The sequence below is a fragment of the Orcinus orca genome, chromosome 13 (genome assembly GCF_937001465.1).
Source record: "Orcinus orca chromosome 13, mOrcOrc1.1, whole genome shotgun sequence".
NCBI classification, from domain to species: Eukaryota; Metazoa; Chordata; class Mammalia; order Artiodactyla; family Delphinidae; genus Orcinus; species Orcinus orca.
This window is the reverse complement of record NC_064571.1, coordinates 82,418,327-82,706,684: the sequence shown is the minus strand read 5'-3', so window position 1 is coordinate 82,706,684 and position 288,358 is coordinate 82,418,327. Positions and strand designations below refer to the sequence as shown.

Here is a 288,358-nt window from a genome sequence, read left to right as displayed (position 1 = left end):
TCTTTTCACCAAAGATTAGTAGAATCCAGACTCCCCCATCTCTCTGCCCGACCTACCCCCAAGTGGAAACTGTCCTCCTTCACTCCCAACAAACACTCATCTTCTTCTCTCCAGTTTGGCTGCGCCATTGCTCCAGTGACATTTCCCATCACTCCCTCAAAGGAAAATCTGTCTCACCATCTATCCGTCCATCTGCACTTCCATCAACCCAATCTCCTATATCTTTCCAAAATGCGTTTGAGTCGGCTGACAGCAAAGCATTCAATACAGTAAGATTTTTAAAAATCTACTGAAGGAAAAATGGCAGTAGGAGGAGAGAAGGGGGGGGGGAGAAAGAAAGAATGTTGGCGTATAGTCAGTATGCACGATGGATGTGGCGTGGTCCTGAAGGACTGCCAGAGGTGGTCCCCAACTTTTGATTTTTCCTCCTTCATAGCCAAAGCAAAGAAAAACTACGTACATAATCACGTACAGAATTAACTGTGTTCTTAAGGTAAAAGCTAACCCGTTGCTAAGGGGAAGCACAACTATTTTATTTTCTGAGCTCAAGTTGCTTCTCGGCCTAGGTCTTCATAAAGGGGGTACCACAGGATGCTGTAGATGTCATCCTGTACAGCATCCTCCGCTCCATCAACACGGTGGCACAGTTCTTATGGCTGTTTCTTCTAATATCCCTTGGTGCAGCCAGTGGCGTAACACCAATATGAAAACCGATGGAATTCCAAAATAATAGGGTCCCTTAGCACTCTTGATTATTGCAGTTTTAGCAATTATTGGAGTGTTTAACGACTTCTGGTTTAGTTATCCATAAAACTCAATTCCTTGGGACAAAGAACGGTGTTCTATTCACCCATGAATCTGCAGAGACTAACACAGTGCCTGGAACAATAAATATTTCTAAATGAATTAATTCTTATGTTGTAAATATAGGTTGTTTTTTACTTTTCAGAAAGGGCCCTCTCTCAGAGCAACCATAAAAAGTTGAGAACATGGCTTGAACTAACCAGAAGAGAAGCACTGAAGAAGTATTCTTCTCTTTGCTGTGTGTATTTATAGTGCGTGCTCATGCAAAGAGTATTGTGACAGTTAATTTTGTGTCACCTTGCCTGTCACAGTGCCCAGATATGTGGTCAAACATTACTCTGGATATTTCTGTGAAGATGTTTTTGGATGAGATTTATGTTTATATCTGCGGGCTTTAAGTAAAGCAGATTGCCCTCCGTAATGTGAGTGGGTCACACTCAATCAGTGGAGGGTCTGATAGAACAAAAGTATGGTCTCCTGGAGCAAGAGAGAATTCTCCAGCAGATTGCCTTAGTTTTTCATCTGCAACATTGGTATTTTCTGGTCCTATAGTAGACTGCCTTTGGATTTGAATTGCAACTCTTTCCCACTTCCAGCCTGCTGGCCTCTCCCATCAGATATTGAACTCTCCAAACCTCCATAATCTTGTGAGCCAATTACTTAAAATCTCTCTCTCTCTCTCCCCATATATTCAATATGTATGTGTGTGTGTGTGTATGTGTGTGTGTGTGTGTGTGTGTGTGTCTCCTATTGGTTCTGCTCCTTTGGAGAACCATGACTAATGCAAATGTCACCCACTCACTGGTCACCTGTGAGATGGCTGCGCTTCCAGTGTCCTCTCTTGCCCTGACACCTCCCAAGATTCATCCCAGTATTTACAAGTGCCTGCTACTGACTTCATAGCCTGTGACCTACCTGAGAGCCTCGTTTGGAAGTACAGCAAATCCATGGTAAAGAGGATGCCAACTGGGGAGGAAGCAAGGCCATGGAAAGCCCGAGCCGTGAAGGTATCGATAAGCAATTCATTCAGTTAAGCAGCAGCTGAATGAAGCCAGGCCTGAAGAGGCTTTGCAGCTGGGAAGATAAGGATGCGGGAGTGACCTTTAAGGAAAGAAACTAGGAACTGGATGGGAATCAGGGTGTCCCAGGGGATGTTAAAGCAGACAAGAGAGTAAAATCTAAGGGCTACACGGCTTTGGTTAAGAACATGAACACAAACAACACTCAGGAATCTGCCACAGTTCAGGTATGGAAGTCTCTCAGTGATGAGCTTTAGTTCTTACTACCTAGCAAAATGGGGGCTTGACATGGAAATCAAGCCTGTTTCTAGAAAATAAAGCTACATTTCTCGGAAACAAATTTTTTGTAACCTGAGATTTGTACCTGCTATAAAACTTAATGTTCTAAAGTAAACGATCACATATCTATTGATATTTAGATTACATATATTAAAATATTAATTTAGACACGGATAGTAAAATAACTTGCTTAGATATAACGATAAATGAGAAAGATATAAGGTTGCTTGACGATGATGTAGAATAAGCCATTAGCTTTGTGGTCATACAAAACTGGAGTTGAATCCCAGATTCACGGTTTGCTCAGGGAACTTTATTCAGTTACAAAAATCTCCTTAGTTTATATTTGTATCTGTAAAATGGGAGAAAATCTTTTGACAGACCTTGGAGGATTTTTGTCAGACAAAATTTGATTATAAATATACATCACTGAGTCCAGTTTCTAACCCAATAATTCTCCGTAGGTGGTACGCTTCCTTTATTCTGTCCCACGGTGTAAAATATGAATTAAAACACTTCTATTGGGGTGATAAAATGAGACATGATTAATTTTTCTTTTTTTCAAAACTTTCTGTAATGTCGCATCATTTTTCCACAGAAAAGAATGTGTTAGACAATTCTCAACCTCTGCGGCAGACCCTGCAGTCCACTGTGTAAACACTGAAGTGTGTCTGTGCATTTGGCTTTTGTCTCTGTCACTGCTGTGTCCACAGGAAGGGGAAGGGCTCAGTGGAGCCAGAGCACTTCCCTCACTTTCCTCCAGGTTAATCTCAGCCAGGCCGACTGATTGCAACACTTCGAAGCCTCTTGCTTTTCCGAGCCTTTGAGGCTCTTGCTGAACTGCTGTCCAAGGGCAAATTTTTTCTGTCAAACAGACCTGCAAGGTTGCTAGGCGCATACAAGGATAAAGAGAGATTCGAGTTACTCAACACTTGTTTTGCAAAGTCTGTTTAAAAAAAAATTGCATCATATCCCATTTGACGATTGTGCAACACAGGGTGGATACCTAAGCTGAAAGTTAAGTAAGTCTGAGCTCTGGGCACCTTTGCAATTTAGACATCCATTTATACCCAAGTGGAAAATAGCCAGCTGTTCTCAGTTTGAAAAATAATGTGTAGAAAGCCAATGAAAATAGACCCCAATGTTCCTTGAATGTATAAAATACACGTAGAAAATTTCCCATCCTCATTTTTTTTTTCAGGTACTAGCTGTATTACATTCATGTGATACATACAAATGAGATTAGTTCTTGATCTTAAGGAACTAAATTCCTCCTAACACTACTGGTTCACTCAGGGTTGTCTTTTAGTACAAAGAGTACCATGGAATTGCCTACTCTAAGTTCAAATCTCGGTGCTGCCCCTTACTAGTTAGGTGACCTTGGTGAAATGCCCTAATCTCTCTGAGTGGGATTTGCTTCATCTTGAAGCTGTGGGTGATAATATTTAAGTCAGAAATTAATGGAGAATAGCTGTAAAGTGCTGGGGCTACAGCCTGGCAAACAATGGGGATCAATACATATTAATTTCCCTTCCAACTCTCAATCTTTTCCATCCTTAAATCTCTCACTATAATCAGTGCCTTTCCACACCCACTAGTGGACATCACGCCAGCCCAGAAGAGACACTAGTACTGCTATGTGGGCCAAAGGTGCAGAGAAGAGTCAGGCTTGGGCACTGCCTTCATGGTGCTCACAGTTTGCAAGAGAACCAGGTGCATCTTCAAAGTGATTCCTATAAAGGCAGATGGCAATGCACACTGAGGCAGGTCTCCATGAGAGTGGGAAATATCGAGGGAGAGGGGAAAAGGAGAGATTCTTCTAAACTGAGAGATCCTAGAAATCCCTGTGCAAGAGCTGGGCTTGCATCTGATGGTCTACTATGAGCAAGGCACGGTCTGAGGGAATCTGAGTCGTGTTTCTAAAAACGAAATACTCAGCCTACAATCTATTTTGTACAAGTGTTGCTCTACGAGGTATTTTCTATAAACCTGGCATGTCATTTACCTCATTTACCCTCTGTAAGCTTCCATTTCCTCAATCCCTAAAAAAAGGCAAAGACTCCATGCTTCCCGATGATGTGTTCTGGGGGGAGATTGGGCAGTGGAAGGGGATGCAACAGGGAGGAAGAGGTTAAGGCTAAATGACATAACTGGTGTGCGGGTTTGTCCAACTTGAAATCTTACGTGAATGTGAGAGATTGTTATGGTGTATAATTATGCACATGATGCAAAGAAAGTGGGTTTTCAATTAGACGAAGGACCCAGTGTTTCATGCAGCTTCGACATGGGCACTTCAAATAAAAAAGATGCTTTTTTTTACTGAGATCAGGGGAGAAACTGAGGCAGTCCCCAGCCTGGAAGTTTCTACAAGCAATGGAGGAACATCACTCAGCCACCAGCTCGTTGCCTCACACAGAACAGCCTCTATTACACTCTCAAATGTCTTTGGCACGAGAAACACACACACATACTCTCAAAGGGCAAATGCCATGCAAATGACACATTTTCCCACAAGATGTGGGATTTATTGTGGCTGGGATAGGCCTGAAGGCTCGGGCTATCACCAAACTGGAACATTTCAGCAGAGTGGAGTCTTTCATTCCTGAAGTGAGTTCAGAGATAGGAACACATTTTTTTAAAAAAAATTGTTGTTGTAGAACAAATAAACCTGAGATGAAGCCTCCATTAAAATAAACCTGATACCACCTAGAAACTGAGAATCCTTGGTACCGTTCCAATAATGGTAGTACTTTGAGGACTGGATGGAACTTTAAACCCAAAGTTAGTTTAGTAATTGTATTTCCCGAAACAGTAGAAGAAGGCTGTCATTGGACTTTGAAAGTTGAACCTGAGAATTTCAGGTGCAGTTGTTATAGAAAGGATAATTCTGATGAAAGTAAGATAATTATTTTGGGGTACTTATTCATTTATTCCTTTGACCCAGTAATTTCATTCTGGGGCTTTCTTGAGAATGTTCTCAAAATTGTGAAAGTGGTAAGAATGCCCTCATAACTGAAGTGGCACAGTATATTTTCATGCAGCACTTGAAAAAATAGATACAAACTATATCTGTGATAAATATGTTGTTATATAATGAGAAAAATTTAAAACTTTCTATTTTGGACTAGTTTGAGTCTTACAGAGAAGTTGCAAAGAGAGTGCAGAGAGCTACCACATACCTGCCAACCAGCGTCCCAAATAGTAAAGTATTATGTAATGATGGCCCAATTAACAAATTGTGATCAAATCCAGGAAGTTAATGTTTCCAAACTAGAGTTTAATTGAATTCCACTTGTTTTCCCAAGAATGAATGTATTCTGTTCCAGGATCCTATCCAGAATCCCACTTTGCATAAAGCTGTTATTTTTCCTTAATCTCTTCCAAGTAGAAGTTTCTCAGTCTTTCCTTGTCTTTTATGATAAGGAAAAATATTCATGGTGTAAGCTGGCTGAGGAAAGCAGGACACTGAAGGGTATACACACACACACACACACACACAGATATACACACAGACACACATTGACACACACACAGGCACACACACATACACACAGACACATACACACACAGAGACAGAAACACATAGACACACATGCAGACACACACACACACACACACACACACACTGACACACTATGGTCTCACCTACACAGAGAGAGATAAGAGCGAATATCAGGAAGAAATACTCAAAATATTAACAGTCCTTAGCTTATCTCTGAGTGAGGGTTTATAGGTAATTATTTCCCTGCTGCTTTTGCTTCCTCTATTTTTTAAAATATAGTTTGAAAAATGATATTTAAAACCAGAAGGGAAGAAACTCACAGAACATAAAACAAGAAGGCTAAGGCAAAGAATTTTACAATGTCAAAGGGTTTGTTCTCCCATTTAATGTAACTGAATGGTACATCATTGTGTTTATAGGTATGAACAAAGTACCCAGACATGAGTGGTTCAGAGGTACGAGGTAGTGAGTCCCCTCATCTAGACTATCATAAATACAAAAGCTCTCTGGAGAAGATGAACATGGAGAGACTCCATCTGAACTGATCTTGATGGAAGGAGGAGCCATTGTCAAGGAATGGACCTCCCCTGCCCTGTCGGAAGCCCCCTGGGAGATTTTGATGAGGATGTCACGTGGACCTGGCAGAATAAAGACTGAAGAAGCATATTCACTGCAGTCACCTTCTGTTCAAAGGTTCTAGGAACAGAAGACAGATGTGCCTGATCACAGCTCCCAAGGGCCGTATAGGACACTGCACACTTGGCTGACTCTTCATCTTGGCTATTTTTGTCACCACTAGCTTGTCATCAAAGTGAATGACAGCAGAGTCCTGAAAAAGAAGAGTCCCTTGTCTTTGCAGGTAGAAAGGAAGAGGAACTCTGATGAGAGGAGCCCACTCAACTCACAGCTTGGGAGAAGGGACCTTAGGAAAAGAGGCTGGGAAAGCAGTCTCTGGTGCCTGTGGCCATAGAACAAAGGACAGAGGAGGAGGTCTGCCTGGCTGGACCCCAGAGGAGACTGCATGGTGAACAGAAAGCACCTGCTCTTCTGAGTCTATAGAACTTGGATTTGGAATTTTTTTACCCACATGTAATAACATTTGTCATTTATTGAGCACCTACTATGTTCTTGACTTCAATGTTAAATCTGTAACTACATTGGGAAATAGGTAATACAAATCCTTTATACCCACAAGGAATATGAGACTCTTACAGGGTCTGTAGCCTTGAATTTTGTAATCTGAGATTCCATTTCCTCCTCTGTATGATGAGAATAACAATCCCTGTCCCCAAAACTGTTGGGATTAAATGAACCACATAGAAAAAATAGTGAACACATTTCCAAAAACCCAGTAGGTTCTTTGCTGCCCAGGTCCTTTGGTGATGCTGTGTCTGGGACATTTAGCCTGAAGTGTGATCTGGTTTAGATTTTTTTAATTTAAGCCCAGAAACCCAAGAACCTGCCAGGGACAGAAACTCCTTTTGGAATCTTCCTGAAATGCAAACAGTTTAAAGGTCACTGAAAACTTCTTCCAGTATATATTTATATTTGTCTTGTAAACTCTTGAGGAGAATTTTCCAGCAGACGGTGGTGTCTCAGGAGACTTCTTGCTGAGGCTCCTGTAACTCATTTTTTGTTTTTTTTGGCTCCTGCTTCTTGAAAGGAAAAGGGAACTCAGTGAAAAATGTTAAACAAGGCCAAAGATATAAATGCATATAAAAATCACTAAATAAAATGTTTGAAAGCATTGCTGCAGGGGGATTTCTCAGTCATTGGTGTCAAGCAGAAGACTAGCTTTAGTACCCATGAATGTTCTCCCTCCAGACTTCCGAGAGCTCCAGGCATCTAGAATGTTTCCCTACAGACATGTGGTTGGGGGGTAAGGAGTGGGTTAATCATGTGATCTCCATCAAAACGCTTTAGCAGGTTAATGTGGGGTGTCTACAGACTTCTGTACCACTTCATCCTTCTGTAGAGATAATATAAAAATGCACAGGTTGAAACTCAGAGAGTGATGGAGATTCATCTATTACCAGTTGTATGCTTCCTTATTTATTTATTTATTTTTACTTAGAGTAAAATCAATTAAAAAATTTTTTTTGGCTCAGTATTCTATGAGTTTAACACTAAGAGATTGATTCATGTAACCATCACCACAATCAGAATATAGAACATTTCCATCACTCCAACCTATTTCTTCATGTTATTCCTTTGAGGTCATACCCTCCCCTACCCTTAAACCCTGGCAACTACTGATCTGCTCTCCATCATTTCAAATTTGTCTTTCTGAGAAAGTCATATAAATGGAATCATACAATATATGACCTTTAGAGATTAACTTCTTTCGTGCAGCATAATGCCTTCGAGATTCATCCAAGTTGTCCATATCAATAGTGTATTCCTTCTTAATTGCTATAATCCCCCTGTTATGGACTGAATATTTTTGTCCCTCCCCAAAACCATGTGTAGAAGTCCCAACCCCCAGTGTGAATCTACTTGGAGATAGAGCCAGTAAGGAGGCAATAAAAGTTAAATGAGGTTATCAGGATGGGGTCTTCAGGGCCGGTAACCTTATAAGATGAGGACACATGAATTGCCCATGCTCCAAATAAAGGCCTTGAAGGCAACGATCTGCAATCCAGGAAGAGAGCTCTCACCCAGAACTGCATTGGTCAGCACCTTGATCTTGGACTTCCCAGCCTCTAGAACTGTGAGAAATACATACCTTTTCTGTCACCCCATCTGTGCTATTTTATTATGGTAGCTGGAATAAACTAACGCATCCTTCAACTTCATTCTTTTGCAAAATGGTTTTGATTAATTTCTTTGCATTGCCGTATGAATTTAGAATTTTGTTGGGATTTTGATTCCGATTGGTATTGCATTCAGTCTAGATTATTAGTTTTAGGAAAATCGACATTTTTACTATGTTGAGAATTGCTATCTGTGAACATTGTATGTCTCTCCAATTGTTTAGGTTTTCTTTGATTTTTTTATCAGCATTTTGAGGTACGTAGAAGAATACAGATTCTTACAAATTTTGCTAAATTTATATGTAAGTATTTTATTTGTTAATGCTATGATAATTGGTGTCGATGTTTTAATTTTGATTCCCCAGTGTTTATGGCTAGTGTGGAGAAATATTTTTTCCCTGTGTGACAGTCATGCATTCTGTGAACTTATCTAACCTACTTATCAGTTGTAGGAGTTTTCCTATAAATTTTCTGCAGATTCTGTGAAATTTTCTATGTAGACAGTGTATTCTGAGAATAGGAACAGTTTTATTTCTTCCTTTCTAATCTCTATGTCTTTTACTTCTTTTTTTGGCCTTAGGGTACTGAATATGTCCTTCAGGATAATTGAATATGAATGGTGAGAGTGGATTCTTCTCTATCATAGGGATAAAGCATTTAGATTTTCACCATTAAGTATCATGTTAGCTGTAGATTATTTTAGACGCCTTTATCAGATTTAGGAAGTTTCCTTCTAGTTTGCTAAGAGTTTTTACATGAATGGGTGCTGAATTTTCTCCAGTTATTTTTCTGCATCAAATAATATGATCATGTGATTTTCTTCCTTATGTTGATAATTTTCAAAAGTAACCCAGCCTTAAATTCCGAGGGTAAACCTTAACTGGTTGTGGCATATGACATATATATATACATGTATATATACATATATATATATGTAGTTGAATTTGTTTTACTAAGTTTGTTAATGATTTTTCTGCATTCATATTCTTGAGGAATATAGGTTTGTAGTTTTCTAGTATTGCCATTTATAGTTTTTATATCAAGGCAATGTTGATCTCATTAATTGAGAAGTGTTCCTTTTCTGTTTACTAAAAGAGACTGTAGAATTGCTGTTATTTTTTCTTTAATTTATTATTATTAGCCTTTTCTACATCTCGTGCTAACATTTATTTTCTATTATTTATTTTTCAGCTTTATTGAAGTATGACTGACAAAATTTTATAAGTTTAGGTTGTACAAGATGATTTTAACTATACAATGTGATAATTTAATATACATATACGTTGGAGATTATTATTTATTTATTTATTTTTAGTAAAAGCTGTATATGTTCAAGGTGTACTACTTAATGTTTTGATATACATGTATTACTAAAATGACTACTACAGTTAAGCTAATCACCATATCCATCTTCTTTCATAGTTACCATGTATGTGTGTGTGTGTGTGTGTGTGTGTGTATGTGTCTGCATGTGTGTGTCTGGTGAGAGCACCTGAAATCTGTTCTCTTAGCAAGTTTCTAGTATATAATACAATATTATTAACTATAGTCATTATGCTGAATTTTGTCTTTAAATGTTTGGTAGAATTCAGGTGTTATGGATTGAGTAATTAATAATTGTTAATAGCATTGTATAACTAACATTATCTCTCACAGGAGAGCAAAGGGCACTTCCCATATCAAGACTCATTATGTTGACTGAATAAATGAATGAACAAATATGTCAATAGCTCAAATCTGCTCCCCGCAATTGCCAAATGCCATTTCCTTCTGATCTGTTGAGAGTCTGTCAGACTTGTTAGTATTAAGATAATACCCACCTTAGGTCTGAATCTCTGCAATATGCCTCATGATTTATGGACCACTTACAGCTAATGTAACCATTATTATTGGGTTGTAGTCTACCATCTTGTCATTTGCTTTCTATTTTTTCCTTTGGCTTATTTACTTCCTGTCTTCTTTTGGCTTTGTCCAGTATTTCTTAGTGTTACACTTTGCTTTTCGGTATGTATTTTTTTTTTTGTTATTTTGTTATTTGTTTCCCAGTAGTTGTTCTGAGTCCAGCAATATGCATCCTTAAACTTACTGTAATTACAGTCGATACTGTATTTCTATCTACCCTAAACTTGCTACCTGACTCTTCCAACTCCCAAGGTTTTGATGCACACTTTACTTTTCCCAAAAGTATAACATTGAAAAGTATGGTACCATTTAGCACCCTCCCTTGATTATTGTCATATCACTGGTTTTCAGAGGTTGACTAAAATGTGCATAAGTTTTGTTCTTTTTTTAACATTTATTCTGCTTGAGGTTTATTGAAATTATTGAATCTCTGTAGCAGTGTTGTTTGTTTTATTTTGTTTTTATTTTCATCAAATTTAGGAACTTTCTGTCATTATTTCTTTATATATGTTTTCTTCCCCAATCTCTCACTTTGACCTTTGGGTACTCCAATTATACATATGTTAGGTGTTCTTACGTTATCCCATGGGTCCTTGAGGACCTTCTAATTTCATTCATTTTCACCCTCTCTCTGTCCTTCAAATTTCATGATTTCTTTTGATCAATCTTCAAATTATCTGGCCCTTACTTCTGCTCACCCATGTGCTGTTAGACCTATAACTGAATTATTTGTTTCAAGTTTTGTATTTTTCACTTTTAGTATTTCCATTTTGTTCTTTTGTAATAGTTTCCATATGTCTTCCAAGTTTTCTTATCTGCTATTCATTAAGGCCCTTTGCTTCCTTCTTTGAATATATTTTTATTTAGCTCATTAAACATATTTATAATTGCTGCTTATATGTGTTAAGTTCAACATCTGAGACATTTTGGATTTGGTTTATATAGACTGCTTTTTATTTCTTAACTGTGAATTACATTTTTTGTTTCTTTGTATGCCTAGTGATTTTTGATTGACTAGTGGAAATGATGAATAACAGCTTGTAAAAACTGTAGATTCAATTATCCATCCCTGAAATGTTGCTTCTTATTTTAGAATGAAGTTAAATTGCTGGATAATCATCTCAAATACATGTACTCCTGTTTTTACACTTTATTAGTGAATATCTGTGCTAAGAATAAGGTATATCCAAGCCCATTTAGCTTGACAGGACTTAACCTCTTAATTCTGTCTTACCTAGATATCCTTTTGGGACATTGTTTTGGGCTTTTTTAAGGGTGAGTCTTGAGTAAATCTTACTCCAGGTCATGATCCTTCCTCTTAAGACATTTACACGTTCAGTAACTTTTTATTTATTAGGTGATTCAAGTAATGCCTTTAGTTGGATTCTCAATTGTATGTGTTTTCCACTTTATGAAGCAAAGGATTCTTTCTCAAATAAAGGCTTTCTATTTGCCTTCCAAAGGATGTCTCCCCTCTCCCCTTCTTCTAGGCTGGCATTATAAACTCAGATGCCAGCTTTTCCATAAGTTGGAAAGGGAATATTTGCAAAAATATTAGTAGGCTTCTGAAACGTTTCTTTGCAAAGCAATATCTGGGAAAAATTTTTTAAATGTTTATATTTATTTGGAATTTGGGTGACTATTTTTAGAATTCTATCTTTTTTGGTCTTTTAAAAATAAGATATATCATACATGCTAAATAATATATCTTGCATGCATGTTCAGTTAAAAATGATAAAATGAGCACTCATGTTCTTACCATTGGGCATTAAAAATATTGTCATAATCCTTAAGTCCTATATTTATCCCTCTGCAACTGCATCTCATTCCCTTCCACTAAGAGTTAAACACTAAACTGATCATTTTGTAAAATCATTCCATTTTTTAAAATAGTTATACCATATAATATTTTATTTCTAAGTAATATATTGTTTGGTTTTGCCTATACTTGACCTTCACATAATGGAACTTATTGTATATATCCTTCTTCTTGTCCCTGAATTTTTAACTTATGAGATTCCTCTATTTTTTTCTTTTTCTTTTTTTTAAAATTTTTATTGTAGTAGAGTAGATTTACAATGTTGTGTTAGTTTCCGGTATACCGCAAAGTGAATCAGTTATATATATATATACATATATATTCACTCTATTTTAGATTCTTTTCCCATATAGACCATTACAGAGTATTGAGTAGAGTTCCCTGTGCTATGCAGTAGGTCCTTATTAGTTATCTATTTTATATATAGTAGTGTGTATATGTCAATCCCCATTTCCCAATTTATCCCTTCCCCCTCTTACCCCCTGATAGCCATAAACTTGTTTTCTACATCTGTAACTCCATTTCTGTTTTGTAGATAAGTTCATCTGTACCTTTTATTTAGACTCCACATGTAAGCAATATCATATGATATTTGTCTTTCTCTGTCTGACTTACTTCACTCAGCAATCTCTAGGTCCATCCATGTTGCTGCAAATGGCATTATTTTATTCCTTTTAATGGCTGAGTAATATTCCATTGTATCTATGTATCACATCTTCTTTACCCATTCCTCTATTGATGGACATGTAGGTTGTATCCATGTCCTGACTATTGTAAATTTATCTATTTTAATGTATATAGTTAGGCACTCACCTATTTTCACTGATGTACAATATTTGATCATATAAATATACTATTCTTTGTTCATTCTACTATTGATGGAAATCTGTGTCTTTTTGAGATTTTCTGCTCTTATTTAAAATGCATTTTCTGAATTGGTAATATTTTATTTCTACTTTAACATGAAATATTGTTGATTATATTAATGGATTTTTTAAATGTTAAAACACTTTTACATTCTTGAGATATAACCAAGTTGTTTATTGTAAATTACTTATTATTTAAGCATTTCTGAATTCAGTGACAGTATACATTTTAGAATTTCTGCCTCTTGGTCCATGAGTACAATTGCCTTGCAATGTTTCTTTTTTGAAGTATTCTCTGATTTTGATATTATGGTAGACACAATTCTAAAAATGTCCCTAAAATACCATTTCCTAATCCCTGGAACCTGTGAGTATGAGATATCACTGCTATGATTATTTCATGGTTTATGTCATACTGATTTTAAAATAAGATTATCCAGGTGGTTCTAATCTAATTGTATGAGCCCTTTTAAAAGCAGAGAGTTTTCTCTAGCTGGATGAAGAATAAGTCAGAGAGACTGGAAGCACGGAGGACACTTGACTCAACATTTTTGCTCAAAGATGGAAGGGAATATGTGAAAAAGAATACAGGTGGCCTCAAGGACCTGAGAGAAAGACACTCTCAGACAACCACCAGCAAGGGAAATTGGGACCTCATTCTACAACCTGTAGAAATTGAATTCTGTCAACCACCTGAATGATCTTAAAAGTGGATTTTTCTTAGAGCCTCCAGATGAGGATGCAAACCAGCCAACATCTTGATGTCAGCATTGTGATATGCTGAACACAAAACACAGCAGAGCCTGTGTGGGCTAAGACTTACACAACGGTGAAGTAATAAATTGATTTTTTTAAGCAATTAAGTTTGTGATAATTTGTTACATAGCAATAGAAAACAAACACAAGTATCATGGATACAATAATCTCATTAAATAAGTTGTGAGGTCTTTGATTTTCAATTCTCCAGAATAATTTGGAATTTGCTGTCACTTCAATGTTTACTAAAATTTGCCAGAGTCCATGCCTTTTAACTAGAGACTATAGCCTGTTTATTATATATCTATCAAATTAATTATAAGTTTGATTTTGTTTCTACCATTTTATATTGTGACTTCTACTTGTCTCTCTTTAACTCAATATCTTTTTTCTCTCTCTTTTTTTTAAACTTCTTTTGAATTGATTGAGGTTTTAAAATATTCCCTTCATTTTAACTGTTTCCTTTGACTAACTTTGAAGTTACATACTGTGACCCTTCTTTTGCCATTATCCTAGAAATTTGAGCTTTTATATTTAATTTTAAAATATCCAAATGTAATCAATATTCACTATTCCTAAAATACAAGGATTTTAGACCATGTGGCAGAAACAGTACTCACCAAACATTCTAATTCTCACCCTTATATTCTCAAGCCTCCTTTGCAGATATTTGGAGGCCAAATGACTACTTTTGGCCAATAGACAAAGGACAGAAGAGATATATGTCACCTTAGTGGTTAGACAGTTAAAAACCCTTTTCCTCTGACCCAGGACCTTGGCTTGGAAGCTACTTGGAGGCTCTCCAGGTCTTTGCAGACCACACAACTGGTGTGAATTTTGTGCAGACTGACTGATTCTAAGCCCTTGTGAGTCTTAGCATGTTGTTTAGGAAATGCATGAGGATATTTTTTCCACTCAGGGCTGAGGAGGGACCTGGTGATTATCCCTAAGTTTCCCTCTATTGGGGTGGGAGTGGTTACTACTTCATCCCTTAAGAGTATTAGCTTTTGGGGGTTTCTGTTTTTGTCCAGGCTCAGGATTTGTTCTCTTGTCTTTGTGCACATTTGTGGCCATTGAAACACAAGCACTAATCTACCAGGGCTTGGGAAATAATGCCAGGGTAAATACCAGCTTTAAAGAGTTCCAGAAAAGTAACCAGAAATGTTACTTTCTGGTTTTGAGCTTCTCCTAATCTCTGGAGTTTGAGCATTTCTCCTTTTTCTTACCAGCTCAGCCATCTATTTGAGTAATTTTTTCATAATATTTTCACCTATTTATTTATTTTATACAAAAAGGAGTCTTCCCTAGATATTGACTACCCTATTGCCCAATATGAGGCAGGCATCAAGAATCTCTATTTTTTTTTTTTTTTTTTGCCTAATTACAAACAACAGAAGGTAATTAATGTCTTCTAAAACATATTTTTAAAAGCAAAAGAAGTACCAAGGATGGTCATTTACTGGAAGAGAAGTGATGAAGTTTATGGTGTTGGGTGTGTGAATGCCTATGTTTGTAATATCTATAGTGAGATATATTTATTTAAAAATTAACTCAATCCAAAAACCATTTAAGGCCATTGTTATGCTCATGATATTGGGTTGAAAGGTAATAAATTACTTACAATTCCCCACTGCTTTTTGGCCTCATGTTTCTGTACATCTATTCCTTTGGCTTATAATCTCTTCCTTTGCTGTTATCTCTTTAATTATGCAATGAATATTTAGTGTGTACCACCCAGTGGGTGATAGTTTGCACCACCAGGGATAACTGCTGAATAAGCAAGAGATTACTGGGGTCATCACAATTAAAATAATAGTATGTGACATGTGCCAGGGATGGTAGTCATGATTTTCAGTTACTTTCTTTAATTCTTCTCAAAACGAAATCCATTAGGTAGACGTAGTTACTATTGCTTTAACTAGAGGAAACAAAGTTTTCAAGAGGTTAAACAACATGCCCAATGCCACAAAGTTAGTAAGTATCAATGATGGGATTTGAGGTTGTGTGTCTTGAAACCAATGCCTATAACTCTCAGTTGTGGGGCTGCCTCTCTCAGCCCCATTCCAGAGATTGGAGAGCATCACTCTACTATGACCCAAGCAAGCCTGCCCCACCAGAAGCTGAGGCTTTCAGGATAATGCCAGATGATAAAAACATGATGACACACTATTGGGAGTATTTTTTATAGAATATTAGAAAATATATTTTTCTTTTCTTGAAGCTCTTAGCTTCCCAAAATTTACTGTCAATTAACATTTATTGTCTCCCAAATGGGAACAGAAGCAGATAACCATGATATGGTTGGAGTTTATCTTATTGGCTCCAACCTTTGTGACTTTGGGCTAGTCACAGTGACAGAAGCTATTCCTAGGCAGACAACCTGGCTTAAAACTCCAGCCCTCACAGTGGTTTGTGGGATCCAGGGCAAATCCTACTATCTTTCTCTATTCATGTCTATGAAATAAAAGGATGATCTTTATGTATGGGGCAGTTAAGGCAATGAAGGAGAATTGTACAACACTTAGGAGAGTGCCTGGCACATAGTAGATCTTCTTAATTGGTTGCTTTTTTATTATTAGTTCCTGATTTTTGTATTCATCAAGGCTTTAGTGGAGGAATGGGATAGTATTTGTGTTTAAAATCAAATTTTAAAAAAGGTAAAAGTGATTATTTGCTTATTTAATATTCATTTATCCAATTTTCATCAAGAACTAACTGCATCCAAGTATAGAATTATTTGAGTTACGACACCGGCTTTTAAGTAAAGAAAACATGAGATAAAGAAGCTTAACTTTGGATATGTACTCTGAAAAATGGGGGGAAAGATGTGAATACCATTTCACCCTACCCTGAGGGAGAGGCTGAGTGGCCTTGTAGGCTGATTAGATACGAATTCTCAAGGAGCAGGGTGTCAGGCTGGCTGGACATTTCTGAGCTAGGCCAACCTGGAAAGTAAGGAGACCTTAACCTTGGAAGAGAGGCGGTGTGGGAGAAACAGTGATTTGTTTTTCGCCTGGAAGAAGCTGATGAGCTCAGATTTAGACCTGAAGACTGTGAAAAATCCAGGCATCTCTCAACATAATTCGCCATATTTGCAAAATGAAACGGTAAGCGGGCAAATAAAGTACATTATGTCTTTACAAGAAGAAACTAAACTGGATTTATCATTTGTCCAATCTAAACTTCCAACAGTCAAAAAATACTAATAAAGTGATGGCATAATTAATTATAGTTCCTTGTATGGGAGGCAGTGCACAGAGCAAAAAGAAGAGAAAAAGATCACAAATGTATCCTCTCACACGGACTTGCTATGTGAGCTTAGTATTGAGATCATTTGCCCTTGCTATCCCATTTTCCTTTAATACCAAAATGTGGATGCTAATACTTATAAGAATATTTTGAGGATTGAACTAAAATGCAAGTTAAAAACATCCGATGTAGTGCCTGGTGCCGGTCTCCATAAATGCCAGCCATGGTTATGTTTCTGTATATACAGTTATCTACCTGCCAATCTACTTAATCTATTAGTCTTACTTTATGTACAGTACAGAGGATGGAAATTCGGTGTGGGCAGCGATTGTGTTGGCTTCCTTCAGAACTGTATTCCCACCATACAGCACCTGACAGACGAGGCTCTCGATAAGTATGAACATTGATAATAAAGCACAAGGGTTGGGGGCGATGGAGGATGGAGTAGCGATTAGTTCAGGGCCGGATGTTGATCCTCGGGGGTTTTTCACAGTGACTCTCAAGGCCTGAGTGGGGACCCTAGGAGAGGAAGGCGCTCTGCTTCTGCACATGCGCCCAAAGGAGCCCATGGCTTTGGCTGCTGCCACCACCCGCCTTCCTGAAAGCATAAAGGGAGTCACCTGTCATGAAGCTGACATGATAAAAAGCCACATGAACAGACAGAAAGAAATGAGGTCCTTGGCAACCCCATGGAGCCACTAGATCAGCCTTCTCCAGAAGCCCTACTTACTTCTATCTTTTTAGGCCCCATTAACTCCCACAACAGTTGAGCTGAATTTTCTGTTATTTCCAGCCAAATACACCCTAGATGATATCCCTATTGACCTGGAATTTTCTCACCTTTTAAAATGGGAAGAATGATATTTACTATAACATAGATTGTATGTTCCTTTGCATCAATCCACTACTGCCCCATTAACGTTGTTTTAAAAACCACCCCTAAATCTCAGTCATTTATCAGTAAACTTCTGTTTTGTGCTCCTAAGTCTGCAGGTCATTATCAGCTTAGGTGATTTAGGATGGGCTTAGTGGGGTACAAGGCTGCCCTAGAGTGTATGGACAGCAGACAAATATTTGGTGCAGGGCCTTGAGTAAATAAACACTTGGAATCACTGTAAGTCAGTGTGTGAGTACCATTCTGGCAGCCCAGTCACACATTCCACGAAAGAAATATGGTACTTCCCCGAGAGCTTGCCTGTGCTCAGGGGCAGAACTGACTGGACAGCTCTGCTTCAGAACACGGTTGCCTGGGTTTGCTTCTAGGCTGTGGGATGGAAGCCTGCTAGTATTGGTTCATTTTGGTCCCAGACTAAACAAGGTGTTCAGTCTAGAAGAGGAGTCAGTCACATGCACATACAACTACAATAAAACGAATCTGTGCTAATAATAATTTACTGAGCATGTAGCATAGCCAGAATCTTGCCTTAATTTATTTAATCTACTCAAAAGTTCTATGAGGCATAATTTACCCAAGGCTGACACAGCTAGTTAGTGGCACAAGATTCAAAACCAGAAACCTCCCTCTAGAATCTTCAACCACGATTGCCATGGTGTGTGTATAGTGAAAACAGCACCAAGCAAAAATTTGGATGGGAAAGTAAATTGTCAACTATAAAAAGCCCCACGTAGAAGACAATTGTTATTTGTATTGTCTTTCATCTATTCCTCCAAATAGATTAGTAGAATGTCAAAGTTGGAAAATGTCTTAGAGAGAGTCTGGTCCACTCATCAGACATTTTGTGAATAAGGAAACTGAGGCCCAGGGAGGAGGAGAGACTTCCCTGGTCACACAGCTGGTTAATGTTCTCATCTCCAAGCCCAGAGCTCCAGTGGCTGTAACAGATACATTTCTAGAAGATGGCATGCCACCTGCACTGAGAGTTTGGGTTGATGCTGTGGAAAGAGATGCGGTCCAGCTCCCCAGTGATGCGGCCCTGGGCATACAGGACAAATGTGCATTTATTGGCCTTCGGCGATCTAGAACCATACTGTAGACATAAGACCACTGGCTCTCCAGGCTTCAGTACCCTGTCGACCAGCCACACAGCTCCGAGTTAGTATCACGGGAGTGGGGCTGAAAGGTATTAGGTAATAGCAGCTGGGCCATCTCACCACTCAGTCCATACTAATAATGGCTTTTGGAGATATCTTTTGTATGCTCAAAGATTGCTAGAGTGCAATGGTTTGCAAATTTTTTGACACCAGAATGCTTTCACACTCTTTAAAATTATTAAGAATCTCAAAGGCCTTCTGTTTGTGTGAGTTATGTCTATTAATATTTATATTAGAAATTAAAACTGAGAAAGTTAAAAAATGTGTATAATTCATGCAAATATAACTCTAATAAGTCAATTACTTATTGACATAACATATTTTAATAAAATAATTATTTTTAAAATAAAATAGTAGAGAGAGATTGTTTTACACTTTTTGTAAATCTCTTTAATGTCTGGATTCTCATATCTGCTTTCGCCTTCAATCTGATGTGTTGTATTGTTTGGACTGCGGTACACGAAGTAACAAAAGACCACTTCTGTGGTTTCAGATTCTGCATTACAACAACTGCTTAAGAAACTACAACGTGTCAAGTTTTAGTATAGCATCAAGGGTGTGTTTGGGAAAGAGTGAGAACGTACAAGGTCGTTGTCGTTTCGTCTCTGCCATCAGTAAGGTTAATAGAGGCTGTGTGCGTTACAGGGTTTCCCAGGACCTCTGGACGGTTGTACAAGCCACAGGTGATGTCAGAATTAAGATGTCTTGGACGCAATGAGACAACCTCCATCGACCTCGACAAAGAACTATCGGGACAGCTGTCTATGTCCCTTCTCAGAATCTCCCCTGCCCTGTGCAGAGCAGCGGTCCCTATTCAGCGCTGGGGGTGGGCGGGAAGGAGTGGGTGGCTGGTGAGCTAGGGGCAAAGGCAGGTCACAGAGCCCTGCACTGAATGACCACGTAAGGTTTGAGGGTATAATCCTAAATCAACTCACACACAAGAGTGTCCTCAGAGTTTCTTAGCCCGCAGTTCACAGATGGTTTGCAAAAGAAGTCTGTGAATACTCTGAAATTTTATGCAAAACTTTCCTTGTACACAGGTGCAATTTTAGGAGGAAGTCGGGCTTTATTTCCCAAGTTTTAAAAAAGATCTCTATAACCCCAAATACTTGAGATGCATTGGGAGGGGTGTAGGAGATTCAGAAATAAATAAAACCTTAATCTGTAGAACCATTTTCCCCAGTTGGCAAAACAAAGTGTAGATCTGAAAAGCAATTAGACTTAATTTCACTTCCTAGACCCAAGTTAACTCTGTTACTCATTAACTGTGTGACTTCAACCAATTACTCAACCTCTCTGTTTCCTGTTCTGTAATCACACCTACTTAGATGTTTGAGGGGGAGGGAGGAGGGGGAGGTTTGAAATAAAATAATCTAAACAAATGTCTAGCGCATAGCAGGCAATCCAATATCACAGGGAATTACTTTTACTATTATTATTACTGATACGCTGCGGGTGCCCAGAGAACAGAGAGATTTTTTGGCTGAGTTTTTCTGGCGACAGTACTTAGAGAAAAAAGCACCGTCTGGCTAGAGGCCTCTGTCTCCGTGTGTTCTGGCAGTGTTGTTCTTGACTGTTCCTGGCTAGTGTCTGTCTTTACCTTGAACTGCCCTAAGATTAGAATTTCTTGTAAACAGTGACTTAATTATTCATTTGCATCCTTTTGCAATGCTGGGCTGCTTCCCCCATGAACCGGGAGTTGCCTGCCTCTCTTGCGGTTGCCAGGGGGACTGGAATTAACTTGTGTGATCGCCCTTCTTAAAGGGAACTACCGGCAGCTCCCTTGGGATGAGTGCAGAAAAGCCCATGGATTCCAGGTCACACCACTCAGCACAACCACCTTCTCCCAGGGGCCTCGTGCAGGGACCTGCGTGAGCTCCAAGTGGGCTTTTCGGGTAAAGCTGAGTGGTCAGAAGGAAGTATGTTGGAGGAAGAAGCAGAGGGGGTCACCAGGAAGAGCGTTAGCCAGCAGACCAAGGGGTTAGCCGCAAATAGAAGGGAATTCCAGTCTGACTCATCGTGGGTCAAGGTAGATTCTTCTGCTAATTAACTTCTGTGGCCAAGCTCTGAGCTAAGGAGAGCCCTCTGCAACTAGATTCATGTTCACCCTCAAACGTCCTCTCCTCTGGAAGCCTTACCTTTCTCCCCAGGCAGAGCTAGATGTTTCTTCCTCTGTAGATTGATGTAAAAATGTACCTCCAGTACTGACACCTCCCAGGGCAGTCTATTCAGTGTTTCTCTTCCATGAGACCCAGGCCCTGTGCCTTCCAGATTCCTCATCTTCAAAGCCTGGCATCCAGAGACAAGAGGGGAGGAGGGGAGGGAGGGAGGGACGGACGGAATCTGTGCTGGTTCTGGAGTGAGAAAGACATGTATTCTCTTCCAGCTCCACTATGTACTTGATGTAAAGCCTGAAGCAAACGGTAAACCTTCTCCGGGATTTAGCTTCCCTATCTGGAAAAGGTAGGGGGAGGGGCATGCTCCTTGCCTTGCAGGATGGCTTTGGGGATCAAATAAGCTTAATATGTGCAAATGAAAAGAGATGGGATTGAGGTAATTATGATGCAGCTTCCGCTTAAGAAATAATGTGTTCCACCCTCTAAACTTCTATTGCTCCTAGGCTTTGATTGCAACAGAACCTCTCTAGACTAAAGTTTCTGCTGATTTGCGTTCAGCATCTGCAGGCTTGTTTTCCCGGTCCTCTCGGCACGGCCCCTGGGATGTCCTCTGATCAGGCTGCGGTCACTGCCCTGGCCCAGACGCCACCATCTCTCTCTTATGACAGCTGGGTGTTCGAGCTCCAGAACTCCAGTCCCTTCCCTCCTGGCCATCCTCCACCAAGCATCCCGTGTGGTCTCCTTGTGAGAACCCAAGTCCACCCACGAGTCCCCCAAGGTCATCCCAAGTCCCTGGCATGGTCCACGTGTTGTGGTGGTCCTAGCTCCTGTGAGGTGTGGTTCACCAGTTTCCTCTCCTGTCATTCCCACACCAGTCCTGGGTTTCCTGAAATCACTGTGCCGCTTCCCGCCTCCCTGCTTTGCTCTGCATGGGCTGTGGCTTTCAATGGGACACCTCCTCTGCCCCCTTTTGCTTACCCATCCACGAGGAAACTCCCTTTCTCCTTTAAGTCTCCCTTCAGAGATTTCTTCTGATTTCCTCCTAGACAGATTTCACTGTGCTGCATCTGAGATCCTACAACCCTTATGCACATCACTATCTGAGCTCAGACTGCCTTGCTTTCTGATTAATTATTTCCTGATGTGTCTATCTCCCCCAGTAGCTCCTACAAGGCAAAGGCCTGGGGCTTATTCTCGGTTGAATTCTTGGTTACATGGTAAGCGAGTGGATGGATAAATGGATACACTTTGAATGCACCCATCCCTTCCAAAGACCAGTGAGGGGTGTGATCCCCTGAGACGATCATTGACTGATGTGTGAATCAAGGCCTGGTAACCCCTTTATTTCAAGACAATGGGTCCCCGCCTTTCAGTTAGCGTTGCTTGCTTCTTTGTCCAGTAGAAGCTCTCTTGTCCACACTTCCTTTCCTGTTATATCAGCCTAGTGTCCCTTCACCCCTAGACTGCAAGCCTTGTGAGGGCGGGGCCCCATCTTACTCGTTCCTGCACCCGCTTCCCCAGTGTCCAGCGTGGGGCTAGAGCCATACCATCCTTCTTCCCGAGAAAAGGCTATTTCTTTCCTTCAACGTCCTCGGGGAACAACAGAGATGGCACTTAGGAGCCCATGACATGGCTTCCCTGCCCGGCAGGGATGGTGCCTCCCTGCTTCATTCATCACAGGCCGTCAAATGACTCCAGCAATATTCAGACACCTCAGGCCGCTTCTGCCTGTTCCTTGCTCACAGCAGGTGGCCCAGCCCGCGCGCTGTCCATGTTTCGGCCTCTCTCTTCTCTTCCATTTTCTTCTTCCTTTCTCTAAATGCAGAGTCACTACAATAAATTAAACTTTCATGGTTCCATTTCCTTCTTTCCCATCGTGGAACCCTGACATATTTCCTCAAGGAAATACTTTCAAAATCATAATTGAAACACAATCATTCATAATAGAAATGAGAGGAGGAGAGTCATAGATTTAGCTCTCATTTCTGGTGGCAGACACGTTAATGACATTTTTTATTTCCTCTCATTACCACGTGGCACGTCTCCAACAGGCCACGCCCGCCTGCCTCTCTCTCTCTCTCTCTCTCTCCCCAGGCTGAACCCACTCTCCCTCGCACTCACAGCAGCCTGAAGGCAAACTTGAGAACACAAAACCCACCACGTCACTCTAGCAGTTTAAAATCCATCAGAGTTCTGCCTCGCTGCGCACAAGTCCTTGGTGGGGATCAGAAGGTCCAGTGCTTCACTCTTCTGTCCTAAGGGCCGGCCGTACTAAGCTGGTTTACTCCCCTGAATGCACTTGACCTCTTCCTGCTCCGAGCTTTCCATAGGCTGCTGCCTTTTCCAGGAATACCCTTCCCCTTGAGCATGTCAGGAAGACCACCTCAAGCCCATGTTCGTCTCCCTGTGCACCTGCTCTGCTGCCAAGGCCAGCTCCCGCCTCATCCTGGCATCACTGGCCTCTCCGGTTGCCCTCCACCTAGTAAGGCTGAATTCCTGGCTTCCTCTTCTATGTCCCTGTAGTTGCGGAGCTTAACGCTGCTGTTACACTTATGACACCAATTATGACTGTGATAATTATGACGATCACTTTCCATCTCCTTATCTCCTGCCTCCTCCCCTCCCAGTAACGCACAGCCAAGTGCAGTAAACTGTCAGCAAATCGAGGCAGGACCTTTGTTTACCTATTTCTGAGTTATCAGGATGTGGCCCAGGGCCTGTTCAGAGTAAGTGTTCTTTGAAATAACTGAAAAATGTAAACTGACTAAAAAATAGTCTTATTGTGCTTATAAACAAAAGATGATATAGACAAACCATCATGAAGCAATTATTAAGACTAATTTATTTCTAACTTAAAAAGAGGAGGAATTGGTATTTCCAGGAGATTCTGAACTGACTAGGGTGGGAATTGTGATTTGAGATACAAGAAAGGACGACACAGGTCTCCATACAGCCAGACGTCTTGGATGGAGACCCTCCCGTGGAGAGTTGATGGAGACCCTCTCGGGAGCTGGGGAAGATTCCTCAGGGTCCCTTCCAATTTAACTAAATTGTCCCCATGCCATGATCCTAAAGCAAATGCCACTTCTTCCCAGAACTAGAGCCTTGCAGAGACGTGGTTGAGCCTGGGATTAAAGGAAAATCTACAGATGTGCACCTTTATACATACTTTTCAAAAGTCTCCTGTATCTTAATCCAAGTAGAAAAAAACAAATGAAAACTACCTATACCCAAAATACAACTACACATAAAATCCCGTGTTGCCCAGTCAGTTTTCACTTTGTGGTTAACCCTCTTCAGCCTCCACAGCAGGAGGCACAGCTTTGGAACTGCAGGCTGATTGGAAACGACTGTCTCCCATCATATTGCTCAATGACCTGGGGTCATAAAACAAGTACATGGACAGCAGCCTGTCTTTTTCTAAACTTTAATATTTTGTTCATCAAGGATTTTTGAATTAATTTTGATTTTTAAAAAATATTGCATTCAGGGCTTCCCTGGTGGCGCAGTGGTTGAGAGTCCGCCTGCCGATGCAGGGGACACGGGTTCGTGGCCCGGTCCGGGAAGATCCCACATGCCACAGAGCGGCTGGGGCCGTGAGCCGTGGCCGCTGAGCCTGTGCGTCGGGAGCCTGTGCTCCGCAACGGGAGAGGCCACAACAGTGAGAGGCCCGCGTACCGCAAAAAAAAAAAAAAATATTGCATTCAAATATTTATCTTGACTTCTGAGTTTTAATTTTTTTAGTGCATACTTAAATGTTGCACCCAAGATCAGTGCTTTCGTGGCCTCCACTCATCCCACTTCTGCCCCTCAACTACCCCTAATGACATCAGCCCAGTTTCCCCTTCTCCTCTGAGCTCCTTTTCCTCAAGGAGCATTCAATCCAACGGGGAAGATAAGCTTGTTAACAATGTTTTGCCAGGTAGAATGAATGATTGCGACAAAAGCAGGCGTAACTGAAGTTCATCTGAAAGGGCATAACTAAGCACAATGGTGGGTTTCAGGGAAGACTGGAAGCAGAAGGGGCCATTGGCATTGAAAGAAAAATAGATCTTTAATAAACCAAGAGAGAGGGAGGGCATGCCAGGTAGAAGGAAGAGCAAAAGCTTAGAGATAACACCGTTCAGGAAAGTTCTATGTGAGCAGAGGGTCTGAAAAGCTCCCTTACATGGATGTGGAGAGTGGTGCAGGACTAGGGTGCTCGGCCTGATGGACAGGTTCCAGAGCTGGTCTCACTGTGACAGAGAGGATTCCAGGTTTCTAGAATAGATTCAACAGGTCAGGCCCGGTTCTTCTGGAGGTGAGCTCCTCAGGAAAAGAGAGGGCACCCTGTTGCTGACAAGGCCAGCTCCGCCTGCAGGTGCCAAGTGCTGGAGCTCTCAGCCACGCTGGGCTTCTTTCTTCTGGGCCCAGGGGCCCTCGCTGTCCCAGTCAGGAGCTGCCCACTAGACCTCAGGCAGCAAGGGGTGGAAGAGAAAGTTCTGCTTCTCAGGATGATGCTAACAGGAACGGGGCTGCCTGAAAAACGGACATTTTGAAGGCATGAGAGGAAACCTGTGATGCGTGGAGTATTGCGTATAATAAGAAGAGAACTTCCAGCCCCACCACGCCCTGTGCTGTGGCATCTGCAGGTCAAGACAGGATCCGGGACCCCAGCACAGCGGGTGCCCGCTCGGCGCTTCAAGGCCTCTGTGCTCTCACTCGCCCAGTGTCATCCTCTAATCAGGATGTAAGTCTTCTCCCCTTCAGAACTTTTTTTTTTAATTGAAGTATAGTTGATTTACAATGTTGTGTTAGTTTCTGGGGTACAGCAAAGTGACTCAGTTATACATATATAGATAGATTCTTTTCCATTATGGTTTATTATAAGATATTGAATATAGTTCCCCATGCTATACAGTAGGATCTTGTCATTTATTTTGTTTTTAGTAGTGTGTATCTGTTAATCCCAAACTCCTAAATTATCCCTCCCTACACCCTTTCACCTTTGGTAACTCTGTCTATGTCTGTGAGTCTGCTTCTGTTTTGTAAATAAGTTCATTTGCAACATTTTTTACATTCCACATATAAGTAATATAATATGATATTTGTCTTTCTCTGTCTGGCTTACTTCACTTAGTATGACAATCTCTAGGTCCATCCATGTTGCTGCAAATGTCATTATTGTATTCTTTTTTATGGCTGAGTAGTATTCCATTGTATATATACACCACATCTTTATCCATTCCTCTGTTAATGGACATTTACACTGCTTCCATGTCTTGGCTATTGATAGTGCTTCACTGAACATTGGGGTGCAAGCATCTTTTTGAATTAGAGTTTTCTCCGTATATATGCCCAGGAGTGGGCTTGTTGGATCATATGGCAACTCTATTTTTAGTTTTTTAAGGAACTCTCTCCTGTTTTCCATAGTGGCTGCACCAATTTACATTCCTACCAGCAGTGTAGGAGGGTTCCCCTTTGGAACTCTTAATGAACAACAGGACCACCGCAATCCAGTAACATCGAGAGGGGTGTCTCTCTGCTGTCCTCACCAATGCCTGTGGAACATTCCTCTTCCAAGAGTTTGGCAGACAGCCTGCTTCATTCCTCTCTTGGCTTCCTTTCACTGTCACACCACAGGTGGCTTTCAGAAAACACATTCCACATCTTTATCATCTCTTGTGCAAGTGGGTGGCCTCCTCTCTGGCCCTGGCCCTCCTCTCTGGCCCTGGACTGGGACCCTGGGGAGACAGCACTCCAGATGCCCAGGGGAGAAAAAGGGAGCCAGAATTTACCAAGTGCTCTCTGGGCTGGGATTCTAGCTGTATTCTTTCTCCTGTGTGTTTTATTTAAATCACATCAGTGTTACACTAGAGAGTTTTAGTCCTTTTGGACAAATAAGGAAGCGAACTCTTGCAGAGGAAGTAATTTGCCTAAAGTCACTCACTGAGAACCAGATTCTCTGACTCTTAAGCCAACACGTTTTCTTTTTTTAAGGCACTGCTTCATTCCTGAGGTGCCTAGGTCTTTCCTGGAGAGAGACTGAGACAGATAAGAAAAAGAGAAAGACTGTCTGAAGAAAAGAGAAACCACTCCAAGAGTAAATGTGTCTATCATTTCATTGAAATCATACTTCAGGAGCCTGTCTCATAGGCCTGGCTGTGCTGCAGTCCCCACCCCACATTTTCCATCTGAAAAACTTCTCCTTCAAGGTGTGCTCCAAAACAAACTTTCTGAGATGTCTTCCCTGACACTGCTCCAAAATGAGGCAAAAGAAATGGCTTCCTCCTCCTGGCTCCCTAAACGGGTTGTATGAATTTTGCACTACAGCTGTTAACATTAATTCAACTATGTGCTGTCAACTAAAAATGAGAGTAAGACAGACAAACAGACAGAGACAGAGTTAATTTTATGTGTCAACTTGACTGGGAAATGGGGTTTCCAGTTACTGGGTTAAACATTTTTCTAGGGGTGTCTGTGAGGGTGTTTCTCCATGAGATGAGCAGTTGAATCAGTATGTAAGTGAAGCAGAGTGCCCCTGTTAATGTGGGTGGCCCTCATCCCATCCACTGAAGGCCTGAATAACGAAAAGGTAGGGTCAGAAAGAATTCTCTCTCTGCCTGACTGTCTGAGCGCTGGGACATAGGTCTTCTCCTGCCTTTGGACTTGGACTCAAATTGGAATTATACCATCAGCTGTGTCCTGGGTCTCCAGTTTGTGGACTGCTGGTCATGGGATTTGTCAACCTTCCCAAGGAATTAGCTCTTGTGATTTTTAGATATATCTTGCTGGTTCATTTTCTCCGGAGAACTCTGACTGAATACAGAGAGAAACAAAGAGAGAGAGAGAGAGAGAGAGAGAGAGAGGAGAGAGAGAGAGGCTCACCCACTGTTATACTCAGTGAGTATGTCCCAGCGTGAGCATGAGACGGGAAGTGAACACCTGAAGATGTCTCCATGGCTCTGAGCTCTGGGGGCCTCAGTATGAGCCCCTCACTCTGTTGTGAGTCCCTCCAAGCCATATTTTTTTCACACACACAGGCTCGGAACCAATGTAACTGCTTAATTGGGGGCCCAATCAAAGAAAGGATGACCCAGTGTCATTTTGAATACATGTGTTTTTTGCCACATAGGCATAATTTTAGAACATTGTCTTCATATGTAATGTGGTTCCATTGTGTGTATACGTGTGTATGTGTGTGTGCACGCATGTGAGTATAGCAGAGTGTGGTAGGTATGTATGTGACTCATTGGAATTTTTTCATTGACATCGAAAGCAATATTGGTTTCTTGGTTTGCTGAGAGAGTTTATGTACGATCAGATTATATGAGTGACACTTTTCCAAAATAGCTCAATATATATATATATATTTTGGTACCTACCTGAAGTGGATTATGCCCTGAGACCAGCCTTTCCATCCATCCCAACAGTTCTCTAAGAAGTAAAGAATGTAAGTGGAAAGAATACTGTCTGCTCTTGTCATCAGCCTAATCTCCTTTACCAGGCTTGGTAACACTTGGATTAGAAATTGTGGTTTAGGATTGAGGTTCAACTTGGACTTTGGTCTCTGAATCTAAAGTTTTAGATCTGCTTACTCAGGTATGCCTGAAGTCTGGAAAGAAAGAAGAGTAAAGAGAGAGAGGCCTGATAATTCAAATTAGTGATTGTGCAGAAGATAAGAGCCTGCCTTTGGAGGGACCAGGATCCCAAGCGAGAACTGGCTTTGACTGAAGAGACTCTGTCTACTAGTAAAACGTGGCCTAATAAATTCCAGTTCTTACCCATCAGATTAATAAATCCTCTCCCTTTGGGGAAATGTGAGTGGGTAGTTTAAGTCATGCTCCACAATGGAAAGGAGGGAAAATTATTTTCCAGAGTTTACATTCTTAATGAGAAGTAGAAAAGTCTTCACCCTTTAACCCCTGTTCCTCCAACTTCCCTCCCCAACCCATCAACGGGAGAACATCTGTGGATATCCTGCAAACGGCGGCGTGGCTCAGATATGATGGACCTTGCGAGTTGGGTCAAGGAGTTTGGATACAAATCACTGGTAATTACTAAACAGCATAGTTATATGATCAGATCTGTATTTTTTTAATTTTTTAATTTTTTGGCTGCGTTGGGTCTTCGTTGCTGCATGAGGGCTTTCTCTAGTTGCCGTGAGCAGGGGCTATCTTCCTTGCGGTGCGCGGGCTTCTCATTGCGGTGGCTTCTCTTGTTGCAGAGCACGGGCTCTAGGCGTGCAGGCTTCAGTAGTTGTGGCTCACGGGCTTAGTTGCTCCGCGGCATGTGGGATCTTCCCAGACAAGGGATCGGACCTGTGTCCCCTGCACTGGCAGGTGGATTCTTAACCACTGCACCACCAGGGAAGTCCCAGGATCAGATTTGTATTTTTAAGTCATCACTCTGATTATGATTGAAAAATACTTGTCAGAGGAGCAAGAGAGCAAATAAGATTCTTTTACAAAAATTTAGGGAACGTTTGACCATGGCTTGGTCTGGGATAGTGGCAGTGGGATGGGGGAAAGTGGTGAGTCTGAAAGGTCGTCAAGAGATGACTGGATGGGAGTGGGATGAGTCAGAGGGAGGAGTCCTGTGATGCTCTGTGTCTCTAGATTGAGTAACTGTGTGGATTGTGCTGGAACAATGGCTGAGTTGCTGTTTTGGATAGCAGGAAATTATGAGATCAGTAGGAGATACACCAGGTTTTAATTAACTCTGAGTCACCCAAGTGAAGTTGCCTTAACATGGTTGGATATATGGGTATGGATTTCAGGAGAAAAGACTGGGCTGGAACCCAACATTGGAGAGATGTTGACATATACATAATAAATGTACCCAGGGATGAATGATTTCCAGGGAAGAAGGACTTTCCATGCTCAAAGCAGGAACATTTCAAGCAAACCAAGAGAGTCGATCACCCTACTCATAAGCAAATGTGCTAGAGAATGAAATACAAAGGATACCAGTAGAAAGGGGTTCTCTAGCTAGTCTCAAAAATGAGTCAACAAACAAAAAATCAGGGCTTTACCTACAGTCAAGAGAGTAGCCCCAATGGGGCAAGATTGTAGAGATTTCGGGAAGCACTCAGGCCCTGTGCCTGTTTAGATGCCTGACTATTGTAATTAGTCTTTATTTGTTCATATGAGAGTGTTATTATTTCACTCAAAACAATAGTTTTAGAGTCTCCATTGCTTAGAGAACAGTGTTCGAATTTCTCATTTAAACACGTTTCTCTACAGTTATAATCTAACCCTCCTTCTTCATTTCCCCTTCTTAACCCCAATGCTCTAGCCACACAGAATCACCTTCCACCCAAAGAGGATCCATTCCCTGCCCCTGAGGACCCAGCATCCAGAGTCCAGCTCAGGGCTTCTCCTTCCTAAGGCCTCCCCATCTCATCCTGTGCTTGTCATCTGCCCAAAACACGTTTGTGAGGCTCCCAAGTTTCAGGCTCTGTCCAAGTCCTGTAGATAAAGACACAACTGCAAGGACAGTCATGGTCCCTGAGAGGAAACTTCTGGGTGGAGCCTCCCTGTCAGTGCTCCCAGAGCCCTTAGTTTCTATCTACCAGAAGCCCTGTGTCTTAGTTGCTTTCTTGAGCATCAGAAGGAAAGAGGGTGTTTTGGAAAGAACACTGGACTCAGGACCCCACGAGCCCATTCCCCTAGCTCTGCTGCCCACTTCCCTCCACTCACCTCCATTTTTGAACCTCCGTTTGCTCATTCCTAAGATAACCTCACAAAGTTGCAATAAAGATCTAATAAAACAACTGATATAAGCATGTCTCGTTCACTACGGAAAAAAAATTCTTTTTCTTACTTACTGCCCAAGGTCAGAGAGCACGAGTCAGCTTTACATGCATATAACAAACGTGCAGTAGCTGTTTCTGGTATAGATTTGGTCACTCCATTAATGGTAAATAAGATCTGAGGGGGTCGCGGTGGGGAGGAGGGGGCACTCGGCACTGAAATGAGATGCAATCAGGCTAAAGGACAAACTTCGCTGCTTTTCTTTATTTCGAGGCAGAAAACTTGGCGATTTTCCTCGGGTTTCGAAAACAAGATGAAAGAGAAGGAAGGAGAGAAGTTCTGACATGTCTGACATCTCATGCCTACAGGGGACTCATTCTTCTATAGAAACAGGGGGGCTGATGGTTTTTTCTTTTTAAGCTGGATCTTAGAATTGTAGACATGCATATCCCTATAGCTCTAGGGGCGCTAAAGAGACTCTGACTCCCTTCCAAAGTGCAGGTGAGGAAACTGAAGCCCTGAGAAGACACTGTGTGATCTGAGCTGGAAACAAAGAAAAGGAATGAAAAGACCAGAGAAAGTTGGGCTCCCAGCTGGTGACCCAGGGCCCCTCCCTTCTGCCCCAGTCATGCCTTCTTCCCCAGGCAGCAGCATCCTTAACTGCCTCGCAGCCAGCACTGTCAATGCTTCATCAATGGGCAGCTCTCTTATTTTTTGGTCTGAAATCACTTCAAATGTGATCAACAAAGTTACTTTTTAAAAATAATGCCATATCCAAATAAAAACGTCTCTTGTCCTGTCCGGATCAGGTGGAGTACGTCTTTGTCTCAGGAGGGAGAAAAGTTACTTCATGTCAGAGATAATACGTTAATGAGTGAAAATAAGTAATTTTAACAATCATTGTCTAAAGCTGAGTAGGACGCCAGTATTTATTGATGCGGTTTTCTTCTCTGGTAGTGTTTTTGTATTGCTGATGGACCCTTGCAAGTAATCAGGCACTTTTGATTTGTTAAAAGAAAAAGAAAAAAAAGAGAGAGGAGGACAATTTAGGAAGTGGAAAAGATAGTCTCAAGTTGGGTATCAGCGTAAAGGCACATAAAACACATGAAAGCCCTCCCCTTTTGTTTGCAGGCCTTGTGGCTGGTGCAGGTCTGAGGTCTCTGCTGTTGTGCAGGAAAAGGTGGGAGCTCCCCTCCACCCTTCCCCTTCCTGCCCCTCCACTGGTTGAACAAGAAAGAGAAGGTCAGGACAACTCATACCGAAAACCAAGGAACCCAGGGCCATGCAAATCAGGGTCACCTAGCAGGGCTGCTGCTTCTCTAAGCCTAGGTCATACCAAGCATACAAAAAGCCAATAAAATAAACACAGTGAAGATTTAGAGCCAGGTCAATTAGGCAGAAGGGCGTATCTCAGTCATTAAACATACGCTGTAAATAGAGGAATTGTATGATACAAGAACTTTATCTCGACAAAGCTGCTACCAAAAAAATTACAACATCCTCCTATCCACACGCATATAGACAACTGTTACACTATATGCAGGGGTCATAATATCACCTTTCTGAATATCAAAGTTACTTTGCATTTGTGCAGCTTCTTCCTGTTTACACAGAGCTCTCATAAACTTGACTCAAGGGCTCCTCACCACTGAGCTGAACAGAAAAAAAGGGATAAGGAAACAGAGGCCTTATCCCTACAAAGGAATTCATTTTCCTAAGGCCACGCAGCAAATGAATGCCAGAAGCAGAGCCTGGGGTTTTAATCCCAGTGTCTGTTACTCCACCTGCTACTACGGTCTATATGGAGGTGAGGATATGGGTTTCACCAACATTTGGATTTTTTCATGGCTACTATGAACTCTAATGGTAAAGAGGGAGTGCTAGGAAAGAGCGAGAAGTTATTTCTTAGAAGGAAATTCTAAATAGATGGTTTCTATTAAGGTCTAGAAATATTCAACACAACTGAAAAAAATTCTGGAGTCTCTATTATGTATCAAGTCTATGCAGCCCTCAGTTACTCCATGTGTAAAATGAGGGACTTTTGGGGGGATCCTGCACAAGTTGAAGATTTGCTGAACCCAAATTTCTTTTTTTTATTGGAGTATAGTTGATTTACAATGTTGTCTTAGTTTCAGGTGTACAGCAAAGTGAATCAGTTATGTATGTATAGATATGTATTTATATCCATTTTTTTCAGATTCTTTTCCCATATAGGTTATTACAGAATACTGAGTAGAGTTCCCTATGCTACACAGTAGGTCCTTATTAGTTATCTATTTTATAAATAGTAGCGTGTATATGTTAATCCCTATTTCCTAATTTCTTAGAGAATCAACATTCAGAGTGGTGAATTCTAACATGACCCTGAGTCACTGAAGGTCTCTCCCTGAGAGAAGGAGTCATTGAGCCTTGAATAATGTGTACGTTCAGAATTTGGGAGAAGATACCACCGAGGAGAGGACTAGTATATACAAGCCTATGAACTCAAACATTCAAGAGATGTATTAGCAGACTTAAGTGGATATAAAATATTCTGGGAGGGGAAAAATTTGACAGGAAGTGGAAATCAGAAAATTTGGAATTGCAGAGAGAAGCTGAGAATTGGAAAATGGTGGAAAGCTTTAAATGAGAGGTGCAGAGCTGAGGCCGAGGAAGAAACTGACCACCTCGAAGCCACCTAGCAACAGATAGCACCAGAAGTCGGGTTTCTTGACTCCTGGCCCAGCTCTCATTCAACCCCTCCAGACTTTATATCTGAACATGAGAGTACAGCTCAGAAATCTTTGCTGATTCAATCTTTCTGCCTCTGCACCTAAATGCCACCCATGCGTCCCCCAGAAGCCTCTGGTTTGAGGTTTACCAGTGATAGCTCCAAAACCACAAGTCTAAGTCAGTGGAACCCAGAGTTGTCAAAAAATCATCCAAAAATCCAGGGAAAAGGAAACAGATGACTTGAGTTTCAAACATTTTCATTGTACTCCATAGATGGTGTTTTCATATAAAGATGCAACAAAAATAGCTAGCATGGCGGCCATTGTTTTTTCTATTAAATAATTACCCTCCAAATTCTCAGAACCCCCAGCAGGAGCCTACTTTTAAAACTTGAGGGCTGCCCGGCAAAGCGAACTGCTGTTCTTTCTGTTATTAGTGATGTGGTTTTTTTTTCCTTTCCTGTGTACTAATTATTTTATGAAAGAGAGAGGGATTTAATATTGAAATCTCTGCCCTCAGTCCTCTGATCTGGGAAACTCAGTTATAAAAGTGCTAGTAGGACATCTCTACCTGCATGTCCCATTGGCACTATATCCTTATCGTGGGGTGAATGGAATTAGTCCCCCTCTACAAGTTCTACACCTGAAGTTCCCATACTAAGGGGAGGAATCCCCACTGCTCAGCCATGCCATCCAGAAAGACAGGAGGTGGGATTCATACACTGGTTACAGAATAGACTTTGTACCTGAAGATCTCGGGTTGGCATCCTGGTTCTAACAATTAGTTACTTCAACTGCCTAAACAGTAATTTCCTCATCTTTAAAATTAGAGCAATAATACCTATCCATGACTTTGTTTTGAAGAATAAGTAAGAAAATACACTTACAACACTTAGCGCGGAGCCTGGTCCACATTAAGGAATTGATAAGGGCTAGTTATACTCACGATAGCTCTGATTCATATCTTGCTGAATCCTGTCATGGAGCACAGGGCATAGCATGTAGTAAACACATAATAACTATTTGATCTCTAAAAGAATGAACGAATTTGAATCCTAATGACATTCCGTGAACTTGGTATTTTATGTCATATTTTATTTAACTTTCCCAAAACACTGATGGTGGATATTATTCCTATTATGTCTTGAGGACACCAAGGCTGTGTTGGTATATTGAAATACATTTTTCTGAATAATAAATTTGGTGGCTTTGAACCATGAAGACTGATATATCTGTGTACTGTAGAAATACTAACAAAGGTCTACTTACTAAGTTAGAAAAAAGATGGTGTTCACCCCATATTCAGAACCTGTGGAAGACTCAGGAAAGTTGTTGCAGTATCCCTTAGGAGTATGTACCAGAGTGAGTGTGCTGTGTGCTCTTAGTGTGCCAGACGCTGTTCTAGTGCTTTCTCAGGCCACCCTTGTAGGCACCCAACATGACTTGGGAGTGCGTGCTATTGTACCCATTTGACAGAGAAGGGAACTGAGATTCAGGGAATCAGCATAATGCTTCCACCTTACTCCGCTTGTGAGTTTTACAGTCAGATCTCAAACCCAGGTCTGGGTGACTCCAGTGCCCTCATTCTTTTCCACAACAGCACACTGCCTCCCACGGGTTTCCTGAAATAGAATCAGAAACCTGTATGACGCATAATCCTCCTCGTCACAAAGCCATCGCAAAAAACTCTGGCTTGAAAAAGACTTTAAGGACAAGAGGTCAAGCAATCCTCCATGAGGTTGGAATCTCCTCTACAACATCTTCCCTCAAAGACATCCAGGGACAGAGATCCAACCATCCCCGGGGATGGTTAGTAAGACCAAGAGGCACAGAAGGTCTCTGATTCAACCCCTCATTATGTGGATAATGACATTAAGGTCCAGAGAAATGATACGTCACCCAGGATCACCCATAGGGTAGCAAATGCCCAGATGACTGAGGGTAGTTTTCTAGAGCGGCTTCACCAGACCCCGAAGCCAAACTGAACAGAGGTGAAAGGTAACACTACCAAAGCACAGACTATTCACCCCAACCTTTCATTAAAGTAGAAGAAGATTTCTCCAACTCATGTTGGACAAGATCTACACTTTCCAGATTGGTCTCTCACCATGGAATTTATAATTCCTCTGAAATGATTTCTTTCCTGCCCAATTTTCTGTAAGAAAAGGCAACAATAAACTCAGATAAGATGGGTTAAGGATGTTACAGTTGACAAAACCTTACCCTGATGTTTACATTAACCCTGTGAAGAAGGCAGTGCAGGAATTAGGGTCTCCATTTGTCAGACAAGGGAAGATGAAGTATTGTATTTGTCAGTAGGCAAATGGCTACAAGAGGAAACCTTGAATATGTGAAGCTACTGAGCTGTGAGATCTTTATCATTCTTATTGGAGTCTGATGTGGTTTGGCAGCAGGAAGGTAGAGCGTGTTCTTCTCCATCCATTCAGAGATCCTGTTTCCTTCCCTCTGATGGTCTATACCTCCCTAGACCTTGGAGCCCTCTGCCATCCTGGTCTAGCAGATGAAGGAAGAAACAGTATGTGGAGGATCCCATGAGAGGTTTGAATGGTCCAGGCTTGGAAGCAGAAGACAAAGCTTCTGCTCAAGAGTACATCAGCCAGAACTCAGGCTTATAGTCATACCTGGTGGAAGGGGGTGATACAGGTAACCTAACTGTGTGCTCAGGAGGAAAAACAAATCGGTTTGGTGGTTTTAATAAACATTTGATAGTTTCTGTCATAATCATCTTGATTTCCCAGGATATCAGGTAAGGATCTGAGCTAGGATTTCAACACAATTATTCTAATGACTGGTATAAGGTCCTTTTCAAGCCTTCATCCTGCAGGAATATGAATCTTAAGTATCACCGTCAAGGTAGTAAATCAGGTTCCTATGATCTTGCTTTCTTCTCCTAACCTTGCTTAGGACCATCTTTGGTAACTCGCAAGTTCTGGAGACACTTCTTACCCCACAGAGGGCTTGGATCCATCCCAGTGCAGTCTGGGACCCACATATTTCTCATTATTCACTGTCCACATTCAGATTCCTCTAGCATCTTTCTGGGAATCTTCCCGAGATTATCTTTCTTAAATATTTCTTTAGTCAACATTTTACCAAGTGCCTGTTTTGTGTTAGGGGCCATCAACATTCTGGACACTGGAGATCTAGAAATAGATTAAACACAGGATTTGTGTTATAAACGCTTACACACCGCTTAGTAGAGAAGTAGGAAGATAAGTGATTAAAAATGAGGTTGACAAGTTTTGTAATAAATGTGGGCACAAAGAGTAATGTAAATATAGGGAGAATGAAAGTAAGTGTGCCTGGGGAAGCTTTCAAGGTGGATGCAATTTTTTTTTTTTTTTTTTTTTTTTTTTTTTGCGGTACGCGGGCCTCTCACTGCCGTGGCCTCTCCCGTTGCAGAGCACAGGCTCTGGACACGCAGGCTCAGCGGCCATGGCTCACGGGCCCAGCTGCTCCGCGGCATGTGAGATCTTCCCGGACCGGGGCACGAACCCGTGTCCCCTGCATCGGCAGGCGGGGTGGAAGCAATTTTTAAGGTAAAATTTGAAGGTTAAGTAGTGATTCCCAATGGGAACACATTATAGGCAGAAGCAAAATGTTGTACCCAAGAATAGAAATATGAAGATATGATACTTGTGCAAGTTAATTCCAAAGGGTCCTTGCCTTATTGAATTCCCCAGTGGTGTGTCCTTATTTTGAAGAGGTCCTAATTACACTGCCCTACCCAATAATACTTTTGCCGATTACATTAATCTAAGACCTTTAGACAATCTGAGTTAATGGAGTGACAAATGAAAGGATTTGTGACATTCCAGTATGGCAGTGAGGGTGTCTATTTTTGGTAGGGGTCCTTATGATGCCCTTTCAATCACTGAGCGGTACATATTGTACTGATTTCAAGAAAGTCTGCCCTTGACTGCTGGCCAAGTTGATGTAGAGAAACGGTCTGGTGGGAGGACTCAATGCTTTCTGCAGGAGGAGCAGTCCTCAGAAGCCACAGAAGAGGTGCTTCACCATCCTGTACCCTCCCACACTAACGGTGCATCCGGCCCACAGCATTCTCTCAGAAGCAGTGACACTGAGCTGTTTTGTCTCCAGTGTGTGCCAACCATGTCCCTGTGGTTAGCAGATGCATTGGTTTTGCAATGAAAGGCTAAATGAGCCTGAAAGGAAACCATGAGTCTGACCTTAGACGATTTCATGTTCTCAACCTCACTGAGTCATCAGTGAATTTATGAGCCAGGTGAGGAATTTCCAGAGATGAAATGTCATGCAATGATTCCCCAAAACGTGACTTTGGGGAAAAGGGAGAAGAAAAAAATGTTAGGACGACTGGTCTTCAGATCTGGAAACATTCTCTCATATTCCCATCCCTAATTTTTTTACCTTGTGAATTTTTCAGGGGTTCTGTATTCCCTTTTTGACTTTTCAGCTTGTCCTTAGGGAATATGGATTTTATTCTGGCTGTGATCTGACCCTTCTTATTACAACTGAAATGAAAATCCTTGACTTAAGAGCAATGGCATCTTTAGATTGAACCACAAGGTTATCCTGGATCACTGGAAAGAGAAGCACTTTGTTTAATGGAATATCAGTGGGAACCAGTTGATTTTCTATGCATGTTGTTTTCATTAATGTGTTTACCTTTACACAACTATGTGCATTTCTTTCTTCACGTGTGCTAGTTGTCTTAGCAGAATGTGGCTTCCTTAATCTCATTTCTAACAGAAGTCTTTGTGTATCCACAGTTTACCCCATCTAACATTTAGAAATTGTTTCATTCTTCATCCTGTTACCTTGTTAATTATACATCCTTTTACTATTCTTTTAGTGACTATCCGAGTATTACACCATGCATCTCGCCATATTACAGTCTAATGCAAATGATGACTTTTACTACTCCCAGAGTATTGCTGGAAACTTACAGCTCCCTGAATTCCTCTCTACTCCTGCCTTGTACATTAATGCTTATTAGGTCTTTTCATTTAAATTCCCAGGACAAAGCTACTGTATTTTTTACGGTCCTTATTGAGTCAATTGCCTCCACATTTACTCTCTGCTGTACTCTTCTTCATTCCCTCAAATATTCTCATGTTTCTACTGGGAACTATTTTCCTTCTCTCAGGTGACAAATCTCCTTTGCTTTTGTTTATCATAAAAACTATTCATTTCCTCCTCATGTTGTAGGAATATTTTTATTGGGTATGAAACTCTAGGTGAGTATTTATTTATTTTTGGTGTTTAACCTGTTTGAGGCTCATTGAGCTTCCTGAATATTTAGATTGATGTCTTTCATCAGTTTTGGAAAATTCTTGGCCATTGTCTCTTTGGCTATTCCTCTGGCCTGTTTCCTCTTATCTCTCTAGGACTCAATTGCACATATGTGAAAATGTCTGTGCATGCCCCACTGTCTCTTATGCTCTTATTCTGTTTTATTTTTGTTTTCTCTACTTTTTTTTTTCTCTCTACTCTCCACTTTGGGTATTTTCTGTTGACCTGGCCCTCAGTTCATTAATTCCGTATTCCGTTGCTAAAATCTACTGTCAAAACTGAAGTTCTAATATATTGCATTTTTCATTCCTGAATGGCCATTTGGTTTTCTACTATAAATCCCACTTTTCTGGTGAAATTCTCTATCATTTTGTTTATTTTGCTATCTTTTTCACTCTCATCTTAAAATACTAATCATAAATATTTTAAAGCCTTTCTGTGATAACTCCAATATCTGAGATCAACTGCAGGTTTGTTTCACCGACAAGGGCCAATCTTAGTTCTTTCACTCATGTCCAGAGCCTGCAAAATCCCAGCACAGGCAGGAGGGAAGGGCAGCTGTCCATCATCAACTCTCTTCTGAATGACTCTCTGTTTCCTGGAATTTTAGAACATTTATTTCTTACCCTTTCCACAGTTCTCTGATACTTTTAAAATATGTGGGTTTTGGGAATTTGCTTGGCTTTTTGTGGTCATTTCCACAGGGAACGCTGGCCTATGTGACTTACTCCATTCTACACACTATTGTTCCCTGAATGCTTCATGGGACAGCTCCCTTGCGGTCTTTGCTTCTTCTCTACCCTCCGCCTGGAAATCAGTTTTGTGCTCATGCCTCCTGTTGATGAACAAGCTCAGGAGGCCCAGATTTAAGGGATTAGCTGGGATGCAGGACTTTCAGTGCTAAAACTGGCACAATCTTGTGCAAACTAGGATGGTTGGTCCTCTTATGGCTTGCCCTCCTCACATTCACCACCTTTAAACAATCTGACAAAGTCCTATTCATACTTCAGATCAAAAGTAAATGTCATTTCTCTGTGATGCACTCTCTACCCTTCAACATGTCCTCCAAGGCTGAGTAAGGTACCGCTTTGGCACCTCTATCATGACCCATCTCAAGATCTATTTTGATGATTTGTTATTTTTTTGTTTGTTTCCAGGCATATTATAAGCTGCTTGAAGCTGGAACTCTTGTTTTTATTCTATAGTTCCACTGTAGAGCCTTGTACCTGGCACAGAATATGCTCTTAGTAACTTAATGACTGTATTCATTTACTTATGCATTACTTATTCATTCATTGAATTTATGAATTCAGTGCTCTTTTACTGAGTATTTTCTGTGTGCCTGGTTTGGGGCAACTGAAAGGAAAGCAGTTGTTGTCTTACTTTCATATACTATCAAGTGAAGAAACAGGTTTAATAAATGGCTCTCATTTTCACTATTTCATTCAATAAGTACATATTACCTTTCCTATTATTTAGAAAACAAAACCAAGAATTACAAAAGAGTTGGGCAATTTGCCCAAGACTTCTTGGCTAGTAAGTTATAGGTCAGAGTACAGGTTCAGTGGTTTCATTTTATAGGTGAGCCCAAATAAATTGGCTTAAAAGGGGGAATGTCCCTTACAGAAATGATATCATTACTTTAAAAAATGACTCTTTTCATGATTTCTTATGACTTCATGCTTTGGCCTAGATCTATGCTTTCTGAAAGGACTCTTCACTGGGATGAAAATGTCCTATTTCTGCATAAAACATTATGGTAACTATTTGTCTCATGTATCTGTTGAGGACTTGAATTGTGTCTAATGTTACTGAATAGTGAACTTCTCATTTTATTTAATGTTAAATTAAGCAACTGTGTAGCTAGTGACACCCCTATTGGATAGCACATGTCTAAACGCTAAGTGAATGCCACTTTTTTAATATCAAAGACAAGATCTGGTATCAAAGAGTCAGCAGAGAAAAGGCTTTTTTATGCTAAAAAAAAAAAAAAAATCGCCTTGTTGGGAATCTGGTTTTTCTCAACACACACCTTGGCTTCTCATCACTTTAAAATATTTTATCAGCTGAAGGGTCAGGAAATCTTAGATCTCCACGTTCAAGGACCCAATTTCAGTCAGCCTTAGGCCTACACAGGGAAGTTTATGTACTAGACACACATTATGAAAGCCAAGAGGAAGTATGTCTACAACAAATCCTTAGAACCAGGAGGCCAGGGCTTAACAGAGAGGAAACTCATAGATTCTACCTTTGAGTTAAAAAGAACATGCATAGAGTAAACTCTCTGTAGACGTGAATTAGACTCCAATGTCTGGCACCTTAATGTACTTCCTGTCACCTGCTTTCATACATCTTATCAGAGATACATTGGTACCTTTGTAATTTGGGGAACCATAACAGTAGTGGATGAGAATCTGACTTTTTCATACAGACACACAGCAACTAACTCCCCGTTGAGATGATATAATAATTATCACTGTTTATACATTTATATCATTATTGCCCCTATTCTAAACATAAGAAAATTATAATTTAGAGAGTTTAAACTTCTCATCCAAATTAGTCACGTGTCATCTGTTCTTCCAGATTTGATGCTGATTTTCAATAAGCCATTCTTCCTCTGTCTCTACCAGTGCCCTGCTTTGTCGGGGCTCCGGATTTCCACGTTGAATATAATGGGTTAGAATGTACAGCCATGTGTATCTGGGCACACAGAAGTGCTTTGTGATGGGTACCCTTGGTGGGGAAAGGAAGCACTGTGAGCTGAGGCAACACCTGCCACCTTCACATGGGATGACTTTGAGTCCCAGCTCCATGATCACCCCTTCTGGAGAGTCTTGAATCAGCTACCTGCTACTCACCATTCGTTTTTCTTGAGTACTGAAAATGATATTCAAATCCAAACGATAACAGCTAGTATGAATACATTCAACAAACTGGTATTGCTTATTAGTTCTCACGCAATATATATGACTCTCCTGTATCATCTCCTCTTTAGAGATGAAGATGGTGGGGCTGCACAGAATATAACAATCTGATCTGGCTTCAAATTAATGTAGCCTTTCAAACTAGCTACGAAGAAAGAGGTTTCTTTGGTTTTTAATACTTAGAGAGATCATTGTCGTTGACTGAATACAACTGGAACATTTTACTCCTTGGGCTGTATCTACGCAGCTGCGTCAGGACCACATCTTCTCTCTGGAACGACTTTGCAGACCTTTTCTTGCCAGTGAACCACAGCCTGGCACTTCATTACTCCAAACTGATTCCAACAAGAGACATTGGTTTTTGTTTCTTTTGATTACACTCAATTAGGTAAGGTTTCTTTTTCCATCCCTCTATGTATTGTTTGTTGTTTAAGAAAATATTTTTTCAGATACTCAGAATTCTTTTTTTTTAACATTGCACAGATACTTTTCTATTTTAAAATCACATCTCCAGAAAGGCAGGAGAAATGGGATGGGGTGCCAAGTTTGGTTTTACTGGTTGAGACGAATATGTGGCACAAGAACTTAGTTGAACTGAGTGAGTCCTGTCTACCCTTGACCACAGCATGGTGACCTTCCAAAGTAGCCACAATGGGCCTGGGAGGTCACATCAGGACTCAACCAGATTTGCTGAGATGATGCCCTAGTGTCTTAAGACAGCTGTAACAAATGACCACAAACTGGTGGTGTAAAACAACAGAAATTTATTCTCTCACAGTTCTGGAGGTCAGAATTCCAAGGTCAAGGTGTCAGAGGGCCATGCTCTCTATGAAGCCAGTCTGGGAGACTCTATTCCATGCCTCCATCTAGATACTGAGAATTCTTAAATCAGAATAGGGAAAGATTATTTCAGGACCTCTAATGCTATCCTCGCTGCCTCTGAATCTTCCAGAAGAAATGTGGTGGGCTTTGGTCTCAAAGGGGCTGGCTTCAAATAACAGTTCTGATATGAAGTAACTGTGTGACCTCAGGCAGGCCACAGCGCCTCTGTGAATCTGAATTTCCTCGGCTGTGTACTGAAAATAGTGCTTGCTCTGTAGATTAAATAAAACTATTAAAGCAATAGAAGATTGAATGGCCCAGAGTAGGTTCTTATTACAATGTTATCAACTCTGAGAATATAAATAATGTATTCCAGATGTTTACAGAAGAATCCAAATAGCAAATATTTGCCTCATTATTGAATAATGTGATACTATGTCCCAAATTGTGGTTTGGAATATGTGGTTACTCCTTATATCAAATAAATAAATAAGTAAATAAACAAACTACTTTAACCCTGACGGTCTTATTTTCCCCAGTGTTTGTCCCTAAGCTTTGAAATCATGACTACTGTTGGTCAACAGGCTCTGTTCTTTGGCTATCACTGAGTTGGCTTTCCAGAGTCTGTATATATTTTCACTGCAGCCTCCAGTATAACTAAGTACACAGATATAGCCTTCAGAGTCAAGCCTGTGATGATAAATAAGACCTTCCTTTTATCTGTTAATTATGAAATAAAAACATAGGCTATCAGATTGGTAGAGGTCCTGTGATGTTATTTGGTCAAACCTCTCCATTTGAAGAAGGGAAAATGAAGCTAGGAAGGGAAAATTCTTAGGCAAGAGTGTAAAATTGTGGGTGAGCCACAGCTAGAACTGGGATTCGGTCCCTCCAGTCCTGGCTATCAAAATGCTAAGCCCTTCCCCCCAAAGGCATTTCAAGTTCTGCACATCTTCTGAGCTATGCCTGTGTTCAGCTCTGATAAGGGTATTTCTACTAGGACTATAATCATCCTGGATCCATAGCTCTGAGGACAAACTCGAAAGTTTGCTTCAGTGTCCCTGTACCAAATCCCAGAGACAGTTATGTCTACACAGATGGTCACCTGAAGATAGCAAACTCCTACAGAGATGCCATGCTCCACGGACTCCTGTCACTAGCTCTGTCTAACAACTGCCACTTTCCCTGGTGCAACTAGGAGAAATGCCATGTGTTCCAAGACAACCTGGTATTCTTGCACTAGACAGCTTGGCTTGAGGCTGTCCCCAAACCACACAGTGATGTCAGAAGACTTGGTTTCCATTCCCTTTAATTCACGGTGACATCTACTTGCATCTACCTGCATTTTACTTTGACCACAGCCCCTACATATAGTGAATCACAAAATCTTACTGTCTCTACCTCCTGACTCTTCTCCATCTCTCTTTTCTTTCTTGTGTCCTTGCAAACCAACAACCTGTCTGGCCACGTTTGTCTCTTGTCCAGGCTACCACATACACACGCCACTCTTTTCCCTCCCTCCAATCCATTCTCCTCATAGTAACCAGATAAATCTTTCCAAAACATAATAGCGATGATGTCTTGATTAAAGCCTTTCAAAGGATCTTCACTGTTTGTAAGGACCTGCATGATCTGGCTTCTGGTAATTCCTCTAAGCCTCCGATGTTAGCACTATTTCTTCCCTCCCTACAAGCCAGCTTATCCATATCACCTTTGTAATTATCTCAAGCTCTGTCTTACCCTCTGTCCTTCACACACTGTTCCCTGTTCTTGAAATATGCTTGACCACCTCCTTTGCCGTGTTTCATGCTGACTTACCATTTGAAGTCTTAGCTTAAATGTCAGCCCTCCCAGTTTTCATCCTGTGGACTCTTTAGATTATATCCACAACTAGCTATATAGTCTTAGAACACATCCTCTACTGTAGCACTCATCACATTTGCTTATTTAGTTGCCTCTCATTATGTCCTAATTATGCTGTAAACCCAGAGGTGGGTAGAGACTCTACTGGATCTCCAACGCTAGTCACAGGGCTTAAAACATGATCTCTTCCAGGGCAAGGAATATATATAGTTACCACTGTACCTGTTGTACTCACCCTACCACAGAGCCTAGAGCAGAATCTGATACCCAGTAAACCCTCATCACAGTTTGCTGAGTAAAGTAAATGGAAACATTTGTTGTTGTTGTTGTTTGAACCACCGAAATATGGCATCACATTAACAAATGCCAGAGAGCGTGCGTGTGGTCCAGGTCCACAAAAAAACAAACCTCTGTCCAAAGCATCTGCATCTGGCACAATTTTCAACTCAAAGAGCATTGATTCAAATGCAGTGTCAACCATGACTCCTCAGAGCCAGGTGGGGATGCTGAAAGGAATCACTGGGGAGAGAAGGGAGGTCTGGGACAGCTCAGCTTCTTAAAAGAAGAAAACCAGAAATAAAACTTGAAATCTGACCTCACTCAGATTCATGCAGGTAGACAGGCTCAAAATGCTGTTTCTTCTCAAGGGCTGTATGATGGAAGGGCCTCGTCACCAGAGCTGAGCTCTCCCGGGCCGCTCAGCATGAGGACATGGTACCAATGTCTGGCTTGAAGTTTAATGGAATCCATCACTTTTACTAGAAGGTGTTCAAGGAACACAGCATAGAATATCCTTCAGCAGTGCCTGAATGGCTTTAATTGATGCTGAGACAGAATATTCAGTTCATTCTCTGGAAGATGTAGTCTTGGAGCAGATGAGGAATGCAGTGTGTGTGTGTGAGTCTGTGTGTGTGTGTGTGTGTGTGTGTGTGTTTCTTTTCCTTCCTTCTTCACACTCCTACCAGTTAAATTCCACAAACGGCCAGCAAAGAACTTCCAAATCGAGAGATACAATCAAGTGTCACACCCCGTGGGGCTGGGTGGGCAGTGTCTCTCTTGTTTGGCCTCGGCTTAAATGAACTGTGATGTTCTGAGGGATAACTGTTCAGAGGAAACTGACAGTTAAAGATGAAGGTCAGCTCCCAGCATCTATCTCTGCTGAATGAGATAACATCAGAACACACCTGAAGTGCTGCAGGCAAGGGTGAGAACCAGCTTATGACGGAGGCCGGCAGAGAAACCTCCCAGCGGCTTCAAGGGTATCTGGCCAAAGAAAGACTAGAGTTGAGGACCTGCTATATGCAGACATCATACATTGATTTAATCTGGATAACCATCCTATAATCATTCTTTTACAGATGAAAGATCTGAGGATCAGAGAAAGTAAGTGACTGGCCTCAGGTCAAACATACACTACTCAAGTTGAGGTCAAGTTTATCCACCCAAGGAGCCTCTCCTTTTCACTTCGCCAAAACACTAAGTGCTCACTGACCCCTGGCTGACCCCACTCTCCTGTGATGTGTTGGCTTCAAGGTGTTTGCTCGAAAGTCTGTGATGAGCAGAATGCCTTGCACATCACAGGGCACCTGGAGAAACCCCAAGTCTTTGCTGTGAGGCCCTTTCCTTTCCAAAAAATAATACAACAGATGTAATATAGTGATAAACTAGGTAAGGCTCAGAGACACTCATTAAATCACTTGCCTAGTGTCACACAATCAGGATTAAACTCAACTGTAGCTAAGAAACAATTATGTGCTCTTTCCACCATTCTTCACTGCTTTTAAAAGACATAGAAAAGGTTCTTCCGAATTTTCATAGTTTTTTCCATCCATAAGTCTCTGTGCGTGTGTGTGTGTGTGCATGCATGCGTGTGTGTCTTTTCCATCTTGTTGCTTTTCTCTCTTAAATTAAAGGCTTGGAACTCAGAGCTCTAGCATTGTGGGGACTAGATATACAGTTTCTTCTCCCAACTGACGGCCTCCAATTCCAAGAAGCTGTTAGTGAGCCCCTCACGGCTCAAACCCTTGACGTTCCCTGGTTTCACCCACCATTGTGATGGTCTGAACCCATAACATAATTAGAGAAATTAGTTCAAATCTCAAAGGAGATAGCTCCTTTGAATAAAAAATGTAAATTCCAACAAAGAGAATGGTACTTGTTGTAATGATGTTTACTCTAATCACGTAGGTTATGATTCTACCACTGATTAGTATTTGTAGGTATTGTTGCAGGACTGTCTGCAAATCATTTCAAAGCAGACAAAAACCTTCCAGAGAAGGTTATAACTTGACTCCCCCATCTCCTCATTCCTTCTGTGATGTTACTTACTGCTCCTTCCCTCTCCACAGCCCCAAGGCAAATCGACCCTACACAAGATACCAGAATTTGCTTCCTTGAACACAATCAAATCATGGTCAGATTTACTTACTATGTCACATATGTTTGATAGTTTCTCATTGCTTATACAATGAAGTACAGGTGCCATGGCCTGGTAACCTGGCATTTGAGACCCTTTATGAGCTGGCACCTTGCTCTGTGCCTGCTTCATGCCCCACTACTTGGTCCTACAGAACATAGGTTTTAGCCTGGTCTAGTCATCGTTTACTGAACACACCTGCAAAGATAATCCCTCCTCCCTCTGACACCTCTTCCACCATCTGTGTCTGTCAAAATCCTACTTATAGGCTGTACTGAGCTCAAATGACAATTATTAAGGCTTTTTCTCAAGTCAGGCTGGAAATCATCTTTCCTATCTTTGGATTCTTCATAGTGTGTAGTTAGGAGGCCCTTTGCAGAATATATATATATATATATATATATATGTATACACACACATATATATATCTGAATCACTTTGCTATACACCTGAAACTAACACAGTATTCTAAATCAACTATAGTTCAATAAAAAAAACAAAGTACTCAAGGTTGTCATGCTATTAAAACTATTCATCTATAGTCTCACTTCTTTGTAAAGTTTCTTTTATTTATTTCACACAACTTCTCTGTACTTTCATCAGGCCATTGTGACTTACACATGGTAGGAGCTATGTAAACTTTGTTTAAAAATACTTTTCACACTTTTCAAATGATTACATGCCCTGCTCTTAGCTTAACACCACATTTTGAATAATCCAATATTCCAGTTTCATGTATACCTAAAAAAGGAAATGCATTTACTTAATTTCTGGTGATTTAACTGTGGAACAATGCTTTTTACCACAGAGAATTTGTATTTTATATTTATCACAAGGGTTCTTTTAGACATGTGAGACATTATTTTTCATCTTATACCACTTATGCAATCATGAAAAAGAAAATATGTCAGGCTAATTGGTTAAAGGACCCTCAATCTACTTCCTACTCAGAATGACTTGTCTGAAATAATTTGCAACTCAGTTATTAATGTCCATTTTTTTCTCATACAGTATCATCCTCTGTGCCGTCCAGAATTTTCTACTATTGTTTCAAGATTTGCAACCACTTCAATTACATCAATTCTACAACTTTTAATCAAGATATAGAGAATAATATTTTTTCTGCTGAGATGCTAGTCTATCTTCTTTTAATAAGATATCTCTGTGGAGGAGCAAACCTCCAATGCCCGGGATAGTTTAGCTGTTTACACAAAGAAATTTGGGCACAATCAGTATTAGAAACTAAAGAGAATAAGGAATTCTTATTTTGCTTCTATAATGGAAAGACTACATGTCAGCTAATCTATTGATGGGCTTTTCTTGGCGTAAAGTGTAGACCTTGAAATTTTTTCCATCAATTTAATAAAGTTGTCTAAAAAAAAAAAAAGATTGTTCATCAAACCATAAAAGGTTAGAGCAGAATGGGAATGTACAAATCTTATCACACCCATCCATTGCAAATTTCCCCTAAAGTTTCCTTGTCGGGATTATCAAGTGATTATGATCACTTCCAGTGATAAGGAACTTATAAGACAAATCATTTCCTCTTTGATTATTGATTAAATAATCCTGTTTGGCTGAAATCTCCCTCTCTGAATTGTCTGCCTAATGAAGCTACCCAGAGTGAGTCAAAATTTTCTTTCTCTTGGAGCTTCAGAGAAAACGGAATTAGGGTCCCCGCTGAGTTTTCTTTCTTCAGCTAAATAAATTTTCTTTCAATATTGTTAGCTCCTTTGAAGTGGTTTTTTTGCTTTATGAGGCTTAGTATAGGGACTAGTTGCTCTCCACTGGATAAACTCCTATTTGTCGATCTTACTTTTGCATTTTTATGCTCACAACTGAGTAGGATGCAGTTGGTGTACGTGATGGAGGAAACTAATGCAGAAAACAACAGAGTTCATCTCCAGGAATTGTGTCCCACTGTCTGAATAGGCTGCAGTGATGCCTGGGAGCAGGTCAACATGCCATCAGGTCAAGGTCAGATCCTGGGTTTTCCTGTGGCATCAAATGCAAAGGTGTTATTACACCTGCTACCCCTGTCAGAAGCAGATCTCTCACCCTCCTTCTCTCTGTCTCCTCCCCCTCCCTCCCCCTCCTTCTTCTCCATCTCCCCCATTCTCCCTCCCTCCCTTTCCTCCTCTTCTTCCTTTTCTTCTTCTCCATTTTCATCTTCTATTTTTCTACCTCTTTCTTTATTAAACCTCTCTGTTTTAAGTTGTATTTTGTTGTGTTTGTATTTTGGTTTAAGTTGTTATTTCTGAGTTTGGAGAAAGCCAGCCTTCTGAATAATAGAATTCACTAAATATGAATTCCAAGCACTACTCTTTTGTAAAGCAGTATTTATTATACTTGGAAAGAGCTTTCCTGAAAGTAGTTTTCCCTATTTATTTATGATATAGCCACGATTATTGATGATATGTTTGAGACTGAATGGTACTGTTCTAGCATAGGTTAGACTGTCTGTGTGTTGCCATATGGGATCTAATCATGACAAAAATTAGTTTTTAACTGAGTCAAGCTTAACCCTACAGCACACAGGTAAATTTTTATAAAGAAACCCTACTTGAACATCATCAATTGTTGGATGCCTGGGTTGTGTTTGACACTCTATATTTTCAGGTCCAAAGAGAAAACTGACTTAGTTTCCAGTTCCTTAGGAAATTAAGAGATTTTTAAAAATTAAAATCAAAGGTTTCAATGTATAGAGGGTGTATTCTCTTCCTCAAGGTGAAATACCTACAGTACTTTCCCTCTGGCGGAATGCTCAACCCCTTTGAAGAATATGAGGAGAGTTTACCATTTCCTTTGGCTCATAACTACATAGATATTTCCAACACAATATTTAATAAAGCTGTTAAAGGACCACGGCATCAACTTTGATGGCATAGTAAGGAGAGAGGTCTGATGAATGCAAATACCCGTGGCAGGAATTAGATGGTGGTACAAGAAATGTGTCTTTGTTTTTTTGCAAAGGCACCTTCCTTCATGACACAGAACAACTTTCAGGAAAGATTTTCAAATAAAAAAAAATACAACATCTACACAATGACCTACTGACTACTGAGCTTGTTTCACCCTTAAGATGATGGTTCATAGCCAAATCCTTGCTCTGACAGTTTGGAGGGTCAGACTGATGATGGACAAACAAAATTGGTCTCTATCTTCACCCTCTAACAGAAAAAAAAAAAATCCACCTTGGAACTTACTCTGAAGATGTACTGGTCTCACTGAAATGAAGAAAGAAGCCACCCCACAGGCTAGAGCAACATGGTTGGCCAAGCTTCCCACAAAACCAACGGCCGCGTGCCTGAGAGGCTTTCCTTTCACTGGAATAGCTTAAGGATATGTCATCACTGACTCATATCTCATAAACATGATTTACAAAAAAGACTTGGTGTCAGCTGGGTTCTATTAAACTGTAAATTAAAGAAAAAACCCTGCATACAGAATATGCAACAACTCAACACCCACAAATTCACTGGCTCTCTTCTCCCAACTCCTTTTGGTGGTCGGTAACCCTGAGGAAAATATACACCTCATCAACTCCCATCAACCACTCTCTGCACTAAGGGGGGGAAGCATCGCACTCACAGAATTCCTCACCATAGATACACGTGTGAGCGTGTGTGTGCACGCACACCACCAGCACAAACATAAAACACGAGGATTTATATAGTGATTCCAAAGAAAATAAAATGCTACATTTATACATGACAGAGAAAAGAAAAAGTCATGCTATGTCAAGCTAGAAATACACATTTTTAAAAGCCAGACTTGTTACTTAAAAAAAGGAGAATGCTTTGGCTGCACTTGCCAGGGAGACACAGTGAAAACCGGAAAGAAAATAGGATGCCTGGTCAATGCAATAATTCAATTAAGATGCATTGCTCTGACTCTGGCAACCATCCATTGGCTTGCAAATATCAAAAAACACTCTGTTCTCATTGGTTCTCTGAGTTCATGGAAAGCATCACGTCATTTCATTGGATTGTCTTGTACTTTAAATGATTACGTTAAAGGGCTCCTGGGAAGATGGAGAGACATTGAAAACCCTACAGACCTCTTCCCTTTACTTTATATAATAGTGCATATAAAATCATTCTAAAGAAAAGAAGGGTGTGTAGTTAGTAGCAGAACCTGAAATAAGTGACCCAAATTCTGCACTTGAGGTTCTAAAAAGTATTTATGCAGCTTCTCACGCCAACAGATGGGCTGAATTTGAGCAACAATGATAATAAGTGATCTAGGATTCACGAAGAGACCCATTTAAGCTATTGTGTTAATAGTGTATTTTATTACAGTAGCAGTACTTGTAACAGACAAATGAAAAAAAAAAGTACAAAGGGAGAAACATGAAAGAAATTTATTGTTTGTTCACATAAATCCCCAAATTTATGTTCCTCATTGGTAGGGAAGACTTTCTGAAGCCTGGTCTGCTATCTTCAATACATGTTTTCCAAAACAATTACAAGACCCATCCGTATGAAGCTGGAAAAGACGGAAGGAGCATAAGAATGATATGTAGTAGAGTTCTGGGCACCAATTTGAACAGGATGGACGTGGCACCATTTCTGCACACATAGCACTGGTCAGAGCTCGGTTAGAAATGTCTCCTTGCTGTGTGCTCGGGAGAAAAAGGAAGTGGGTTTGGTAAATAGCTAGCCAGTCTCTGCTGCCCAAATTAGAAGAAATCCTCACTTCTGCCATCCCTCCTCTAGTTAGGAGGCATGATAAGTATCACAGTTCCTTTGCATTCAGCATGCAATAGGCATTTAAGGTAGATTTTCAGTAGTGATTCCAGGGACTGGGCTATCAGATCCTCCCTAGGGAATCCCTTTTCCAGGGAGTAACAAAAATGGGACTTCCAACCAATCTACTATGGACTAGGGTTTGTGTACCATAGGTAATAATTACGATGACTCAAATGGCTTTAGAAGTGATGCGTCACCTCAGAGAACGTCTTTCCATTATTTTTTTTTTAACTTTCAAATCCATTTGTATTCAATCGTGTGGAAATTCATTCATATATCTTTCCATTTCTTTCAAAAAGCAAGTTACAGAAGCCTATAAAATATCCAATTAGAAGATGTTAAATCCAGACCTTTAAAAGGTAATATTGACAGTAAAATTAGATGAAGCTAGAGGTGAGGGTATTGCACTTAAGGTATGCATGTGTATCTTTAAAAGAGGGTTAAACTGAGTGTTGTCAATAAGCTCATTTAATAGCGGCCAAAATAAGGAAGGCAGTCTCCAACGTAGGGCACATAACTACCTTCCGTCCTCACTGGTCTGCTGTGCTCTTTCCTGCCAGAAGCTCCTAGTGTCCCCAAACCCGTTAATGAGAGCAGAAGAGAACATTGCTGGGACGCACACTTATATGATGGATGAAATCAAGTACTAAGGAGAAAGGGATGATCTGGACAATTATTTCAGCAAGAAGGGAAAAAGCTTAGCGAGGAAGAGAGAAGGAAAGCTCTGGCAATCTAACTCATTTCATGGTTGGCTTAGAAACAAATCACAAGAAGCAAGTTTCTTTTCTTTTTTTTAAAGGAGGGATGTCAGACCCTGTGCTGCCCCCCAGGACTAAACTAGTGAAGAATGGGAACCGAGAATGAGCTGGAGAAGAGCCAAAGTGCACAGAAATCCATAAAAGGGAGCCCAGTGTTGGTGTGTTTGACTAGATGGATATAAATAGAAGATCACAGTATCCGGAATGTTTGAGGAATGTCTTAAGATAATCATGAGGTTCCTGTTGAAAATGGTGGACTTACCTTCCAAAATCTATCAAACTGTAAGAGGAAATAAATCAGTCAATTACCCAAAGAAATGGAAATGGCAAACTATCCTCATATTCTTCAAAGAGGTTGAGCATTTCACCAGAGGGAAAGTACTGTAGGTATTTCACCTTGAGGAAGAGAATACACCATGTATACATTGAAACCTTTCATTTAAATTTTTTTAAATCTCTTAATTTCCTAAGGAAATGGGAACTTAACTAAGAAAACAACAGAGCAACGGTTCAATAATTTACGGTGTGTTCCCTGAATAAAATATTATGTAGCTATTAAAATGAACATTGTGGAAACACCAGAGCAACAAGTAACTTTGTTTAGCCTGCAGTAATACAGGAGAAAGCAAGGGACAAAATGACGTATGTGCTATGATCACCGCAGCGGGAAAAACAGTTGTGGGAAAGAGATAAAAGGAAATTGTGCAAAAATAGTATCTATTGAAGGTGATGGGAATACAGAGGATTTTTTATTTAAGTAGTTTCACTGTTATATTACTGTTTCAATATGAACACATGGAGATGGGCAGGCGGGAGGCAAAAATAAAAATTCTCCCGGACTTCTCGTGTGAACGAGAACTGCAAGCACCCGGACTGGTGCGAATGTGCGCGTGCGGGCAAAACTGGCCTGGGCCGGTCCTGCTGCCACCGCCAGTGCCCTGACCCATCCTGGCTCAGGTGGCACAGATGTTGATGGGCAGTGCTCACGACCTGGCTAGGGCATTAAGTGCTCCGTGCTGGTCCTGAGTCCCGTGGCCATCGCTTGGATTTCTGCTTTAGCTTCTTCTCATGCCAGAACCCATGATAGAGGTAACTCCGTCCTCTGGGCCTCAGTTTCCTCCTGTGGCATTTTGTAAACACGTAAGTATCCTACCGGTAGGTACAAAGAGGGACCGCTGCCGAGAGTGGCACGGAACCTGTAAGATGCCATGAAAACGTCTCTGCCTTCTTACTTTATCCTCCCCCGCCTCTTCTTTCGGATCGCTTTCCCTCTCTGTCAATCTCTCTGTCTCTCAGTTTCTCTAAGTCTTTATCTCTCTGTGTCTTTGTCTCTCTCTGTGTCTCCTTTTCCCTCCCTCCTCCCCCACCCCTCTCTTTATCTCCTGTTCTCTCTGTCTCTCACACGCGCACACGCAGGCATTTATACACACGCATGCACGCTCTCCGCTCTAGGCACCGTCAGCTCTGCCGTTAGTGAGCACGCCTTGCTCTCTCTTGCCTCCAGGAAGCACGTGCTTATTTCATCTTTCAAGTCTCCTCAGGAACACCGAAACACCCCCTTCTTGTGTCCATCGAATAAGCGCTTGAAATGAATACTTTTTGTTGTGCCATTGATAGGACGTAAGAATATTGCTTAAACTGTCCTGGATTTCAGATATCCCTACATAGCCTGTGAGACCCGTAACTAGGAAATCTTTGCATTAAGGTATTAACACTATGTGAGGCGCTCTCAAAGTTTCAAAACCCTTTACCAATATTTATTCTATTACTTAAAATAAAATTTATAGATAAACAACAAGGTCCTACTGTATAGCACAGGGAACTATGTTCAACATCCTGTAATAAACCATAATGGCAAAGAATATGGAAACGAATATATATATAAAACTGAATCACTTTGCTGTACGCCAGAAACTAACACAACATTGTACATCAACTATACTTCAAAAAATTATTTTATTTTAAATGTATTATTTGTTACTAACACCATAATAATAAACTCAAGGAGTTAAACAGAGCAAATTATATTACTATTACCTTTTTACAAATGAGGAAAGTGAGGCCGAGATATACCACAAAAGATGCCTGAGATAGATGTCCCACCAATGGCGGAACTGGGCATAGAAGCCAGGACTGTCTGAGCCCCAGTCCTAAACTCCCCGTAGGACACTTGCGTCTATCTAACACTGATTAGGATGGTTCCACAAGGGAGGAAGATAAGGTCCACCCCAGTGGTTGTCAAGTCACCAGATGGCAGGGCTCCAGCCCATCTGACGAGTTTCTGATGAGTTTCTGACTCAGCAGATTTGGGGCAGCAACTTGCATTTCTAACACACTTCCCAGGAAATGCAGACGCTGCTGACAATGAGACCACACGTAGAGCACCACTCAATTCTACAAATCTTCTGAGCTGCTTTGTATTAACCACCGGCTTGACACCCATCAGGCCACCAATTCCTTGTGCGTAAATGACATTTTCAAAACTATCATCCTGCACGATTGTAACGATGCTGCACTTTTCCCGATAAGCCCTTCTAAGTTGTAAAATGCCTTAGGAAATTGTGTTTAATGGAGCGCGTGGTGGGGAAGGAGTCGCCAAGCGCTTGGATCTTTGGCCCTCATTAATAGTTAGAGCTTCCTGAATCCCGAGGAACGCGGGGCTCAGCGGCCGGGTGGAGGGACACGCCGAAACAGACAGACCTATTCAGGAAGAAGAACCCGGGCTCATGTGCCCGTTGAATGTTAACTCCCTTGAAAAATAAAAATAACACAGAAAGCAATCTTCGCTGGGGAAATAGGTCATTCTAGATTAGGCGAATGTTGTTATTTCAGGTGGCTAACCTTATTGCTCCCAACCTCCTGAACTTGGAGTTAAAAAATAAAACCACAAGCCCGAGGGTCAGTCCACAGCGCAGTCGTCTGAAGGCAGCACTATTAACGGTAACTTAATACCATGAATTTGGGAAGTTTGCGCTGTGGTCCTCTTACTGCCCAGGAGAACTTAAAAATAAAGCTAACTGCACGGGGAACACGAGCAGTTCGCTGGTTTTCCATCAGGTACCTGGTGGGAGGTGTTTTTTTCACCTGTTGTCTCCTGAATGAGTATTTGTGGAGGTCAGGGATACCGTCGTGTGCTGGGTACAGAGGATGGAGGTCGGTTGGCGGAGGGGTGAGCCCAAGATGGAAGTTTGGACAAAGTGTATTTGGAAACAGTTGTGCATAATCCATTTATCTGGGACTTTGGCTTCACTGATATAACCTCAGTCACGTGAAACACTAACCCAGGTAGATGGTCATTCACTGGAGAGCTTTCCCAACTGTGCGCCTGTAGGGCCGGCACCACCAATGCTGTCACAGCCGATGTGTTTGCTGAGACAGTCGTGACTGTCCCACCAGTCGAATCCAGGAGTCAGCTCTGAGAAACCCAACAATCCTGTGTCAAGCACAGGGAATAGTCCTCTGGGGGAGAGGGGACATGTGTACCCCAATAATTCAGGTTGATGGGCTTAATGAGAAGCAAATGCACAACTGCAAAACCTGGCTGGAGCTGCACTCTCACAGGCGTCCACATTTAGCCAAGCACCCACACTGTTGGTTTCCCAGGGATGTTAACCTCCGGGACCTTCATTAAGATGCCCAACTATGCTGCCCTCATCAAGTTCTTTGTGTTCTATTGATAAGTCTGAAATTTACGGAATATCTCCTGTATACCTAGCATTCTATTAGTGAAATTCCACGATATCATTTCATCTGTGTCAAGACCTTTTTGGTAGATATTATTAGAATCGGTTTCCAAATAAGGAAACTGAAGGATAGGTCTAGTAATTTCCCCAGGGTGAAATGGGGAGTAAGGAGTGGCAACCAGAACCGGTCAGAACACCTTGGTTGATATTTTAGGTGTTGTTCTCTTTGCTCATAATGTTTTGTTTTTTTTTCCCCACTTTTCTACCAGGGCAACATGGTCTCTTCTTCCAGGGTCTTAGTCCGATGCTGTGTCTTCCATGTGACTTCCCTAAACCCATCCACTGATGAAGGAGAGCTGCTTATGCTGTTCTCCTCTGTGCCCTCATAGCCCTTTGTATGTACATTTCTTATTTATCACACTAAGATATTATTTACGTGCTTATCTTCCTGACTAAAGAAATTTTTCCCTTATTAAATCTTTATATACATAAAATCTGGTGTTCAGTGAATATTTGTTGAGTCAAACTAAGTTGTATTTATAATTATAACACTATTCAGAGTTGGCTTCTAATAACATCTACTGAGCAAAATAGTCCCTCAATAAGGCTTAAGTTTAATTGTGTACCATCTAAATATGGCAGACCCAGAGGCGCTATCACATGGAATCCCCTTTCAAGGCACTGACTTCCACTGGATGTGACCCAAATGGAAAGCAGGAGCCTGGAAGTCAGGGACAAGCTGAGTGATGACCACTTATGTGTCCACCGTTGGGGAGTGGCCCTCACAGGGACAGCAACTGGTACGTATAATACACACGGTGTTTCCACCTGTTACCATAGAGTCCTGTGTGATGCTCAACACAGCCCCGGGATGCAGATCGTAGCATCTCTCTTTTACATGTGAGAACATTGAAGTTCAGGGATGTTAAATAAATCATCAAATGTCACATAGCAAATATGTAACAAGAGTGTGACTTTAATCCAGGTTTTTACCAACCCTCACACTTCCTAATAAACAATTCTGTCTTGAATAAAATGCAAGCCTGAACAACAGGATCCACTGTGTTAGCAAAAAGAAACAAAAATCATAGCGTGAATACCAGGTGGGAAAGAGTAGATCCAATCAAGAGCCTCGGAACTTTAAGGTACCCGGCTTCTCAACTGGTCTGTCTTGGATGCTAGCAAAGTAGCACTGGCCAAAATATTTACCTGATGGAAGCCTCCATTTTCTTTTGGAAACTTTACTAAACAGAAATAATCATCTGAGTCCTTCTTTCCTTAGAGACATATATATAGCTGGTGCACGTGAAACCTCCTAGTAACCTATAGAACCTTCTAGAAATCCAAGGGGCCATTACAGGTATTTTAATCTGTAATTGGGGAACAGTCAGATTGATTGGGACAGTCACAGTTCAATCATTTAATTATAAATAAAAAATTCATTTACCCAAAGCCCCTCAGGGGAAATACTTTGACTTCTTTGCAGAGTCTCTTCAGTACCTTTAAATTGCATCAAGCACGCAAAATGAATAGGCCTTTGCTAAATTTGAGAGAGGAGAAGGTTCTGGATGTTTTGTATAAGACTGAGACTAGATTTTCTAGAATAAAGAGGAGCAATGTATTGACAAGTGTGTGCCCCATTGAAATGGGGCGAGGGTAGCCCAGTGACCTGTTCTCCTCGAGTCCAAGGTTCTCACCAGCCATTGCCCCTCCTTCCCATGCAGAAGAGTATCTCTGCCTCTGCTTTCTGTGGTAGCTGGACCCAAGTAAACATTCTATGGGTCTCAGGCAACCCTGGAGTCTGGGATTAGGAAACCACACCTTTGCTCACTGGGTTTTCCTTCTGATGGCTCCTGAGTTAACACCATAGAACCTTGGTCTCTCCAGATCACAGGCCACAGAGATGCATCAAAGTATTTGTCTGTTTATTGTTTAAACAGAGGAGTGATTGATGAGAGATTTGTTTTAAAAAAAATCTGGAAATTTTGTGCAAGATATCTTAGAATGAAAGAAGCCATGAATAGAAAAGTTGTTTATGAGGGTTTCATGACACAGTGCAGTTTTAAAAGAGAAGAAAAAACTCATGATAACACCAAATGTATGGTGTGGGAGAGTTAATGACCAGACTAAGAAAGAGAGAAGGATTAGGTCATGGGAGGTACTGAGAGAATTTAAGCAATGTAGTTTTAGTAATGTTGAGTTTGAGGACCTGTTGCACGTACAGATACAGATGTCTATCAGATAATTAGATATACGCAGTATACAGTTCAGGGAAAATGCTGGACTGGTGATTAAAACATGCACATGTACACACACACAAAAAAAACTGCGAGTAATCCAACACCAGGAAAGCAAGGAGATACCGCATGAAATACAATAGGTATCACAGAGATTACAAGAGCATTAAATTGACTCTTCAGGTCTTAATCGTGAATGAATATATGCTTGGCTAATTTTAATCATGTTTACTAAACACAATATAAAGTTTTCACAAATTGTGCTTATAATTAAGACATAGTCATATGTTCACATTTCATTTCCAGGTTGGCAAAGACCATAGTCCATTATTTCTTAAGCGAGGTAGGAGGTTCATGAGGGTTTTTATTATTATTCTTTTATACAGATATTATCCCTTAAATTGTACATAAACATTATGTATATTCCTTTATATATATTATATTTCAAAATAATTTTAAAATCCCAGGTACATAGTATCAAAACTGAGAAGAAATTTATTCACATCTTAATTCTATTAAGCAGGTGAGGATGAGATGATTCGATCCACTATTTCAAATGCAGTTCATGCTCTTGACCCTTCATTTCATGAGGATTTGGAAAATCCTAGACATTGTGATTCTGGAAAATTTGAATAAGTTGGACAAAACTATTATGGATTCATACCATTCACCAGAAATATGTACATAACTAATAACTTTTCAATTGTGATAATTTATTCATCCACTAATTTATTCAATTAATAATTTCTGGGTGAATACTCTTTTCCAGATGCCATGCTGGCTCCTGGGGTCACAGAAATCAATTAGTCAGGGCCATTCCTTCAAGGAGTTGGTACCTAGTAGGGCAGTTACAGTTCCATCTGAGAGTGGTATACATATGGTGTATACATAAGGTATATGTAAGGTATACACAAGGGAGGGACATGTGATGTGGAATGAGTGAAGTTCCCTGAGGTAATATTTGAGCCGAATATCAAGGATGAGAAGAAATTAGCTGAGCAAATATAGGTGGGAACATTATTTTAGGAGTGGGACTGCTGGTGGAAAAGGATAAATTTTTTTAAAGCATCTATGTTAGGACTGGCACAGCCTTAAATACACACAGCAGCATAAGGAAACACTCTTTAGCATGTGTGACTGCTTCCTTGCACCAACAAGCAATGATCATTCTCAGTCTGAATGGGGACCATCCCCATGGACTGTCTGCCCTCACAGTTCTGATTCACTTTGGTTCTCTCCCTCTTCTCAAGCTCTTCCAACAAGAGAATTTAATGTGATCCTCATTAAATGCAATGTGGAAGAAACTCACCTATCATAACCTATTATCCAGGTGTCTGAAATAAGTGTTTGGGAACTTACATAGAAGGGAAGGAAGGAAAGCAGGAATGCCTCCGCTTCCCCGGGGACCTTCTCAAAGCCCTGATGAAGTGTTGCTGTTTCTGGTATGCAAATTCAGAACCTCTGACAACCCTTCAACTGTGATTCCACGAGAATGCTGCAGCGGATGGTTTGCTGAATCTGTGTTTAGTATGTGGCAACACATGGCTCAGAATTTTAAAGTATTTCAGAGCTACAGTGATTGAGCAACCAAAAGTGGTTCCACATGGCTGGTGAACGTCTCATCAGGCAGAGACCAGGATGATTCCTCCTGCTCTAGATTCTTATAATCCGCAGATTGTTTTTGCTATTATAGAGTGTAATCAGCTTTGGAGGGTATCGTCCATCAAAGGGAGGGAGCACAGTATCACTCCAACCAAGTGCAATGACTTGCCTTTCTAACCAAGAGAGGCACAGTGACCCTGAACCCTAACTCTGCCCCCTAACCATTTTCATGAAAAAGTTATCAAGAATCTTATCTGTCCTTGACAGGTTGGTTTTCTCAGGCGATCTGGAAATTATGCTCAGATTCTACCTTAATTTAAAGAAAATGAATAGAGACAATTGTGAAAGTTATTTGCTTAGTTCTGGCTGCTGTAACAAAGTACCATAGACTGGGTGGCTTATGAACAACAGTAATTTATTTCTTACAGTTCTGGAGGCTGGAACTTCGACATCAGGGTGCCAGCAGACATGTGTTCTGGTGAGAAGCACTCTCTTCCTGACTGTACACATCCAATTTCTCCTTGAGTCCTCACGTGGCAGGAAAAGGGCAAAAGAGCTTTCTGGGGTTCCTCTTATAAGAGCGCTTACCTCATTCATGAGGGCCCCACCCTTATGACTTAGTTACCTCCGCAAGGCCCCAACTCCTGATAGGGGGTTAGGATTTCGACATACAAATTCATGGGGGTTGGGGGGCACAAACATTTAGTCCATAACGTGTTATTATTTTAAGTTTGCATCTCTAGAACGTCTTCTATTAAATAGGCTCAGTGTGTCTTTTAAAAAGGAGTGAAGAAATAAACGAGTGGATGGAAGCATACAACCTTGGTCACAGCAATGGACTACACAAGAGATCACTCCACTCCTGGCAAGGGTTTCTTTGTTGTCAGAATCTGCTTCTTCTCACAGGAGAAAGAAACACTGTGGTGTAAACAGGTCCTTGGTCATGAAGAGAAGTAAAAAGGTGATCTTAGATGACTCACAGGATGAACAAGCTGCAGGAGAACTTAGAGGCCTGTTGCTCCTTTGCAGACCCTGCCCAGTGGTGCCGTGGAAAGAACACTGTCGGGAGGCAGTATCTAGAACTGAACCACAAAGGAGACTTTCTTCTATCACACCTGGGGTAGGTGTCTATGTCCACCAAGAAACACATGTGAAGAGATGGAAGTGGGACAAAAGCAATGATTACAAAGGTCTTGGATGGTGGTACAAATATCAGGAAATTTGGAGTCAAGTAGCCCTGAATTTGACTCTCAGCTTGGCCACTAATTAGCTGTTTAACTCTAGCAAGGTTTCTTTTTCTTAATTCCTTGAAGCACCATCTCCCCATTTGTAACCACCCCTCCGGAAATTTTACAAGCATTGAATGAGTGAATGTATGTAATCAGTACTACATACATACATACATACATACATACATACATGATGGGTTCATAGTTGGCACTTCAGAGTTGAAGAAGTCAATAGTTAACTGTCTCTTTGACAAAGCTGTGAAGCAACTGGGAGCTAGCCACAGGACCCAGGGAAAATCAAAATACAGTGAGAAAGGCCAAGTTGGAGGATATAGTTTAGATTTTTTGCAACAGTGAACTTCCTGTACTGACTCCTGGAATTGGACAGATTTACTCACCCAGTTACTGTCTGTGACAGGCCTCTTTTTGCGAGGACACAGCTGATCCCTAAAAGTCTCTCCTCTCTGTAGGTAGGCAGATCTGAAGAGAAAATAAGGAGGAAGAGGGCATTCATAGCTTCTTCTAAAACTGCCAATAAGATGCCTGCCTGTGCTGGGTGCTTTGGGGACAGTAGGGAGCTAAAAGAGGAAGAAACAATGGGACGCCCTCTCTCCCTTTAACAAACTTCACAGCCTAGAAGGAGAGGGGCTGCTGGGAGAATTAAGTGAATAATTATCATGAAAGATGCTAATACTTGGGCTTCCCTGGTGGCACAGTGGTTGAGAGTCCACCTGCCGATGCAGGGGACACGGGTTCGTGTCCGGGAAGATCCCACATGCCGTGGAGTGGCTAGGCCCGTGAGCCATGGCCGCTGAGCCTGCGCATCCGGAGCCTGTGCTCCGCAATGGGAGAGGCCACAACAGTGAGAGGCCTGCGTACCGCAAAAAAAAAAAAAAAAAAAAAAAAAGATGCTAATACTTTTTTTTTTAACATCTTTATTGGAGTATAATTGCTTTACAATGGTGTGTTAGTTTCTGCTTTATAACAAAGTGAGTCAGCTCTACATATACATACATCCCCATATCTCCTGCCTCTTGCATCTCCCTCCCACCCTCCCTATCCCACTCCTCTAGGTGGTCACAAAGCACCGAGCTGATCTCCTTGTGCTATGCGGCTGCTTCCCACTAGCTATCTGTTTTACATTTGGTAGTGTATATATGTCCATGCTACTCTCTCACTTCGTCCCAGCTTACCCTTCCCCCTCCCCATGTCCTCAAGTCCATTCTCTACATCTGCGTCTTTATTCCTGTGCTGCCCCTATGTTCTTCAGAACCTTTTTTTTTTTCAGATTCCACTTATATGTGTTAGCATATGGTATTTGTTTTTCTCTTTCTGACTTACTTCACTCTGTATGACAGAATTAGTTCCATGCACCTCACTACAAATAACTCAGTTTTGTTTCTTTTTATGGCTGAGTAATATTCCATTGTATATATGTGCCACATCTTCTGTATCCATTCATCTGTCGATGGACACTTAGGTTGCTTCCATGTCCTGGCTATTGTAAATAGAGCTGCAATGAACATTGTGGTACATGACTCTTTTTGAGTTATGGTTTTCTCAGGGTATATGCTCAGTAGTGGGATTGCTGGGTCGTATGGTAGTTCTATTTTTAGTTTTTTAAGGAACCTCCATACTGTTCTCCATAGTGGCTGTATCAATTTACGTTCCCACCAACAGTGCAAGAGGGTTCCCTTTTCTCCACACCCTCTCCAGCATTTGTTGTTTGTAGAATTTTCTTTTTAAAAATTTATTTATTTGGCTGCATTGGGTCTTCGTTGCTGCACGCGAGCTTTCTCTGGTTGCAGTGAGTGGGGGCTACTGTTCATTGTGATACACAGGCTTCTCATTGTGGTGGCTTCTCTTGTTGCGGAGCATGGGCTCTAGGTGCATGGGCTTCAGTAGTTGTGGCGCACAGGCTTAGTTGCTCCATGGCATGTGGTATCTTCCCAGCCTGGGGCTCGAACCCATGTCCCCTGCATTGGCAGGTGGATTCTTAACCACTGCACCACCAGGAAAACCCTGTTTGTAGAATTTTTGATGATGGCCATTCTGACTGGTGTGAGGTGATACCTCATTGTAGTTTTGATTTGCATTTCTCTAATGATTTGTGATGTTGAGCATCCTTTCATGTGTTTGTTGGCAATATGTATATATTCTTTGGAGAAATTCCTATTTAGGTCTTCTGTCCATTTTTGGATTGGGTTGTTCGGTTTTTTTGATATTGCGCTGCATGAGCTGCTTGTAAATTTTGGAGATAATCCTTTGTCAGTTGCTTCATTTGCAAATGTTTTCTCCCATTCTGAGGGTTGTCTTTTCATCTTGTTTATGTTTTCCTTTGCTGTTCAAAAGCTTTTAAGTTTCATTAGGTCCCATTTGTTTATTTTTGTTTTTATTTCCATTTCTCTAGGAGGTGGGTCAAAAAAGATCTTTCTGTGATTTATGTCATAGAGTGTTCTGCCTATGTTTTTCTCTAAGAGTTTTATGGTGTCTGGCCTTACATTTAGGTCTTTAATCCATTTTGAATTATTTTTGTGTATGGTGTTAGGGAGTGTTCTAATTTCACTCTTTTACATGTAGCTGTCCAGTTTTCCCAGCACCACTTATTAAAGAGGCTGTCTTTTCTCCATTGTATATTCTTGCCTCCTTTATCAAAAATAAGGTGACCATATGTGCATGGGTTTATCTCTGGGCTTTCTATCCTCTTCCATTGATCTATATGTCTGTTTTTGTGCCAGTACCATACTGTCTTGATCACTATAGCTTTGTAGTATAGTCTGAAGTCCAGAGCCTGATTCCTCCAGCTCCGTTTTTCTTTCTCAAGATTGCTTTGGCTCTTTGGGGTCTTTTGTGTTTCCATACAAATTGTGAAATTTTTTGTTCTAGTTCTGTGAAAATTGCCGTTGGTAGTTTGATAGGGATTGCATTGAATCTGTAGATTGCTTTGGGTAGTATAGTCATTTTCACAATGTTGATTCTTCACTCCAAGAACATGGTATATCTCTCCATCTGTCTGTATCATTTTTAATTTCTTTCATAGGTGTCTTATAGTTTTCTGCATACAGGTCTTTTGTCTCCTTAAGTAGGTTTATTCCTAGGTATTTTATTCTTTTTGTTGCAACGGTAAATGGGAGTGTTTCCTTAATTTATCTTTCAGATTTTTCATCATTAGTGTATAGGAATGCAAGAGATTGCTGTGCATTAATTTTGTATCCTGCTACGTTACCAAATTCATTGATTAGTTCTAGTAGTTTTCTGGTAGCATCTTTAGGATTCTCTATGTATAGTATCATGTCATCTGCAAACAGTGACAGCTTTACTTCTTCTTTTCTGATTTGGATTCCTTTTATTTCTTTTTCTTCTCTGATTGCTATGGCTAAAACTTCCAAAACTATATTGAATAATAGTGGTGAGAGTGGACAACCTTGTCTTCTTCCTGATCTTAGAGGAAATGCTTTCAGTTTTTCACCATTGAAAATGATGTTGGCTGTGGGTTTGTCATATATGGCCTTTATTATGTTGAGGTAAGTTCCCTCTATGCCTACTTTCTGGAGGGTTTTTTTCATAAATAGGTGTTGAATTTTGTTGAAAGCTTTTTCTGCATCTATTGAGATGATCGTATGGTTTTTTTTCCTTCAGTTTGTTAATATATTTTATCATATTGATTGATTTGCATATATTGAAGAATCCTTGCATTCCTGGGATAAGCCCCACTTGATCATGGTGTATGATCCTTTTAATGTGCTGTTGGATTCTGTTTGCTAGTATTTTGTTGAAGATTTTTACATCTATGCCAGACTCATCAAGAAAAAAAGGGAGAAGACTCAAATCAATAGAATTAGAAATGAAAAAGAAGTAACAGCTGACACTGTAGAAATACAAAGGATCATGAGAGATTAGTACAAGCAATTATATGCCGATAAAATGGACAACCACAAAGAAATGGATAAGTTCTTAGAAAAGCACAACCTTCCAAGACTGAACCAGTAAGAAATAGAAAATATAAACAGACCAATCACATGCACTGAAATTCAGACTGTGTTTAAAAATCTTCCAACAAACAAAAGCCCAGGACCAGCTGGCTTCACAGGTGAATTCTATAAAACATTTAGAGAAGAGCTAACACCTATCATTCTCAAACTCTTCCAAAGTATAGCAGAGGGAGGAACACTCCCAAACTCATTCTATGAGGCCATTACCACCCTGATACCAAAACCAGACAAAGATGTCACAAAGAAAGAAAACTACAGGCCAATATCACTGATGAACACAGATGTTAATACATTTTAATAATGCACCTTCAAATGTTTCATGATATAATGAATACAATGATCAAATCTAAGGTAATTTAGGATAGACGAAAACTCTTCAGATTAACTTCCCCAAATCCCAGGAACAGGGCAGAAGGGAAGGTGTTTCTATAACTGTGTGGACCTTACCTTCTTCATAGTAGTTTTTCTCTTCTTTCCAACATGCACTCATCTGATGCCTTTTGTTTTTGCAGAACCTATTTCAGACTTCTGCATTTCAAAGGTTATGAATTAGAGATAAAGATGGCGTCAGGTCTAAGAGGAGGGATTTTGAATCTTAGAGTTGGACTTAAAGTATACTTTGATTCACCTTGACAATGACCTTTTCTTCTTACACCATCTCCATATAAAACAATTCCCCAACTTCCCACTCAAAGTTCAACTGGCTGATAGCTACATTTTTACATCTCCTAGGATGCTGGCATTTTAATATATTGAAACAAATATAACATAAAGAACAATACTTTAAGACACAATAAACCCTGGTTCCACTGGTGTGTGGGGGGTAGGCACTAGGTGACAACAGGCAGCAAGGTTGATACTTTTGGTTGGAGAATCCGAATATACTTGACCAAAAGATGGTCTTGCTTTCCCTGTCTCCTAAGTCTTGGTCAGCCCATTAAGTAAAAAACAGAAGGAAATACTTACTCCTATTTTAACTATTGCTCTCAAAATGTGCAGTTGTGGCAGCAAAGCCAAAAACACAAATAAGAGATAGGCTAGAGCTAAAGATAAAGTCATTTTTTAGCTGAGTCTGTGGATATTAAAGGCAACAGAATGGTGCAGTGTCTTTTACCTTCTAGAATTTTTGGTCAAAATATCTCATTGGTAGGACAACCAAAGGGAATTACCTGCTGCTGCCATAGCTCAATACCATGTCTTTAAAATGTGCTCATAAAGTAGACCCAGGTTGAAACTGCTGGTGTGACAGATTCTGTAGCTAGGATAAGAATTCTTGACTGATTGTTCATGGCACCATCCTCTCTTTCCTGGAGACTTTTGTTATTATGTAATTGGGTATGTGAAAGTATTTCGGTTAGGATCACAGTGAGAAAAAGAAAACCTTAAACAAAACTGAAAGAGAAACTTTAGAAACTCAGATTTTAAAAGGATTCTTCGGGTTCATCAACTTCACCATGATTCTAAGCATGAAACATGCACCCGGGACACCCTAGAAGACCATCACAGAACAGTGACAGAGTCTCAAACCTCTACACCAACACGCCTGGGCTTCATTCCTTCTCTGACAATGACAGGTGTGACTCGGGCAAGTTACTCAGTTTCTCTGATCCTGCTTCTTCGTCTGTAAAATGGGCACAATAAGACCTAAGGGGAAACCATGAACTACACACACAGGGCTGAAATAGAGAACAGCACCTACCAACAACAGGGTACTCTACAAATGTCCCTCTCTTCCCTTCCACTAATACAGGTAGAAGGTAGATGTGAAAAAAAAATGCACATTTATAAGTATGTGTGTGTATATATAGAGTTCTCCTAGTGAAGAATAAACTGAAACTTTTAAAATTGAAAGACCAAATAACAGCTGAATGGTAGTGTCCAAAATCTCTGCTTCAGCAGCTAGTTTCTTTTGAACATTCTTTTTCCTCAAGAAACAATGGTAAATCTGGAATATGATTAATGCTCAACAGAAGAACACCAAAAAAAGAAGATAAGATGGAAAGATCCATGGCTTTCTTTAAGGCACTAAATCTACTTCATTTTTAAAACAAGGAAGTGAAAAGCCTGTAAATATATATGATGCAGCCAATGTCTCTTGAAAGTACACGAGATTTTGAAAAGCAACATAACTTCACTCTTCAGCTTCAGAGAGACCTCTATCTAAAGTAATAAAAATCAGCACTTTTTTAGAAAAGTAAAAAAATATTAAACCTCTGGGTATCGTAGGTGTATGTATAATTCTTTAAAACCTGCCAGTGCCTTGTCACTAAAGAAATAGAAAAATGCAACCACCGGCAATGAGAAGTGTGCTGAGACAAAAGTGAGTTGCTTGGCAACAGATTAACTTATTTAAACTTTTACTGCTGCTTTGACAAAGAGGCTGAAAAGAGACATGTGAAGACAACAGTAAAATCCTCCAGATCAGAAGCTCCCAGAGACCCTCCAAGGTAGAAGACACATTTGCCTGTATGCTTAAGCCGGGAGCTTGCAAACTGTATTTCCAAGCTCCCTTGCTGATAGCAAGTGCTGGCTGGGGATCTCTAGACAGGGGAGAGAAGCTGAGGTTTGTGCCTCTGACAGTGTAGAAGTTGATGGATGTAGTTGGCCGTGAGCATAAGGGGGTTGCAGACTTCAGTGGCCTGAGCAGAAGTAGTACCTATTTGTAGCTCCAGCCCTGGCCCAAGCAGTGCCCCTTAAATAGAGTCAGGATTGGCTGTGATAGTGTCTCCAAAAGCTTGGTAGCAGGTATAGTCCTGTAGACTGCTGCGTAAGGGTGTCAGCATATTCTGAGCTCTGGGTAATACCATTTTTTCCTTTTACTGTTTCACCCCTTTTATTTTCTCTTCTGTTCTCTCTGTCCTTATAACACCTTCTCTGTATTAAATTCTCCCTGTGAAACACCTAAAGTGGTTGGTTACTAGACACTGACTAATAGAATCTTAAAGAAACTTAACAGACTCCCTAATTAGACTCAACACCCAGAGCAATATGATATGGACAAAAATAAAAATAGGCATTAGCAATCAACCTAGGAAGGGTATTGTGATGGTTAATTTAAATCCAGATAGATAGATAGATAGATAGATAGATAGATAGATAGGAAGAACATACATGATATAGATATAGATAGTCTTTTGGATCTGTTTCTCTGGAGACCCCTGACTACCACAGGTATAGAGGTGATGGTGACTGCAATGTGAGATAATACTGTTGTCAGACAAAGGCTAGGTAATGAAGACTCTGCATGTCTGCTGAATTCTTGGGACTTTATTCTAACATGCATTGGAACTATTGCTAGTTTTAAGGGAAAGGAGTGAAATGGTCATATTTTCTTTTCTTGAAAACCACCCCGGTTGTAGGAGTGTGGAGGACGGATCTCCAAGGAAACTAGGAGAGCAGAACCCTCAAGGGAACGATTCCTTGGAGCATTCAGCTGAGACTCTGCACATCCATGAGGCACGTTTTCCCCCTTTTCCAGCCATTCAGACCCTCATATAGTTAGAGCCCAATTCACTCTTTCCTACTGATATCTGGTTGTTTTACAGTCAGCTTGGGCCACTTTGGGGTCATGATTTCTTCAAGTCTTTGCTTTTGATCAGATTACAACATTGAGGAACTATAGGTGAGGATTTACCTACATCCTGGCAGGTTGATTTAGAGTACAAAGTTGTAATTCTTTACCCAGAACCATTTAAATGACCACAGCTATAAATCGACAGTTGGTGCCAAAAAGTACATGGAAAGAGAGATGACTTTTATGTCCAGGTCCTGACAGGCTTCATGATCACAAGAGATGTGCCTATTTATATAGAAGAATCTAGGTCCTGGGTCATGGTCTGGGGCTTAGGCTGTGTTCTCGTTATCCTAGTCAGTGCTTTTCAGAGTGATGTAAACTGGTCTTTCACTTTGCAAAGGCTCCAAACATGGAGCCAGGCATGTGTTTCCCATGAATTTAATGGAACTTAAGCTTCAGCATCCTCCTTTGCCTGGGCCCCTCCCAAGGCCCTTGAAGGCCCTGGCAGCTTGCTTAGATAGTCATATGGCTTTATAAAATTTGCAAAAGTTAAGATTCTTTAACCACAATCAATTAAGACCACTATCTCTGCCCATTCCATTTTCTCTGTCAAACTTTCCCTCATGTTGGGTGATGTTAGAGTGGCCATGGGAATTTTGAGCATCTAACTGGGAAGAAGAACTTGAGTTGGCCTTAGTCTGAGTTTCTTGAAATGAATCTATGTCTCACACTCACTTCCAGAGCAATTGAGTTACTGCTAACCATTTTTGTGTAGGAATGGAGTCTAGAAATGGTCCTACCATCCAGGTGTCGACTCCCCCAGTTCCATGACCCAACATGCAGGGTCGAAGGTTAATTCACAGTATGCACTTACTCCATAAACCCAGCAATGTGTGGGGAGTAGTGGAGAAACAGGTCTCAAAATGCACAGAGCCAGGAGCTAATCTGTGGAAAATCCTCCCAATCATCAAACATAAAAAATTAAAAGCAGATAATTTGAAACAGAAGTTCTACCCTTCCAAGAATACACTTGATAATGCAGCAGATACAATTTAAATACCTCACACTTTTTAGAAGAAAATCAGATGAAATAGAATTATTAACATAACTGTTTAAATTCTTGCTGATTTGAATGAAAATACTGACATCCACAAAAATAACAAACCCATAATACACAATTGTGACATTTTGACAAGCTGGTTAATGAACATTGTCTAATCAAAGATTTTAAGAATCGCTACTGCCAAGAAAACTTGAAATGAACCCAAATTGTATAGCTTTTAAATAAAAGAAACATGATGGTGGCTTTTCCACATTTGACAATAGTAAACAATTTCACGGCATGACTGACAAGGAGTGATGATGCTGAAAGAAGTTTTTCTGATCAATTAAGAGCTAAAAGAAATCAACCAACTCTGTGAGAGGAAAGATGGGATTATCTTTCTCTTCTCTTTACAGAAAGTCTTACAAAATCATTGTCATATGAAGACGTTATCAAAGTTTGTACCACTTGCCATACTATTTTGCTAACAAAGGCTGATTGAGTCACAGCTCCTTTTGGAGTTTAGAGATGTAAACTCTTTCTTGAAGGATGTAAGCTTTGATCTGAAAGGTCTAGAGAATATTGATGCTCAGGGAATATTGGCTGAATGAAGAAATGAGTAAATTAAATTAGTGTATTTATGAGTAATACTTTGTTTTAAATTCCCATTTACCTACTATATGTGAATATATATATATATATACACACACACACACAGACACATATATATTAGGAAAAACAAAATTTTCTTAACTGTGTGTGTGTATATATGTATATATATACATAATTAGGAAAATATAGTTTTTTATTCGCATTAGTAATAGCCAACACTTACTGAGCAACTACTGTATACAAGGTACTGGCTTAACACCTTATGTAGATTGTTTTTTAAAATGTAAACTTGCATTTTTCCCATTAAAGTAATCCACTTCAGTTTGGTGAGGGAGGAGAGAGTCAACAGTTCCAAAGTAGAATTGTTTATTCCATAGGTAATTTAGGCAATTGTTGGACACTTTCCTAAGGTCAGAAAAATAAGTTATCATAATACTTTAAATTGCTTCTATTTCTTTATAAAAATTCAACATCTGAGGGAGGGAACATGGTTGAGGAGAACAGCTTTGGAATCAAAGATCTGAGACTAAATCCATGTTCTATTATTTATCCAATGAAGGATCTTAAAAGGTTGCATAGCTCTCCTCCCTGCATCTTGATTTGATGGTGGAACTGTCAGTGAGAGCATCTCCATGAAAGGCAAAGTTTAATTTCTCTATTTTTTTGGTGCCATTTTACACTTTGGTACCAGCGTACACTTAGGAGAGGGGAGCAAGGAACTGTGCTTTACCCAGGCCTCCCTCTCCCACTCCAGGAAAGTTTCTAGTAAAAAATCATGTCTTTCATGTGTCATGTATTGCATTCATATTTTCTCAGAAGAAACATGGGCTCAAAGGGCCTAGGAAATGCTCCTTCCCTGTCTGGAGAACAGTTTGCTAATTGTACCAGTAAATCTGTAGTAATCACATCCTCTGTGGTGCTCTTCCCCTCCTAAGGCAGAACCCTGAGCTGTAACCACACAAGCCCACTTGCCCTTCCTCACACATGCCTCACTTTCCCACACCTCCCCACTGCCTCACAGGCCACTGCTCTCACTGGGACACATTTTTCTCTCTTCTCCATCCATGAACTCTTACTTACCCTTCAAGGTCTAATTCACACGGCCTTTCCTCAAGGTATGCACATCTCTGGTATCTCTTCCTCTTCTTATAAAAACACCAGCCCAATCAGGTTACGGGCCCACTCCTATGACCTCATTAACCTTATTACTTCCTGAAATACTCTATGTCCAAATACAATCACATTGGGGTTTAGGGTTTCAACATACAGATTTGTCAGGGTGGAGGTAGGGGGAATACAATTCAGTCCATAACAGGAGGAGACCACTTAAATTGGAAGAGGGATATGAGCTATCCAGCTACGGCACCATGGAAGCTCGGAAAAAGATGATTTTCCCTCGACTTTTGGAAAACTCCCAGGTAGTGGCACTGACAAGGCATGGCTCCTGACACAAACAAGCAACCCAGGGACAAAAGGCAAATATAGCTGCTTAGAAGCTGCCTCAGTCTCATGCTCTGGATACTGCCCAGAATAAGGGAGAAGGGTTAGAGCAAGGCTGGGGTGCCAGAGGAACTTTAGGTGGGGCTGGGTAAGAAGTTTGTCCTCCTAAGACCAAAGCAGCTCAGAGCCATGGGTATCACATTTGTATCTTTGATTCCTGGGAGAGATCGGGACACAGAGTAAGTGTTCAATTACTAGTGAATTTCTGATGGTTGTTTACTTGAGCACGTAGTGAGCTCCCAGTAACTGGAGACTTACTTCCGGGCAGAGGCTGCATGGGTCCAAGGGGCTACGGAAGGTGGCCATGCATTGGGTGAGGCCTTCAAAATCCTGTCCTGACCTAATAGTCTGATTCTTTGTTTATGTAATAAAGTGGTCCAGAAAAGTCTTCCCATCTCTCTCCATCCCCGAGTACATTTTCTTAGTTTCGCTGTAATGATGTTGAACCACGCTCCTATTCTGCATCTGAGTTTGCTTCATTTTTCAGTGGCATTTTAAGAGGATGACAGCTTACAGTTTTTCTTTACTAGAAACATTGTACATCAAAAAATTTTTTTTGCTCTTTGCGCTTTGGATGCCCATATATAGGAACATTAATAATATCTCACTAAAGGCTTTCTCTTCTTCCTTCATCTGGGGCCGCGGGTTGAACTCATCCTCTGAATCCAGCTCCATTGCTGCCCAGAGGTCATCCTGTCTGGCCCTGGTACAGGGAGAATGACTGACCGCTGGCTCTAGCTTTTTCTAAGAGGCATGCTGGTTTACATTGTTCAGCCCAAGAGTTAAAAAAGACAAAGTGGGCCCAAACCTAATAAGACAACCCACTCGAAACATTTTCTGTGCTTACATCTTACTGACTTTTATCATAAATTAGAGATTTTGAAGAGAATGAGTCACAGAAAAAGAAAAAATAATAACCTGGTTCGGCAATCAGCATATTATATCTCCCCAGTGACTCATAATATCAGACGCAAGTCAGGACAAACAGAGTTCCTGTCAGAAAGAAGTGCAGTTAAAAATAAAAGCAAAAATAGGAAGGGGGGGAAAATCCTTTTTAACTATACCTAGAACTCTCCCCACCCTGGATTCCCTAATGAGAGGTTTGGGGGGCAAATGATCTAAAAAGCTTGAGTCATAAGTCAGGAGGAAGCAGCCCCCAAGAAGCAAAGAAAAATGAATTTCTGAATAAAATCCTCCAGGAAAAAGACAGCATAAGCCAGGAAGCATGTATTATCCTTTAAGTATAAGGGGTATGTGAAGGGGACTCTTCCCAATGGAACTGGGGAATGACAGAAGGAACACAGGTTTCAGAGTTAAGCAAACTTGCATCTTAATTCTGGTTCCTCCGGAATGAGCTGTGCAACCCCAGAAGGCCAGGGGTTACTTAGCATCTCTGGTCCTTAGTTTTCATACCTGTAGCCTGAGGACAGTAAACCATGTCACGGAGCCATTGTGACGAAGAATAGTTATTAAGTGCGTTAAGCACTTAGCTTGATGTATCAATTTATAGATGTAACATTAAATAATTATCTGCAATTATTTGTCTTAGAACATGTGGATGAAAACCAATCTGGACAGAGATTTCTAAATCCCTAGTTAATAAACTCAGATGAGTGTATCTGGCATGTTGCATGATTTCAGCTTCCTAAGGATGGTTGAAAGCTGTGTTCACTCTTGATGATACACTCCAACATTTAGTACAGCAGAAGAGTTTAAGGGGCCCAGGCCCATCCAGTAGTTCCCCAGACAACAGAAGTTCCTTCAGTCTCTCCCCAACCAGCCTGGGCAGTCTTTCAATGCACACTTGGAAACCCAAAAATAAGTTTCCAGCCAGTCAACTTTGGCTAAATTCTTGACTCTTCCGCTTACTATTTACGTGACATTGGAAGATGACAACCTTTCTGGGTCTTAGCTTCTGCACCTGGAAAAATGCATTAGATAACTACTACCTTAAATAGATGCTCTAAAAAGTTAAATAAGGAAGTTGAAGTGCTTAGCAGAGGTTAGGGGCACAAAAGTCGTTGACGGACTATTTCCATTCCTTTAGAATAACTTATAGTTGGCAAGGAGTTGGCTCAATCTCTAAGTGCTTCTGTGAAGGAAGGAGCAAATGTCCCTGCCCTCAGACCAGCCTCTCTGAGTCTTTATTGGTCTCTGCTTTCTTGTGTCCAGGGAGGGAGGATGAACGTGCCCTTGAAGAGTGGAGAGGCCATGGTCTTCTCATACACCTGCCCCAGTGCACTGCTGTGAAATGTCGCAGCCTTCAGGAACAGACTTGTGTGGTTTTGTGTCCTAGTTTTCTGCTTCGTAGCTGTGTGAAGTTGATCAAACACAGGAGCCTCAATGTTCTCATCTATGACACAGAAAGGTTTCTTCCAGGGTTGCTGTGAAGATTAAATAGTACAACGCCAGGGCCTGCCCCATTTGTCTCCACTTCATGGTTGCATGGCTGTCCTGACCATCCAGAGTCCTGCACTGTGATTCTTGGCTGCAAGACCCAAGATTTTGCTCTTTGCACTGCCTTAGAGAGCAGACACCCCTCATGCTCTCCTTTGAGGATCTAGCTCTATAAACAGCTGCAGTATGGAATCAGTCTATTGCTAATACTCTTCCTTATTTCTCCTGAAGTCAAGTCCAAGGGTTGACAGCAATGGCAACAAGAGAGGAAGTGGCAAAGTTTGAAAAACTTTTGAAATCTTTACAGCTGTAATCCCTGGCTCAGAGTTCCTGACTCCCTTCTGAGAGGGTCTCAAGCTTATTCTTATCTTTCAGGATGGGGTTCACCATACCATCTCTATTCTCACTTTCAATCTACTTGTGCCCCAGTGTTTTACGTCTAAAACAAATTGAAGTCCTGAAATATTAGCTAGGACTCAGTGTGGTGGATTATATTCTCCCAACATGGCCACAACAATAATTCTGGTCCCACATGTTCTTCCAGAATCTTCTCATCAAGGAAACAGAGTGTATGTATTCTCACCTTGAGTCTTGGCAGGCATTTCAGGCTGGCCCAACAAGTAGAAGACTGTGGAAGTGACATATGTGACTTCTGAAGCTAGATTAGAAGAGGTGGACAGATTCTGCCTCTCTGTCTGTGTCTGTGTCTCTCTTGGCAAACTCACTTTGGAGCAAAGATCCATCGTATAAGAATTCCAACTATCCTGAAGCCTCCATGCTAAAAAGGCCAAGTGGACACACCACATCGAGATAGAAACATCCAAGTATTCCAACCCTTCCAGTCCCCAGCAGTTAGAATCTTGCAGCCCTGTCACCATACATATGGGAGAGCAGATCTTCACATGGTTCCAGCTCCTGCCACACTAGACTATACCTACATGAAAGGCAGTGGGGGAGAACTGCGATAACTGCCCCACTGAGCACAGTCAACCCCCAGAAATGTGAAACACAATAATAAAGTGAATGCTGTTGTTTAAGGCCGCTAAGTTATAGGATGACTTGTCATGCAGCAGTGGGTAACTGCAACACGTGTTGGTACCATTAAGTGAGGTGCTGTTCTAACAGTCTGACGTGTGGCAGTGGCTTTGAGACTAAGTGACTGAGAGACTTTGGAACTAAGGGACCAAGAAAAAGTTAAAAGAGCCATATACACACTACTATATATAAAATAGATAACTAATAAGGACCTACTATAACTCTACTCAGTACTCTGTAATGACCTACATGGGAAAAGAATCTAAAGAAGAGTGGCTATGTATAACTGATTCACTTTGCTGTACAGCAGAAACTAATACAACATCTTAAATCAACTATACTCCAATAAAAGTTTTTTTAAAAATGGTTAGTGGGATCTTAATGATCCCCAAGGAGATATTTAGGGAAGACTTAGAGAAAAGTGAGCAAAAGATTAGTAGGACTAGAGGAAAGAGGAACTTTCTTACAGAGTGGTAGAAAATTTAGCATCGATTGCCAACTGTAACATGGAAACAGCAACATACCTAAGGTCCTGGTTGACCTAACTAAGGAGATTTCTGGGTATAATGTTGACAGTGTTACGTGGCTTCTTCTTAGGGCAAATAGTAAAATGTAAAAGGAGATAAATAATCTAAAGAATATAAATATGAAAGAGCCTAAGACTTGGTAGTTTGGAAATAAAACTGTTTCCCATTCCCAGCCCTGCCAGTGGGTAAACAGTGCTGAAATTCTTCTAGACAGAAGACAGAATCAATATAATTCTATGAACATATGATGTAAAGGAGAAGCCAAAGGTGTGAGAGTAAAGCATTTTGTTAAAAACATAGAACTATTTAAGATGTTGTCTAATAGACCCTTTCAAATAGACAAAAATCTTTCTAAACATCATAAGGACATGGCTTGCTGATTCTATCTCTTCAACACGGGTCTTCTGAAAATCTTAAGCTCATTGTCACACAGCAATCCCCCAGAGAGTCCACAGTACAGTAGGCTTATCTGGAAGAAAGTTGTGAGTGTGTCTGTTACCTAATAGGGCAAATTATAAATTGATGAATCAGAAAGTTGTTAAAGGAATTGTATTAGCTTACACCGAAAGGGATAAGGATACTAAGAAATAAAAAGAGAGCGCTGGACCCATTATTTCTACAGGTGGGAAGCAGGCTGACAAAACTATGAAGTTGTGAACATGTGCTACATTTTTAGAAAAGGGGACAATAATTCAGAGGGCGGAGCTATGTCCCATAGACATGTCCCCTCTCTATGTCCCAGAGCAAAGAATCATCTCCAGGCATTAAAGTTGAGCTCTAATCAAGAACTGACAACATGAATCAGGCTTGATTTCAGGAGTGCTATGGGCCAGGAACTTCTGTGTGTGCCCCAGTATACCTCCTTCAAGTGGGAATGTCTATAGTGGTAATCCTGTGCTTGATGCACTTTTCTATGTTGGCCATAAGGAGGATGGTGGGGCAGAAGACTTTTCTCTCCCCATCACAAATCCTCAGGTTAAGAAGAACCATTCTCAAGGAGTATGATTGAGAAACTGCACCCTAGGTGTATCATCACATCTAGAATTAATTTAGATAATGAGATTCTGGATCTAAAGCCTGAGCCTGATGCCATTGTGGAATAAGGCTTTGGAGGGTCTTGTGGGTAAGGGTTGGTATATTTTTCATGTGGAAGGAAAGTGAACTGTTGCGGCCAGAAGGAGGACTGACAGATTGTTGATGTTTTTTTTGAAAATAGCCATACTAGTAGGTACAGTCCAATATGATCTTCAAGAACTTTGCAATAGGCTTCCCTGGTGGCACAGTGGTTGAGAGTCCGCCTGCCGATGCAGGGGACACAGGTTCATGCCCCGGTACAGGAAGATCCCACATGCCGCAGAGTGGCTGGGCCCATGAGCCATGGCCGCTGAGCCTGCACATCCAGAGCCTGTGCTCCGCAAGGGGAGAGGCCACAACAGTGAGATGCCCGTGTACCACAAAAAAAAACAAAAAAACTTTGCAATGCCCCAGTTAAGAAGTGGAGTCTATTTACTGTCCTCTTGAAATTGGGCAGGACTTTGTCACTGCCTGGCCCTCAAAGCCATGATGCTGGAGAAACTCCATGGCAGGACAACTTGGGGATAGAGATAGATGCCCAGGGAGCTCCAGCTGTTATAACTCTTGGATGTTCACCTCTTCCCAGCCCAGCTGGACTTGAATGGGCAAAGAAATCTTCAGATGATTTTGGTCTCCTCCTCTGACTACAGCTAAGTGAGGGGCCTCAAGGGAGAACCATCAGTCATCCAGCTGAGCTGTGAGAAACATGTTACTTTAAAATCACTAAGCGTGGGCTAATTTGTACATAGCAACAGATACGGGGCACTGAGGTTGATTATAACATTTTAAAGCGGGAATATTAGGCTGGAAAAGATCATAATCAAGTCAACGTTTAATAAATAAGGAAGAAAGATGGCTGTCCAGAGAAGAGAGGTTGTGAAACAAAACAAAAGGAAACAAAATAGGTCGTAAATTGTTAGTGACAGTGAACCATATTAAAGGGAGGTATTTGAATATTTCATCTGCAGATATGGAAATCAAAGGTAGGAAAGATGACTTGGAAGACAGGATGAAAGCTGATGGGGGATTTGGGGAAAATAGCACGATTCAAAGCAGGAGGATTGCAAACCTCCCAACCCAACACTTAACACGATAAACAGAAAGGAGAAAAAAAGATTGAAAAAAATCAGTTCTCCAAGAGTGTATAAAAAACAGATCGAGAAGAGTGTATTGTTACTCATTTTGAAGAAGGTAATCTTAAAACAGAATGACAGAGGGATCTAGAAAATGAAATCCAAATACTTTCTTATTCCTCAAGAAGTGATATAGGGTGTTAGATGACACCTATAGGCAAAATTCTGCAAAATTTTCTTTGTATCTGCCAATTTGGAAGGCCATCCTGAGTGACTTTGTTAATGTCTCCTCCAAATTAAAAGCCTTTTCTCAAGATGGGAAATTTTCCAAAGAAGGGAAAAACAGTTATATCTTATCAGGCATGGAAACAGATTGATCACAGCTATTTCCACTATAAACAATAATAAAATAAGACGAAACCTGATGGGGTTTGGTTGTCCCTTGAGAAACGAAATAGTGCAGAAGGAAGTAGAAAAAGGAGTTCTACATGGTCTTTTTCCCTATAGCACCGTGTTCAGACAGTAAGTGTCCCTCATGTTCCCCTCATCTGACTGGGGAGGAAGAGGGATCCCAGCTGAGGGGAGCCCAGGGCAAGAGTGGGATAGAGCTGTGCTGTCTGTCAGGCTATGTCTGTATGCGGAGAACAATCCAGCATAAACTTCACTGCTCACATAAAAAGGATACACCCTGGACTAGTCAGCATAAACCCTCCTATAATAATACAATTATGTGAAATTGTAAGCATGCGTCCATCAGTCAAAACAGTCACAACTGCATCTGAGGCTCCTTAAGAAAATAAACACCAGTAACAACCAGTTCACAAAGGGAACCTCCAGGAGAAGACATAAAAACACTTTCACTAATTCAGGCAAGTAATTAGGAAGATTTGGCATAGACTATATTTGAACAAAGAAAGTATCCAGGTAGTGTAGCCAATGCAAAAGATGAGTAAAATGAAAAACAAATCTCATGCTGCTATTAAAAATCACCAAAGAAAACAAAGAAAAGTAAGAAAGGTAGCATTTGAAATAAAAACAGAATACCTTCTGGAAGAGGATACACCCCAAGTAATAGAATAAGTATTTGTATAAAACATTTCAAAAGAACTTATTTAAAAAAAACTAATATGGAGATGAACTGATTGATGTAAAGAAAAATTAAAATCTAAAATATAAGATCATCAAATTATTGATAATTTGCAAAAGCAGGGAAATGAAGTTGAGTATCAAAACACATCACTGTAGAATTAATAAACATAATACAGAGGATGGGGCAGAGAATGAATTCGAACTGGAAATCAAATCTGTGATGTGGATGAGAGAACTGAGATCATCACAAAGATGGTCATTGGACAGCACAGCAGGCCAACGATTACAGTGACAATAGGAGATATGGAAGTTACACATCACATCAAAGAAGCTACATGTGGACATCTGTGTCCTTGAAATAATAGAACAAAAAAAGAACACTCAGAGAGAAATATCTCTGAAAAGAAAAAGTCGCTTAATATAAAAATATGAGAAATATCCCTGAAAAGAAAAAGTTGCTTAATCTTCAAATATAAGAGCCAGCCACGCCAATAAGAAACTGACTGACATGAATCCTGGTTCCATCCATGAGTAGCTATGTGACTTTGGGCGGGTTTCTCAAATTGATGTCTAGTCTGTAAAATGGGAATATTAAAAACACCAGCTTCATGATCTGCTGTGAGTGAGAATTATAGGAGTTAACATGTAATGTACTTAGGTACAGAGGATATTCTTTATAATTACTAGCTATTGTTTGGACCTTGGCAAAGTTCCTGAACATTTGAGGACAAGAAATAATCCTATAAGAGGAAAAGAATCACATTGCATTCAGACATCTACACAGCATTATTAGAAGACAATGCAGGAATGTCAACAGAGGCATAAACAGTGGGAAACTGTATGATCCAGAAATATTACAGACAACCTCTGAGTCATTCAGGTACAAAGAAAATCAACATGCATTCTGAAAAATACCAGGATACAGAGACTAAAGCCTTCTTGAAAAAGCTCACTGAAGAAAAGCAATTTACCGAGTAAAAAAAGAAAAAATCAAACTCACAAAATAGAAAGGCTTGATATGAAAAGACTGGCAGTGAGGACTAAACTATTCAAACATAAAACTATGGTGAAATAATTGAGGCAATTATCGTTACCTAAAATATACATGAGATTATAAAACTTAGGAGAAATTAAGTTTTTTCTTTAGGAAGAAAAATGACTGTGTAACTCCGACGAAGCATGGAAAATGTTTTGTAACAAATGTCAGGAAGTAGGGAGGGAGAGGAGAACTTATGTTTCCTATTTTCCTACATTCATAGTGGAAAATCAAGAGAGGGCAGGTTTATGGGAAAAATTATTTTTGTATGAAGGTAAACAGGAGAAGAACTAACAAAAGGCAAAATATTTCCAAATTATATTAAAATGCAAATTGAAGACAAAAGCTAGTGTTTCCCATAATTCATTATTTCTGGAAGAGTTGAAATGCACATTTCTACATATATGGAGAAAGTTCTGCATGGCGAGCTGCGAACAGTGATGCTTCCCGGGCAGCGGGAAAGTGTGGAGGTCATGAGATGCAGAGGGACTTATATTCTTCTTTCTTTTTTATTTATTTTGTTTGCTTTTTTTTGAGAAAAAAAATTGGAAGTACAGACTAGTAAGTGGAATAAGTTAAGAATCTACTACATATCTATTATTCTGAATTGACAAGTTTTTCACATTGTTATTTGTATTTATTTCTAGACATGTTTAAAGAATAAAATAAAGTATCACAGATATAATCAGTCTCCTTAGCTCTTTGTTCTTTTTTTTCTCCTTTCACTCTTCTCTGAGGCAGTCACTATCATGAAATCAATATGTATCATTTGAACCAAATTATAAAATAGCATCTTTTTCCATGAACAATGTATACATTCATATTTGGGAAATATATTTGAAATCATGAGGTATTACATTTATAGAAACAAAATCATGAAAGATGCAATGTTTTGTCAAATTCCCTCTTTGTCCACCTTTACCTGTAGATTGTTCTAAACCAAATGAAATTGCTCAGTTAAAGGGAAAACACATATTCAATATTGCTAATTATTGCCAAAGTGTGTCACTAAACTCTGTGTACATAAATTTGTGATCCCACCAAAAGATGAATTTCTAAGAAAATATAAATGACTGAAACCCATTCTGGAAAAGATCTTATAAACCCAAACATATTAATGCCACACAAAAAATTTTCTTTAAAGAGTACTGGACAGTCTCCCCTAACCCATACACACACACACACACACACACACACACACACACACACACACACACACACACACAATCACACACAACCACAACAATGCTAAAAGGTGTTTCACAGGCTAATTATTTGAACGTTTTTGAGGACTATATAATCCCCATGTGTTTAAGTTGTTCAAGCTACAGAGAAGGACATTTTTTAGATTCTTTCTGCCACACCAGCATAAGGTTAAGACCAAAATCTGAAAAGAAGAGCACAGAGAAAACTACTGATGTATGTCACTTGTGAACATCCAAGTAAAAGCCCAAATAAAATGTCAAAAATATTATTCTGCAGTCTTTATGTATAAAAATGTGTATATACAATATATAAAATATCATATGTATATATAATATGTATAATATACATGAACATATATAACACACATGTACACATTTACATAGATATGTAGGTGTATATATGAACTCACTTTTATCTATGCATATGACTACATATACACATGTAAACTGCATGTACCATTTCACCCATACACTACATAAGACATACATTAAATGCACATGAATCTATATATATATATATGTCAACATGTGTGTACCAAAGTGAGGTTTAGTCCAGGAATAGCAGAACAATTCAAAAGACAAAAAGCATACTAATTATAGAAATACTAATTATAGTAATGAAAGAGTTCATTTCTTTTTTTGCTAAGAAATAAAAAATCAAATCAAAGGCATTGTAACTTAAAGCCCACTACTTTCTGCTGCATTTCAGGATGGCCATTATCAATATTTACTGGCTTTAATAAGAAAACTAAAAAAAAAATCACATATATTTGTATCCTAGTGTTAAAATAGTTTACATATTTTTCAATTCTTTATTTTAAGGAAACAGAAGATGAAAGATAAATTTGAAATGAAATTTTGCATATGAATACTCCCTAAATGGCTTGCTAATTCCTGACCCACGCATATATGGAACCAAAGCCAGATAAAGGAAAAGGATCTGAAATGAGATCTGAGCTGCCATTTAAGAGCTAGATTTTGCTATTTGAGTCCAATCAAGTGAAACCTGCTCGAGTCCAACCGAGCTAAATCCTGCTTGAAAAATAACCGATACTCTTCAGAGAAGTATAAGAAAATCTGGCCTCTACCTAATATGCCAATATGTTGCTGTTCTACAGCATAGCATTCAGATACACAGTATGTATTCTGCATATTTATTTTATGGGCAGCAAATACCTTAGATTATAATCCCAAGGTGCTTGGCATACAACGAATGTGGACAATGTGATCCATTCTCAAGAGAAAAGACAATTAAAGGAGACAACCTCAAAGGTGACCCAGGTTGATATCCTCAAAATTTAACTCTAGAGATACAATATGACCCAGCAATTCCACTTCTAGCTGTACACCTAAGGGAATTGAAAACATATATTCACACAAAAACTTCGATACAGATTTCAAAGCAGTATTATTCAAAATCACCTAAAAGTCAAAACACCCAAATGCCCATCAACTGATACATAAACAAACAAAATATGGTATATCTGTATAACAGAATATTATTTTGCCATGAAAAGGAATGAAGTACTGCTATACCCTACAACATGCATGAATCTGGAAAACATTAAGTGACAGAAGCCAGGCACAAAAGAGCATGTAGTGTGTGATTCCGCTGTATGAGATGCCAATAAATACAGGGAGGCACATACAGAGAGGCAGAAAGTAAATAAGTAGTTGTCAGAGTTTAAAGCGTGAGTGGAATGGGGGATGACTGCTAAGGGGTCACGGAGGGTGATGGAAATAGTTTAAAATTCTTTTGAGAGCGATGGAAATAATTTAAAATTAAATAGTAGCAATGGTTGTACAACTCTGAATATGCTAAATGGTATATATTAAAAGAGTGAATTTTATGATATGTAGATTATATGTCAATAAAGCTCTTATTTTTTAAATTCTCAAGTGATTGCATTTTTTCATATAATCTAATCCCTGAATTCATAACACAGAATAAGTAGCTAAGAATAGCCACTTATATTTGAAAGAAAATAAAGTGGGAGGACTCACTCTAAAAACTAATTGACTTATTATAAAACAGTTTGGCACTAGGTCAGTGGTACTAGTTCAGTACCACGCAAAAAAAATAAACTCATGTTACAATGTATGGAACCCAGAGACAGATTGACACCTGTATAGAAACTTGTCAAATGAGAAGTAGCATTCAAAGCACAAAGGGAGGGGCTTCCCTGGTGGTGCAGTGGTTAAGAATCCACCTGCCAATGCAGGGAACACAGGTTCGAGCTGTGGTCCGGGGAGATCCCACATGCCATGGAGCAACTAAGCCCGCGGGCCACAACTACTGAGCCCGCGCACCTAGAGCCCGCGCTCTGCAACAAGAGAAGCCACTGCGGTGAGAAGCCCACACACTGCAGCGAAGAGTAGCCCCCGCTCGCCACAACTAGAGGAAGCCCACACGCAGCAACGAAGACCCAACGCAGCCAAAAAAAAAAAAAAAAACAACAAATCACAAAGGGAAATAAATATCCGATAATTGGTGCTGCAAAAATTTGCTCTTTATATAGGGAAAAATTATATCTCCACCCAAAACTGTACAAAATAAATATACTTCAGATGATTAAAACCTGAAAAACCACTAACCTTTAAATCACCTAGAGAAAATATAAATTAACATGATGACCTTGGAATTGACAATGAAGACCATCTTAAATAAAACACAATGAACATAACTTATAATGAAATATATTGATAACATTGTCTTAAAATGGAAAATTCTGTATGACAAAAGACACTGCAGCTTTTTTTTAAGGCCAAAGAATGGCAGAAGGTATTTGCCATTCATATAACCAATATATGATTGATGTCCATTGGATATTCAAGATATTGCCAAAATGCATTACTAAAATAGTGAGTAACTCAATGGGAAAAAATAATTTTCAGGAAAAGAAATCTAAATTGTTAATAATATGAAAAGTTTTTTAATCTTTTGTTAGCAAAATAAAACATCATAAATATCACAGCCATCAGATTTTTAAAAAGTGCAACTCCAAATGATGATGAGAATGTAGGAAGGGACTTCTTACACACTGCTCATGTGAGTGTAAATTGTTCAGTCACATTGGGTAACATACCCTTTAGCCAAGACATTTCACTTCTAGATGAGTACCCCAGAGAAATTCTTGCAAATTCATGTATAAACATCGTCATTACACTGGTTTGCAATAGAAAATGCTAGAGATAGTCTACAGGCAGACCTCAGAGATATTGCAGGCTGGGTTCCAAACCACTGAAATAAAACGAATATCACAATAAGGCAAGCACAGAAATGTTTTGATTTCCCAGTGCATATAAAAGCTATGTTTACGCTGTATGGTAGTCAATAAGTATGCAATAGCATAATATCTAAAAAAACAATAAATAAACCTTAATTTAAAAATGCTTCATTGTTAAAAATGCTAGCCATCATCTCAGACTTCAGCAAGTCACTGTCTTTTGCTGGTGGAGGGTTTGAAATATTGTAAGAATTATCCAAATGTGAAACAGAAACATGAAGTGAGCAAATGCTGTTGGAAAAATGGCTCCTATACACATGCTTGATGCAGGGTTGCCACACACCTTCAATCTGTAAATAATTCATTATCAGTGGAGCACAATAAAATGAGGTATGCCAGGGATTGGTCATCATTGTAAAAATAATGATGAACTAATAAAGTGTACAATAATCTCATTGTAAAAAATACTATCCCTCAGTTAAAATGAAAAGAGAGGTAAATTTTATTTAAGTAGTAAGTTTACTACTAGTTAAGTAGTAAACATTTTTAGGAAAATTTATGAATAAAAAAGTTGTTATTTAGTCTCCTACAAGATTTTTATTTATTTTAATATCTGTAGGCTCTGTATTCCCTTATGATATTGTTAAAGACTGTTAAGCTTCTTTGGGTTAGGGTTCTTTGGGTTAGCCAAAGAAGTTGGATAAAATGTGGTCAGCATGTCGCTGCAACACATAGTCAAGGAAGATCAAAAACGCATAATAGGTAGCCTCAGGTTAGAGACATAAGGGCAGAGCCATAAACTGGAGAGAAAATAATTCACCATGGACCATGGAGGTCAAGAACAGGCTTGCGACCTGTGCAGTCCTACAGGGTCTCTTCATGTTAGTTTTGGAAATTTGTGGGGGTTTTTGGTGTGTGTGTCTTCAACAGTCTTTTTGAGAATGTATTAATTTTATTAATATCCACAAAAATGTCCATTTTGATTCTTTTTTCTATTTTGGTCTGCTTTCTCTTTCATTGAATTCTGATCTTATTTTTATAATTTTTCCTTCTACTTATGTTGATATTAGTTGTACTTTGTGAGAGGAATGGGAAAAGGTTTGTCTACTCCTTCCTTCACAGCAATACAAAAAATACAATTTTGAAAAAATGGACAAAAGTCTTAATGTGAGCAAAAATCTGTTCAATATCACAATCATTAAAAACTGCTCCTTGAAACCACCACTAGACACCACTATTTGAAAGACTGAATTTTATAAAAAGAAAAAGAAAGGAGGAACAAACAAATATAAAGACCTATCAAGGCTAAGCGATGGGGAGGATGTAGAACTGCTCTCAACACTGCTGGCAGAAGTGTGAATTTGCGCAATTAGTTTAGAAAACTTTTGGGCAGTATCACCTAAAACTCAACATATACGTACCCTTTGACTGAGCAATTTCACTTTTAGAAATGTATGCCCAAAAGAAATACACATCAAAAGATAGGCACAAGAACATTCTTAGAAACGTCATTCATAATAGCTCCAAAATAGAAACATTGCAAATATCCTTCCATGGTATATTAATTGTTATAAAACCACACAGTTGAATACTATGTTGCTATGACAAAGTTTTAACTATTGCATGAGGCACCAGGGATGAATAAACAAGCAAAACCTAACTATGATAATTGAAGGAAGAGTCCAGGTTTTGGGGAGGAGGGGTCATAATAACTCTGTGGGGCAAGAAGGCTGCCCCTGGGGTCCTGGTAATGTTCCATCTCCTAACTTCTGTGGTTGTTAACGTGGGTTTGTTTCCTTAGTAAAATTCACTAAGCAGCACACTCATGGTTTTATACCTTACTGTATTTGTTATACTTAATTAATTTTTTAAAGGTTTAAAAATCACCTTTAGGTATATGCTCTTTTATGGTTAGTGTAGTTATAGGGGAAAGATGGAAACAGACCTAAAGACTTTAAGTAACTTGTCCAAGGCTCAAAGATTGGTATAGATCGTCTGACTCAAAACTGTGAGTTCCCCTCACTACCTCTTATTGCCTCAAACTTCGTAATTTTGCAGATGACTAGGTTCTGATGGGAGGCTGCCACAATTTGAAAACATGGAACTGAGGAGATAAAACTTGTACGTACACAGGATCCTCAGATGTTGCAGGTGTTCCCTCAAGCTTTAGGCTGGCAGGAAGTGATCAGTGTTGGGAGAGTTAACTTGTAAGATGACTTGAGATGTGGTAGTTCAAAGGCCTTACCAATAGCTCTTTATAATGTGCAGTGTTCTCAAAGCAAAATTACATGTTAGAAAGTGAATGAGGCAAATTTCTGGTGACGTCATCAAAGTAGTAACTGCTAATGAGCATTTTCCTCATGGGGATTGCCTGATGCCACAGACAGGAACGGCCGATCTGCTCTCTGCAAATCTATTTGGATCATTTGCAAGGCATTCTGAAAGTTGCAAAAGCATCATGTGAGAAAACGATAGATCAAAGTTCGAATATAATACAGGGATGACAGAAAGGAAAATGTACTCTGTCTTGTGTAATGGGTATTTTGACAAGAGTTTGAAGGACTTTCCTAAGGGGTTACCACAAGCACACATTTAAATGATTACATTTCCCCCGAATTAAAAAAAGGAACATAAGTACAATTTAAAACATGTTTTTATTTCTCCAAAGAAGCTTGGAAGAAAATGGTCATTCATTGTGAGACTTAACTCTGGTGTGACATGCCCTGTCCTGGATACGGGGACACTGTAAGCACCAATCCTTTGGTGGTTTTACTTATTTTTTGACAACTGGTGATGATCAAGACTCAGGCTTCTGCTGGTCCTCTCCCCTACTATCTGTCTCTTCTGCATTCCACTGCCCATTAGCATCTTCCCCAGAGGGTGAGAAGCACAAAGAGAAAGAAACTGAAACTCTCTCCATGGTCATGTAGGTATTTGTCAGAACTGGTATGGTAAAGAAGAGAGAGAAAAGAGTTGCATTAGTGGCTGGGAAGGAAAAGAAAAAGAAATCAATCATTGAAAAGATGTCTCAAATGCTGAAACATCATATATGGATTTACACTAACCGTAAAGCCTTGGTTCCACTTGACAAACAGCCAGGGAGCCTGCTACCCGTGCATATCTTGGCTAGGTGGGAACCCCATGAGACTGTCTAAAACACTTCAACGGCCTTGCAGGACATTTGGTCCTGTCCAAAACATCCATAAGACATTTTGTCCAGAAAGACATTTGGTTCACCCCAAAATGTCCTTGAAATTTGATCCTATCTAAAATGTCCCGTGGGCATATTTGGTTCATGCCAAATGGTCTTGGACAGGGCCAAATATCAAGGACCTTTTGGCACAGACTGAATGTCTCCCTGAACGTTTTGAACAGGACCAAATATAACCTTTTGGTGTGGACTTGATGTTTCCATGGATGTTTTAGGCAGGACCATATATGACCAAATATCAAGAACCTTTTGTCATCTACCAAATGTTCTTATGGACTTTTTGGACATGACCAAATGTCTATTAACATTTGAATGGCCACTCAAAGAAGCTGGGTAAAAAGTAATCAACGTGTTGCTGCAAAACATGATCAAGGAAGATCTAGAATTACGTCATATGTAGCCCAGTTCAGAGCCATAAACAAGAGTGAAAGCAAGTCATGATGGACCATGAAGGTCAAGAACAAGCATATCCAGTGCAGGTACTGGTCCAGTCCAAGATTGAAAGGAACCCACACTCTGTTTAATGCTTTGCTGTTGCCAGCTTGAAATTCTTAATAATTTTATATTTGAACCTGTACTTCATAAGTGAAATCAGATGCAAAAATGGAGCATGCTTTTTGAACCAGAGGTCCCATATTTATCATTTTGCAATAGGCCCAGCTAATTAAGTAACCAGTTCTGGAGGGGAACATGGTCAAGATGGCTAAGGTGAGTGCTTCAGAAGACAGACAGTGGCATAAGAAGAACTTTGTGTACATGTACAAAAGCATCGACCCAAAGTAGGCACATGATGATTTCTCTGAGACACAGACATAGTGGGTTCCAATAAGCCAGTTTTATTCTTACTTCATTTTTTATGTAAATATTAATCCAAGAAAACATTCAGTAAAATTTCTAAAAGGGAAAGCATAGCACTCTAACCCCTCTAACACAACCATCATTTTTATCTCAAGGCAACGTCTGCTTCAATCTTTCTTTAACCCTGGGGCTCCGACTCCTTCCCTGCTAACACCTGAGGACGCGATTCACAATATGATCCCACGTTCAGCACTGCACTTCTGCAGACATGACTCAGTTTCTCACTGGCTAACTCAATGAAGCACAGCTATCTTCCAGAAGGTTCCGCCTCCACCTCTTGGGCTGGGGGAACAGTGCTGAAGCAGACCCCCTTCACTTCTCTGCAGGAGAGAAAGAGCAGACAGCTGGGTGAGGGTCCAGCCCATTACATGTCCCTTCTGTGCACCTAGAAAGTAACTGGCACAAGTGTCTGCTTTTTAAATGTCTATTTTCTCAAATTACCTTTTATTGAGAGCATTCTACATGTGACGTTTCTCTCAAAATGGAAATGGATGAGTGAAATGAAAGGAAGTTAGATTTGTAAAATCACTTAATATATGTCTACTATTATGAAATAAATTAAGTTTGACTTCTCAGCGTAGAAGAGTAGAAGAGTCTGGGGTAGATAATATTGAAAATTACAGGCTGTGGGAGAGGTTCAAATATGGTGGCAGAATGCAGTGGAGCATTTCCCATCTCTGGAGTGCAGGGTTCTGAAAAGCAACAATTCACAATTTATCAACACCTTAAAGTTCCCTGATGAGACTAGCCCGATTTGAAATTCTTAAAATAAGGAGAAATCCACCATGATTTGAGACCCAGGCAGGGAGTGGCGGGGACGTTGGTACACATCAGTTTCAGGGTTTTGACCAATTTCCTGAGCCTCAGTTTTCCTCATCTGCTAAATAGCCATATAAACACAGATTTATCCTAATTTCTTCACCGAGATTTTGAAATATTTAAGAGATGCTGTCTATGAAAGCACCTGGTGAATTCTAAAATCCTTATATAAGTGAAGAAAAGGGAGACCTCCATTGTGGAATCCATCTCATATGCCAGGCTCTATGATTGACACCATAAATATATTATTTCTCTTCATGTTTATTATGACCATGAAGAGTTCAGACTGCTATTTCTTGTTGGAGATGAGAAACAGTTTCAGAGGGAAAGTGGACTGGCTAATGTTACCCAGAGAACACCTGCAGACTCCCCTATACATAGAAGGAAACCAGAAGAAGAGGACCACCCCCTCCCATTCACGCTCAACTTGCCTGCTCTTTTTCATTCCTGCTCTCCTTATCTGAGAATTTCCCAGCTCTCTATCTGAGTCTCTTTGCTCCCTTCAAATATGTAAGGTGATTTGGGCTGAGAAATGCACTCAAGCTCAGATAGTACATTTTGGTACAGCTAGACCCTGCCCACCATGTATGAGAAGGCAGAAGAAGAATATAAAGGAATTTGGAGAGCTAGAAGGCAAAGGTGCTGTGATTCAAACTCAAGGCCACCTGACGGTGAAACAAGGATTTCACCTGATTCTCAGAAATGGATGTGGACAGATCTTTTCCTTCAATAGACATCACCCAATTCAAATCCGCTGGTGGCCAGTTGTCAACAGCAGGTGATGAGCGATATTTTTAGGTGACTTTATAAAACTGTGGCATGGAGCACTGATGGACTTACAGCAAAAGACACACTGTGAGCCAATCTTTGGTAATTCCTTAAAATAATAGTGATGATAATAATAAAAAAAAAAAGTTCTTCTGGGCTTAAGCCACTGAATGGTTTTACCTTGGGCAACAGCTCAGTGGTCTCTGCTAGAGAATTTTTTGCAAAATCTTCATCCAAGTAATCAGCCCATTAGGGAGAAGGCTTCCCCAGCTTCGGACGTGAGGCTGCATGATCAGTGCGTGGGGCACACAAGCAGTGTTCCTGTCCTCCTGCTAAAACTCTTTCAAAGCCCGGAGACAGACAGTGAGCAGGTAACTGAAATCAAATCTGGTTTCAGGTGACAGCAGTGTCTGGAAAAGATGTTCCCCAGGGGGTGTGAAGAGGGTGACAGATACAATGACCTTGCTTGCCAGTGGGAGCCAATTTGGGCTCAGAGACCAACAAATCAGTAATTGGTGTATTTTGACAGAAGGCTGAAATACACTGCCTTGTGCTGCCTCATTCCTTAGGTATGTGCTTGTAGTTAGCTCCTGTGGAGTTCTAGAACACCACGCCACCTTCCAGTGGCTCTGGGACTGCTCAGACCTAAAGGTCAGTCATAACAAATGGATGCACAGTTCAGCGAGTGTCTTCGCTTCCTAAATATCTTGTAATAGTACCTAAAAAAAGGTGGAGACCAAAAAATGTAGTTACTGCTATGCAGTTATTATGAAAGAAATGAATTGAGTTGAAGTGATGTAATCTTGATCAAGTGGGTAAAGCTGCAGTGAAAGAGGCTGGGTTTTGGAGACAGTCAGGACTGAGTTCAAATCCCACCTCCACTGGTCATCTATGGCCTCCATGCTCAGTGTTCTTATCTGTATGTGGGCGACCAGAATATTGAGTCACTTGGTTGTCAGGAAGGATTGACAAGGTAAGGTTATGGGTACTACTGAGTTTTGTGAGGGTCAGTGAACATGTGATGCTATGGCTCACAGGGCGTCTTTCCAAAATGTGGTTCCAATATCCCTCTGGAATGTTTTCTCTCAACGTTTACTTTAAAAAAAAAAACTTATTGAAGTATAATTGATCTACAATGTTGTGTTATTTTCAGGTGTACAGCCAAGTGATTCAGTTTTATATGCGGGGTTGGCCAAAAAGTTCGCTCGGGTTTTCCGTAAGATGTTACGGAATATATATGTATTCTTTTTCAGATTCTTTTCCCTTATAGGTTATAACAAAACATTGAGCATAGTGCCCTGTGCTATACAGCAGGTCCTTGTTGGTTATCTATTTTGTACACCGTAGTGTGTATATCTTAATCCCAAACTCCTAATTTATCCCACCCCACCCTTTCCCCTTTGGTCCACCTTCATTTTGTATCGTACTTTAGGCCTCATAGTCACTCACCAGGCAGTTGCGTCAGCCTCCTACTTGGTCATCGTGCTGTAATTCTTCCCTTAACCAATCCATTCCTCTCACTTCTACAGGGGGACCACCATAAACCACCGATGTGTTACTCACTCACCAGATCAAAACCCTCAAGAAGCCCATGCCCTCTGCCACCCTTTATAGAATATTGTCAGGACACCTTATAAGAGAATTCAAGGCAATATGACATCACCCCATATTTCTAGCCTCATCTAATAAATACTCACACTGGACTACCTACTGCTTTCTATACACGGAAAACAAGTAGGCCTTCAAGGTCTAAAATGGGATTTTTGAGCTGGACTATCCACCACCCAGCTGGTTATTAGGTTGCAATCACTTGTGGCTGGTGGTGCACATATAGTCTGGAACAAGACGGTATCCGTTTGTTAAAACTTACATTGGAGGTGAGCTGGGATGCTATGCCAGTGAAAGGGAATGCACTAACTGGTGTAATACATCAGGCATCGGAAACGTATGGAGAAAATAGGGGTGTTAAAGGCAGTGAGATTAGTAGATGACTATTGATGAGCTGTATTTAAGATCTAGAAAAACATAAAGCTAAGACTGAGAGTAATTAAGAGACCAAGTGTGAAAGCCAGAGTGTCTGTAGTAGCATATACAAAGGCTACCATCCCCTGCAGCAGAAGGGCAAAGGAAGCTGAGGAACAGCCTCACAACTTAGTCATCATGGCAGCTGAGCTACAAAGAAGAGTAAACTCATCGCCAACATGTTTATGCCTGGGTAAAGAGCCTGATTGGAAAGAATAGCACCCAGACACATGGAATGAAGACATATGGGTTGATGTCCCTACAATTTTTGAATTCCCAAATTCCCCCAAATTTCTGAGCCTGCTCATGGGGCCTTCCCCCCCTATTAACCTAGCCAGATGTTTCTCCCCTGCAAGACACTGGAGTTAACACTTAGCAAAAACCCTTGGACATGGTGCAAACTTGTTCCTAGAAGCCTAGAAAATGTGATACCCAGGGTGAGTGAGGACTAAATGCCAGAATGTCTGTGTTCTATGGGACTCGAAGGCTCAGGAAGTGAGCATGTGGAGGAGATATACAGTGTATGAAAAACCCACTGTATGGGTTTTCCCAGAGGAGACAAGGAACATGCTGGTGAGAGGGACATCAACATCACTAAGAAGTTCATTGGCGGTTCTCCTTTTTGGGCAGGATTGACAGTAGGGGAGCACATTATAGAACTAGAGTCACGGATAGCCATGAGGATGATAGAATCTCTATTTAAGCCAGGTGGTGTCACTTAATTGTTGAAATACAGGTAGACACAATCATTGTAATACATGGCAAGATTGTAGCAGCAGGCAAGAAGAAAGCTGTAGAGATAATCATTAGAATGCAGTGTCCCTAGAGTCCAAGTAGTTGGAAAGCCAATTAGGACAATACTCAAATTGCCTCATTAGAAAAAATCAAGGATGAATGATCTGGAGGGTGAAAACAGCTGACTCCATTAAAAAAATAAATTATGATCTCCTACATAGCTTCTGGACCTAAGCCAATTTTAATACTGAGACTCTATTAAATAAGGGAGAGGACAGAATGAAGGATCCTGCAATGCCATGGAGAATTGCATCGGAGTCATGATGATGACTCTCTTAGTCCTTCCCCAAAGTCATCAACTTGGACAACTTTATACAGAGGGAATAGGAAAACCCAACTTGACATTGATACCAGACTCAAAAGTCATCATGGCCCCAGTGTTGGAGTGAGGCCAAGTAAACAGACCGAGTCCTGGCCAATATGCAACGAACTGTGGGTCCACAAAGTCGGCTCCTTTCCCCAGATGTTTCTGCAACTGCTCTTCCCACCGAGCCAAGAAAGCAAATCAAGAAAGGTATCACATCCAGGTGAACATCTGTTGAACATTAGTTTCATTCACAAGTATCTAAATGATGCATAGGGAGTGGTCCCTGTCAAACCCCATTTAGTTCATCCATCTCCTGCAGAAAGAAGATGAGTTCTAGAGGAGGATAACAGATGACCATAAACGCCACCAAGCAGTAATCCCAGCTGCAATTTCCATCTCTGTTCCCGACCAAGTATCATCGATACTGCATGTTAACATGATTTCAAAGTACATGGTTTGTGTCCATTGATTGTGGCCAACCTTTTCCATCCCTATCAGAAAAGAAGATCAAAAATAATTTGTGTTACTCTGACTAGACAAAACTATAGGTTCATGCTTTTGCCCCGGAATGATATTAGTTACTTCTCTCCCTCACCTAGCCAAAAATATAGTCTGAAAAGACTCTGGACTATCTGATATCCCACAGAATATTACATTAACCCACAACATTGATAAGTCATGCTTATCAGATTAGAGGAGCAAAAAGTGGCTACTTTGTTGAAGGCTTAGTGAGACACATATACAACTGAAGGGGGAAGATAAACCCTACAAAGTGTCAAATCTATAGAATATTTAGGTGTTCAGTGTTCAGGGGCAAACCAGGATTCCATCTATATTGGTTTCCTGTGGCTTCCATAACAAATTACCATTAAAATAACAGAAATTTATTTTCTTACACACAGTTCTGGAGGTTAGAAGTACAAAATTGAAGTGTTGACAAGGGCAAATTTCCTTCAAGGCTCTAGGGGAGTTTTCATCCCTTTCTTCTTCCACTTCTAGGGGCTCCAGACATTCCTTGGGTTGTGACTCCTCCCCTCCAACCTTAGCCTTCATGGTCACCTTGACTCCTGCCCTTGTGTCTACCAAACCTCCCCTCTGTCTCTTGTGAGAACACTTGGCATTGGATGTAGGGCACACCCTGATAATCTAGGATGACACTCAGTCTCTGGTACAGCACCACTCCTTCAGCAGACCAGCTGGTCTCTTGGTGGTACACCCCACACTGCACGTGCCTGCATTTCATTCTGAGAGAAATTGAGAGATACTTTAGATATTATTGCACACGGGTTTTTGGATAGCAACACTGTCTGAAGATCTATGGGGTGTTGGATCCACTGGCATAGGATCCTACATAAAGTTGCAAAAAACCAGTGGGCCCTCTGATGAGCAATGCTGGTGATGGCCTGGGCCAATGACCACAGAACTGATCATAAATATGACACCACCCAGAAGCTGCTAGCCTGAAAGAGCATTGGAACAGCAAGAGCACAGCTGAAGCACCATCTCAGAGACTGGTGGAGGATGGGATGCCATCCTCCAGGAAGCAGTAAATGCACTGAATCGGAGTCTCTAGGTGGCGTTGTGTTCCTAGTAGGAAAAAAAACTTGGTTCCAGGAGCAACATGGTAGAAGCCGAAGCGGCACCTCCTTAAGAATTCTGAGAGAAATATTTCCAGCCGTTATTCTATGCCATCTTTACCATCAATTATGCGTGATTATTAAAATAGTCATTTTGAGATGTTTACAGGCTCAAAAATTCCCCCCCCCATACTCCTTTCTAGATAGCTATTCAAGGAAGCATTTTACCTAAAAGGGGGGAAGGCATCAACAAAGGTGGGATTCATTAAACTAAGAATTCAATACAAGAGAGCCAAGGGGGGTCTCCAGGGTGACAGTGAGAAGAGATCCCAGGCTCAGCAAGCTGCCAGTCTGAACAGAAGCCTCTGGAAGGAATGTCTTCAGGTAGATGAAATCTTTATATTACTGGATGTATCCAACTACATTACGGGGAGATTTTCTTTCTGGGGAAGATTTGGGGGTCGAATTAGCAATAATAAATAGAAAAGAGATAAGACAATTTTAGGAAAAACAAAGCTGTGTAAGGAAATTCATTGAAGTGTAGTATATCACTCTACTGTGAATAGCTTTTACAGTCATAATAAGGTAAATGCTAAATTTTTATCCAGTTAAAATTATAATATGGGTAGTTGGGAAGGATGATGGGCCAAGAAGTGCGCATGAATAGGGCAGGGAAGGGGATTGGAAAGAGAGGTAAATTCTCATCTTCAAGGGCCTGCTTTTTACTAAAGTGTGATTTGGCAGAAGGATATCAGCTCACATGATAATCAGAAAAGAAAAAAAAAAACTCTATTGTATTTGCTTTAGAGATATATTTGAAGATTGGTCTCCTTTTATGTCCATGTCACCTTTCTGAACAACTATTAGGTAAATTTCCCTCTGGTCATTTTACTGAGAAATGTTATCTTTCCCTTGAGAAAAACATACTTCTTTGTTTTTACATTCTTCCCTAGGAACACATGAACCTTACACTAATCAGTTTTGACTCTTTTGCTTTGAATGCTAATAAGTGCAGGGGATACTTTGCATTACATTTTTATCGCGTGCACAGAATATTATGACATTCATCTTGCATATTAACTCGCTGCTTGGTTCATTGTATTTTCTGACCTTCATTTTTCTTTTCTTCATAATGTCTTCATTGAAAAATTCTCATAATGGTTCTATTTCTTCAAATTGCCGTAAATTATTTTGTTTTGGAAGGAAGCAAGGTTAAAAACAAATAAACATACAAATAAATGTAACTTTGAGCACATTCATACATTTTGGATGCGTTTTTCGTAATCCCTCTGCTTGTTTATACTGTGCTGTCACTGCGTCTTCCCACTGGAGCATAAATTTACAAACATCATGCAAATGCATTATCTGTAATAAAACTGACTAATGAGCATTAAAAGCCAATTATTTCTATACATCTGCTGGCTATGGCTGGCAATAATCGTGCATCATTCAGATTTATGGCTATGTGTTTGCCTTAGCACAATTTTAATCACTCATTAATTTATAGATCACGATTTGCATCCTGGGCGCCAGCATTCCCCAAACTGCCTCAGACTGATAAATCAAATGCTAGAGAACTTGGGATTATGACAATATAGGCTTCCTTTGTAAATTGCTTCTTCATGCCAATGTCTACTGGATAGTCAGAGGTGGGACCAGACAAAAGCCCCCATAAAACACATTGAGAGCAGTTGATCTTCTATTGATGAATGACTTTACCATTTGTTACAACAACATGCAATGCATTTTGGTGTTACTTTTTGACTTGTCAGCTAACTTCTTGATAGTCTAACCTCGAGATAGGAGATAGAGCAGAAGGGAGAAGTGGGCTTAAGTCTTGTTTCCAATCCTTATGTGTTGCAAAATTTGAGGGAAGTCACTTAGTGGTTCTGAATCCATACCTGCGAACACTTTTTTTTTTTAATAGCAAAGGTGCAGTATTATTAGAAGTGGGCATTTTGATGAATGGTATACTGGTATTTGAAGGAAATGTTCCTACCTACAGTAGGAATGAGCTTACTGGGAAAAGGACCAGTGAGTGACTCCTACCTGGACCTCGGAACTTGAAAGCAGAGAGGCTGGAGGATGCTGCCGTCTCCACTGCATAGCCTTTCCCCCAAGCCCCTCATCTCCATGCTGAACAAAAAGGCCTTTTTGGCCCCCAGACACATCTACCCAGGTGAGACTGGGCCTGCTTCCTTCCCTCCGACCCCACTGCCCACTTACGCTCACCCAGCCCTGATATCAGCATGTCCAGCTGTGGAAAGGACCTCACACAGTAGGACATTGTCAGTAACAAGTCCACTAGGGGCAGCAGCGAATTAGAAGCACTGTGCTAGGAGGAATGCATTTTCACAGGCTTATAGAAACAAGTATAGATTCTTTCAAATACACAGAAGAGAGGATGGGAAGAGAAAAGGTTTTGCAAAACATTTTATTGAAGTACAGTTGATTTACAACATTGTGTTAATTTCTGCTGTACAGCAAAGTGATTTAGTTATACATATATATATTCTTTTTCATTATGGTTTATCACAGGATATTGAGTATAGCTCCCTATGCCATATAGTAGGACCTTTTGGTTTATCCCTTCTATACATAATAGTTTGCACTGCTAACCCCAAACTCCCAATCCATCCCTCCCCCACCCACCTCTACCATGGCAACCGCAAGTCTGTTGTCTATGTCTGTGAGTCTGTTTTGTAGATAAGTTCATTTGTGGCATATTTTAGATGCCACATATAAATGATATCATGTGATATTTGCTTTTCTCTGTCTGACTTACTTCACTTAGTATGATAGTCTCTAGGTCCATCCGTGTTGCTGCAAATGGCATTATTTCATTCTTTTTTATGGCTGAGTAGTATTTCATTGTGTGTGTATGTATATAGATATACATACATATATATATAACATCTTCTTCATCCATTCACCTGACAACAGACACTTAGGTTGTTTCCATGTCTTGGCTATTGTGAATAGTGCTGCTATGAACATAGGGGTGCGTGTATCTTTTCGAATTATAGTTTTGTCTGGGTACGTGCCCAGAAGTGGGATTGCTGGATCGTATGGCAACTCAATTGTTTGTTTTCTGAAGACCCTTCATACTGTTTCCCACAGTGGCTGCACCAATTTACACTCCCACCAACAGTGTAGGAGGGTTCCCTTGAGGAGAAAACATTTTTGATATTCAGAAGACCATATCGAGGGGATGGAAGGGAAAAAAAATCCAGCCTTGCAGTAAAGCAGCACAAGATGAAGTTCTGCCAGATACTAGACCTGAAGTTAGGGATGGTACTTATAGCACAGCTTAAGATGTGAGAGAAAAATCACCCAAAACCACCCAAGTGGACAATAGAAAAGATGGAGGTGAATGCACATCCCCGTCTGCTGGCCAACAGCAGACATGAACAGATCTCACTTCATAGAGAAAAAAATAAAAGACAAGAAAAGATTCTGACATAGAAAAAGGTAAGTCATAGCCGTAAATGTTCAGGGCAAAAGCACATTTATGAAAATAATTCAATACAAATGGCAGGAAAATAAATAGACTGCATCTGCTTTCTGCTCTTAGCATGTAAGTAAATATTAGTGCTATGAAGTGGGATGGAATTTGCGCCGGTCCAGTGGCAGATAAGGTTTGTTTTTAAATTTATTTAATTTATTTATTTTTGGCTGCATTGGGTCTTCATTGCTGCGCACGGGCTTTCTCTAGTTACGGTGAGCAGGGGCTACTCTTAGTTGCGGTGCACAGACTTCTCATTGCGGTGGCTTCTTTTGTTGCAGGGCATGGCCTCTAGGCACATGGGGTTCAGTAGTTGCAGCACACGGTCTCAGTAGTTGTGGCACACGGGCTCTAGAGCACAGGCTCAGTAGTTGCAGCGCGTGGACTTAGTTGCTCCACAGCATGTGGGATCTTCCTGGGCCAGGGCTTGAACTCATGTCCCCTGCATTGGCAGGTGGATTCTTAACCACTGTGCCACCAGGGAAACCCCAGCAGATAAGGTTTTAGAGGAGCTGGCAGAGTTCGAGGAAAAATGCAATTAAACCAAAATACAATTATACCAAATATTAAAATAGGGAATAGAGGCAGTAAAAAGCTGAATCAATACTTGTGGAATCAATGATGTAGTACAAGGGTTGGCAAATAATGGTCCAAAAGCTAAATTGGGCCTACCCCTGCTTTAGTATTGCCCTTGAGCTAAGAATGATTTTTACGTTTTTAAATAGTTAAGAAAAGAAAAATCCAAGAAGAATAAAATTTTATGATCTATGAAACATTTGAAGTTCTACCTTCAACGTCATAGGTAGAGTTTTATTAGCACACAGTCACCTCTTTCCCATTCATTTACATATAATCTACGGCTGCTTTCCTGGTATAGAGGCAGTGTTTGGGCAGAAATCCAGTAGCTCACAAAACCTAAAATATTTACTATGTGGTCCTTTCTAGAGAAAATTTGCCAACGTCTGATGTAGACGACTAGTTAACAAAAGAAACCTGGGTCACTAGAGGAAAAGGAAACATCATTAAAATTATGGGAGAGAAGAGAAAGGCTGAGAAAGATTTTTGACCTGATCAATTGAAAGATGAAATTGTTCCCAACATAGAAGGGGAAGGCTTTGAAAAGGTCTGGTTCGCTGAGCAACCAGGCTCAGGATCTTAACTCTTTCCTATCTATAACTTAGCCCTAGCTGTACATTGACATCACATAGGAGGCTTTAAAAAATATTTTGATCCTTGGTATCCACCACCAGATATTCTGACTTAATTGGTTAGGGCAGTGGGTTGGGTATTGTTCTGAAGCTCCACAGATGGTTATACGAACAGTCACGTAGAACTACTAGGCTAGAGTAGAGGGAAGCTTGTAGGTGGACATAATTGGCTCCATTGGTGGCAGAGAGGAAAAAAATAGAGAAGCAAGAATTATACTGAAAGTGAAGTCAGGATTTTCCAGCAGGTTTAGCACACTGACTGGTATATACTTAGGTGTTCGGTTCATGTCTATTGAAGGAACAACAAATAAATACATTAATTGTGTGTTAGGAGCTAATTTTTTCACAATGTTCCCTTCTCCCAAAATGGCCAAGAGAGAATGCAGGAAGGTTTTGCATAGGGCATCGTTGTTAATCCTCACAATGCCTATCTAGTGTCCTGCATGTTTTTAGTGCTCAGTAAACACGTGTCTTCATTCTGCTCTCTCATGCAAGCAGAGATGAGCGTGTAACTACTGGAAGTTACTTTTATGCTGAATGAGTTGCCGTGTAACCAATTGCCACTCATTCAGTGGCTGAACACAGCACAGACATCTTACCTCACAGTTTCCGTGGGTCAGAAGCCCAAAGACAGCTTAACTGGTTCTCTGCTTAGGCCATTAAGGTGTTGACCAGTGCCAGGATCTCATCTGAGGCTCAAAGTTCTCCTCCAAGCTCACTGGTTATTGAAAGAACTCAGCTCCTTATGGTTGTGGGACTGAGGCCCTCGGCTCCTAAAGGCCACTCATCATTCCCTGCTGCACAGCTACTTCTACAACAAGCCAGTTTGCCTCTTCAGACCAATGGAAAAGAGTGTCTGCTGCTGCCTTTAGACCCTTTTAAAAGGCTCACCAGATTAGGTCAGACCCACTTGGGATATCAGTTGATGTCAGTCAACTGATTAGGGACTTTTATTACATCTTCAACATCTCTTTACTGTTACCATACAATGTAACCTAATTATAGGAATGATACCCCCATATGCACTTCCCACACTTGAGGGGAGGGGAACATACAAGGGTACGGGTCATTGGGGGTCACGTTAAAATTCTACCACATAGGCTCTTCCCTCATCATGTAGCCCCTTAGGCTTACATGTGTCCAGAGACCCACTGACCCCACAGAAGAGCCCCACAAATAGTGGAGGGGGGGAGGGCAGTGTCAGTGACCTGCCCAGGACGTGAGCAGATCTGGTCAGCTTTGTGACCACAAATCACGTCAAGTATATTTGCTTTTCCTATTGGGAGACAATTCTCCACTGGGTTCTCTGATTTCAGCAAGCATTGCAAGCAGAAGCACTAACAATTTTGTTTCAGTCCATCTTGTCAACAGCCTTGGAGATAGTGTCACCCTTTGGAACAGAGAACAGGTTTGTTTACTGTCCAGTAAAATAAAGATCGTGTCTCTCTCCAGGGCAGAAGTTGCACAAGTTTGCTTGCTGTCCAATAAAAGGATTTCCATTGCCCTGAAACTTGGGATTTGTCGTCTGTGATGCAAACCTACTGTGTGTACAGTGAACCCTGGGCCCGCTTCTGTGTTGGCTCCATGAAGACTGGGGAACAAGGAGAGCCAGTGTGACCATGAAGTTCGTGCTGCTCACTGGGTTGTAAATAATAAAGCCCGAGTATAAACCCTCAGGCCATTCATGGTTCTTAGCTGCGCTGCTTCTCACCAATATGCCTCTGTATGAGTGATTTTTCCCAACTGAATTTCCTTAGCATCTTATCCTCTGGTTCTTCCAAATCACCGTCGGACATCACTTCTTCCTTGGAAAGTTTCATGACTCATCCTCTCTCTCCCCTAGAAAAAGTCAATCACACTTTCCTCTTTTCACCTTTTTATTTACACTTATTTACCACGAATGCCAGATTTAAAGGCCAAATATCTTCCTCAAAAAATATCCTTTTGAAAATAGGGAGTTGTATGCTATCTGATTCCATATAAAGTCTATTACAGGGACCTCCCCCCCTAATATTTTGTTTTTCAAATCAGAGTAGTATTTGGAGAAGAGACATTAGCATGAAGTAACCTCAGTAAATGTTGGTATTGGATCCTCCTAGAAGTCACCAAATGGAATTATTAACAAACGGGGCAAAGAAATTTAATTTAGGTGTAGTTATTCCTCTGGGTAAAGGGGGATTATGACCTCTTAAGTTCTTTCCTGGCATGTGGTCACCAACAAGCCTTTAAAAGAAAGTCACTTTCAAAAAGCACTAGAGAAACAGATTCATGCTGAGAAGCTCATGAAGAGTGAATGGAACTTGTGGCTTAAGAGAAAATTTCCACTGACAACATCTTACAAGGATCCAAGAAGAGCTGCCTCTCACACAGATGGAAATAAAGATGCCGAGTGTTAGATGATTCAAAGAACAGTTCTCCTGACAAGGGGTTACTGACACTGAGGGTCCCTGTGGGGAGTCTGAATATACTTGCATCATGAAATGAGAATAGAAAGATTTAGCATCGTTTATAAATTATATAATTTGCAATATACAGCTAATTTGAAATTTAAATATTTTATGAAGTTTTAGCCAACTTAGCTACTTACATATTGTGTGTGATTATGTGTGCGTGTGTGTGTGTGTGTGTGTGCACAACCCTATTTTGGGCTTTCTAATTGGGAAGATGGGGCTCTCATTACAACCACAGCTATTTTGTATTTGGTCGTAAATGGTGAACATTCTAGGTACCATGACCATGACTGACAGTCTCTTCCGAATGAACTGAGGTTAGGAACCATTGCATCCTCAACATTACGCACGGTGTCTGACACATGGTAAACATAAAAAATTCATGTTACAGGCGAAAATCCTCACCTGAAGTGTCAATTTCCTTCTCTGTAAAATAAGGTGATTTGACTCACTCATTTCTGCTGTCCTTCTGGGTTCAGATACTTCAAGACCCCCTCCCGCAGTGGCTGCTGGGATTGGATGCTGTAATTGCCTTCACATTTATGCGAAGACTCGGTTGAAGTTTCCTCTCTGAGGCCTGATCCAGACAGCCTTGCCGGGGCTGAATGGCACCTTTGTGACAGTCCCCCTCCCGCGAGCAATGGGGCCAGGTCTCTGGGAAGAGGGGAAGCTCGTGCTTTATGGCATGTTTTGCTAATGTGAGAATCAAAGGCTTTCCAGGTGTTAATGGTGGCAACGGGTGCAGAAAGCCCAGCGTGACATAACTTGGTTCTGGTCTGTGTTGGTGTGGTTGTCTTTCTTGGCTCAGCTAACTCTTCATTGCCTTTCACCTTTCGGTTGGAATGGATCTGGTGAGCTGAGGCAAAGTTTCCTAAGGATTAGGATGTAAACTTGATCTTCCTGAACCCAGATCCCAGGGTTGGGAGTCAGCTGGCTGAGGCCGGGGAGGGAGCTGGGGCCCATTCCCTCTGTGGAAGCCACCACTCTCTCTGCTCAAAAGATGCCCGAGAAGGAAACATGCTCACAGGGTCCCTTAATTAAGAACCCGAGCCCATCTTTCCTCTGCCACATCGATGAATGCCATTGCCTCACCCTGCCTGCACAGGAGTTGAACGTCTTATTCTGCCTTGTTCATGAAATTCTCAGTTTAAATAGCTTGACCTGGCTGCCTATGGTGCCTGGGGGCTTGGGGACAGCCCTTCCCAATTATCACCTCCAGAATAAACCTATTCAGGTCTCTGCAAAAACAAATTACATCACCAACAATAACCTTGTCATCACGTGCCACTGACTTCTTTGGGAGGATTTCTACCTGAAACGTGCTCCCTCTAGTTCCAAACAGTCCAGGGAGGTGGGCAGTGAGGGTGTTCGTGTCTGCACTGGCCAATCAGGAGCATGAGGACCCGAGGAAGTGAAGCAGTTTTCTCAGGATGACGAAGTGCCTCGAGCCTGCCTGACCGGGTCCTGGCTCTCGGATTCTCAGCAGGAAGAGCACCTTAAGCAAACCACTTCACTCAGGGTGACCCCAGAACCGATCTTTCTTCCATGGCCGCAGAGCTGGTGTGTGTGCCCTGGGGAAATGAGGAGCAAGGCATGTGGAGTGACTTCATGCTGCTCCGTATCCTGGTCCATAGGTTACTGTGTTATTTAACAGCTCTACATCCTCTGACAAATGTATTTATTTATGAAATGGTAATCATCTCATGGGGGTTCTGGAAGATATAAATGCCTAAATATAAGTAAAGTATTTAAGTTCCCAACAAGCATGTGTTCCTCTCTCCTTTTCTTTAAAAGATACACCCTCTCACCATCAGGAATTTTACTTGCAGGTCTCCCTAATGGCAGAGCTACAGAAAGACATGTGAAAAGGAATAGATTAAAATATGAGACCAAACCTTATCACATGGTTACAGGGGTTTCATGGAGGGAGGACTAAACAATTTGGAATTTTCGGCCCAATCACCCCACACGTCGGATGAGCCCCTCTTGACAGATGTCAGCTTCCCTATGACCGTCAATCCTGCTGTAGCAGGTATAGTGTCACTCACCTGAGAGCAGGACCTCAGACACCAGTAAACTCACTGGTTGTTGCTCTAAAACTCTCTAAACAAAATGGTCGATGACAAGGGGACCCAAGGACAAGTTTCTATTCTTCCACATTCCAATGCAAGCTGGGGCTCAGACTCCCAGAAACTTCTTCTGCGCTGAGGGGGCCCCAGTTCCCAGCTTTGACTCTTTTTATTTCCTCACCCTCTGAACAGAATACCTGCCCTGGTTAATCATGTTCCCTGGACTCACTATAAAGCTCCAGTGTTGAAGATACCAGTTTATTTTGAAGCAAACATTTCCAACTGAATAAGTCACATTCTGTCTGAAATAAGTCAGACAGAGAAAGACAAATACTGTACGTTATCACTTACCTGTGGAATCTAAAAAAATACAACAAACGAGTCAATATAACAATGAAGAAGCAGACTCACAGATATAGAGAACAAACTAGTGGTCACCAGGAGGGAGAGGGTGGGGAACTGTGGGGTGGGAGAGGGGAGGTGTAAACTGTTGGGTGTAGAACAGGCTCGAGGATGTATTGTAGGACACAGAATATAGCCAATATTTTGTAATAACTGTAAATGGAAATTACCCTTAAAAATTGTAAAATAACATATAGGCTGGATAAACAACAAGGTCCTACTGTATAGCACAGGGAACTATATTCAATATCTGTGATAAACCATAATGGAAGAGAATATAAAAAAGAGTATATATATCTATTATATAACTGAATCACTTTGCAGTACATCAGAAATTAACACAACATTGTAAATCAACTGTACTTCGATAAAATTTTAAAAATTGTAAAAATAAATGAACAAACATCTCCAGCCGAGGTATAAGGAGCATACTCACTTCATAGATGGAAGTCACTGGGGTAAGGTTTTCAGAATCTAAGGCCAGAGAGATAGAGAAACAGCAGAAGAGCTTCTTTGTAGCAAGGTTTTTGAATTTTTTCAAACTTTGCTGATCAGCTGAACTTCAAGCGGCTGAAGTTCAGCTAATCACACAGATGCCTCTTTCATCTTCATTTTCTTAAGCTCAGGAGTCAACGTTAACACATGTTTCTGATTCGGCCCGACTTCGTTCCTCAGCATGTTGTTTTGTCTAAGTTATTTAATATTAAAAAAATCCTCCAGTGTCGTGAGTCTTTTTTGGAGAAAGAAGAGACAGAACTAAATACATGATTTGCAAGGCCCAGGGCAAATGTGCAGCCTTTATTCAAAAGCTGTTAAGAATTTCAAAAGGGTGACAAAAGATAATTAAACCAAGCCTGGGACCTTTCTAAGGGCAGGATCTTATAAGACTGGACAGGTCACAGGCCCAGGAATCCACCCTAAAGAGACATTTCAAAGAGCTCAAGTGCAGTCGTTAAAGACCTTCAGACTAGGCATTTTCCCCAGATTCTTTAAAATATGAATTCAGAACTGACGGCACAGGGATCTCTAAATGCAGTGGGTCAGCCGTTGGGAGGCGTCTCTTGCATGTGCATCCGTTCACTTCTCACAGTCTACTGAGGGTTTACTGGGTACCATGCATGCTGCTTGAGGCTGGGGATGCAAAGATCTGTAAAGATAGACCCTGCTTTTTATTTCTATTTCTCCAGCATGGCAGAGAGTCTTCTATACACAAGACAGCTCATGAAAGGTCATTTAACGAAATATATGGCTGGGTTGAGGAACTCGCATGGATAGAGGCAGATCATTAGATGGTACCTGGTCCAGGGCGACGACTGCTCTGGTCGAGGCATCTGTGGAAGAAAAGTTATCCTCGTCACTTGACTGCCTCATGATGGCTTCGCAATCTCAGCCACACCCGCAGCCTTGACCCTCCTCCAGCTGCTGGTTCCGCAGGCATAGGAGTTCCCAGGCTCTGGCTTGGATACCTCCACAGTGACACGAAGATGGCACAAGCAATACTGCCCCAGGAACATGCTGGAAGGAGGAGGCAGCATGCTCGGATCTGCTGACATGACACACTACTCAACCCACGGCAGGCAGAACCACTGCCTTCCTAGAGAGACAAAGGCCGTTCCTCTTCTAGATACATCCCATCCCTTCATCACTGTGAGTAGACTCCTGTACGTTATACCCTAAGGCGGCGGTGGTGGCTTACGCTCAATCAACAGCATCATGTATGGAAAAGATACAGCCAAGCCTGAGTTCCAAACCAGCTCCTCGTCTGCACAGGTGACAAACCCCAGGTGAGTCAGAGAGGTTTTGGAGCATCTTCTGTGTGCAGGTGGTGACTCCACCATGGTGCTTTGATTCTCTGATTGGTGCTTCTCTCTCAGCTTGACTGATGAGGAAACTGAGGCCAAGAGAACTCAGATGCCCTTCCCAAGTGGGCGCTTAACTCAAGGTGCCGGGGCCCCACCTCTTTTCATACTGCACATGACTGGGGCCTCTGTACCCTTGTCTGCAAAGTGAAAAGCAAACCTCTCTGCTAGTTATGTCAAGGGTTGTTGAATGTTCGATAAGGGGGTGGATTAAAACTACCTCGAAAGCTATGAAGCATTGCGGTGATTATGTAAATGACTATGATTATTTTTCCGCAAATAGAAATACACATTTTATATAAATAGCTTTATGGGAAGAACACGATATATGTATTGCTTTGTATTCTTCACCAAGTCTTAAGGCAATTATTTTGATTTTTATTACCAGATTATAAAAATCACATGTGCTTATTGTAGAAAATACAAGTGATATAGACTAAAAATAAGGGAAAATATACCTATAATCCCAGACCCTAGTGGTAAATATTTATAGCCTGTGTTTTCTATGTGTGAGGGCCCATAAAACGTTTTGTTGAGAGAAGATTATATAATGCAGGTGTACACACACCATTTACATCTTACTCTGAAAATTTAACATTCATTCCTTCATTCAACGTGCCTAAGTTTCTACTGTTTCAGGCATATGCTAGATCCTGGGGGGGAAGAGAACAAAACTTAGCAAGGCAGGTAGAATCAGACAAAGCAATTACAGAAATGAACCTGATCAAAGCTCTTGAGGGTGTTGGAAGGAAGAATACGGGAAATGAAAACAGAGGACAAGTAGGAGTTAGTAGAATAAAGGGGGGTTGGTTGGGAGAGAAGCAGCCTATGAGTAGGGCCAGGAAAGAGCACAGTGTACAGCAGGTACACAGAACAAAACTAAGATCACTATGGCCACAGCTAAAAGAACAAATGATATGAGCTCTAATGTATGAAATTGCCCACATCGCTGAAACTTTCTGTGAAACATCATTTCGAAGGTCTGGTGCATTTTGAAGGTCTCCACTGTAACATTTTAAAACGTGAGGTTGCAGGTTGCAGACAATCTGTCTCACCTCTGGCTTGCAAGCTGGGAAGCCTTCTTTCCCTGGAGCAAGATTTGGCCCAAGATTCTAAAGAGCTTCGTTATCCTTGTCATCAGGTATCCGTCCCAGAGAAATCAGAAAATGCTGCCTGAATCGATTGTGTTCAAATACATTTTCACTATATTCTTTGATCTATCTGCACGTGCCTCCGGCTCTCCTGCATCTTTCTGAGGCTCCTTCAAAAATCTCAACGTGAAAGGATTTGCCTGTATTTCCTCATGATGTGGAGTTTTGAATCCATGCAGCCTGTAGATCCAGGCTGGGCCTGAAAGCAAGACCATGATTCATCCCCTCCTCTGCCTTACAAGATTCTGTCTTAGGCTTTTAAAGGAAGATAAGATGGCGGCGAGGATGTTAGTGTGAGGTCCACAAGTGTTTGGGGCATCACATTACCTCTCTGGGTCTCAGTTTCCTCACTGGTAAAAGAGGGTGAATGGAGGTGGTGAGGATTAACGTAAATGAGTGAGGGCGTGGCAGACCTGGCGCTAGAGGGTTACCCTATAAGAGGGCGTTGCTGTGACAAAGCCCCAGACTTGCCGTCTGCAGGAAAAGGCCTCAGGGGAGGAAACCGCAGGGCCTACTCCATGGACGAGCATTTCCTGACAGGACCGGTCTAACAATGCTTCATTGACGGGCTCCTTTTGTACCCTGTGCTTTCGGTGGGGACTGGGTCTGTATATCAGGGTAATTGGTGTTTTCATTCTGTGTAGGCATCCTAACAGGATTTCACATTTTATAGGAAAGTCCCCAATAAACGATGAAACGATAAAACCCCATGATATAGGACTTTTAAAATCCATTTATTATTCGACAACGAAGCCTGAGAGGCTTATGTTGTGTTTGTGGATCACGGCACACTTGGAATCAATTAATTTATTTATCTGTGTTCAAAGCAGCCCCTTATCTCATCATCTGCAATGTGTCTGAACTGTGGTGGCCACAGGTACAAGGCAAAGGGGTGAGGGAAGGGATCTCACTTCTGTGGAGAACTTACTAAATAGCAAATGCTCTTACTTTGAAATTCTCCCTATCATGATTTGAGACAAGTGCTAGGGTCTGCATTTTACAGAAAAGGAAATTGACACTCAGATTCCTCGGTGGAACTGACAAGGTTGCTTGGCCAGGAGATGTTGGAGCTGAGCCCTAAAGACAGGTACGTTTGGTTCCAAAGTCTCTGCTATCTCAGCTCACCTATATGCTGTCTCCAAAGATGAGTGAAAAGTGTCCCCTGTCATCAATTATGCTAAACTTAAGAGAATCTGAATGAGGCCATAAACAGCCCAAGTTTCCTACAGTTTTGAGTCCTTACGCTGAAAGATGGTGGGGAATGGCATGGGCTTGGCTGACTCCTGGAAGGGTCCGTTCTCTGCATGGCAAACCAGTATGAGCAAGGGGAGCATGGGTGGTGAGGGAGGGCTGCAGCACTGCTCTCTAGGAAGGATGCTGGCATGGAGAGGTGGGCAGATTCCAAAACCTCAGTTAACCTAAATCCCGTCAACAAGGTGCTCACAATGGGTGCAGACCCAGAGGTCCATCAATTCAAAAGTTTGAATGTAAGTTTAAATCCTGTTCAATCTCTCTGTCCATTTTTTAATTCAATTGTTATTATTATTACTTGCTATTGAGTTGTAGGAGTTCCTTATATATTTTGGATATTAACCCCTTATCAGATATATGGTTTACAAATATACTCTCCCGTTCCATGTTTCCCATCCACTGTGTTGACCTTTTCCTTTGCTGTGCAGAAGCTTCTTAGTGTAATGTAGTCTGATATATTCACTTTTCTTGCTTGTACTTTTGGTGTCATATCCAAGAATCATTGCCTAGACTAATGTCTTGAAGATTTTCCCCTGTTTTTGTCTAGGAGTTTTACAGTTTCAGGTCTTACGTTTAAATCTTTAATTCATTTGAGTTGATATTCGTGTAAGATAATGGTCCAATCTCAGGAGAAATCCAAATGGCCAACACGTATATGAAATGATATTCAACATCACTAATCATCAGATGCAAATCAACAATGAAATATTGCCTCACACCTGTCAGAATGGCTATTCTTAAAAAAATAAAGAAAGAAAAATGATAAGTACTGGCAAGGATGTGGACAAATTGCAATTCTTATACACTGTTGGTGGGGATGTAAATTCGTGCAACCACAGTGGAAAATAGTATAGAGGTTCCTTAAAAAATTAAATTAGAACTACCATGCAATTCAGCAATCCCGCTTCTGGATATATATCCAAAAGAATTAAAATCAAGATCTCAAAGAGATATTTGTACTCCCACGTTCTCCGGAGCACTATTTACAATAGTCAAGATATGGAAACAACCTAATCAATGAATGGATGAAGAAAATGTGATGTATACGTACACCACACACACACACCAACCTTCAAAGGAATATTATTTATCCTTGAAAAAGAAGGCAATTCTGCCATATGAAATAACATGGATAAACCTGGAGGACATTACGCTAAATAAAATAAACCAGTCACAAAAGGGCAAATACTATGTGATTCTACTTTTATGATGTTTCTAAAATAATCAAACATATAGAAGCAGACACAGTAGAATCATGGTTGCCAGCTGCTAGGGTATAAGGTCTCAGTTATACAAGATGAGCACAATTAGAACCCTGCTGTGCAATACTGTGTCCACAGTTAACAACGCTGTATCGTGCACTTAAAAATGTAAGAGGGTAGATCTCATATTGTTTTTCCACAATCACAGTAAATGATCCGGAACTCCCACTGAAAGGTAGGTGGGTCCTCCCATCATCACCAAATCGAGGATCCCCATCAATGGTTCTCCCCTTGGCCTGCATATTAAAATGATTTGGACCAGTTTTAACAAATACTGATGCCTGGGCTTCACCCCCCCAAAGTCTATTTCAATGTCTAGGGTACATCCCAGGCATGAACCTTTTTGAAAATTTTCACAAGTGAATCTAACAGGCAAGGCAAGTTTGAAAATCAGTGACTTAGAGAATTCTCTTATCTTCCATGGGACGCATTTGCACAATTTCAAGGATGAGTCATGTGGTGTTACCTTTCTCTTTTACCTCGCAATTTCAATGGCTTTTCCTACTTAACATTCAGTGTTCCCTTCCCTCAGCTTCTTATACCTGCTAATGGTGCATACTAATTCAACTCAGGGCACTAACTCCTTGGATTTCCCAACTCAGAGAGCACTTCTATTTAAAACGAGACATTGACGCCTTAACACAACAGAAATCACAGGAGATCCGAGGGGCCTTTTGAAGGCTTCTGAAGGAGGCTGCATGGGAAACTCTGTGCTGTAATTGTATACAAGCCAATCCTACCTAGAGTACAAACATTCCTTGGGAAACTGCCATCTGATTCTAAGTTGAAGCCCATTCCTGAGCCCTTGAATTAATTTATCTTTGGAGTTAAAGCAGGATTTCTTTTTCTTTAGAGGTAAGGCAACCTCACAAATCCTAGTTGACCACAATATTCCCAAAGCTCCAAAGGGACTCTCTGGCAGGCGAGCCAGGTGGGCCAGGACAGGGACATCTAGTTCAACACACATGGCCAAACATTGACCCCGTGCCATGCTCTGTTGCACCCTGGGCCCTGCACTCAAAGAGCTGCTTTCCAGGGGATGGAGAGAATTTGGGGGCCACAATTACAGGACAGTGAGATAAACGCTATGAGGGCCCAGAGAATGGGCCCATCACGCAAACTGGAACAGGTGTATGGGTCAGGGAAGACTTCCTGGAGGGGATAAGGACTGAGCTGAGGCTTTTAGGGCACACCACAGCACCAGGAGAGAGGCATTCCAGACGGAGGGGCCAGTGTGGGCAAAGGCATGGAAGGCAAACATATGACTCTGAGGAATTGGGACAATCACTGCAGTAGACTCAAGAGCCTTGGATAATTCTCATCCCAACCGTTTGAAGTTCTCTGTGTGCAATTAAGTAGATACATTTCCTTTCTCGGAGCCCCACTTTCCAGCTGTGAAACAGAGCAGTGAGTGATCGCCTCTCTCCCTCGTTTCCCATGGTTCCAAGTTCAGGAAGACTTCAAAGCCACCATCCTGTGCAAAGCAGATACTTCCATCTGCTTGGGGACTGTAATTCTCTTTTTAGTAAGTGCCAGGCGCCACTCCCTCCTTTCACCCACCCCTGACCAGTCAGCAGAAGAGGCCAAAGGAAATGAAAATAAGTCTTGTGCAACAAGGCAAAACAGCATATGCCGATCATGGTGATCGTGGTGCATTGTGGGGCCCGCATCTGGCCTTGCTGTGTCTCTCCTGGGCAACGTGCTCGGTTGTGTTTGTGCGGGAAAGTGACAGCCAAAGAACAGCGCCTGCGGCGGGTCAGGGCAGAGGCTCCAGGGCTGTCTCCAGGCCTGGTCCCAGGTGTGAACTAACCATTCCCTCGGCTGTGGTTAGCAGGCTTTGGTTTATGGTTCCCCAAAGGAAGGTGGAAGGGTCTTTAGAACTGTTTTTCTTTGATATCCTGCCTCTTCTTTCTTCTGGAAAAAAATTAAAATTTGTTCAGAATCCAAAGGCAATAGAATCTGTGGCTGGTAAAAGGTAGATCTCCCTCCCCTGGCTGTCCTGTCCTTCACTGCACGACCCTATTTAATTTAATTTGTTTATTTTTAACTATACTAAGCCCTCTCAGGTATGACTCTGCCTGCTTAAGGGAGCCTTCAGACAGCACTGCTTCCCAGGCTACAATTCTGTCTCTGCTCGACCGCTAGCCGCCTGGCTTTGGGAAGAAAGGCAGAGGCTGACTCTTACTGACTTCCTGCCCATGTCAGTCCCTTCAGAGGAAGCAAATGCTCTCATTCATCACGTGATCTAAGCATTATTATTACTGTTGTCACAGTATCATTCTAACTTTACAGATGGAAGACCAGCAGCTCTCTCTTAACAGTTGGTTTCAACTGCTTGACTCCAGGGCTTATGGCCTTTTCCTTTTTAATTTTTCTTGCTTATGATGGCTCGTCTAGCTAAGTTACCTTCTCTTAAGTTTTCTCATCTGTAAGTAAAGATGATTGCAACAATCATTAAAACGTGGTATAAGTATTAAGATGTGATAGAGTTTGCAAAGCGCTTAACAGAGCGCTGGGCACACAGTATGTGCTCAGTTAATGCCGATTTATTTCCCATTTTGATCCTGTCTCCTCTGAGAGTCTCTGTGGGAGAGGAATCTTAAGTACCATCCAGCTTATTGTATCAGGTCATAGAGCTGCTGTAACAGAGTACAGCAAACTGGGTGGCTTCAACAACAGAAATGTATGGTCTCACAGTCAGGAGGTCAGAAGTCCAAGATCAAGGTGTCAGTAAGGTTGGTTCCTTTTAAGGTCTGTGAGGGAGAATCTGTTCCATGCAGGCGATGGTTAATTTGGTGTCAACTTGACTGGGCCAGGAGGTGCCCAGATTAAACATTGTTTCTGGGTGTGTCTGCGAGGGTGCTTGGGATGAGATCTGTATTCGAGCCAGTGGACTCAGTAAAACAGATTGTCCTCCCAGTGTGGGTGGACTGAATAGAACAACAGGCGGAGGAAGGAGGGATTCTTCCCCATTTTTTTTTCTTCTGCCTCACTGTTGAGCTGGGACATCTCCTCTCATTTTCTCCTGCCCCCGGACTGGGATTTATATCATCGACTCCCTTGGTTCTTAGCCCTTCAGACTCAGACTGAACATTATACCACTGGCTTTTCCTGGGTCTCCAGCTTGCAGATGGCAGACTGTGGGATTTCTCATCCTCTATGATTGTGTGAGCCAATTGCTCATAATAACTACCCTTTTATATATGCATATATCTGTATATATGTATAGACGTGTGCGTATAGAGGATATACACATATTTCCTATTGGTTCTGTTTCTCTGGAGAACCCTGCCTAATAGAATGCCTCTCTCTTAGCTTCTGGTCATTTGCTGCAATCTTTGTCATTCTTTGGCTTGCAGAGGCAACACCCCAATCTCAGTCTTCATCTTCACATGATGTTCTCCCTGTGCACATGCCTGTGTGTCCAAATTTCCCCTTTTTCATAAAGAAACTAGTCATATTGGATTAGAGCTCACCCTAATGACCTCATCTTAATTCACTATTCTGCAAAAACACCTATCTTTAAATAAAATCACATTCTGAGGTGCTGGGAGTTAGAATTTCAATATGTGAATTTGCAGGGGATGCAATACTTCCCATAACGCTTATTTTCAAGTTGATGCTAGAATCCCGTTTACGGCCTCTCCGTGCCTACCTTTGGTCCAAGTGATGAAAACTGACTCCCTTCCCAAGCAAACTTTCTATCTATGGACATCTTGAAACATCTATTGTTTCCTATAATTCTAGCTCGCATGGACACAGTACATATCAATTTATGTTTCCTTCTGATTCATCCAGAAAATTTGAAGAAAAATGCTTTTTGTTTTGAAGAGCCCAGGCTCCTTGGAGTCCTCCATCACAGACATGCCCAACCTTGGCTGTTCACTGGAATCACCTGGAAAACTTTAAACAAAACCTGATGCCCAGGACCGATTGCAGACCAATTCCATAGAATTTCCGGGGGAGGGACCAAAGCCTCACTTTGCTTTTCAAAGCTTTCCAGGGTACTCCAATGTATAGCCAAGGTTGAGAGAACATGGATCTGTTTGAATACTGGGAGCTTGTCTCATCTCTACCAGTGAGAAAACTGATGGTTGAAGAACACATTTTGAGGTCTTTGGATTCAACTAAATATGACACGCTGGTGCTCTAATCCTTAAAAGACTGGGAAAACCCTTCACAAGCTTATGTCAAATATTCTTTGCTTTAATTTTCAAACATGTATATTTAAGAGAGAATGTGAACCATCTGTTTCTAATTCGGTGACACTTAAGTCATCATTGGAATGTTATTTTGTAAAAATATGCTGATGCCTCAGTACTCCATTTGAAAAGGCCTGGTTGTTCAAACTGGAAACCAAGGGGCATGGGCTGGGTCCAGCAGGCCTCAGAGTTGAAAGCCCACAGGATTTAGCTAGTGTCCCAATGTGTACTCGGAACCCCAGAAGAGCTGACTTCTTTATTATCAGGGCCGGGGATGTTACTATGGTCACATTTTTGAAGGGTGTGGGGGATTGTGAGTTTCCTGTGTTTCTTTGTTCCTGTCACATGAGTGTCTTGTGGAAGTTTAGGGATTTTGTTTTCTCTCTCACCATGAGGCTTTTAACCCATTTATCAAACTAAACTGACTTGTACCAGGCTCAGTCTTCTAGAAAACAGACAAAAATGACTAGTCATGATAAAAATCTGAGCTGTGAAACAGCTCAATGACAGAGTAAAATAAATGCTTCCAGGTAAGAAATAAGTTCCAGGAACACACATAGCTCTGAGGGAAATACACATTAATGGAGATCATCATAAAATTTTACAACATATATATCAGAAACGAATCTACTTCCATCGTTTTATAGATGGAGAAACTGAGGCCAAGAGAGAGAGAGAGATAGCAACTTACTCAAGATCACACAAAAAGCTGTTTACATATCCAGTGAATAAATGAGGTATCCTCCCTCCCAGACTAGGGTTTTCCAAAACGCCATCCTGCTGGGAGATGCCCAGATAAAAATAAAAATAAAATATGACCATGATTCATTTAGCCTTGACCAGTTGCACTACTAGCATTTGATATCACGCACAGTTTTCAAAATAGAGGACAGATCCTGTTTAAAACGCAGGAGATGGGCTTACTGGTGACATGGCATGAGAAAATGGCAAAGGGGACCGGGATGCATGCCCAGGTAGGATGCTGTTTCAAGGTCAGGTAAGAGTGAAAGAAGGCTGCTCAAGCATGGGTGTGAGAGACGGGGTCAGATTTGCATCACTGAACAATGGTTTCCAACCTTGGCTATAAGTTAGAATGATCCAAGAAGATTTGAATATGATACTGATACCCAGACTCCACCCCTCCCCCAGTAATTTAATTGATCAGCAAAGGGGTCCAGAAGCTGTTATGATTTAAAACTTTCGTGGTGAGTGGACATGCTTCAATAGTCCAAGTGAGAGATGATGAAGGGAAGTACTGGCATGATAATGGTGAGAATACGCAGTGGAGACAGCTGTAGGGAGAGATATGCAAGATATATATATGATTCAGTGGAGCATAGGGATTAGTTGGTTAAGGGGTGAGGGAAGGGGAAGTTTCTGGCTTTGGTGGCTGGGCACTTGATGGGTCTATTCTCGGGCTGTAGGGAACATGGGATTCTAGGCCGGTTTGATGGGACAGTGATAAATTCACATTAAGACTTGCTGATTTTGAGATGCCTGTGAAGCATCCGGAGAGAGTTTAGAGCAGCTGATTGGATGAAGGCACCTGGAGCTCAGATAGTCCTGCCTTGGAGATCGCTGCGTGTTAAGACCTAAGAACTCTACTTGTATTCAAGGCAAGAAATGAATCTTCCAGCCAGAAGAAGGGCAGCAACAAGATCATGGAAAGTCCTGGAAACCTGAGCGTACACACTGCCACCCCTCGTCTCCCTCTGTCAGATGACAGCTCTTGGACACACCATACCCCACTCTAGGCGTCTTTCCACCCCAGAAAAGGGGTGCATGTCAGTTTGCTAGAAACATGCCATTTTTCATCAGTGAGGACCTTCCCTATCCTAGAGACCTGAGTGTGCAGAGAAGGGTGGGGAGAGTGAAGGGAGACAGCAGGCGAGTAGGCAGTGGGAAGGGGGTTGCAGGGAATCTCCGTGAAACATTCCATTGTATGTAGCTGGCTCTGGAGGGAAGGAGAAATAGATACCAGTAGCAGAAACATCAGGGACCAGAAAAAGATACAAGCAGAGCCTCAGATACTAGTCTCACTAAAAAGTTAAGCAAACAACTCAGTCTTACGTCATGCCCCAGATATCACCAACTATGACTGAGGCCAGACCACAAGTGGGGGCCTCCCCAAGGCTCTGGTCACCCTCCCTCACTCTGCAGAGAGGCTGTCCTGTTTAGTGTGGGGTGTGTGGCTTTGGATCAGAACAGGGAAGCCAGCTCAGGCAACGTCTTCTGCGTCCTTTGGGTAGAAGAGGTAGCCACTTACTAGGAAAGGCACAAGGCTTTGCAATTCAACTTCCCTGTGCATGGCTGCAAGAGAAAAAGGTCCCTGATGATACCTGACCTCCACACATCCCAGATGAAAGTTTACAAAAAGGCTCCCGAGGGGGCTTCCCTGGTGGCACAGTGGTTGAGAGTCCACTTGCCGATGCAGGGGACACGGGTTCGTGCCCCGGTCTGGGAGGATCCCACATGCCGCAGAGCGGCTGGGTCCGTGAGCCATGGCCGCTGAGCCTGCGTGTCCAGAGCCTGTGCTTCGCAAAGCCAAGGAATGAGGTTTTCCCCAAGCTCAGAGTCCCTTTGAAATGTATTCCGGATCTTAAGTTCAGGTTTGACCACATACAAGCACCATGCAGGGCACCTGACATACGTTTTCCTACTTAATCCCTATAAAAACTTTGCCAAGGTTTTGTTATCTACCTTGACTATGGTAACCTAACCAATCAATGGTGAATAGGGTCTGTCTAGATCACTCCTGGTCACCATCCACTGCTTCTGTAAATACATGGACACATCTATAGACTGACACATTTCCAGGACTGGGAAGGCAGCCTGCCCTGATTCAAGTGTTACCTTGACCTTATTAAGGGATATTTGTTTGTTTGTCAAGGGATGTAAAAATTAATACACCAACTAGTAGGAACCCCATATCTTAAGTTTGAGCTTTACTGTTCACTGGTCTTGTAATTAACAAAGTATGCAATGCACTCTTTGAATAGCAGTTTTCTGTTATAGTAGGGATAACAATACCCAACTTATGAATTTTTTTTTTTTTAGATTAAGCATTTAAAATTTTCCCAATAGGGTAAATTTGCCACCTTGGTCTCACCGTCATTTACGTCAACTAGGGAAGGAAGAAACCACCCAAATATTGGACTCTAGCCCAAAACTACATATTACCTTTATGTTGGTTTTGATGAGATATACTTGGAGTCATTACATTCAGGTAACTTTAAGCTTTAACAATCTAAGTCAATAGCACCTTTAACTAGTACAATGGAAAATAAGATTATCCTTCTAAAATTGAGCCTTGAGGATGATTTGGCATGCCTTTCCACGCATGTCTTCTCCCTGAGCTGAGATCAGCAAAAAATGCCAAACAATGAGCCCAATAGGTTGTATTGGTGAGACATACGGGCTTTGGCAAGGCAGGAAAAAACACCCAATAATTCCAAATTTGACTAAGAGTTGTTTCTTCTGCTTAGGTCCAATGACAACTGGGAAAGCCCAATGGTCCAGTGTCCGCTGCTCTAAACTACTGCTGGTCTCCTCACATGGACCCAGCTGCTTAATTGAGAATATCATTTCTCTTAGAGCTCCATATTTCATCTCAATCTGGTCTAGATATTTTGTAATAACAAGAATATTTAGACATAGGGACAGCCCATATTTGATCTTAAAAGGTGCATGGTTTTTAAAACCAGACTTTTCTGCATCTGGGTCAGGAAAGGCAGAGTGAAGCTGGTTTGGAGCCAAGATCTGTTTCCCCCACTGACTCACAGTGTGGGCACTCTTAAAGCGCAGTGAACTGTCCGCTGCAGAGAACAATGTTCCCCTTGTGAAGATCGCTGCATTCCAGAGCCTGGGCTTCCTCCACAACAGGGCTCAGCGTGCCCCGGTGAGGAGGCTGAAGCATTCGTGCAAGTGAGACTGTGCATTCCACTGTTTTCTGTAGCTCCTCTCCCTTCCTGTCTGAAGCAGTCTAATTGGATGCAGCTGGACCATCCCAGCTCTCTGCACTTGCATGCTTGAGAAAAAGGTGTGGGAAAAGCAGTTCCCACTGTACTCTGAGCCCACAGGCCACCGGAGACCCCTGAGATAAGGGCTCAGACTCTCACTCATGTCACTGCATGTGTTTTCCAACTGCCAAGACCTGGCTACACAAAACTGAAGTCACTCGTTAAGAATGCTTGCAGATTAAATTTATCTTCAGCTTGAAACACTGGGAATAAAAATTAATAAGAAGAAAAGTAATAATTTGTAGCATTACTTACTTCCCCAAATAATTTCCCTGGTGTTATCGGTTGATCGACTACATTAATTTTGTTCTGAAAATGAAATGTTTTTTGACCAGAGTACAAAATAAAGATAGGTAGCATGATGAAAAGAGCATGATTTGGGTTCAAAATCCAGCCTAGTGAATTACCAACTGTGTGACCTTGGGCAAGTCACTTAAAACTTACCTGACTCTCTGTTTCCTCGGGTTACAAATGAGCATATGTGAAAGCACATTTCCAATGGATACAAGGAATTATAAAAAGTGTGATCAGATAGTAATAAAATTAGACTTCTTTCATTGTTTTACTTTTTCTTTTTTTTGAAAGAGCAGAAGGTATATATCTACATGAATGTATTTTCTTCCAAGAGTTTGTGGAAAGCTTATTCTTATGGTGTAGTAATCCTCAGAACACTTTTGGCTCCCAAACCGGAGATTGATAGAGTGCTTACTTGTGAAACACTTGACTTTGTATGACATGATTTTATAGTCACATCCTTTTGTACCTATTTATTTTTATCCCCGTTGATAAGTCGCTCCATTTATTTCCTTGCCTTGTCTTTGAATACGTCTTGGCTCTTTGCAAAAATCAAATCCATTCTCAAAGTTCAAAGATTTGACTTCAGTGAAGAAATCCTTAAGTCTGTTCATCCATGTCTTAAATCAATCCTTTGCATATTGTGAGCAATAACCATGTACAGGTTTTACCTTTCCCCGTGGGCTGCTTTGTAAGAGAGAGAATTTACATTAATTGGATACTTACTGCATACCACGCTCTTTCTATGTAGGTGAAGCTCATGCACATCTGATTTTATCTTCACAATAGTATTGCAAGATAGATAACATTATCTCTAAAGATAAAGACTCTGAAACATAGATATTTTAACTTGTTTTCACCTACCTGATACACAGGGGAGCTAGAATTAGACCTCAATTTCCTCCGTGTCCAAAGTCTATGTCCTTTTCCAACCGGACTAGGCTTCTTCTTCATCCATGAAGATATGCACACCAAATAACCAGCCTCATCATTTTACAGTCACACTTTCTTCCCTTATTTGTTCATTCAACCATATTTGTTAAGCACCTTTTGCGAATATGGTCCTGATGGGGACCCATGAGAGATCCACTCAGACTTCCTTGGCTCTGTATGTCCAAAATATTCCATTTCCCCAGTGACTCAAAGTACCACAATAACATCACATGTTTAATAATTGTTAGAAATGAATATGATACAAAATTAATTCTTTACATGCCACAACTCAATAATGCTTTGTCCTCAGAACAACCATAAGTATACTTTAGTTGGATTCAGATAAGATTAAAAAGGAGGTCTAGAATAGAAATATATATATATATATATATATATATATGTATGTATACATACACATATATATATTGAATTATATTTGTCTTCTGGCTTTTATTATACTGTTGGAGATATAATTCTGTGGATCAAAAGTAACACAATTCATCTCCGACATTGAGCCAAGCTATAACAACAGAACTAGCTTTAGCTTCCCACTTGAAAAAAAAAAGTCAAACTAACAAAAAATAAGAGGCAATGGTCTTCAAGGCACTGAGCATCGGGCAACTAAAGACAATGATCCATGAGAGACAGAAAACAAAGGAGGTAAGCCCTACAATTTTTCCAGTTCACCACCTTGAGATAGTTTGCAGACTATGCTGCAGGAAGAAGGAACCTAGGCAGAATGTGGTGAACTTCTTGGGCAGGGAAACAAAGATGAGATTTCAGAGAAACCAAGGAAGTCAGGATTTGTAGGACAGAGTACTGAAGAGGAAGATATGAAGAGAGAGAGAATCCTGGAGAAATGCAAAGGAGGTTCTTTAAGTTTTCACCAGAATATTGATCCAGACAAGCACATGAGTAAACTACCCAAGACTGGAGAAAGAACCATCCAAAGAATTAACAGAAACAGGGCTCAGCACTTACACATGGCTGGAAATAGTACCTGTTTCCACCAGCCAGATTGGAAAAACTCAGTGTACGCTGGGCTTTGGGTAGAATACTGAGGAAATTCATGGCTCAGTAATGGAGAGTAAGCCCTAAATTTCTCTGGATGTGCCTAATGAATGACAAAAACAAGACTCTGAAGGATCAAACTTTTCCCAAATAATTGCATCACAGAATAAACTCAAGAATGTTTATAAGAGTGTAAAAAAAAAAAAAGTATCTAACAAGGTAGTATTTATAATGTTTTCCATCCAATAAAAAATTCTGACCCAGAACTAATACAAAGGTTAAAATTAGCAAACAAAGACATTAAAATAGTTATTATAAATGTATTTCAAGTATTCACAAAGTTAGAGACATGAAAGAATTTTTAAAAGCCAAATTGAACTCCTAGAGAGAAAAATGATAACACTGGATAGGATTAATGTCATATTAGACACTTCAGAAGAAAAGATAGTGAACCTAAAGGCATAGAAATAGAAGCAACTAAAACAAACCACTGGTAGAATAATAATTTAAAAACTAAAAAGAATAGAACATTAATGAGCTGTAGGAAACTTTAAGCAACTCAATATATACTTTGTAGTCCCTGAATTAGAGAAGAAAGCAAAGGGAACAGAAAAAATATTTGAAAGACAATGGGCAAAATTATTTTTCATTTGATGAAGCTATAAACCTACAGATCTAAGAAATATGAAGAAAACTACACCAAGGCACAAAACTCAAATTGCTGAAAACCAGCAATAAAGACAAGCTCTTAAAAACAACCAGGAAAAAAAAATAGACACATTTTATACAAAGGAACAAAGATAAGAGTGACAGAGACTTCTAATCAGAAACAGAGCAAGCAAGGAGACAGGATAGGAATATCTTAAAAGTACTGATAGAAACAAAATGTCAACCTTGAATTCTATACCCAGCAAAAATATCTTTCAAAAACCAAAAGTGAAATAAAGACATTTTTGGAAAAGCAAAAGCTGAAAGCCTCATCACCAGCAGACACACACTCTAAAAATGTTAAGGGAAGTCTTTCAGGCTTCCTTTCAATCTTTTAGGAAAATAATATCAAATGGAAATATGAGTCTAGGCAGAGGAAAAAAGAGCAATAGAAATGCTTACTACCTGGGAAATAGATGGCTTTTTATTTATGGAAATCACTTTCCATGATAACTGACTGTAAATAAAAATAATAACATACAGAATAACATGTATAAGTAAAATGTATGACAACAATAGCATGAAGTCTGAGAGAGGAGGAATGGAAACATATTGTGTTAAGGTTCTTATACCATATTCAAAGTGGCACAGTATCACTTATAGGTAGATTGTGATAAGTTAAAGGTGTACTTTTAAATTCTATAGCAACCACTAAAATAACAAAACAGACAGTTATAGCTGAAAAGCCAAGAGAGAAGATAAAATGGAATTATGAAAAAATGCGCAATTAATCCAAAGTGAAAACAAAAAAGAAGAAAATGGGAGCAAAGGACAGTTGGAATTCTTTTTTTTTTTTAAATTTTAAATAGCAAGATGATAGACTTAAACCTAAACACATAAACACATTAAATTTAAATAGTCTAGAAATCTCAATTAAAAGGTAGACGTTGTCATAGTTTACAAAAAAGAAATATCCAGCTATATGCTGCTTACAGAACACACTTTAAATATAAAGATACAAATAGATTAAATGTAAAAGGATATAAGAAGATACAAATACTAACACTACTCAAAATAAAGCTATACTGGCTATATTAATATCAAAAAATATATATTTTAAAGGAAAAAATATTACTGGGAATAAATAAAATAATTTCATAATGATAATGATAAAGTACATGGAAGTCTTATAGACTGAAAACTAAATACATTGCATAGAAAAATTAAAGGTGACCTAAAAATTGGAGAGATATACCCTGTCCCTGGGTCAGAAGACTCAGTATTGTTAAGATGTAAATTATCCCCAAATTAACCTATCAATTCAATGCAATACCAATCAAAACTTCAACAGACATTTTAGTAGTAATCAATACATTGATTCTAAAATTCATGTGAAATTATACAGGACCTAAAACAGCCAATGTAAGTTTGAAAAAGAATAACAAAGTTGGAAGACTGTCACTCCCTGATTTTGACTTATTATAAATCTGCAGTGTGGTATTAGTACAAGTATAGAAAAGTATAGATCAATAGAACAGAATAGAGTCTGGAAATTGACCCATAGGTATTTGGATAATGGATTTTTAACAAAGATGTAAAAGCAATTCAATGGAAAAAGAATAGTCTTTTCAATAAATGATGCTGCAACAATTTGATATCCATAGGCAAAAATAAACTGAAATCCATGTCTTGCACCATATGCAAAAATAACTCAAAACAGATGATCAACTTACAGGTAGAAATTAAAACTATAAAACTTCTTGTAGAGAACCTTTGTGAGCTTTTGTTAGGCAAAGATACGACACTAGAAACAGGATCCACAAAAGAACAAACTGATAAGTTGGACTTCATCCAAATTAAAAACCTTCGCTCTTTGAAAGACTTAGAGAATGAAAAGAAAGACCCAAGAAAAGGGAAAAAAATATTTAAAAATCATACACCTGACAAAAGACTTGTATCCAGAATACATAACAAATCTTCAAAACTTGATAACAAGAAAACAAAGGATCCAAAAACAGCAAAACAAAAACTGAGAAAACTATTTGAAGATGCATGTCACTAAAGAAGATATAAGCACATGGAAAATAAGAACATGAAAAGAATCTCTATACTATTAATCATTAGGGAAATGCAAATTAAAACCACAGTGAGGCACCACTACACACCTGTTAGAATTGCTAAAATTAAAAAGAATGACCCTACCAAGTGCTGGTGAGGATTTGGAACCCGCATACACTGCTGGTGTGGTGTAAAATGGTGGAACCACTTTAAGAGCTAGGTTCTTAAAAAGTTAAACTTGCATCTACCATATGACCCATTCTATCCCTATTTATCTACCCAAGAGAAAGTAAAGCACGTGCCCATGAAAAGATTTGTTCAAAAATGTTCATAGCAGCTTTAATTGTAATAGACCAAACCTGGAAATAACTCAAATGCCAATAGCAGGTGAATGAATAAACAAACCTAGTATACTCATGTAATGGAATAAGAGGAACCAAAATATTGCTGTACAATGAATGACTCTGAAAATAATCATGCTGAGTGAAAGAAGGCAGACTACAAAGCACATACTGTATGATTCCATTTAGATAAAATTCAAAAAAATGTAACAATGTATAGTGAGGGGAAGCACATCAATGTGGAGGGGAGAGGTACAAAGAGGTACAGTGCAGGAAAGAGAGATTACAAAGGGGCATGAGGAAACTTCTAGGTGATGGATATTTTCATTATCTTGATTGTGGTGATGGTTTCACCAGATACACACACACACACACACACACACACATGCCAGAACTTATCAATTCTGCGTTTTAACTATGTTTAGCTTATTGTAAATAAAAATAATTAGTATGGTTTTTAAGAACAAATGCAATCCATCTTTTAAAAATCACATTTCCAGTAGACTCAGAAAACAATTTTCTAATGAAATATTGATTCAATTGTTCAAAATAAGCCACAGGATATGAATGTTAAACAGCTCTGCTAGTTCTAGTTGGCAGAAAGCGAGACAGCCTGAAGGAAAAGCAATGACAGCTTCGCTGAACAGAACTCAGCAGAGCAAAAAGTCCCTCCAGACCTAACAGTGTCCCTCAGAACAGTTTTACAGTGGGAGGAAAGGCAGCTCTTTCTAGTGCCTTGGTGTGTATTCCTTAGCACTTGTAAGGCCCACTGTCTTCCAGAAATGCACGAGAGGAACTGACCTGAGGGTAGATGGGCATGTGGGGAAGCTGCAGAAAGAGAAAAGCTCTCACAAACCTAACCATAAAGTCAACACAGAGAAAAGGAGAGGGAAAGTTATGCCTCCCCAGCCACACAGTTCCGTCGTCCCCATGGAATGTGCAGAAGAGATTCGAGGGGTGACAGTGCGATGGGGCACTTAGCCCTGAAAGGCTGGGAGTCCCGGAATCCCTACGTGATTAACCCCACGGCCGTGTCAGAAGTAATGCCCAATCATAGCCCTCATTCCTCTCCTGTGTCCTTGCACAGCCCTCTGCAGGGCAAGAGGCAGCACAAAGCCTTGTGGAGCAGGGACCCGAGGCTGGCCCCAGAGCACCCGCGTCCTATTCTTCATCTTTCATGACTTCCCACCTTCTGTTTCTTGACTCTCCTTCTAGTTTGCTGTTTCCTTCTCTCTCTTCCCCTCTCATTCCTCACATTTCCTCCTTCCTTTCAATCTCCTTTAAATGATATCTGAACAAAGCAGGAAATACATCAATGAAGTATGTGAAGAACACTTTTTCAGCAAATATTTACTAAGGAGCTTCGATGTCCCAGAAACTGTGGTGGGCACTCGGGTGAGCAAGTGAAGAATGAACAACTCACTGTGAAACCAAAGGGATCAATGGGAAATGATGCATTGCAAATGGTCCACATATGTGCAAAGCACATGTAAATCAATGATGGTGGCAGCCCTGGGAAAGGACAGCCTGCCTTACCCCCGCCCCCTGCTCCAAATAGTCAGGGAAGAAGAAACATTTGAGCATTTGAAGAAAGAGTAGGGATGTGTCAGTCCAACAAGAAGCGGGTGGCCAGAAAAATGGCGGCATTTCATGCAGCAATGCAAGTGCAAAAGCAAATAGTGGAAACGGGAAGTTTCTATGATTACCAGGCAGAAATCCAGTAGAGTTAGAATTAATGAATTTTTGGCCAAAGCGGCTCTCCAGATACTGGTTAAATACTTCCTAGATCTAGGCCTGTGCAAGCTGCTAGCTTAGGACCATTAATTTTTTTTTCTCTGTAAAATGGGGAGTTTGACTAAATTATCACTAACCCTGGCTTTAATTCTGTTTTCCCATGACACTCACACATGTTGGCAGTAGCGTCTCTGGTCTCTCCTTGTACGTGTGTGCACCTGTCGGCCTGACACATTCGTTGTATCTTTTAAGAGTATGGGTGATAAACCATCTCTCACATAAATAGAATCCACAAGCAAACCTCTTCTTTGAAGCCAGAGCAGGTTTTGGCCCAAAGCCTGGTCTTTAGATATGGTCAAGGACAAAGAGGAGTGACCTAAAAGCAGTGCAGTCAAAGGAGATAATAGCTTTGACATCCGCACAAGTCTGCCAGCACTGTTACATGCTGCTCACAACGCAACAGGCATATAGTATAGGTAACTGCTCACTCCGTGTGTCCTCCATCACCCTTGTTTTCAGGGAGGATAACAGGATAATAGAATATTCAGCAGAAGACCTGCAAAGGACCGTATACTAGGCAACAACATTCTGTCTGGTTTGTGCCTACTTCTACTGACCCATTCTGCGACCCCAAGCCCCCAGCCTGCCCTGCTATAATGCAGAATTGCACATGTTAGAATTAGGAGTTCCAAAATCCCATATTACAAAGAGAAACCTTCTTAGGAGGCCTAAGAAATGGATTCCAGACTGAGTCATGCAACAAACTGTAGCCCTTTAGTATAACTCTGGGTTTATTCTAGGAATCAATGTGAAAGAGATTAAAAAGCATGGGTCGGGCTTCCCTGGTGGTGCAGTGGTTGAGAGTCCGCCTGCCGATGCAGGGGACACGGGTTCGTGCCCCGGTCCGGGAAGATCCCACGTGCCGCGGAGCTGCTGGGCCCGTGAGCCATGGCTGCTGAGCCTGTGCGTCCGGAGCCTGTGCTCCGCAACGGGAGAGGCCACAACAGTGAGAGGCCCGCGTACCGCAAAAAAAAAAAAAAAAAAGCATGGGTCATGGAACCAGTCAGACCCAGGCTAGAAATCCAGTTCTTCCCTTTCCTGGCTGCACAGTGCTTAGCAGGATGGTTGCTTTCTCTGTATTTCCTTTTCAAGTGGGAATAATAACATGTAGTGCCAAGGATTGCTGAAAGGATTGGGGTTAATGCCTGTGAAGGGCTTGGCATGGTGCCTGGGAGGTAGTAAGCGCTCACTGAGTCCAGGATAATATATACACTGCATGAGGCCTCATCTGTGTCTTTCTGGTGACATATAATAAAGGCATATTTCTGGTGGAGGTGGGGCTATGAAGTTAATATAGGTGGAAAGTGAAATATAGTCCAACTGTCCTTGAAAATCCCTTAAAAAGATTCCACGGTAGAGACCAGCATATTCTCACTCGAACACAACCACGTGGCTTTCTTTTCCAACCCAGCCATGTAACAGATCACCTTTTATTTGGTTGCCCACCAGATAAAGTAATTGGTTTCTGTTTAGAGACAATATTCTACCCAGGTTGAAAAGAGTTGTATAGTTCAGGCAGCTGGCAAAAGAAATAGCAGATGCTTTGTTTCTTCCTCTGCCTAAAAAAGATAATAACAGCAATGCAATCTTAGGTGTCTGCCCTCCCCACGACATTTTCACGAGGGTTGAATAAGAAAAGGCAGGGCGGGGGGAAACTATATTTGGCTGTAAGATACTTATAAGTTAAAAATACTAAATAGATCTGTCTTCATGCAGTTGACAGTAAAGCACTCCAGAAATTCCTGACTCCAATCAAGAAAACTGAAATAAAGAAGATTTAAAATGTCATGGGTGATACCAGTCACCTCTAGTTGCAGTCTAAATTTAGTACTGTAAATAGAAGGCCAGGGGGATTTAGAGATGCCTGGCCTGATCCTAGATAGCCAAGTGTGATTTTGCCTAAGGAAAGTGAAACTGAACTATTGTATCGATTCTTTCTCTATGGGCAGAATGGAGAGGTATCTGCCTGGAGGTCAGACCAAAGAGAATCCAAGAGCAAGGTGAAGTTAGTGTTAACACAACTTCTCTCTAGATGCTGAGAAACTTAAAGAGCTTTTCCTATCTCTTGAAGCTACCATTTTCCAACAGGTCTAACGTGCATTTTTAAAAACACATATCAGCTCTAAAATCCAGATGCATCTGAAGTGAGAGAGACTTAAAATTATTGTCAGCAAGGCAGTATTAATATTGTAATTATCACTGACTGTGCATTCATGAACTTGGACTTGGCTACTCATATTGTTTTCGCTTCGGTGTCTAAAACATTATAAAATAGCTTTTTCAATAAGTTCAAGATAAAAATGCAAGGTGGTAAAGAAACGTATCATCACTTGGTGACAGCGTTCTTGTCCTCTTGCTCCTTCGCCATCTCCCTCTTCCTCCTGCTTCTTGGGATGAAACACAGTTATCCTACAGAAGAGATGTCGCTGAATTACACTCAGTTTTTTTTTTTGTTGTTGTTGTTGTTTTTTGGCGGTATGCGGGCCTCTCACTGCTGTGGCCTCTCCCACTGCGGAGCACAGGCTCCGGATGCGCAGGTTCAGCGGCCATGGCTCACGGGCCCAGCTGCTCCGCGGCATGTGGGATCTTCCCGGACCGGGGCACGAACCCGTGTCCCCTGCATCGGCAGGCGGACTCTCAGCCACTGCGCCACCAGGGAAGTCCTACACTCAGTTTTAAGATTCATCCTGGTTCTAGACTTATGGAACCACTTCTAATTATAACTTAGCTTCCCAAATACCTGTCACTAAAAGGGGAGACTAGACATACATTAGACATGAGTATCCTGCGAAAGGTATCCTTCCTTGTACATCAGTAATAATAAGGTCTCGTTTTCCCTTCCATTGCCTGAAGTTTTGACGGGCAGGTTGAGAACCCCGGAGTCTTATCACTTAAGGGCGCTTTGGCAAAACACCGACTCTCAACCAGAAAATCCGTAAGGAAGATGCCAAACCATGGTGATCTCATCCCATTTCTGTCCCTTCGCAAGGCTCTGCCTGGGCAGCCAGCCTGGCTCCTCTAGGACATTGCTGTCCTCTCTCTCTCTCCCCACACACCTCTGTCTTAACACTTAGTGCAGCCTCTTGCGTTAATCTCCCTTATGTGTCAGTCCTGCCATTTGCCTCCACATTGAATCTTGCCCTCTCCTTCTCCTGATTTGTGTGGCAGGAAGGCTGACCCCATTCAGGCTCCGCTTCCCGGGTCCTTGTTCAGATGCTTCAGCTTGGATTCTGTCAACGTGAGGGAATGACAAGCCATGGGAGGGGGAGAAAAAGGGCAAAGCCAGAACTTTGTCTCCTTCTGTGCTTTGTCTCAGAGGGTGTTCCCGGCAGCAGCTCACTCTGCTCCGTATCCAGCTCCCCAGGCAAGCTGATGGTTTCAGCTTCTGCCAGGGAATCCCTGCCCCCTGACTCTGGTCGCTCCACCTCCTCCCTTTCTCTTTCCAGCCAAGAGGTGGGAGCTTTTTACTGCTGTTTCCAATTTCTGTATTGCCCCTCCCCTCTCTGCTTTTCACCCCTGCATAATCCATTTCCTATAACACCCCGACCGGCTTGTTTCCCTGCTTGGACCATGACTCATACCTACAGGTCTGTATCCCTAACAGGATTATGAGCTGCTGGAAGTCAAGAACCCCACTGCCCATCTCTGCACCCTTACATTTGAGTGGGTACTTGATAACTCATTGTCCAATTGAATTGAAACTATGTCACATGAAATCTAGGCTGACAAAACTGATAGCCCTGAGATGTCGTTGTTCTTGTGCTGCGCAGCTTGTGGGATCTTCTCCCACCAGGGATTGAACCCGGGCCACGGCAGTGAAAGCCTGGAATCCTAACCACTAGACCACCAGAGAACTCTTGTTGTTCATTTTAAATGGGAAAATTTGTTACTATAGTTAAAATATGACTTGATTTAAGGAAATCACATGTTCATGTCCTTTCTGGGATCACAGGTACCTGTAAAATCATTTCCTTTGAAAAAATCACTGAACATTAACTGAGTACCTATTAGGCAACTTAAGGAGACGATTTATAGCTCTCACCACTAAGTTCTGTGGTGTGTAGTACTCGTCCCATTTAACAGATGATGAAATTGCTTTACAGAGATGTTGAGTAACCACTCCAAGTTCACACACTTGGCTTGTAACTTAGTCAACATGTACTCCAGTAATGCTCAAACTCTAAGCACTGTAAGAATCAAATATTTGTAAAAGAAAAAGAAAAAAAAAAAAAAAAAAGCAAGGCCCAAAGTCCATACCTAGAGAATCTAATTTAGCAGGTCAGGGTGTGGCCCATTTTTAACATGCACAGTGTAATTATTCATTTATAACATCCCTGCCTGATTCTGATGCATCCTCAATCACACCTTGAGAAAGACTGAGCTAGAACATAAGGAAAATATATCTGTGTTAATTTAGTTCACTGACACACTCCCCAAATCCTAGCCAAGGGCCTAGTACTTAGGCAATGATCAATAAATTATGGTAGCATTGATAAATGAATGAATAACTTAACCATTTCTGCCTGAATTCAAATCCTGAATATTTTCTGTTACCTTTCACCAGCTTCTATTTTAGACATCATGCCAAAGCTTATTCATTTATTAACTCATGCAGTGAACATTGGCTTAACCCAACCACTCTGTTGCCTCCTCTTACTGAAATTTGTATTATTTTCCTTATTTTTTAAGGGGGGAAACTAAAGCCCAGAGAGGTAAAATGGCTCGTACAGGATCACCCAGATCAGCTCAGTGATGACAGAACTAGAACTACTTATAATTTTTTATTTTCCTGGTGCTGTTCTAGACTGAGTCTGGAATATCCACATAATGATGGAATGGGTGCCCTTGCTGACCACCTTTAACTACAAAACAATTTAGCATCATCTCATTTCCCCTCCATGATGGTAGCAAGGTTATTGAAAATTAAATATGTCAGTGATATGGCAAGCCATGCAGCCATGAAATGGTTGGGTCATTTAACCTAGCTTACCTCTTATCTGAGCCTGAAATTTCCATATTTGGAGGAAATCCATTTGTTTCTGGATTGTCCTTATTTTCCCAGAGTCATTTTTTAAGTATAACTATTTAATATGGAAAACCATTACTATTCACTCTGGAGATAAAAAAAGGGGGGAGGCGGGAAGAACACTTGACGGATTAAATATTAGTTCAGCTGTAATCTAAGATCTCATTTTTATTCCTTTAACTGATAAACAGACCACTAAACCATGACAGGTTTGACTTTTGTTGAAGAACAAAAATATTTAAAATGACCACAACATTAAACCATCCAAATATTTGCAGCAATATCTTTTTATAAGCTCTAATATTACTCTTGAATATTATCACATTTGACGTAATTATCCCTTGTAAATACCTCAAACTTGTAATGACATCCTTTCAAGAATTATTACTAATTATTGTACTTCACATGACAAATTAAACATGTTGTTTGACGTAATTACACTAAATAATTCAAAATGCTAATTATGCTTAGAAATAGCAATTAGCATATAATTAAAGAAAAAAAAAAACAACTGCTGGAAATTTCAATACAAATTCCAGTATCACAAGCTGGAATATTTTAGAAGATTTTAATAAAGGTTGACTGATGTGACTTATAAAATTGTATCTTTAATCAGGAATGATGAAACATTTATAAAGGTTTTATAAGTCCTGGAAGAGACAATAAGAAAATAAAAGAGGAGGAAGACCTCGATGTTGTATGAAGGGCAAAGTCTATAGAGGTAGCCAGACTTGAGTATAAACTCTGACCTGGCCACCGTTAACTGGGTAACTCTAGTTTAGAGATTGAGTCTTTCTGAACATTTTTCCTCTGCCAATGGGGTTATATTTGCCTCCAGGCCTGATGTAGAAATCAATCTTGAAGAGATTTTAGCACTCCTAGGTTCATTGCAGCACTCTTCACAAGAGCCAAGGTATGGAAACAACCTAAGCGTCCATCAAAGGATGAATGGATAAAGAAAATGTGGAATATACACACAGTGGCCAGAAAGAGGAAGGAAATTCTGCCATTTGCAACAACATGAGGACACTGCACCAGGTGAAATAAGCCAGTGGTCGAAAGACAAACATGGCATCATTCCACGTCTATCAAGTCTAAAATAGTCAAATGCATAGAATTAAAGAATGGAATGGTGGTTGCCAGGGGCTGGAGAGAGAGGAAAGTGAGGAGCAACTGATCAACATGCGTGAGGTTTCAGTTCAGTAAAATGAATGAGCTCTAGAGACCCACAGAACAAGAACAATGGTCAACCCATGGTCAACAACAATGTATTGTGCACCTAAAAACATGTGAAGAGGGTCGATCTCATGTTGTGCTCTTAGCAGAATAAAATAGTTTTTTCTTTTTTTTAAAGAATAGACTAAGGATATAAAATGCCTGACACAGCACATGACCCCTAGGACAGGCTCAGAAAAATTCAGGTTCCATATACACTACTCATTAAATGTAGAAATATGTTGGATGTGGTATCCTAGGCTACTTGGAGAAAAAAAAAAAAGGGAGGTATTGTAGAAGGTAGTTATCAAAAAAAAAATCAACAATCTGAAAAGGAGGGGAAATGATCTCTAATGTATAAGTTTGTGAGGATAAGATGAGGTGGTATTTGTAAAGATAACTACCAAAGTGCCCGGCACAGAGTCAGCTCTTCATAAATGATAGCTTCTTTTCCCCTTTATAAAAACAGATTTTTTATTGAAGTATAGTTGATTTACAATGCTGTGTTAATTTCTGCTGTGCAGCAAATTGATTCAGTTATACATATATATACCTTCTTTTTTACATTCTTTTCCATTATGGTTTATCACAGGCTATTGAATATAGTTCCCTGTGCTATACAGCAGGACCTCGTTGTTTATCCATCCTATATATAATAGTTTACAGCTGTTAATCCCAAACTCCAAATACAACCCTCCCCCACTCCCCCCTTTAACCTAAGCCTTAAAAAATTTAGACCTGTCCAAAATGAATAAGTTGAGTGGGGATTTGAACCCAAGTCCGAGACTGATGTAGCCGCTTTGCATTACGTTGTTCTATCTTTAAGGGGGCAGGGCTGCCCCAGTCAAGACCCCTCCTTAGCTGGCTCTTCTGGGTGTGTCCTATCAGCCTCTGTCCAGGCTCCAGCTACCCCGGCTGCTGCGCTTCAGAGACACCGCTCTGCTTGGCTCTCCTGGGGAATGTCAGGACTGGTGAGGTAGACACCACTTTTATTTGGATCTTGACAATTTTCTTCTTATTTGTAAAACGCTGTGATAAAGTAACTTTGTGTCTAAGACAGACAGCTTATCAGACATCTCATCAGGGAAGAATAACTGTCAAGGTACTGATTTTTTTTTCAAGATAAAAAGACAGAGATGGACTCTTATTACCATGTAAATGAGCTGACTGGCAGGAACTTGCTCCCTGGGAAGGCTGGGGAAGGGCTTGACTACAGGGCTCTAGAGGTGGAGACTGCAGACACAGGTCTGTCAGCCAAGGAAGTGATTAAAGACTGGATCACTCATCCTACCCAATACCTTGAACTCCACAGTGCAACTGGGTTCCTGCAGCCAAAATGAGAGAAGAACCAAAAAACGTGGACACACAGTTTTTTTTAAAGCCCTACTGTATGCAAATAACTTTGCTAAGTACTTCATGGGGGAGAACAAGGTTATTACAATCATGTTGAAAAGACACATTTCCTTATAATTTTATCCTGGGGACTCAGGCATAAAGAACATGGTACAGACAAAGAATCAGGAGAAATGATTTAGGTACTAAGAAGGAGAGTTGGTGATTTAATCTATTAATCATATGTGTGTGTGTGTGTGTGTGTGTGTGTGTGTGTGTTAACAGTTCCCAGGCTTTAAGGAAGATGGGGGACTAGGGAGAAACCAATTCTGGAGACAAAGAGGATGAGACACCTGTCTCTGCCACTTACTAGCTGGGTGACCTGGGGAAATTTTCTTAACTTCTCTGAGTCTGAAGTTACCCGAATATAAAATGGGTGAGGATCACAGAGTTGTTAGAGTCAAATGTGAAGGGTCTCCTTCCGCTGCTCCTCTTGTCCCCCCAAGGAGTCACACTGGGATGCCTTTCTGCAGGTCTCATTTTGCTCCTTTCCTCTAAACCAACATCATTTTTTCAGCAACCTAAGTGAATACACTTAGGATTAATTCTTCATCTATTTCAAGGGTATAGAGTCCCCACCTTTTCTGGGGTAAGGACATACTGCAAGAAACATCCCAATTACAGAAATTTTAACTGTAGAGCATAGAATTTGGAGGCAGAAAACTCGGGTTTGAACATGGCTTTGCCAATTACATGGTGTGTAGTCTTGGAAACATCACTCAACTTTCCTGAGCTTGGGCTCCATCATTAGTAGAATATCAGACTGTTGTAGCACAGTGAGAGAGAGGAAACCCAGAAATGGAGATAAAAGGTAGGAGAGATCATTCGATGAATCCAGTTGAGAACAAAACCAGAGGCGACGGGGATGGAGACAAGATGACAGAAGCAAACAACAACAAAAACAACAAATTCTTAAAGAAGAGCAGACAAGACCATTCCACTGGCCAACGTGGGGACCTGGGCAGGGGAAGAAGTCAAGTGTGGTTGGCAGGTCTGCATGAACAGAGATAACAGGGAGAGGAAGGCAGATGGGAGGGAAGAGAGATGTTTGGAGACAGACACAGGGTTTCAGGGTGGATGTGCTGAATCATAATGCAGTGGGGTGTTCAGTTAATCATTTAGGCTGCCTTGGTGTTAAGGATGTAATTATGGATTGTCTTTGCATTGACGTGATAGCTGAAATGAGTTCTCCAGAGCAGAATGGTATAAAGAAAGGGGAGCACAGAGTTCTAGCAGCCATTGCAATGGGATGAGGCAAACTTGAAGCCAGTGAAAAGTGCAGAGAAGCAGGATTAGAGAAATATTACGAGACCAGCGTGGTGCATTGCCCTAAAGCCTAGAGATCAAAGCAGGGAAGCAGAGGATGATAAATATGGGGGGAGCGTTAGTGGAGAGAGAGACACTGTTAAGAGCAGGAGAGATATGGAGGAGAAGAGATGGAGGAAAGGTGCCTGCCCAGGCCATGGGGTATCCATGGCAGCCTTAAAGGGCTTTCTCTGTTCTGCCCTTGCCCTTGAAGGCAGTCCAATCAGCCAAGCTCTTCACACCCAGTAAAAACAAGAACAGCCCCTAAAGGCTTTGTATGATGGGTTTTCTATGAGCTTTTGTTCTCAAAACTGATCCATTTGCCTGATCATTAAAGAGGTAGAAAATGCCTACTTCAGACAACTGCTCAACATCTACTGCCCTAACCAATTTCCCATGTACTTTATAAGCCAAGTTGCCATTTTCTGCTCCTGTGCCCATTCTCCCCTGGTTTCCTAGTCTAGTGGGGATGGCACCTCCAGTTTCCTCGCATTCTGGCTTCTTCAGATTCACCTCCTGACGTTTTGTATCCTGGCTTTCCTTACTAGCTCCCGGGCAACAAAGCTCCAGCTGGTGCCTCTTCCGGGTCTGAGCTGGGAAGGTGGAAGATACACACCAATCTATCTTCAGTTCAGTACAGAATCCACGTACAGGAGGTTTAGGGATGAGTGTGAAGTGACGCTCAGAGGATATGTATGAACGCTGCAGTGTTCTGCTCCAGACAGAATGGCCAGGAGGAAAAGCATGGCACAGAAGCGGCAGCCTCTTTTAGAAATGCTGGCTTGTTTTGATTTGTGTTTTCTAAATTGGAGGAAACATGAGCGTGTTATAAGGTCAAAAAAAAAAATGTCAGAGGAAATAAAGAATTTAAATGTGTTAGAGAGCCGGAGAGAGAGTGAGTAGGCAGACGACCTGGGAGAACATCAGCAGAGGAAGGTCTTAGAGGAGGAAACCCCATATTGTATAAGGTAGTAAATGCCAATTATCCCCCAGGGATTGCTGACGGAAGAATGAGAGGATGGGAGTAGAGAGGGAATTATTGGGATGCAGGAGGAAGTTAAATTCCTCCAAGTTCAGCCTGGGAATCTGGGATGCATCAAATACAACAGCAGTGAGGAATAGTGGGAGGGCTGGAAGAAAGCAGAAAGTTTCTCCAACACTTTCAGCATTTATATCCGTCAGCATATTAAGTTAGATGCCTGCGCGTCTGGAGCCTGTGCTCCGCAACAAGAGAGGCCACGATAGTGAGAGGCCCGCGCACTGTGATGAAGAGGGGCCCCCGCTCGCCACAACTAGAGAAAGCCCTCGCACAGAAACGAAGACCCAACACAGCCAAAATAAATTAATTAATTAATAAACTCCTACCCCCAACATCTTAAAAATAAAAGACGTTGATTCAAAACATTCAGACAGCGTGTTCCAATTGGTAGTCTGTTCTGGGCACTGGGAGTACATTGGTAAATATACACACAATCTCTTGTCCTTGAGGGCTTCTCCAAATAATAAGGAAGACAAGTGTGTAAAATCAAATGCCGTTTAATGTGATAAGTGCTGTGATAAAAATAGAGTGCATGGCACAGTGAGTCCTAAAGGAAGGGTTGCCTAATTCAGAATGAGAGAGGGTTTAGTCAGCACAGACTGTCATGTGATGATCACAAGGCAACCCTAAAATTTTGGCAGTTTTTACAATAAGCCTGGATTTCTTGCTCATTTCACATAATGATCACAGATTGATTTCGGGTTGATTCCACAACATCTTTATTCTGGAGTCCAGGCTAAAGAAGCAGCCCCTGCCTGGAACATGTGGATCAGAAGACAGAGAGGGCATGTGGTAAAATGTCATGATGGCTTAGAAGTGCTACTTGTCACTTCCTGTTACATTTCATTGGCCAAAGCAGGTCACATGACCACGGGCTGGATTTGTTTAATGCACCACATAGAGGTGTCTAATAAGGAGTGGCACTGAATATTTTAAAAAATAATAGAACCTACCACAGGGAAAATGCCCTTCATCAATTATGGTTGGAGCATAAGGTAAGAAAGAGGGTTAGGAAGAAATGATATTAAGGCAGAAAATAGATAATGGGGAGTTTATATTACTAAGAAGCTTGACCTTGATCCTATGAACAATCATGCCATTGGTAGGTTTTTGCCTGGGGGAGAGGGAAGTAGGGTAGTCAGATTTCCAGTTTAAACACATCATCTTGTCTATATTGTGGAAAATGGTTTGTAGGCAACACGCTGCTGGTAGGAGCAGAGGAAGAGAACACTCTTGAAGAGTTGGTGGAAATATGAACTCAGGCAGTGAGATGGGGATGGAGAGGAAAAGAGAGAAACGAGAGCTTGAAGAGGCATGTGACTTTGACTGCACCTTATGTAGATTCGATCCACTCATAAGATGTACTTTTCTCCATGAAATGATACGTTAACACTAGTAAAATGTCTGCTTTATTTGCAAAATACAACAAAGGAGACACATAATACTTGGCGGCAGGCTCTATGTAGCCTTGCAGATCTGCGGGAGTCTTTGACTGTTTCATGGAAGCTCCTGAAGGTGCAGCATTGATGAGAGATGAGAAACCACAGCCAGATGTGCTCTGTGGTACAAGACCCACCAAAGGAGGGCCCATTTGTTCGCACAGCGTGTCACAATTCACTAACTGGAGCTGTGGCAGTCATAGAGGCTTTGGAGGGAGATAGACCTGAAATTTAGTCTACAAGCCAGTAGACCCTCATCAATTTATGTCATTTCCATGAACCAATTTTCTAATCTATAAGGAAGGAAGGGTGTAGGTATGAAAGTAGGGAAATAAAGAAGAAAGAAAGGTTGTATTAGAGTTCTCCAAAGGAACAGGCCAACATCAGAGAGAGAGAGAGAGAGAGAGAGATAAATTTAGTTTAAGGAACTGGCTTATGTGACTGTGGAGACTTGGCAGGTCCAAAATCTGACGGAGTGAGCTGGTAGTCTGGAGACTGGAAAGAGTTGCAATTCAATTTCAAAGGCCATTTGTTGGCAGAATTTTTTCTTGTTCAGTGGGGGTCAGAGTTTTGTTCTATTCAGGCTTTCAACTGATTGGATGAGGCCCACCCACATTATGAAGAGCAATGTGCTTTACTCCAAGTTCAACCACTTAAATGTTCATCTCATCGAAAGAAGAACATGTCACATAAACGTCACAGAAACATTTGACCAAGTGTTTGGGCTAATTTGACACATAAAATTAACCTTCATAGAAGGGGAAGGAGAAAGAGAAAGAGAAGAAAAAGAAAAATTTTTAAATGTGATGCTCTCTGTTAAAGGTCCAGGACCTGGTAGTAACTCATCAAATGATAGCTTATTTTAGTATTGTTATTATCATTACATTATTTTTATAATCCATGCTTATTTCACAGATAACGAGGCTGGGATTTGGAGATGTTAAATCCCCTGCCCAAAGACTTGCAGGCTCTTCCTTTCCTCTGTCCTGTTGAGGTCATTCAATCAACCATTGGACGCTCTTGGTCATTTTTCAGCCTCTGGTTCATTCTGAGATGGGCAGAATACTTAGGTTTTATATGTAACCGACTTAAGTCCCCATTCAGCAGGACTAATCAGAATGATCAACTGAGAGTACAATTGAATTCATTTGTAAATAACAGAAGCAAAAACTGACCTAATTTACATTGTTGAGTCAGGCTCCAGAGCTCCCAGCTCTGCTTAAGGGGAGCTAAGCCTGCCAATGGGCTTTGTTTCATGTGGACAACATCAATTCATTTGCTGATTTAACAGGACATTATGAACATATACTATACTGTTATATGCCTAGCACAGGGCTTGACTTTGAAGGGACCCAGAAAAGTAGAGAACACAACGAGTATTGAGCTCTTACGTTCCCCGCATACTATTGACATGTATGACCTAATTTTATCGTCATTTTATTTTAAGCTGGATTCAACTTTGCGAGATATGAGTCTTCCTGGTTTTGTTTGTTTGTTTGATGAGTAGGTTGTAAAAGAACAGGATGCTGCAGTCCTGTCTCATGATTACACTGATGAAAAGTGGAAACATGGGCGTAAGAGTTAAATTGCTGTCCTGCACAAGCAGTGTGGAGTGGGAGTTGCAGACGGGTCAGAGTACCAAGCACCCAGGAGAGTGGTGAGAAGGGAGGGGGCGTGTGCAGCATTATATAGATCCATAAAGACAGGTTAATAAGAACTAGCCCCTATGGAGGGCCAGAGAGGTCCAGGGACGAGCCTGATTTATCCTGCTCATGAGTAGCAAAGCCAGAGCAGAACATTTGCAGACACCAATGTGATGTGCTCCCTCTGGCTCACACCCTAGCATCCCTCCCACCAGATGCAGCCCTGCCCTGCAGCTGTACCCTGAAGACAGCGGGGCAGTGCTGTGGCTAGAGAACAAGCTTTGAATCAGAAAGAATAAGCTTTTGAAAGAAAGAAAGCCTTGAGTCCCAGAGCCCTGCTGTACATTTGCTGTGTGCTCTTAGGTAAGCGAATTGCCCATGCTCTAAAATGGGGATAAGCATCCCGACTTTGCAGAGCTTGCCCTAAGAAATGATTGCGTGACTGCAGATAATAAAGTGCTCAGCCCAGAGCCCAGCACATCCTAGATTTGGTACATTCTCATCCCAGTCACGTAGAGCACTCTTAGGGAGCTATGAAAATGAAATTTCTGCTTTATCAAGAATTCAGCTATTATTATCGCTGTCTCCGGGGAAAGCCATCCTCTTTTGACCTGAGATTGACAAAGAAGCCACTCTGAGAAGGACTGATTACAGAACACATCCAGTGGTGCCCCTCTCCGCCCACACACAGTTATTGGAGCTGTGCTGTGACTTGCAGCCAGCCTTGCCATGTGGCCCCAAACATATGTACCTGTTGGCAATGGTTGCCCATAGCATCAGTCAGCTGGGGGAGGGGAGCTGTGAGGATGGAAGTCACTTATAGTGTCCGTGTTTGATTTTGTCCATAAATTCTTTTGGTTTTTATGTGTATACATGTGAGGGAGGGTGTAGTTGAAAGTGGGGGAAGTCCCATGGGGAGCAGTTGGAAGAGTACTTCCTGTCTGTGCTAATTGTAATGCATAACTTCTAAAAAAATAAAAATGTCCACCTGGGAAACTGCTTATGCCGTTTCTTTGCAAATATGTATGTAGGTAGTAAAGACCCCTGTTTCATTTCACTCCAAGTCATCCTACGCCTTTTCAGAGAATAGTTCTGTGATTCTCTGAGCCTTTGAGAAGGTAAACTTGGAGAGAAGCAAAGCTGAAATAAGGATGATACAAGAGGACATGAAATCACACAGAAACTTCCACCACAGGGAGACACAAATAAAGATGATAAAAACAGTTCCATGGGTGCTTGCAACGGGAGTTGGGAGGGTCTAGGGTTTACCTTCTCTACATAAAGCGAGCGAACAACGAGGGGCTTTGTGTCATCAGACCGTCATTCCTGAAAGCTTGTTGGGATTTACTAGGAACTTCTCTAGGTGGTACAGCTTCAGGCTAGTTGCCAGCCTGTCAGCATCTCAGGTCCCAGTACTTTCATCCTTTTCGATGGGCATAGCTCTTATCCTGCCAGGTTGCCATAAGATTCGCTGCAATGTACGAAGTTCCCAGCACAATGTGTGGCTGCCTGGCTTCTTTTGTTTGTTTTTGTTTTGTTTCTTAGGTTTGTGCATCCAGAAAAAAACAATTGCACCTTTTTTCCCCTCAGTAACGCACCCTATTTTTTTTTTTCTTTCTACTGCCTGGATTCTTGTGGCACTCAACAAATGCAAATTTTGTCCCTTTAAGGGACTGCGACATTGTGAAGGAGAAGTGTCAATGAGCTGAGAGTCAGAGAAATTTCCTGCCCATCTTTCTTGCCTGTTCTACACATGGCGTTCCCATCCGCTCCCTTCCAGGCTTTGCCTCATCCTGGCTCCATGGGATGCAGATGAATCTTTGTGCCTTCTGAGATGTCCTCTCCTGGTTTGTAAGTAGAGTTCACGGTGCCCACGCCTGTAGGCTGGATATTCCTGAGGATGGGGTGAGCTGACATGCACAGCTCACTGCCTGGTCCCCTTGTCAGGATGCAGCCTTCTCGACAGAAAAGCATGACATCACAAGGAAGAGTGGTTTGAGATTCCATGACTATGGGGGAAAAGTCTTGTGAATGTTATTGCTTTTCAACCTAAATAAAAACATCCTATGAAGGAAAAAGCTCAGTTCGTGTAGGAGAAAAGGGACTGCAGTGACGTTGGGGGATTGTGGGGAGAACAAGGAAGGGAAATCTGAGATGAGAGAGCAAAGCTGAAAAATGCTTCTGCCTAGAAAACTCCATTTCCTCCAGGACCCTAAAGAACTTGATCTGACCCCATTTTCCTTTGGGTTTGTTATTTTTAATAAAGGCCTTTTCTTTCTTATCAATTAATCTTTTTATTAGAAAGTTAAAGAAAAGTAAAAAGAAGACACTAGAAACATGCCACCATCTGGATATACATCTGAGCATACGTGTGTCTTCAAGTTTGTATCTCATGAGTATTTTCCCAAACATTAAATATTATTTGTCAATATCTTTGCCAATTTCTACATTTCTAGTATAATTTAACTTTTTTTTTTCATTTGTGTACAGAACCTTTGACTTTTCTTTGAAATTCCTCCTAATGTCTTCACTGTGTTCCTTGTCATTGTTTTGTTATTTTTCCCCCCACTGGCTTATTCAATTTGGATTTTAAAGTTTCAGGCTGTGCAACATTTTTAATTTGTATATATTCAAATATATTCTTCTTCTTCTTTTTGATTTGCTTTTCCATTGTTATTAGAAGCTCTTCCTCAGCCCAGTAACAATTAAATAGTCAATTAAATTAGAAATGTGCATTGGATTTAATTACTCAGCAGGAATGTATCCTAGTGCACGACATGAGGTAAGAATTAATTGCAATTAAAAAATTCTTAGCAATATTTGTCAGCATATTTTATTGACTAACATACTAGATTCTTATATGCAACAGGAGTAGTTTGACTGCTGTACTTCTTGTGCCATACCTTTTACTGCCAATTTTTCACAGCTGCCACACTCTTAATTTTGGAGCTATATAAGGCATTCTTGCAAACGATAAATCAAGTCCTACATTTCGCTCTGGTTTTCCAATTTCTCCCCTGCTCCTATTCATTAATATTTCAAAATGAAATTCAGAAACATTTTGTCTTTTAAAACCTCTAGAATTTTGATACACATTGTGTTGTCTGTAAATTAATCTGGAAAAGACTGATACTTTTGCATCACGCATCATTTATTGTATTATTATTGTATTGTGGGTCTCAGTCCCATGGTGAGCTCTCCTCTCGCATACTCTGAGCAGTATCCATTCCTGGTATTTTCCCCCAAGTCAGTGCTCAGTATCTAACCCCATGCCTTCCATGCAGTAAGTGTTCATTACATACGAGACAACAGAGCTCCAGGAATGAGAAAACTTTCTGGCAGTAGTTCTACTAGAATCCATATGTCTAGAATTATCTAACCCCATAATCCATGACAATTTCTAAAGCATATGTATTTTTTTCAGTGTGAGTTGATCAATTATATTTATCCTGAAGGAAAAATAATCAACATATCAAAGTTTTGAGAAAATTACCACTTTCCAGAAACACCTCCCTTTCTCCTCCCCAGAATATCTGTGTAAACAGAGCACAGGACATTGCATAAAATTTTTCACCGTGGCTCCGTATTTTACATTTATGGGTGGATTAATGCTGATTATGTAAAAGATTTTGGTATGAAATTTCATAAAGATATATTATACTTATCTGAGCCCAATAGCTCAGAAACTGACATGGAGAATTCTTACTACAGCATACGGAATGACAATGATGTTTAACAATGTAGAAGACCAAGCGAATAACATCGTCTCGACCAAGAGTTGGAAGCTACGTCCATCTCCCCTGGGCCTCAGTTTCCTCAATGGGGAAATGTTGAGATTGGATCCAAAGATCAGTGAGGTAACCCAGGCCAGTTATTTCTCTGGAGCTCTTTCTTCCCCTGGGAAAGGAAGTTAATCTCTAAGGGGATCTTCCAACACTGGCATCAATGAGATTATATCTAAAACTGGGACGCAGCTCTCAGGGGACATCCCCCACCGGCCCCCGTCCTGGTGGTGGCTGAGTCGAGACAGAGCCACTAAGTTTGCCAAACACAGAACGATTTGAAATCACCTTTTTCATAAAGCTCTGCTAACACTCTTGGACTGACATTGTATTTTCCTTGTTAAAAGAAAAAAAAATACATATGTAAATCACAAAAGCCAAATGGCGTATGATTGTTAAGAAAATGAAGATGGAACCAAGCAGCCGGCCATACACAGGGGTCCTCCCGAATCTCTTGATCTTCTGGAAGCCTGTCCTCAGCTTCCTGCTACTGGGAATTGGCCTCTTCTGGCCCCTCCCTCCAGAACTCATGCCTGTTTCACTGACTCAGGCCCGTGATGACAAGCTCTCACTATTCTCCGACCTCTTCTCTTCCTTTGATTCAATCCCCAATTATATGGCAAGTACCCAAAGGTAGATCCCACATCAAATGATTCCCTGTGATGCCCAAGTGCCCTGAAGTGTGTCTTCACATAGTAGACTATGAAAAATACATACCAAACAGGGGAAAATGCTATATAGTTTAATATTTAATGTCTATATGTTCTCCAGATATTTAAGAAAGGAAAACATTTCCAGAAATGAAGGAGAACGAGGAGATGGAAAGAACAGGGGTCGGTCAGGCTGACCTGGGTATGAATTCTGCCTTCACCCACTGGCTGCGGTGAATTACCTAATCTCTCTGAAAGTCGTTTTCCTCATCAAGGAACAAGGGCAATGGCAGTGCCCGTCTCAGGGGTGGCTTGTGTCATGTGTTTCATACAGTATAGGGCCCAGCAGGGAGGGCTGGCATCTCGGGGACTCAAGGCCACCTCCTGTCCTTTCTCACTTTCACACACTGTGCTCAAGGAGGACGTTTTGCTGGAGAGGGTGCATTTTAGGAGCTCAGCCTGGTGCCAGGCATTTGTAACATTCCCCACTACACGAGGGCCTCCTGCGTTCACTCACCCCTCTGTCACCAGAAGGTTGATAACAAACCCACTGGAATGTGCAGATTACGGAGATGCCCTCCTGGAATTTGATCAATGCCTGTGAAAGGAGCACCAATTCTTTGGCCCAGGGATGGACCAGTGCAGCGGGCTCTCAGCCTTTCTGAGGACTCTGAAATACCCTGGTCGGCCCTCTGCTCCCACACACCCACCACGGCTGCCTTTTGCTATAGTAATCCTGGGGTATTTTCTTCTGCCTCAGTTATCTGAATCCACATGGGTGAAGGGGGCGGACACATGGCTCTGCCTCTCTCCCTCCGTCCTCCCTTTCAGCTTCAAGCATGTACCCACTGTGCCTACTGTGTGCAGACCCTGTGCTTGGCGATTGTAGAACAAAGATGAACTGTGCCCAGTCCTGTCCCCGCCCCCCAAGCAGACTGGCTGTTGAGGTGAAACTGAGTTTTGACGTAGATTGTAAGGAAGGCTCACACAGTTCAGGGTGATGGGAGGGGCAGGCACTTTGCGAGCAGAGGTTAGAGTAATTACCTCTACCTGGAAATTTTCAGAAAGGATACAAGGGATTTACCAGAAGGCAGGGGTAGAAGGAGAAGGTCATGTCAGGCAGACCATAGGATATGTATAAATGCACAGCAAACGTCCCCGTAAAGAGGCAATTACGGTTAAAGCATGTCGAAAAGGATTTGCATTCTCAGAAAAGGATTCAGTTGTCTTTGTAATGACCAAATATGGGTGCGATCATGGTACCGATTAAATGATGGCCATCCTTATATGCATTTGAATTGAATCTTACACTTTATTCAAAACACTTCAGGATATGTGGCATCACCGAAAAAAAGAACACAGGCTAGGAATTCTTTCCACCCCTTACCACCCATGTGATCACGACCAAGTTGAACCCCTCTGACTGCATTTATTTACTGCTCAGTAGGAATGATCTGAGGCCTCCCTTTCAGGACTGCTGTCAAGGTCACAGGTGGTTTATAGTTAGAGCACATTATGTGGTCCATGATGGAGGCAGCCCCGCCCCTTCATATACTGTGCAGACGCAGCATGAACAGGACAAAGCACCAATGCCAATTGCAGAGACATATCAGGTACGGTTGAAAGTTCTCCATCCAAGTGCTGCCTGAGCTCTGTTCCTTATTATAGAACAGTCAATTCCACCACCTCCTAGGGCAGCACTGTTTTTCTTCAGGAGATAATTCTTCAATTGATTTCACAGTCCTCCCTGGTATATAATCCCCTGGCTATGACAGCGTGCAAGCTCTTATAAAGACATTCAATACTGCCATCAAATGAAACTGTATCATTTGTATCCAAAGGTGAAATAAGCACTGTTTTTGGAGGTGAAAAAAATGGAGTCCCCAGAATAAAGCTATAATCAGCATGAACTGTAGCCTTTAATTGTCTGGGAAGGTGAGAAGTATTCTTTAAAATGAAACACAAGACAATCTCAGTCATCCATAGGAGAACATCCCTCCAGGCAAGAAGACAAAGGTGTGCGTGTTTATTATTTATGACTGCAAACACCCGGAGCTCAGGGTTAATACTTCTTTTCTTCTTTCTTAGGTTACTCTTGCTGATTGATGTCTTAAAAATTGTCACCGAGCTTCCTGGGTATAGGGGACACTGGGGTATATAGAGCATTAGACGTGCCCCAGGGCGGAGAAAGATTTTCCAGCAGAGATTGGCTCACTCTCCTTATAGGTTTATGATTTGAACAATAGATTATAACAACAGTAGTTCTGTATGTTAGGAGGGACAAGCACTTTGGACTTTGATGATGTTGATTATCATTTATCATATATTTCATATTTATTTCTTCTAAATTGAGTTGCTTGCATCTCCTCCTCATTGCTTGTACTGTGAGCTCCCGAAGGGCAGGGACTCTGTCTTGTTTTATTTCTGAGCATCTTTTTTTCTCATTTAAACTTCTCAGTAAACCAACGAATAGGTGCTGATACTGACCCATTTTACAGATGAGGAAATTCAGGCTCTGAGAGGAACAGTCAGCTAGTAAGTGGAATATACCACAACAAATCTGCTGGGCTTCAAACTTCTGCATTTATTGTTCCTTCTGCTGAGAATGCTTTTCCCCTATATGTCCACCTGGTTGCTGCTTTTTCATCCTCCAGGTCACAATTCCAAAGATACTTCCTCAGAAGTGGAGGGCCTGGACCACCTGGACCACCCAGCTAAGGCAGCCCCAAGTCTCTCCTTCAAATTATCGTATTTTATCTTCCTAGTCTCATTGGTATAGGATATCATCTTATTCATTTATGAGTTTGTCTCCCATCACGAGAATCAAATCTCTATCTGGATGGAGACCCTGTCTCATTTGTTGCTCTAACCCCAGGATCTAGATAATGCAAGATATACACTGAGGGTTTGATAAATACTTGCAGACTGACCCCCTCTGTCTACTACACCAGGCAACTTCTTTTCTTCTTGTAGCAAGTTTTTTGTCTTCTAGGCTTCAAGGACTTGTCTGGTATAAAGAGATATGAAGAGGCTGCAAAGTTAAAGCCTCTGCTCCTTTGACACAGAGGAAACTTGCTCTGATTTTCTTATCCTCCAAAGATGAAAATTACAACTTTGCTCAAGAACTTGTCCCATTGTAACTGCCCTGCCAGGAAATTCTTCTCCAGATCTGACCTAAATTTGTCCAGCTGTGGCTGAAACTGACTTTGTCCTGGGTGGTCCTCAGTGGAGGCAGCTGGTGAAAGAGCCCTTTGTGTCCAGTGACACAACACCGCACTCAGACCATGAAAGGGAAGATGGGGCTTAACACATGGTTACAGCCTAGTTGAGTTATCCAGCTCCAGGGAGGCAGCCAGGGTACAGTAGACAAGGCCTCAAAGAAAATCTGGGAGATCTGGACTTAGTTCTAGATCTTTGCCTACCTGCTGGGTAACCTGCGCTAAGTCATTAACCTCCAGGAGCTTCAACTGGTCCTCAGTAGCGTGCATCCTAACACCTGCCTTACAGGTGTGTGAGATGATGGTGGTGAGCTGTTGTTTGTTCATTTCTTCATTTATTTAAAAAATGCTACTAACTCATAAAGGTTATGAGTCCAGGATAGAAAAATGACCAGTCCAAGCTCACTGAGTAAATTAATGGTCCTATTCAGAAGATCTCTGTCTTCAGGGTCATGACACTACTTTTGTAATTCTCCCTCATCCTTCATACAGGTTTCAGGCTCCCTCTGACATTTTCAAAACAATAAAAGGAAAGGTTTTTGTTAAATAGAGGGAGGGCTTCAAAGCAAGATCATTGTTAAACCACTGGGAGTTGCTCCCAGGAGGAGACTTTAGGCCTCAGGGCTCCCTGGTTGATGTCTGTTAGGCTCCTTACATCTCCTGACAGCCCCACGGCTCCTGTAGCTGAACATGCTTCAGGCCCTCTAGTGCCCATCACTCCATGGAAACTGACAGTGTGGGAGCTGACAATGCAAAGGAACAGAATGAGCAAGGCTTCAGACGTGGGCTGTCTTGGCCTCTGTCATGGGTACATGCAGTCTTTTCAAATACCTTCCAGCAAAGCAAACCGAGCTGTGACTGGCATTGTCACGGTTTCCACCTCAAATAAGCATGTTTTTCAAAATTTTACCTACAGGCAACAAACAGAGAATAGATCCTTAGTGCCAGAAGGCACCTTAGCATGTCATACAGATGGGGAAGCTGAAAGGCACAAGTAGGGAGTGACTGGCTCACTGATGTTATGACAGGGTAGGGCTAGAACCCAGGTCCCTGATGCCCAGCTCTGGATCCTTCCCACAGCACCATGCTCAGGCCACTAGATGAATCTGACACAGCAAATCAGGCGTATAAATAACTCCCTGTTTCCATTTAGACTGGAATCACGGAATTCTTTAACCACTGGATTCTAGTCATTGGTGTGGCATTCTCCTATAGGTTAATTTATTACATCTTGCTAATACCACTGTGTTTAAGAGTGTGGCTCTAGGGACCATTAACAGGGTTTATAACCTGCTCATAACATCTACTTCCTGTGTGTCCTTAGGTGAACTATTGATACTTCATCTTTTCTGTTCCAATTTCCCCATCTACAAAATAGTGATAATAAACATAAGTTTATTGCCTCATAAAGTTGATGTATTAGATAAGTTACTAGACATTCACTGTTTAGAATGCCCGGCATTCAGTAAGCACTGAGTAAATGCTAAGTGTTGTTTCTATCCAACAGATAAGGGAACTGAGATGCCCAAAGGCAATGTCAGAAGGTGAATGAATGAAAATGTAGAAATTAGCATCCGGCTTTCCAGATTCTGGGTGCCATGACCTTTCCTCCATATAAATTCAATTGATAGACTCACAGAGCATCAAGGAGAGAAATGGCTTTCGGCTCTCGTCTGCCCGGTTTCTCTGCTGTACCTCAGGAGAACCAAGCCCCAGAAAGGAGCACCCCTGGCTTTGCACTGGAACCACCTGAGGACAAGGCAGGGAATGAAGCTTGCTGGGCCCCACTCTGAACCTATGGAATTTCTAGAAGTGGCACCTGAAATTTTGTGTTTTTAACAGTTATTCTCATGAAGCCAAATCAAAGCAGATTTATGGAATGGTGTTTGGGAGTCACTGAATTAGAGCATTCCAGCCTGGCTTAGAATACGTGATTGATTGACTTTGTATCTCTAGACCAGTAATATACAAATGGTCTTAGTTTTATCTCTTTTATACATATATTTATTTGTTTATATATTATATACTCCAACTACTGCACCCAAAAATGTCATGTTCATTATTGAACTGACACAAAAAAATACAAAAATGTCAAAAAGGAGAGGATACAAGATCAACGTAAGTGGAAGATCCAATATCGTCTTTCCATTACAATGGATCATCTCTGGGCATTGCCTGGGTAGCATGGCCCATTTTCCAGACCACACCTCTACAAACCAAGATATTATTTGTTGCAAGGCACCAAGGGCCATGTAATCAAACTGCTGCTTCCTAGTCTCCTGTCTTGTTCTGTTATTTCTGAATGCACAGCTGTGAAGGACCACCTGCTGTACTACCCCTGACTGTCCCGGGCTTCTCCAAATGAAGGAACCACCAAACTGGTCATCGGGATCCAACGTGAGTTGGGGAAACTCCCCAGAAGTCTCCCTACGCCCCCTTTCTCGTCCCTCCCCCAAGGAGCGGTACTAACCTAACTGATCACGAACTGAGTCAGGTCTACCAGTGGGTGGGTCACCGTGCCTGCAAAGGTCAGACACAGGGGCGTTGCTCTTCCTGCTTTGTCCACATCTGGCTAGAGGGGAAACTGACCTCAGGGCCGACTAGCCCTATGCCCTTCTACCTTTCTTCTTCAACTCCAGATATTCAGACTTGTGTTGAAGGATTTAAAGATAGCCACCTTCAGCCACAGAGTTACTTGAGCTCGGACTAGAATTGTACCCAGCACAGCCAACACTGCACTTTGTCAACAGCACTTTGCTTTGTCCCTTGGGTAACTGGGTCAGGGAGACTTTGGCCCCCCAGTCCCACCATCAGTCCCTCCCTTTGCATCATCCTGATGCATCTCTGCTACTGCATATTCTGTACCCACCACAGATCAGCCTGATCCCAGTAACACATTCCTAGTATACTTTTTAACAGGCATCTTAAGTTCCAAACTTGGATAGTGCAAATTCTGCTGTCTTTGAGTCAGATAATGTGGGTTTCACCACGGAATGCTTGGGTGACCCTGGATAAGTCAATTGATCTAACTGGATCTATGTTCTCATGGGTGAAATGAAGATACTAATAACCGCCCTGCCTACTTCATTTGACTGGTATGTGAGATGAATATGTAAATAGGTTTTGTAAACAATCCCATCCAACTTAAAGGGATATGAGGCCACCAATGAAAAAAAAAGAAAAGAACAACATGACTTTTGTTTTTAATGCAATGCAATCTGAAACCCTGGGCTTTTTCTCTTTAAACAAAATTCTCATTGGAATGAGCATACTCAGAAAATTTGGTAAAGACCTTGAGAGAGAGGGAAACTTGATATAAGGAGGAATCATTCATTCTTCATTTTATGGTAAACATATTCTGAATCCCTATGACATGTCACACACCCTCTGCCAAGTACTAGAGAAATAAATGGGAGTGAGACACGGTTCTGGCCCTCAATGAGCTCACAACCTAAGGGGAGAGAGGGAGAAATAACCATGCCATCCTAGTCTGATGTGCTAACTTCTGTGACGGGGATGTGAACCCAGAGCTGGTGAGAGTAAACAGCAGGACCACCAAACCTCGTCTGGTACCACGGAGGATTTACCTGAAATCGATGCTGAAATACACAGAAGAGTAAATAAAACTAAAGGTGGGGAGGGAAGGTTCTGAATAGAGGGGAGGTCAGATGTCACGAATTTGAGATAAGAGAAGACGTTGCACCTCCAGAGATAAGAGAAGATGCTGCACCTTCAGAATTACGAAGGGTCCTGCATGGCTAGAGCACCCTCTGTATATGGAGCCTCAGGAGGGAGGTTAAGAAGTATGTGGAACAGTGGAGGATTGAACGTGAGAAGTGATATGCTATTGATCTCTGTTTTAGAAAGATCATTCTGGAGACTTCTTAAATGAACGATGTATTGGTCTAAGCTCCAGGCAGGGTTTGCCAAATCTGGCTGAGCTATGAGATTCATTCAGGGAGCTCATACTAAGTTCAGGTTCCTGACCCCATGTCTTCTAAACCTGAGTCTAGAGATGCGTCTTTTGAACATGTTCCCAGGTAATTCAGGTGACACTGTATGAACTGAAGTTGACTTAACGGTGGCCCCCGGCATTATATGTCTGTGTCCTGAACCCCTGGCTTATGAATGTTACCTTATTTGGAGAAAGAGTCATTGCACCTTACCCTGGATTGTATGCATGGGCCCTAAATGCAACTACATATATCCTGAAAGATAGGAGATCAGGAGGGGTAACGTGACCTTGAAGGCAGAGATGGAAGCGATATGACCACAAGACAAGGAACGCCTGGGCCACCTGCAACAGGAACAAACTGTGCCCTTGAGCATACAGATTGCCTCAGGTCCTGCCGACTTCTTGAGTGAATACACGTGGGGTGTTATGAACCACCTAGCTTGTGGTCATTTATTACAGCAGCCCTGGGAAATGGATACTTCAACCAACAGCAATTTCATGTTTTATTTTCTTAGCTTCATGAAGAAGGGGAAAATGGTGGCACAGACTGAGGCAAAAGCTAATAAATTGTTAGATGGAGTTTGTTGAGAGAAAACATAGCAAACTGCATTGCAGTAAAAGAACTTTTCAATCTGAGCTGCAGTGTAACTCTGACCTAGGCTGAGCTTTGAACACAGCATTCCTCTCCCTTCCCCTTTGTCCTGCACCTCGTTCCTATGTTCCTTGCTTTTGCTCACTGGTGCTGGAAATGGCTATGAGTTGGGCAACCTTAAACACAAACAGACCTATTTCCATCTCGTCGGAAGCTCACCAACGCGCAAGGGAAAACTCCCAGTCACTGATTGTATGAAAACTCAGGCCTCGGAGACGCAGTGGGCTGACTGGGCAGCTTCAACAGTGCTGCAACTTGACCCTCTCGCAGGTGCTAGGCAGGTCAGAATCCAGGTCACTGAGTCATCAGGGACCTTCTGTACGATCATCAGGGACTTTCTCTATTCATTATGTTAGGCTATAAAAAAAAGTTTCCTTAATGGGCTGCGTGTGTGTATGTGTGTGTGTGTGTGTGTGTTTGTATGTGTTTATGTCACTGTGTGTGTGTTTCTGTTTCTGTGTGTAGTTTTCTGTGTGTGTATCTGGGTGTGTCTCTGTCTCTGTGTGTGTGTCTGTGTATGTGTTTGTTTCTGTGTGTGTGTGATTTGTGTTCAGTTCCTTCCTAGGAGCCATCTATTTCAGAAGCACCTTTCATGATACTAAAGACATTTCCTGAGCATCTAGTATAGCTCCCTTGAAGGCAATGAAGACACAGAAGTAAATTACAGTCCATATCTGCCCTGAAAAATGTTCACAGCCTAGTGGAAAGAGACACAATATCATGTTAAAGTTGAGGAAAACAACTTTGGATCCAGGAAAACCTCCATTCAAGTTCAGGGTCTGCCTTTCATTAACTGAGTGATTAATATTAGCAAGCTTCCTAAGCCCTGGAAGCTTTAGATCTGTAAAATGCAAATAATATCTTCTCTCAAGGTTGTTGAAAGGATTTCATGAGTCGATATAGGCAGAACCTGTGATGTAGTGTCTGCTATATTCTAGGCACTAGTAAAAGAGATTTTACTTTTAAGTTTCATTAGGTCCCATTTGTTTATTTTTGTTTTTATTTCCATTTCTCTAGGAGATGGGTCAAAAAGGATCTTGCTGTGATTTATGTCATAGAGTGTTCTGCCTGTTTTCCTCTAAGAGTTTGATAGTTTCTGGCCTTACATTTAGGTCTTTAATCCATTTTGAGCTTATTTTTGTGTATGGTGTTAGGGAGTGTCTAATCTCATACTTTTACATGTACCTGTCCAGTTTTCCCAGCACCACTTATTGAAGAGGCTGCCCTTTCTCTACTGTACCTTCCTGCCTCCTTTATCAAAGATAAGGTGACCGTATGTGTGTGGGTTTATCTCTGGGCTTTCTATCCTGTTCCATTGATCTATATTTCTGTTTTTGTGCCAGTACCATACTGTCTTGATTACTGTAGCTTTGTACTATAGTCTGAAGGTGGGAGCCTGATTCCTCCAGCTCTGTTTTTCGTTCTCAAAATTGCTTTGGCTATTCGGGGTCTTTTGTGTTTCCATACAAGTTGTGAATTTTTTTGTTCTAGTTCTGTGAAAAATGCCAGTGGTAGTTTGAAAGGAAACCATAAACAAGACCAAAAGATAACCCTCAGAATGGGAGAAAATATTTGCAAATGAAGCAACTGACAAAGGATTAATCTCCAAAATTTACAAGCTGCTCATGCAGCTCAATAACAAAAAAACAAACAACCCAATCCAAAAATGGGCAGAAGACCTAAATAGACATTTCTCCAAAGAAGATATACAGATTGCCAACAAACACATGAAAGAATGCTCAACATCATTAATCATTAGAGATATGCAAATCAAAACTACAATGAGGTATCACCTCACACCAGTCAGAATGGCCATCATCAAAAAATCTAGAAACAATAAATGCTGGAGAGGGTGTGGAGAAAAGGGAACACTCTTGCACTGCTGGTGGGAATGTGAATTGGTACAGCCACTATGGAGAAAAGTATGGAGGTTCCTTAAAAAACTACAAATAGAACTACCATATGACTCAGCAATCCCACTACTGGGCATATACCCTGAGAAAACCATAATTCAAAAAGAGTCATGTACCAAAATGTTTATTGCAGCTCTATTTACAATAGCCAGGAGATGGAAGCAACCTAAGTGTCCATCATCGGGTGAATGGATAAAGAAGATGTGGCACATATATACAATGGAATATTACTCAGCCATAAAAGGAAATGAAATTGAGCTATTTGTAATGAGGTGGATGGACCTAGAGTCTGTCATACAGAGTGAAGTAAGTCAGAAAGAGAAAGACAAATACCGTATGCTAACACATATATATGGAATCTAAGAAAAAAAAATTTCATGAAGAACCTAGGGGTAAGACGGGAATAGAGACACAGACCTACTAGAGAATGGAGTTGAGGATATGGGGAGGGGGAAGGGTAAGCTGAGACAAAGTGAGAGAGTGGCATGGACTATACACTACCAAACGTAAGGTAGATAGCAAGTGGGAAGCTGCCGCATAGCACAGGGAGATCAGCTCGGTGCTTTGTGACCACCTAGAGGGGTGGGATAGGGAGGGTGGGAGGGAGGGAGACACAAGAGGGAAGAGATATGGGAACATATGTATATGTATAACTGATTCACTTTGTTATAAAGCAGAAACTAACACACCATCGTAAAGCAATTATACTCCAATAAAGATGTAAAAAAAAAAAAGAGATTTTACTATTATTTTATTTGTGCTGTAATAGAAGTGAGCAGATGATTCAGTAAACACAACAAAAAAGAAGGAAGTAAGCTTGGCAGAGTCAGGAAAAAGCTTTCCAGAGTCATCAAGAATCAGGAAGCTGCCAAAACCTCTGGGGCATGGGGTCTAAGCAGGAAGAAGGGTTGAGTCTGGGAGGTAGAGTCATCAAGAATCCTGGCTGCCCTATTAACCTTGACCATGCCGTTGATGGGAGAAAAAAAAAATGACATGGTTTTATAGTTAATGTTAATTGAGAATTAACATTGCATTCCTCTAATTTCATACTCAGGAAACAGAAACTGCTTATTCAAATGGAGTAGTGTTTGGGACTTCCCTGGCAGTCCAGTGGTTAACACTCTGTGCTTCCACTGCAGCGGTTGAGGGTTCGATCCCTGGTTGGGGAACTAAGATCCCGCATGCCACGTGGTGCAGGCAAAGACAAAACAAACAAACAAAAGAAATCCAGAAAGAACAAATGGAGTAGTGCTTGGCCTCATAAAAACACAGTGAACACGAATCACACAATTGAAGAATTAAGGTATTATTCCTCATTTTAGGAAGGAGCCGTTACACTTAAGAAAAGTTCCTAAAAACTATTTCTATCTTGTTCAGGGTGAAAGCATGAATAAAAGAATAAATGAAACACATTAAACATTTTTTTAAACCCAGCTTTTAAAGAACACTCCCCTGATGAATTCCACATGTCTTACTCTTTGCTTAAAAAAAATACCATAGTATCACACTTTCTGAACGGCATAGAGTCATCATCACACACATGGGTTACTCAGTGGTGCCACTGGTGGCCCGTCTCAGCCATTTTCCCCCATGAAATGTCCCTGACGACACAGCTCTTACACTGGCCACATCTGCTCTTGTTTTGATCTAATTTTCCTCTTTCTTTGGCTCCACTAATTGTGCTCCTGCTGAGACTAACCAGGGCTCAAAAAGTGTTTGATCTCGTCTAATCTTAAGCTGCATAACAGCGTTGGGAAGTAAGTTCCATTGTCCTCATTTTAAAGAATAGAAATCAACTCAGACATGACTCAACCAAGTACACACAGCTAAGAAATGGCAGATCAAATCTCAGTTTATTTGACTCAGAAATCCCATCTTTCCACACCAAAGCCTCTTCCATTTATGTTCATTCATTTATTCACTGAAGAAATATTTATTGGGTCCAACCGGTGGGCACCAGGCTGGATGCTGTTGCTTTGCCCTTTGTAGGTCTTCTTGCATCTTTCATGTATTCTGGTTCTCATTTACCCCCTGAGATTTAGCAGATTGTCTACTGTTTCAGATTCCTGAACCTGGGTATTGGAGATCCACCATCATTCTCTTCGACAGCATCTCCTATAACTTGGTTTCCAGTTACCACCCAATCCTGGTATCTTTTCTCTGAATAATCCATTCATCGTGCCCCTACAGAGTACAGTGCTCAGGTTCACATGCACTCATCCAAAATTTAATTGACCAATGCAGACCGAAGCAACCTGCTGCTGCCTCACTCTGGGCTGTCTATCCCTAATTCAGACCAAGAGGACTCCAGGAAGATGGACTCTTAGTCTAAAGCAGCCTTATCCTCCTGTCTTCAATCACCTCCCTGACATTCATGAGGCCCCACAGATAGAATGAGAATGAGGCATACCAACACAGAGAAGACTCATCGGATGTGAAAATCATCCCCGGCCTCGGAACCCACAGACCTCTGAATGTCTTTTTCCGTCAGCTCAATTCACTGAGCTGCAGATTCCACGGTCTACTGTTTTATTAGAACTTTCTCCAAACACTTCAGTAAATCTCAATGTACTGCTCTTCTGAAAAGCCCAAATGCTCATGGCAGAGATATTTAATCATGGCGCACCACGTTTTCAAATGAGATGAGGCAAGTGAAAGTAAGTATTCCATAATTCATGGTGGGTACCCTTTCAGAAAACGTTTTTATTAAGAATTTGATGAATAGTTTAATCATACTGCACACACAGATGACTCAGAATAGAAGATGCACAGGAGGAAAAAGTGCAGAATACTTTCAGAGGCCTTTCCCCATCTAGAATGAGACGGCCTAGAAATCGGAATGAAAAGGCAGGTTGTGGACTCTCATTTGTTGCCTTCAAGAAGGAATACTTTTTGAGGAGCCCGAATTCACTGAGCACTGGGTCTGTTCAGCCAATTACTTTCCTAGTGGAAGAGACAGACTGGTACACCACAGGCAGTGGGCAGGCCAGCCTGGAATGGACTCCAGGCTCTGCCATGCACAGACTGAGCTCACGCAAAAGATTGATCCTCGCTGAGCCTAAGTTTCTAGTCTTGCAGTTGTGAGGATTAAGTCAGGCAATGCCTGAAAAATTCCAACTTCGTAGCTGTTGCTCCCTAAGTGGCAGCTGCTTGTAGGTTCAACATTAACCAAATTATCTAGGCAGAAAATCACTTTCCACTTTTAAAGAAAAATAGGCAACTAAATTTTCGCTAAATGCTGGGCTAGGAGACCACCAACATTAGTGGAGCCCTATCTCTGTGTGCCAGACGCTAGGCTTATGCATTTAATCTTCACACTTCCTGTAGTAGGTTAAATGGTGAGTCCCTAAAAATATATGCTCACATGTAAAACCCAGAACCTAGGAGTGCTATCTTATTTGGAGAAAGAGTCTTTGCAGAAGTAATTTAGTTAAGGATCTTGAGATGAGGAAATCGTCCTGGATTATCTGGTGCATCTTAAAGCCAATGAAAATGTCCTTACAACACACACACAGAGGAAAAGGTGATGTGAAGATGGAGGTGCAGATTGGAGTGGTGTGGCCACAAGCCCAGGAATGCCAGGAAAGCCATCAGAAGCTGAAAGATACAGGAAATAGCTTCTCCACCTAGAGTTCCCAGAGGGAGACTGTCCCCACTGAAGTTCAGACTTTTGAATAAGTTTTTGTTTGTTTGTTTGTGTTAAGCCACCAAATTGGTGATGATTTATTATAGCAGATTAAGAAAATTAATAAACCATCCTTGCTCTGTGGGCATTTTTGAGCAAGAAATCTCAGAAAAGTCAAGTAACTAACCTAAGTTCAGACAGGCGTAGTGAAGCTATGATGCGAATTTAGGACTCCCTCCCATGAGGACACACAAATGCTTGTTTGTTTGCTTCTCCTACTCAGTGATCAAGTCATCCATGATGTCTGTTGGATTTGGAATAAGTTCTTATCATTCAGGAATGTTAGAAGGGTTATAATGAACATCTATCTCACCAACTCCCATCCAACGTAATCCAATCTCTCGAATAAATCCAGTAACAAAGATGATATCCTAACTCGGCATTAGAATCAATAGATACAGGGCTTCCCTGGTGGCACAGTGGTTAAGAATCCGCCTGCCAATGCAGGGAACGTGGGTTCGAGCCCTGGTCCAGGAAGATCCCACATGCCGTGGAGCAAATAAGCCCGTGTGCCACAACTACTGAGCCTGTGCTCTAGAGCCTGTGAGCCACCACTGCTGAGCCCTCGTGCCACAACTACTGAAGCCCGCATGCCTAGAGTCTGTGCTCCACAACAAGAGAAGCCACCGCAATGAGAAGCCCGTGCACTGCAACGAAGAGTAGCCCCCACTCGCCGCAACTAGAGAAAGCTCTAGTGCAGCAATGAAGACCCAAAGCAGCCAAATATAAAAATAAATTAAATAAATCTGAAAAAAGAATTAGTAGATTCAAACATACATAGGGAGCTATTTGGAAGAGCATTGGGATTGTCCATCTCTAGTTCTAGTCCAGAGTAACAAATAAAAGAAAAAGCTATGTAATAAGGGAATGTAGAATAATCAAACACTGAACTGGGAACCAGAAGATCTGGGAGTTGCCAGATGGGTCAAATTCCTATGTGATCCAGAGAAAATCATTAGCTTTCTTCTGGACTCCATTTTCTTCACCAGAAAATGTTGCGGCTAGAATCCATTATTTCTAGATGATCTTCCAACAAGATTCCCAAGAACTACCTTTAGGAACATTTCTTGCATATACTTGGAGCCCAAATTTTGCACCAAGTTGTAGCTCGTTTCTGTGGATACCTTGCCAAAAGTCACTGGATCATAAAAAGTCCAAACAAAACTTTAAAAATACCATTCAACAAAAAATTTAACTAGATACAAAATCGTGGTCAATCTTGAACCTGAGCAATCAAGGAGAGATTGGTTTTCGAAATATCAGTTTGTCCTCTACTATAAGCAAGTTCTTCCTGTATAGATCATCCCTGACATTTGTCATCGCTTTGTAGCTAATGAAGTGCTGTCATACACACATAGCCACAGGTCACACTGCTGGTAGAGGTCAGAGGCAGGATGGAGCCCAGGCCATCTCGGAGACAAAGCTTCTCTTCTTTCCACAGTATTCAGGGCCTGCTGATGACCCATGGACCTAAAACAACATTATAACCCCATCCATGGTTTGATTGCCTGACTTTAGAGAAGAGACTCACAACCTTGCAGTCAATATCTATCATTTAATAAGTGAAGATTTGTCTTTGAAGGCGATAGCTTTATTTTATTTTCCCAGCACTTGGGACATGGGTAACACTCATAGAATTTTAATGAACAAATGCAAGATAAAATCAATTCATTAATTTGGGAGTTGAAGTCCAGAGAGAGAAAGCCACTCGACCAGAATCTCCCTGTCAATACTGCCAGGCCAGAATTCATTTCTAGATGAACCAAATCTCTTTTTTTAAGTTTTCTTCAGTTATGTTAAGTGGCATGAAATAGATCTTGTACAAGTACCTGGACAACGTAAAATTATTAAATTTTATAATATAAATTAAAGATGTGTGGCAGAAACTCAAAATCACTGTACCTGTATTCACGGAAGAAGACAATGGGGTATGACAGAAGACTGTATTTGCATAAGCTGGACGGTTTCCTCAAAATATACTTGTGCCGTGCTGTGATGCTGGGTCCACAGTGGAACGTGTGGAATCTCTCTGTTGTGCTCTCTACTTCCTCTCTGTTACAGGTTGCAGGCTCATCTCCTTATGTTTTTGTTTCCTTCAGCATAACTGCTCCAGTTATGCAATTGTTCCCTTCATGGTAAGACCTCAGAGGTCACTCACTATAGCATGATGCCAAGACAAGGGCATCTTGTGAAAATCAGACAGAGGCAAAGAGCAGACACAAGCCACTCCTTCTGCATGATGTTTGCCATGCCAGCTTCTCATCCCAGCTCAGGATGCTAGCACTGAGAATTTTAAGAGCATGGGGAATAAAATGTATCCTGGTAACAGCTAGGGAAGGAATTCTGGCTGCTGTATCTCTCAGAGGAACATCAGAGTGGGAGAAGAGGTGATCCTTTCGTGGCATCTGGAACTCACCCCACAGGGAGCTGAAATATCTGGGGGCTGGGGTGAAAGAGAAAATGGGGTTCATGGAATTTACCAGTTATGCTTAGCCTGACCATCTTGTCCAGAAACAATGACAGCATTCCAGGGGTGAATAGGTCCCCAGGGACCAGTTTAATACCTTCATTTCCTCTGCCAAGAGAGGAGAAAGGTAACGCCTAAGGTCACCCAGTGAATTTGTGGCAGAGTTCAGTCCAGTCCCATTTGTCCAGAGTGCTCAAGATTGATTCAAATATGCCAAAGTGAAGCCAATAACAGGGCATTGGGACTAGAGAGTCAAGTTTTCAATGCTTTCTATTTCCTTCCATCTTTAACAAACTTGGCAAATTGCAGGCACATACTATGTAGGTTCATGCCTGCATGGTCTACCATGTTGACTTTTTTCTTTTTTGGCTGAGTTGGGTATTCGGTGCTGTGCACAGGCTTTCTTTAGTTGCAGTGAGTGGGGGCTACTCTTTGTTGTAGTGCACAGGCTTCTTATTGAGGTGGCTTCTCTGGTTGCAGAGCACGGGCTCTAGGCGCGTGGGCTTCAGTAGTTGTGGCGCATGGGCTTAGTTGCTCTGCAGCAGGTGGGATCTTCCCAGACCAGGGATTGAACCCACGTCCCCTGCATTGTCAGGTGGATTCTTAACCACTGTGCCACCAGGGAAGTCCCTACCGTGTTGATTTAAAAAAAATAAAAGAAAAGAGGATGCCAAGGCTTCCTTGGTGGTGCAGTGGTTAAGAATCCACCTGCCAATGCAGGGGACATGGGTCTGAGGCCTGGTTGGGGAAGATCCCACATGCTGTGGAGCAACTAAGCTCATGAGCCTCAACTACCGAGCCTGCATGCTGCAACTACTGAAGCCCACACACCTAGAGCCCGAGCTCTGCAACAAGAGAAGCCACCGCAATGAGAAGACCGCACGCGCAGCTAGAGAAAGCCTGCACGCAGCAACACAAACGCAACACAGCCAAAAATAAATAAATAAATAAAATAAATTTTTAAATAAATGAAAAGAAAAGAGGATGTCAGTACACATGAGCCATGTGAAGTCTCCATACCTGTCTGTTTACTCCATTCTGCCATCTTCTATCTTCCTCACTCCTGACCTCATCTCATTTTCCACCTCACTCTCCCAATGGCTTTTCTGGTTTAGCCATACTGTCCATTTCTCTTCCTTTGGATCTTGAGGTCCACCAACTCTGATCCCATTAGTTCAATTTTTTTTTTATTATCCAGACCCCAGAAACCCCTGGACTTACTGAAGGAAGTCAGCAACCCTGATTGGGCAGGGCTGTATTAAATTGGAGTCATTTTACTGATTCAAAGACTCATAAAAAAGAATCAAAACACTAACCAAGAAATTCAGTTCTAGCCTCACTGATTTCTTTGGTAACCCTTCTAGCTTGATCTACATTTTCTTCATCTCTTAAAGGAGGCGGTGAAACTAGAATTCTGGCTTCAGTATTGTATGAGTTTATAAGTTGGAGGAGATCAGACAGGTAAAGAGAGAGGCTTTTCTGAATTAATGATGTCTCCTGTCAAATCCATCATGAAGAAATTCACACCCTGGAGGAGAATTATTCAGCTAAGCAAATGCTATGTAAACATGAGAAATGGCGCTGATTTTCTTAATGTCACGGACCATAAACTAATTTATAAAAAATGAAAAAAGAATTATCTTAGTCCATTGGGAGCCATTTCTCTTTTGATTTTTTTTTTTTTTTTCTTCCTCTGAATGGAGTATCCCAGACTGGAATATTCTGAAGAACTTTTGAAGAAGCTGATTCTGCCATTAGAAGAATGCACGAAGTAGAACATTGTTCTGGACTCTCAATCCCATTTGATGCCTACTTCTCCAAGCCTCAAACTTTCTCTGGATTATCTTTCCTTGTTTATCCATCTTCTATATCTCAAAGTAAGAGATGGCACTCTTTTTGTCTGAAAGAAATCTGGCCTCTTAACCCTGGATCCCACACAGTCATTAAGTACCCATCTTCCAATATCTTCCTTTTAACTGACTCCTCTTGAATCCTCCCTCCCTCATTGTAAGAAACCCCAGACAATCTCTTCAGCTTGCAGTAGAAGAACTCCCTACTTTGTTCATTTACAAACACCTATAAAAAATCAGCCTCGTTCTTCTGCAGCAGGGACCTCCTGCCCCTGCATTTCATCTGACTCCTTTCATCTTTTCCCTGGATTCAGCACAATCTCTGGCCCATGACCCAGCCTGTAGACCTGCTCCTGTGCACCTCTTCTCCCTTCTGCACAGCACAGCCAGTGTGAAATGTAGCTTCCTTGGATCCCTCCCTGCAGAACAGCTCCAGTGTTTCCTCATCATCTCCAAAAGCCCACACTTCTTGGCCTCCATCATACGATTGGACACTACCTAGTTGATTCTCCCATTGAATGCATGTGCACTTCTGTGAATTCACACCTGCCTTTGCTACTTCAGGGAGAAAATGTCTGAGGAAGCTTCGTTAGCACCCCTCATGTGGCTTAATTAATGATGAGCACCTTTAGCTCACCTTTCACCAGCCTCTCTCCTCATGCAAAGGGAATGTCCAGGGAGGGCATCCTCGGGAGAGCACAGCGGACTCCAGCAGACCTTTCTAGCCAGCCTTTCTCCATCTCCAACCACATACCAAAAATGTCATTCCAAGGCTTGGCAATGGGATCATTATTTTTAATTCCTTCTCATTCTTTACTTAATGTTTAATCTCTCCGTAACTCCTCTCTTTAAGTCAATCATACTAGAAATAGTGATAATAGTAAAAACTACTGTTAATATTTGTATTGCACATTTTGTATCACATTCATACACTGGACATTCTAAATTAAACTTTTCATTTGAGATAATAGTAAATTCACATGCAGTTATAAGAAATGATTCAGCGAGATCTCATGTATCAATACTTTTACCTCCGTACCTCCAGAGATTTACAATTTTGAAATGGTATTACAATACCAGGATATTAACACTGATACAGAACATTTCCATCACCACGAGGATCCCTCCTATTGCCCCTTTATAGTCACACCCACATTCCACCCATCTCCTCCTTGATCCCCGGCCCACTAATCTGTTCTCTAATTCTAAAATGTCATTTCAAGAATCTTGTATGAATGGAATCATACAGTACATAACCTTTGGAACTGGCTTTTTCTTTTCTTTTTTACTCTACACAATTCCCTATAGATTCATCCAAGTTGTTGTATTTATCAGTAGTTCTTTTTATTGCTGACGAGTATACTTTGGCATGCATGTACCACAGTTTGTATAATCATTCACCTATTGAAGCACATCTGAGTTATTTTCAGTTTTTAGCCATTAAAAATGAAGCTTCTATGAACATTCACAAGTTTTGTGTGAACTTAAATTTTCATTTCTCTGAGAGAAATGCCTAGTGAACAATTGCTGGGTCCTATGATAGTTGCATGTTTAATTTTTTAAGGAACCACCAAACTGTTTGTCAGAGCAGTTACACCATATTACATTCCCCCTAGCAATGTATGACTTATCCAGTTTCTCTATATCTTCACCAGCATTTGGTGTTATCAGGTGCTTAAGGGTACATTCAGCTTAAGACGGTACTGGAAGGTCTAGCCACAGCAATAAGTCAAGAAGAAGAAATAAAAGGCACACAAATTGGAAACGAAAAATTAAAACTCTATATTTGCAGATGACATGATTTTCTATGTAGAAAATCCCAAGGAATCTAAAAATCAAAAGAATTCTAGAACTAATAAGTGATTTCAGCAAGGTCACAGGATACAAGATCAACAATAAAAGAAAATTATATATACTAACCATGAAAATGTGGTAAACGGATTGTAAATACTATATCATTTACAATTCGTCCAAAGGAAGTAGAATATTTAAGTATGTACTTAAAACAATACAGGATCTGTATGCTGAAAATCATAAATTGGTGATTAAAGAAATCAAAGAAGACCCAAATAAATGTTGGAACAGTCAACTTAATAAAAATGCCGATTTTCCAAAAATTGATCTATAAGTTTAATACAGTTCCTATAAAAATTCCAGCAAGGTTTTTGTAGACATAGATAAACTTACTCTAAAATTTACATGTAAAGGCATAAGCCCTGGAATAGTTAAAGCAATCTTGAACAAGACCAATAAAGTGGAGGAAACACTCTTTTCAATTGTCAGGCTTACTACAGAGCTACAATAATCAAGGCGGTACAGTATTAGTGACATAGATCAATGAAACAGAACAGAGAACCCAGAAATAGTCTCACACAAATAGAATTGACTGATTTTTTGACAAAGGTCTGAAAACAAGTTAATGAAGGAGGGATAGGTTTTCAATAAATAAATGGTGCTGAAACAATAGGACATCCATAGGCAGTAAGCAAATGAATGAATGAATGAATGAAACTTGATCTAATCTAGCTTAAGGCACTGAGCTCCTTAAAGACAGAAATAATTTCTGATTAATCTCTGGGACCTAGCACAGTGCCTGGGACATGCAAACACTCTGTGGATAGTGAATAAATGAATGATTTGTGAATGAGTATGTAGAGTAGCACGTAAGTGGTCCAGATATGCATCTGAGGCTCTCTCGAGGAAGAAGCATCTGCACTGAAATTTCAGAGCTGCATGGGATTTGTCTTGAGATGAACTCTAAGAGAGGAAATCTGTTCAGTGGAAAGAACACTGACATCAGATAACTTTGGAGAAAGCTCAGATCTGAGTTTGAGCCCCAGCTTAGCAAGGTACTTAGCAAGGTTCTTCACTTTGGAACAGTGACTTACTAGACCTCAAAATCTTCATCTATAAAGTGTGAAAGAAAACATTTACCTGAAAGGTTATACAAGGATTCATGTTCATATGAAGCACTAACAGAGCGCCCAGATGAAATAGAGAATCAAAAAAAGTATCTCTTATTCTTTCAATGATCTTAAAAATTGTTAAACCAGGATCTGTCTTTATAAAACAAATGTGAATTATTGAAAAAATTAGTAGTAGGTTGAAGTAGTTTTATATTTGGTTTTATCTAAGCAGTTTTTCTGCTCTTAGTCAAAAATGCCCCCAGTAAAAATTCTCAATTCACAGCCAGAGTCATGTCCATTATCACTTGGATTTCTCTAAATAATTCCTACTTGAGGAATCTCGGCCAACAGCCAGTAACATGTGGATGAGTGATACTCTTCACTTCTCCCAGGCCAACTCGGTTTCGAACTATTTAAATGAAAGTATCTCCTTTCTAAATAAGTTTTGCTAGCTGGCTGCTTGAGAGTAAACTATCCTTAAGAAAAGTTTTCAGTGGTCAGCTCCAGGAGAGCTGGAGATAAAGCAAGGTCTCAACACTGCTGCTCTTTTGGTTTCATTTGAAGTGTTTTCTTCTGAGCTTTGATTTAAAGTCTATGCCCTAGACAGAATACTACTCCAGAGAGGGGACGAAATGAAAGAGGAAGAAGGGAAAATGCAGAGAAGATCTCAAAACAAGATGTTCAATATCACAGCCTCACCATGCCTGAACTTGACTTTTTGGAGTGGACATTGGCCTCCAAAGTTGTAGACCCAAAGCAGCCAATGGTAGAGGAAAGGTCATCTGACTGAGAATTAGGACTCCTGCATGAGCCTCGCCAGCAAACTTTTCTTCTAGGGAGTCTCAGGCTTCTACCCATAAAAGACATGGCTGCACAAAGGAAGCTCTAAAATTGCTTCAAAATCTATATTTCTCTGAATTTTTAACTACCGTGAAATCATCTCTGTCTTTCCTTCTAGCCATGTGGTCAGGCACCAACTCTCCAGCGCTGAGTGAAGTCACATATAGTTTCAAAGAAAACCTGGTAAATCCTAATGTTCAGAGATGAAAGGAAGAAAATGAGCATTGAATTCCTTTGTCATTAAAATTCCTTCCTAGACGACTGAGTTCCTGTGGATTTGAATGAATTATCTAAGAATCAGTGTTAACGCTTAATTGGAAGATAGAGGAAACCACAAAGAGTCTGACAAGAGAGGGCAGACGAAATAGAAATGTCTCTAGGCATTGAAAAGTTTGACAGGCAAGAATAGTTTGTGATTCGAAAGGCAGCTCTTGGAGAACATGAGTCAGCAGGAGATAACTAAAAAAAGTTAAATAATTAAGCTTACATAATAGCTATCTGATTGACTATCTAGATGTGGATTTAATTACCATTTTTAACCTCTCTTTGTCAGTAACTATATATTATTCAACTTAAAAGTGGAGAAGTTTCATTATTACCCAAAATCATTCATCTAAATTCCCAGAGTGTCTGGGAATTTATTTCCAAATTTAGCAAAGAAGCTACTGTCCTTCCAACTCCTTTCCTTCCCCTCCCTTACACACAAAAACCTTACAGTTAGTTTTCTGAGAGAAGAAGAAATTGAGAACATGGTTGCTCCTTTCATCATTATCAGTGGGTAAATTGGAACGTAAATGATATCACGAACTGAATTCATGGGCAGATTTACTGGATGGGGGCCCCTTCCTGTGCAGTGTGGGAGGTGGAGTTTGCAAAGTTTAAGCAGATCTAGTCTCCTTGAGGCAGGAGATGGATGGGCCCCAGGCTGAACAGTTTCTGCCCTGTGGACAGAAACTCCATAATAGCGGAAACTCCATAAAAGCAGGATGATGGAGGAGGCTGGGCCCTTCCCAGATCAGAGATAAAAGACCACACAGTCCTCATTCTGGAAGTCAAGGAGACCTCCCTGACAACACATGCGCAAAAAGGCTCCTTGGAGGTCAAAAAGGGAGGGGGCGCCACCCCACAGTAAGTGACGTCAACTACCCATAGGCCTCTTCGCTAGAATCCATCTTGGCTAAGAGATGTGCAACGCACACATGGGAGGACCCTGAGATATACCAAATACGGACTCAGAACCAGGCAAAGCAAGGTGATCGGTCAAAGGAAACCTGGAACACATGCCCCATAAAAGTGATTCAAACTACCACGGGGGCGCGACTCTCTCTCTGAGCCCACCCGTGTTTCTATCCACACGTACTGTAAGATTTTTCCTCCTAATAAACCTTTACTTGCTTTACTACTTTCCACCTCTATGTGGAAATTCATTTCTACACAGCTGATGGGCCAGGGCCTTGTCACTGGCCCCTGGTCCCTGATGGTCTCGTGGCTAGGATTCAGTGCTCTCACTGCCACTGCCTGACCTCCTTCTCTGGCCGGAACCGAAATCCTGCTTCAAGCCGCTGCAGGCCAAGGCCTCCCGAGATCATCCCCACCTTTGAGGATCTCCCAGCAATGGACAAGGCAGATCAATAAATATGTGCCATTGGTGGTAAAGGAAGTAAGATGTATGCGGTAGGGAGGAGACACTGGGGTTGATGCTGGAAGCTCGGCCTCTTTGCACCGGCGCTGAATTGAATCTCAGAGACAGAGTTTTGGGTGAAGTAGAAAAGAATAGCTTTATTGCCTTGCCAGGCAAAGGGGGACACAGTGGGCCCATGCCCCTCAAAACTGTGTGTCCCATCCCCGGAGGTTTGGTTAGGAATTTTACAGCAATGGCTCAGGGCAGGGTTGCTGAAAAGGATTAGGTTGTGTACAGGGCTTGCATTCCTTTACTGTGGTCTCAGGTAGGGAGCGTCTCTGGGTCCTTTATTCTGGCCTCAGGTGGGCGCTCTGGAATGAGGAATGCTAACATCTTCTATTTGTTGGAGGTTTTAGTTCTGTAAAGGGCTCAAACATACTGTTCTGCGTATCCTTTGCGGCGGAACCAGGACCCTGCCCCAAGGCTGCAATATTATTTCTGGGCTACTTCTCCCTCGTCTCTGCATCCCCTCTCTTCCCTGATTAGCAATTGTTTGAAAGGCTTCCATGCCCCGGAGCACCACAGGGTCCTGCTCTGTTTCAGGGTTGGGTTTTGAGGACCCTGCAGAAAGGGAACCGTGCAGCATAACAGAAGTATAAATCTACACTAGTCCAAAGCTAACTCCACATCCTGCCCCGGTATATAATGTTAATTTACAAACTACTTTAAAAAAGGTGACTATAGGACTTCCCTGGTGGCACAGTGGTTGAGAGTCCGCCTGCCAACGCAGGGGACACGGGTTCGTGCCCCGGTCCGGGAAGATCCCACATGCCGCAGAGTGGCTGGGCCCGTGAGCCATGGCCGCTGAGCCTGCGCGTCTGGAATCTGTGCTCCGCAACAGGAGAGGCCACAACAGTGAGAGGTCCGCGTACCGCAAAAAAAAAAAAAAAAAAAAAATGGTGACTATGAGCAAAAAAATTGTCAGGGGGCAAATAAAATATAAACCTAATTTATAATAAAGTAAGATCGAACGTTCTAAAAGCCATCTGCATGAAGTGGGACCAGGCCTGCAGGCTATTAACCCTGACTTGGATCTTGAGGGATGGATAGAATTTTAAAGTGAGAAAAAGCAGAGTTTGGAGGGAGGTGCTAAAAGTTTAGTTTTCCTTGGGCCAGAGTGTGGGAAGAGATAAGCTAAGCCTGAGGGCAGAAGACCTTGAATTCTAAGCCAAAGAAGTGAATTTTACTTGCTGAATTTTTACAATGCTACATCAAGCATGTATGTACCAAGTAAATCTTGTATGCCCAAATACGAAGATGCGTTTTTATTTTCCTTATCTTATTCCAAGGAGCCCATAATATGACCTTCAGATCTAATGCTATCCGTTTAGGTAGGCAGACATACTTCCTAGCTTCTGCCTACGCTTTTTCTCAGCATAATTGCTAATACTGACCCCTTTTCCTCTCAGAATTGTCCTGGGTTGAATGATAAATTACTTGGACATCCAACTTACATGCTACAATTACTCTTTCCTCAACTGGAAGGTGTAACCTTGCTCCCTTAGGTCTTTGGCCAGTAGAAATTTGCAGCTCTATGTTCTCCCTTTGCTTTCTTCCAGGTTAGACCAGTTTGTCTTGAGGCCAGCCCCGCTCGCTTCTCTCCTTCAGATTTGATGTCTGACAGGCTTTTACTCTTGGGCTTTAGCCCCAGTTGCTCTGGAAAAGGCTCCATGGATAGCCAAAGCTTTCTCAGTGGGACCTCAGTCCTAGCTGTGCGTTGGTATTAACTGTCCCAACTGGCAGACCAAACACTAGCCAGGCTAATTGCACACAAGGAAATTTTTCTATAAAGAAATTGATTTTTGACGGTTTTTATAAAACATTCATCCATTCAACCTAGTTGAATTCATTTTTATCTTACAGCTTTGTTTGGGGGTTTTCTTTTCATTTCAGATGAGGTCGTGATAGTCTTTACAATGCATAGGCCCTCTAAAAATCTCCGTTCTACTCTGTCCTACCCCATCCTCAGCACTCTTGATCTTGTGGGTCTGCGGTGGGATCTGGGTTGGTCCTGATGTTCAATACTAAATGGGTAAAGGAAACAAAGTTATCAGTAAGGCCAAAGGAATACTAGGTCCCCCTGGGAAGAGCTGGCTCTTGGAAGGCGTTATTAAACTTGAGCAAGGCCAGGAGAGGTGAGGTTTGATCGACTTGTAAGTAAGGGCTGGTGTTCCAACTGGGGAATAGCGTGAAAGCACCACCTGCTTTGGGAATCAGGATTTCTCTAGAAAAGGATCCCATCTCCTACATTGGTCTTGCCATACCTACTCCTGCAGGACCTGGATAGAGTCCTGATCCTTAGCTTGTCGTTTCCTGTCTATGAGTCAATGCTTGACACTTTTCTCTTCTCTTCTGTGGATTTTCCTAGGGACTGCAGCCCTGCCACCATAAGTACTCAGTACTGTCACCACCCTTTGTCCCCTTTGACTTTGGTTTTGACTCACTCAACATCTCTTCTTTACCAAGGAAGATGAGGAGAGGAGATATTGTCATTAACCACATGACAATAATTTTAGTCTCTATACTAGACCCTTTACATCCCTAACAATATTTAATTCTCATAACAACCTCTAGAAGGTGAGATAAGAGACAGATAAGAGATAAGATAGATAAGAGATATCTCTTATCTCAATAAGAGATAGCAATGATCTCTTATTTTAGATGAGAAAACCAAGGCTCCAAGTGTTTTTAAGAAATTGCTCAAAGAACAAGTAAGTATTAGTAAGAGTGGGATTCAAATGGCAGCTCTTTCTAATACAACATGCTGACTCCTAGTGCTGCCTCTGGAAGGTGCTATTGGAAACAAAGAAGTTATATCATATTTGATTCCTGCCCTCCCAGGAGATGACAGTTCAGTGGGGCAGGCAAACACACATAAATCCACCTGAACTGGAGCAGGGTACCAGGAGAACAGATTGCATAACCTTTCAGAATTCAACTCAAACATCCCATTCCCTGAGAACCACTCAACAAAGATTCTAATCAGAAGACTATTATGGGGCTTCCCTGGTGGCGCAGTGGTTGAGAGTCCGCCTGCCGATGCGGGGGACGCGGGTTCGCGCCCCGGTCCGGGAAGATCCCACATGCCGCGGAGCGGCTGGGCCCATGAGCCATGGCCGCTGAGCCTGCGCGTCCGGAGCCTGTGCTCCACAACGGCAGAGGCCACAGCAGTGAGAGGTCCGCGTACCGCAAAAAAAAAAAGACTATTATGTGTCTTATGTTAAAATGCCCTATACTCTAATCAGACCACACATTTTAGCATTTTAATGTTCTAGAAGAAAATGGTATTAAAGATAATATTTCTAGAAGAAAAATGGTATTAAACATAATATTAACATGCTCAGTTTTCATTCACTATATATTTATTCCAAGAATAATCCTTGAGTGTTTATTAAGGTCTAGCCTCCTCCCTAAGTGTCAAGAGTATGAACGCCAATGCAATGGGAGTCCTGACCTCCAGGGTCTTAGAGTTAAATGACTTTGTAAGAGCACATTGCACAATTCTAACCAGCTGTAATCCTGTTTCTGGAGACCGTACATTTCTTAACTAGCTCACAGCAATTCCCACTTTGCCAGGCACACGGAGGGTGCATGGAGAATTCTGGCCAATTGGGAATAATGCTCCACTGCTAGGTTAATTCAGTGGCCATGCGGGAAGGAGGAAGGGGGAGATCACCCTGTTGTCTGGAACATAAACACCAGAACTTTTTTTCTTTTTTTTTGGTATGTATTTGGGTATGAAATTGTGAGCCAAAGAACAGAATGATGAATTTCCTCTGCTCTAGCCAGGCTCTCCCTGAATGAAGCATCATCCCTCACAACCCTCTTCCTGCTTCCCTAGGGATTTTCCTGGCTAATGTGTTGGAGTGTAACATAATTTTGCAGCTTTCCCAGCTCTTCCATCTCAGTATATATTCATATATATGTATATCGGCATATAGATACATACATATATATCCATGAACACTAGCTAGAAGAAGACAAAAAGGAATCCTACAATTTTTAAAGGAAAAATGACAGCTTATGTTTCCCTTTGTCCGCAGGAACACAAGTCTGGGTGAAGTGAATTTGCTGTCAGTCTGGAAGCAGGGAAATCAGTGCCTGGTGGGTTGCCCCATGCGGTGGCCCTCTGCCGAGGGAGACGCAGGGACAAGCCATCTTCCTGACGCCCTTGGCTGCGGGGGGAGGGGTGCCAGGCCCAGGAGGATCCCTAGACCCAGCTGTAGGGGGCACATCACAGTGGTTTTGGCCAGAGGTTCACAGTCCTGGTAGTGGCGTCTCCAGGGGAAGCCAGGCTCGTGCTGTGACAATCCAGGAGGGCTCATCCCATACCTCACCTTGCACTCTGCTTCTACACTGAACCATGAGCCTCCTGGAGTGGGACACCCCTCTTCAGGAGAATATCTGCCAGAAAGCAAGGCAACAGGTCTTCTCCAGAAAGTAAAAGAAACTATAAAGCCCAAGGAGACGATATTCTCTGAAACAGTGGAGAAGACAGCTGGTCCACAGCAGCCTTTCTTTTCTGTACTGGCTGCCGGAGCTGGTGCCGTAAGACGGTGACACATAAAGATAAGTTTTCCTATCAAACTTTTCAAAAGTTTTTCACCAGTGTCCCTCCACCACAAAGGTGGCTAGAAGCATTTCAGAAAAAGGCAATCTCAGTAAGATTTTTGAAACAGAAGGGAAGCCAGGTACCCACACAGGGTAAGGAGCTTACAGGTGGATACCTGCATTTGAATCCCAGTTTTGCTACCAAGCAACAAGCTGCTTTATATCTGAGAGCCTCACTGTCTTCGTCTATGGAATGGAAGTGACAATAATCCTACAGCCTTGCTCTGAGACAATGCCCTTGCTTGTGACTATTAAAAAGTTAATAAAAGTGCTGGCCACCAATTTGAATATTGTTTTTTCCACTCCAGTCTCCTTTTCTCCCAACTCTGCCCTCCGGCAAGAGGCTCATGTGATTCTGAGGGTGACCTTCAATCAGAGAAGGGCATTGGGGCTTTAGGTTACCGAGCACAGTCAAGACAAGTTGTTTTTGAGGTTTCAGTTTCTAAAATTTGGTAGAAAGAGACTCACCTTGGGGCCAATACAGTAGCCTCATTTTTGGTTTCCTTTTTGGTAAGCTCTTTGAGGGCGTAGGTAGCGTTTATCTTATTTACTGTTCCATTCCCAGCACACCCCCAGTGCTAACTGATACTCAGTAAATGATGGTTGATTAATATATGTATTTTGGGGGGAACCTCAAAGAGAGTGAAAGCATGACTTCTTGTACCAATAAGCTTGTTACTGAATCCACTTTATGTAAGACCCATGTTTCTTCAAGCTTTCTTTTTTTCTTTTAAATTAAAGTATAGTTGACTTACAATGTCTTGTTAGTTTCAGGTGTATAGCAAAGTGATTCAGTTATACCTATAAGGCTCTCTTTCTATAGTCAATATTTTCTCAACAAGAGTTTATTTTTACTTAGTTGAAGTTTCCACCCTACCCCTTCTTTTAAGTGAAGCTATTGAAAAAAACAAAACAAAACACAAAGCAATGACAAAGCCCTAAGTGGGAAGGGTGTTAACTAAGAATGCGGGTCCTGTTACTTGTTCTGGATTCAAGTCCTGACTCGACTAGTAAGTAGTTGGGTGACTTTGGGCAGGTTGATTCACTGCTCTGAGCTTTGGTTTCCTCCTCTACAAAATGGAAATAACAAAAAAAGGAAAGAATATAAATAATATAAAATGGTACCAACCATCTGGAGGGCAGTTAAGGATCACAGTGTGAAAGTTACTGTCAAGCTCTCCAAACAGTGTATGGTGTGTGGCTCATGCTCTCCAAACTGCTACTGTGAGCGCATCTCCTGAACATAGAAGACAAGCCACCTCGGTCCCCACGTGGTGGGAAGACGATGGGCCTTTGTCAGGCATGGAACCCTGGATCGGGACCTGCCAGGCTGCCTGCTTCTGATGGGCACAGGCAGGGCACGTGGTAGGTGCTGCTTGTTGCAGTGACGTCCTTGGAGGTCTTCAAAGTCAGCATGTCTGAATTGGAACCCACAATCTTTCAGAGTCCCTGTCTCGGTCAGTGACGTCATCGTCCTGTGGGTCACCCATGTCAGAAGCCCGGGACCCTTCCTGGCCTCCTCCCTCATGCTCTGAGCCACGTCGTCATCAAGTTCTGTCGAGTCGCCCTTCTTACAACATCTAGAATCCAGCAGCAGCTCTTACGTCCATCTGCCTGGAAGGCTTCATAATCCGTCATGTTTCTGGCTGGTCCATCTCCAGAACGACGATCGGGTACCGTTAGAAAGCCAATCGTTCCCACACACAGCCGTGGAGAGAGTCATTCTAACAGACCAGTACGATAATGCCCCACCCTCGCTCCAAATCCTTCCTTGACCCCTACCAGGTCCAGGAAAAAAGGTCACGTCCCCTATCCCAGTGTGTGAGCCTCCTGTGCTCACAAACCTGCCAGGCTTTCTCCTACCACATCCTCCTCCCGTCCTTTGTTCCAGCCACCAGAGGACACCACTGTGCTCGTCACTGACTGGGCACAGTCCTCTGCCTGGAACGCCCTCTTTGGTCTTCCTAATAAAGTCCCCTTCCTTTCTGAAAGCTCGTTTGACTGTCACCTGCCCTGAGACCCTGACCCCCTCTCTCTCACCTTTGGTGTGGAGGAATACCTCCCTGTGCTCCCATAGCTCCCTGAGCTGCAGCCCTTATCACACAGCATGGTTATTGTGGATGGACTTTCAGCCTCCCCGGTTACACTGCGAATTACACAGTAATTGCCAGGATGAGGCATTGTCCATCTGGAGCCGTGGCACCCGGGACAGGGCTTCGAACAAAGCAAATGATCATAAAATGCTTAATAAATGAATGAAAATGATGACTGAATTAATCAATTGCAAAGGTAAGGTTCTTTCCTCACAAAAAAATCAATATGAAGCAACTAGAGGACACATAGGAAACAGTCTGCCTACAGGATGCTATTAACCTAGGGAGCCCCGGGGGTGGCTCCCTCACCCCCTACAGGTCCTGGCACAAATGTCACCTTCTTAGTGAGGTGTCCACTGACCACTGAACTTAAACCCCCCTCACCCTGCCCCCCCATTCCCTTTCCTGCTGTGCTTTTCTCTAAAGCCCTATCATCTTGGAATAGTATGTATTGAGTCTTTGTTTTGTTTCTTTCTTTTTACTAGGCTGTAAGCCTTTCAGAGGCAGGGATTTTGCTTACTTTGCTTTAGAACAGTGTCTGACATACCGTAGGTGCTCAGCGCATGTTCTATTGAAAATGAATGACGAATCTCAGTCATTCACTACTTGTGCTGTGACTGACAGGTTTGTTAGAAAAAGGAGTGATCACTTTAGCCTAAGTCTGATGACTCCTTTGAAGGTCAAGGTCCATTAAACTGATTTTAATGGATTCCATTTATCAAAAAAGAATATCTTTTGATGATCTTATCTACTCATTATTAGTTTCAGAATAAACTGATGGAATGGTCAAATGCTATTAATATAAAATTAAAATATTAAACTAGTAATAATAACGAAGAGAATCAATAATATAGGTAACACTTGTACAGCTTTTACTATGCGCTAGGCTCTGTCTCAAGCATACGACATATATTAACTCACTTAATCGTCGCGTTAACCCTGTGAGTCAGTATTATTATTTTCCCCCTTTAACAAATCAGAACACTGAGGTGCAGAGAGGTTAAGAAAGAGGTTACAGAGCTGCAGTGTGGAGAATCCAGGGGTCATGGTAGAGCAGAGGAAATGCAACAGGCAGGGCAAAGGGCTTGGGTTCAAGTTCTGCCTCTTAGTAACTGAATCACATAAGCAAGTAACTTCATCTTCTAAACTCCAGTAACCTCAGCTGTAAGATGAGGAGGATAGGATCGTACACATTCACACAGTTGTTGAGAGGCTGACAATCATTATATATGAAAGTGCTATCAAAACATGAGCTACTGGGCTTCCCTGGTGGCGCAGTGGTTGAGAGTCCGCCTGCTGATGCAGGGGACACGGGTTCGTGTCCCGGTCCAGGAAGATCCCACATGCCGCGGAGCGGCTGGGCCCGTGAGCCATGGCCACTGAGCCTGCGCATCCGGAGCCTGTGCTCCGCAACGGGAGAGGCCACAACAGTGACAGGCCCGCAAAAACATAAGCTACTGTTACTCACTGGGTAGCATTACAACAGTATGTTTTCATCCCATTCAAGGTTAGGACACTATTATATTATAATTCTTACATGATTGCCTCCATCTCATTCCAGGAAACAAACGTTGTTCTCATTGACCATTAATTCATACATTCTGGCCATGAGTTGTTTTCACTTGTCCCTCGTGTCCCAAAGCAGCCTCCATGCTAAGCTGAGGTTACAATCTTCTTCTGGGAGGTAGAGGTGGTCTTCTCAGATGGCAGCCAGGACAAATGTTACAAGGTCTCTTCATTTTAACAGCAAGGGAGCCTGGTTAGTTGGCTTCAAAGGTGTGAATTTAAAGACCTCTGCCACCTGTTGAAGATCTTCTTCCTGTGTTAAAACAAGTTCTGCCTCGGGGCCTTTCTGCCTGTCTGTCCCTCTATTGGGAACGTTCTCCCCTTCTCTCTATGAAACGATTAAATCTAACTGCTCATGCTGCTTCCTCAGAGAAGCGTTCCCAGGCCTCCAGGACAGAGCAGGTACCCATACTCACTGCCATTCCAAGCATCTCCAGGGGCACTGCCACAGCCCCAAAGCAGGCATCATTTGCATAAATAGTAAATGTCTGTCTTCTCCACTAGAATATAATTTAGATGAGGTTAGGGACCACCTCTGTCTTTTTCAACACTGGAACCCAGTGTCCGTTGTAACTATGACACCTTGCCAGTAAAAGGTGCTCGTTAAAATATTTTGAATGAAAGAAAGCACCCCTTGACCACTTTGGGGAAGCCCCAGGCTCTCTGAGCCTTGGTTTCCGCGTCCGTCAAAGAATCTCCCTGGCCATCACATGATTGCTGTGCATATTACAGCGAAAAACTCTTTAGACGCAAAAATATGAACACGCACCCAGGGACTGAGGTGTCACAGTTTCTATGCAAAGCATTTTAGGAGGTGAAAAATGCATTCCAAGGCTGAAACAAATAGACCTACACATCAGGCATCGAGTTATTTGGAGCAAAAGCAACCAGGAGGGAAAAAAGGACATATGTTGATTTGGAGGGCAGAAGGAATTCCAAGCTCTGCAGTATCTTTGGAATTCTTGGAGCTCTTTCAGTGCGAATCAGGTTACACTGGAGATATATTTGGATTTTGCCATCCACTAAGTGCTGTTTCACATGGGCCATGGAGATGAATTCTAACTTACTGTAAATAGAATGAGGGGAGCTTTGTTGCTAAATTATTTATTGCGCATTACATCTGGCCCTGAGCAATGATGTTTTTAGGTTCCACAAAGGTAGCTGTGTATAGTCTATTGTCATTACATAAAGGAAACTCTGACGGTTTAGATTATAAGATATAAATTTTCTGTTCATCAACCGGCGAAGAGCACACAGGGTTACTCTATTGTGTTCGTGCAGGAGACTACAAATGGATTTCTGCATCTTCTCCCAAACACTCTGTCCACATTTGCCATAAAGACCCACTCATCAGTTTTTGTTTTCCGTTCTGTAGAATGAAAAGCAGAATTTCCTCTCCTCTGTCTGATGGATCCTGTATGGCTTCCTGGTGCCTCTGGAGAGAAAGCCAGGCTTAGAGGAATCTTCTAAACACAATACAGAATAAACCCCTTACAAAGCTTCACATTACGAAGGACAGATTGAGAAAGCCCTTCCCATTCCTCCCTCTAATTGCAACAGGTTGGAGGTTGAGGGAGATTTCTTAATAGGGCAACACTTCATATACCTCTTTCTTTATAGATGCAGGTGTTTTTCTTTCTGGAGAGGTACCTTTCATGCCCCAATTTTCCTTCCTCTTCTTGCTTCCACTTCTTTCAGTCTTTCCTATTATCAGTTAATGATGGGTCATTCATTTAACAAACATGTATTAATCCCTACCATGGGTTAAACTAACTGTGTGTTCAGATAACCCACTGACCTTCCTCCAGCTCAGCCTGAACACCTTGAACACCCTTCTCCTGAAAGCCCTCCCTCCAGTGCCCTTGTCCTTCAGATCTTAGCTAAGATTTTACTGACTTGGGGACTCTTTCCAGATCTTCAAGCTGGATTCCATCTCACTGGTGTCCCCATGCCCAACGTATACACGCTAGGCTCTCATTTTCCTCTGCCCAACTCTTCCCAGAACTTCCTATGCTTTGGATATATCCAGTGATACGCGAGTAAAGTCTGTTCCCCACACGTAGCTACAAGCTCCCTGTAAGCAAGTTCTAGGTATGTTCTGTTCATTATTATATGTAGTTCATCATCATATCGATCACGATCAATATGTATTCGTTGAATGACTGACCTGCTTACAAATAGTCACAAAATTGACCGTGGCTTCCACGGTCGAAGTTATTTCTCACTCACCGTGGAGTCATGCAACCCTCTTCAGCAGCCCTTCTCAGAGCATCTGTCCTCCAGGGCCCTCTCTGGGGGCTGGGCTGTGTCCATCTTGAGACTCTGCCATCTTCTGGCCTCAGCTGGCTGGCAGAGGGAGAGCAGAGCATGTCGAGAAGACACCTCTGTCTGCAACGGTCGCATGTCATTCTCATCCACTGTCCTTTGGCCGGAATTAGTCACACAACTCACCAAGTGCAAGGGCAGCTGGGGAATGTGGGGGGCCCCCTTGTTTTTAGTCGGTGCTGCCAGTCTCTGCCAGAGGCACTTAAAAGGGTGATGAAGATTCTGATAGGCAAAGACATCGAGGGCTAAGCAAATAGCATGAGCAAGGGCTCAAGGAGGGAAAAAATGAGATAATAATTTAAAAAACCCTAATGATTTGAGAGGAATTTATAAAGGCATCTGGTACCTCAAGGACAATAGGCTGGAGAAAGGAATAAACAGGTCATCGAATGGACAGATAAATGGATGGACAGACTTGCACCTGAGGCTGAGGAGCTCAGACATTATTCTGTAGAGAGATGCAGAGTTAACCTGGACCCTGGTCCTCTCAGCATCCTGTACCCCTCCCCGCACACCATCCTGAAGCAGCCACCATAGGAACTGCAGAAAGGCAAGAGCCCTGAGCGAAGGGGTGAGAGGCCAGATGCCCTCTGAGACCCCGTCCCTCCAGAGGCGCTCTTTGGAAGCCTCTTCATTTGCTTTCACTCATTTGTCAGTTAGCCTCTCATGTAATTAATCTGCTGCCTCCAGCCTGACATGGGGACAGATAAGTGAGGGGAAATATGGGTGCGCTCCACTCGCAGAGAACGGCTTCTGAAAACATGTGCACGGGCTAACAGGATGGAATTTAAATTCTGAGAACAAGTTAGAGCTCATCTGGACCCCTGCTCATGGAAATAATGAGGTCACTGAAATCCTGGCAGTGGGGCGGAGGGATTGGCTCTGCCACCCATGTGGTAAGGGCAGAACCAGAACCCTGGTCTCTCCCAGCTGAAATGTATGTAAGGGAATCAGACCTAACCACGAGAGAATGAGCGAGTATGTGGGAAGATGTTGAGCGCTACGGGCAAAAGGGAAAGTTGAAAAGATGAAGGAGGACCAGAAATGCCAGGATGCTGACAAGGTATAGAAGGTGAGGCTCAATTTTAAGTAGAAGAGTCAGAAGAGGCCTCAGTGACAAGGTGACATTGAGCACAGCTTGAAGGGGATAAGAGGTGAACCATGTAAACATCAAGGGAAGAGGGTACTGGAGCCAATGGGAGGGCTTGAAAATGAGGTGTGATGTGCAGAATACATTTCAAAAGGAGCACCCTGGCTGCTATGTTAAGAATAAACCATGGGAGATAAGAGTAGATGTGGGGAGACCATTAGGAGGTTATTGCAGTGACCCAGGCAAGAATGATGCACTAAAAATGATTAACAACCAAAGCCACAGTGTTCCAGGAAAATGCTTGTAGATTGTAAGTCATCCATATAAAACTATGAAGAGTAGATATTAAGCACCCCTCATGCTATTTTTCAGATGAGAAAATAGAATTCAGAGAAATTTAGACCTTCCCCAATGTCACACATTTAGTTCATGGCTGAGCCAAGTTTCAAATCCTAGCTCTCATTATTGGGCACCTACTGTATACAGCAGACCATAAGACATGGAGGAGTCCTTGCTCTCAGGAGATACAGGCTGGCAGCAGATGAGAAGGGAGGGGCCACGTGTGCCAAAAGACAGATGACTAGAGGGAAGAAGCGCATCCATCCTTCTGTGCCTGAAGCATGTGCTCTTCCTGCAGAGATTTCCCTGGATGCCCCCAGCAAATACACCTCTCGGGGAGGAACCCATTAGGTCTTGGGGGTCATTTTTTAAAGGTATGGAGTAAGATATGAAAAGTCAGAAGAAAATAAAAAATAGAAATGGGAAAACACACCAGGCAGACTCCGGAGGGTAGAGGAAAAGATGGAAAGGAAGATCAGGGCTCTGATTCCAGCTTGTTTCTCTACTTGAAACATTTTCCTCCCTCCTCCCCTCTTTCCTTTCACCTGTCTTAATCAAGGCGGGGCTCATACGTCGTTGCCCCTTCTCTCTCGCCAATAAGTAAAAGTGGTGAAAAGCTGACAAGCTGTGCAGATCCCTGGCCTTGCCTCTGCTAGAGCCTGCATTGCGCTAGGGCCGAAGTTGCAGTCCCAGGCTCCTTTCTCAGCAGGCTTTGGGCTCCAGATGGCCAAAGAGTGTCTTGCATGAGAAATGGGAATGCTAGAGGAAGGGAAGAGCTGGGGTGTTTACCCTTTCTTTCTTCACTGCAGCCTTTCCAGCCCTGCTGGAGACCTGGCCTCTGGCCTTGGGCAGCATGGCCTCATCCCGCTGCTATCCAGTTTGGGATGGTACTGGCTTTCCTTCTTGTGCTAATCTCTGGGTTGCTTTGTTTTATTTGTTACTTATTCGGCTTCTCCAATCTTCCTTCTCCATTGTAGCCAATTCCCTGGATTAAATTCCTCCTGTTTTAAGTACTGAAAGTAACTTCTGTTTCTCTTGAATGACACCCAGGCATACTTTCAAACGACAGACAGTCATGCAATCCCAAATGTGCCACCTTAAAAACAGTGCAAGACCGGATTCAGATTTGGAAGTACCTGCCTTAAGGATGAATTCCACTGCATATTGATAATGTAATAGTAAAAATTCCCTTTGAATAGAAGTCAAAATGTTTACAGTCAGAAAGGTAATTTTGAAAGAATAATCATCAGTGTCTTTAAAAAGTTTTTATAATGAATTAAGACACATTATCATCCACAACTTTTCTAAACGATTCATCAATATTTAATATTCTTCTCAAAACCACATTAAGATTAACATTACAAAGAAAACAGTCTTCTGTTCCAAGGAAAAATGTATCTCTGTGATGTGGTGGTTTTATCTGATACCTCCGTTAGCATAATACAGTAGAGGGGAGTATATTTACACTAACAACAGATCCTTTTTCTGCATTTCTGCCCCTTGCTACTTTTACAAACTAAGCGTCATTTTACCAGCAGGAAGACACAGTACATAAAACTTTGCAGCCGCAGGATATGTTCCCTAATATTTGGCTAATCTTTGGGTGATCTCAGGAGAAGGTAGTGGAAGAATTTTAATAGCTAGCAGGGGGTATATGAACTTCTCTTTTTATTACCTGGGTCAGCTAACACTTTGCAAGATGTCATGGCACAAGAATCTAAATATTACATCCAGAATCTCTTCACGGCTCTATTCAGACCCAATCTGCGTCTGGTTCCTAAGTGCTAAGCTTGAATAGATATGCTCTTAATAATTAATCCTTTCCTTAAAGGACTTTGATTTTTCAGATTCAGATTCCACTGAGTATATATTTGGCATCTCTAAGCCAGTTGTGCCAAAACAGAATTGCAACGTTGGAGGTTGTACTCGATTCCAGGCCCCGTGAGATTCAAAGGGAAGAGGCTCAGATGTGCTGTCTTAACCCTTGAAGAGAAGCTTGGCAGCAGTCATCTCCCCAAAAGAGGCACATTTATCCTGAATTAAAACACCCCTGCCTGCTGGTCCCCATGTGTGCTGTCCTGTGCCTCTGTGCTTTTGCTTGTGCTGTTGCCTTCCTCACTTTACCCCATTACTCCGTATGTGCTCTTTTCTAAGATGCATCCATTGCCTCCTCCAGGAAGCCCTCCTTGATTTTACACACACACACACACACACACACACACACATACACACACACACATACACACACACACATACACACCCTGCCCCAGGCTGGCTCAGGCCGCCCCCCAGCTTTCTTCTGCACATAATTCCAAGGTGATCTCTTTGTGGGTCTGCAGCTACCTGCAGACTCCAAACCGCTGCAGAGCATGAACTGTCTCTGGAGGTAAGCACGCAGCCTCAACAGCTGTTCAGTTCCTATTCCTCGAACACAGCTGAACTGAGCTGAGCAGAGCGGGTGATCGTTTACGACGTCTAGATCATGCCTCTGGCAAAACTGCAAAAGGCAGCAGTTCCTCCAGCGCGGTGCTCCATGACCATTTCAGGACACAGTGGAACATTCATCTCTTTTCTGTAAAATTGCCTGTGTGCCGACGCTGCTTGCATTCTTCTTTTTCGTTTTGGCTTTCTTCCTGAGAGAATTACACAACCGCCTGTCCTCCTCCCTGTACTGTACCTCCAGCTCTGAAACCCTCTGAATAAAGAAAGACAGCCAGGACTCCAGTATCCTGTTACAAATTCAATACACGCATACCTTTCCCGTGAGCCCTGCAGACTTGCATTTTCTCGAGAACGGCAAAGCCAAACAGGCCTTTCCTCTTCCCAACTGAAAAAGACAGGTCTCAGAAACCTGAAAGGGCTTTCTGAGGTCGGTCAGGCTTGCCCCGTCCTTAATGGAAACGTAATGGATAACATACAGCCAGGTCTGGGCTAGGAAAGGCTCCACCATTCGCTCCCTGTTGGTGACCGAGGCCACTTGCTTCCTGCGACCCCAGGCCAGCTATTAAACTTCATTGCAGCTCAGCCTCTTCATTTCTAAAATAAGGTCTGTACCATCTATTGCGCAGTGCTTGGGGAGGGTTAATAAGATAATGTTACATAGAGTCTGGCACCTAATGTTCAAAAAGGGGTAGAAATAATAATGAAAATAAAATTTCTATTCCAAGTTGTTATAGGTCAAATTATATCTACCCCCCCCCCAAGCCCCAGTCATATGTTGAAGGCCTAAACCCAGAATGTGACCTTATTTGGAGGGCCTTTACAGAGGTAATCAAATTAAATGAGGTCACTAAAGTGGGCCCTAACCCAGTATAAGTAGAGTCCTTATAAAGCGGGGAAATTTGGACACAGTCACGGACACAAGGAGAACTCCGTGTAAAGATGAAGGAAATTTGGACACAGTCATGGACACAGGAGAACTCCGTGTAAAGATGAAGGAGGAGACTGGGGTGATGCTTCTTAAGCCAATGATGCCAAAGAGGCCAGAGCAAACCACCAGAAGCTAGGAGGGAGCACGGAACAGATTCTCCCTCAGGGCCTCAGAAGGAACCAACCCTGCTGACACCTTGATCTTGGACTTCCCGCCTCTAGAACCATGAGGTGATGAATTTCCATTGTTCAAGCACCCAGTCTGTGGTAGTTTACCTGTGCCGAAACTGAGAACAGAGAGGTTAGACCACTGCCTGGAACGATAGCACAGTGGGGGAGGCAGAGCCAGGACGATGTTGCAGTCCTGTGCAGTGTCTTTCTGGAATGAAAGGGCTCGTTTGTGTCCCCAGGAAAGGTGTTGGTTGCCACAGTCTCTATCCACACGCCTCACATGCACCTCCTCCAGCCCACCGTCCCGAGGCCTCTCCTCTGCATGCTCAGGACACGTCACCTCCTTTTCCTAGTAACCTTTGGCACGTTCTCATCTCCTACCTTGCGCTTCAGTTAGGACTACATCCTTCCCAGGAGAGATTCTCATTTAAATGATCTAGGGTGGGGCTCACAAAATTACATTTTTTAAAAAGCTCTCCAGATGATTTTCTTATGCAGCAGGGTGAAGATGCTGCCTTAGACCACAGGCCCTCGGAGCGGGTCCATGGCGGCCTTGCCTGGTATCCACTGCATGCCATCCAGTGGGGGCTCCAGTGGGTGGGAGATGAGTGAATTGAGTCCTAGGTAACAGATAAATACACAACCACAATGCTCCAGAGCCCATGGTACCCATTCATCTGTTGTGTGCACTTGAACCATCAGGGAAGCGGCCTCACTGCTCACCGCCTGTCTCCTGTCCCTCTCACCCACATTCGGTGCCGCTCCAGGGGACTCCTTGTGCAGATCAGAAATCACTTAGCTCCACACACTGGGGTCAGACCCACCACAGCTCCAGTGGTACCCAGCCGAGTGCATTTAAAACAATTCCACAGTTCATTCTCACACCTCTCCAGAATGAAAACCCTCTGGTGTGGACCGAGTATCTTTTCTGAAATAACAAAAACAGTGCTACTAAAGCAATCAAGAGTCAAACAAACAAACAAAACCTCTCCCTGTTGAAAACAACTGAGTGTCTTTCCATCACCTATTTTTAAAAGCTCAGACTCGTTCTGTGCCCCATCACGGCCTTTGCCATCCTCACCAGCAAACAAGCTAGCCCTTTTCCTCCTTCCTGTTCTGCATGTGCTGACGTAGCGGGAGAGCTCTTTCTCCTACAGCAGCCTTTCTCCTGCCTCAGGGCTTTTGCTCCTGTTTGTTCCTTCTTCCTGGACTGTGTCCTGCCCCGTGGTCCAACTTGGACCACTTTTTCAACACTTAGTTCACGAATCTCCTTCCCTGAACCCTCCCCGCCTTAAAACTCTCCATCCCCACCTGACACCCGCAGGGGCCTGGGGTCTCAGGGCTCCCGTTAGCACTCCTGGTTTGCTTGGACAGACCCTGCTTGTGACAATGTCTTTACATTCTCTCACCCACCCTCCACAGCTCTCTGTGGCGCTGAGGACACTGCCTGTCTTATTCACGTCTGCAGGGCCAGCACTTAGCCCAGCATCTGGTACACATTAGATGCCCTGCAAATATTTGCTGAATGAATGAGTAAATTGCATTCATTGATACTTATGAGTGCTTTACAGTTTACAAAGTGTTTCAAATGGCAAATGGTATGAATAAAAGCGTGAGAAAGTGCATGCGGATCTAGTGGCCCTTCCAGCGAGGGTTCCTGCCAGCCCTGACTCAGTGTTCAATGAGTTACTCTTCTCCAAAGTCTGCAATGGAAATACGGCTGTTAGTGGAGGGTGTTGGGTTTTGAACTTGGGCAATGGAGGGTAAGTTCACACACGCTGGGGCAGAGAGGGCCAGGCTTCATCCCGCTTCTGTGTGATTGACAACATGACCCCCGCTACTCCCTACTCCAAGCAAAAATCCTGAATTCTGCCATTTACAGAGAAAGATGAGCACGATTAGCAGAGGTGCCTCTGGTCATGCAGAGGACAGGTGTTTCCATCTGTGAGCACAGGCTCCTCTCCCAGATTAGTCACATCCTGATCACAAAAGGCTGTTTCTTTCCAGTTCGTTCAAGCCCAGAGCACTCAGGGAGTTTCAATGTCCATCTTGAGTGTCAAGCCCCTAGCCAAGACCTCTAGTGAAGCCACATGGAAGAGGTGAGGGACAGGGAATTAGGGTCACATAGAAGGAGAACTGGCTTTGAGGCAGCTCCTGGGCAGGGCCTCCTTGCCCGGGGCCCCAGAGATACTCTTGGACTGATAGACAGTGGGCCCAGCCCCAGACCTTTCCATTGCCCACCTGCTCCAGCTCCTGAAATATACCCCGTATGGCCCCCTCCCTTCAAGCCCATGTGGTGACGGCATTAAGACACTCCTGTCACCCACATTCTTCCTCTGGAATTGTTCCAGGACATCCCCAGCCTGCTTCACTCTTGCTCGGATTCTGCTTTCTTTCCGGGTCTCACAACCCCCTTCTGGGTCCAGTTCTCCATCACCTTGCAATGGATCAACAACTCGATTCCAGATTAGCCTTCTCACCTTCAGCAGCCGCCATCCCACCCTCTGCCCTCTCCAGCCTTGCCTCCCTCCTGTCCCTCCAACAGACCCAAGGGCACCCGTGTCCACCAGACTCCGCCTTGTGGCTTCATGTGCTGAAACCATGGTAAGGGGTCGCCCAAGCTCCACTGAGCCCTGGTCTTGTCTTTTCTAGTTTATCACAGCCCAATGAGGCCTCAGTCCAGCAGGGAGACGGGTCTGTCTCTGAAGTTGTCGTCAGCCCAAGAGGTGGCATCCAGTCCAGCCCCACTGCCTGGCTCCAGTCAAAGCTGAGTGGCAACCTTGTCTATGAAACTGGGTGGCTCCCACTGAGTCCCTCTTTTGTCTCTTAGAAAAACTGATCACTAAGAAGCTCACAGCCAGAGATGGAATCCACGCCCTTCACAAAGGAGTTAAGCCTTCGTGTACTTACTGATTTTACCCTGGTCTTATTTTACTTGGTTTGCCTTACTCTGTTCTTTTTTGCTTCTCTCTAATTTTGAAATTCTCAAATCCTTAGGAAGGAGGGTTAAAAAATGAGCAAATCAATTAAACGAAATGATTAAACTCAATAAAATAGAGATTAGCCATAACATGCTCATTCTCTATGTTCTCCAGGAGGCCTCTGAGATGAGAATTCGTTGGGGGACCTTGAAATGAATCAGATAACCAGACACTTAAATGTATCCTGGAATCACAGATAGGCAGCAGTGGAAGGGAATTTAGAGGTTTCCTAATCTAAGATTTGCATTTTAAAGATGGGAATATAAAAACTAAAGATGGGAAAAAACTCACCCAAAAGTCAGGAGTGACTGTGTGTCAAAGATAACATCCTTTATTCAATAGTCCATTTGTTTATTGAGCACCTACTAATAACCAAAGGACGGTGCAGCAAAGTGGTTGAGAGAATGGCTTTTGGATTTAGACAGCCCTGACCTAAGACATAGTTTCCTCTCCCTGAAATGTAGATTGTTGTACTTACTTCAGAGGGTTGTCCTGATGACAAAATAAGACCTTACCCGTGAAGCCTTCAACGTAATGCATGGCATCTAGCTAAGATGAAGAAGTGTCAGCTACACCTTGCCAGTTTCCAGGCTCTCGTTATGATGTTCTTTCCCCACGTGGTGGAGCAGTAGAATGTGACATTAACGGCCATCAAGATATTGGGATTACAAGATCCAAACTGTTGCCCTCACTCCATCAGCTTCAAATCACAAAGGGAGGTCTTGAGTGAATCACTGATTGGAAAGCTCTTTCCGTTCCATATAATAGTGATTAACAAAGGACAAAGTTATTTCAAAAAAACAACAGAAAGCTGGGACACACAACTCAACTCCGTGCTAGAGAATCAGTGATTCCATTACAGAGAAAAGCCACACAGCAGAATGGACCCAGTAGGATCCCACTGGTGCCAGCGTAATGGATCAACATAGATGGCTAAATGTCCTGTTTGCCACAGTGATAGCTACACACATTCCAGACAGAGTCACCAGACTGTTAAAATGTGGTACAGGTAGCCTAGAATTTGATTCAATTTTTTCTCACTATCTTCAGATAATCCCCTGTGTTAACTTAACCTGCCGAAGAAGTAAATGGTGCAAATGTAAGGAAAAGAGACAGTTTTTTCCATCATTGTCAACAAGAACCTTGGGTTCCGCCACACTGTCTTCATCACCATGCCATGGGGATTTCACAAGCTCTGAGCCAGAGAAGCTCCACCTCTTCCCCGCCATGCCAGGTTAGGCCAGTCTTTAAACGTCAGTGTCCTCACGTTGACGCGGGGAAAATAATAGCCACACTGCTGGGATGCTTGCGAGGTAAGCGAGACAAAACCTACAGTTTCCAGTGCACAGTAGAAGCTTAATAGTGGCTTATCTGTGTCTTTGCCTGTACAGTTCGCTCTTCTAGAACGCGTTCATGCCTATTCTCTATTTAAATCCCATCTATCTTTCAAGACCAGATTAAGGCAAAAACTCCTCCAGGAAACTTCCCTACCCTTCTCAGTCCACACAGACCTGGCACTTCCAATTCATTGCACGTGTTATTAGAACCCCCCCATTTATAAGATTAGAGACAGATGGTAGTATCTGATATCCAAAGGCAGCAGGCTGATATCTAATGTGTTGTCCCCATCTCCCATCATTCTACAGTGGTGCTAAACCAACCCACAGCCATATTACTTATACGACTTATAAATACAATGATTAGTGTAAAATACATTCTTTTGAGAGGCAGAACCATGTCTTATTCTTTGTAGCCCTAGAGACTAGCACTGTTCCAGAATCATGGCAGAATTCCAAACTGAAGGGCTCAAAACAACAGAAGTTTACTCTTTCACGGTTCTAGGGGCTAGAAGTTCAAGTAAGGCAGGCCATGCTCTTTCCAAAGCCTCTCAAGGAGGACCTTTCTTTGTTTCTTCCAGCTTCTAGTACTCCTAGGAATTCCTTGGCATATAGCAGCATGACTGCCATCTCTGCCTCTGTTACCATATGGCATTCTCTATGTACGTACCTCTGAGTCCTCACCGGAATCACCTTTAACATCCTTATTTCTACAAATAGTTTCTAAGGCAACCCAGGATTTTTCTAGCATGAATCTCAAAAGTCTTCTAGCTTCAACCCATTATCTATTCCAAAGCTACTTCCACATTTTTAGGTATTTGTTACAGAGCACCGCACTCTTGATACCAAACTCTGTAACGGTCAGGATTCTTGAGAGAAAGAGAACAAATAGGATGTATGTGTTTGTGTCTATAGATAGATAGATACACAGATATATAGATAGACAAGGATTTATTTTAAGGAATTGGTTCATGCAATTGTGGGGTTAGCAAGTCTGAAGTTTGTAGCACAGGCCAGCAGGCTGCAAACTCAGGCAGGGTTTCTATGCTGCGGTCTTGAGGCAGAATTTCTACTCCTCCAAGAAACCTCAGTGTTTGCTCCTAAGTTCTTCACCTGATTAGATGAGGCCCACCCACATTATCAAGGGGGATTTTCTTACTTAAAGTCCACTGATTGCAGATGTTAATCACATCTTCAAAGTACGTTCATAGCAACATCTAGACTAGTTCTTGATCAAACAACTGGCACCAAGATCTAATCAAGTAGGGTCACATGAAATTAACCATTACATAGGGCTAGGAGTTGTGGTTACGTTTTGCCTTTGCTGTTAACTTACTTGGACTCATTGCTAACTCACACCACCTTTCATTTCCTCAACCATAAAGAAGAAAAGTTTGGAGTGACTCCAAAGCATCCCAGCAAGCTCCGAACTCTGTAGTTTATAATATGCAGATTCTAGGTTGTCCTGAATTGTCCTCCTCTTCCTTCAGGGCCACCTCTGTCCATCAGCCATCGATTTCACTACCACTCCTGTCCAAATTCCCTTCCCTGAGCCCACTTCTTAGCTAACCCCATTGATCTCAGAGGCATGAGGTGGGGAGACTTGACGCAGATTATAATAAACAAGCTACTCTCAACGGAAAGAAAATTTATCTTGGGAAGGTATTTATTCAGTTGGCTGAGAGGAGAAATACTGTCTCCTTGAATGATACAAAATAAAAGAATAAACCACTTTGTTCAGCCTAAGCTGGAAGCAAACAGAACACCATCGGCACAACACAGTTCCAACCCCATGAGTTGTCTGAGTTACCTGGTGAACAAATTGAGCAGATAGAGAGTGACAGGCTGTAATGAGCACACACAGATGCCACTTGAATCCTGTGCATATGACACCTTTATTTGCAGACATCTTATTTTCTTTAGCCCCAAAGTCTTCCTAATATTTCAGATTCATGCTGTGATTTTTTAGCGGGATGAAATGACAGCTGCTCAAAATTATATCAATAATAATATTCTGCTCAGATGAGAATGATTCCAAGAGAATGTGTTCCAAGCTGCTAGTGGGACCTCTAGCAACCATCAGGAAAAGAATTTCTTTGTGCCAAGTAATTAGGTAGAGCATTTTAGCAAAGAAGTTAAGAAAGAAGGTTGTGAGGTCACTCAGACCTGAGGAATTCTGTCCCTGTCATCCATGAGCTAAAGGTTAAGTCCCTGAAATTTCAGTTCTCTTATTTTTAAATTAGAAATAATAATATATCCACCTTATATAATTTTGATGATTGAATGAGAAATAGATCATGTATATTGTAAAGTATATCACAAAAACGATGGTGCATAAGAAATGCTCACAAAATGAAAACACTTAATTGAGGTTCCCTGGAGAGTCTCTAGGTGGGAGATTAGGTTACTATTCAAACATATTACGTTTTTTTTCCTTCTTTCAAGAACACACCACCTCTCCATCCCTTGAACTGACATTGGCCATGTGGCTTGCTTTGGCCAATGAGATATTAATTGACGTGACTAAAGGCTTGAGAAGCAGTTGGTCTTGCCTCCCTCTGACTTGAGCAAAACTCACTCAGGCTGGCTGGCCTGTCCCGGGTGAGGGCAGGAGAAACAAAGATCAGAGAAGCCACAGTGAGCTGATCCCAGTTGCCACTTAGAAGTGTGTGGACGCCCAGAAGAAATCACATCCTCGGCGGACCCACAGAGCCATGAGAACAAAGGGTGTTGTCGTAGGCTCCTGAGTTTGAGGTTGGTTTGTTAGACAGTAATTTTGTGACATTAACTAACTTATTGTCTCTCTTCATAGGGTGATCTTATATCTTGGTTTACACCTGTTTTTCAGTGTCTCATCTGTTTAACATTTTCTAGATTTTTCTTTTTCTTCCTTTCTTCCTTCTCTCTTTCTTCACTCTTTCCTCCTTTTAAACACAGTATTATATTTATTCATTGAACTGAAAAGAGCTCAGATGGGTTTGGTAGACCTTCACTTTGCCCTTGAAGCCTCAGCCATGATCCATCTACTGGCATTGAATGTACTCAAAAGAGACCCACGGTAACATATGATTAGATCTGAAGGACGGCAGAAAAAACACCACGCCTCTCTTCTCTTGACCCTTTACAGACAGAATGTAACTAACCTCTCTTTCAACGACAACATGAAGAGGACTTGCAAATAAGACAAAGTGCGCTCAGACACTAGGAGCTGAGGACAGCTAACTCCTTCCATCCTTGAGTGGCAGTGAGAGAAAGACCTGAAGCTGCCGCCCATCACCTGGTGGACCACACAGCTGTGCCAGGGCCACGGTGAAGCCTGCTCCTAGGCCAACTCAGAAGGCTATAGAGGAAACTAGTAAAATATGGGTTAGATATATATGAAGTATGTGCAGGAAACAGTCTGAGAGTCCTGCTTTACAGAGTTTAAAGAGAAGAGGGTATCATTTATTATTTAATTTAAACTTACAACTATTTTTAATGATTTTATTTGAAAGTAATATTGGCATCAGAGAACTCAAAATAGTGCGTGTGCATGGTTAATGAAATATAAAGTAGAAATCTCTGTTTCTGAAGAAAGTTAATTATGACATGTCACAAAATGCTAGTAAACATTTATCTTCCACCATGGAGGCTGTTGTGATATCACTAACCACACAAAAACGAAAAGACCAATTGTACTGAAGAAGGATCAGTATCCGTTTCAAAATTATTTTAAGAAGACAGTGGCCTGACAACCTTGATTTAACACACAAAGTGGCAGAAGGTGTGTTTGTAATTATTTTACGGAGCATGACTTTGAATTTAGATCAAATCGCAGTTCAAATTAAGTTGGCTCTTGCTGGATTCTGAGTTTTCTCGCTCACACACCAAATGTGAAACTATGATTTTTAACACGTTAGCTCTATTGAAAGAAGTTCACAAAGAGTTAAATGATTCCTATTTTACATAGAAAAGATACTTCACATGGAAAGTCAAATTATTTCAATAATGGATCTTCTTTAAATTCATGAAATCAAAGTAGAGCTATTTAAATGTTACTGCAAATTCAGTTTAAAAGTTCCACATTAAATGGTACAGATGAACCGGTTTGCAGGGCAGAAATAGAGACACAGATGCGGAGAACAAACGTATGGACACCAAGCGGGGAAAGCAGCGGGGGGGTAGGGGTGGTGGTGGGATGAATTGGGAGATTGGGATTGACATATATACACCGATGTGTATAAAATGGATAACTAATAAGAACCTGCTGTATAAATTAAAAAAGAAAAAGTTCCACATTAAAGATTAAAAAAATTTGTTTTCACAATGTCATCTAAAAATAAAATTTAAAAACCTGTGGAACAGAACTGGAATTGGTTGTGAGGCAAGCATAATTAACAATGCCATTTACCCCTGAAACGAATATAACATTGTATGGAAATTATACCTCAATAATTTAAAAACAGAAGCCATTCAGACGAGCTGCAGTAATCTACCAATCAAAATAAAAGCTGTAGTCGTCAAAAGATAAACATAAATACACACATGCAAATAAACATCCCAAGTAACTAAACTACAAAACCGTTAACAAATGTTAAATATTAAAAAAAAAAATCAGCATACGTGTGTCGACAGTCTTTATTCCCTTTCTTTAATCAGTTTTTGCAAATGTTTGATTTTTTGCAGAACTACTCTGTAAGTGAGCCTAAGTACTCTGCAATGCCATTACACTTTTTGTAAACAGGCCTCTAAATTTTGGTTATATTCTGTTCAAAACCAAATGGGACACACACACACCCAAAATAAACAAAATAACTCCTGCAGCTTTTGAAGCTTTTAACAAATTCCAATTAATAAAACAAAGCTTAGGCTCTGTTAGTTTAAAGAGCTGTGATGGTGACAGCAGTCATGTCTGATAATGTCACTACAGGCCCCGGAGGACGTAGGTGCCATTTATTGTCCCTGCTTGATGAAAGGAATACAAGTACAGAGGCGAGAAGTGCCCGCGGATCCAGGAGTAAGACAGGAGAGGTCACGGCCTCAGTTTACACATGTGTAAAATGGGGGTGATATCAGTACTGCCACCCTCACAGAGCTGCTTTGAGGATTGAACAAGGTCATTGATGGAAACTGCCAGGCTCAATAAATCTAAGTGACTGTTGTCAAAAAACAAAAACAAATAAAAAAACAAATATTACCAATAAGAAGACATTAAACTTTATTCCAAGAAAAGCAAGAGTAGAAATGAACAAGGATGAAGGTGTAGATGATATACAGGCTTGAGTTCTGAAATTCCTTAATACGTTTGACAGAATATTCTAAATAATTGTGAAGAGAAATAACTTATTGGAAGAGTCTTGTCTAACTATACATCGGAGGAAGAAAGGTACTCGAATGAGGCAAGAATAGGGCCTGGGACAATATTTGGAGTGAAATACTTATACTCTTGAGTATGAAGGAAATGTTTAAGGATATCCTTCAAATACAGAATGTGTCTGGTCCTACCAAATACTTCGGCAACCATAGAGCGTGTTTTCACGATTAAAAACAGGGTCTAGATAAATGAGTCAGTTCAAAGTGTCAAATTTCAAATTTTTTGGATTTTAAAATGAAACTTGGAGCTGGATTGGAGACAATTCATTAAAATTAAAACACTAAGACTATTGACAAAATTCAGGAAAATATTGACATAATTTTGGAGACATAAATAGCTTAAAAACCATTTAAATGTAGGAATATACTCTAAAGCTTTTTATTCAGCTTAGACTATGTTTTGTTTCAGAAAATCCATATTAAGATGTTTTGACGTTCGCTTTAACGTACATGGACAAATATTGGTTTTCAGGGGTGTGTTATTTTTAGTTTAAAAAGAATTTTATTTTTGAAAATAGTTTTGAATAGAACTACATTATAGACCATCACTGTTATAAAATTAATTTGTCAGCCAATAAATAAATTTTTAAAGAATATCAAATTTCAATGATTTGGGCCTCAAAATACACCCTGGGTTGAACAGTAAACTTGAAAGTAACTCCTATTTTAAGTTCCCTTCCAGTGCAATGTTGTTTTTCATTCTAAGCAATAGCAATTGAAGAGTGCTTCCAAATGCCCATTTGAATTGCACAGAAATAAACAGAACAGAGTTTGGGTGTCCAGTCATCCTGGGCCCAGTAACGCCAAATGACAGATGCTCCTGGACAAGGAAGCAGAGGTCTGCTCCTAGCAGCTTCTAATTTCTGTCTCTCTCTCTCTCTCTCTCTCTCTCATTTTTTTTTTTTTTTTTTTTTGGACTTTTTGTCTCACCCCAGCTCCCCCATACTGAAATTTGCCCTTAATCTGCAACTCTTCAAAGTCCAGGATTTGGGTTAAGAAAGTTCTGTGTAAATCTTTTTAATGGCAGTTTGGTTTTGATGTTCTCATGAGGTACTGCTTGCATTCTTTTAAACGTCTTTAAACATCGCGATTCACATTTACTTAAAAGAATCTCTATTAAGTAGTGAGAAATGTCAACAATGTGAGTTAAAAACAGATACTCTTTTGTGGTCACAAGCCAAAAAATGTTTTTAAAAAACTTACTTTAAGGCCATATCATTACCTATGTGCTAGCTACCAGCTAAGTGGAAAGCGTTAAAATCATAGCTCAAGTGACAACTCATGTGTCATGCCTGTTCTTAATTACATTACATTGGTCTAGAGGAAACGTGGTTTCAGGGTCTTTGCTGCATTACAGAATGCAGCCGTAGAAAGTCAGAGTGACGTGGTCACCAAGAGTTTTAGAGAAAGTTATGCTTAGCTTCTGGCACAAAGACCAAGGTTTTTTCATCGTTCAAAGTGGATCTGATGGCTCACAGCAAACAAACCTGTTACAAAGTGTTTTCTATAAACCATGAATCATGTGTGGTGCAAGAGTGTGCCTCTCCGCTGCATCCTCCTATTAGTCATTTCTATCTTTATTGGAGGTTTAACCCTTAATGCTTCAGGGTTAATACCTTTTGAAAATAACTCAGACGAGAATGCTGAGGTCAATTTAACGTGACAATGCATGAGTTGCCACGTATGGGTCTTTGCATGCTAGGATCTATTTCTTAGTATAAAACACACATGTTCCAAAGGTCATAGATACTCCCAAGGACTTGAAGCTAAAATGAAGGCAATTTGAAGACCCAATATCCAATAGCAATCATTCATGCAATTCTCAGGACATGACTTTCCAGATACAACTTTGACACATGTGAGCAGTGCAGTCACCATTCTCACATGGCTGTGATCCTTTTCATTTTAGATGACACTTCTCTATATGTCATCTCATTGGATTTACAAAGTCGCCTGTGAGGAGGATAGACCAATGTTACAATTCTCCCTAGATTTATATATCAAATACAAAACCTGAAAAAGAGCCAATTCTCCTTTTTCAAGTTTTACATGGCTTCATTTGATCCCGAATACAATCTAATAGGAAAAACAGCGTAACCATTAGATTCCTTCTCTGCCCAAGGCTGTTGAAGTTGAAAGGAACGTGAAATTGTGCAAACTTGGTCAATTAAAAAGAAAATTTACTGTAAGGATCACCTGTCCAACCTAGATGTACAAGTAACACCATCCTGCCAGACTTCATAGGAACTGAGATGGAAGCTAAGGCTGTCTTCTCTCCCCACCAAGGTCACCTTGAATTTCTTATTTCTGCTTTTCTTCATCTCCTGTTTGGCTCAATTGATTTCCTCCAGGACCTGCCACTGCAGGCAGCCCCTAGCTTCCCAGACACAACTGCATAGCTACAGCTCCACCATCATTGGGTAAGTAGTTTCAGGGCCTCATAAAAACACAGAAAATCTGGATGACTCAACCCTTCCCATGAGCTGGTTCCCTTGGGGTAGAGTGTTATCCTTCATCATCAGCTGTGCATAGGGGTACGCGAAGTTTTAGAACAATGCTGGGAAATTAAATATCTAATTAACCTCTGTTAATACTTTCTATGTGCCAGACACTGGACTAAATATTTAATAGGCATTTTCTTATTTTGTCTAGCTGACGAACCTAAGTATAGATAGTATTATTATTCTCATTTTACCAATGAAGAAACTGACGCCCTGACTTGTCAAAGGCTGCAGGTTAGAGAGTTGTGAAGCCATTCTTCTCGTTCTGGGCAATTTATTCCAAAACTGCTTTTATCCACTCTGCCATATTGCATCTCACAGTCTCTAAATTTAATACTATCTCAGCCTTAAGGAATCATTTTGAGATGTTTATGGAGCTTAACATTTGAAGCCAAAGTTTATCTGGTTCCTTAAATATCTAAGAATTATTGAAGAACATTGGGAATAAAAGGAAGACAAAAGTGGGACACTCACATCACACATTCACACACAGTGAATAAAACAGTGAGACACTGTTGTAAGGTGCAAGGTAATAAAATAAAGATTACAGAAAACAACCTATTTTATCTATGAGTACTCAGCATATGATGAAGCTAGTAATTCAAATCACCAGAGAAAGAATAAACTATGCCCCAAATGAGACAGAGACGTTAGCCATCAGGACAGCGTCATATTTCACAACATGCAACATTTTAAATTTTAAATTCTGGACTCATTAAAGGTATAAGTTATTTATTTAACACATATTTATGAAACATCACTATTACCTAATGCTACACAAGGCAGCATTGACTCATATCCAAAATGATTCTTTTGTCAGTTTTGTCATTTCAATAAAATTGATCCTCTTTGAGTCTAATTTTTTCACTCACCAAACATTGACTAAGCACATTCTCTGGGTCATGCACTAGGATTGCAGTCAATTAGCACAATCTCTGCCCTTAATTACCAAGTATGTTATGCTTCTGTATTTCCCAAGGTACCCAGTTTAATTCTTGTCTATAAAGAGTTTTGAAATATTCATTGATGGCCAAGAACTTTACTGTGCCGTACCTTGAGCATATAGAAGAGGAACAAAAGAGGAAAGGGAGAAAGAGGAGATGGAAGAGAAGTAGGAGGAGAAAAGGAAAAAAGAAAGAAAAAAAGGAAGGAAGGAAGAAAGGGAGGGAGAGAGAGAGGGAGGAAGGAGAGACGGAAAGAAGGAAGGAAGGAAGGAAGACTATTGACTAGTCCCTGCATTTATTAGAAAATGTTATTCTAGTTGGACAGATATACAAACAAATTATTTCAATATAATATGATAGATGCCAAAAAGGATATAATGACTGACTGCTAGAATGCACAAAAGAAGAGCACTTACCTGAATGTAGGGATCCCAGGAAGATTTTCTCAAGGTCATGATGCTGGAGCAAGGTTCCTAGGGCCAACAGAAGTCAACCACTGGAATAAAGAATAGGTACAGATTGAATAAGTACATACTGAATTGACTGAATAAATAATGAATGATTGATTGAATGGATCAATAAGTAAGGGGATGGGAGAATCAAAAATGTGTAAGGTGATTCTGACCTCTAGGCTTTTAATTAGCCACTGGAGAAAAGAGATGGGAACACAGGGACTCAGTTATTTTCCCAGAACAAATCTAAAGAGAGCTACTCTGTTAGAATGCTTTCGGCTGCACGTAAGAGAATACATGACAAAACAAGGCATAAACAGTGTTTTGTACAAATGCTTGTAAGAGAATCTCTAAGGATGCAAATGCTCGGGACAGGAATTCGGTCATTTCACAGCTCAATTTCACAGGCCTCTGGGCAATGTCTCTCCAGTTCTCTTGTATAAAAACAACATTCCAGGTGTATGTTTCCTTCGCTCTCACACTACTCCACTACAACACTACTCACTTCCAATGTGTGGTTTGGAAAACCCACACATCAAACAATTCTGTGACGCCTGGATGTCATATTATTTAACTTAATTCTGACACTTTCTACCTGGAGATACTGGAGATAGTGTCAGACCCCACAGGTTAAGGGCTCCATCCCACAAGACTACACCCCCCGACACACACACACACACTTCAGACACCAATTGCAAGTCCAGGTGGTTACCTGTGCTTCTGACCAATAGTCTATAAACTAGAGGCTCCCACCACCCCCTCTTAGGGTTTGATTAATTTGTTAGTGGCTCACAGAACTCAGGAAACCAGTCTACGTACTAGATTACCATTTTATTACAAATGATATTAAAGGATACTAATAAACAAATAAACAGCCAGGTGAAGAGATACGTAGGGTGGGGTCCAAAAAGGTCCTGAGCACATGAGCTTCTGCCCTCGTAAAGTTCAGGGTACTTCAATTTCCAGGTACACGGGTGCCTCCTGGTTCAACCTGGAAGCTCTCTGAAACCGTCCTTTTGGGGTTTTATGGTGGCTTCATTACATAGACATGACTGATGCAATCATTGGCCATTGGTGATTGAAATCAATCTCCAGCCCCTCTCCCCTCCCTGGAGGTTAGGGGGTGAGGCTGGAATTTCCAATCCTCTAATCAAGGTTGGTTCCCCTGGCAACCAGCCCCCATCCTTAGGGACTTTCCAAAAGTCACCTCATTATCATAAACTCAGGTGTAATTGAAAGAGGCTGGTTACACCACACAAAAGACATCCATTTCACATTTATTACTCAGTTTCAGGAACTGAGGACCAAAAGAAATATTCTAACAAAACATGCCCTTCGTTCCATTTGTCATGATTTTATCACATGACCCTGCTTAGATACAAAGAAGGCTTAAGAGAAAAAGCATCTTCCATTTCAGCCTCTTTAAAAGGAATTGGATTTGACCATCATAGAAGTGCGGGAGAGCAGTATCAACACGAGCTAGGTGAATACTAAAGAGAAGACCTGCCAACACGTACCTGGGATGACCCTCTATATCCTAAGATGACACATGTGAACACCAGTTCCTAAATACGAACAGTAAGGGATAGTCATTTAGATGTGTTCTGTAACTTGTAATATGTCTTATGCTTCTCTTATGCATAGGACTGTCCCCATAATAAAAGAAGTGACTTTCTGTTAAAGATGATTTAGATAGCAATGCAGAAAACATCTCTTCTCATTGCTGGTCTTACACCTTATGTCAACTCTAAGGAAATCAATGCCTCCACTAGAAAGATGGAGCTGAGAGCAAGGGAACATCGATTCCATGCCCGGCTTTCTACCAGGAACTTGACACCCATCCTCTCATTCAGTTTTTACACTGATCCTAAGAGGCAGCGTTAAACCGGAACTGAGGTTCGCTGGGTCAAGTTTTTGTCTCAAGTCAGAGAGCTGAGTAATGGTAGAGCTGGGTGTCCATCCATGGCTCGTTAAAGAGCATCCCTCTGTTAGAACATGTACATGTCAGGAGGTGATGCCACGTGTATTGAAATATGATAAACATTCTACTTTTGTAGATTCTCCTGCTGGGAGTCTCAGCACTGAGGAAAGCAGGAGATGTCTCTTTTAAGCCCCTCTTGCTTATTCATTTAATATATCATTGGGTCTCACAACGTAGGGTCCATTTTCCTAGTCCAGGACGTTTATACAGCTTGTGCAATGATAACCATCAATCACATTCGAAACAGCTACGGGAATGCCAGTGGTTCGGACTCTTTGCTTTCACTTCTGAGGGCCACAGTTCAATCCCTGGTCGGGGAACTAAGATCACACAAGCCACACAGCGTGGCCGGAAAAAAAAAAGAAAAGAAACAACTACAAGAACAAAAATACCAAGGGTTTGCCTGAGCTTTGCAGAACCTATTATCCGAAAGATTATGTAATTTGTTTTGAACCTACACATTCATTATTCACTCAACAGATATTAACAGACCACCATGCCTTGGACACCTGTAGATGCTTATAAATGTGGATTTGCGATCAGCCTTTAATTCACCAAATATTTCCTGATTATCTCCTCGGTGCCAGGCATTGTGATAGATCCTGATGGGTTAAAGAATCAGCAAAACCTGGTCCCTGCCCTCAGGAACTCTGTTCCTTGAGAATTATTCTTCAATCTCTCCAGAAAAAAAAAAAAGATGTGTTCTGCCCTTTTCCCTAATGTAGGCGCATAATCACACGTATAAAGTCGTAGATTATGTGCCGGCTTTTGTGTTCTCGCCCACTCTAGATGCATTCTCTAGCCTTCTCCACACTGTTCCAGTCCCTGTGGCCTGCTTCACCTGGCTTCCCTTGCTTCATGACATCCAGTTGGGTTTGCCAATGAGAGGCACCAGTGGGAAACTGGAGGGGGGAGGGGATAAGATGCAGTTTAAGTTATTTCTTTTCTGCTCCCTCTTTGTGTCATCATGGTGTGTGTGGGAGGGACTATGTCCCCCCGGGGACTCTGGCTCCCACTGGGTGCCCTCCTTCAGAGTCCTGGGTGGGTTTCTCCAGAGTTCCAACTCTCACTGGGCTACAATAACACTGTTTTCCTTTCATTCTTTTGGCCGTGGGAGTGACAATGGCTTGTTGCCTTTACTGGTCTCTGGGTGCCTTACTCTCTCTTATTTGTTCTCTTAACCTGGCACAGACATCAATAAAAAGTCCCTGTGTTAAAATCTCCTCATTTGAACCATCTGGGGCAAATGCTGTTTCTTAACTGGGACCCTAGCTAATCAGAATATCGAAGTTGACAACATTGGAAAAAATCATCAGATCTCTCCTTTTCGTTTTACAGGGACAGAAATCAGGTCCAGAGGGCACGGCACTTGAATGAGGTTGCTTCATCCACGGGAAGAAGAAATACCAGCTCGCTTGCCTCTCCAGCCCCTGCTCCTGGGACACGCACCCCAGACCACCTCCCAGCCTGAGACATGTTTCCTTTGTGGGGTCTGATCTTCCAAGCTTTGGACAATGTCCGCTTCTGCCAGCGTTTAAGCCTGCAAGCTAAGGACATGAATGAACTGAGTCATCCCCACAGAGCTTCATTAATTTCAAGGCAATTTAAGATTTCTGAGTCATAGGTTTCAGCCACTTAGACTTTCCCAGCTGGTACTGCACTTGCCCACACACATTTTTCTTTCAAGATTGCATCTGGGTCTAGCTGCATGGCTTGCCCACTCTTCATCAGTTTGGGAAGAGAAATTGACCTCCTAGAGTGATCCGTGCCGGGCTATGCTTTTTCCATTTGCTGTGTGCATTGGAGTCTTTGCATGAGGACTTAATGGAATTAGCTGTCTGCAGCTCGATCCAGACTCAAACCACAGGAGACACGCACATTTCCACATTCTATATCCAACACGATATTTCACCCAGCCTCCCAAGGAAACTCAGTTATACCATATGGTGACTCCACTCTCTGAATAATATTTAGCAACTTGATGAACAAAGACTGAATCACATCTTAACTATCTTGGCCAAATATTGTTTTATATAGCCACCGTATTAGTAATATATATGTTTTATTTTTTACAGTAGTACTTCCTGCGAAGCCCACTGGAAATGAAGAGCTAGACCTCACTGGAAGGAGCCTGCACGGTCAAGGCATTCTTGCTTATTAGCGATCTTCTATTCAATATTGCATTGTATGCATGATACATTCAGAACCTCTGCTTTTTCTTTTCCTCCAGAACAGCTGCTGGATTGAGCAACAGTCTCCCTGAGTAACACAGCAGGGAATCCTGGGGCATTTCCCAGACGCAGGAAACAAAAGATGTGTATCCATGGGGAGGATAGGGCTGGAGCTGTCGCCCTCCCACCAGGGACAAGTCCTATAGTCTCAGGATATGGGGAGGAATCTTAGCAAGCCTCTGTGGTGGGTCCCTGTGGTTAGGTGATCTTAAGAAAGTCACTTTCCTTTCTTAGCCACAATTATACAAGGATAATAATGAACACCTTTGATAAACTGGTAGACAGTAGGCAAGGCCTACGTCAGTCACTTATAACGTGCAGGCACTGTTGAAGCCTTCTATGTGCTAAAACAGATAACCAACAGGGACCTACTGTATAGCACAGAGAACTATATTCAATATTTTGTAATAACCTATAAGGGAAAAGAATAAGAAAAAGAATATATATATGTATATATATGTGTGTGTGTGTGTGTGTATATATATATATATATATATATAACTGAATCACTTTGCTGTACACCTGAAACTAACACAACATTGTAAATCAACTATACTCCAATAAAAACATGTAATCAGAAAGAGCAGCAAAAAAGATGTCTTATATGTACAACCACAGGTAAGATGCAATCTATACTTTCAATGAACTAACCAGTTGAAAATAGGAATATGCAGGGATCATTTCAGTGAAATATGGCTTGGCTAAGATAGAGCTTTGCACAGTGGAGACTCTTAGCTCAACCTGAGAATTCCTGAAAAAGCTGGTGCTCAACGTGGATCTTGTCAAAAGTTATGGAAGTGAGAAAGGTATTCCAGACAGTCAAGAGCCTGAATCTCGATTACTGGAGAATATGATGCATTGCACAGAGTGGTGGGAATAAGGCCACATTTACAGTTATTAAGAAATATTTTTTATAATTATTAGAGCATTGGTGGTTTTTGAAAATCAAGAAAGGGATTTCTGGGGGAGTCCTCAAGGTATGATAATACTCTCCCCATATCCATGGCAACTCTTGGGCCCATCTTCATGGGAAATTGTTTGCTGTAAAGTGCTGACCTTCTGAGAATTAGGAGACAGGAAGCAGCCTAATCCATTGTTTTCTGAATGGAATCGCATTTTCTCAGCATGCATATGTACCCAGCACTGTGACAAGTACAGAACAGAGGAGAAGGGAGAAGATGTGGCCCTTTCCCTCGGGGAGCTCCCGATCTATTGAGACAGCCACGTTCACGTCATATAATTACAGCAGATTAATCAGAATTCAGTATATAGTCATTGCCCAATGATGCCATGCCCATCAGGAAAGAGGATATTCTCTAAACCAGACACATCAGAAGAAGGAGGGCTTGGGAGTCATTCAACCTGTGTTTATTAAGTATCATCTTACAATAGGAATTCTTTTTATTTCTCTGGGTAAGACTTCATAGAGGAACTGCCTAGCAGACCCAGAAGGATGACTATACTACCTTGTTCCAGTTTTCTATTACTGAGTGAAAAACTGACCTGATACTTAATGGTGGAAAACAACCACCATGGTATTATACAGTGATTTTGTGCAGCAGGTATTTGGGCAGCTGGCAACTCGGTGGTGTTCTGTTGGGGGCTGGTCTGGTCTGGGAGGATCGAGATGGCTTTCATTCTCCTGCCTGGAGCTTTGCCAAGGTTTGGCCAGAAGGCTTGGCTCCCCTGGGGCCCTCTCCCTCTCCATGTCATCTTTTGGGCCTTTCTGTGAGGTTTCTCCAGGAGGGTAGTTGATTCGATCTATTTGGAGGCTCAGGCTTCCAAGAGACTAACGAAGAAGCTTCCAGTCTTCTCGAAGGCAAGACCTAGACCTGGCCATGCATCATATCCACCATTTTTTATTGGTCCAAACGATCTCACACGAGTTTATATTCAAGGTCAGGGCATGGGACCCCGCCTCTTAATGGGAGGAGTGTCAAAACTCTGTGGCCATCTTTAACCTGGCACATTCATCCCTCGACTTTGGTCACTTCATGTGTGTAAGACAATCTTGGTGAGTTATGGCTCAAGAAAAAATGTGATAGGAAAAGGAAAAAAAAAGAAAAAAGTCTCAGATGAGGAAACAGGGTAGTGCACGAGAGGCGTCTTTCATGATACTGTGAGTTCCTATACGGTCCACTGTGCTCTGTCCAGAACCTAGCATGGGGCTTGACACACAGAAAGTGACCCATCCACAGAACTGAGCTGACAGGCATTTATTACTATATTTCTAGTTGTGTGAGTGAATTTCTCACACTAAATCTCCCAGGAAATGTGCCAGGGGAATCTTATTGCAAAACTAGCAGTTTATTGGGTTGACAAAGAGAACATTCAATTAAGGAGATTTTCAGAACACAATGGAATCATTTCAGTTGTGAAATGTGGACTTAAAAAGTAATCATTTAGAAACATCCAAGAAGCATTTGAAGACTGGATGAAAAGATGCAGCCCCTTTTCATTCAAGCACAGACTGAGGGTCCTGGGTGGGCACGGAAGGGCAGAGGCCCAGGCAGATGTGGGTCAATCCCAGGTCTCTCTGCTGCACTCCCACACTCAGGCTCATTCTACAACACCAGGCTTCTAAGAAATTGATTTACCCAGAAAACAGTGATAACACCACCATGCATCCGTCACTGTCCTAGCACTGTGGGTATAGAGGGAAATTAAAACATGGCGCTAGGTCTCCAGGGCCTCCAAGTCTCTAGATTGGGGCATTCTCTGCCCATTCCTAGATTCCAGGGAAATGCTTGGGCATCTCAAGGTAGATCAAGATGGCAGGGGGTTGGGCTTCCCTGGTGGCGCAGCGGTTGAGAGTCCGCCTGCCGATGCAGGGGATCCGGGTTCGTGTCCCGGTCCGGGAGGATCCCATATGCCGCGGAGCGGCTGGGCCCGTGAGCCATGGCCGCTGAGCCTGCGCGTCCGGAGCCTGTGCTCCGCAACGGAAGAGGCCACAGCAGTGAGAGGCCCGTGTACCGCAAAAAAAAAAAAAAAAAAGTTGTCAGGGGGTAGAGAGGCTGAGATAGCCCATTGCCCAGCCACAGAGCCACCATGCCAGAAGGAAGAATTCTTGAAGAATATCAGAAGTGTACAAATTCCCTCAGTGTAGGCCGGCAGCTGTTAGCTTCCACCCCTTCCCGTTAAACATAATCATCTTCACCCCAAGGTTCTGACATACCACCCGAGAGAATGCCGAGGCAGGCAACTTCTGAAAAGGCTCCTCATGGCCCCTGGTACTCACACCTTGTGTAATCCTCTCCTGTTGTGTTTGCAATGGCCTTGGTGGCTTGCTTCTGACAAGCAGACTATGGCAAAATGATGTAGGATGTCACTTCTGGGATTAGGCTATAAAAGACTTTGACTTCTCTCTGGCTCTTCTGGGGTATTTGCTCTAATCAAGCAAGATACCATGCTGTCAGCTGACATTTGGAGAGGCTCATGTGACTCACAACTGAGGGTGGTTTCCAGCCAACAGCCAGGGAGGAAATGAGACCCTCAGTCCAACAACGTTCAAGGACTTGAAACCTGCCAATACCTAAATGAGTGACCTTGGAAGCTGAAGCTTTGGGGGGCAATTTGTTATGCAGCAACAGATAACTAATACAAGCATATAAAAGAAGAAGAAAATGTAACTAACTCAGCTCTTGGTCTAGTGCCTCTTTCTACTACACCATGTGATTTCTGGCTAATAAGTATCTTTCATCTGGAGGACAGGGAACATCTGGTCAGTGGCTTGAAGTTCTAGTATTTTAACTCAGCAGTCATATTCCCCCATGGTCTGACAGTGACCTTGTCTCCCAGTTGTCCTCAGTATCCATAGGGGATTGGTTCCAGGACCCCTCCCCCACTCCCCCTCAGAAACCAAAATCCACAGATGCTCGTGTCCCTTATATAAATTTTTAAAATTTGCATATAACCTATGCACATCTTCCTGTATACTCTAAATCGTCTCTTGATTACTTATAATACCTAACACAACGTAAATGCTATGGAAATAGTTGCTGATGCAGGCAAATTCAAGTTTTGCTTATTGGAACTTTCTGGAATTATTTTTCTCAAACATTTTTGATCCGCAGTTGACTGAATCCATGGATGTGGAACCCGCAGTTAAGGAGGGCTGACTGTACTTTGTACAGGAGCCCTGTAGTCAGGGCTAACCCACACTACTTCCAGGCCCTAAACAGAGCTTCACCCACCTGTCCACAGTCCTCATGACACCCTGCAAGGTCTGTGCTATGATGGTGCCATTTTAAAGAAGCAGAAACTAAGGTTTAGGGATATTCTGTAATTGACATAAGGTCAGAGAGCTACTGAACTTCAGAACAAGTGCTCAGTAACAGCTTCCTGATCTCTTGAATGACGATTGGTTAACTTTTGTATCTAACTCTTTTCTAGATGCGTTGCAGAGTCTGTCAGGGGTCAAGCACTGTGGTCACTGAGCAACTGTGTGATTTAGAAAGAGAATTACTTCCCTGTAGCAAAATACCCTAAAAGTCAGAGTTGTTAGCAAGCTCTCTTATTAGGCAAATGAAGATAATGAAGCCTGAGGCTTGACGCACACCCCATATTTAGAACAAAGGACACTATTTCTTCAACCTTCCTCCAGTTTACACCCCCAGGATCATACACCATCCCCCAGGTCCACACATACAGGACACATTTTCTAAAGTGCTGGCTTCATTGCTAGGAGCTATCCATCCAGGGAAGGACAAGCCTCAACCTTTCTGAGTTCTGGGACACAAATTGAATAATATAAAATTTCATGTTGTCCCAAGGGATAGCAATTATACCTAGATATATTTTTTAATTGCCTAAATGGGGAACAATACTATGAAATTAGTTGTTTGCTTACAGTTTTATATTTTATTAACCCCCAAAATACTCACGCATATTTGGATGTGAATTGCACAGATATGGGTGAGACATACCATTCATTCCTTCTATGGTCTACTGAGTAGATTGCCCGCTATAGCGCTGAGTCTCCATGCTGCACACGCTCTACTCTAAGCCCACCTGGGGATCCAGGGCTCACAAGGTGGAAAGCACTATTCTATAGACATTGCCTTTTTTTTGTTTGTTTTTGTTTTTTGCTGTACGCGGGCCTCTCACTGTTGTGGCCTCTCCCGTTGCGGAGCACAGGCTCCAGATGAGCAGGCTCAGCAGCCATGGCTCACGGGCCCAGCCGCTCCGCGGCATGTGGGATCTTCCCGGACCGGGGCACGAACCCGTGTCCCCTGCATCGGCAGGCGGACTCTCAACCACTGCGCCACCAGGGAAGCCCGACATTGCCTTTTTGATTAGATACGCTTTCCTGGTTTGCAACTATCCAATGAAACCATCAAATGAAATTCTATGCAAGGAGCCCCAATGTAGGACCTCAAAATTGTTTTAAATTTAAAACAAAATTTTGACACAGAAGGAAGGAGAAGAGAGAGAGGCGAAAGAGGGAGGCAAGGACAAGGCAGAGGGGGAAGGCAGTGGCAGGAAGGAGAGCTGTGCCGTAAAATGAACGCAGGATTGGCTCTCAGAAGTGCTGGGTTTGTGCTCACAAGCTAGCTCACAACTTAAATTCCTTGAGACACAGTTTCTCCTACCAAGGCCAGTAATGAACCTCCTTTACGGAGCTATCGTGAAGATTAAATGGCACAAAATTCATAAGAGTGCTTTGTAAACTGTCGAGGCTGTGGCACGTATTAATTCTTAATAGACCTTAACCTGAGCAATCAGGGCCGTCCAAGGCCATGTTGCTAACTGGCCAGGTTGGGGCCCAGATCAACTCAATGTGTCCTTGTTCAGACACTGGTCTACTGGTGACCAGCTTGTTTTTCCTGAACTGAAGTTTGGCTTTTAAAAGCTGAAGAGGGATGTAAATGATCATTTGATTCAGCCTCTTCCCTTGGTAAGGAAATTATCGTTACCGCCACTCCACGATGGGCAGGGGATTGAAGTGCCACTCAGAGCCCTAAAGCTCGTAAAACAGAGGTGGGCGCGCATCTCCCTCGAGGTCTGTCTGTGTGCCAGGTATGGAAACACGTAACTAGATTTTCCAGAACACCCTTCAGACTGAATCTCTTTTTACAGTAACCTAACACTCTAGATAAATGTAAATTTGCAGCACTTCCTGGACTAGTTGGCTGTTTTCACTTTTGTTTATTAGCTGCTCAGCAATACATAACAGGATGGTAGACAATTTGCGATATCCAGAAAATTCCCATATGCTGGGTTTCCCGGCATCCTCTAATTTAAAAGCAACAACAACAACAACAACAATTCTCCTAGGGCCTGGAGGAAAAAATGGCTCCAAAATGGCAATTCCTTCTGTATTTATACACTGGACTTTTCCTAGTGGACCATTTATCCAAAGAGAAAAACAGACCCCTTACCTAGCCATGGTAAAACAAACCATCACTAAGTCACCTTTTAATAGGTACTGCTAGGGTTCACCTTGGACATAAGCAGCTATTTTTCAAACACAAGCTGTTTGGAAAAAATTGAGAAAAGAAATCCCTATTATGGAAGGATTATAAGTGGGCCATTTAAGCCAAAGCTTTAGACATCTAAAAAAGCATGACAGGCAACATGATGTAGTAAACCTTATTCATTCCCCTGCCCCTTTCTTCCCCAGCACACACACACACACACACACACACACACACAAACACACATGTGACCAGCATAGCCACTGAGTAACGGGCAACCATGGAAAAAGTTAAAGAGTTTCTCTGGGTCCTGCTTTCTTCATCTGTAAAGTGGGGGTAATAATATCTATTCTGATGAGTTGTATAAGAACCAGAGAGAAGGTGGCTAGTCTAGCACTCAAAAGGCATAATTAAAGTATAATTATTATTAAAGTTAGTAATAGAGAAGACTCTCACAGTAATGGGGCAATTTATGTCATGAAGCTTGGGAGCATGCCACAGGCCTCATCACCACTGGAAATTATCTCTCCATCATGACTGTATCCAAACCCCAGGGTCATAGTGAACCTGGCCAAATGCATCTCTGACAGCTGCAGCAGGGAGGCTGTGCACCCTCTTCCCTGGATCTCTCCCTTCCTCCTTACACAAAGGAATGACAGAAACTCTTCCTAGAGTTAACATGGAGGAATAATTAGGGGCACTTATCTTCTTGGCGACTTTTACTGATTCTGATACTAAGAGATCTGTAGATTCTATCATCAGGAATATCTAGATTGCAACTCATGCATTAACACCACCAACCTCCTCGTTATTGACCAAGCACACCCACGCCTCCCTGATCTTGAACATACCATTTAAAACCTGAGGCAGCCATAAAGCCAAATAAGAGAACTAGGGAACATGACTAGAGCAACATAGAGGGAACACCTTGGAAAGGAGTAATTCCAGGGAAACACAGAGGCACCAACCATCAAGTAGGGTATGACTCAAGTCATAGGCATAGAGGTGGGAAACTGGAGTCCACAAAATGGTGTGAGTGGCCAGTGGGCATGTAGCCAAGAGGAGTGGGAGATGAAGTTGTTGGGAAGTTGTTGAGCTCCAGCCCCATGTCTATACCCAAGTTTCCAGGTATGGTCAAGAAGATTGTGTTTTGCACAACCCCAGGGGTGCCATTCACAAAGACTTCAGTGGGGAATGGAATGTTCTGGACTTCCAGTGTAACGAATGGAATGTTCAGTCCACAGCCTGCACGTCAGCACATGGTAGCATTCTCTACAGTTCGTCATGGAAGTTTGTCACAGATTTTTGAGCCTAGGTATGGCCTGCTGTGAGAGTTGTTTAAGAAACATGAATGTCATCACCCGTGGTATACGTCAGCCTTCAAGTGACGTAGTAGTCTTAGGAGTTGTTCTCAGAAACCATTTGATCAACGAACACAGTACTTAGGGCTTCATACTTAGCAGGAAACTACTGTACGTTTGCTAAATAAATGAACTAATGAGTGATGAAGTGAATTAAGGAGCGGTTAAGTACATTTCAAGACAGAGAATGTCTGGAAAGCATGCAGAACAGATGAGTGACCTACGGCAACTGGATCTGACTGGTCTACAGAGTGGACTGCTTAATATTTCCCTGTAATTATATGATCCTTATTTTAATTGGCACATCACCTTTTATCATAGCTACATAATTGTATTTAACCACACCTACAACTGTATATTTAACAACTCCTATACACTTTATCGATATTTTAAGCATTTTGTCTATTATTATTATTATTATAAGTTGGATTGCTTTCTGTGGACATAGTTCAATAAGAATAATATTTATTTATGTTACATACATTATGTTATGTTACATGCAAGACCTTGTGCTAGTTGCCTTGTATACATCTTCCATAATTTTCACGTTAGGTAAAATTCAGATTATAGTTCTATTTTATAATTAATTCATCTAATTAATTAATTATAATAAATTCATCTAAGGTCATATAGCTAAAAAGTGAATGAATGAAGAGTCCCACACAGATCTTCCTACTACATTTTTTTTTTTTTTTCAATCTGAGAAGAATTACTATCAATCCAGGTAAAAAGTTTTAAGGCACTTGGTATAAATTATGTAATTTATCCTTCACTACAGTCGTTTCCAAAGGTCATGAATTTGGCCTTCAAGAACGGGCAGGACTGTGGCCACTGTATAATTTCATCAGAAGTAATGAATGTATCAATACTAACAATCGTTTACAGCATCGGTTACCCAACACTATCAGTTATTTTCTGTCTCCCCAGGTGACAGTGCTTTCTCTTTCCTTGCAAGGCACTGATATTTACTCCATGTGACCTCCAGCGTGATCTTTCTAGAAGCCCAATCAACCATGCTACTTGCCCCATTTAATGGTAGCCTTGACTCTGCATCTCTTCTATTCTGGCTGGTCTATCAGCCCCTCCCCATTCTAATCCCAACTCACTTTGCCTGCCACATGCCTGGCCACTGCCACCAAGCTGCCAATACCAGAGCCATGGGGAGTTACTAGAAATTTCAGAACATCCCACTCCTTTGCTTCTGCACATTCTTTCTCTCTGCCTGAAATGCCAATGACAATCTCTTATTTATGTTATTGCATGACTCATAGAACCTTTTCAAGAACCATGAGCACAGGAAATTACAATTTTTAAATCCTTGTATCTCTTTTCTCAGTGTCTGGTGCACAGTAGGTTTCAATAAATACTTGCTCTGGATTAATTCAAGGTGGAAAAAATCACATTTTCTGGAAAATTCCCTGAAGCCCGGGAAAAGTGGTTCCTTCCTCTACACTTCTTGGATGCCTTGATATCTAATTGCCACATGGTTACACAATGAAATGATGTATTTCCATATGTCTGTCTGAAGCCGGACTAGGAGCTTCTGGGCGTCAGAGACCAAATCTTACTCATACTTGGATTCTTAACACCCAGTGCAGGCCCAGCTTATGGTAAACCTTCATAGATTTCCTGGAACTGAAAAACATCACTCTACAGCAATCACATGAGCTGAGCAGGGCGGGTGTTAGGCTTCTCATTTTACAGTTGAAAAAAGGGGACCCAGGGAGGAAAAACAAAAATGTCTTGACTCAATTTTCATTCAAAAATCAGAGGCCCAGACAGGGCTGGAACAGGGTCTCCTAAACCCCTAGTTACAAAGCGCTGCTGGTGGCCACCGAACAGAGGAGGCTGGCGCCTTTCTTTCTGACCCCTCAGCAGAGAAACAGAGGTCTGTTCCTGAGACAGGGACCAGCACAGGTGTCTTCATGGGACCAGACTGGGTGAAAGGATACTGCTCATCACTCATGGTGATGGCCTGGGGGAACAGATGAGTCCCCCTAGGGTCAGGGACTGGGTCCTGGTTTGTGAGGAGTAGGTTGGGGAGACCTGCCAGGAGGCATGGAACCACTCCGTGACCTTTTCAAACCCTGCGGCCCTGTGGTGGCCTGTCGTACAGTCTATGTCCTCTCTGGCCAACCTCCCAGGAAATGCTTATCACCAGAGTAACTTGTTTGTGCATAATTATAAATTATAAATATGCTCCAGGGGGCATAATTATACAGAGCTCCCTTTTTTGCTCAAAAGTGTCCTACTGTGGGCAATACATGAAATAGTCCCCTTTTCCTCCCCCACTAGAAAATATGCATACATGCATGTAAAAGGTCAGCGGGCTCCAGGAGTCTTGTAAACGCCCCTTTCCCAGCCCCTTGGCTTTTATTTATTTATATATATATTTAAGTTTGTTCCCCCGACCAGATTGCTTGATTTACCAGGACACATTAGGTTAAGGCCTGGAGGTCCCAGTCTCTGCCTGAGTCCAAGCCCCTTTCCTGACGTGTGTCTACCTAAGCCAGAGGACTGGCACCTCCTGCAGAAGTTGAGAATAACTGGAGTGAAAAGGCAGCCCTCACCTGATTCTCAGTGTTGAATGCCTTTTTGGTCCACGTGTGCGTCGGGGTAGGGGGCGCCACTCTGGCTAGCGGCGCCACTCTGGCTAGCGGCCTGGAGCCTCGCAGGAGGTGTGCGTAGGGCATTGAGGGCATTGTTTCACTGGGCCAAGGCCCTCTGGGCGCTGTCTTGGGAGAGGAAGAATTAGTGATTACCTTTGGTATGAGTTAAAAGGTGTCTTCAAGCTGGTCTTCTGCAGAAAATACTCAAAGCCTTGGTGGGGGACGGGGTTTGGAGGGTTGACACCAACTAAAAGTAAGCAATCGATTTCTTTTTAAATGGGGAGAAGAGTGTTGGAAAAAGATAACGAAACTAATTTTTGAAACCCCGTGCGGCACCACTGATGCAAGCACATTCTCCACGGAGAAAAGCTACACGTGAGCAGCGGTGTCCTGATGCTCAGAGGATGCCTGGCTTTCTGGGGAAGACGAACGGGTTAGAAAGTCCACTAGCCACTACTGGAGCTGCTTGGGTACTTGTGACCGGGCGACTCCTGCCCAGCCGCGCGCGCAGTCAGCCTGTGGAGGCGCCGGGACCCTCCCTCCCCGGTCCGGTGCTCTACCTCCCCAGCCCCGGGCCGCGGTTGGATAATGCACTTTGTTTACCTCGCCCGGGCCGAGTCATCCAACTGGGAGGCAAGCGCCCGCGCCCGGGGCCGGGAGCTGCAATGGCAGTGGCAGCCGGCCGCGGGCGCGGAAAGCCGCCCCGGGACTGGCAGAGGCGAGGCTGATTGATGGGCACCCGGCTCAATGAGGGCGGCCCGGGCGGGGAAGGGGCGGGGCCTGCTCTGGGCTGAGCCAGTCGCCGGTGCCGCTGGGGGGGGCGGAGGCGCCGTAGAAATGTGTCGGTGACATTGAATGGGGAGACTGAGCGCGAGCGAGGCGCGCGCGCGCACACACGCGCACACACGCGCACACACGGCCCCGCTCGCTCCGAGATCCCCGGCCACGTAAGTAACTATTAATACCGCCTCGCAGAGAGATGCGGGCGTGCTGAGCTCGGGGATTGGCCTCGGGCACCGTCGGCCGTCCCCTTCAATTTTAAGTACACATTCCTCTTACCTCCGGTTGGGGGAAGAACAAAATAAAAGAAGAAGAAAAGCCGTCAATTTTCTCCAAAACAAACCCCGCCAAGCAATTTGGGTTGAGGATAAGGGGAGACGGAGTGGTTGCAAATTATTCCAAGGCGAGATCCAGTTACCGAACGAGAAAGGAACAGCGCGGGTTGACTGGGCTGGGGGTGCATCCCCTTCCAGGGCCGGGAGGACCCCCGGAAGCTCGGAGACCATTGATCTACCCTTGTCCCTGCCCGCACTTCTCGCTTTATTCGGAGGACGATCTGGAGCGCGAGGGAGCGGCGACAGCATGAGCCGGTGCTGACCTCCGCCCGGCGGGCCAAGCCCTGGGCTTTGCCGTGGTACCTGTGCCCGGACCACAACTCTGTGCCCAGCTTTTGCAATCTTTTGTTGGCAGCGCTGACCGCTCTAAGTTAAATGCTCCCTTGCTATTTTTTTTGTCTGTTTGTTTAAATTCTGGAGCGCTCTTGCGGTCTTGGAAAAGCCTCAGACGCCATCTACAGTTAAAACGTAGGTAACTACCCTCTCCGGCACCCCCCCCTTCCACGCCCCCCACCCTTTCCACCAAAAAAGGGGGTGCAGCGCGGATTCTGTCTGCGGTGCGGCGCGAGCCGGTACCCGTGCTTATTTCCTTTTTCTTTTTGTTTGGTTTCTAACGCGCTGAGACCAAGCAGCGGCCGTGCGCTCCCCGAAGATTGCACAAACTACAGCCGGGCTCCTCCGCCCCGTCTGCGGTTCGGAAGCCTGCGTGGGGATCGTTTCGGGAGACCCGGCGCTGCAGCTCCCCACCTTAGCAACCTGGTTACTCGTCTAGATCCACGCTGGAAGAAGAGAAAGAGAGAGAGAAACTAAAAGTGCGAAGATTCTGCAAATCGCTGGCGGCTTTGGGGTAACAAAAGGACCCGAGTTGCTGCCGACCGAGGACCCCCGGGAGCCGGGCTCGGAGCAGACAAGGTGCCCGGCGGCGCCCATTTGGGGGCTTCTAACTCTTTCTCCACGCAGCCCCCTTCCCGTCCCCTCCCCTCTCGTTCCCTTTTAAAATCCGTGGCACCGAGGCGCCTGCAGACGCACTCGCCAGCGACTCTTCTCTCCAGCGGGTTTTTTTGTTTGTCGAGTGCGATCCCCACACTCATGAACATACACAGGTCTACCCCCATCACAATAGCAAGATATGGGAGATCGCGGAACAAAACCCAGGATTTCGAAGAGTTGTCGTCTATAAGGTCCGCCGAACCCAGCCAGAGTTTCAGCCCGAACCTTGGCTCCCCGAGCCCGCCTGAGACTCCGAACTTGTCGCATTGCGTTTCTTGCATCGGGAAATACTTATTGTTGGAACCTCTGGAGGGAGACCACGTTTTTCGTGCCGTGCATCTGCACAGTGGAGAGGAGCTGGTGTGCAAGGTAAAGAGCCCGGGGTTTGCTTTTGCTTTTTTTTTGTCTTTTAAGAAGATCCCCCCGGCCTTTTGGAGGGGGCTGGAGGGGGCGGAAGGTTGCCGAGCCCTGCAGTCCGGGGGGGGGGGGAGAGAGATTCGCGGGATAATTACCCGTGGTCTCGTTAAATGGGGTTATGTATTTATTTGTTCCTGTTCGACTAGTTGCGAAGTTTTCAGAGCGTTGCGGGCAATGCGGCGGGCTGCGGCGGGGGCGTTTTGGGGAGAGCCCGCGGCGGGGAGGGCGGCGGGACTGCGCGGGGGCCACGGCCACGCGTGCTCCCAAGGGCTCGTGGAGCTCCTCCGCGCGACGCCGGGTCCCGCTGCCCGGGGATTGCTCCCTGGGTCCAGCCCCCTCCCCTTTCCAACACCGAGGAGGGAATCCCCCGCTAATTTTAAGGCGCTGATGTCTTGGTTCCTTTCGCAGCCATTGTTCTCAGCAGCGTGCAGGTGTTGAACCTTTGTTCCGTAGGTGCCCCTTCAAAGAGACACACAAAGGTGTCCCCTCTGGCTGAGCCCAGGGGCCCAGCGCGGGGAAGGAGTTCACAAAGAGCTTGCTTCTGCCAGGAGCCTTGAAAGGAGGGTTGGGGGTGGAAATCAAAGCCGCCAGCGCACCTTTGGGTGCAGGAAATTGTGAATCCTTTGGGTCTTTTCCTCTTGTCTCCGTTCCTTCTCGTCTCCAGCTCTCCGAGCCGGAGCCCCCTCGACCCTTCTACTCCACCCCTCAGCACACACCGTTGCCTGTATGGTTTAGAGGCCAGCATTTGGAGCCTCGGGGATTCACAGTGCTAACGCAGAGATGGGCACTTTCCTTTCCTTTTCGTCTTTGACCCTGAACTGGTTGGCGTCTGTGTTGAGTGTGTCTGTGTGTCTTTGTGTGCGCCCACAGGGCTCCAGACAAGGGGATGAGCAGGAGACTAGTTGCAAAAAAACAAACAAAAAATGAAGACGGTAGAGCAGGCTACCCAGGAATTGGACATAGATCAAGAATTCACTGTTGCTTAATTTTAGATTTGCTCACTGTTGTTTTTTGGGGGGAGGGAGGTAAGGAGGTAGTAAGGAGTGGGGACCCCTGATGTCTTTGAAATGGGCACTCGGCACAGCTGTGCTGCAAATAATGCATCACACTTTTACCATCAACCACAGGCTGCTTTGTGGACTTGCTTTCTTTCATAGGGGACTGGAGTATTTCATTGTGAAACATGGGTTTTGTGAAGGGTCTCCAGTCTGTTTTGCAATTGCTCAGTTCAGACCGCTGGGGAAAATCAGAGACTCTTTAAATATTTCTCTCTGCTTATACTGAGCATTTGGTATTTTGCACCTTCTCCAAGCTATTGAGACTCAGAGCAGCTATTCCCAGTTAACCAAAATTCAGTAGGCTATTCAGAGCTGGATTGAATTCTCAGAAGACCTACAACGTTGTACAATGGGGTAGTCATCCTTTGAAATGAATGAATTCCACAGAGCTGCCACTCTCATATGAAATATGCACAATCACCCAGCAGTGAGTGTTTTCACTCCTTTTGCTAAACTTCGGTAGAGCATTTTAATATTTTTCAAAGGCTGGAGACGCGTTTAAGTCAAGGGACTCTGCCGCCAAATTCTGCAGAAGCATCTTGCCCGCTATTTCTTTGTTTAAAGGCAGAGGTGACTCTGGCTCCTGCTGTTTCTTTCTCCCTTCAGATTTTTCAAGACATATTTCACTTTGGGCTGACCTTATAGTGTCATTCGTAGACTTGCTCTCTGGCCTGAAACTGTACTTAATCGGCTGGTTCAGTTCTTGCAAAGATTGAATCAGACCCTCACCAATTACCATGCGGCTGCAAGTGGATTTAAGTGCAGTATCATTGTTCTGCTTGACAGAGGTCATCCCTTTAAGACACAGCAGCTTCTGTTTGCCTGCCTTTTTACCAGAGGTGATGTGGGTGACTTCTTATGCAAGCACAGTTGTACATAACCTAGGAAGCTCCAAGTGGTTTTATAAGGCTGCTTCTATGAACTACCCTCACGTAGGCACCGTGGACTTACTGCAAGGCTCAGTGAAATCTACACACTGAATTCCAGTTCCTTTTGACATCTTAGAATATAGAGTTCGTGTCTCCTAGCTCTGTGTTGACCCAAGAAAAAAAGTCTTTGCAAAAACAGATCCAATGTAAAATGCCACTTACAGAGAACTCTATAGAATTCTGTAGGACATAATTTGGGAGAGAGAGACTGGAGGGTCATTTAACCAAAATAATCATGCCTGTTTATTGTCTCCCTGTGCCTACTTTAAGCTAGGCAGATGAAGGAAGGGGACTTTAGGGGGTTCTTAGCTTACTGTTTTCATGGAAATGCTTGTAGCTACTGTGCAGATTGACATAATTACTATCTTGACAAAATGGGCACTTTTTTTTTTTGCAAAGGCTGTGAATGATGGCCTAATCTCTGCCTTATCTGAACTGTCACATTATATAACGAAGGCTCCAAATTAAACATTTAAAAGAAGCTGGCAACCAGGCTTATGGCTTGATTTTACACTTGAAGGTGATGGTTTAAATACCAATCCAAGCCCATAAATGCCTGTTATAGCTACTAATAAAAGTTTGGTTCCTACCCATTTGGGAAAACATAAGTACTTGCTTTATTTTTCATACTCTGTCCACCATCTTGGAATTTAATTTAGTCTCTTCTACAAAGGGTATGGCTGCATTTTGAAGCTGCCATGAATTGTTTGATTTTTTTTTTTTTAATTTTAATGTCCATCCAGTTTTTCAGCAGCAGGACAGGATAATAGACTAAAGGTACTGAGCAAAAAAAAAAAAAAAAAAAAAACTCCTTTTATTTTTTAAAAATGCAGCTCGAAGCAGGAAGTATGTTATAAATAATCCTAACTCCATGAGTACTGGCGACACAGCCTGAAGCCTGGCTCTTCAGATCCCAGCATCCTCCTTATATAACACAGTGTTTACATTAGCCACTGCAAAGCCTTTATTGCTCTCTGGGAAATTTTTGAGGCTTTCCTGGGTTTCTGCTGCCTGCAGTCTGGGTGTTAAAGTTGACTCAAGCATTTCAGATTCCTAATTGAACGGACCTCTGAGGTCACCGCTCGCAGGTCATCATTTGACAGTATCAGGGTGTGATTTGTGGTCTCTGGAGACACTGAAGTATTCATTCTTAAATTCTAGGTTATAGTGGCAGCAGCTGTGCCACTTTCCTGAGATACCTTATTATGGTTCATTCACAACGTTACTTTGCTTCCTCGCCGGGGTTCGCACCAGCCCTCCCGAGGTTCTTAGGAGGCCGGTTTGACTCACAGATTTTTGGGTTTTGTTTTTTGCAGCTAAGAGAGACTTAACTCATGGATTCTTAAGGAGCAGCCTGTGTCCCTGGCTGGGTTTTGGAAAGCCCGTGAATCCCCTTAAGACAAATCCAGTATTATACATGCTTTTGAGTGGTCGTTGTCAGCTAAGAGGGGACAGAGCTTTTATCAGATTCTCAGGTGGGATCTGGACCCAAAAAAGGTCAACCATGTTCTAAATCAATGTCTTCAGTTTCTGAAGAGGAGGGAGGCCCAGTGATTCTGAGTGTTTTATCCACCTCGTGAGGGTTATTGGTGGCCAAGCCAGGATTAGATTCTCAAATTTGATTATTTCTAGGCTAGCGTTTCCCACACACACTGCAAAATGATGATCAAGGAGAGTATGTTCTAACTAATGAAAAAGAAATTTAAGAAGCTAAGCGATGGTGAACCGATAACATTCAGTGTATTGTAAGAGCAATCCTGGCCTCCCATGCTTCCCAGCAAGGAACCGTCGAGCCTGCACCTCACTTCTGCTGCACCAGATAGACTCATCATACTCACATTCCCAGGCGGGTAGGAAAGCCACATTCCAAACCCAGAGATTTGTATCCCTGATTTAGTGGAGCTCTTGAAATGAATGAAGGCGTTTTCTTGTAACCTCAGAAAAATCTCGGTAGTGTTAATTCCTCTTAGATCTGTCTCCAAAAGGTACTGAGGATGGATTTTCTTTCTAAATAACCCCACAATGAGGTGGCATTTCACAGGCTTATTCTGATTCATAGAAAATCATTGCATAACTGATTCATTGAGCTAGATATCTGTGGAGGGAAGAGAGAAAGGAGCGTGTCTGCTTTCTTAATAAGAAGGACTGTGTCCTTTCCTGGCTCTGCCACTGGGGGCTTGATTTGACTTGTTATCTGAGCCTCAATTTCTACATCTGCGAAATGAAGGTATTGAATTAGGTAACCTTCAGTCTACGCATTTAACCTATTAATTGCTGTTATGTTGTATACTGCTATACAACCCAATTATGCAGCACAAAATATGTTGTCTACAGTTGCTGTAGCTGTGTAGTGTTGGTGTACTTTTTTTTTTAAGGTAAATAAGGTGTTATCTGTGCAGCTTGGGATGGGTCACTTTCAAATTTTGCCTTAATTTTTCTATAAACACAGGGGATTAGGATAGAGAGAAAAACATCATAAACTTATTTGTGATTTGTTTTGTGTCATTGTGTATACAGTTTGTGTAATACAATACACAACTTGTGATACACAACTTGTGTATTGTATTACATCTGGCTGAGCATTCTGACCTTCGTTTTCTCATATAATCCTCCTGACACGGTGAGTCAATCACTTGCCCTTTCGCACATGAGGACTCAGAGGCTCAGAGAGGTCAAGCGAGCTATTCAATGCCACACAGCTGGTAGGAGGCAAGGCCAGTGTGGTCTGGGTCCAAGTTTGGCCCACGTTTGTGGGAGGCATCCACATTCTGTGACTCGGTTGTACAGGATTTGGTTGTACTCTGACTCTTGGTCTTGTTCATCCTGCCCTAGGTGTTTGATATCAGCTGCTACCAGGAGTCCCTGGCCCCCTGCTTTTGCCTGTCTTCCCACAGCAACATCAACCAAATCACTGAAATCATCCTGGGGGAGACGAAAGCTTATGTGTTCTTTGAGCGCAGCTATGGGGACATGCATTCCTTCGTTCGCACCTGCAAGAAGCTGAAGGAGGAGGAAGCGGCCAGGCTGTTCTACCAGATCGCCTCAGCGGTGGCCCACTGCCACGACGGCGGGCTGGTGCTGCGGGACCTCAAGCTGCGGAAATTTATCTTTAAGGACGAAGAAAGGTGAGTCTCGTTCCTGTCCAGGCCCGTGTACTATAGCAGGCTGCTCAGAGAGGTTGGAGTGGACGTTGTGTTTTGCTGCCTGCGTCCAGGAGAGGAGGAGGGAGCGTGGAAAGACAAAGGGAGGTGGGTATCGCAGTGTTTGAAGTGCCCTTAGAAAGCAAATTGCCGCTCCTCTAAGAGATGTTATCAGATGCTCACAAGTGCCAGATTATTCCGTGACCCAGTAGTTATTTTTGTCTTGGTGTCTTGAACTCTGAAGGTGGCTGCCAGCCTGTGTGAATTTTCAGTGTGAATAAGGCAAGATTTTGAAAAGCTCGCCTTCGGAAAGCTCCACGCCTGGGATCAGTTGTTTGTCATTCATTCGTAACTCATTCAACAGATATTTCCTAAGTCTGTTCCTCAGTATGAATTACAAGTCGCAGTACCGTGACTATCAAGTTTCATTAGCTAGTCAATGACCTATAAAGGAAATGTTACAGACCCTACATACACATATGTACTGGGTCAGATGGGAACTGAGGGCTGGGATGTCAGTTCTGACTAGGAATTGGAGAGTCAAGAAAGTTTTTATAGGAGAGGTGATTTTGGAGCCAAGACTTGAAAGATGAATATGTTGTAGGCAATGTGGGAAGGACCGATGTTGCAGGTGAGGAACCTGCCTGTGCACATGCCTGGCAATGTGAAGGTCTCGGTTATTTTAGGAGACGGCCGGACAGGATGCTAGGCATCTGGGCTTCATTCATGGTTCTTCCATTAACTCATTACATTCTATTTAGCAGATCCCACTGGGGCCCTGCTTTCTCCTCCAGCTGACTTTGATTGTAAAAACTCTTTCAAGTTCCTTTTTTTCTTTTTAATAATGTGCTTTTTTAGAGGAGTGGAAGCAGCTGATTTATGTCCATTGCTGACTATTCCAAGGATCGTTCCAGGGGCTCTGCATACATGATGTCATGGAATTCTCCGGACTGCCTTGGGCATCCTCAGCTCCCGTTAGCAAAGTGTTTAGTGAAGTGAAGGTTCCATTGTCACAAAGCTATTAAGGACCATCTGAATACAAGGCTAGCGCACATCATTCATTCATTCACTCAGCGAACATTTCGGGGCTACCTTTTATCCGTCTGGAATAGATTTACTATCAGACCTTTCCATCTTCCATTTAGTTGGCCATCGATCCCAGTGGCCTGTGGTGTATTTAGACGATTGCTTGTAGAAGTCTTATGGCATCCAAATGAGAGAGACCATGTGGTGTGTGCTTTGGTTTTTCCATCTTCATGGTTTGAGCTAATTGGGCAGTAAATGTCTGGGAAGCATTTGGGGATTAGCACAGGTCAAAGGGCCTGTGGTTACTTAACCCAAATGGAATAATTTCATGAACTTTTATAATCCAGCTGAGTATACAAAGTGCAGAGAGCCCCTGGATTTCCTGGACCCACAGAAGTTGATTATTATTCCATATTTTTACCCATAAAGGAGTATCATAGGAATCCGTGGTGGCCAATATCCCAGTCTCTGACAGTGGATGGCATTTACCTTTATTAACAAACTAAAGAAGGTCGGGGGCACTATTTGAAAATCTAGAGTGTGGGGCGATGGTTACTTTTCTTTCAGCTCAGGTGTGTCTGCCCTTGGAGCCTGGAGACCCAGGTTCTTATCCTGTTTTTGCCTTTACTCCACTCTGTGACCTTATATTGGTCCCTTCCCCTTGGCCTCAAGTTCCTCATCCTTTTATTGTCCTGGCTCAGTTCTACTGGCTCTAAGGTCTTCCCGAGTTCCAACACTCAGGCATGTGCTGCTTTGAATATTCTCATATGGAAAGATATATACATCTGACCCTAGCAGAATACTGACAGAGAGGTATCCTCTTTGCCCTTCAGTGTTCCACCATCCTTGAAGATCTAATAACTCTAACTACAAAAATAAGAGGTAATATTTGGTGACCTCTATAAGCTCCTACCATAAGGTTATCATTTAACACACTTAATTCTCTCTGCAAATTGGAGAGGTGAGTATTAGCATGTCCATTGGGTAGATGAGGGCTCCGAATTGTAGCATGGCGAAGTCTCAAAGTTACAGACATGAAAGAGCAGAAATAAGGACATATTATCTCTGTTAAGTCAGCTCTCAAGAAATTCATTTGGCCGCCACCAGGAGTCAGGACAATCAGTGCTCTCTCTCGTGGGGATCTGCATTTTTAAACATCACCTTTGATTTTGTCTCTTTAGAGAGGAATTTCAGGCATCAGCAAGGACATGGGGTGGGTGACCCATCCAGGCTTAGCACAGCCGTGGTAGACACAGATTTGTGAAGTGAGTCAGAGTAGGCTGGATGTTCCCAGGTCACAGGACATGGGAGCAGAAGCAGACGCTAGAGGTTCCATGCTTCAGCCCTTTTGTTTTGCCACCAAGAAGCAGAGCCCCAGAGGTGAGGGTGCTCACCCCAGAGCCCACAGCCGTCTGGAAGCAGATAAGGGCTGAGTCCGACCTCACGTTTGCTGGTGCAGGGATTCTCCCCCAGGCCTGCTTGTCCTTTACAGGAAGACGTGTAAGACTGCTGATCAGTGCACTGTGGCAAAGCCAGAGTCTTTGATGTCGCAGGGGCTGGAGAAGAAATACCCACACGTAAGATGCTTCCAACACGAGAACTGTGGGGCTCTGATGCTCAGTCTGGAGTTATCTTTGACTTATGCAGAAGAGCAGACCCTTTCTAGAAAGAACTAGAAAGAGGCATCTCATGTGAATGTGAAACCAGGACACCACTGGAGCAGGCGTGTCAAAGCTCAATCCTTTTTAACTCCAAAGAGCATTTTCCTTCTGAAAAAGACAACCTAAGTGACAGGCAGGAAGCTGGTCTTCATCTGTTTGCAGCATGTCTGAGCACCTGAGCCCGAGCAGCCCGGCCTCCCGAAGGACCATCGGGGGGAAGGAGAACTCCCCATGCCACAGGCGAGGCACCTGGGCCACACAGGAGCTAGGTGACCTTGCTCAAGGTCTCACAACCAGTCCGATGATGGAGCTAGCCTAGAAATCCTATCATTTCCTTCCAGAGCTCTTTTTCTGCCCCGAACCATGCTGAGGTACCAACGAACTTGCTGTGCTGAACACGACATGTATCTCTGTCTGGGCAGCTCCGAGAAGGTTGCTGTTTCCTTTTCAAGGACATTCTAAATGTTTTCATCAGTAGCTGACAGGACCTTTTTAATTTTCACCCAACCATCAACTTTTCGTAAAAGATGAATAATGCTCAGTGGCCTTCTTTCATCTTGTTTGGTTTTTAACCTCTCGACTTGGGACTGTGAGACGGGTTTTGTCACTCAGCATATTCTAGTTCCCAGGGGCCACCGAGTTTCATGGTAGAGACTCTTTGTTGGTCTGCACGGTGGCTGTGTGGCAACCTCGCTTGTATTTCCTGAGAAGAACAGGACTCGGGGGCCCTGGGATCTCTTGGGGGCCATGCTGCTGGCAACCTTCACTTTTGGTCCTAATCAATAGGACCTAATCCATAGGTATTTCAATAGGACTAAAGCTTCTTCCTCTCTTGACAGCAACGAAGCGTTAGAAACAATGGGTTGAATTTGAAAGCTTTTGAAAAGTTAGGCGACGGCGTCTGTGTCTGTTCTCTGATCCTTAATGCATTGGTCCTATGATGGGGGGGCGGGGCATAGAAGAGACCTTAGGAAGCACTGCTTTATTAAACTTCAAATCACCAGACACTTCTTTTGCACTCTATTTTTTAAAAAATTTATTTATTTATTTTTGGCTGCGTTGGGTCTTCGTTGCTGCGTGCGGGCTTTCTCTAGTTGCGGTGAGCGGGGGCTACTCTTTGTTGTGGTGCGCGGGCTTCTCATTGCTGTGGCTTCTTTTGGTGCAGAGCACAGGCTCTAGGTGTACAGGCTTCAGCAGTGTGGCACGCGGACTCAGTAGTTGTGGCTTGCAGGCTCAGTAGTTGTGGCTCGAGGGCTCTAGAGCTCAGGCTCAGGCTCAGTAGTTGTGGTGCACAGGCTTAGTTGCTCCACGGCATGTGGGATATTCCTGGACCAGGGCTCGAACCCATGTCCCCTGCATTGGCAGGCGGATTCTTAACCACTGAGCCACCGGGGAAGCCCCTCTTTTGCATCTGTCTTCTCTCTCTCAAGGATGTGCTTCTTGTTCCTTGATGATCTTGAAAGTGATAGAAGGTGAAAGCATTACGTAGTGATATTGACTGTGCCCCACGTGGTTCAGAAAGAGACCTGCCTCCGGGCTGACTTCTTATGCACAGATTTTCCATTCTGGACCATCTGTAACTCTTGAGTCCATGGCCATCCATGGGAACATTCTTAATGGCACTGTCATCACCGCAAGTCCAGTTTCCCACAAGTGGCTTTGCAGACATCATATACAAATGACACCCAATGTTCTATTAACCCTGATGCTAGGGTGCCTTATGCTTCTGTGTTGAATCAGCAGCACCTCAGATTCTTCTGCTCCTGTTTTATTTGTTTATTTTTATTTTATTTATTGTTTTATTTGAGCTAGATTCAAATTCTGGCTCTACCACTTATTAGCTACCTGATTAAGTCATTTCATGCTTCTGAGCTGCACTTTCTTTCCTCAAAGCAGAAATAATAATTGCATCTCTGTAGGGTGGTTGTGAGAGTTCAGTGAGATGATTCTGTGACTCACAGGGCAGGGCAGGCACTTACTAATCCACAGCTGCTCCTAGAGTCATTGATAAAATGGTACCGTTATGGGGGAGCAGTTCCCAGAGAATGGAGAATGCAGTAACCATTTCCATGAAGGTGGAGCCCTTGTGATGGAAGGGTTCAGATTTAAGCCACTTCCTCCTCTTTCTTTTCTTTAATTATAATCACTGGATCCGTATTATGAGGGCGCCTGACAGGTCAAGTACATGTGGTGTGGAACCTGATGCTCAGAAGGGCTAGAAGGTTGACGCGATGTACCAAAGGCAAGGGGGACAGAAACACAGGCAGGGAGTGAGGGATCCTGCCCCAACAGGCCTGGACCGGCCACTGTGCTTCTGCCCCTGTGCTGCTGCCTCTCCTCCCTGCCGAGATGCTTCTGCAGGGCAGAGCCTCAGTCATTTTGTTTGTGTTTTGAGGAAGTTAAACCCCTATCTTGGCTGAACTCGCCCTGGACACACCCTTTGCATCCCCAGTTCCTGTCGTAAAATCTGAGATGGTCTGTGTGCGTAGGAGGGGCCCCCTGTTGGTTGGGGCCCTGAACCTGAGGAAGAGCAGTGCTCAAATTCCCAGAGGGTGTGCCTGCGTCCTCCAGCCCCTCTCGCCCTGCTCTGGGGTTAGAGGGGTCTGCTTGGTCAGTCTGCTCCTTGAGGCCCATGGTTCAATCCCAGCCTCTAAGGGACAAGGCCAGTTATGCCTGTGGAAAGTGAGTTGCTGTCTGGATTCCAATCTCTCCTCTTGCACTTATTCATCACCTTAGCTTTGACAAGTTACTTCACCTCTTCTGCTCCATTGCCTCGTCATAACGAGAGGACTTTGCTCCTGAAATTAAGTGAATTAACGGCAGTGAACCTGATGCTGGGTGCACAGCTGGCCGTCAGCACGAGATCCCGCTGCTGTCCTTGGCCTCGTCTGCACGTGCTCTCTGGCCCTCTGGGTGACACGGGGCCAGTCTGCTGACTCAGGACGTAAAGAGCCCTTTAAGCTGGTGCATCCTGGGGCTGCAGCGGGGCCACCTGAAGAAAGCGCCAGGGGCAGGGCTTGTGCCTACAGCAGTCCCCGTTTGCCAGCTGGATTTCTCCTCTCCCTTGCCACCCCTCACCCCAGCTCCCTGCCCCCAACCACAGTTCAGTGTTGACATTTCTTTGCCCAGAAATACCCCATGTGAAGGAGAAGACGGCTTCTGTACATGTTTCTTCTTTGGTTTGGAGATCATTATCTCTTGACGTCACGGGTCTCATTTCCTCTGCTTTGTGGAAGCCGATCAGTGCTGTGTCTGCCACAGGGGACTCGGAGGAACCCAGCGGCCTGGGGTTTTCGGTAGAACAAAAGCCCTCTGCCCAGGCGCCAGAGGACCTGCACCTCCCTGCGGGGTGAAGGCCTCTTCCCTCCCACACCAACCGAGGTCAGTGCTCTCTTTCCCAGGTGTTAGTATCTATATGAGTCCTCCCTTTAGATCTTCCAGGTTTTTCTCACCTCTCTTGGGGCTCAGTATCTAACAAAGTACAGAGGGCAGGCACTGGATCCCTGGAGACCAGACTCTGGTTTCTTTCATTAATAGTGATTTACGTTAAGTTGTAGGCTCACTGGATTTTAGGGAAACACCTTGCCTTTTTGCTTTGAAGGAGCCAGAACTCCTGGAATTCTCTTCTTCATGTTGACCACTTTGATGTACAAGGGGCCCATCCTTAAGGAAAGCTCCTCTCCCCAGATCCTTCTTCTCAGGATGTGTTGGTGACACCCTCCGGTAGCGCCCACGCTTGCCTCCGTCATAGCGTGTCTCCCGCTCTGTTGTTATTGTCTGTGTGTATCTCCAGACTGTCCTCATCTCCTGCTGGCCTGGGAACTCCTCGGGGTCAGAGGCTGTCTCATGCGCACGTGGTGGGCACTGAATGACTGAAAATGCCTTTTACTGAGTAGGAGCCGCTCAGATTGGATTCTAATGACAGCGTGAGGGGGGCAGGGAATGTATTGATCTAATGGTCGTCTCGGTCATGGCCCAGATGGGAGCCCAGAATGTCTAAAACTTAGGATCTCCCACGTAGACACCGTTTTTCAAGAGAACTGTTTACAGAGCTCCACATCAAGGAACAAATCATTCCCATTTTGATTTAATGATTTGTGCAAAAGTGACATTTATCTAAGATACCATTATCCATGTCTGCGGTGGGTGTCATTTTATTTACGAAGGGCTTCAGGTCACAGTTAGAGGGGAGGGCTTCCTCAAGGTTCTGTGCTTAGAAATACACTAAATAGTGGAAATCCCAGCAGGATTTCTGGCTGGGCTCTTTACTATTGGGGCTTAATAAATTAGCTCATGGGCTCGACTGGGACCCCTCAGGCAAATGGAGCAGCGGGCACAGCAGAGAGATTTTTGATTCCTGCACTTGACCATTTGGCCTTGGCCTGCCTTCTCTGACATGGGTTGGAGATGATAAACTTAGGGTATCCAGCACAGAGCCTGGGGCACTGCAGGGACTTCAAAAGGTACCTGTCAAGCATTCAATCCCAAATCTGTTACACTGAAGTTTAAGCTAATACTTGAGATTAATAAAAACAGCACTAAATTAAAAAAGAAAAAAGATACCTGTCATGACTGCTGTCCGTCATCCTCTATGGCTGTGAGCCTCATACCCTAGCAACCTGTAGATTCATTTATTTGTTCAACAGATATTTATGGAGCACGTGGTATGTGCCTGGCACTATTCTAGGTGCTGGAGATACTGCAATGCCGAATGAGACAGAAGGCCCGCTCTCACGGGACTTACATGTTAGTGAAATAATATCTAGGGTCCACCATGTACCAGGCCCTGCTCTAACTACAACACTTAAATGAATTTCATCTGAATTAATTACTATATTTAAGTGAAGCCATTTAAACCCAATAAGTGAGTTCTGCTATGGTTATCACCATTTTACAGATGAGGAGATTGAGGCTCAGGGTCGTACAGCCAGTCAGCACAGAACTGGGGGTTGTACCCAGGAGACCTGGCTCCCAAGGTTAGGTCCTCAAATGCCACGTTAGCTGCAGAAACAGATGCCACGTAAAATACACCCTTGTGCTCAACCCGTAGAAGGAATTTTCGTATGCAATTAGGCGACGAGTGAACAGCACGAGGACCTGGCCGGCTGGAGTCTAAGTAAAGCTCAGGACTCGGTTTTCTCTGAGCAGTCTTGGCAGACATAGACTCGGCCACCAGTTAACTAACCCCACGGGCAGTCCTAATACGTCCTGTTGTTACACTTTGCGGAGTGGGTTTGGTTTCCTCTGCAGAACTATAAGCTGTGGTCCATTTATTATTTGGACCCTCATGCCTAGCACAGGACTTAACATTATAAGTGCTGGTGAATGTATGACATTTGACTCAATGGGGGGATGAATAGCCCCATATACCCTGGAGGCATAAATATTATAAGAAAAAATCCCCTAAATATACTGCTGGAAGAAGACAGTGGATGGAAACGCATTTTAAACGTCCTTTATCCAGCCCTCGTGGGAATTTCTCTAAACCATGCCCAGAATCCAGTCTATTGGAAACTTCTTTGGATTCTAGACATTGCAGTTCTTGAGCAGTCACGCCGAGATGCCCTGAGCTCTAGACAGCAGGTTAGAGCTGGGGGCATCTCACAGACGCGAGAATCACACTATCTTGCAAAAGTTTATGAAGCACCTGTTATGCGCTACTTGCTGTGCTAGGTATTGGGGATACAAGACTCAATACCAGAGTCCTCCCCTAATGGAAGACACAGTGCAATGGTTATTTTTAACACCATGTCAGAGAGGAAGGGTGTGCGTTAGAGAGCTGTCTGCGAGCAGGAAGAGGATATTCCAACAATGGAGTGGGGTGTAGAGAAGGATTATGTCAGGGAGGAGATGGGCTTCTTCACAGGGCTGTTCCGAGTGATGGAGGAGGGAAGGGGAGGGGTCCCGAAAGTGCCAGGAGTAGGTGGGGAGGGACTGCTGGGGAAGGGTACTCTGGGGCGGGGTGGGGGCAGAGATGAGGCTGAAGAGGTCTAGGGCCTTGGCTTCATGCCTGGGACCTTGAACTTGATCTGAAATTCAGGAGGAGCCATTGAAGTTGTTTTCTAGTCGGGGCTGGGCGGGGTCACGTTGTGATTCCAGAAGCGTGTGTGGAGGATGGACTGGATGGGCATCCCCTTCAGAATGCTGAACCAGGACTCAGGCAGTGGTGGGGGGGGGAGAGGGGGATTTAAATCCAGCCCTTTTATCTTTGCAGCTAAAGAAATCAGGAGGGGAACGTCCTTCCCCAAAGTCCTATAATGTGTTAGTGACACGACCAAGAGCAGAACCCGGTTTTCTGACTCCCTGAACTTGTTCTGTCTCTGCTCAGGCCACCTGGGGAAGCCCCAGTTTAGGACCCTGCCCAGGGAAGCATCCCCGTCCGGCCCAGTGTGTGGACCAGCCGCTCACAGCGCTGCTGGGGGTGGCGGGGCTGAAGGGACTGGCCTGAGCCCTGCCCTCACCCCACCAGTGGGGCATGGATAGGAATGTTCTGGGCCCCAAATCATCCGAAACAGCACCTCAGGATGTGCCTGCCTCTTGGAAGAAACTGGGCTGGTGGCCCCTTGGGGCAGCGCTGTCCAGCATGGAGCAGGGATGATTACCTGGGAAGCTTTCCTGAGAGGCTCAGTCGACTGATCTGGGGTCGGGGGAACCTCGGGGACCCAGGTCTCACTGCAGGGGAGCGAGCGGTGGATGGAGTATCATGAGGAGTCCGAGCTGCGTCTCCTCCCTTGGATGTCCTGGCCGTTCCTATGACGACGGCAGGCAGGCTGCATGGGGGGGGGGCGGGGTATGGCTTCCCCAATCCCACCACGGCCCTGATGAGTCGGACGCGAACGTGCGTCTGCACGCCAGCTACACAGGCTTTTACATCCTGGCTGGGCGGCCGGTGCCGTGGAAACACCTGGGTGCTTGAGTCCGCTTGGGTTTCTCCTCCCAACTGTGCTGTTTCCCAGCAAGTGACTTCATCTTTCCAAGCTGCAGATTTCTCTGAATCAAAGCGGTGCGGGAAGCACCACGTCCCAGATTGTGGGGTGGTGTCGTAGGGCAGTCAGAGGATCTACTGCCTTCTAGAACTTACCAGCCCTCCCTAGGTCCCCCTCCCCTTAGACTTCTCCCCCCCACTCCCACCCCCGAGTGGTTCCCTTACTGGCTTACCTGCTGCTCCCTTGCTAATTTGTGAGCAGCTTGATCTAAGTGCTAGGTCTGTTCACTGAATCTCCGGGAGCTGGCGCATCCGTGGCTCTCAGAGGTGACTGCTGGAAAGATCTATACACACAAGAAACAGAGGCTCAAGGGAGTAGTGATTTATTGGGCAGTTTAGCGACCTGGGGAGTCCCAGTGGTGGCTGCCAGGCTAGCAAAATGCAGCCCATGGTGCTCAGAGGTCTTCCTTGAGTCCCCCCAGCAGTAGCCCCAGCTGGGACCCTTGCTTGACAACTGGACCGGCAGCCAAGGGTGGCTTTGCAGTAGCGGCTGTGGCGGACTGCGGCTGACCTTTCTCCCTCGACCCTTTGCCTGCTTGGACCCACCCCACGGAACGGCCTTCAGTGACTTCCGGACTTCCTGCCCAGGCCAAGCCCACTTGGTCTGGCTGAACTCCCAGCCTGGCCCCTCCCTGGCTGACCCTGTCCTGATCTCTTCCTGCTGAGAGCCCAGGGTGGGTTTTGAGGTTTAAAAGCAAAGGATGATTTGCTTGTGTGTATACCTTTTTTCTATTTTGGATAGAAGCACTGAACATGGAAATCCAGGCTCTGTCACTCACTTTCCAGGTGGCCTTGGACAAGTCACATCTGCTTTCTGTACCCCAGTTTCTTCATCTAGTAAACGGGCAGGTCCAGCTCCCACCATCCACCTCATAAACTATAGCACTTAGATCATGTATGTGATGGTTTTGTAGGTGCTCTGGTGCTGAATAAACCCGGGGCCATATTTGTCTCCATAAACCCAGGGTCTCCCTTAAGAAGTTTCTCTGTCTTGGACACCAAGTAAATCTGTGATGTTGGTGCCAGTGTGTCTTTTGGAGAGGACACTGGCATTAGAATCCTCCTGACGTGGATTAGAGCTCAGTTTTTTCTGTTACTCTATGTATGACCTAAAACATTTCATTCTCTGTGCCTCGCTTTCCTTATTTTTTAGGAAGTGGCACATATAATATTTGCCTTTCAGTTTTGTCATGAGAAATAAGATAATGTAGACTGAAAAAAATCCCAGCATTTTATAGATGTTTAATTCGTGGTTTCCTGTTTTTGTTACTACAATTATTATATCAATATCAGGATGTTATAGAGGAAGGGTTGCAGTCCCTATAGCTTCAGAGTTAAAGGAAAGGTAAAATCGGGAAATCTGAAGCTAGAAGAGCTCTTTTCAGGCCATGTACCATTGGTTCTCATTTTACAGAAGGGAAACTGAGGCTGAGGTTGATTTCGTGCCCCACAGGGAGCCACTCAAGCCTCTGCTGAGAGTGGGCAGGATGTCAGGTTGGGGCTTTCAAGGCGGGTGCGCATGCTCTGTGCGGGTGGGGAGTGGAACTGCATCCTGCTGGTTCTGGCTTCCGCACCTGGCTCGGGATCCGAGAACAGGAGGCCTGGCACTGGGCTGGGCCTGCACCTGGGACACAGGCGGCCCCCGTGTAAGCCTTGTTCATTCAGAGGTTGAAAGCAGAGCAGGCTGTTCCCCGCCTGTGCCAGGGACAGGTTGCAGAATGCACGCAGGGATGCAGCTTGCAGGCCAAATCAACCCTGCCATGGCTCAGGGCTCAGGGCTCTCTCCTCCAAGAAGCTGCAGGAGATAACCACTGTCATTTACAGCTCTTTGGCCACACAAATCTCCACCATCCTCCCTTGTCACTTTCAGGAGTCTCTATTCTTCACGTACCATCTCTGGTCTCATCACCTCCATGAAGCCCATCCTGATTACCTTAGTCAGTACTGAATAATGTGAGCAGGAGTGAGCTGGGCACATATTTGGGGGAAGAACATTCTAAGCAAGGGGAAAAAAAAAAAAAACCAAGTGCAAATGGCCCAGGAAGGTACCGGGGCACAGAATTCATGTCCATTTCAATCTTCCTGAGGCTCGTACATCTGTCTTCCCCTCTAGGCTTTGGGGCTGAAGGTAGGTTCCTTATCGTAATAAGAAGGTTAGTTAGTTTCCACCACTTTTTGCCGACTTACTATGCTACGCTCCTTGATAGATGCTGTACTTGCATTGTTTCATTTAATCTTCACAAAAACCGAGATGATGGGTGTGACTCGTCCTGTCTGTGTCTCCCGTGACTAGTTTATTTGAATGACTAGGGCCATCTGATGCTCCCGTTGATTTTTATGAAAATCGATTTCTCTGCCTGGAAATTCCTAATCCCCAGACTGATCAGGAGCCCTCAGAAGCTGGAAGACTGTTCATTCATTTCCTCCCACTCTGGCGGGCGCGGGCGCTCTGCCGGGCACTCCCTGCAACACTCCTGAGAGGAGAGGGCGAGCCCCCCCCACCATCCCCGGGGGTAAGCTGAGCCCCAGAGACCTTCTGAAGGGCCCTGCAGTTGTGTGGCACATCTGTGGGGACCGGAACTGTAACTCCAGCCGGGCTCGGGCCCGCGACCTATGGGCACCCCGGAAGGTCCTTGTTTAAAGACGTAATCCAGGCTTTTTGCCTCGACCCTTGCCTGGGAGTGATGTAAACAAGTTCAGGATGTTCCCAGAGAGGCAAGGTCAGAAGCATGCCTGGGGCGCCGCATTTCCTCCCCGTCCTTTTCTAGGCTTCTCTCAGCCCACCCCGGGGGGACGCCTGCACGGCTGCGCAGAAGAAGCCGGCTCCCTGACCCTGGGGCGCATGCGTTTTGTGCCTCGTGAGGGGGCGGCTTTGCAGCCCGGCCAGCCTGAGTTGCGTTCCTCCGCCCGGAGCTGCGGCGGCGCGGGTCTGGCATCCGCTCCCCGCCCGGAGAAAGGCGAGCGCTCAGCCGCTAACTAGTCTTACCCACAAATGAGCTGACCTATCCTCTCTTTAGACTCGGTGTCCCCGTAAAGGAATAATAATTCTTGCCTTGGAAGTTGATTTTATACATCTTAAAAAAGAAAATATATGTAGATACCTACTCATGCTTAAATGCAGAGACGGTGTTTGATATCTGGCACTTATTAATTGTCAGAGGCAGCATTTGAACCCGGGCCTCTGACCTCAAGACTTGGAACTGGCCTGGCTTCTGTGTGGCTGTGTCGCTACCGGCCGCACCGAACGCCGTGTGACCACAGATCCGGATGCTCCCAGCCGGAGGCTCGGCCTCTGAAGGGAGGAGGAGGCAGGGGCCGACGGATCAGCTTAGGGGCAGTGGAGGTCAGCGGCGCATGGAGTGCTTTTTGATTAATTAATTTTTTTACCGCCCTCAGAATCCTTAGGTATTTGCATAGCTCCTGAGTCCTCGTCTTGAGTTTGGGGAGGAGAGAGGTGATCTCGGGGAGGGGGTTAATTGACAAGAGGGAGACCCTAACCGTTTTCGAAGGCCCTTGTCCATGATCTGGAGGGGGGTTCCGGAAGAGCGGTGAGGATGAAAGTGGGGTCCCTGCTGCCCATGGGAGGGAGGGGGTGGGGTTAACGGGGTGAAGGAGAAAGTCGGAATCTAGGGGTGTGACCTGGAAGGAGATAAGAATGTAAAAAGGGCTTTAGAATCGGCTTACAGCGAAGAGCTTGAGGTGGGGAAGCCCGTCCCCTGAAAGGTCCTGGACGCCACATCTCCCTCCTGCCCTCACCCTGCCAGGCACCTGAGGTGTTGTAATTTACAAAGCCCGTCCCCCGTAGAGCCTTCACCTGGCCTCCACTTAGTCCTGGGAAGGTGTAACTCCTTAACCCGGAGCAGGGGCCGTTGTTCCTTTCAAGGTGAGCTCCCGGGCGCTCCCGGGGCTCAGCAGCGTGACTGTCCCTTTTACTCTTCAATCGAGGGATTGAGTGTCTACTGTGTGCCGGCTACTAGTCTAGGGGCCGGAGATACCGCAGGGAACACAGGTGGTTTTCTCCACGTTCAAAGTGACCTTAGCCACCTGCCCGGGAGCCCCTGGAGGTGGGGAATGAGGTGAGGACCCTGAAGCGACCACTGGCATCATAATACAGAGTATCAATGCAGAACCGTGGACGTGTAAGTGCGTAGTATTCCCGGCAGTGATGAGGGGATGCTGGATTCTGGGATGGGGCGCTACTTTGTATAGAAGGGTCAGGCAAGGTCTCTTTAATCAAGTGCATTTATTTGACCAGAGACCTGAAAACACTGAGCGGTGCATCTATCTGGAAGAAGAGCATTCCGGGCAGGAGCCTGGGTGGGGTGGGGAGGACCGTGTGCAGAGGCCCCAGGAAGGACTGGGCTTGGTCGGCGTATGTGAGGACTGGTGCAGGGTCTGGAAGGGGGTGGGGGGCGTGTGGGTGAAGATGGTCGTCCCCGCTTGGACGAGCTGAGACAGCGGCGGAGGGTTTCGGCGGACACACCTGGCTCCAAACACGAACCTTCTGGTTCCAAGTCTCATTCCACCGGACGATAGCCCCTCGTCACACAGATGCGACGGCTTATTATTGTTATTTGTCCTGCAATAATTCTTCCCATAGCTGCTCTGCTGCCAACACGGTGACCCTGGAGGTGAGGGAGCCTGGCTGGTCCCAAAGCTGGGCAGGAGCTGCTGCTGGTGAGGGGGGGCGGGGAAGCTGCAGAGAGAACCCACTGCGGCCTGTGGTTTGCGGCCCTTCCCCTCTGCCCTGTGGGTTTCACTGACTCACCTCCAATTTCTGAACATCTGGTGAGGCTGGTGTGAGTCAGCTCCACCTGCCACCTTAGATTAGAAAAAGGAAAAGGAAGAAGAGATTTGTTTCTAATCCGCTCAATTCCAGATTAGCACATCTAGACCCTTCCTATTTTTACAGATCATCACTAAAGGGGGAGGAGAAGGGCATGTGCACTCCAGATTATAATAGAATATGGGTGAGCAGATAAAGAAGATGTGTTGCTATATATGACAGAAGCCCAGAATGTTAAAACTGGCAGAGACTTTAAGACTGTCTTGTCCAGATGGTTGCACAACTGTGTGCATGTACTTAATGCTACTGAACTGTACACTTAAAAATGGTTAAAATGGTAAATTGTATCTTATGTATATTGTACCACAATAAAAAAAATAAAATTAAAAAAAAAAAGAAGACTGCCTTGTTCGGTACTCTGCTTTAAGGCTGAGAACAGAGAGGTTTAATGACTCACCCACAGCCACACAGCAGATAAGAGACGTAGTATGGCCTGGAATCTGCTCTCCTACCTCCTAGCCCAGCACCTTTTCCAGTGACCACAACTATTTCTTGCTCATTGATGGAAATTAGGACCGGGAAGTAGTCACCCTTTGGTCTTGGAAACTCCTGTAATCCAAATATAGGATCTTAGAGTCAGCCCAGGGTTTCATCAGACCTTTTGCTCTAGAGAGCTCCGAGCAGTTCTCCTTGGAATAACTTGAGCCTCGCCTGCCTTCAGTGGCTCTTAGGGGAGCTGTGGTGACTGCCTGGAAAGGCTAAGACCTGCAGTTGGAGAAAGAAAGAGAAGTAGCAGTGGATGGACCTGAGTCACGGGCTCTGATTTGGGAATAAAGCCATATTGTGCTTTCTCCGAGCAGTTTCCTATTCTCGGCTCATCTGAGCCTCCTGACACCTCAGGGCAGCAGGGTAGATGCTTTGATGGGCCCTTTTGAGATGAAGGAACCAACTGATAGGAATGATACTGACCTTGTAGGACCTCGTTGGCACTATCCATGCGGTCCCAATCCCTAACTCTAGCCCCTTTTCCCCGTCCCATGTCCCCTTCGTGGCAGACCATCATCAGTGTGAGGGAATGAGATTAACTGAGTTTACAGGGACTTGGCAGTGGAGGTGTTCTGGCCAGGAGAGTGAGAGGAGGGTGTCAGTTTTAAGCACTGAAAGGTTAATAATGCCTAACTTTCCACTCAGAGGACAGCAGGGCAGGGACACAGGAATTCTTGGGAGGCCCCTGGGCTAAGGAAGGGATGCTAGGCTAGGAGCTTGGGGGCACTGAACACATATTTATTTTGTACTTGGTGATGATATCAAGTCCTTCTGCATAAAGGTGAGAGGTCGGTTCCAGGGACTCAGAGTTTAATGCAGGATTTCTCCACCTCCGTTCTTCCCCATCGTACCCAGGAGAGTCCTGCATCCATCAGCGAGCTCAGTGGTCCTTAACTGGTGGGGGAAAGATTCACACACACACCCATGTACCCATGTGAGACAGAATCACATATGTGCTGGCGCAAGTGGACTATCTAGTTAACCTGAGTCACATATGTACCAAGTCAAGGACCAGATCCTACGAGTGTGATGGGCAGGACAGGAGGCAACTTCAACAGGAAATCTTGGAAAGAAGATGGGGATGTTGGCTTTGGAAGGACTAGGTAATGGGATGCACTCCTGATTGAATGTTCCCTGGCTCTGCCTGTGTCCTAAGAGAGGCAGCTTGGTGCAGTGGAAGGAGCATTCCTGTTGACTTAGGAATATGTGAGGTCAAGTTTTCTCTTATTTCCCAACTAGAAGGCTCTGGGCAAGTTACTCAAACTCTCTGAGCTTCCATGTTCTTTTCTGTAAAATGGGGTAATAAAATCCTTTACGTCCGAGTAAAGGGCTGTTGTGAAGCCAAAATGCCGTTGAGTGAAAAGTCCTGCTCCTATGTTGCATCGTGTTCGCCACAAGTTTGCCAGAAGCTGTGGACAGAGCTTCTGTGAGCTTCCCAGCTGGTTGGATCTGAGTTCAAATCTTGTGTCTCCCCATCATGACCCAGGTGTGACTTTGAGAGTATGACTTAATCTTTTTCTTCCTCGTCACTAAGATGGGGCGATAATAGTGCTGTTTTTGGTTTGTTTACTTGCTGAAGGTTGCAGTCCCCCGGTAGATCATAAGTTTCATGCAGAGTCTTTGCCTCCTGGGTCCCCAGCCCTGGAGTAGGGTCTGGCACATAGAAGGTGCTCAGTAGGTAATGTTTGTCTGGGCCAATGAATGAATGGTCATCGGAAACATGAGATGTAATGATGGGATTCGTGGGTCTCAGAGCACCTTTATGAGCTCACGTTTTCCTTCCTTTCTTGCAGGACTCGGGTCAAGCTGGAAAGCCTGGAAGATGCCTACATTCTGCGGGGAGATGACGACTCCCTCTCCGACAAGCACGGCTGCCCAGCATACGTCAGCCCAGAGATCTTGAACACCAATGGCAGCTACTCGGGCAAAGCAGCTGATGTGTGGAGCCTGGGAGTGATGCTCTACACCATGTTGGTTGGGCGGTACCCTTTCCATGACATTGAGCCCAGTTCCCTCTTCAGCAAGATCCGGCGTGGCCAGTTCAACATTCCAGAGACTCTGTCGCCCAAGGCCAAGTGCCTCATCCGAAGCATCCTGCGGCGGGAGCCCTCAGAGCGGCTGACCTCGCAGGAAATTCTGGACCATCCTTGGTTTTCTACAGATTTTAGCGTCTCGAATTCAGGATATGGTGCTAAGGAAGTGTCTGATCAGCTGGTGCCGGATGTCAACATGGAAGAGAACTTGGACCCTTTCTTTAACTGAGCTCACGCCCCACAGTGACTTAGCAGGTACCAGGAGCAAGAGAGGGCAGTGGAGAGGACTTCCTCCAGGGAACACGTATCGCCTGGTTTGGTAGCAAGAAAGACACTGACACTCACAGGCTTCTTGGTTCAAAGAAGGAAAACCGTCAAGGAGCTGACTGAACATGTAGCATGGGGACCAGAGATGCGGGATGGGGGCGGCCTCCGGGGTCCTGTCGGATGGGCGGGAGCCCCCTGGAGCTTCTCTTGCCTAATGGAGCCCCCCCGGAGACTACCCCTGTCAGTTAGGCTGCTTCCGCCTACCCCACTTTCCATTTTGTTCCAAAATAATTGCAGATCCTGATAGAATCAAAACTCTCTGCCTCAAACATACATCTTGGCATCGCACTGTTAGCATTTAACTTCTTGTCATGATTCAGGGAAGGTACCATTGGCCAAGGGTTTGTTTTTTTTTTTTTTTTTTTCATTTTTAAACAAGCCAACCACCTATCTGATAATTCACGGGGTTCGTTTAAAAAAAATTCGGTGCACACAGACTGACATGAAACCTGGGTGCTAAAACTAAAAGAAAATAAAAATCCATTTTGTGTCTTTTAATTGCGTTCTTCAACTCATTTCTTCTAAATAAACATTGACTATCCTGATCAGGAAATGACATGTTAATACTTTGCTCCCTGAAGTGGGAAAAAAAAATCTCTCCTTTAACCCACTATTCTGTTTTGTGTCCATTGGTTTATGGCAGGAAGCTATTAGAAGTCAAACTTCCAGATGCATTACGGCTATCATAGTTTAAAGAAAGAAAAAAGAAAGGAAGACGAAAGGAAAAGAGAAATTCAACTCCTTTTTTTTTTTTTTGGTGAACGATGAGGGCTGCGTTACAGCCATGCCTCTTTCCTGAGATGATAGTGTTAGTGTGAGATCCTGGATGCTCTCGGAGTCTGAAGCTTTTGTAACACTCTGATCTCAACGAAATATTTGGTCTTTGTTTTATTGGCAACTCGTGAAACGAAGCAGGTTGTCCCACACGTATAAAATACAGGGCAGCTATTGAGTTTTCTTTACGGAGTATGATCTTTTTTGGCTTGGAAGCCCCTCTGGTTAGGACAAAAAAACCTCAGTCAAGACAAGCGGGAAGGAAAATAAGCTGAAAGCTGGGATGATATAAATAAAACAAGCTCTCTATCCCCATACGCACCTTTGTATTTTCAAGAACTCTTCTATTTATTAAGGAAAATGTCACATTGTGATGTATTAAGCCAGTACTTCAATTACGGGTTAACTTGGGTAACATGTTACATGCTGTAGTTAACATTTATATATATTTTTTTCTCTGAGTATTTCTGTCCCTGAAATAACCTTTTATTTGGCTTTTCTAGCTAGCTTTATTTGATTTCGAGTGGCAAAATTTTTTTTTTATGGCTTTTCTATTGCTGTATGATACAGAACTCTTTTGGCATCAATATTTGTGTTTCCAGTACCTCAGTTATTTGGATTTTACTGCCTGTATACGTTTTGTGAAATGGTCATGTTTTTGGGTAGGTGACACGTGGACTCTAGTATGTAAATGTTACTTGAATCTGTGCTTCATTATAGTACGTGGCATGTATGTTCAGACCTTGGATGCTTTATTCCTACTTAGCAGGATCCCGGCCTCACGTTCCCAGGAGGGCGGCTTATCCGTTCATTGTTGGGAGACAAGGAGGCCATGGATTTGCTCTTGATTCTATTTTGGTAATGGAAGATAAAAAGGAGAGAGGGTTTTTTACATTCTGAAGATGGGGCTGAGTCAAGAAGGACCTATTTTTCTTCCCTCTCCCTTATTTTTTAAGTCCCCTGTAGGAGGAAAGATTGGTGACATGCATGGTGGGAATCTATGGCCTCTGGTGCTTTGTCCTGTATTTGGTTTCATGTTTTTGTCCTAATCTCTTCAATCAATAAACTTGTGCGTATTTAACTAAACCCCTGGGGTCTGGCAAATGATGATTTTCCGCTATTTGGGGTTTGAGACCACCTCACAACAGCCAGGAACTCATCTGTTCTCTTAGGTTGCCACTTTTTTATGAGGGAACCACTATTATTATTTATACAAAGCAAAACTACCTTTCTGTCGTGTTTGGGCATATGCTGGCCAAACTAGATGTAATATCTCACTGAATTCACACTTTCAGAGGTGTAAATTATGTTCCTATTACAGATTAGGAAATCAGCCCAGAAAGTTGTATAACTTGCCTGATGTGAAACCACCTTTAGGTGAGTGAAGAATGAACCCATGGCCATTGAATCCCAAGCTGGTTACTCTTTCTAAGATTTTAAAGCCCAGAGTTTCTCAGGGCGAGTGTAATGATAGCTCTGGAGTAGCAAGGCTTACCTGGGACTCAATGCAGTATCCCACATGATTCCCCAGAGAAAGCATCTGCTGCAAACCTGACTGGAAATCTCCAAGGTGGAGACCACCCAGCTCCCAGAAACAAATGTCCGCCCAGCATCCCTTCTCTCAGTCAGAGATCCAGGGAGTATCAGAGCTAGGTGGGCTCTGTCAGCAGTCCCATCTACCGTACACCTCATTTAAGAGACGTACCTCCAGCCCAGAGAGGGTCAATTCAATCCTGAAACGTTCAGTACGTGCCTCCTCTGTCATTTCAATGCAGGTTGGGGAAACAGACATGGAAACAGACAAAGACAGTGGTGGGTAAACACAGGTTCATGGCAGCCCATAGATGAGTGCCCCACCCGTCTAAATCGGTCAGGTGGTATCTTGGAAGGGGTGGCCGCTGAATCAGTCCAGAAAGAAAAGGCTTTGGGTAATAAAGGAAGAGAAACAGCAGTCCTCTAAGCTGAGGGGACTGTGAGAGAAAAGAATCTAAGACTTGCCCAAGTAAATGTCCCTCAGTGCCAAGCTGTGGACGGTGCTCATCAAAGTCCTTGCAAAGCAGTGGGTTTGTGGCATTTGGGAGGACATGGCTGAAGCGGAGGATTTCTAATCAACTGCACCCATCTTCTAAATTCACAGAATGCTTATCATCCAGAGACATCACCTCTGTATCCCCAGCAGCACCTGACCCCATGCCTGGCTCATGGGGGGCATTCAGTAAACAACTGTTCGTTGATGTTTAATCTGTGCTGGGGGCTCTATGTACCGCTAAATTTCCTTCCAACCCTTCTAAGGGGTGCATCATTAGAAAACAGCCTTTGCAAGGACGGAAGCCCGCCAGTAGTGACTTCTGCTAGGGCACAGATAGGCTGATCCAATTCCTTTGCTCTTTCACTGCCTGTGATTAAGCAGAAGTGGGCCTGCTGCCTAATGAGTGCCTGTTTGAATTGTGTTCTGTCAAACCTTCCCATGTGTGGTTACTGCGGGGAGGGAGTTGCTGACACACACTTCCAGCTTCTATATGAAAGCTTGCACCTTGGTGGGGAACCAGAACCAGCAAGCTCCCTTTTTCTTAACGTCTCAAGGCTTAGCCAGAAGAAATCTTTGATTCAATCATGCCTTTGGGGATAGGTACTTCACCCCATTGCTCCTTAATCCGGTCCTGGGGCAGGGCCAGGGGCCTGGGCCACTGGGAGTGAAGGCGGGGGCTGGGAAGGTAGAGGACTCGTGCTCTGAATCCTCACACTCATATTAGCCGTGACCAGGCAAATCATCACATTTTTATTAGGACCAAGGGTGTTGTGAGGATGAACTGAGATGAGGTAGGGCGTGTCAAAGGCTTAGTCGTGAGCCGGGCTGACATGGTGAGTGTTGGTAACAGCAGCTGAGGGCATAATAGGGCAGAGCTCTTACAACTGGGCAATGGCCCTGGAGTTGAGAACTTATCAAGTGCCGTCAAGGAGAGTGCCACCGAGGCCTGTCCCCCGCCACAGCCGAAGCAGCTCCACTCTTACACGTGTGTAGTTCAAATGTAGACATAGAAGGAGGAAGACGAAGGTTCGGCCGCTAGGTATGCTTGAAAATGATTGATCAAGTCTAACTCCTGATTAAGAGTTGACAAAGCAGCTTTGATAAAGCAACCAAGGTCCAGAGAAGTCAAGGGCATTAGCAGAGGCCACCCCAAGACTAAGTAATGGATCCTGACCTGGAGGACGAAGGTGTGCACGAGCTCTGTCGGTGGGCTGTGCCTTACAGACCTCAGGGGATTTGTTATTCACCCATCTCCTCTCACTTTGATCTTAGGTCCTTCCCAGTGGCCTTTTTCCCTGACTCAGTCCGTTCTCCTCTGCGACTAACCCAGTGAACAATATTTAATGGGTATCAGATGATCATCAGAAATAAGTATGGATTATATATATATCAACATATCAAATGTCTAAGCCAAAGTTTTCGTATTCATTATCTGTGCCTTTAGATGATCCCATTTATACAAGTCAGATAATTGTGCAGTGTTGTAACAACAGATAAAGGCCAGGTAACTCAACTTTGGAGATGAAGTCCCTTGCTGAGCCCATGGACAATCCCTGTTGTGTCTGTGTTATTTCTGTGCATTTGAGTCCCTGGGTGTGTGTATACTACAGGAAACCAAACTCTGAAATGAGAGATGAGGGGAGGGAGGAAATAGGAACCCACACCTCCTATTCAGTCTATCGAGAAGCCTTTCAAGGTAGGCAAGAAGTTTTACAAATGAGTAAAGTGAGCCTCTAAGATATTAATTGAAGGATGTCATCCAGCTAATGTCGAATCTTCTGTTTGAACCGTGGTTTCACAATCTCCAAAGCCACCCAATGCTGTCAGAGGAAACCCTGATGCCTTTCAGCTCAGAGACCTGAATATTAAAATTTGGGAGCTGTGACCAATGTCCCCTCTCCCCTGTTCCACCCATTTGAGAACGTTTTCTTGCAGCTCCCAGAGGTAAGGGACTAGAGAGGAGTTGAGAGTACCACTGAGGCTAAATGAAGTTTTCACCTTTTCCTGAACTTAGTCACAATTCAACTGGATGTGGACAGAAGCCTTGGGAAGGAATATCTTTCCTTCCTCAAAGAGAAACTTTGGAGGGGGTGGGAAGGGATAAAGTAAGAGGTTGGATTAACAGATACACACGACTATGCATAAAATAGACAAACAACAAGGACCTACTGCATAGCAGAGGGAACTATATTCAATATCTTGTAATACCCTGTAATGGAAAAGAATCTGAAAAAGAATATATATATATATATATATATATATATATATATATATATATATATCTCCAAGATCCTCCAAGACATAATCATAGCCTTTCTTCACTCATCCTGTGATGAACTGTCAACACCTTACCTCTACATAGAGACCTAGTAGACATTGTGCTTTCTTTTCCTAAGTACTGTATGAATGATGCAGCCACTGATATTTTACTTTGAAGATGATGTTCCTGACCATTGGACCTTTGAGAACTTTGGTGATGTGGCAGCGCCCTGAATCTTCATAAGGTTTATCTCCCGCTCTTTACAATTACAGTCATCTTAATAGGCTAGCCTTCCTGATCAGCATATTGTTATCCAGGCAATGGGTGAATGTGATGCTCTGTGGGGGTGTCCAGATGGCCCAGCTGTCTTCAGGCTATGTTGTGAAAGAGAGCAGTAGCATTAATATGGCTCTGGGCCAACTGTGAATACTTTTTGTTGTCCGTTTCATGTCAGTGCCATGATTTGGATAAAAAAGAATGCATTTATCAAAGCAATGGCCACATAGTATGTACCTGAGGCCATTTGAATCGCTCTCACAGTGATACCACATCTGGTAAAGCATCTTTGACAGAGGCTAATGATTGGTTGAGCTTGTGGTGGTCCATAGACGTTCTCCAGTGTCCCTCTGGTTCTGTAAGAAGTAAACTTCCATATTATGGAAATGTGAGAGGAACAAACCATCACTCCTTCATTCTTTAGACTCTTTTGGGTAGCACTAATTACCACCATCTGCCTGAGGATGTTTTTGTTATTTACTTTCCAGACTTGCATGGGGTAGGTGGGTAACCAGTTTCAGAAGACTCATTTGAGGGCTTCCCTGGTGGCGCAGTGGTTGAGAGTCCGCCTGCTGATGCAGGGGACACGGGTTTGTGCCCCGGTCCGGGAAGATCCCACATGCCGCGGAGCAGCAGGGCCCGTGAGCCATGGCCACTGAGCCTGCGAGTCCGGAGCCTGTGCTCTGCAATGGGAGAGGCCACAACAGTGACAGGCCCGTGTACCACAAAAAAAAAAAAAAAAAAAAGACTCATTTGGGCTTCCTTACTATGCTGGCTCTTAACCCATAAGTCAAGACCCAATGTGAGAGGGCAGACAGCAGAAGCAAAAAGAACTACAGTTCTGCAGCCTGTGGAACGAAAACCTCATTCACAGAAAGATAAACAAAATGAAAAGGTAGAAGGTTATGTACCAGATGAAGGAACAAGATAAAACCCCAGAAAAACAATTAAATAAAGTGGACATAGGCAACCTTCCAGAAAAAGAATTCAGAATAATGAGAGTGAAGATGATCCTGGGCCTCAGAAAAAGAATGGAGGCAAATATCCAGAAGATGCAAGAAATGTTTAACAAAGACCAGAAGAATTAATGAACAAACACCTAGAAGAATTAAAGAACAAACAAACAGAGATAAACAATACAATAACTGAAATGAAAAATACACTAGAAGGAGTCAATAGCAGAATAACTGAGGCAGAAGAACGGATAAGTGACCTAGAAGACAGAATGGTGGAATTCACTGCTACAGAACAGAATAAAGAAAAAATAATGAAAAGAAATGAAGACAGCCTAAGAGACCTCTGGGACAACATTAAATGCACCAACATTCACATTATAGGGGTCCCAGAAGGAGAAGAGAGAGAGAAAGGACCCAAGAAAATATTTGAACAGATTATAGTCAAAAACTTCTCTAACGTGGGGAATGAAATAGCCACCCAAGTGCAGGAGGTGCAGAGAGTCCCAAGCAGGATAAACCCAAGGAGAAACACGCCGAGACACATAGTAATCAAAGTGACAAAAATAAAAGACAAAGGAAAATTATTGAAAGCAACAAGGGAAAAATGACAAATAACATACAAGGGAACTCCCATAAGGTTAACAGCTGACTTCTCAGCAGAAATTCTACAAGCCAGAAGGGAATGGCATGATATAAAGGATGAAAGGGAGGAACCTACAACCAAGATTACACTACCCAGCAAGGATCTCATTCAGATTCTACAGAGAAATCAAAACCTTTACAGACAAGTACAAGCTAAGAGAATTCAGCACCACAAAACCAGTTCTACAACAAATGTTGAAGGAACTTCTCTAAGTGGGAAACACAAGAGAAGAAAAAGACCTACAAAAACAAACCCCAAACAATTAAGAAAATGGTAATAGGAACATACATATCAATAATTATCATAAATGTGAATGGATTAAACACTCCAACCAAAGGACACAGGCTCGCTGAATGGATACATAAAGAAGACCCATATATATGCTGTCTACAAGAGACCCACTTCAGACCTAGGGACACATACCAACTGAAAGTGAGGGGATGGAAAAAGATATTCCAAGCAAATGGAAATCAAAAGAAAGCTGGAGTAGTAATACTCCCATCAAATGAAATAGGCTTTAAAACAAAGAATGTTACAAGAGACAAGGAAGGACACGACACAATGATCAAGGGATCAATCCAAGAAGAAGATATAACAATTTTAAATATATATGCACCCAACATAGGAACACCTCAATACATAAGGCAAATGCTAACAGCTATAAAAGAGGAAACCGACAGTAATACAATAATAGTGGGGGACTTTAACACCTCACTTGCACCAATGGACAGATCATCCAGACAGATAATTAATAAGGAAACACAAGCTTTAAATGACACAAATAGACCAAATAGATTTAACTGATGTTTATAGTACATTCCATCTGAAAACAGCAGATTACACTTTCTTCTCAAGGGCACACAGAACATTCTCAAGGATAGATAACATCTTGGGTCACAAATCAAGCCACAGTAAACTTAAGAAAATTGAAATCACATCAAGCATCTTTTCCGACCACAGTGCTATGAGATTAGAAATCAATGACAGGGAACGAAACATAAAAAACACAAACACATGGAGGTTAAACAATACGTTACTAAACAACCAAGAGATCACTGAAGAAATCAAAGAGGAAATCAAAAAATACCTAGAGACAAATGACAACAGAAACATGATGATCCAAAACCTATGGGATGCAGCAAAAGCAGTTCGAAGATGGAAGTTTATAGCAATACAATCATACCTCAAGAAACAAGAAAAATCTCAGATAAACAATCTAACTGACACCTAAAGGAACTAGAGAAAGAAGAACAAACAAAACCCAAAGTTAGTAGAAGGAAAGAAATCATAAAGGTCAGAGCAGAAATAAATGAAATAGAAACAAAGAAAACAATAACAAAGATCAATAAAACTAAAAGCTGGTTCTTTGAGAAGATAAACAAAATTGATAAACCTTTAGGCAGACTCATCAAGAAAAAGAGGGAGAGGACTCAAATCAATAAAATTAGAAATGAAAATGGAGAAGTTACAACAGACACTGCAGAAGTACAAAGCATCCTAAGAGACTACTACAAGCAACTGTATGCCAATAAAATGGACAACCTGGAAGAAATGGACAAATTCTTAGAAAGATATAACCTTCCAAGACTGAACCAGGAAGAAATAAAAAATATGAACAGACCAATCACAAGAAATGAAATTGAAACTCTCATTAAAAATCTTCCAGTAAACAGAAGTCCAGGACCAAAACAGCTTCACAGGTGAATTCTATCAAACATTTAGAGAAGGGCTAACACCCATCCTTCTCAAACTCTGCCAAAAAACTGCAGAGGAAGGAACACTCCCACACTCATTCTACAAGGCCACCATCACCCTGACACCAAAACCAGACAAAGATGCTACACACAAAAAAAAATTACAGACCAATATCACTCATGAATATAGATGCAAAAATCCTCAACAAAATACTAGCAAACAGACTTCAACAACACATTAAAAGGATCATACACCATGATCAAGTGGGATTTATCCCAGGAATGCAAAGATTCTTCAATATACGCAAATCAATCAATGTGATACACCATATTAACAAACTGAGGAATAAAAACCATATGATAATCTCAATAGATGCAGAAAGAGCTTTTGACAAAATTCAACACTGATTCATGATAAAAACTTTCCAGAAAGTAGACATAAAGGGAACCTACCTCAACATAATAAAGGCCATATATGACAAACCCACAGCAAACATCATTCTCAATGGTGAAAAACTGAAAGCATTTCCTCTATGATCAGTAACAAGACAAGGATGTCCACTTTCGCCACTATTATTCAGCGTAGTTTTGGAAGTCCTAGCCATGGCAATCAGAGAAGAAAAATAAATAAAAGGAATACAAATTGGAAAAGAAGAAGTAAAACTGTTTGCAGATGCCATGATACTATACATAGAGAATCCTAAAGATGCCACCAGAAAACTACTAGAGCTAATCAATGAATCTGGTAAAGTTGCAGGATACAAAATTAATGCACAGAAATCTCGCATTCCTATACAATAATGGCGAAAAATGTGAAAGAGAAATTAAGGAAACACTCCCATTTATCTTTGCAACAAAAGGAATAAGATACCTAGGAATAAACCTAACTAGGGAGACAAAAGATCTGTATGCAAAAACTATAAGACACTGATGAAAGAATTGAAAGATGATACAAACAGATAGAGAGATATACTATATTCTTGGATTGGAAGAATCAATATTGTGAAAATGACTATACTACCCAAAACAATCTACAGATTCAATACCATCACTATCAAATTACCAATGGTATTTTTTACAGAACTAGAACAAAAAAATCTTAAAATTTGTATGGAGACACAAAAGACCCCAAATAGCCAATGCAGTCTTGAGGGAAAAAAATGGAACTGGAAGAATCAGACTCCCTGACTTCAGACTATACTACAAAGCTATAGTAATCAAGCCAATATGGTACTGGCACAAAAACAGAAATATGGATCAATGGAACAGGATAGAAAGCCCAGAGATAAACCCACACGCCTATGGTCAACTAATCTATGACAAAGGAGGCAAGGCTACACAATGGAGAAAAGGCAGTCTCTTCAATAAGTGCTGGGAAAACTGGACAACCACATGTAAAAGAATGAAATTAGAATACTCCCTAACACCATACACAAAAATAAATTCAAAATGGATTAAAGACCTAACTATAAGACCAGACACTATAAAACTCTTAGAGGAAAACATAGGAAGAACACTTTTTGACATTTTTCACAGCAAGATCTTTTTTGACCCACCTCCTAGAGTACTGGAAATAAAAACAAAAATAAACAATTGAGACCTAATGAAACTTAAAAGCTTTTGCACAGCTAAAGAAACCATTAACAAGACGAAAAGACAACCCTCAGAACGGGAGAAAATATTTGCAAATGAATCAATGGACGAAGGATTAATCTCCAAAATATATAAACAGTGCATGCAGCTCAATATTAACAAAACAAAAAGTCCAATCAACAAATGGGCAGAAGACCTATATAGACATTTCTCCAAAGAAGACATACAGATGGCCAAGAAGCACATGAAAAGCTGCTCAACATCACTAACTATTAGAGAAATGCAAATCAAAACTACGAGGTATCACCTCACACCAGTTAGAATGGGCATCATCAGAAAATCTACAAACAACGAATGCTGGAGAGGGTGTGGAGAAAATGGAACCCTCCTGGACTGTTGGTGGGAATGCAAAATGATACAACCACTATGGAGAACAGTATGGAGGTTCCTTAAAAAACTAAAAATAGAATTACCATATGACCTAGCAATCTCACTACTGGGCATATACCTAGAGAAAATTATCTCATAGTTCTGTGGGTAAGATGTCAAACACAGGTCTCACTAGATTAAAACCAAGGTGCCAGCAGTGCTCCTTTCTTCTCTGGAGTCTGGGGAGAATCCATTTCCTTGCCTTTTCCAGCATTTAGAGCCCAACTGCTCTTCTCAGCTAGAAGCTCCCCTCGGCCAGCATCACATGGTTTCTCTGCTTCCAACATCACAGCCCTTTTTCTGACCCTTTCTTGCCTCCCCCTTCTACTTTTAAGAACCTTCGTAATTACACTGAACCCACTTGGATAATCCACGATAATCACCATATTTCAAGGTCGCCTGATTAACCATTCTAATTCCATCTGCAGCCTTAATTCCCTTTTGCCATGTAAACTGACATATTGACAAATTCTAGGGGTCAGGACTTGGACATCTTGGGCTTGGGGGTCACTATTCTGCCAACAACAGATAGTAAACCTTATACCCAAGGAGAGTGTCCCCAGGTCAATATGGTCTCCTGATGTACTTTTAGGTTCTAATCCCCTTGACCAAGAATCTTTAAAATCCAGGACTGCAAACACGCATTCCCACCAATACCTGTTGGCTGATTATTGGAGCTACCTTGGAATGTAGTACCCTTTCTCCCTTACCGGATGCTATGCGGAGCCATGATGACACTTTGGGTTTCTGGATTTCTCTGTGAATCCTACCATGTGACCAAAGGTCCTTGAAATGTCTAGGAAATCATTATAGTACATACTTATATGGGTTGTGTAGCTGGGTCCTGCAGCTACTGAACACAAATTATTGACATGGTATCTGAAAGGGGACTCTTGTCGTGCAGTGTCTCCCACAGAGGAGGGGTGCTGGCTTTTAATAGGAGAGCTTGCTCTCAGACTGTGAGACATCAGGATTCTGGCAAGCCAAAATCTTTGGGGGAATCCACTAAGATATAACAGGGATCCAGATTTTCCCAAGCAGGGCCTTGACCTTGGTATAACAGAGCTGTCTTGGCTGCATATTCAATTGCCTTTGAAGCTCTACACTAAGGATTACACCCTGAGTTTGAGCATTTTCTGTTCTCCCACGAAACCAAATAAGACCTTCTTTGTAAGCTACCAAAGAGGCCCTCTGGTCTTCACACTCAGTTTTAAATGGTTTGTTAACTGTCCTCAACTTTCCGTTGTCCCTTTGAACTGCAGTGCAATGCCACTGTCCTTCCTGGGCAAGGATGTTAATCAGTGTCCCAAAGCTGCCCTCATAGAGCAAAGCTCTTCATCTCCCGCCTCTGCTTCCCAGGGCACCACGGGAGCAGTAGTGCGGGGGGTGAGAAGATGAGTATCAGCGATACTCATGAGGTGGGTGGATCTCCTCTGGCACCCTTTCAAGGCACCCCCAGCCACCCCAGGAAATCCTCCCAGGCCACCTTTCTAGATTCCTCTAGAGCCCCAAACCTCTGCCTCCAAAGCCAAGGTGGAAGGGGGTCTGGAGCTTCAGAACCTGCCAGGCCCCATAGATCTCCACTTCCTTCCCAGAGGAGGAAACCTGGCCTAAAGAGGTAACCCATTGTTTCTCCTTCCTATGGGTGGGATGTTCCAGGGAGGATGTGTACTTCACTCTGAAGTCAGAATTTATTTCTTCTTAATGATCAGAGAACTGGGAATCCCACTAGCTCTGAAAATGTAATGCCTTAAAGGCATGTTTAAAATATAAGCTCCTTATTAATTGTAAAAATGAACCCTCATCTTAAGTCTTTTACATACCTTCCAGCGTACGGGTTCTATCTTTACATATTGCTACTTGGTTGGCAAAGAAACAAGAATCATCTAGTTTGGTTCCGCACTTCTATGGGTGAGGAAGGACACTGAAGGCCAGGGAGGGATAGAAACATCATAGCTGTTCTCACAACATCATCCTTCAAGACACAGCTCTGGGGTCACCTCTTCCAGAAAGCTGTGTGTGTTTGAGCAACCACCCTTCCCATGGGCCCTGCTCCACTTCTGGACTGTGGTCTCCTTGAGGGCAGGGCTCTGTCTAATGTGTCTCTATATTCCCAGTGGCCCACATGGGTCCAACCACAGAGTCAATATTCATCAAGTGTGTGTTGAATGAATGAAGATGGCCCAGAGGTGTCCTCAGGGCCAAACCAGAGAGACGTGTCTCACATGGTGATTCAGAGCACAGGAGTCTGGTGTGAATCTCACAGCCAAGATGATTATATCAAGGCAGGGAGGATAGTAAGGGAAGAGGACAGGAAGAAACAACTGGTGAGCTCGAAAAAGCATCCTTTCTACAAATTACCAACCATTTTCTTTATTGCATAGGAAGCTTTGTAGTTTTTTAATATATTGAATCCAGCTGGCAGCTGGGGTGGTGGGCAAAGTCCTACAGACACTATCTGATTGAATGTTTAAACTCTTTATGCCATTTAAGGGACTGAAATCTAGAATACAGGTCTTCTGAGCAGGTACTGCTTTTATTACATATTGTTACATGCTATTAAATATTATACCATATTATTAAACACTTCTTTATTACAGGTATTCTTGAACCTTCATATAGAATCTGGGAAGTGACTGGCCATCAACGAATATTTGCAGAAAGAATGAATAAGAGGTTTAACAGACTGCTGGATCTTCACAAAGGCGATGCAGCTTGGTATCATTTTGCCAGGGATGGTATTCTGAAGAGTAAATTAGAAGCCATCGCAATGTGAGTTCAATTCTTTTCTATTATTTTGACAACGTTCACCAGTTTCAGTATGAAATCTATGAAGATGCTTAGAGAAACGGCCTCGGGAAGTTCAATGTACATATGAGGCTGCTCCTGGTAGAGAAACCTTTGAAAGGATGGTCCGGGCTTTTTGGGGTAAGTTTGGCAATTTCTGCACCCCTTCCATGGAGCTGGATTTTCCGATATTTTCCCCAAGTGTTTATCTTCATCTTATTCTCATGATGAGGAAGCTGATTTTGTCAAACTTTATTTTCTGTTGTAAGTATATTTTTTAGAATGCACATCTCTCATTTTCTAAATATAAATTTGCTATGTTATTAAATGTGCTTTTTTTAAGCCACACGTATATCATCCAGTCCAAATGTGATTCTGACATTCCCCGGGGGAGACTTCACTGACCAGATCACGAGGGCAGACCACTGGACTCAATGACCCCTACCATTGACTCCCATAAAGTTTTCAGTGGCCCTGGGCAATTAAAAGGCAGTGTGATGAATGATAAAGGAGAAAATCATGGCTCAAATTCCAACGCTGGGGCTCAGGGCATAATGGGGTAGCTGACAAGACTGGGCCCTTGCAATGCCCCGTGAGCACCTCTGGGATAGAGGTAAACTTGAGGAGTTGTAAGGCCACTTAATCCAGCCTCGGGGGGGGGGTAAAGAAGGACTCACTGAGGAAAAGTATGGCCAGTCTGAGTCCTGAAGGAGGAGTAGGAATATGTGAGGCAAAAAAGGTAGCGTCATCAGAAGGCCCATCAGTATACACTATAATATATGCATATATTGGGACTTCCCTGGTGGCGCAGTGGTTAAGAATCCACCTGCCAATGCAGGGGACATGGGTTTGACACATGCCATGAGCATCTAAGCTTGCGAGCCACAACTACTGAGCCTGCGCTCTAGAGCCCATGAGCCACAACTACTGAGCCCACATGCCACAACTACTGAAGCCCGTGTGCCTAGAGCCCGTGCTCCACAACAAGAGAAGCCAACACAATGAGAAGCCTGCACTCTAGAGCCCATGAGCCACAACTACTGAGCCCACATGCCACAACTACTGAAGCCCATGTGCTTAGAGCCCGTGCTCCGCAACAAGAGAAGCCAACACAATGAGAAGCCTGCGCACCACAATGAGGAGCAACCCCTGCTCACCTCAACTAGAGAAAGCCCGCGCACAGCAACGAAGACCCAACACAGCCAAAAAAAAAAAATATATATATATATATATATGCATATATATATATACTGTATATAGACATATATAGAAATATACTCTGGTATATTTCTGACTGCTACTGTCCAAAGCTAAGCACAATCGGTTATGAAATGCAACATGTCTGAGTAAATAAAATGTATTAATTAACAAAAACACACTTTTCCTGCCATCAAACTCTGAAAAGCATTTTTTCACACATGTTAGAGAGAGCATACAGCAACGTAAGCAATGTTTTCTGGATCAATTTTGTCACAGACATAGATACAGACTTTGCCTAGTTACGTTTCCATTCCCTAAAAGTCCCAAGGAGTGTGTGCTGGACATTGAAATGGTGGCACAACCTACTGATATAATAAAAGGAGAGAGTTCCGTGGGGACTGAGGCCATCTAGGAAGACTGGGGCAAGAAGCCTCTAGATGCTAGCTTTGACTGATGTCCTAGGATTAAAATTTCTGCCAGAGGGGGTTATGAATGACTCTTGCCACTGGCTTTGCTGAAAGCCGGGCCTCCGCCTCTAGTTTTGCGATGCTTATGTTGTTGAAGAGCCCAGGAGGACAGCCCAGATTAGGCTGAATCAATGCAGGAGTGTTTACAGCAATCCCATCCCAGGCCATCTGCTCAGAGAGTTAAACAGAACTTCAGGCACTTGGGCCTTTTTCCTTCCGGATCCCAGGTCTCACCCAATAAATGACCTGCCTTCACCAATACTCAGTTTACACTGTCAATACTGTACCAGTTGGAGAAAACAATTTCATCCTGTTTTTAAAAAAGCTTATTTTCTCGCATTTACTAGAGGAAAACATAGCTTCATATGCCTAAAGACATAGTAGGGGTTGAAACACAGAAATGGAGAAAGAAATTCTGGTTCCACCTCTTTGAAGCAGAGTAATATTAGGCAAGTTTCTTAACTTTCCTGTGTTTCAGTTTCTTCATCTGTTATTTGGGGATGATATTACCTACTTCATACGTCTACCGTGATAGTCACAGGGATAGTACATGTGGAAGATGCAATAATGCCTTCTTATCATCAGACGGCCACTTTCAGTCTATCTTAATTTGCTTCCTGTGAAGCCAAGAACCTCGGGAATCAACATTTGCTTAGAGGAGAGAGAAAGGAAATATGATAACCAACTGGCAGTGAACGAGTCCACCCATGGGCTCCCTGGGACACCTTTGGAAGGGAGCCCATGTGTTCCTCTCTGCAGCTCAGTGCAAAGGGTGTGCTGGTCTGGGTGGGGCAGGGGCAGGGCTGGAGGTGACCTCAGGTGTCCTGAGGCATGGCAGCTAAATCACTCAGTAGCCATCCTATGGAAACAGGGGTGGGGATGCCAGGAGGTGTTGCAATATTATTTTAGAGGATTCATCTGCTTAGTATTATAGTTCCCCTCATTTAACCCTCAGAGGTTTTGGACTCTGTCTGGTGTGAAAATTTTTTTCTGTTTAGAAAGAGTTCCGCACATTGCTCATTACTTTAGCAGACTGCACATCGTGAGAGCTTGTTTATTCTGCTAAGTGAGTCATCAATATCCTCCTCTACACTCAGCCGTGGAATGGGAGACTTGGAAGAGAGTTGAGGGCTCAGCTAGCTCAGCCCTCTCAATTGACTGATGGGGAAATGAAGGCCCCAATGGGAGAAGGGTTTGCGTGAAATCACATCGTAATGGGCCTAAACTACGGGGCTCCTGATTCCAAGTCTGGCATGTATTCTACTCAATGCAACAGACTTTTAAAGAGTTTTGGAGGGAATCGGTGGAAGAAGAATCATGTTAAATACTCTACCTATTGTGTTCCAATTAAACCTCTCAGCAGCTCTGGAAGAAAGTCATATTTAGGAAGGGGATTATATAAATCTCCCATGTGAAAGGTACCCTCCCTGCATTAAGAAGTAGAGAAACATCCTCATGGCCAGAGGTAGGGAATTCAGGGTCAAGAAGTCTCTACAACAAACTGCTTAGATTCTCAATTGTCATAAATGCATTGTTTCTTTGTCTAAAAGGTATGAAAACTGCCTGCTTTGGTCGCTTCTTAGGTCTCGTATCTATGAGACCTCCATAAATATGAAATTAAAACTTGTTTTTTTCTTCTGTTAAAAAAAAAAGAAGAGGATTATAGCAGTTAGTTAAGGAGACACAAATAGAAAAAAAATTACATCATTCATTCTACATAAAAAATATCCTACATGGAAAATACTTGTGTACTTACTCCCCATTCATTGTGCTAAACGTGGAGATGTGGAAGAGAATAATACAGATCCCATCCCCGTCGTCACTGACTTTATAATCTAGTGAGCTCTGGAGTCTGTACTACACAGGTAGTTTTAAAATTGGTTACTTGGAGCACTCAGGTGCCACAGAGATGGCTCAAGGTTTAATCGAGGCTGCACAGAGGATCACGCTGGGGGCCACACCTCTCCTCCTCTCCCCATCCCCGCGTCAACTGTAGAGATGCCATTCTGTCTCTTTCTACACTGGGACTTCGTGTAAGATTTCACTTGAAGACAGGATTCCTTTGATTCATCCACTAAGCTGATTCATGCTGCCTCCTTCTCTTATTCAGAAAATCTTCAGCTGCCAGTGCAAAAACTCAACTGAGAGTATCTCGAGAACAGAAACAATGGAATGTACTGGAAATCTTTGGATACATCAAATTTGAGGTTCAGCCAGGTCGGGAAGCTTAAACATTGGAAGGAGTAGCCCCGCCCCCTCTTGTTTGGCTTCAGATCAGTTCAGATCTAAGAACTTGAATAAGAACATCAGATTTTGCTCTCTCTTCCTTTCTTTCCTTATCTTTCCACTTAGCTTATCTCTGCTTGGTTTTATTAGTCATAAGTTACCTCCAAATAGCAGATGATATGGCTGTTGGAAGCCCCCGATCTGTAACCTTCCAGCAGAAGGAACCATTTCCTCTCTTTATATCCACATAGTCATCTCAAGGAAGAATATTATTGGTCCTGTTTGGGTCCAACAAATCTGTGGAGCCAGGGGCATAAGGATACTCTTGCTGCTCAACACATGCTCAGGTGCCAACCCTGGAGGAGAGGGTTGGGAACTATGATTGACAGTTCCACCACCATCAAAGAGAATGATGATTAATTTATAGAAAGAACGGTTGAGAAGGTGCAGGTGGGAAGACCAATGCTAAGGTAGCATAGTCTATTTTATCCTTCCTTCCTTAAGTTGATACAGATATATTCTTTGATAACCTATTGCTTTATTCTACTTATTGTATTTTCTTTAATATTGACTAATTGCAAAGATGATTCTAGGCAACTGAAATTAAAGTATGTACAAGAAAGATGAAACTCAAACTCTTGAGCTCAAGGTAAAAGGTGAAAGGGGGTGATCGTAACACTACTTCCAGATGCCCTAGGCATACACGTTAAGAAGAAATCTTAGCTTTGAGTGTCCAGTTTCCTTCCAAAAAAAAAGGAAGAGTGGGTTCATAATTCTCATTGTCTAATATTAGAATCTAGTTGCCAGGGGCTAACAAACTTTTTCCTGCCACTGAGATCTGAGTTTAGTTTGTCACAGACACTTTTGTCTATAAGATATTCATGTAGTTTTTTTTTTAATTTAAAATTTTTTTTCAAGCCAGCAAATAATCCTTCTACCCAGTCTCTACAATCCTGGATAGTTCTTTTTTAAGCCTTTTGTGAAAAATACATACAGCCAGCATCTTTTGAAGATGTCATTCAAATGAGAGCACCATGCTACTAAGAGAGCTGGAGAGTGTTGAGGAAGAATGGCCCCGCTCAGGACCAAATGATCCATTTAGAGCTATAGTCATCACTTCAGAGGGAATTATTTCCTTTCTGTCTCAATAAGAAGATGGGAACCATGAGAATCATTGGAAATTAGCACAGTTTCCTTGAGAAAGGCACTGCAAAGGAGTCACACTTCTAGAACATTTTGACGTCGACAGTGGTAATGCCGGGTGCATTAATACTGCATTATTGTTATATGGACGAGCGATGAAAATAAAGAGAAATCTATTTTCCAGGTAGGAGAATGCATGCAAAGTCTACAAAAAGGCAAAAAGAGCTTGGTGCACATAAAGATTAATGATCCTGAGAGCCAGGAGATCTAGATTCTGTTTCTGGCTCTGTCCTTATTTGCTGTGTGGTTCTGTGAAAATCCCTTCTTATTTAGACTTCATTTTCAAAATATGCAAAATACAAGAATAGGTTTATGTGATTACTAAGATTTCTTCTGGCTCTAAATGTCCATATCTAGATCATATTTTTAATAATACAGATTCTAGAAAACTATGCCTGTTTGATTATTAAGTGACAATATTGTTTTCCACATGTAGCTTTTGGAAACTGGTCCTGTTAATTGGCAGAAAACTCTCATATTGCCAAAACACTCTTGTGTTTCTGAACAACACTTATATTTTGCTGAGAAAGATTTTGAATATTTCTTGCTCTTAATAGTTTTCTTATAGAGCTGCAGATGTAGAGAGCAAACATATGGACACCAAGGGGGGAAAGCGGGGGGGGAGGGGTAGGATGAACGGGGAGATTGGGATTGACAATATATACACTAGTATGTATAAAATAGGTAACTAATAAGAACATTTTGTATAGCACAGGGAACTCCACTTTGCTGTACAGTAGAAACTAACACAACACTGTCAAAAAACTATACCCTAATTAAAAGAAAATAACAGTGATTAAAAAAAAAAGTGAAGGAGAAATAAAGACTTTCTCAGACAAAAAACAAACAAAAAATAGTTTTCACTTTGTGAGCAACCCTCCTCCACAATATACAGAAAACAATGAAAAATTCAAAGTTTCCTTGAAGCTCTTTATCTCTGTTGCTTCTCTTTATGACATACACTAGCCTCTGTCAGTTACCAGAGAATTGTTCCACCGACCCTGCCTTGTAAGAGGGCATCCCAAAGTCAAGGTTAGCTTTTCCTGCCTCCAGAGAAAGGGCTGGAGATTCCTATTATAAGAGAGAGAATTAACATTGGAAAATTAGTTCTTCTTACCTAGAGGAGGGTGTGTAGGAATGAAAATAGAAATGGAAGATTCCATCTAAGAAGACTGAGACTGAGATTCTTCCAGTTCTGCCAATAAACTAAATATATAAGAATTGCTAATACTGATATACCGTTTTGCAGTTTACAATATACTTTCATACGTATTATTTCACATGATTCTCACAAATACTCCTGCACATAATCGATATTCATTGCGTTTCCTAGATGAGGCAATGGAGACCCCTATGGTTTAACTGAAGTGACAAGACAGCTAGTGGAGAAGGAGGGGACCAGGGCCCGCGTTCAGCTCTCATCAACCCAGTGCAAGAGCCTGGGCTACTGCTTTGCAGCCCTGGGACTCAGTCTCCCGGCTGGTAAACCAGGAGTCATAACCCCAGTCTACCTAATTCACAGGTCTGCGTGTGTTCTGAGGAAACACAAATGCCATTCATTTCTTACTGACTGAACTCCAAGTCTATTTCCATAGCTCAGAAACATGGTCAAATATCAAAGACCTGAATTTAGCAACTTCTAAAGTCAAAACAAACCAAACACCACACAAACTCTGCCTTCTCCTCGTAACAAGGGAGTAGTATTAAGCCCAGAGCTGACCTGGGATTCTCTCCAGTGGGACCCAAGAGGGGAGAAACAAACCTTACATTTGCAATTTTGGTGTGGTTTGAGACTCCATTTGCAAAAAGAAGTTACTTACGAAGGAGGAGAAACATTTTTGTGGATGCAAAAACTGGAGACAAGACAGGAAAAAAAAAATCATAGATTTGAAAATCTTACAAAAATAACAAATGAATAATTTACAGCTTTCCCTTCATTTATTGAAAAACATTGGAACGTGTTCTTACTCAATGCAGCTCTTGGGTTCTCTTCCTGCGGCTATTACTCAGTCAACTTCATTTCTTTTCTTTTTTTAAAAAAGACATTTATTTGGTGACTTGTTCCTGGCTTTTCATAAGATACCATCTGAGCACCATCTGTATGCTCTTTCCACCCAAGCCTTCAGAGACAGTGTCTATTTGCCTCTGCTGTATCCCAGACACCCTGCCACCCATCACACACACAGTCTCTCAGACCCACCCTCCCGATGCTGTCTCTAGCCCCCCACGAGAACCTTGTGAGAGTCCCTAGCCTCAGATCACCATTCATTCACCTTTAATATGAGCCTTTGAAAATTCCCGTGTCTTATTCCTCTGACCCAGAGAGCCTTACACCTTACATATGTTGGTCCCTGTAGTTTCCCTAGGGTTGCCAGATTTAGCAAATAAAAGTACAAGATACCCAGTTAAATTTGAATTTCAGATAAATAAAAAATTTTCAGTATAAACATGTCCTGTATACTATACTTGTGATGTCACACTTTTAGGAGAAGCGGAGCCGGAATCACTATTTCCATTTCTATGGAGAAGAAAACTGAGACCCACAAAGGTAAGAGAAATTGTCAGAGGTTGCACAGCCAGCAAGTGGTATCGCCGGAATTTGAATCAGGCTGGCTGACCTCAAAGCCCAGGCTTTCTCCATGGCAGCGGGCTGCCTCTGATAAATATAACAGTGTATCTATGGTACTTGACAGTTTTCAAAACACTTTCAGATGCACGATCTTAATTAATCTTCCCAGGAATCCTTTGAGATAGGTGCTACATTTCATTTTTTCTAAGACACTTTTTTTCCTTTTTAACACTTTAACATCTCTGATTGCAGAATGTATTTCATTGTCAATAGTGTGTCAGTCTAATCGGCAGTATTTTTTTTTCCTTTCTTAGAAGGGCTTACCTAGTGGCATCTTGGATTCAATTAAATGCCAACATTATGTATTTCCTCAGGGAAGTCTGGTCTCTAGGCTAAGGTGGCAGACACTGTAATTAAGCCTGTCTTCCTGACCCACTACCCTCATGTTGAAAAGAAATTATACAGACTTTCTCCCCAAGACACACAATGGAGCCAGGATGGGTTCAGTGAACTCCGCAGGTATCACACTTCTTGCAGGAGGGTGGAGGTGTGTGCTCCCTCTTTGCTAAATTTCCCTGTAAACTTAGAACTGAAAGACTAGGCAGGTGAGGTGAAGAATCTGGCAAGGAATGGCTCCCCCCTCTTTTGTCTAAGTCTTCCAGGGGAGCTACACAGAGAAAAAACACAGCTCCCTGCAATGTCACACAAGTGAAAACTTCAAGGAAACGGGAGACAGAAGCTGGCCTTGGTAAAGTCATCCCACGGCGGCTCTGCCAGCTGGAGAGCACTGTCGACAGCACGAGCTGCTTGCTCCAAGCCTGGGTCCCGGCCCAAGTGCTTAATGACTCAGGCAGCGTCTCTACCACCGCTTCCCCTTGGAGCCTCGGTCTACAGTCTAGACTGAGCTGGAGGCGCTCATTCTTGACATTGGGCCCACATTTCCCAGCACGTATTCACAGAATCTCATTCCAAGTGTTGTATTCTTGGGCTCTGAACAGCTAATATCAGGAGGGAAACTTCATTAGAAGAGAGAAACACATTGTACAGGAAAAAGGAGGAGGAAGAGAAAAATGATACGTTGATCGCAAGCGGACGGTCTGAGATTGAAGCGATTTACACTTTCAGAGTTTAAGGCACGATGAGCATCTGCCTGAAAGATGATCATTTCCGAAGAGAAGGCATTTGAATGGTCTTTGTTTTTAAAGTAAGAGAGCTTATAACTGGAAGTTTGTATGGATCTAATGTACAGTGCGGGGATTATAGTTAACGATGCTGTATTGCATACTTCAAAGTTGCAAAGACTTAAAAATTTTCACTACACACACATAAATGGTACCTGTGTGAGTGATGGATGTGTTAACTCACCTTATTGTGGTATAATCACTTTGCAATATATACGTATATCAAATCATCTCGTTGGACACCTTAAACTTATACCGTGTTACATGGCAATTATGTCTCAATAAAGTTGGGGGGAATCAATATAAAAAAGGAGCTAATTCTGTATCAGAAGCCTATCTGCAGATTGCCCTCCATGTTGAGAACAGTCAAATGCATTTCCCTTCCCTAGGCTCTCAGTAATAAATCACATCACTTAAGCTTCCATCAAGGCTGTAGGGTCAATGTCAATGTTCTCATTTTAGAGACAAAGAAACAGAGGCTCAACGGCCTCAGTGACCTTGCTGAAGTTCACAGACTATTCATGGCAGAGCTGGGAGCTGAGCCCAGATCCTGAGACTCCAAAGGCTGTGTTCTTTTTGCTCCCTGCACCCGTAGCTACTGGTACCTCAGTGAATAAGAGAAGAGATCAAGTTTGCTTGGGCGAACTTGGGAGAAAGTTGGGGAGGGTAGAGTGGAAAGAGAGTGATAGATTCTAAAAGGGGCTTAAGAATTTGCCTTGCGTCCTGGCAATACTGACCTGATGGAGTCGTTAGAACATATGAAGAGGAAAGAAGGGGTTAGCATCGGGAAACCCATCTCTGTAACAGAGCCTTCATGTCAGAAGAGAAACGTTTAGTCTGGGGAAGAGGTCCTAGAATAAAAGGCCTTTGATGGTGAATTAGAGGGCTTTGAAGATCATTACCTCCTTACTCCAAGAATCTTGATACAAGAAAAATAAAAATTTTAATGGCATCATCCTTTTCCAATGCAGCCAAAGTTGCTCAAAATGGTGTAACGAAAACAAAATGATCTTTGGAACCAAATACAATTGGGTTGAACCCAGGCTACACCACTTATTGATTTTTGACCTAAGGCAGGGCATTCAGCCTTCCTGAGTATCAGTTTCCCCATCTGTAGAATAAAGGTGAGATTACCTCTCTCAGAAGGCTGCCAGGAGATCCCTCATTTAACTCTGATTAGCTCTCTCCCTTCGTGGGTTCCTTGAATCTGACACTTGCTCTGTTACAGCTCCACACACCATATTCTAATTTCTTTTTTTGCTGCTGTCTCCACTTATACTCTCTTGGATCCCTGGACATTTCACCTAATTGTATCTCTGGCATCAGTGTCTGGCAAAGGAGCCGCTCTCAGAGTCTCCTCAAAGAAAACTCCTGGGAGAGTAGGAAGCAGGAAAGATGAGAAAGAAGGGATTTAGTCTAACAAGCTCCAAAAATTTAGAATGTGTTCCCCATTTACTCTGAGACCTTCAGCCTTCTCTCTTCTCCCAACCTCCCAAGCCCTTGTACCAGCCCCTGCCTCTTACACATAAGCAGGTGAAGTCTAAAAGGAACAGTTGTAGGGTAAAATAGAAAGTATCTTTTCACTGGGGGGTTAGTAAGTTTACAATAATTAGATGTTGGTTTACAGTTGACAGTGCTCTTTCATCTCCATTATCGCCTCTTTTGAGGCTGGCTATAACCCTCTATGGTAAGATGGGCTCACAGTATTAGAGATAGTCCCTGACTAACGATGGTTCAACTTATTATTTTTCAGGTTTACATGGTGCAAAAGTGATACGCATTCAGTAGAAACTGTCCTTTGAATTTTGACCTTTCCCTGGCTAGCACTTTGCGGTACGACACCCTCTCATGATGCTGGGCAGCAGCGGTGAGCCTCAGCTCCCAGTCACCACGCGATCACGAGGGTCAACAACCGATACACTTCCAACCATCTGGACCCAGACAACCATTCCGTTTTTCACTTTTAGTACAGTAGTCAATGAGGTACAGGAGATATTCAACACTGTATTATAAAATAGACTTTGTATTAGAGGACTTTGCCCAACTGTTGGCAAATGTAAGTGCTTGAGCACATTTAAGGCAGGCTAGGCTAAGCTATGATATTCTTTGCTAGGTCAGGTGTATGAAATGTGTTTTTGACTTACAATCGTTTCAATTTATGATAGACTTATCAGGACAGGAAGTAACCCCATCATAAGTTGAGGAAGATCTGTGTTTCACTGTACCAGTGAGGAAACTGAGTCTCAGAGAGGTAAAAAGGAAGCGAGGTCACACAGTTGCTAGTGACAAAATCAGAACAAGGAGGCAGGATGACTCCCTCTTTCTGCGCCTCTCCGTGCTTTGTCTCTCAAACATAATGCAAAGCTAATAAGGCTAAAAATAATGGCAGGAGAGAAGTTTCCCTGCCATCTCGGATGTGTGTAGGCTCTCCCAGAGCCTCGCATGGGGGTGCAGCACGGCCTACATTTCCTGCTCACTCATCAGACAGGCCATCCAGCCCTCAGAGCAGAGTGGATCCTGCAGAACTGGAGCAGGAGCTGAATCACCGTGAGCCTGACTGTTGGATGGGAAGTGATGGCGTGGGTGGTCGCATCCCAGACAGAAGACGCTCTGCCAGATGGAGACGCGCCTGGAAGCTTAGATGGGGCTCCAGTTGTTGCCAGATCCCTGGCGCTGCTCTCTTTTGACTGAATAGGTGGCCGAGGAGGCAGCAGCCAGGGAGCTCCCCACCACTCATGGGGTCCCTGGACCCCCAGGTCGGGACATGTCCAAGGGTGATCAGGGGCCACACCAGCCAGAGGGAGAGGCGAGGGCACCAAGAAGTGCTGACACAACCTAGTTCTTGGTAAGGAAATTTGGGCAGGAACCACAGTGTGGCCAGGATGCTACTTATAAAACACCCATCTGGTGGGCGCTCTGGGCGCGTCCCTCCAGACACACAACTTGGAGACAGCCAGTATGCTGAAGCTAAGGGCTCACCCTGCCATTGCTGAGCTGCACGCAACAGTATTCTATGGAGAGGAATCCCACGTAAGTGGAGGAATATTTGAAACGGCCCTCCCTTTCTCCTCCATGGTGATCAGGATAATAATCAGGACAGCTACAATTACTCTACACTCTGTGCTAATCACTTCTAGTCTTTATCACAGTTCTGCCAAGTGGGTGCCATCATGCTCATTACATATGTGAGGAGATTCTCCAAGGTTAAGTAACTTACCCAAGGTCACCCACCTGTGAGTAGTGGACCTGGGGCACTAAAGCCAGTTGACTAGAGTCACTCAGCTGACGGGTGACAGAGTCAGGTGGGAATCGGGTCTCTCTGACCTCAAGGCTCTGTGCTGCACACCGTACACCCCCCACTTGCCATCTCCTTCCTGCTCCCCGCCCCAAATCCCCAGAGGAAAAGAGCCCTGAAAGTCACCTCCAGAGGGAGACAAGAAGACAGTTGCTCTCCTTGGCCCAGCACTGAGGTTTTATACGGCTTCAGTGCTCTGGAATTTGTAGGCAAATGTTACTCTCTTGTCTCTGGCAAATCCAACTGCACATTTTGTATTCACAAAGCCCTACTCAGACACACGGAGGATGGGGGGCCGCTCTTCCTACTACCCCCAGCTTCCCCGGCTCTTTCTCTGCCCTCCTGTGCTTTCTCAGGAGCATGTCCAGGCAACGCCAGCCAGCAGCACGGGAGTCAGAGCAGGACCGCGAGTGCGCTTGCCGTCACCATGCTCCTCCGGCCTGTGGCGGGGAGCCCTGGGGAGCCCGTCAGGATCGGAAGAAACTCTAGGAAGTTGTTTGTTTAGGTTCACCCCCAACCCTGTCTGGGGTGGGAAGAAAAGGGCCAGAGAAAGGATCTCAGAACCCCTCTGAGTGCATTTTTAGACATAAATGAAAAGAGAAAATTATAGATCTATAAATCTAACCAAATTTGGAAAAAATGCCAGGAAAAGAAGCACTAAGTGCTTATAAATTACTTTAATCTGATGAGAAAGAAGGAAAGGAGGGAACAAGGGAGGGGGGAGGGGGAAAACGGATAAAGGAAACCAGTGTTTACTGAATACACTTATGTGTCTCCCACGATGGTGGGTGCTCTGAGACCAGAATGAGAGGCGGGTTTTGTTTTTAGTTCAGATTCATCATTAAATGATGTGTGACTTTTGGCAAGTATTTTCCCTCTCTGGGCTTTGGTTTTCCATTTCATAAAGGGTTGAGGTAGAGGATCTCTAACTCCCATCCAGCCCTATACATCTAGAGATGTAGTCTTTATAGACCAATGCCTCCTCCTATATCACTGGGAGTTCTCCAAAGCAGTATCCAAGGTCTCACCGTGTCATATGCGAGGGCAGCTGGAGTCCTGGTGTGTTTGCTCTGGAACGCAGTGCTGGTGCTGACAGGGAATGCCTCTTGTCTTTTTGTTCTAGCGTGGTATTCTTTCTTCTTCTCCAGGACAAGGATCTGGCCACTAGACCAGGAAGGCTACCGTATGTCACTGGTAGATCTGAGCCATCAGCTAAGATAAGGGGGGACTAAGTAAGTGAGTGGAGGTCAGGTAGAGATGGAGAAGAGGAGGAGTCAGGATGTGTGAGGTGGCAGAGAAGGAGAGTTGCCAAAATGTGTCTTTATGGTAGGTCTGTGGCCAAATCTCCCAGCAAGACCAGCTGGCTTTTTTGTAGGGAGATAGCGGAGTGCAATGGTCTAAGATAGTAATTATCATCAAGGGACTTGGGTGCTAGTCCTAGTTCTGGACTAACTGATGCACACTTTTCCTTTTCTCTGATTCTCTAAGGTGAGGGCTGTGCAGGGGCCTCCTCAGTGACACTCTTCCACAGGAATATCTTGGTCAAGGACCATGCATGACACCCTACAGAAAACCAGGACCACTCAATGTGCACAGCTCACTTGACCTTGATGATTTTCATATCTCAGCTTTCCCTAGGGACCCAAGTCATTTTCAACAAAGGGTGTCCACCTTAGAGATGGCTGCTTTCAGGAGAGTCACCACTCTTCCAGGATGACCTGGGCGCTGTGCTGAGCTGCCTGGGCCCTCACCTCCTCCACTCTTCTCTACCCGATCGAAGGTCCTGACCACTATTTGGAGAACGCCTGTTGAGTATGTTGCCCACGTGACTCCTGCATCCACTGAGAATTGAACTAGATGTTCTCTGAGATTCCCCCTAATTCTGAGCTTGAGAGACCTGTATTTTTTCCAGAATTATGAGAGCAGGACATGGCTTCTAAGAAACCAAGATCTTCAGGATATTAAAAAACGATATACATAATTAGGCCTTATTTTATTTTTTGTAAAACTATATAATGTGCTGTGCTGAGCACTCTAGTTGTAGGGCCTCAGAAGGCAAGGAAGCAAGCAAAAAAGTAGAAAAGGATGAAGGAAGGGAGGAAGGAAGGAAGGAAGAGAGGGAGGGAGGGAGGGAAGGAGGGAGGAAGGAGGGAGAAAGAGAACTTGTAGAGAAGGATATAAGAAGGCTGTACGTAAAAGATGCCAAGAGGAGAAAGGGGGACGAGAAAAGAGAAAAAGAACAGAAAAAAGAAGAAAGAAGAGAAGAGAGAGAGGAAAGGAGACCAGAGAGATGGACATGCTCCTTGAGGACACGTTTCCAGGCTGCAGTCCTGCTGCCCACCATGCACAGGGATCTGCCCCCTGCCCCCACGACTTCCTCTGAGCAGGAACTTCTGTAGCTGCGGAGCAGATCGGGCTGCCCTGGCTGGTTTTCAGCACAGTCCCTGCTGTTTCTGAAGGATGCTGGAGGTGGAGTAATTAGCACTTGTTCCTGTGCCAGTGCTATGCCGGAGGAATGGGCTGTTGGAGAGCACTGCTTGGCTGATGGATTGCTGGCCTCTTGTACTGCCTGAGGGCTTGTCTGTGCATTTGAACTTCTCAGCAACCATGGAGGTAATGTGGGAGGAGGATGCTGGAACTGCGCCCTCCAGGCAGACTTCCCGTGGCTGTAAGGAGCCCAAAGAGACTAAACAAAGTAAAGGAATGGCGAAGTAGAGACAGTTTTGAGAAGGAAGGTAGCAGAGCCCTGAGCAAATTTCCTTCAGAATCATCTTTGTCAATTTTTAAAAAATGATTCAATCATCTTGTTTTGAAATAAATGAATCCTGAGCTCTGGCATCATACAGCCCCGGATGTAAATTCTACTTCGTCCCTTCATCTTGAGCAACCAACTTAACCTTTCAGAGCCCCAGTCTTCCCACCTGTATAATGGAGGTGCTACTTGTAGAACAAGGATTTGAGATGTTCTGGTTGCTTCCTGGTGTGTTACCTGGCATTCAGCAGGTGCTGGGCAATGTTTGCTCTCATGCCCTTCAAGCATCTAATTTCACTTCTTTCTTCATATTTCCAATCCATTAGGGACACCGAAGCACAGGCATTGCTAGAAACCAATCATTGATTTTAAAAAGCAAAAGAAGATTCTATGTGGCAAATATATTCAGGAGGAAATAGTGATAATGAGGAACCAAGGAGGCCTCATGATGTTCGTTCATTCTCTAACAGTGGTCCCCAACTTTTTTTGGCACCAGGGACCAGTTTCTTGGAAGACAATTTTTCCATGGACGGGGAGCGGGGGGATGGTTCAGGTGGTAACGCCAGCAGTGGGGAGTGATGGGGAGCGATGGAGAGCGATCGGGGTGATGGGGAGCGATGGGGAGTGGTGGGGAGCGATGGGGAGCGATGGGGAGTGATGGGGGCGATGGGGAGCGATGGGGAATGGTGGGGAGCAATGGGGAGCGATGGGGGCAATGGGGAGGGATGGGGAGCAGTGGGGAGCGATGGGGGGCAATGGGGAGCGGTGAGGAGCAGTGGGGAGTGATGGAGAGAGATGGGGGCAATGGGGAGTGATGGGGAATGGTGGGGAGCGATGGGGGCAATGGGGAGGGATGGGGAGCAGTGGGGAGTGATGGGGACCGATGGGGGGCAATGGGGAGCGATGGGGAGCAGTGGGGAGTGATGGGGAGAGATGGGGGCGATGGGGAGCGATGGGGAGCAGTGGGGAGCGATGGGGAGAGATGGGGGCAATGGGGAGGGATGGGGAGCAGTGGGGAGCGATGGCGAGAGATGGGGGCAATGGGGAGCGATGGGGAGCAGTGGGGAGCGATGGGGAGTGATGGAGGGTGATGGGGAGCAATGGAGAACGGTGGGGAGCGATGGGGAGCAATGGGGAGCGATGGGGAATGGTGGGGAGCGGTGGGGAGCGGTGGGGAGCGGCAGATGAAGCTTCACTCGCTCGCCTACTGCTCACCTCCTGCTGTGCAGCCTGGTTCCTAACAGGCCACCAGCCTGTGACCCGGGGGTTTGGGACCCCTCCTCTAAGAGGTTGAGGGTATCTCAGTAGCCAGTATTAGCTGTAGTGCCAGCTTTTTTTGTTTTTCTGGCCACGCCACACAGCACGTGGAATCTTAGTTCCCTGACCAGGGTTTGAACCCGCGGCCCCTGCATTGGAAGTGCAGAGTCCTAACCACTGGACCACCAGGGAAGTCCCCCTAGAGTGTCAGCTTTTTGTGCATTTCCTTCACCTGCAGTTTTGCTTGTCACTCCCCCTGGTACCTCAGGCATTGTCCCTTATGCCTTCTCTGAATACTTTTCCCCATCAAGTTGAACTGCAATAATTTGTCTTCTTAATGCATAGTTTTTACTCTCTTCTGAGAGGATTAATTTTGATTTCCTCTCCTGAAAGTTAGACATTTATTTTTGTATTCTTCTATTTCTTGCCTTTTCTTAACTATTTCTCTAAGGAGATTCAGCTGTTCATACCATCTGGCCACAGCCTCAAGAATTAGAAAAGCGTGTTCCATGATAAGAAAGTTCATCTTTACGTGCTTCAGGTATGCAGGCCGGAATGGAGATTCAGAGAACAAAACTCATGCATCATCCTGTTGTGTGAAGCTGTTGTTTCCTACAGGAGAGTTGTCTGAAGGTGGTGTCACACAACTGTGCACACAGATGTAGACACACCACACACACACGCAGAATATACAACAAACCAGGAACGAGGAGACCACACTTCTAATTCCACCTTTGCCACCATCTTGCACTGTGACCTTAGAATAACCACCTAATCCTCAAAGCAGATCACATTATTCCAATTTTACAGATGAGAATACTGAGGTACAAGGTTATTTTTTGCTCAATATCACATTTCTATTATAAAATCCAGCAAGTATTAAAATTTAGCTTTCTTGTTCCCCAAATCAAGAGCTCAGAGTTTAGATTTGAAAGGAGGACTGTTCATGTCTCTGTGTCCTTAATTCCATGTCTGCCCTGGTTTGACTCCTTTAGGCCATACTGCCCACTTCTCTTGGTATGTACCTAGCCTCCAGAATAGAAAAGTCTGGCATATCAATTCCACCCATGGCCTCCACTCCTGGGCTCTCATCTTACCTTTCCTACACTAGGGGGTTTACCTTCTGACACAGAAACACTTAACCTTCTAAGACTGCTGGGTCCCCTTTCTTCTCTGGAAACTTTTCTCTTTCTGAGCTCTTAGCTCCTTTTCCTCTCCCCTTCCTCCCTCCCTCCACCCAGCCCTTCTTCACTAAACTCTATTGTTTGAACTGATTGCTCAGAGCCAGGTGTGGGGTGGAAGCGCACTGACTAAAATAAATTTGTGCTCAAGCGTTGGTGAATGAAAGCCTCCCGTTTCCTAGTTTGTATTTTAAAAAGAAGCATAAGGAAGCCCAACTGACATTCTAATAAGTTATGGGTTCTTCAGATGATGTGAAATGTGTCATGAACAATCCTGGAATTAGTGGAGTGATATTCAGCAATTTACCACCAGAGAACGGGTAGAATATCTGGCTTAAAGTTACCACCAGGGACAACCCCACCATTTCTAAGCCTGGTCCTGCTCATTTGAAAGCTGCTTCTAGAGTCTTTAATTATAAAATGTGAGTGTCTTTAACACTGGAAGAATCTCCCTCAATATGTATTTTATCAAGAACTATAGATGTTTTTTTTGCATTCTTGGTGGGTTGGTGGAGGGTCCAAAAGCAACGCTGGGAGGCTGAACATGACAAACAGGAGGATTCAATTAGGAGGAAAAACTCAGCATCACCCGCTGGGACCACACTGCCTCATTCCTGCACTAGATTCCATCTTTGAAATGTCTTCTGTACAGCACTCTCACCCCTGCCCCCCTCCTTGAAATTTCACAGCTGCAATACAGAGGGACTTTGAAGGGCGGAAAGACAAGAGGGATTTTTCCTTTCTCCATGGTCATATTTAACAGCCAGTTCCCAAATGGTATTAATAAACATTTCAACTTCAAAAACCGAACTTGACATTTCTACATCCTTTCCATTGTCGCTATGTTTTTGTCTTTGTCATTACACAAATGATGTGTATGGTACATGTGGGACTAAAACGGGTTCACATGTCTCTGGGTTCAGAAATGGGTATATTTGTTGAAGTGTCTATAGGTCCCTGAGAAGTACTGGGGTAGTAATTGTTATCCTAGAGATAGAATAACATCTAGCACTGTGAGTCCAAAGATTGGAAACTCCAAGATCAATATGTGGGGTACAGAAAGTGAAAGTGCAAATATTCTTTTGGCAAAAGGGCTGAATGGGATGGGACAGTGGTACAATGGGTGCCAGGGATCAACCTTGCATTTGAATCCCAGCTATACTACAGGCTATCTGCGTGATTTTTGAACAAGTAATTGAATCTTTCTGCCTCAGTTTTCACTTCTGTAAAATGAGGATAATAATGCTTTCTTGCAGGGGGCCTCGAGATTTAAATTAAATGATAAGGTATTGAAATGACGCCCACATAGTGAAGTAATAAGAAATACCTTTGTATTGGTCTCTGCCCCAGGTTCCTGACACAGAGGTTCTAAAGCTCTTATAAGTAAGGATGCTAGAAGAATCTTTTGTGCTAACGTTTTAGTCTTGGCTCCAGTTCCTGACACAGAGCTCCTGAGACCTTTGCGTTTTCCTGAATGATAGGAGACTCTGACCCAAAGCTCCTAAACGCCTTGGACTTTCCTGGGTTAATAGGAATGTCTTTTGTTCTAAAAAGGTGACTCTTAGTAGGCTCCTGGGTAAGGGGCTGAACACCAGAAAGACCAAGCCATGATTAGAAGCTTGGAACTTTTAGCCTCACCCCGCCCCCCCGCCCCCATTTTCTGGAGAATTGAGAGAGGCTGGAAATGGAGTGAATAATTGATCACACCTAGGCAATGAGGCCACTACAAAAATCCCTATAGTGCAGAGTTTGGAGAGCTTCCAAAGTGTGCAGGTTGGTGACTATACCCATAAGCTGGGAGGGTGGTGGACCCCAATTCTACGAGAACGGACGCCCCTGTGCTCAGAATTCTTCCAGACCTTGCCTTACGGATCTCTTTATCTAGCTGTTCATCTGTATCCTTTATTAGATAATAAACTAGTAAATGTAAGTCAGTTTTTCCCTGAGCTCTGTGAGCTGTTCTAACAAATGATCAAATTCAAGCAGGGGGTGTAAGAACCTCCAATTTGTAGCCAAGTCAGACAGAAGTTGTGGGTAACCTGAGGACCTACTACTTGGGGTTGGTGTCTGAAATGGGAGGCAGTCTTGTGGGATGGAACCCTTCTCCTTTGGCGTCTGCACTAGGTCCCATCAGAGTCAGATTTGACTTGAATACCCTCTCAGAGAGCTGCTTGATGTGGGAAAAAACGCACACATCTGGTGTCTGCAGTATTGTGGGTGCGAGGAAAAGAGAAACACACAGAGTGCTTTTCCTCTTGCATCAAAGACATTGCCCAATAAATAATGATGATCATTAATGACTTAATACTAGTATTCGTGGTCTCAGGAAGAGAAGGAGGAGGAGGAAGTCGCTGGAGGGGAAAAGGGCCGATGAGTGACAGGCATTGAGGCACCTGGGTTGTTGGTGTCCAGGCAATTTGGCCTTCTCTGAGTTTTTAGGAAGACTCAGAAAACTCAGGCTCAGGAGATGGAGTGGCAGAAGAGAGCAGCAGTGAAGACACTGGGAGCAGCTGGGCCTTGGGGAGCCCCTGTCTAGAAGCAAGCCTGCTGAAAGGCCGTGGGATGACAGAATCCATGGGTGAAAAGCTTCAGTCACGTGGCTAGGCAAGTGCTGGTCATGTGACCCTGTCTGCTACTTGCTGGCATTTGGTGTCAAACTCTGTTCTAGGAAGTATTTTATAGATAATTTTACCCAAATGGACGTGTGAGTCATGGTGACCTTGACTCTGTGGGACAATGGGAACTGGGCCTGGGAGGACATTCCGAGGAGTAATGTGGGTCAATGTCCTACATTTCCTGGAGAAAACAAGAGCACGGGAGACACTTTGGAGACACTCCGAGTATATTTATACACACACAGTCACGCACACACATACACACACTAGCACGTATTTAAGAAAATGACTGACTGGCAAATTGTAATAGAAAAGGGATCTATTTTGGTAGCATTGATGTGATTGATTGACTACTATAAATCCATAAGTTCATGGGCCTGACCATACTTCTGCTTGGGTCAGAAATGCTCTATGCACTCTAGGGCGCACATGACGCAACTACTGAAACTGCGTGCCGAGAGCCCGTGCTCCGCCACAAGAGAAACCACCACAATGAGAAGCCCATGCACTGCAACGAAGAGCAGCCCCTGCTCGCCACAACTAGAGAAAGCCTGCGTGCAGCAACGAAGACACAAATCAGCCAAAAATAAATACATAAATAATTGATTTTTAAAAAATGCTCTATGTACGTGGTTCTGTGCCAGTAAGGGACTCAGAATTCAGGGACACAGAGCCAGGTGAAGGAGGCTGAGGACCCTGAGACACTTCGTTTTCCTAAAACTGAGCTTTAATCCTGCCAGTGTCCTGAAGAAAGCCATCCCTTGCTTCTGCTCACCTGCAGGATACACTCCCACCTTCCTCTCGGAGCCCACAATTGTAAGACTAGTTCTTGTTCAGTTCTAGCCTGATCTCATCTCACAGGCCCTCGATATCCTGATACTTGCATTTCCTTCCAGTCTTCAGGTTCCCTTTTTACCCCTGGCTTTGCACATTCTGTTCCCTCTGTCTAGAATAACCTTCCTACTCCAGGAACAGGAATTCACCTTTTCAAATCTGGGCTGTGTGGTTCGTGCCATAACAAAGCCACCTTTGATGGGTTAAGAGCCCTTTCAATTGCAAACTTCTTACTTCCCTTGGCCCGGCCTTGATGACTGTTTGTGAAGATTGTTAGCTCACTAGACTGTGAACCTTCCAGGGAAGAGAGGTCAGCGTATTTCACCTCCATGTCTTGAACCTCGTATCTAGTCTGGAAAAACATGTGTTAAAATAGATTAATGATTGAGTTGTTTTTCAGCCCACAGCCTAAAATTTTTTTCAGTGTGATTCTCAGACCACCTGCATCAGCATATCCTTGGGGAGCCTGTTAAAAATGGGAGGTTCTGAGCCTCACCCCAGACCTAAAGCATCTCTCAGGTGGGGTCCTGATATCTGTATGGCTAGCAAACTTCCCAGATAATTATAGTTACACTGATGTTGAGAATCACTGCACTAGCAGATACAAGCAGGGGAAGGCTACAAGAGACAAACACTGGCGAGAGCTGAGAGCCCGATGGGTGAATGGGGAGAGAGTGGGTGGCCAGAATCATTTTATTATACAGTTTTCTAATTGATAGTCACAATAGTCTGATAGATAGTAATAATAATGACACTGCATCATCTAGAAAAGTTTAAACTTGTAGTCAGTAATTTTTCTCAAGAAGGAATAGTCGTATATCAATCATTTTAGAAATATTGCCACCCAAAATGGAAAAGCTGCATTTTAAAAACTAAAGAATAAATAAATGAATGATTTGGGAAATTAACTCACATAAAACAGTGTATGGGTGAACGTCATAGGGGATAACCATCATATAACATGGCTACTATGTTCCTTCGGGCAGTTCATCTTTTGCCCTTGTCACACTCACCAACTGGCCTCACCAACTGAGCCAAAGAGAGGAAGAGTCTAGGAGAACCAAGCAACCCATGGATGAGTGTGTTCAACTCACAGTAGACAGTGCAGCAGAATGACTATGGGGTATTTGGAGCCTGGAAGACTTGGGCTCAATTCTCATGTCTACCTCTTGACTCACCTTGGGTCCTTGAGTATCTGTTTTTTCCCCCTCTAATGATGGCAGGTGATATCTCAATTGTGCAGTTGGTATGAGACTGATGTTCAGTAGTATTTAAGTGTCAGGCATTTTACATACATTATTATTGAAGAGATTGTTGTTATTCCTTAGATGGGAAAACTGAGATTTGAAAAGTGTAGAAACTTCCCCGCAGTTGCCTAGATAGCAAGTGTTGCAGTTCAACTTGGATTCCAAGTTGGTTATGATAAGGAGTGTAACAATGCCCAGTGCCTGGTAGGACATCAGAGCCTTTGCATCCTTCCTTTCCTATGACTAAGAGGAATCTAAAGGACAAAACAAAGTGCAGAGAGCATCTCAGATCTCTTTTGAATTGCATTTTTGGCTTCAACACAGAAGCTTCCAGCATCTCTCCCGGTCTCTCTCCATCTGGAAATATTAAACGTCTGTCTCAGGGCACAGGTGACTGACATGGTGGGAAGGGCCAGCTGCTGAAAGATTGACCCCGAAGGTGACCAGGATCAAAGTGGATGTGGGCTTTGTAGATCAAAGGCTTTGCTTCCCCCGTGGAGTGACCCAGAGAGCCAAAGTCAGGGCAGCGGCAAGCGCAGGCTGCGGGAACATCGCATTCCCATCAGTTCATGTTGTAATTAGGCAGCCGAGTGCATCGGCTAAGGCTTCTGGGTGGTCTGAGTGGGGGACTCTCCACTTGCTCCCGTTGCTGAGCTCTGGACGTGGAGCATGGCGGGCAGGCCCAGCCTGGGAGAGAAAGATCTCACCACTTAGACGGAGCAGCGGGCTCCCAGCGCTGTGGTCACTCTGTTTGTGGAGCCTTCTGTTGTCCTCAGAAGCCTGTTTGAAATTAGCTGGTGGTTTCACGAGTTGGGCTTAAAGAAGAGGTGCTCAGAGCCCCCAAACCACTTTCACCTCATAACTCTGGTTTGCCGGCCTCAATAGAGAGAATGTCTGTTAAAGGTCTGTGCCGTCAGAACCATTGGATGAGGACTTCCATGGACGCAGAGGAAACAATAATTAAAGCTTCAGTTACTGAGTGCTTATTAATTACCAGCACTTACATGTCACTCAGATCCTCACAAAATTCTGCTCTTGGTATGGTTAGTCCCATTTTATAGACAGTAACATTGGGGCTCAGAAAGATGCAATGACTTTCTCACAAGTGGAGCTCCCAAGTGAAGTTGCCAGGGCTTAGATCAGGTTTTGGGACTCCAGACCTGCATTAATTATCTAGTGCCACAGTGACAATGCCTGACAACCAACCACAAAACCTCAGTGACCAACAACCAGCAGCAGTTATTTTTGCTCCCTAGTCTATGGGTAAGGTGGGAAGTTCTGCTGATTTGGACCAGGCTCTGCTGCCTGGGGCTGGGCTCATTCCTGGGTCATGGGTCAGTGGCTGGGTTAGCTGGGGCAGGCCTATTTTGCATGGTCTCCACTGGGGAGACCACGCCCTCTACCATGTGGTCTCTCAGCCTTCAGGGAGTCAGGCTGGGCTTGTTTTCTGGGTGTGGTAGGGGTCCGGGGGAAAGAACGTGAGCATGTTGTCCTGGGTATTGAATTATCTTACTGCCCCATCACCTCGTCCTACTGGCTGACACAAAGCAGCACATTGTGTTGGTATTTGTGTTGAATACTGTGCTGAATCCGGTAGACTATTCAGGCATAGAAAAATAGATTCTCTCTGTAGATAGGAGGAGCTCTAATATCATACTTGTGAAGGTATTATTTGAATATCGAGAGACCATCCCTTGGGCTCTTCATGCAATCATTTTACCAAAAAGCTGCAATCTTTCCACTATACCAGTGTGCCACTGACGTAGAATTTTGAGGATTTTTGTACGTTGCTTCTATTTTTAGTAAATAAGCTACAACCCTAATATTGCCCCTGCCTTGGTTTAAGTAATACATACACTTCAGCTGAAAGACGCATAATAAAATTTGCACCAAATTTATTCTTACTCTAGCTGATACCGAATGAGGAATGGAAGAAAATGACGTGTACACTTTGCTATGGTCACTGTGTCTTAGGATTACTGACTGAGCTCTGGAAGCTCACAGAAACATTGCAATGGCGCCTAATTGAGTTTAGGATCCACGCAAAGTCCTCTGTTTAGTCCTCTGGAGCGCTCCCCATCCTGCCCTGTCCTCTCTCTGATCCTGTCTCCTAACAAGTCCACTCTCCTCCCCGGCTTCCTTCCTCTAGTCCTGAGTGGTTTGTTTTCCTGCGATATTGCCTCACTCTCCTTGTCTCTGTGTTTCTGCACATGCTGTTCCTTTGGTCTGGGGTGTCCTTCCTGCTTTCTTTCTCGTCTAACTCCTACTCATGCTTCACTTCTCGAGGGGGCCCCTTCCTAAGCGTGCCACCTGGTTTAGCACCGACACCGGGCTGCGTTTTCCTCGCTCCAAGCCCTCGCCACACCGTGAGTTCCTTGGGGACAGCTTTCATCTCTCTGTTTCCAGTGTCCAGCACAGTCACAACAGGTGGAGAGGAGTTATTTGTCAAATAAACAGATACATAAAAAAAACCATCTACGTGCTTCGAGTGCTATTTATTCTTTGAGGAAATGACTTTAATAAAGAAACCATTTTTAATTTCATGACTCTTCATGCAACTTTTTGCAATTCAAATTTTTCTTAACTGCTCCTTCACGCCATGAGTAAAAGAAGCCTTTTTTTTTTTTTTTTTTTTTTTACAGTCACACATGTTGGGTTGGCTGAAAAGCCCTGTAGGCTGAATGGAGGTACCTCATTTGAGGAAACACAGCCTCAAGCCATGTGAGCTCCAGTCCACAAGCTCTGCCAGAGCTCAGCGGGACATTTTTATGAGCTGTTTCTAGAATTCTTTCCAGCCCAAACTTTATCCTGTTTGTCCCAATTCCTGGGTCTATCTGAACACTTGGTTATTGGCCTTCTACTCTGGAACACGGCCAGCACACAAACAGGGAGTGAGGTTTAAAGAATGAGGGTGTGTGCAGGAATTTTAATAAATAGTCCCATCTTGGAGGGTTTGTTGATGAAGTAGGGTGGAATGAAGGGTGTCACGGATACAAAGAAGGAAACCAAATGAACAAGTACTGCATTTTCAAATATTTCATGCAGAGCTACATGTAGATTTCTGCACACATATTATCGTCTAAGTATAGTGTGTATGTATGCACGCATGCGCTTTATGTATTTAACATGTACGCGTGTATTTAAATCATGTATGTATGCACGCATACGCTTTATGTATTTAACATGTACGCGTGTATTTAAATCATGTATGTATGCACGCATACGCTTTATGTATTTAACATGTACGTGTGTATTTAAATCATGTATGTATGCACGCATACGCTTTATGTATTTAACATGTACGTGTGTATTTAAATCATGTATGTATGCACGCATACGCTTTATGTATTTAACATGTACGTGTGTATTTAAATCATGTATGTATGCACGCATACGCTTTATGTATTTAACATGTACGTGTGTATTTAAATCATGTATTTGTTCTTCTGCTTTGTAGATGTATATGCATGCATATCTGCACACCTCTGTATATATACATGCATCTGAACATATTCGTAAATGTATACTTATGTGTATATCTGACATATATTACATAAAATCTTGCACTATGCATACATAGTTCTGATTAACTTTCTATATAAAGTATAGAAAGGCTAATTCATATGCAAGTATGTATGTAAATGTCTGTATATATAAATGTGTAATGCTGTATATCACAGTTATTGTGTGTATATATTTGTGTGATGTAGCTACCTCTGATTATTCATATGAATAAGTATGCCTAAATGCTTTTCTACATATGCAGATATATAGACACACTTGAATGTAGCCTTATCAAGTCTTAGATTTAAAATATATAATATGGATATTTTTATACAAGAAGTATGTTATGGAGGAAATTCAAGACTGTGTTTAATATTTTTTTTCATTTGCAAGACTATCTAGGAAAGTACTTTGTATATAGCAGACACTGATGAATATCCCTGTTGATGATATCTTTCAAAATGAATTACATTTGTGAAGGTGATGCTAGTTACTGGAACAAATAAACCTAAAATCTCAGTGGGACACTGGTGACCTAGGTCCTCTCTTGCCCCTTGGTGATGCTCATTTCCTTTTCTTGGATTCTGTTTCTTCCTCTTTAATATGAGGATGTTGTATGAAATGGCTCCAGATGCTTTGTTAGTGATTATGTGCTTTGCTTGTTTACTTTTGGCAATTCTTAACTGGACACCCAGGGTCAGCCTTGCAACATTTTTAGAAACAGAGTGTGATCTTTTCAACTGCAGCTTATGAGGTTTATGAGGAAGAGAAGTCTTAAAAGAATCAGCCACTGGCATTCACTAACCTGACGTTATGGCCAAACTCTGTGATGTTGGAGGGAATGCTGATGTGACGACAGACAGGAGAAAGGGGATTCCATCCCTATACGGCCACTTATGAGTTCCTTCCTTCCGAAAGCCACCTGGGTTTTCCTTATATGTAAGATAAAGATTATGGTTGTGCTGTATCTACCCACAGAGACTTGTTACAAGAAGCAAATGAGATCTCTTCTAAGCTTTTTAAAATGAAAACTGATTTTGTTGAGGTGATAATGATAACTGATATCTGCTGTTTAGGTTGATAAAATATAGTAGCAAGGCAAGGCAAACACTTTTGAGCAATGAGTAGAACAACAGTAAACATCTAACACAAATGACTCTAGTTTCTGGGATAGTAACAAAACTCTGGGCAGAGGCTTTACATCCATGAAGTGAGAAAACACATTCATGGGATCCGTGGCCTGGGAAAGTTTCCCCAAGGAAGGCTCAGTTGATCCGTGCCTTGAAGCAAGGAGATTTCCACTTATAGTGAAGAGATGCTACAGTGATCTCCAAAGAGAGGGTTCCCAAGCACCTAGGACCATCTGGTACCCACACAGACATCTAGAGGGAGCTTACCAGAGATGCTGGCTGCAGGAGCCTCTGGAAATTGCTGGGATAGACCAAGGACTCCTAATTTTTGGTATACAAGCCCTCCAAGTGGTCTGTGGATAGAATTTCAAAGTTTGTAATCATGGACAAAAATCATATCTTTTATTCCTTTCCAAGAGTTAGCATAAGGACTACTCAGTTCAGGGTGGCAGATTTTATATTTAGTTTTGGCTAAGGAAGTATAGGTCACATTTTATGTTTCTTCTGAGGATTACTAAAGAAGTGAACGTTGTAGAGAACATTTTATTTTTCTTAATTCCTAAGGATATAAGAACTATAGAGAGATTGGTTCAAGATGGCGGAGCAGAAGGACGTGCGCTCACTCCCTCTTGCAAGAGCACCAGAATCACAACTAACTGCTGAACAATCATTGACAGGAAGACACTGGAACTCACCAGAAAGATACCCCACATCCAAAGACAAAGGAGTAGCCACAATGAGATGGTAGGAGGGGCGCAATCACAATAAAATCAAATCCCATAACTGCTGGGTGGGTGACACACAAACTGAAGAACACTTATACCACAGAAGTCCATCCACTGGAGTGAAGATTCTAAGCCCCACATCAGGCTTCCCAACCTGGGGGTCTGGCAATGGCAGGAGGAATTCCTAGAGAATCAGACTTTGAAGGCTAGCGGGATTTGATTGTAGGACTCTGACAGGATTGGGGGAAACAGAGACTTCACTCTTGGAGGGCACACGCAAAGTAGTGTGCACATCAGGACCCAGGGGAAGGAGCAGTGACCCTGTAAGAGACTGACCCAGACCTACCTGCTGGTGTTGGAGGGTCTCCTGCAGAGGCGTGGGGTGGCTGTGGCTCACCATGAGGACAATGACACTGGCAGCAGAAGTTCTGGGAAGTACTCCTTGGCGTGAGCCCTCCCAGAGTCCGCAATTAGCCCCATCAAAGAGCCGGGTAGGCTCCAGTGTTGTGTGGCCTCAGGCCAAACAACTAACAGGGAGGGAACTCAGCCCCACCCAACAGCAGACAAGAGGAGTGAAGTTTAACTGAGCTCTGCCCACCAGAGCAACACCCAGCTCTATCCACCACCAGTCCCTCCCATCAGGAAACTTGCACAAGCCTCTTAAATAGCCTCATCCACCAGTGGGCAGACAGCAGAAGCAAGAAGAACTACAATGCTGTAGACTGTGGGGCAAAAACACATTCATAGAAAGATAGACAAGATGAAAAGGCAGAGGGCTATGTACCAGATGAAAGAACACGATAAAACCCTGGAAAAACAATTTAATGAAGTGGAGATAGGCAAACTTCCAGAAAAAGAATTCAGAATAATGATAGTGAAGATGATCTAAGACCTCGGGAAAAGAATGAAGGCAAAGATCAAGAAGATGCAAGAAATGTTTAACAAAGGCCAGAAGAATTAAAGAACAAACACCTAGAAGAATTAAAGAACAAACAAACAGAGATGAACAATACAATAATTGAAATGAAAAATACACTAGAAGGAATAAATAGCAGAATAACTGAGGCACAAGAACAGATAAGTGACCTAGAAGACAGTATGGTGGAATTCACTGCTGCAGAACAGAATAAAAAAAAAATGAAAAGAAATGAAGACAGCCTAAGAGACCTTGGGGACAACATTAAACACAACAACATTCACGTTATAGAGGTCCCAGAAGGAGAAGAGAGAGAAAGGACACGAGAAAATATTTGAAGAAATTATAGTTGAAAACTTCCGTAACATGGGAAAGGAAATAGCCACCCAAGTCCAGGAAGTGCAGAGAGTCCCAGGCAGGATAAACCCAAGGAGAAACATGCTGAGACACATAGTAATCAAATTGACAAAAATTAAAGACAAAGAAAAACTACTGAAAGCAACAAGGGAAAAATGACAAATAACATACAAGGAACTCCCATAAGGTTAACAGCTGATTTCTGAGCAGAAACTCTACAGTTCAGAAGGGAGTGGCATGATGTATTTAAAGTGATGAAAGGGAAGAACCTACAACCAAGATTACTCTATGCAGCAAGGATCTCATTCAGGTTCAACAGAGAAATCAAAAGCTTTACAGACAAGTACAAGCTAAGAAAATTCAGCACCACCAAACCAGTTCCACAACAAATGTTAAAGGAACTTCTCTAAGTGGGAAACACAAGAGAAGAAAAGGACCTACAAAAACAAACCCCAAACAATTAAGAAAATGGTAATAGGAACATACATATCAATAATTATCATAAATGTGAATGGATTAAACACTCCAACCAAAAGACACAGGCTTGCTGAATGGATACATAAAGAAGACCCATATATATGCTGTCTACAAGAGACCCACTTCAGACCTAGGGACACATACCAACTGAAAGTGAGGGGATGGAAAAAGACAGTCCAAGCAAATGGAAATCAAAAGAAAGCTGGAGTAGCAATACTCATATCAGATAAAATAGGCTTTAAAATAAAGAATGTTACAAGAGACAAGGAAGGACACGACATAATGATCAAGGGATCAATCCAAGAAGAAAATATAACAATTTTAAATATATATGCACCCAAAATAGGAGCACCTCAATACATAAGGCATCTGCTAGCAGCTGTAAAAGAGGAAATAAGACAGTAACACAATAATAGTGGGGGACTTTTAACACCTCACTTACAACAATGGAGAGATCATCCAACAGAAAATTAATAAGGAAACACAAGCTTTAAATAACGCAATAGACCCGATAGATTTAATTGATATTTATAGGACATTCCATCCAAAAATAGCATATTACACTTTCTTTGGAAGTGCACATGGAACATTCTCCAGGATAGATCACATCTTGGGTCAAAAATCAAGCCTCAGTAAATTTAAGAAAATTGAAATCACATCAAGCATCTTTTCCAACCACAGTGCTATGAGATTAGAAATCAATGACAGGGAAAGAAACATAAAAAACACAAACACATGGAGGCTAAACAGTACATTACTAAATAACCAAGAGATCACTAAAGAAATCAAAGAGGAAATCAAAAAATACCTAGAGACAAATGACAACGGAAACACGACGATCCAAAATCTATGGGATGCAGCAAAAGCAGTTCTAAGAGGGAAGTTTATAGCAATACAATCTTACCTCAAGAAACAAGAAAAATCTCAGATAAACAATCTAAACTGACACCTAAAGGAACTAGAGAAAGAAGAACAAACAAAACCTAAAGTTAGTAGAAAGAAAGAAATCATAAAGATCAGAGCAGAAATAAATGAAATAGGAACAAAGACAACAATAGCAAAGATCAATAAAACTAAAAACTGATACTTTGAGAAGATAAACAAAATTGATAAACCATTAGCCAGACTCATCAAGAAAAAGAGGGAGAGGACTCAAATCAATAAAATTAGAAATGAAAATGGAGCAGTTACAACAGACACCGCAGAAATACAAAACATCCTTACAGACTACTACAAGCAACTCTATGCCAATAAAATGGACAACCTGGAAGAAATGGACAAATTCTTAGAAAGGTATAACCTTCCAAGACTGAACCAGGAAGAAATAAGAAATATGAACAGACCAATCACAAGAAATGAAATTGCAACTGTGGTTAAAAATCTTCCAACAAACAAAAAGTCCAGGACCAGATGGCTTCACAGGCGAATTCTATCAAACATTTAGAGAAGGGCTAACACCCATTCTTCTCAAACTCTTCCAAAAAACTGCAGGGAAGGAACACTCCCACACTCATTCTACAAGGCCACCATCACCCTGACACCAAAACCAGACAAAGATACTACACGCACAAAAAAATTACAGACCAATATCACTATGAATATAGATGCAAACATCCTCAACAAAATACTAGCAAACAGAAGTCAACAACACATTAAAAGGATCATACATCATGATCAAGTGGGATTTAACCCAGGAATGCAAGGATTCTTCAATATATGCAAATCAATCAATGTGATACACCATATTAACAAACTGAGGAATAAAAACCATATGATCATCTCAATAGATGCAGAGAGAGCTTTTGACAAAATTCAACACCCACTTATGATAAAAACTCTCCAGAAAGTGGGCATAGAGGGAACCTACCTCAACATAATAAAGGCCATATATGACAAACCCACAGCAAACATCATTCTCAATGGTGAAAAACTGAAAGCATTTCCTCTATGATCAGTAACAAGACAAGGATGTCCACTTTCGCCACTATTATTCAGCATAGTTTTGGATGTTCTAGCCACAGCAATCAGAGGAGAAAAAGAAATAAAAGGAATACAAGTTGGAAAAGAAGAAGTAAAATTGTCACTGTTTGCAGATGCCATGATACTATACATAGAGAATCCTAAAGATGCCACCAGAAAACTACTAGAGCTAATCAATGAATCTGGTAAAGTTGCAGGATACAAAATTAATGCATAGAAATCTCTTGCATTCCTATACAATAATGATGAAAAATGTGAAAGAGAAATTAAGGAAACACTCCCATTTATCATTGCAACAAAGAATAAAATACCTAGGAATAAACCTAACTAGGGAGACAAAAGACCTGTATGCAGAAAACTATAAGACACTGATGAAAGAAATTAAAGATGATACAAACAGATGGAGAGATATACCATGTTCTTGGATTGGAAGAATCAATATTGTGAAAATGACTATACTACCCAAAACAATCTAGAGATTCAATACTATCCCTATCAAACTACCAATGGTATTTTTTACAGAACTAGAACAAAAAATCTTAAAATTTGTATGGAAACACAAAAGACCCCAAATAGCAAAGAAGTCCTGAGGGAGAAAAATGGAGCTGGAGGAATCAGACTCCCTGACTTCAGACTATACTACAAAGCTACAGTAATCAAGACAATATGGTACTAGAACAGAAACAGAAATATAGATCAATTGAACAGGATAAAAAGCCCAGAGATAAACTCATGCACCTATGGTCAACTAATCTATGACAAAGGAGGCAAGGATATACAATGGAGAAAAGACAGTCTCTTCAATAAGTGGTGCTGGGAAAACTGGACAGCTACTTGTAAAAGAATGAAATTAGAACACTCCCTAACACCATATACAAAAAATAAACTCAAAATGGATTAAAGACCTAAATGTAAGACTGGACACTATAAAACTCTTAGAGGAAAACATAGGAAGAACACTCCTGACATATATGACAGCAACATCTTTTTTGATCCACCTCCTAGAGTAATGAAAATAGAAACCAAAATAGACAAATGGGACCTAATGAAACTTAAAAACTTTTGTAAATCAAAAGCAACTACAAACAAGATGAAAAGACAACACTCAGAATGGGAGAAAATATTTGCAAATGAATCAATGGACAAAGGATTAATCTCCAAAATATATAAACAGCTCATGCAGCTCAATGTTAAGAAAACAAACTACCCAGTCAAAAACTGGACAGAAGACCTAAATAGACATTTCTCCAAAGGAAACATAGATGGCCACGAACCACATGAAAAGCTGCTCAACATCACTAATTATTAGAGAAATGCAAATCAAAACTACAATGAGGTATCACCTCACACCAGTTAGAATGGGCATCATCAGAAAATCTACAAACAACGAATGCTGGAGAGGGTGTGGAAGGAACTCTCTTGCACTGTTGGTGGGAATGTAAATTGATACAGCCATTATGGAGAACAGTATGGAGGTTCCTTAAAAAACTAAAAATAGAATTACCATATGACCTAGCAATCCCACTACTGGGCATATACCCAGAGAAAACCATAATTCAAAAAGATACATGCACCCCAAAGTTCATTGCAGCAGTATTTACAATAGCCAGGTCATGAAAGCAACCTAAATGCCCATCAACAGACGAATGGATAAAGAAGATGTGGCACATATATGCAATTGAATAGTACTCAGCCATAAAAAGGAACGAAATTGGGTCATTTGCAGAGATGTGGATGGATCTGGAGACTGTCATACAGAGTGAAGTAAGTTGGAAAAGGAAAACGAGTATCGTATATTAACACATATGTGTGGAACCTAGAAAAATGGTACAGATGAACCAGTTTGCAGGGCAGAAATAGAGACACAGATGTAGAGAACAAGCGTATGGACACTGAGGGGGGAAAGTGGTGGGTGGGGTTGGTGGTGGGATGAATTAGGAGATTGTGATTGACCTACATACAATAATATGTATAAAATGGATAACTAATAAGAACCTGCTGTAAAAAAAAAAAGAATAAAATTCTAAAATTCATATCTTTATTTTTACTGCTTTTCAACTGAAATTTAGCATGTCCTTTAATTATGAATGTGGGCAACATACTACAATCCTATTTGCAATACCTATAAAATCAATAGATATCGCAGCTATTTTCATATCCCATTAAAGTCGTAGATTTCTCAAAATGTTTACAACCATCACTACTTCGGAATTATGATAGTTACTAGATTTCTGTTCGATTTTTAAAATATAATGTGTTAAGCACAAATATTATTGTACCATGCCTTTATTTTAATATGAATAACTATATCCCTATATAACTGAGTCTCTCTTAAATCTTTGTTTTCTTTACACATTTAAATATTCTGAAAATGTGTTCAGAGGCTTTGCCGTACTGCCAAGACTGCATGGCACAGGAATAGTTAAAACCCCTGGGTAGGACAAAGGAGCGATATTATCCAGCATGACTGAAGGCCAGCTGAAACATAAGCCTGTCTTGTGCTCATACTGGGACATTGGAGCCGTGATGTTGGACAATAAATATAAGAAGGAAGACAGAAAAGTTATGGAAGGGAAAGCATGGCAGCTGAAGCCAGACATTAGAATTTGGAAAGGGTGGGAAAGATGCTTGGAGCCATCGGTTTAGATTAGTGCCAGGGCAGGATGAGAATGTTAGCAGTGACCATGGACTTAGCCTGAGAAGCTGAAAGGACTTCATTATATTTGTTATGGCAGCAATAATAACATTATTGTTATGAGCATCTATGTGCCAGGCACTGGGCTGAGTTATCAACATGCACAAACTTGTTTAATTAACACCATCGGTTCATGTTTAAGAAACTGAGCCTGAGAGGTTAATTAACTTGTCCACAGTCAGGCAAGTAGAATGCTAGGATTGAAACCCAGGGAATGTAAATTTAAATTTAAATAAGCCCAGGAGTTTATTACAATAGCACACAGTTTCCTCATCAAGCACAGTCCCACTTTGGGAGGGCAGGGGTGCCAGTGGGGTCTCCGGGGAGGTGGGATGTATTATGCATTTTGAGTCTTTCCTTGTCAGGGCCACTGTGTACTCACTGTGTTCATTGACTACATTCCTGAGTTACTGTAAGGGGCAGGGTGGGGGGTTGTTTGGAGCCTCCTGGGTGAGTCTGGAGAGTTCTTACTGGAGTTGACTAGCAAGAAGCCTCGATTACATTTGTGGAGGCAGGATGAGGACAATGGAAGTCAGAGGCAACAATCCTGTAACTATTTTTAAATATGAAAATGAAAATAGCAACAACAAAATAAAACTGGGACTAGAGCACATTTTCCAAATTCAGCACAATTAACTCATCTTTTTTCCATGTGAAATTTGAGAGAGTGTGAGCTCGCGGAGAGAAATATGGCCCCCAGTTACCACCAGCCCTCCTTCTAAGCAAAGCAGAATTAAATGGGTTTCCCAGGACCCTGCTTATACAGGGAGCTGGGAGCTCAGGCTAAGATGCACAAATTCCCAGTGAATGAAGAAATACTTGTAAAGCCTCACTTCTCACTCAAACTTCACAGACACTTGAATTCTTTCCATGACATGCTTTGCCAAGTGATTGATCAACATTATTTGAATTCTTTCAGTGTCACGAAAGTTGTTACCTCCAAAGGTGACCCAGATATGCTAGACTTTATCTGTACGATGTTTTTCATCGTGTGAATTCATATTTCTCTCATGCAGCTCCTATTTTAGCACTTGTGATGTCTGAGAAAATAATTTTAAAAACTTGAAAATAATTTTAACTGTGACGGCAGAACATGCTTGTGGTAGTTGAGCCAATTAACTGAACAATCAAATAAGGTCTTACAAATCTCCACTCTCCCTGCCAACACACACACACACACATGCACACATGTCTTAATTATTAATATTTTAGTTAATTCAGGTCTTACTGGATCACACATGTAAGTTTAAGTAACATTAGTTCAATTTTTTGTGTAATTTAGTCACATAAAAATTCCTTTCTCTATTTTGATTTCTTCACCTAGGCTTAATTTTGAGACAAAATATTACTATCTCCTCTCATAGCACAGGATGTGGCATAAACTATTTTTTTCAGTCCATGTGCTATGTGCCTTTGTTTAATCTTCATAATGACTATATGGGTAGATGTTATTATCCCAATGTTACAGATAAGAAAACTGGGACTCAAAAAGAAACTTAAAATGGACTATAGACCTAAATGTAAGACCTGAAACCATAAAAGTCCTAGAAGAAAACATAGGCAGTATGCTTTTTGACATAGGTCTTAGCAATATATATATTATATATATATATTTATATATATATATAATATATATATATATATATATAGGATCTGTCTCATTAGGCAAGGGAAACAGCAAAAATAAACAAATGGGACCTAATCAAACTTAAAAGCTTTTACACAGTGAAAAAAGCCATCAACAAAATGAAAGGCAATCTACTGAATGGGAGAAGATATTTGTAAATGATATGTCTGATAAAGGGTTAATATCCAAAATATATAAAGAACTCATACAACTCAGTATTAAAGAAGACCAACTCAACTAAAAAATGTACAGAGGACCAGAATAAGCATTTTTTTAAAGAAGACATACTGATGGCCCACAGGCACATGAAAAGATGCTCAACATCTAATCCTTGGGGAAATGCAAATCAAAACCACAGTGAGATATCATCTCACACCTGTCAGAATGACTATCATGAAAAAGACAAGAAATAACAAGGATGTAGAGAAAAGGGAATGTTAGTACACTGTTTGTAGGAATGTAAATTGGTGTAGCCACTATGGAAAACAGTATGGAAGTTCCTCAAAAAATTAAAAATTAAGCTACCATATGATGTAGTAGTTTCACTCCTGTGTATATATCCAAAGAAAATAAAAGCAGTAACTCAAAAAGATACATGTGCACCGATAGCAACATTATTTATGATTACCAAGATATGAAAGCTGCCTTAAGTGTCCGTCAACAGATGAATGGATAAAGAAGATGCAGTGTATATATACAAAGGAATATAACTCATCCATAAAAATATGAAATTTTGCCATTTGCAACAACATAGATAAAACCTGGAGGGTATTATGCTTAGTGAAATAGCAGACAGAGAAAGACAAATACAGTATGTTTTCACTTATATGAGGAATCTAAAAAATGAGACAAATGAATGAATATTACAAAACAGAAACAGACTAGATACAGAGAACAAACTAGTGGTTACCAGTGGGGAAAGGAAAGGGGGGAGCAGCAAGATAGGTGAAGGGGATTAAGGGGTACCAACTACTAGGTATAAAATAAATCAGATAGAAAGATGCAATGTACAGCACAGGGAATATAGCCAATATTTTATAATAACTTTATATGGAGTATAACCTGTAAAAATATTGAATTACTATGTTGTATACCTGAAACTAATATAATATTGTAAGTCAACTATACTTCAATAGAAAATAAATTAAAATAAATAAATATAAACAGAGGAAAAACAAAACAAAACAAAAAAACTAAGAGTCCTGCTTGAGCACATACACCCAAGTAAATGTGAAAGCCGGGCTTCAAATGCAAGTTAATATTTCTCAAAGCTTATAATCTTTACAATACTATACACTATCTCTTAATTTACCACAATACTTTGTAATGCTTATTTCCTTCCCCTACAAGATGCTGCTGGTGTTCCTATGTACAGAGAATATAACATTCATCTTTGAGTTCTTTATGTCTAGTAGAATGCCTTGTGCAGAGTGAACACTTAGTAAATGAATAAATGAAAGATTAAATGAATAAAAGTAAGCACAGCCACTTTATTTAAACTTCTGCTTGATGCTCTATGTATTAAAGAAAAAACTTAGAAGTCCATTACTTTCCTAGGTGTGTTCATGCCAACAAGATACATAGGGCTAAATATAGGGATAGCTGGAGAGTTTTACCCTAGACAATGATAGGGTGGTTAGAGTCTGTTGTTCTCTGTCTTGAGGCAAACCAGGTGATTCATCACATGGGGTGGGAGAGGATTCTTGGAAAAGGGATCTGAGAGGATGCTAGGGTGAAAGAGAGGATGTAGAAGTTGAACCATGGTTCACACGAGAACTGGGAATCACTCCAAAGGACAAGGAATTCCAAAAGAAAAGAATTTATTTCTATCTCCTTAGAATTCCATTCCATTGTATGAGCAATGCTGAGAGAAAGGGCAGAAGAAAGAAAAGGAAACAAAGATTGTGTTTTCCTAAGTTGTCCTTTATTAGGCAGCTGGAACACAATGGAATGAGAACTAGATGTGGAGTGAGAAAGACAGGGGTTCAAACCCTGTACTCTGACATTTATTGTCTGTGGGCAAACCACTTAACATATTTAAACCTTCATTTCTCATCTGCAAAATATGGTTGATAATATCCAACTTAAAAGTTGTAACAAATTAAATGAGATAATTTTCGTGAAAACGTCTAGCATGGTGTCAGCCACATATTAAATGTTCCAAACATGTTTACAGAGATCACTAACAAAAGCCCTAGTCTTCCTAAATATTTTCCAGAAAGACCATCATGCTAGGAACTGTTGGACAGACTAGTTCATGATAGCAAGAAAGACTTGACCTTTTGTATCCTCACTGATCAGACAGATGAATAGCCTTGGTGAGAGACTAATTTGAAACAGATGTAGACTAGAAACACATTTTCTGAGCAAACTCTCCTTTTGAGGGAGTGTGGAGGGGATTCTCTAAATCCCTTTCTACCTGCATTCAACACAGATCTCCTGGGTGGTGGTTATGGGCTAGACACTCTTCTAGACTCAAACATGCAGAGATAAAACAGACAGTGCCCCATGTCTCTAGGGAATTATGGTCTGGTGAGTCATGAAAATGTTTAGTGGGTGCCTTTACATGTCTGGGAGGGGTCCTGTACTGACTTGAGTAGGTGATCAGATTCAACTGCCAGTTATCCAACTCCTCCACTCTTGGTACTTTCACATAGAGTATCTCCTCTAATTCTCACTGAAACCCCTCATCTTCTAATGTCTATCTATGTATTTAGATGACAAAATGGAAACTCAGGGATTGGATAATGGTTTCAAGTTATTCAATTAAAGAGAAATAAGACACTTTAAAAATTAAAATTACTTGTTATATGTAAGGCAATAGTGAAGAATACCCATACACAATCTAGGAAAATATTATTTCAGTTATTCAGTGTATTTGGGGAACTAAGTAAATGTTTCCTAACTGTTCTCTTTGGAAATCTTAAAATGAAAAGAAGAAAGAAAAAAGGAAAGAAAGGAGGGAGGGAGAGAGGAAGGAAAGAAGGAATAAAGGAAGGAAGGGGGTGGGAAAGAAAGGAAGAAAGAGAGAGAGAAAAAAAGAAACAGAGAAAGAGAACAGAGAATAAAATTTTATGTAAATTAAGCCTAAACTAGGGAATAAATGTGAACAGCAACAATAGTTCAATAACTATAATTTTATATTAAGTAGTTTTTCTTCTGAAAGTATCTATTCTGATATGATACCATGTTTAAATTGATTCCATATTCACTACCTCTCTTCATAAACCATAAATTCCTCACTTATGACATCTTTATTTTGATTCTGATTTCAAGCACATTTTTCAAGATCACAGATGTTCTGCTTTTAAGATCTTTTATCAGGAGAATCATTGCATTGTTTTTCTCTTTATGCACAATGACTTTGCTGGTTATAGAAAAATTTTGGGTCATACAACCTCCCTTTCAAATCTCTGTAGATTTTTAACAAATTTTCCATTGGTTTCTAATACTGCTGAGGCAATGGCTGAATTGGAAGAATTTAGTTCCCTTTTTTAGGAAGCCTAGAAACTGATTCCTGGTATGCTTTTTTACACTTAAATTTTGCTAACTTCATCAAATACGCCTTGATCTGTTTTCTTTTTTCCCTGTAATATCTTGTATATTAGTTTTTACTGTGATGATACAGTAAAATCCAGCAATATCTTACAAAAATAAAAACATTTATTTCTCACTCTCTGATCAGCTCAGAGGTTTGTGGCTTCTCTATGTACTCTGTACATAGAGCTGTACTCTGATGGCTTAGGCTCACCTCCTGGCCCTGGGCTGGGACATGTGTTCCAGGTGTCTTCATTCTGGAGTCCAGGCTAAAGGAGTCTAGGTACCAGGAGCATGTCTTTCCTATGAAGGAGGTCAGAAGCATCAGACTAGTGATGCTTCTTTAGACCTTGGCTTGCAATAGCAACCATATTCCATTGGCCAAAGGAAGTCCTATGGTCAACCTCAAAGTTGATGAGATGGAGAAGTATTCTCAGACTACAGGATGGGAGTGGGTGGGGGTGGGATTCAGGTCTTCATTTATTTCAGGAAACATTTTTTTAATACGTTTATAATATTTGTTTCCAGTTTGTTCCATGATCTATTTCAGACCTTGGGTAACAAGATGTTGGATCTCCAGTGGCTTGTCTTCATATCTGCCTTTTATCCTTGATTATGTTTTATTTATCTATACTTTCTTTATCTGCCATTTTCAAGACTGAAGCAAGTACAAATTAAGTGATTAGACAAAATTAAAATTATAAATATTGGCAAATAGAAGACAAAGGAATCATTATTTTCAGACAGCAGATTGTCAATTTAGAAATCTAAGAATTCAACTGAGACTGTTTTATAAAGCTTTTGTAATTATAAGTTGGCTGGATTCAAAATATTTACAAATTAGTAACTTTCATGTACAGTAATAATTACACAGTAAATATGATGAAAAAATTACCAAGTCACAACATTAAAAATATGAGATAAGGAGATATTAGCTTAAGTACAAGTGTTTACAGCCTATATGAACAAAATTATAAAACTCCTCAGACAGATGTAAATTAAGATTTGAATACATTATAGTGGAATAGAAAATCTCAACATCGTAAAGCCACTAGTTATCTCTAAACTAATCTATGTATTCAACTTCATGGAAATAAGAATTTGAATGAAATAGGGAAATATTTTTCTACTTCCCCTGGAAGAATAGGTTTATAAAAATGCTTAACACATTTTTTGGAAAAGTAAGAATAATGAGGGAAGACTTACCTCACCAAATATTTAAACTTAATACAATACAATACCATTATAATTAACAGACC

At 42.4% G+C, this 288,358-nt stretch overlaps 1 protein-coding gene, 1 long non-coding RNA gene and 1 other non-coding gene across 3 annotated transcripts; 1 reads left to right on the top strand and 2 right to left on the bottom strand.

Moving 5' to 3' along the window:
* Positions 1–104,640: 104,640 nt before the first annotated feature.
* Positions 104,641–209,792, bottom strand: LOC117203259 (uncharacterized). The gene is made up of 3 exons (XR_004485948.2): positions 209,632–209,792; positions 195,037–195,116; positions 104,641–105,791 (listed from the first exon to the last, which is right to left on the bottom strand). It is a non-coding gene; the product is annotated as an uncharacterized LOC117203259 (long non-coding RNA).
* A 696-nt stretch (positions 209,793–210,488) lies between these two features.
* Positions 210,489–236,543, top strand: TRIB2 (tribbles pseudokinase 2). Its single transcript, XM_004274872.2, has 3 exons — positions 210,489–212,144; positions 217,012–217,304; positions 234,117–236,543. The coding sequence occupies exons 1-3, from the start codon at positions 211,875–211,877 to the stop codon at positions 234,583–234,585; spliced, it is 1,032 nt and encodes a 343-aa protein (XP_004274920.1). The 5' UTR covers positions 210,489–211,874; the 3' UTR covers positions 234,586–236,543.
* A 27,850-nt stretch (positions 236,544–264,393) lies between these two features.
* On the bottom strand, positions 264,394–264,466 carry TRNAG-UCC (transfer RNA glycine (anticodon UCC)). Its single transcript has one exon. It is a non-coding gene; the product is annotated as a tRNA-Gly (tRNA).
* Between the last annotated feature and the right edge of the window lie 23,892 nt (positions 264,467–288,358).

Excerpts from the sequence above, each read along its gene's own strand:
- TRIB2 (XM_004274872.2), top strand. The coding sequence starts at position 211,875 with ATGAACATACACAGGTCTACCCCCATCACAATAGCAAGATATGGGAGA. Across the intron at positions 212,145-217,011 it reads GAGAGGAGCTGGTGTGCAAG|GTGTTTGATATCAGCTGCTA; the intron begins GTAAAGAGCCCG and ends ATCCTGCCCTAG. Across the intron at positions 217,305-234,116 it reads ATCTTTAAGGACGAAGAAAG|GACTCGGGTCAAGCTGGAAA; the intron begins GTGAGTCTCGTT and ends CCTTTCTTGCAG.